Consider the following 276,977-nt stretch of genomic DNA (forward strand, 5'->3'; position numbering starts at 1 on the left):
GAAACCTGAAGCCTGCAATTAAATGAAACCAGATCCTTAGGTGGGGAGAGCTTCTCCTGCCCGCAGTGGCTCCAGAGAGCAGGCCCTGGGGACCTGCTGCTCGCGGATGGGCTGTGTGGGGTCGAGGGGGCAGAGAAGCTGTCAGGGAAAGGGGAGAGGGTGGGAATGTGCCAGCCAGCCTTGGTTGAAGAGGCCGGGCTCAGGGCTGCTGGCTAAGGTGGCTGGCTGCCTTTTCTTAAAAAAAAAAAAAAAAAAAAAATTGCAGGTGACTCTCTGGTCACCCGAGTCCTCTCCCTGGAGGCCACCACCTCTCAACTAGCCATGCACTCATGCTTCTGCTGGCCTCTGTGTGGATCCCTGCACGGCCTGGGGCCCTAGCTCGTCTCTGGGCTGGAAAAATGCACGCGGATGTGTTTCTCTGTGTGCACGCTCTGTCTGCAGTTTGCTATTAAGGTGTGGACTCTGCCGGTTTTGTAGGTCAAAAGCGGTCGAATATCGACAGTTTTTATAGAATTGCACCTAGTAATTTCCTGTCCTTGCTTAGACAGGCGGCAGAGCACGTGGCTGCAAGCAGGGATTTTGATGGTGTGGGTTCCCATCCCCCCATGACCTGTTACCAGCTGTGAGCCTTCGGGCATGGTATTGCAGCCCTCTGTGCCTCAGTTTCCCTATATGTAAAATGGGGGTCAAAACACGACCTGCATTCTAGAAGTGTTTTAAGGCATTGAAAGCCGTATAGCTGTAATTATTACTATTATTATAATTAATTTTTTGATGTTTATTGTATTTGTTTTAAAATGTTTTTTCTTATTTATGTTTGGTGTTTATTTTTATTTATTTTTTTTTATTAAACAATTTTTTTTTAACATTTATTTATTTTTGAGACAGAGAGAGACAGAGCATGAACGGGGAAGGGTCAGAGAGAGGGAGACACAGAATCCGAAATAGGCTCCAGGCTCTGAGCTGTCAGCACAGAGCCCGATGCGGGGTTCGAACTCACGGACCGCGAGATCATGACCTGAGCCGAAGTCGCCGCTTAACCGACTGAGCCACACAGGCGCCCCTAATGTTTATTTTTGAGAGAGGGAAGAGAGGGAGGTAGAGAGACTGAGTGTGAGTGGGGGAGGGGCAGAGAGAGACAGACAGACAGACAGACACAGAATCTGAAGCGGGTTCCAGGCTCTGAGCTGTCAGCACAGAACCCGACGCGGGGCTCAAACCCTCGAACTGCGAGATCATGACTTGAGTCGAAGTTGGATGCTTAACCAACTGAGCCACCCAGCAGCCCTGATGTTTATTTATTTTTAGAGAGAGAGAGAGAGAGGGAGAGAGAGAGAGAGAGACAGCACGAGCAGAGGAGGGGCAGAGAGAATCCCAAGCAGGTTCCATGCTGTCCACGCAGAGCCTGATGCGGGCCTTGAGCTCCGCAAGCTGTGAGATCATGACCTGAGCTGAAATCAAGAGTCGGACGCTCAACTGATGGAGACACCCAGGTGCCTCTTACTGTAATTTTTTAAAATGATGATTTTGTAGTGTGTTGCTGCAGTTAGATCTAGGTGATGGATTAGTATTTTGTCTTGGGGATACGTGACGTACGACTGGTGTGTATTCTCTGGAGATGCCGCTTGGGGTGATCGCAGAGTTTGAACCTTCTCCGAGGGCCTCTGGGTGCTTACGTGCGTCTTGTCTCCTCTGTGTATTCCCGGGAGCGAAATCGCTGGCCGGTGGCTCCTCCCCACGTTGCCAGCAGGCTCTGCCCGGGGGGCTGCACCGGCCGACCCTCTCTGCTTTGGGGTGTGGGCCCCCCCTACGGCCAAGCCCTTGGGTGGGGCATGTGGTTTAATAGCTGCCTTGCAAAAAAGCCTTTTGATTTTTAGAGGCAGAACAAATGTGTCCTCTCTGAGTTGGAGAATTAAAAACACAAAAAGCCTGCACGTAAAAAAATCCGACTGCATTGCCACCACCCCGGAGAGAGAGCGTCGGCATTTTGGCGTATGTGGGTTTTGATGAGAAGGGCCAGCTCTGATCTCTGCTGCCCTGAAGCGACCGTGGGGCGAGAGAGCGGTGAAATATTTGGGTTCTGCAGCCCCTACTCTGAGAGGCCAGAATCCTCATGGGTCGGGCAGGGATTTGGCGGCTCAGGGTGGGGCTTTACATCAGCCGGATCTGGGTCCCGCCGCTGCCCTGCAGTAGCCGTGTGACACGGCCCGTGGAACGTCTCCCCTCAGAGCCCTGTGGCCTTGCCTCCTTGCAGGGTTTTTGTGCAGCCCGGTACACAGCAGGTGCTCAGTTGGTGCTTGAAGCCATGCGGTACGGTGGGGTTCTGACCTACAGGGGCTGTCCTGTTCATCAGAAGGTGTCTAACAGCATCTTTGGTCTCGACCCAGGCAGTCGGTGATACTCCCCACCCATTGGGGCAGCCGGAAATGACTTCTGGGGGGCACAGTCACCCCCTCCCCCCAGGACCCCTGTGGCACATGACGGGGCCTCAGAGAGGACTGTCTGGAAGGCACAGAGGCCCCAGGAGGGTTTTCCTTGGCGTCTGTGTCCAACGTGTAGTTTTTCCTCATTCGGATGCTTTCGTGAAACACCTACTGTGTGCTGGGAGCTGTCCTAGGTGCTGGGACTCGTCCGGGAACAAGGCGGGCATGTGGCCTCCTTCTCGCCCCTGCTTGGCACTGGGACATGGTGGTGACTCAAGGCGCGTTCCTCCCTTGGTCTCCCCCTCTGTGAAATGGGGCCAAGGTTGTCCTGAGGGTTGCAGGTGACCCTCTGAGGAGCCCCGTCACCTCGGGCTGGCTGTTTCCTTTCTAGCTCTCAGTTTCCCCATCCGGAGAGTGGTGTTTGTGGTAGCACTTAACCTCGTGGGTTGCCGTGGGGATTAGCGAGTTCTTTGCTCAGGCACACGCACACAGCGTGTGCTTTGTGACGGGGAGCACAGACGCTGCAGGCCAGTGTGCAGGCATCTGCCCTTGGGTCATCGCAGCCAGCTGGGCAGGAGTGGGGTGTGCGGGTGGAGCGTCCACGGCGTCCCCTCTGTGCCTGGCCACGTGGGTGGGGGTTTCGGTGGAAGGGAGCTCGGCCGCCCTCCCCCCCCGGGCCTATAAGGAGCCGGCTCAGTGGAGATCCCTAAGGCGATTAAGTGGGTTCATTTGATCCGAACGTGAACTTGAGCAGGCAGCTTATCTCCTAGACATGAAAGCCAGGCGAGGAGCCACCTGGCCCAGGCAGGGAGTTCAGGATTTTATCCGCCACTCTTTGCCCCGCTGGGGCCTGCGCTGGGGGCTTTTGCCCTCACCTGCCTTCAGCCCCCTTCAGCTGCGGGTTAGGACTGTGCTTTTGATGCTGGGCTAATAGTGGCAAAGCCCACGCCATAGCCTTTCATTTGACCCTTTCAATCTCATGAGCTAGCGGTGATGATCACTTTCCCCCAGTTACAGGCAAGCAGCTACAGCTCAGAGAGGTCAGTTAACTTGCCCAGGGCCACACAGCACCCCGCCTCCCCCCCCCCCCCCCCCCCCCCCCCCCGCAACAATATTTACAGCATGTCCACGGAAAAATTCCCTTTTGCTCTTAGGCACTGAAACGCCTCCTTCATGCAGCCTTGACTTTACACAGAGTTTAACAACAACAACACGAAAAATCCGTGTGATGCCCCGATTGTAGTATAAAGGGAAATAAAAGTAAGGAACTGCTGTGTCCCTCTCAGAATGAGTAAGTGCGGATTCGAGAGAAGTGAGATCAGAAGGGTTTCAGTACTGGAACACATGAAAGTGACTTTTTTTGTTTTTTTTTTAAACCAGCTAGTATTTGGATTGGTTCTGGTAGGTTTTTTGAATGGCCAGGTCATTTGAAAATTGAGTGGGGAGGGTGACTTTCATGGCGTGGGCCCGTCTCGCTGGCCGAGGGCCCGACCAAGGACAGCCAGCATCCTCCCTGTACGTCTCTGAGACGTTCGCGGTGGGGACGGTGCCTCTCGAACACGGTGACAGTCAGAGCAGTCCTGTGCTGTTTGTTGGCTGGGCCGCTTTCTTCCGGGCTCTTTCTGCAATCATGGTGACGATGCTAATTGCCCTGGAGACCCTCTCTGCTTTCGTATCAGTGACGACAAAAACAGGGGCGCCCGGGTGGCTCAGTCGGTGAAGCGTCCGACTCTTGATTTCATTCAGCTCAGGTCATGGTCCCACAGTTCGTGGGATCGAGCCCCACATCGGGCTCTGTGACGGGCAGCATGAAGCCTGCTTGGGATTCTCTCTCTCTCCTCTCTGCGCCCCTCCCCTGCTCACACAAGCTCACTCTTTCCCCCCCCCCCCCCTCTCAAAATAAAGAAATGAACTTAAAACAAACAAACAAAAGACGGAGATGCCCAACCGGGCACTGTGATCCGCCCCCCTCTGCCGCCATCTGGCTTGGATGTGTGCTCTAGCCTCTTCCCGGGCTCTGAATCCATTCTTGTCCCTGAGGTCTGTCCCCTGTGCTGCAGCCGGAGGGACCCTGTCTGAAGGAGGACACTCTTCGGTGCCCGGCGGTCCGGGCCCTGCCTCCCCCTTGGAGAATAAACCCAGGGGCCCCAAGGCCTGCGTGGGTCCTGCTGCCTTCGCCGCCCTTCTCGCCCCCCTGGCACGCTCCCTCCTTGCCCACTTGCTGTGTGAAGTCCCCCAGTGGATTGATTCCCCTGTGTTTTGCTGGCCTTTCCACACCAAAGGTCACTTTGCAGGCAGCAGGAGCTGCGTCTGTCTTGTCCGCTGCTGGGCGCCCATTGTAGGGGCTCGGTCAGTTCGTGTGGGTGGCCGGATGGGTCCCTTGGCAGCGAGATGGGGCCTGGCTGGGCCAGGTCTCCATGGGCCTGGCCTGGGGGAAGGGGGAGGGTGGGTGCTGGACACAGGGCCCTTGTCCCTCAGCGCCTTCCACTGTGTCTGGAACCGGCCAGACCAGTGCCTGCTGCTTCCTGCCCAGGGAGGGAGGCTCGTGAGGAGTCCGGGTGCGGATGGGGGTCAGCGGGGTGATGCTGGCTCCAGGGTTCGTTTGGCCCGGCGGGGCAGCGGCTGGGGGAGTGCCGCAGGCATCGTGGGCAGGGGCTGGAGATGCCGCACACAGAGCAGCCCCCACGGGGAAGAACCATCCGGCCCGAGCGTCCAAGTGCAAGAACCTGGCATCGGGGCCCCAGGAACCCAGCACCTGGGTTGTGCTCTGGGCAGGGGGGGCGGGGCCAACCGAGGTCCCCTTTTCATGCTGTGCCCACGTCTCTGTGGCCCAGAGTGTGTCCCTGGGCAGGGTGCCTAGGCATCCCAGAGCCGCTTGTCAGTTTCCGTCACCAGCACAGGGTGGCCGTCTGCCTCCCTGGGTGACCTGTCCCACACCTGTAGGGTGCCCGTAGTCTGGCTCCTGTAGCCTCTTCTCTCCCTGGGGGCTGAGAGCATCCCGTCCGGTGGCCCCTGTTTACAGATGGGAAGGCCGAGGCCCAGAGCAGGTGAGGAGTTGGCTCATGGTTGCACAACACCGTCGGGCCTGGGCCAGGAAGGCCTGAAGTTTTGAGCAGGGAAGGCCCCAAAGGGAGGGGACGTCAGCCCTGGGGCCCCGAGGTCCCTTCCCCTCCTGCCAGCTGGCTCCTCCCACTGACCAGATTCTACATCACCACAGTCATTATGGTTAGTTCTTTTATAATGTTACAAGGTTTTAAATATTTCATGTCTACGTGTGTGTGTGTGTGTGTTTACGTACCGTATGTTGCATTTCTGTATTATTGCGTTTATTTTTCTTGTTTTAAAACTCGAGCGCCTGGGTAGCTCAGTCGGTGAAGCATCCGACTCTTGATTTGGGCCCAGGTCTCGATCTCACAGTTCGGGAGTTCAAGCCCGGGGTCGGGCTCCATGCTGGCAGTGCAGAGCCTGCTTGGGATTCTATCTCCCTCTCTCCCTCTCTGCCCCTCCCCTGCTCTCACTCTCTCTCCCTCCAAGATACATAAACTTAAAGAAGTATATTTTTGATCTATCGATGAATACTGTTCAGCCATCACGGGGAATGGAGTGCTGATGCGTGTCTAACGCGGACGCATCTTGAAAACGTCTACGTGAGAGAAGCCGGACACAAAAGGCCACGTAGTGTGTGATTTCGTTGATAGGAAATGTCCAGAACGAGCAGACTTGTAGAGAGAGGGGCCGAGGAGTGGTTGTGGGGGGCTGGGGAACGCGTGACGGCTCACGGGTCGGGGCTTTCCTTTCCTTTGAGGTCCGGGAAGTGTTTTGGAACTAGATGGGGGTTGTGGTTGCACCACATCGTGAATGTCATCGGTGGCACTGAATTGTTCACTTTGACGTTCCGTGCATGTCACCTCAAGAGAGAAACACACACAATTCGGGAACTGAGAAAGATAGGTGCTTGCTGAGCTCCTCCCGTCTGCCAGGCGCCCTATGAGTCTGTTCGTCAGTCCCCATGAGGCGAGAGTTTCCATTTCACAGGCAAGGGGCCGGCTCAGAGATGTTAAGCAAATGCCCAGTGTCACACAGCTAGGACGCAGCGGAACCAGGACTTGAAGCAGGGCGTGGGGCTGGACCCTGAGGCCCCCGACGTGTGTGGCCTGTGGCCTCCACCGTGGGCTAAGCCCAGCCAGAGATCTGGTAGCAGTCTGTGCCTGCTGTCGCTCTCCTGCCAGCCTGCCCTCCAGCCGTGGACACCCCTGAGGGGCAGCGCTCCTCTGGGGCTGATGGGCCCCGGGGCGGGGTGGGGGGGGGTGGGCACCGTGTTGGGGGTGAGCGTGGGTGGGATCTGGCAGCTCTGGGGCCAGGCACGGTGAGCTTTTCGTCGCCCCTTGTCCCCCACCCCCACCTGTCTACAGTAGCAGGAACTTTCCAACACAGGGCATGGTGCTGTGATTCAGCGAGGCTCACTCTGGGGAGCACAGGGTGGGGGAAGGGACGGGGGAGGGGGGCCCTGGGCTGTTTTCAGTTTCCGCTGAGTTTCTCGCTCTGACTCAGTGCTGCCTCTGGCCCCAGTGACCTGGCTTCTGAACACCTGCTGAGCCGAGTTCATGCTCATGTGAGCCATCAGAAAGAACCAGGTTTGAGGGTGCCCCCTTGCTGGTTTCCTTGGGCCTCAGTTTTCCCATCTGTGGACCGGGGGCACGGAAGGACGTGTTTATTGATGTTTTGCACATGGATCAGTGGCTGTGAGGGGGCGGCCGCACGTGTCTGGGTGTGCGTGGAGGGATTTGGTGCAGAAACAAGGGGCTAAAAGCCAGTGGAGGCCCATGGGGGAGGCCCATGCCCTGCACCAACCCCTCCCTCCTCCCAGATCCCGGATGGAGTGCGTGTAGGTCAGGGCCCTTCCATTCTGCAGGACGACCGGCTGCCAAGCCCAGTGGGTGAATGAATGAAGCCTTATTCTCCCACCGGGTCCTGCTGTGGAGGCTGGGACGGGAGCCCGTGTCTTCTCATCACAGCCTGGCTCAGGGGCTGAGTGTGGGTGTCCGAGGTGCTGGGCGAGTTGACAGACATCTGAATGGGATTGGGGGCGGAGCTCTGGCTCCTGGGGAGCTGGCCTGACCAACCCCAATGGCAAGTTTGAGCTGAGCCCCTGAACCGAGCTTGAATGGTGCTGCGTGCCGGCCTACGAAATAGCCCGCGGCATCATCCCCGTTTTATAGAGGGGGAAACTGAGGTTCAGAGAAGCGAGGTGACCCCTCAGGCTTTTCAGAACGGCAGAGCTGAAGTTGGAGCCCCAGCCGGCCTGATTGTAGCCAGTCTGGTTATTACCCTTTTACAGCGGAAGAAACAGGCTCAGAGAAGTTCGGCGACAGGTGCGGGGTGGTCGCCCAGCTAGATCATGGGGCACTTGGATTGAATCCGGGGCTCAGGCCGGGTCCTGGGCTTCGGGGACTCTGTGTTGGGCTCCCTTACTGGGCCTTACTGTCCCCGTCTGTGCAGTGAGCACCGCCCGAAGGACTGTGTGGCCCCTCCCCACGCACAGGTCACCGGTGGGGGGCGGGGCCGGGGCCAGGGCTGGTGTTGAGGACGGGGAAGGCATCGGTGGAGGGTTGAGCCCAGGCAGTGGGGAGCGTGAGGCCAGGAGAGGGAGGGGGAGGAAAGGACGAGGGAGCAAGTGTGCAAGGACCTGACCCCTCTCCCGACCAGGTCAGTGGGAACCATCCTGTCTGCTCTGGGCTGCTGGAGTCCCTGGAATATCCCCTGGGCCTCGGGTGACAAATCTCTTTCACCGTCTCTTGACCTGGACAATTAATTGCTTCTGGCGATCGATGGCCCCCCTGCTCTCCCAGGCAGCCCCCGGCCCCGCCCTGCAGCCACTAATGGCCCAGACCCTGCTGGGGGGGGAGGGGGGAGGGCGGGGCGGAGACCGAGAAGGCTCCGCGTGGTCTGCCTCCCAGCCCGACCAGCAGGATCCAGTGGCCGAAACCGCCTCTTTGTGGGAAACTCAGCTGCTAACCTCTTGGGACGCTTGCTTTGTGCCTCCCGAGGGTGCAGAGACTGAATTATCTCTACAGAGAGCCTCTGAGGGGGCGCCGCTGACGGGCGTCCAGAGGCTTCTGGAAGTTTCCAACCCAGGCAGTCCCGGGGCACCACGCCCCGAGAGCCTGCTCTCTTGGCTCCCGCCCCACAGGGGGCTCCTGCCGAGGCGAAGTTGTGCGGTTACAGGGACGGCGTAGCTGTGGGGAGCCTGGCTGAGCTTTCCTGCTTGTGCCTCATCACCTCCGTCTGTAAAGTGGGGAGGGTCGTAGGGCTGTTGTAAGGATTAGCCAGTTAATAAGCACAAAGGGCTGGGTGGTGTGCCTGGCACAGTGTAACCCTCGGGTGGGCGGGGGGGGGGGCAGCTCCTGGTCCCCGTGGGCCGTCGGTGCTGGTGGAGGAGGACAGACAGATGGACGGACAGATGGCTTCTCCGTGCTGCCGCCTCCGCGGGCCCGGAGGGAAGCCCCTGGCCCTCCTGGCCTGGTCTGCCCTGCCTTGGCCTGCGCTGGGCCGGAAGCCAGGCTGCCGGAGCTCTGCGCCTGGGCCCCCGGCCGCCCCCCTTCCCTCCAGAAACAGTCGATACCCCGGCTCCTTCCTGGCGTCTGATTTCTCCTGTTGGTTGCCGTCTCCGTAGATGGCCCCGTGCCCCGGGCGAGGAGATGGGCAGGAGGCTTTGGAGAAGCACGTCTGGGGCTCAGTTGGGGGTGTGGAGGGTGGAGGACTGGTTCCAGTCCGGGTTCCAGTCTCCCCTCCCCTCGAGGGCTGCTGAACCTCTCTGGGCCTCGGTTTCCCCATCTTGGAAATGAGGTCAGGACAGTGTCCCCCTTGCCGGGCCCTGGGGATGGCCCAGGGCCTGGCAGTGGGCGGGCCGGTGTGGTTGTGTGCACTTGGGGGCGGGGGGCGGTGCTCCGGCAGTGTCCTCCCTTCTCTCCCTGACCCCTTCAGCCCCCTCCTTGCCTGGACCTTGGGTCCCCTTGAGTGGCCTCCGCCCCCCTTGGTTGAGCCACATGCCCCTTTGGACAGAGCCGTGTGTCCCCCTCCCTGCCGCCCCTTCCCTCCTTTGTCCTGCCCAAGGCCCCGTCCACTTACATCCGCTCCCCTGGCCTTGATGTGGCTGCCCCTGTCCTGGGAGGTGGGGGAGGGGTGGGGAGGAGAGAGCTCAGTGTGGCCCGTGTGCCCCCGCCTCCGGCCCCCCCAGCAGCTGCTGGCTGCCGCAGTCCGGTGGGGAATCAGAGACCCGGTGAACTCCCGGTGATTGCCTCTCTGCAGCTTCTAGGAGAGCCGGCGCGGGCCGGCACGCCTCAGCTGTCACTTGAGAAGGAAAATAAAATGTCCCAGTGGCTTCTAAATGGAAGGGCTGCGGAGCCTGCCTCCCGCCCCGGCTGTCTGGGCTGCTGGCCACCACAGTGAAGGGGATGGGCCACCCCTGGCCCCTGTTGACCTGATGTGAAAAGATGTGCCGGGTGGCCCAGGCGGCCCTCCCTCGGTCCTCCTCGGCCTCCTCCCACCCCCAGACGCCTCGGGCGGGGCCCTGGCCTGCTTCCAGCCTGGAGCCTGGATCATATTGTGCCTGAAATCCCCGAGATCCAACCTGCAGGGCGCACTTGGGGTCCCTTGGGGGCCGGTGCCCGGATCTGGGGGCCCCTGGGGTCCAGCACAGGGCCTCTGTAGAGCTCTCTGGCGCGGCTGACTCTGCTGGCTGTTGTGGCCATGAGGAGGCTCTCGTGGCCGTCCCTTTCCCTTTCTTAAAGGGGCGGGCACTGCAGTGGCCCCTGGGCTTCAGGCGGTTTTGTAGGACTTGACCTGCTGAGCGGGTTTGAAGTGGGCAGGTGCAGGCTGTAGCCGGAGCATCCCCCTCTGAGGGCTGGGGGCTGAGGGCCCTGCCCCGGAGCAGCAGAGCTGGGCAGGGGGACCTGGTCCCAGCCCTGCCCGAGGGCGGCCCTGGGCAGGAGGTGATGACTGGGAGTCATCCCGGGGAGCAGGGATGCTGCGGGTGAGTCGTGGTGCCTGCTCCTTGTAGGGCCCCGGTCTGTGCCTCTGCACTGCCTGTGGGGAGCATCGAGGGCACCCTGCCCTCTGGGGGGGGACCCCTGAGGTATGTGGCAGCCGGCTGTACGGTCCCTTCTTGGAACCTCAGTCTGTCCACTGGGGGGAAGGGTGGGAGCGGCTGCAGAGGCCGCAGGAAGGGTTACATTGGATCGACCACCAATGCCTGGCCCAGAGTCTGAGCTAACACGGGGAGAGGGCGCCCCCGACGGTGACATCCCTCACGCTCAGCCCTCCCCCGCCCCGTGCAGGGCTGAAGTCCGCCTGCGCTCCCATCCTGACTTCTCCACTCTCCGACTCCACCTCCTTGGGCCTCAGTTTTCTCCTCTGTAAAGTGGGGACAATGAAGAAGCTGTTTGAAGGGTCGTCGGAGTTAAGGGAGTAAAGGCTCAGCCCGGGGCTGTCCCTGAGCAGCTAAACGTCAGTTGCGACCACGCTTACGATCGGTTTTGTGACCTGCTGCCAGGCTGGATGCTGCCGAGCGTGAGGGAGTGAGAGGGCTGCCTGGAGGAAGAGGGCCGCTGGGCTTGTACTCGAGGGTGGGATGCCGGTGGGTGTGGGGGGTGGATGGGGGGTGCTTGTCTGTGGGGAGAGGGGATTGGTGGAGGACAGCAGGCAGACCCAGGGCCCTGCTGTGTGCCAGGTCTGTTTGAGCTGGTTGGGCCCCCCCTGGGTGCCAGGCCGTCTCTCAGCTGTACGCCATACTGTTGGCACCGGCCCCTCCTCTGTACCCAGCCTCTTCTGCTCTGAGCCTCGCCTTGCTGGTTGCATTCCGCATCTGGCTTTGGGTAAAGACTTGCGGCCTCAGACAGAGCAGGTCCTTTCCCGGGGGCCCCAGGGTCTGTTAAGGGTGGCCAGACAGGGCCTTTGGGCAGAGTGGGTGGCTGTGAGGGCCTGAACGTGCCTGGACTGTCAGGAGAGGCTTACTCGTTGTGGGGGGGTGGCGAGGGGAGAGGGCATGATGGGGCTGGGCTTTGAGGCATAGGTAGGAGTTCTCTGGAGAGACCACTTGCTGTCAGGTGTTCCCGGGCAAGCTGTGGGCACAGACCTGTCTGGTTAGGGCCTCAGTCTGCCTCACTGTGAAACGAGCACGTCAGGGAGGAATTTGCAGGGCTCCTAGGAGAGTCAAGAGAGGGTTCTGGCTTTTGACTTGCTTCCAGCTGAGACCCCTGGGACGGGTGAGCGACCGTTCCGTGCTTCATCTCTCCCCCTCTCTCGGGAGCACTGCTCTGAGGGTCCCGCGTGGTGACGAGTTGAAAGTGTTTGTCGCGACAGTAAGTTTCTTGGGCACCTGCGCCATGCTGGGCGCTGTCCTGCATTGGCTTATTCAGTGGGCACCGCGCCCTGCGTGGGGGGCACTGTCACCACCCCTCAGGTTACAGATGGGGAGTCCGAGGCGCAGGGAGATGAAGTGGCTTGGGTACCCAGTGCAGAGGTGGCTTGAGCCGGGACTGGAAGGAACCCAGGCTCCCTCCAGCCCCAGCTTGCCCGTCGTCTGCAGGCCCTGCGGGTGCTCCATTGACACCTGCTGTCCTAGTAGGACACCTAGGAAGCGTGTCTCCTGGGGCCCTGCCCAGGGTGCTGCCCGCCGTGGCTGGAGGCTGGGAGGGGGCTGGGCTGGGAGGAAGGATTTCTTCTGTGCGTTCGTGGGGGCCGGGGGCTGCTTTTAGCAGCCTGCTCCTGGAGCAGGTGGAGGTAAAAGCCTGGCATCACCAGGGGCTTGAGGGGCTAGCAGGCTGGGCCTGGGCAGGAGGCCCCTGCCTCCAGGAAGCCCTCAGGGATTGACCTGGCGGTGTCCTCGCTGGCCCTGCCTCACGCTGCTCCTACCCAGTTTTGGGTTAGGTCAGAGTGTGCCACTCCAGTCCCGTGGCCTTGCCCTGGAGATAAAGCCCCGGTTCTCTTCTCCACCTTCCGGCCCTGCTGGCTGCTTCCAGCTTAGCTGGTTCCCACCTCTAGGCCTTTGCATGTGCTGTGCCTTCCTCCTGGGTGCCCTTCCTGCTTGTCTCTGCGGGCCCAGCTGCCCCCTGACCTTCGGCCCTGGTCTCCTGTGGCCCCTCCTGGGGAGACCTTCCCCGACTTCCCTGCCCCCTCCCCCGCCCCGTCATTATCGCAGGTTCGCTCTGGTTTCTGTCCGTCCCTGCTCTCCGAAGCCATCCTGGTCACGTGTGGGTGTGGGTGCCTGTGGCTGTGTCCACCCAGAACTATCATCTTTTGTACTCATGGCTGCATCCCCGGGCAGGAGCTTTGTCAAACCGAAGGGTGATGGTGTCCTGGTCCGAGCAGAATATCCACCTTGGGGTTTGAACCCTGGCTGCTCTCCTCTCCCAGCTCTGTGGCCTCGGGCCTTGTGGCTCCCTGTCTCTGAGCAGAGCGGATGGACACTTTGGGCTGGCCTCCGTGGCTAGGGTGATCTGGGCAGGCTTCCTGGAGGAGGAAGAGCCGGCGTTTGTGCTAGGTCTGGGAGGGCAGAGAAGGAGGGTGAGGGTGCATTTGGCAGAGGCCTGAGGGGGCTTTTTGGGGGCTGCGGGGGGAGGGGCAGGTCTCAGCCCCTGGGCCCTGGGGGCCGGTGAGATATGTGAGCGAGGGTTGCAGTGGGTTTGGGAGAGGGAGCCCTCCCCGGATCGGCTTTGCTGGGAGACAAATCTGGTCAGCCCCTGGGAGAGGAGGGGGACAGGGAGGGGCTGTCCGGGGTGGAGGGGTGGATGGGGAAGGGCGCCCGGTCCCCCGTTGCCCAGCGAGTGAAGCCTGCGTGGTGTGAGCGAGAGGGAGGTGCCCGGGAGCGTGGGCCGGGGGGAGCACACGTGAGTGGACGGGGCACCGAGCCGGCGGGCGAGCGGCCGAGGGTGTGCACGGGCGGGAACAAGTGCGTGCGTGTGAGCACCGGCGTGGGTGAGGGCGAGGGGTGTGGGGTGCGGCTGGGCCCCGGTGGCTGCTCCCTGGCCTGTCGGGCATGGGGCTTCGTGGCGTCCCCTCCCGGAGAGGACCCAGGCTGAGGGCGTTCCTGGGGTGCGGCTCTGTCCGGGGAGGTGCGAGCCCTGTCCCTGCTGTGGGAGCTGCCCCACGGCCATCTGTGCCCGGCCTCGCGCCCTGGCCCCCACCAGCCAGGGAACGTGGGCCTGGTTTCGAATCCCAGCCCGTTCGCTTTGCGGCTGTGTGACCTTGGGGCAGTTACCTCCAGTCTCTGAGCCTCAGCTGCCCGGGCCGGAAAACGGAGGCCCGGGCTGGTCGTGAGGATCACCCGAGGCACCGCTCGGGAAGCGGTTGGAACGCAGACAGGGCGCAGGAGGCAGGCTGTCTCTCTTCTTCCCTCCCCTGCCCAGAGCTGACCGAGGCTCCCCGTCTGCTCCCCCGTCTGAACTGGGAAGCCAGGCTCCCCCCGTTCCCGCCCGGTGGGTTCTGTTCTCCACCCCGCCCACCTCTCCCGCCTCCGCGGGTGGCCCGCCTAGACGGGCCCAGGAGCCTCTCCGGGCCACCCGCTTCCACCCCTGCGCACTCTCCACTGCACGGCCTGCAGAAGCCTCGTGGGGGTCTCACTGCCCTGGGGCTGAAGCCACCGTCTGCAGGGCTCTTTGTGACCAGCCGTGTCTCCCTGCGTCCGCGCGTTCAGTCTGTTCCAGCCGCGGCTCCGGGGTCCTTCCCACCCCAGCGCCTTGTCCCGCGTTCTCTGCCCCCGGCTGCCCCTGCGTCCTCTCCTGGGAAGCCCCGGTGAATCCTCGAGGTTGGGATCCACTCTCGGGGCTTGTTGTTGCTCAGTCATGATGCTCAGTGTCTCCCCCCGGGGCCGTGTGACCCTGGGGCTGGCCGGGCTGGTCTTGACCCCACGCTGCCCGGGGCTGTGTGTCTGGCTGGGGGTTGGAGAAGGAGCCGGCTGGAGACGGGAGGAGAAGGCAGAAGGTAGGAAGGAGGGGGGTCAGGGCCCCCAGCTGTCGCTTGGAGGGAGCGCCCGCTGGGCCTGACCTTGCTTGAGCCCTTTACGGGACCCTTGGGAGCCCAGATCAAGATGGCCATGGGGACGTGCCTGGGCCCTCGCCCTTCCCAGCTTTCCTTTGAGGCCTGTCTCTGGAGCGGCGGCAGAAGGCAGAGCCAAGTGCCAAGCCTGGGGGCATCGTAAAAAAAAAATCAACAAAATAACTTAACAAAAAAAGAAGGCGATGGAGAGAAGGGGTGGGTTTGTCTCCCATGAGCCTCCTTCAGCTGCCCCTTTTAGGGGTCTTTGGGATCTGAAGGGCCTGCCTGGGCAGACAGGCTCTTGGGGCATCGCCACCAGCCCGTGGGTCATGGTAGCACCCAGCGGTGATTGAGCGCCTGCAGGGATCCACTCTGAGGCCAGTGAACTTACCACCGCTCCCACTTTAGAGATGGGGAAACTGAGGCACGGGAGGTGAAGCCACTCATCTCCAGCTAGAAGGGGCAGAGCCCCTGGTTGGAACCCGGGGAGCTTGGCTGCGGAGCCCGAGCTCTGCGTGGAGCTGTCCCCAGCGTTGTGAGAGCAGGCGTCCCTGGTGCCACTTGCCTCTGATCCCTGGGGGGCAGCACAGGTGGAGAGGAGGCTCCTTGTGGCTCCCTGGATACCGAGATGTTTGCGCATGAGTGGGCCAGAGGGCCGTCGTGGGGAGAGGGCCCACTTTCTGGATGGGAAGACTGAGCTCAGAGAGTGCTGGGGGCTTGCCCAAGGTCACAGCCGTTAGTGGGAACAGAACGAGGTTTCTGGACTCTCTCCCCAGTGCTCTGCCCATTAGCCTATTTTTTTTTTTTTTTATTTGCTTCGTGCAGAAGCTAACGCGATAAAGAACGCAAACACCCGTGGTTGCAAATTAGTGAATAATTAGAAAGGGGACACCACGTGGCCACCTGCCTTCTCCCCGGCGGCGATCAGCGTCCTAGCTTCTGTGGGAGGCCCCTTCATCCCGTGCTAGTGTGACCACTTCTGTGGACCTCTCTCTCCCTGCGCAAGTCGAGCGTGGCCTTTCTCAGAATCATCTGCGGGGACCGCGTGCTGCCCTTTGAACCTGGCTGTGCTCAGCCCGTTAGCCTGCGGTTCCCCCTTCCGGTTGTGGGCACCCGTAGCTTGTCATGTTGTATCGTGGAGGAGAGATTCCGGGGTGCACCTGTTGCTGGGCAGCTGGGTTGTCGTCAGTTTTTTCTTTTTAATGTTTATTTATTTATTTTTGAGACAGAGCAAGTGTGGGTGTGGGGGAGGGGCAGAGAGAGAGAGAGAGAGAGAGAGAGAGAGAGAGAGAGAGAGAGAGAATCCCGCACCGTCCGCACAGAGCCCGACGTGCGGCTCGATCCCATGAACCCCGAGATCATGACCTGAGCCGAAACCAAGAGTCAGGACGCTTAACCGACCAAGCCACCCAGGCGCCCCGGTTTTTTTGTGATTGTGTATGAAGCTGTTACGGACACGGGCCTGGAGTCTTTGGGAGGAGCCGTGGTTTCGTTGGTCACGTGTAAAGGCCCAGGGGTGGGATTGCTGGGTCCCGTGGTCACGAGACACTTGGTGCCTGTCTGTCTGTGATCTCAGCCGTCCAGGTGGCCGTGTCGTGGGCCCTCAGTTTTAACTTGCGCTTCCCCGAACGACCAGTGACATCGGGCACCTTTTCATAAGCTTCTGGGCCGTCTGTGTATCCACTTTTGTGAGGTGTCTTGGGTTCACTGGCTCTTTCTTGTTTCTTCGTGGGTGTCCTTTATGTATTCTGGACACTCGGGACGGGGGGGGGGTGCGGTTCACCGTGACCGGGGCCCGCAGCTCCTCGGTGGCCCTGCCAGGGTAGAGGCTGCCTTTATAACCACACGGCCCGGGTTGGGATCCCAGCTCAGTGACTTCCTAGTGGTGGGACCGGGGGCGCGAGACTTTGATTCTCGGAGGCTCGGTGTCCCTCTCCATCAAGTGGGGTGGCCGTGCCCACCACGCGGCCCACGGGGTGGTGGCGGCGGAGTGCTCGGCCCGACCGTGCAGGGCATCGGGCGTGGACCACGGGCTTTGCCGCCCCTGCCCACACGCCGACGTGGCCGTGCCACCCGTGGCCCGCGTGTGGTAGGGGCCGCTGACTCTTCACTAACAAGCCTCCTTTCTCCTGCAGGTCTCCCGGGCTCTTTGAGGACTCAGCGTCACCGGAGGCCATTTCTGGTAGGTTCACGTCTGTCCCCTCTCACTGTCTCTAGCAGATTCGCATTGCCGGGACCTCCTCATGCGCGGGGTCGGGAGTCGCCGGGGAAGCCAGGCTCCTCCTCGTGGATGGGGTTGGGGGCTCGGTGTGGCCTTGTGGGGTGGGACCTGGCACCCCAGGGTTGCTCAGGGTGGGGAACACCTTGGGGGGGGGGTTGGGGGGTCCCCTGGGGATGGTGCATGACGGCCGAGAGAAGGGGCAGTCCCTGGCAGTGTGGATGTGGGGTGGTGGGCTTTCTCCGTCTTGGGGTTCAGGGCCCATCGCGTCTGTGCTCCGGAGGTGGCTGCAGGCTTGGGGAGGGTGGGGCCTGTGGAAGGGGTCGGGGCAGCAGCTGATGCGCAGGGCTGCACAGGCGCCAGAACGGATCTTCGGCCTCGTTTTACGAGCAGGGAAGCCGAGGCACAGGTAGGTCGCCTGTCCCAGATCGCGGCTGGGAGCTAAGAGCCGGGACTCAAACCTTTGTTGAGCCTCCCAGGGAACCTGGCGGGTTCTGCCCCAACCTGCTCGTATGGCAGCAGGCAGACTGGGGCCCGGATGCCGCAGGCCTGTGAAAACTGCCCGCCCCTCCACCTGGTCCCTTGGACGGCAGGGCCTCTCCCGCACCGGGGGGACCGGGGCGCGGGCAGGGTTTGGGATGTCAGGGGAGTGGGAAGGCGGTCCGGCGGTGGGTCGTGTGTGGAGCTGGGAATTCGGACACGGGCCTGGCTGGCACACAGCGTCTTTGCTGTTACGCGGATTAGAAAAAAAAGAACGTTTTTAGGTTTATTTATTTATTTCGAGAGAGAGACAGAGAATGAGCAGGGGAGGGCAGAGAGAGAGAGGGAGAGAGAGGATCCCAGGCGGGCTTCCCACGGTCATCACAGAGCCCCCGACGCGGGGCTCCCACCCCTGGACCGTGAGATCATGACCCGAGCTGAAATCAAGAGTTGGACGCTTAACCAGCCCAGCCCCCCCAGGCGCCCCTCTGTTTACTGAGTTTTACCTGAGAGGCACAGGGCTCCTGAGCGGGGACTCTGCAGTCTGGCTGCCTGAGTGCAGATCTCCCTCAGCCACTTATTATCTGCGTGACCCTGGGCAACACTGCCCTGTGCCTCGATCAATCAAGTCCCCCCAGGATTGGTGATGAGGGGGCTGTTGCTAAGATTTCAGCGGTTTTGTATTTTTCTTAAGCAGCTGGGAGGCTTTGCAGCCGAGGGAGAGGAGTCCACGGCCCCCTCTCCCTGTGCCCGGTCCCCATCCCTGGGGTCGTGGGGCTTGGCTGGGGGAAGACAGACTGCTGACCCAGGCCTGGCAGAGACAGGCCACATCCCAGGAGACCCTGGTGGGCTTAAACAGGGACACGACATCCCCGTCCCCAAGACTTGGGGGATTCGGGGGACTAGAGGGACATGCCTCCCAGAGGGGTGGTGGGGAGGGGGCTCCCGGGTCTCGAGGTGAGCCCCTGCGGAGGGGGCGGTCAGTGGGTGTGGCCTCCTGGAGGTGGCAGCTGGGTCCCTTCCTGTCTCTGGGGCTCTGTGACACTGAGCACCCGTCCGCCCGGGCTCCTGGGCTTTCGTGAGCCTGCGGGGCTTAGCACTCGTTCACTGCTCCCCGCGTCTTTCCCTCTTACTGACAGAGCTGTTCCTCTGGGGGCAGGCAGGGGGTGCCGGCCGGGCCTGGCCCCCAGGAGGGTTTGAGGGTGTCTGAGCAGCCGGCAGAGCCCCCAGGCTGACCCGACAGGGCTGAGATCTGCTGCTTTCTGCTCCTCTGGGCTCCCAAGCGCCTCCCATCAGAGCGGGGACCTAGGAGGGACAGCTGGGGTCCCCTGTGCAGCTCCATTCTGCATAGGGGGAAACTGAGGCTGAGAGGTGGGACAGGGTCTCCCTGAGACGGCAATGCTGGAGCTTTGGTCCTTTTCCCTGATACTCGGCCCCAGGCTGCTGTCCTCGGTTCCGCGGGCGGTCCCGCAGCGGGTGGGCCTCCCGCAGACCTGGGCGCGCCTCTGCTTCTGTGCCTCGGTTTCCTCGTCTGTCAAGTGGGTGTCCTACGGGGGTCGTCGAGGCACTGCTGGGCACACAGCTGGGCTCGGCAGGCAGAGCTGGCCTCTCCCAAGAGGTGTGTGTTATTCCCTTCGGAAGACAGAACCGTTATTTCTGAAGCACCTACTGTGTGCCAGGCCCTGTTCCAGAGGGTAGAGACGGAGCTCTGGGTAGGGTGGAGACAGATAGCGAGCAAGTCACATACCCAGGGTGTCCCGTGGCGGGGGGCGTTGGTGCCAGGAGCCAGCAGAGAAGGGGCGGGGGAGTGTGTGGGCGGGCTGGGGGCTGCTTCAAATGGGGGTGGTCAGGACGGTCCCACCGGAGAAGGTGACATTTGAGCAAAGACCTGCTGGAGGGGAGGAAGGGAGCGTGTGGGTCTCTGGAGGGAGAGGGAACAGCTCGTGCAAAGGCCCTGAGGCAGTGTGGGACGGGCCTCTGGGTTTGCAGGAGGCCGTGTGAGATCTGGGTGGGCTTCTCTCCTTAGTTCCTGAGCCTTTGCGCTCCCCCGCCCCCTCCCCCAGGAGGCAGGAGGGCTAAGCAGGCTGGTGGGTTGCCTGCTTCCTGGGCCGGGCCCTGGGCCCCCAGCAGCGGGTCTCCTCTTGCAGGCGGGGAGGTACGGGCCACACTCAGTCCCCCCAGAGTGAGGAGCCCCGCCAGGTTTGGGTGTCTTTGAAGTTGAAGGAAGGCAGTCTGGCTGGGGGTGGTTTCTCTTCCTCCTCCTCCTCCTCCTCCTCCTCCTCTGCCCCTTGGTCCTCCATCAATCTGCCTCCCTGGCCTAATGGGGAGCCTTCCTCCCATGGCTGAGTTATCTGCTTGTCATGCCGTGGCCCACCCGAGGACGATAAAAGGGCTTTTTGTCTGCAAGCACTTAGCTTCCTCCTCTGGGGCGATCCATCACGTCTGAGGAAGGAGCGAGGCAGACGGATGGGGGAGGGGGCAGAGGGGGTCCCAGGAGCCCCTGGCGGGACCCAAGTGGCTCCTTAGCCCAGAGACAAGGCCCGTCTGGGGACAGGCAGGGGCGGCTGGGAGGGGGGGTCACCGGGGGTGGGCACGGGGGCAGGGCGGATGTATAGACGCAGGGGCCCCTGATGGCAGCTTGAAGGCCTGTCTGGGACCTCACCTGGGGGGGTGTGGGGGCGCCAGAGCCGGGCGTGGGGGAGCAGGCGTTTCTGAGAAAGAACCGCGGAGCACAGGTCGCAGGGGAGACGTGTGAAGGCCAAGGGGGACCGGCGTCCAGGGCGATAATGTAACAGCAGCAGCAGCAGCGAACGCTCGCGACCCTCACGTTGCCCGACGCCCCCTTCTCAGCGCCTCGTGGAATTATCTCATTTAATCCTTGGAGCGACCCCACGAGGTGGGGATTAATGTCGCCCTGTTCTGTAGGTGAGGAAACCGAGGCACAGGGAGGGGACGTGATGGCACCAGGAGGGCAGGCGGCAGGGGGACGATTTGAGCTCAGGCCGCCCGGCCCTGGAATCTTGGTGCCGGAGGAGATGGGGCCCCTGAGCCAGACGGAGGTCTCGACCTGTGTGGCGGGGGGCGGGGGGGTCTCCTGGCATCGCAGGCGGGCAGGCGGGCTCTGCCTGTGCCTCGGGCCTCTCCTGTGTGGTGCACAGGTGCGGGGTGAGGGGTCGGGGAAGGGTGGAGGCTGCGAGTGGACGGGGACTGGGGCGGCCAGGCTTTCTGCTACCCTGGGGAGAGCAGATGGGGACCAGCCAACCTGCAGGCAGACAGGTGCCCGGGTGGGTATGTCGGGGGGGGTGCGGGGAGGGGGGAAGACTCGTGGGCCTTGGCCCTGCAGAGTCGCCCCCCTCTGCACTCCATCTGGGCCACCTGGGCAGTGGGTCCGCTGCCTTTGTCCCCGCTTGGGCGGCGCTCGGGTCCCTCCGCGGGGCGGAGGAGGTGAGCGCCCGGGGGGGTTCTCAGCCCTGGGGAAGCTGTCCCTCCCCGTCCTTTCCTTCCTCCCCCCTCCTCCCCCTGACCCCGCTGCCCCCCTCCCCCGTCTCCTTCCCCTCTTTACTGCCTGCCCTCCTCCCTATAACCCCCTTCCCGCAGCCCCCCTCCTTCTCCCCACAGGCCACCCTCAAATGACAGCAATTAATGGTGCCTCTGATGGCAGGCTGGGAGGACGGGGCTGACAGTTGAGCATGTCTGCCTGCGGCTGGCCCTCTAATCGGGCCCGGGGGACGCCCCTTCCTGCCATGGCTCCCAGGTGCTGCCTGCCCGCTCCATCACTCACAGGGAAGCAGGAGCCGCCCTGGGCAGGTGGGCCCATGTGAGCCGGCGCAGAAGCTGTCCCCTGGTCCCTGTCATCCCTTTTCTCTTTCCTAAGCGGGGGGGGGGGGGCTCAGGCTGACCCTTGTCCTACCTCAGTTAGTGTACGTGTGATGGCCAGGCCACCGAGGTGTCCTTCTCCACCGGGATACCCTCTCCCCTGGCCACCTCCTGTCCCCAAATGACCTCCCAGGTCCTGTCCTGCCCTCAGGGCCAGCCCCTCGCCGCAGGGCCCCCCCCCCTTTTGTGTCTGCCCTCCTGGGTGGAGTCAGGGAGCCTTGTCCTGTTCTGGACACCAGCCTGGAGCCCCGGCAGCCGGGAGCTGCCAGTGATGGGGGTCGCTGCCCGGGCCGGGAGTCTTGTCTGGTGGGGGTCTCGTGTGTCTTGGGTGGGTGGGTGGGCGGGGACCAGAATCCTGGCCAGTCCTGGCCACGCCGGGCATGGTGCTTGCCCGCTCATCATTTTGCAGCGGCAATAATGAGGCCCCTGCTGTATGCCACGGCCCGCAGCTGGTGCTTTTCGCCTCGGTTCATTTTCTTCTACAATAACTCTCCGAGGAGAGTGCTATTTATAACCCTGCTTTTGTAGACGGGGAGCCTGACAGGCAGAGAGGCAAAGTGATTTGCCCTAAATGACCCAGCAAGGAAGGGATAAATCTGGGATGCAACCCTGACCTTCCTTGTCCAAGGCTCATACATCAGGGGCTTGGGAGAACTGGGGAGGACAGTGCAGGAAACGGCAGACCTGACCCGGAAGCGGGGAAGCACTCCCCGGGCACCCGAGTGGGGTTAGTGGTGCCGACACGTATGCATACGTTTTCCTTCGCGGTGAACAAAAATCAGCCTTCTTGAGACGTGATTCACCTATAGCAAGACTTACCCATTTTGAGAGTTCCGTTCTATGGGTTTGGGCAATTGAAACCACTCACGTAACGACGAGGACAATCTAGATACGGAGTGTCTCCATCTACTCCAAAAGAACGCCCCTCTCCCCCACCGGACGCACCCACTGATCTGCCACCACGAAATTCTAGAATCTTCTAGGTTTTCGTAACAAAATTACGCAGAATGCGTTTTTGTGTGTTTGGCCTCTTTGTGCATGTTTTTGGCAGGTGTTCGTGTCTTGGGATGTATCAGCAACCGCTTTTTAATCGCCGAGTGATATTCCACGTATGAATGTGCCACACAGTTCATTTATCCATCCTCGAGTCTGGGGCATGTAGGTCGTTGGCAGTTTGGGGCTTTTAGATACAAAGCTAGAAAGTCTGTGCCTCTTCCTGCTTTTTCTTGCCTCGTTGCAGCGGCTGAGACCCAGGGGTGTGCTGGGCATCAGCAGTTGGGCTTTGGGGGTTAGCTAGCTGTGGGTGTTGTTCTTAACACTCCCATTTTACAGATGAGGAAGCTGAGGCTCGAAGAGGTCAGGTGACTTCTCTTCCTTGAAGCTGGAAAGTGCCAGCTGATGGTCTTTGCTGGTCCAGAGGGTCGTGCCAGGAATTGGTGGCCGGGCAGGGCCACAACCCCCCCCCCCCCACCAGCCCCCAGGGCTTCCTCTGCTGGAGAGGGGGGGCTTGGTGAGCGTATCACTCCTTCCGGGTCAAGTTCTGTCTGTCGGCACTGCTGAGTGAATGTCAGGCCTGGCGCGAGCCCGTCGTCTTGGGCAAAGTCACGCAGGCCTTCTCGGGAGCTATTTTTGGGGCAAGGCAGGAGCCTGACATACGGAAGCCCAGGAATGGAGGTGGGGACAAAGAGGGGAGCCTTCTCCTCCTCCTCCCTCGCCTGAGGGGTGTTAGCCAAGATGACTTTTCGGGGAAGGAGGCCCGTAAATTAAATAAGCAATCCCGTAAATAAATAAGTAATGAAGTTAGTGGGGTGCCTAATTACATCAAATTTATAATTATGGATGGATGCCTGCCCGATAATTGTACTTGTTTTTAATCTTTGGCTCCGACGTGCGTCTCCTTCCATCTGACGGTAATCCCTGCCCCAGCTGGAGGCAGGGGGGAGGCTCTGCCTTGCAGGGGCTCCCACTGAGCCTGGTGATGGGGCCCCCCTGGCGCCCAGGATCCAGGCCGGCTCGTCTGCCTCCCGCAGTCGGGTTTAATAACCTATGCAGGTTTTGAAACTGTTGTAACTGACAGTAATAACAGCAGAGTTTATAATCGTAATTGTGTTGCACTTTATAGGTCATAATTTCATCTTCCCAAATCCCCTGGAGAGCAGAGATTATTATTGTCCCCACTTTACAGATGAGGAAACTGAGGAACAGAGAGGTTAGGCGGCCTGCCTGAGGTCACACAGCCAGTGAGATTCGAACCCAGGCTGTCTGCCCCGGCGCCCACATCCTTCCCGTTCTCCTGCCTCAGCCTCCCGGTCGTCCTGCGTGGGACTTAGGCCAGTCCGTCCCGGGCTGAGCCCTGTGTTAAGGCTTTGTGCGTTTACTGATGTCTCCTCGGCACGTCCCTTCGAGGGAGATGTTAATTTAGGGTGGCTCAAGACCTCGAGAGGCTCGCATGCTGAAAGGATTATGGCCTGCCTTCCGCGATCGCTATAAATCCGAACAGAAACCATTTTTCTGAGCCATACGATAAAATTGTGTTTCGCTTAGAGACCAAGCAAGCCCCTTGCTGACATTAAAATAGCTTCTTCTTTCTAGATCTTCTGTTTCCCTTCTGGCGGCTTTGGTGTCCTGGCGCTCTGGGCGCTCCCCGTCCTGCCTGTGGGACTGTGTTGATGACCGTGAGACCCATTTTCCAGATGAGGAGACCGAGGTTCCGGGGGGTGGCCGGACTCGAGTGGGGTCACTCGTGGGGACGTTCTAACCTGCTTTTCCCGCCTGGTTCGGGGAACGGAGACCACCGGAGGGGGGCTGCCACCCTCCGTGCGTGCCCCAGGCGAGCCCGGCCAGCCATCTGTCTGGCGGGAAGAGGGGAGCGGCTGTGCCCACCTCATTTTGGGGACGGGGAGGCTGGGGCTGGCTGGGGAGCGGTGCTGTTCTCACGTGCCGCCCGTGCGGGCCCGAGACCCCCAGCCACAGTCGACACCCGTTCTTTCACGCTGCGCCCTGTGTCTTGGGACATCTGACCTTCGGTGCCCTTGAGATGCCCGGCCTCTCCGGAGGAATCGACCCGCAGACTGCAGGGCGGGAGCGCCCTTCACTTCCGGGGGTGGGCTCGCGCAGCCAGACAGGGCCTGCGTTTCAGGCAGAGGCTCCGGCGTGGGGCACGCATTCCCCGCTGCTGACTTCGAGGCCGTGGGGTTTGGGTGCTCTCCCTGCCCCTCGCTGCCGCCTGGGACGCAGAGGAATCGAGGACAGACTCACGGGAGGCATTGCGCGTCTTCACGGTGCTCCTGGGTGTTAGAGCAATCTGGGAGGGCTGCCTGGAAGACGTGGAACAAGCGCATGAGAAACTTAGCTCGTAGGAATCAGTACGAGTCAAGCATTCCAAACAGGGCCTGGCACAGAGCAGGTACCGTATTTAGGGCCGAAGCTGACATTTCCTGACCACTGGCTTTGCCTTAGTGAGTTTGCCATTATCACCATCGTTGACATTGATTCCCTTAAAAAAATTGTCACTTTTTCAAGTGACAGAGAGAGTGTGCGCGGGGGTGGGGCAGAGAGGGAAAGACGGAGAGAGAGGATCCCCAGCAGGCTCCGCGCTCAGTGTGGAGCCCAACGCGGGGCTCGATCTCCCCACTGCGCGATCGCGACCTGAGCCGAAATCGGGAGTCGGACGCGTAACCGACTGAGCCGCCCAGGCGCCCCGACACGGACTTCACTTCGAGTGATTCCCGAGCATTCGTCCCATGCCAGGCTGTGATCGGAGTGTGCCGGATACGCTGACTCATCTATGCCTGTGGCGGCCCTGGGATAGGACTGTCGTTATCAGCTCTGTTTTGTGGGGGGGGGGGCTGGGGCACGGAGAAGGTAAGTGACCTGCCCAAGGTCATGCGGCGGGCAGCTGGCAGAACTGGGATTCGAACCCGGGCAGATGGACTCCACGCACCTGCTGTCAACGTGGGGCTTGTGCAGGCGTCACCTGCAGCCATCCCCGAGCCCGCAGTCGGGCTGGACCTCTTGGCAAGGCTGGGCCGGCCACGGGCCAGGCTCCCCCAGCCACGTAGGGCTCTCAGGCATGCGGCAGCTGCTGTGGGCCGGGCGGGGCTGGTCGGGACACGAGGGGTCTGCTTTATGCCTCCCTGCAGCCAGCCTGGTGTCCCCACGGCCTCCTGGGGCAGGGTGGGGAGATACGTATCAGCAAACGTCACAAACGTCACACCGGGCCCCTGCCTTGTGGGATCCCGTGGGCTGAGGGGAGACGGGCGGTGCACAAAGGAAACATGGTGTTGCAAGGCGGGGGTATGCTGACTGTGGAATAATGCAGGGCTGGGGAGGGTGGGACAGCTCTGGTTTTGGGGGGGGGGCTCACTTTAGGTAAAGGAATCAAGGGTGGTCTTTAAGGAGGTGGCATTAGAGCCGAAACGTAGACAACGAGAAGGAACCAGACGTGTGAAAAGAAGAGGGATGGGTGTTCTAGGTAGGGGGAATGTAGCTGGGAATGTCTGGGTGGCTTGTGCAAAGGCCCTGAGGCCGTGATGTTTCAAGAAGGCTGAGGAGGCCTGCACGGCTGGAACAGAGCCAGGGGCACCAGAACAGTTCTCTGGATCTGAGGCTGTTCTACAGACCGTGGGGGTGGGGTGCTTTTCACATTTAAGGCAGAAATCAAGTTTAATGGCTTTTGTGTCTCCCTTTTTGTTCTTTTGCTCATCGGTTAATTTATATTTACTGGGCACATGGAATGTTCTGGACCTTTGTAGGGCACTGGGATCAAAACGATGGGAAGGTCAGGCATCGTCCATGCCTTTGAGGAGTTTAGTGTCCGGAGGGAGGGTGTCCGTTAGACAGGTGGCACCGAGGGTAGTAAAGGTCAGGTGGAGGTCAGGTTATCCCTGGGGTTTAACGAGGTCTGAACGTGTCTGTGATCAGGACAGGCCTTCTTGGACAAGGGTCAATGGAGAGGAGACCTGAAGGTAATTCATTAGGGCTCCTGAGTCGTGGTGGAGCCACACTCTGGCTGGTTTGGGCCACAGGGAGAGTTGATGGGTACTCATAATGGCAAAGCGCAGGGTATGACAAGTTCAGGCATGGCTGGATCCAGCGCCTCAAACCATGCTCGGCAGGTGGACTCTGTCTCCGTTTCTGCTTCCTTCTGCGTGGGCCTTGTTTACAGGCAGGTTTATGGCACCAGCACAGCCAGCCAAGGGGAAGGAGTCACCCGAAGCCCCCAGAGCGTCCCTCCTTTCTCTTGCTCATTATCCTTGCCACGTGAGACCTTCGACACTCGTTCGGTTATTTTCAACAGCATCGGGGAGGTGGTCGAGGTGGGGGCGAGGGGCGCCCCAAACTCAGATAGGGTCAAAGAAGGGCAAGAGGCAACAGGGAGGGGTGGGGATTGTGGCTAACGGGCACGCCGGACATTCTGGTTGTTCCCCTCAGAGAAGCTAGAAATCTGGATTTTATCAGCAGTGTCCTAATTTTTTAAAAAACATCGTGTGTGCCAGAAAGAGCTTCCCTGTTGGCCACAGCTGGCCGTCGTCATCTCGTGGCCTGTGTTCTCAGCGATGACTTTTATCTCAAAGTATTTTGCCCTCTGTGATCTGGGCGGAATATCCCGTGGAATGTAACAGAAGGTCCCGGGGCTTGGGAAGTCACGTTTAACGCCTCTGGAGATCCCATTTCCAACAGTCGGGGCCCAAGGCCACGGCAGTCTCCCCTGGAGCCCTCCGGTGGAGTTGCCGTGTTCGGAGAGACGGAAATCCTAGCGGTTAGTGACCTAGACTCGGGCACTGCATTCCCCGTGTCTTAGGCTTTGCCACTTACTTGTAGCTTCGCGCCCTGGGGCAGGTCACTTCCCCCCTGTCCCTGGGTTTCCCCGGCCGTAACGGGTCAGTGGTTTGCCCTAGGACTGCTGTGAGACGTAAAGGAGCACCCTGAAGCCTGTTCGCCCAACGCCTGGCATGCCGGGAGCGTGTGTCCTCCTGGGCTGGTATTATCTGTCCTTCCCAGTTTGGGTCCTGCGATCCAGCTGGCGGTGGCCGGGAGCATTCCTGGACACCTCCTCCTTCCTCTGCCGCCCGGGGCGTGGGCTCCCGGGGCCCCAGCGCAGGCGGCCATCTGCCTCCTGCCTCCTGCCCCTGCCCCAGCCGTCCCTGCCAGTTGCCCTGTGCCCTCTGCTGCGGGATGATGGCACTACGTTCGGACGTGAGTCTCGAGTGAGCACTTAGCCCTGCCCACCGCCAGCTCCCAGCCGCTGCGGGTAGAGGGGTGGCCGCACACAGGAAAATCAAATCAAATCAAATGAAGTAAAAACAGCACTCGGGAGAAGAGCCGTAGAGGACAGTTTGGTGCTTGTGGCCGACGTGGCTTCTGCGCTTGGCTGAAGGGATGGGCAAAGGAGGGTCCGGGCCTGTTGTGGCCCGTCAAGGAGGTCCCTTTCCTGCCAGCCTCCTGTGAGTGACTGATAGGTACCTGTCACAGGGAAGGGGGGTCACGGTTGCTCGCGGTCTGTTTTTAGGCCGGGAGAGGGCTGGCCGCGGGGTCCCCGTGGGGACGGTTTCCTCGAGATGCCCACGTGCCCGTCCCCACGGCTTCCAGCCTGATTGTCTGGACTGAGTGCAGAAAGGGGAGCAGAGGCCCAGCCTGGTACTAAGCACTTGATGCTGAATTGAGTCTTGATGATGTAGGGGGTTGCGTTGTGTCCATTTGGAACCCGTGACCGTGACCTCGTCTGGCCAGAGGGTCTTGGCAGATGCAATCGAGGTAAGCATCTTGGGGCGCCGGGGTGGTTCGGTCGGTGAAGCCTCCGACTCTTGATATCGGCTCAGGTCGTGATCTCATGGTTTGTGGGATTGAGCCCTGCGATGGGCTCCGTGCCGATGGGGCGGAGCCTGCTTGGGAATTCGTGCTCTCCCTCTCTCTGTGCGCCCCCACCCCCATCAAAGTAAATAAATTGTAAAAAAAATTAAAAGAAAAATTAAGCATCCGTAGATGAGATCGTCCTAGATTAGGATGATGACCAAAGTTCCGGGTATAAGAGAAGACGCACAGAGAAGAAGGCCGAGTGTGGATGAGCAGAGACCATAGGCCGGGGACCGCCTGGGGCCACCGGAAGCCGGACGAGGCAAGGTAGCATCCTCCCTGGAGCCTTCAGCGGGGACGAATCGCTGCTGACACCTTGATTTCTGGCTGCCAGGCTCCAGAGCCGAGAGAGAAGAAATTGCTTTTGCTCTGAGAGTCCTCTCCCTGGTTTGGAGTAATTTGGTTCGGCGGCCCTGGGAAAGCGACTTTTATTTTCATCCCTCCTGACATTTAAAGACCTGTTTGTGGCCTTCAAGGCCTTGCACAGTCTGTCCCCTTTGACACAGCTGACCGCCACCGCCACGCTGGCCTCCTGGCCCCAGGGCCTTTGCCCTGGCTGTTTCCTCTGCCTGGCACACTGTTTCCTGAGACGCTTCCACATCCGACTTTCTTCTCCAGCCAGCCCACTGTCGAAGTGCCACATCAGACACCAGCCCGTCCACGGCAGCTGCCGTTAACTTGAATCGTATCGTGTCTTTATCTGCCGGTGACTCCTGACCTCTTCCCGTGTCAGCCCCACGAGGGCGGGGATCCTTGTCTTCATCCCTGCTGTGTCCCCAGTGACCACTGCAGACAGTAGGGGCTTAATAAATGTTTGTTGGATGGGGGACGGCCCCAGGCCCGGGGTCAGGGACTCTTGACGCTCAAAGTTAGTAAACTGGGCCGGAATGGCGGTCGTTCAACCAAGCCATCTTTTTTGATTTAGTTTGAACCGAGGCAACAGTCACAGCCTGTGAAATTAACCGCTTTAAAGTGCACAGTTCGTTAGTTTTTCATTCACAAGCAATGCCTTACAACCCACACCTCCGTCTAGTTCTAAAATATTTTCATCTCCCCGAAGGAGACCCAGAACCCCTTAGCAGTCACCCCCTCTGTCCCCTCCCCGCAGCCCTTGGCGACCACCTGCTCTCCGTCTCTGCGGATCTGTCTGTTCTGGAAATTTCCTCTCAATGGAATCCCACAATGTGTGACCTTTTGCGCCTGGCCTCGCGCACTCAGCGTCATGTTTCCGAGGCTCATCGGTGGTGGAGCAGGGTGGCGGTGCCTCGTTCCTTTTTTAGGGCCGCGTCGTATCGCGCTGTGTGGATGATCGTTGACGAAACCGTCTTGTAAGTGGCTGTTCAGATGAGGGACCGAGGCCGCCCGGGGAGGCGTAGTCACTTACCGCCTGGGTCTTGGGGCGCTGGGGTGTGGGATAGCAGAGGGAGGTGGAAACAGGCTCCCGTTGCTAGCTCATGCTCTTTCTTTCTCTTTCCCCAACCCTGCCCCAATGGGGAGGGAGTGGGTGGGGGTCCCTTTCACTGGGGCTGGACCCCGTGGTTCTCTGAGCCCCCCAAAGGGTGTGGTTTCTCTTGACCCTGAGAGAGGCAGCAGGCAGAGTGCCCCCATTTCACAGCTGAGCACGCTGATGCCTGCAGAAGCAGGGGCCTTGCCTCAGGCTGAGGGCCCCTCCTGCCTGCACTCGGGGGCCCCTCTGGCTCCCGACCCATGCCTCCGTGGTCTCCACCAAAGCGTGACCCCGTAAAGCCTTCATTGATCTTTCCCGATGTACAGACTTTGCCCGGCAGACGAGTTCCCGGAGATGGTCTCGGCAGGAGGCTTGGAGGACGAGGCGTTCCTTTGCGGGGTAGTTGACCTCATGCTGCCCTATTCTGAACTCCTAGAAGGAGCCCCATGTCCCCCTTGCTGGTTTTTGATGATTTTCCGCGTTCGTGAAGTCACTCAACAAACCGTCCGCGGCCCAGCTTCTTGGGGGTGGGGGAGTGGGGACATACAAGAAGTGACCGTGGGGGGTGCCTCGGTGGCTCAGTCAGTTAAGCAGCTGACTTCGGCTCAGGTCATGAGGTCGCGGTTCGCGGGTTCGAGCCCCGCGTCGGGCTCTGTGCGGACAGCTCGGAGCCTGGAGCCTGCTTCGGATTCTGTGTCTCCCTCTCTCTCTCTTCCTCCCCTGCTCGCTCTCTGTCTCTCTCTGTCTCTCAAAAATAAATAAACGTTAAAAAAAGAAAGAAAGAAAGAAAGAAAGAAGTGACCGTGGAATGACACAGCCCAGCGCTGAACCTGCCCCAAGCATGAATAGCTCTGGTGGGGGTGTGGATAAGTCCCTCCTGGTTCCAGGCCAGCTTCTGCGAAGGTCTGGACGCAGGTCTGTGTCCAAAACAAACAGAAAAGAACAAAAGGCACCCTGAGTCCTGCCTTTGCCGCTTCAGACTCTGCTTCCTGGCCCCGCTTTGTTGGGGCTGGTTTCTCCCGTTCCTGAGTCTTGTGGTCGGACTGTTGGAGTGAGAAGAGCCAGTAGGCAGGCGACGGCACCCGGATCTGGGGGCTAAAAGTGCGGCTTGGTGCCGCCTGCTTTTCTCTGGGGCTCAGTTTCCCCATCTGTAAGGCTTCCCCGCCGGGGCTTTCGGGACAGGTCCCGGCAGCTTCGGAAACACTCTTCGGGGTGTTTTCTTGGGAAAGGCAGGAGGGTGAGTTGACAAAAGTCAACAACATATGGCCTCTGTGGGGCCTCCTCCCTGGTCTCCTGGCAGCCGCTCTGGTCCCCAGCCTGGTCCAGTGGCCACGGACCTTCGTCGCCTGCAAATCTCATCTGCCCCAGACCCTCTTGTGGCTCCTTGTACCACGTGGCAGGGTGAATGTGGGCCGGGCTCGGCCTCGTTCCAGCTGTGTGATCTGGGGCAAGCTGCTTAACCTCTCTGGGCTCCTTTCCTCCTCTGTATTTTGGGGTTCCAAAGCACACCTGCCTTTTATCGTGCCCCTGTGGGGACAGACGGGTTCACAGGTGAAGCGTATTTTCACGGCGCTGGGCGCATGGCATGATGAGTACTAGCATTTTCTTGCCGCGATTACTCTCGGGAGCCTTTCCAGTCTTGGGAATGGAGTGACTTGCCCGGAGTCTTTGTGACCCACTTCCTCTTCCACTCCTGTTACCCCCTGACCTCGTCTTCTGACTCTGCCTCGCTCCACACAAGCCTTCTCTCTGCCTCTGCAACGCATCGAACGTGGTCCGGCCTCCAGTCCGTGCCCCCTGCCCTGCATCCCCGGGGGACCCCTTGTCGTCACTCGGGATGCCGGAGTCCCGGTTGCTGGGGGCAGGGGCGTGAATCTGGAGACCCCGGGGTGGGGGTGGGGGGGGATCCTGCGGCTCGGAGCACTGTGGGAAGCAGAGCTGAGCCTGCCCCTGCTGCAGATGGGAAGTTGACATCCAGAGGAGCTCAGACTTGTCTCTGACTCACGCTGCCGGTTGCAGCCAAGGGTCAGAGCCCTGGCTGACCACCAGAGCATCCACTTGGGCGTGTGCGTGTGTGTGCGTGTGTGTGCGTGTGTGTGCGTGTGTGTGCGTGCGGTTGGCTGTCTTTTCTCACCCTCCAGGGTGGTCACCGAGATGCCCCTCGTTGGGAATACCAACGCGAGGGGGTCATGTTTGCTTTTCCTGAGATTACACGCAGGGCAGAGCCTGCCCCGCGGCCACCGTGTCACCCCCGGGGGCCCGGGGAGGAGGAGGCGGCCGGTCGGGCTGGGAGGAAGCGGGTTAAAGTAGGAGAATTCGGGCCTGGAGCTCGCTTTCGCCGCCGAGAAGGGAATAGTGAAGAGGTTTTTCTACCGAGCTATAAAAAGGCCTCCCGGCGTTTCAGCTCCTGAGTGTCGGCTGGAAGCCCGCCAGGGTTACCATGGCGATGAGGAATTATTACTTACTGCCAAGGCTGGGAGAAAAAGCTCGTACTTTTGGCTTGCAAACAAGAGGAGTGGACCTTATGTAATTCTCTGTGTTTATAGGCCCGGAGCGGCGGGAGGCGAGGAGGGACGGCGGAGGCCCGACACCGAGTTTTGGCCCCGGCCCGGGGGTCGGGCGGTGGGGCCTCTGGTGGGCCTGGGGGGGGGCGGGGTGGCGGCGGGCCAGGGGGGGCCGGGGTGGGGGGCCGGGCCTGGCCTTGGGGCCTCCCCAGCCCCGGGGGGGGGGGCGCGCCCGTAGTCTCGCGGGAAGGCGGGCGGCCGCTCCCCGTGTCAGTCCTGGAGGCAGGATGGCTTTGATGTTGGACGCGGTGTATCTTCTGGAAGCCAGCAGAACAGTCTGTGTGTGTGGACTCCACTGACCCACTTGCTGGCACATTTTACTTCTTTCTTTTCCTTTTCCTTTTCTTTTCCTTTTTTTTTTTTTTTTTTCCGTGGGAGAGTTACTTCAAGTTGTGTTTGGAGCTGACGTGAGTGAAAGGCTGGTCATGTGCTCGGGTAAGAGAAGTTTCTGGGCTTGGCGGTGGGTGGGCAGGGAGACGCGGTGCGGCCGGGTCACGGCGGAGGAAGGGTGGGCGGGCGAAGAGCGGGAGCCGTCGTCTGGGGGGCCGCGGGGCTCGCCGGATGGAACTCGGTCGCGCCCCGGCCGTGGTGGCCCGGGGGTGGCGCTCCGGAGGACGAAGAGCCGGCGGTCACAGTGGTCGGGAGTCGCTCTGGGCCGAGAGGCGGGCGGTGGGACGGGAAGGGCTTCTGGCCGCTGTGTGTCCGAGGGGGTGAACGCGCGCGTGTGTGTGTGTGTGTGTGTGTGTGTGTGTGTGTGTGTGTGTGTGCGTGGTGGGGGCCCGGCCGCTCTTGCGGAGCAGGGGTGCACGCGTCCTTGGGGGAGAGCGGCAGAGCCTGGGGCTCGGTTGCTCCCGGTGCTGTGGCTGCTGGGGCTGGGGAGCGGGGGGCTCGGGATCTGGGGGGGGGCTCCCCCGCGGGCAGGGGACAGGGGAGGGGAGCCAGGTGCAGGCAGCGCTGCGGCTGTCCCGGCGCCCGGCTCCCACCGCGGTGGCGCTTGGCCGGGTGCCCACGTCTGGTTTGAAATCAGCGCCACCGGCCCAGGCTTGCCCAGGGACCTGGCAGCGAGGAGCCGGCATAAACACTGGAAAGTTGGAAGGGCTTCCTGAGCTCACAAGGAGCCTTCAGTTGCAGGCACAGGGGATGAGGGAGCGATTTGTCCTGAGGTCTGGGTGAGCCAGGGCTGTCGGGAGGCAGCGGCACGTCTCGTCGGGGGCCGGAGCTGAGGCCGGGGTGGGCTGGCTTCCCAGACGGCATCGCTCGTCTTGCCACTGACTCGACGTTGACTCCCGGTTCTTCCTCTCTTAACGCCGGGTGGCCTTGCCTCACCTGTGCGAGCCTCCGTTTCCTTGTCTGTAAAATGGGGTGGTCGAGGGGGTCGTACGGGCATTGGGCTGAGCTGAGGGAGAGCTGTGGCCTCCTGGTTTCTTCGGGGGGGGGGGGCCAGGCCGCCAGGGTTCACGTCCCTGTTGAACACATCCTGGCTGTGAGGCTCGGTTTTCTCATGGCAAATGGACGCTGCGTCTGTCTCTACCCCAGAAGTGGTCGTGTGTGGCTTACGGGGGGGGGGGGGTGGCTAATAAGTGGTCCCTGGGCCACACCCCCGTGGAAGCTGTGACAGTGTGCAGGTTGTTGAACCTCCGTTGTCTTGTCCATACGGTGTGAGTGCCTTGCGGGGTGGGGGGGGGGGGCTGGGAAAAAGCCAGGACCGGCCTGCACAGGGCCCCTGTGGGCTGGAGTCGGGGGTGGGGGGGGCTCCGTTAGCCTAGACCGTAAACTTGGATTTAAGTTAGTTCCACCTGGTCTCCACCGATTTTTCTCTTCTTCCTTGTCGAGAACGCTTCTGTTTTGTAGACTTGGAAACTACGGTCCTCAGCCCTAGGCTCTGCTTGCATTTGGGCCTGGGCTGGGGTCCCCGGGGCTGTCCCAGCGCGTTCCGCCCCGTCCCGCCCCAAGTGTGGGCCGAGCACCCCAACTGCCCCGTGTGGCCTGCGGGTTGGGCGGGCAGGACTGGCTCTCCCGCCCAGGGTGGCAGTCATCCTGTGTGTGTAAGTGACACCGGATGCTGGGCCGGTGGCTGGCTCGGGGCCTCTCCTCCCGGGCCAGCAGGAGCCGGCGGGGAGTTCCCCGGGTGTCCAGGCCAGCTGCCCGCCGTCCGGTTGTCCTCAGGCCTCTCCTGGGGACCTCAGCCAAGGCCCCGGTAGCAGGGGGCCCCACCCATGTCCCCTTGCTGCCCCCAAGCCCTCTGCACCTACTTGGGTCCGCTGCAGCCGCCCTGCCCTGAGGGTCTCAGACACTTGACCCCCCTCCCACTTGCCCTGAGGTGCACGTGCATGGAGCTAAACACACACTCACGTGCACCCAGATGAGTGTGTGTAGAACCCGTGAGGTCTGAATAGTCCGTTTCCTGGTGATGCTGCTGGTCTCGAACGGCCGTTCTGTCGGGGCGACACCACTGGGGGAGGCTGGCTGAAGGGTGCACGGGGTCGCGCTGCATCGTTTCTTATGGCTGCGCACGAACCTACAGTGATCTAAAGAGATAAGCAACCCAGGCTGTCCTGGGTTCGAATCCAGCCCTGCCTGTCGGCAGCTCTGTGAATTAGGGCAAGGGGCGTAGCCCCTCCAGGCCTCAGTTTCCTCGTAGCGTTTGGTGCTTCGGAGGGCTTGAGTGACGGTGAGGCGAGCTGATGTGCGCCGGGTGCCTAGAAAGGTGCCAGCAGCACGTGCTGTCGCGATGTGATCATCCCTGACGGGGTCGCCCCGTGCTAGCTTGTTCCGTGCCCGGATCAGCCGTGGGATGGGAGGCCGCTGTGTGATCCCCACTTCTCAGATGAGGAAACTGAGGCTCAGGCCAGGGGACCCACCCAAGGGCACAGAGTTCGTAAGGGCTGGAGCTGGGACTCACCCCGGCCAGAGCCCGGCTGTGGAGGTTCTTTGACTGAGTGGCCCCAGGGATGTTCCTTGCCCTCTCTGAGCCCTGATCCCCTCCTCCTTCTCTCCTCACCTGCAGGCTGGGCTTGGAGGTTGGGATAGGGGATGGTGGCTGGGCTCATGAACCGTGGAAGCCAGAGAGCCCTGACCTCTGGGTCCTTCTCTCACTTCCTGGGCCCTCCCGGAGCCCGCCCCCTCTCAGCCACCTCTGAGGCCTGTGGGTCACTCCTGTGACAGCCAAACTCACTTCCTCTCTGAGTAACGCTCTCCTCCTTGCTCTGTCCTCCGGCAGCATGGTTTCCTTTCTTGCTGTTCCCTGCGGTAGGTGCTGGTTTCTCTTGGACCCCTTCCCACCTCCCGCAGTGGTGAGAGGGCCTTCGGGGTGTAGCCCGCCCACCCTAGAGGGATGGGGTTATCCCCAGCTGGTGCTGAAGCATGAGAAATGCGTTGCTGCTCAGCCAAAGCTAATCCAAGGCTAGACGCGTCTCCAGAGGTGCCTGAGGGGGGGCTTGGAGGTTTTTTGTCTCCCTCACAGCTGACTGGTGACTTGGGCCTTCGGGCGCCCCGGGAGTGCCAGGGAGGGCTTGCTCTTCTGCCTAAGGATTCGGAGGGGTCCCGACCATCCCGGGCTGGGGACCAGGGGGCACCGGCAGGGCCTGGACCGAGAGGGGCATCCACGGTCACATCAAGCGATGGAGGCGGTGTCTGGGGCTCGGGGGCACCAGTCATGGCTTCTTAGGGCCTCAGCTTCTGGGCTTTGCCGGGCAGAGCCTGGAGGCCAGGGAGCGGGGCTGAGTAGGGGGCCTTACGGTCTCATGAGCCTCTTGGCTGTTTCTTGGAAGCTCCAATCATGCTCCTGCCTCTGGACCTTTGTATTTCCTGTACCCTCACCCTTCAGAGTGCGGCCCCGACCTCCCCAAAGTCACTGCCATCGCTTCGTACCGTCATCACTTGGGATTTGTTGTATATCCATCGCCGTGTCCCCCCCGCCCCCCACCGACCCCTTCACCCAGGATCTGTTCAGCTTGGTCACTACTGTGTCCCCAGCACTGGGCACATCTTAGGTGCTCAGCAGACACTCGTGCCTGACTCAGTGTCCCCCATAGGCTGTGGATGTGGGCCCGTCCCCTGGCGGTGAATGAGGCCTTTCTGGGGATGGATGGATACGCTTCAACTGTGTCTCCGGGTACGTCCCCCCCCCCCCCCCCACCCAGGGCTCTGGCTAGGGAGACTCAGGCCCAGGGGCTGGAATTCACTTGAGTTCACCTCCCTTCACCCCTGGAGTTCTGTATCTGGGGGTTGAGAATGCCTTTTGGGGATTCATGGGAAACTAGGGGCCTTTGAAAAGCAGTTCTGGTGTTTGTGTTCAAGAGGGCTCCGCAGGAACACATCGGGCATCTCCAGAAGGTCTGGACCTCCTAGGTCAGAGAGGTGGAGGTCGTGAGCCAGGAAAGTGGGGGGCCTGATGGCATTGGGGTGCAGGGGAGGGGTGTTGACGGCATCAGTTTCAAGTCCTGACGGCTGATGGGGCAGGGCGACCATTGAGCACACTTTGTGGAGTCCTTCTAACGATCCTCTGAGGCACAGAGAGGGTAAGCACCTTGCCCAAAGACACACAGCTGCAGGCACACAGTATTAACTGGTAAATGGCATTTCATATGCAGCCGTGGGAAGGGGCCCCCTCCCTCCTCTTCGAGATGTGAGGCCCGGAGATGCCCAACGTCTTCTGGAAGGCCTGGAGTTGGTTTCTCAGTGTGGCTCACAAGCTACAAGACTAGAGGAGCCGCCCCCCCCACCCCCCTTCCTCCTAGTCGGGTATTTGCATGACAATGAGCCCTTTGTCCCTGGGTCCAGCCTCCTTCCCAGGCTAATAACATAATTCTCGGCCTATGATGTCATAATGGGCCCTTTCTGCTGGGGCTGGAGGCTGGGTGGGCAGCTGTGTGGGCTGGGCCCCGCCGGTAATAAATAGAGTCGTGATTATGGGGGGGAGGGTGGCGGACGCGCTCTCCTTGCAGGACCTTGTGACATCCTTCGGGAGTGGGATTTGCTTCCATTTGACACAGAAGCAAACACATTGCGTTTGTTCGGCTCCCCGGCTGAACCACTGTGCGCCTCGCCTTGGCCTGTGAAATGGGGGTGAGTCATCCGTGGCTGGCCCTCTCTCGGAGGCGTAGGTGTGAGAGTCCCTTGCTTCCTGTAAACGTGAGGGAGGCCCTTGTGCCCAGCGGCCCCGTGGCAGGACCGCTCAGAGAAAGTGGGCCCGAACCCCGGGCCCGGGGCCCGGCAGGGAGTGAGCTCGCCATCATCGGTGGGCAACGTCAGGAAAGGCCGGGGCCTGCGCAGTGGACTGAATGGCAGCCCCTGCCCCCCCCAAAAAAGAGATTTGCACGCGTTCATGCCCGTCTCCTCTAAATGGGACCTGCTTCAGAAAAAGGGTCTTTGCAGACGTGTCTTGAGATGAGGTCATTTGGATTCCCCGAGCGAGCCCTGTGTCGGGGACCAGTGTCCTTGTGAGGGACGGAAGAGAGAGCACAGACGATGGCTGTGTGAAGACAGGCAGAGACCGCAGTGATGTGGCCAGAAGCTGGAGGAGGCCGGAGGGATCCTCCCCGGGCGCCTTCGGAGGGAGCGTGGCCTGCCCACACCTTGATGTTGGACACCAGGCCTCCGGAGCGGGGAGAGAATAAATTTCCGTTGTTGTAAGCCACTTGGATTGTGGTCCTTTGTTACAGCAGCCCTAGAAGCTCGTAGGGCCAGGGACCCCCACCCTTCCGCGTCCCCGGCCGAGGGGCCAGGACCTCGTGAGGTCTCCTCCCTGTCGGAGGGGTCCGGAACCCGCCTCCCTCGCCCAGAACCCAAATCACAGATCCCGGAACCTGCCTGTTGCCTGCTGCCAGCCGTCCTTCCCGCTCAGGCGTCTCTGCTAAGGAGGACGTGACCCAGGAGGCCGGAGGCTCCCCGGATTCCGTGCTGGGCCCTCCCCCCCCAAGCCCCGAACGCTCATTCCCCACATGCTTGGCCACTCACCCAGCACCTGGGTCGCAGTCATCCCCCTCCCCCGCAAGCTGCCTTATTTGCCGGGTGCCCTTGACAGGGGGAGACCCCGAGGCCCAGAGCGGGCACGCTGCGGCCCCTTGGTGGTGACGGCCTCCGGAGTCCCAGCCACGGCTGATGGATGGGCCGGCCTCGCAGCTTCCAGGAGGAAGGGATCAGGGCCCCGGGCCACAGTGAGAGCGGTGGGGGAACAGGCGGTATAAACGTGGATCAGTTCTTGGGGCGTGCTGGCCTGCTGTAGGCGACACCCCAGGATCTGACTGTAAGTCGACCCCTCCTCGGCCTCAGTTTCTCCATTCCCAAAGTGGCCTTCGAGCTTCGGCTCAGAGTCTGCAGGGATGCTGTCAGGGGGCTCATGGATTCAGCAAGCACTTATGGAGGGCATGCGGCGTGCCCTGAGCTGGGACTCCGGGGTGGACACAGCAGGTGTGGATCCTGCCTTCACGGTCCTTACCTTTGGGGCTGTGGGGAGGTGGGAAATAAGCAGCGGGGACCCTGGGAATGAGGAGTCCGGGTCCCGATGAGGGACGTAGCAGAGCCAGGGGGCTGGGGTGGGGTTGAAGATGCTGCTCCCTTTTCCTTCCGGGACCCCGGGGTGGTGCTTTGCGGCTGGCCCGGGGGGCCGGCCGGGTTCACATGGAGATGGCCACGGCCCATCTGTAGCGACTTGTGGTTGCCTCCGGCTGGCAGGACTTGGCCTGGACCCGTGAGCGGTGATGTTGGGTACAAGGCCTGTGAGGCCCCAGCCGCAGCCTGATCAGGGAGAGGCAGAGGTGTCCCCCAGCCTGAGCTGGGAGGCTGGGGACACTGGCAGTGGATTCCCAGGACGTAATGGATAAGAGGTGGGTGCTGGAGAGGGCTAGCCTGGCAGGCAAGTCACTTAAGCTCTCTGTGCCTCGGTCTTGCTTCCAGGGATATGGCGACGATGAAATAAACTGATGAGCGTGAGCACCGTGTTAGCAGTTAGCCATGGTGATGAGTGCACGGTGCTCACCTTGGGTCTGTTATCATGACTGCTCAGGACCTGGGATCTGGAGGTGGAGTTGGCTCATCTTTCCATGGTCCTGTTCCTGCCCGTGGCACACCGAAGAGCCCTCTTTGCCCCCAGAGCCTCAGTCTCCCCATCTGCGAAATGGGAGCTGTAACCAACTTGTGGCTACATGGAGGTCGGAGAGAAAAGAGGATGGTGGGAGAAGTCAGCGCCCGTGGGGTCAGGGCTGATGAGGGGTCAGGGTCTCTACCTGCTCCTGGTTTGAGCCTTGGCCACCCTCCAGGCCGGGAAACAGGCTCCAGCAGGGGTGGGGTCCAAGGTGTGTCTGTGGGTGCAGCCTGCAAGTCCTCCTGGCTTCGGACAATGCCCCTGTCTGAAAGAGGGGCCACGGCAGCTCTCCACCTCGGGATATTCCTCCAGAAGCCAAGGCCAGAGGCCAGAGGACGTTGTGGGTGGGGGCGTGCCTGCTGCTGGGGAGTGACCCAGATCTGAGTCAGCTAGGAAGGGGCAGCCTCTGTCCGCAAAGTGGCTGCCTGCCGGATCCCCTGTTAGGGCCACTGATAGCTCAGGCTTGGCCAGGAGACTGTTTCTTCAGGGTGAGAGACCGCATAGGCCTATCTCAGGCTCCTGTCCGGCCCCTTCCTCCTAGGCTGAATTTGTCCGGGGCTCCCATCTAATTCCTCTTGCTACCTTCTGGCCGGCTTGGGAGATCTCCCTACCTGTACAGGTGAGGGGACCAGAGACTGCAGATCTGATTCCAGGGAGAATCATGGCTTCGAGCTGGGGTTTTCAGGGGGTCGCTGTCTTAGGTGTGTTGGTTGCAACTGGCAGACTCTCTGCTCCTCCTGCATTTAGCACAAAAGGATATCAGGGTGAGCTTCAGGCATGGTTGGATCCAGGGGCTCAGGTGACAAGGGGCTCCCCGTGTCTGATCCCTGGTAGCCTAAGACTAACGATCACAACTTAGCCCAGTGGAAGGTAAGCCTTGTCCCCACTGTTAGAACAGAAATCGTGGGAGTGAACTTTACGGGCTCAGCTTGAGAGTTAAGCCCTTCCCCAAACCAGTGATGGCGGCTGTGGTTCTGGTGGTGGCCCTGGTGGTGCTCCTGAGACTGTGCTCATTGGCCAGACCCGGGAGGCAGAGTCAGCCTCCCTCAGAGCCCAGAATCGAGGGGTCGTAGCCCCAAGGACATAGGGTACAGTTTGCAAGCAGCGGGTGCTGGGTGGGCAAAGACAACAGCTGCTGGCCACGGCCGGCTCACTCCATGGGTTGGACATGAGCCAGCTCGGGGTCCCTGCCCAGCCCCCCTTTCACGGCCAGTGTGTGTCCTTTGGGGAGGGGGTAGGTGTTATTTAAGACTCACTGGGTAAGTGGGCCCAGCCCCTCCCACTCCCTGTTTTAATTAGGGGCCTCTCAGGTCCCCCTCCAAGCCATGTGGGAGGACATTCCTGCCTGTCACCGGCCTCCCCGCTCCCCAAGCTCCCCTGGGCTTTGCTGGGCCCTCTCTTGTGGTTTCCAGCTGACCACATGTCAGAAGCCACAGGTCACATCCTGGCAGCCCACGGGCTGTATTTGGATGTCAGACTGATTTATTGGGTTGGGTTTATGGTCCATGTTTTTGAAATAAAAACTGTAAATTGAGGGATGTCTCAAAGTCAGACTTTCTTTGCCCGAAAGAATTGGATGCTGTGATCCCCTGGGCCCCGTTCTCCAGGGGCCAGGATGCCCGGCTGGGGTTGAGCAGCGGCCACCCCCTGACACAGGCAGCCCCCACCTGCCCCTCTCCTCCGTGAGACTCCGGCCTGGCGTGGTATCCTCAGCCCTCCTGGCTGTTTCCCCCTCCCTATTTCCGGCCTGGGACCTCTCCCCCCACCGGAGCCTGGTTAATCTTGCTCCCTCCGCGGACTGGTGATCGGATCCCAGAAGCGTGCTCCCGCTCCGGGCCCTGAGGCCTGTGTGCTCGCTCGTCTGCGGGCTCCTGGCTGCAGGGCCCGGAGGGCCTTTTGGGTTCTTGATCCTTGACACGCACTGATCAGCGAAAGCCCTCGGGGAAATCGCAGGGGCTGCTGTGATCCATTGGAGCCTTGGAGGGAGCTGGTCGAAATGGGCCCTTCCCCCGCCGCCTGGCACCTGGGTGGCATTGGTGGAAGGTGGGGAGGGGGGATGATGCGAGGGGGGAGCTGCTGGGGTGGGGGGGGTGGGGGGGGGGTGGGCTCCCAGCCCCCGGCGCCGCTGCTGGCGAAGCTATTCTTAGCAGCGGGAACATTTGTCCTCCTTCACACGTGGTGGAGGACGTCCCCCAGAGATCTGCCCCGAAATACTCAGGACGACCCCATAAATTCCTCAGAAAGCCGTCCTGGGGGGCCCAGCGTGCGTGGAGGCGGGACGGGAGGAGGCGTTTCCGGCAGCTGCGCGGCTGCGGACACGTTTGCCAGATGTTGCGCAGGGAAGTTTGTGGGAACCCGGAGTCTGCCGCGCGCGCCCCCCCTCGCCGCGGCCCCCTCCACCCTCCGGGTCCTGGTGAGTGATGGGCGGAGCCGGCAGACGGTCAGCCCCTCCCTGTGTCCCCGTGGCTTTCGGGGGGCCTTTCAGCCCTCTCCTGACGCTGCCTGGGTTGGGGGCGACGTGGGCTACAGGCAACGAGGCCTTGACTGTGGTCCCCCTCAGTGCCTGGCCGCGAGGGGCTGCTGCCCTGGGCCGGGACCCCTGGCAGGGCCTTGGGCGGCACCGGCTCTTCCACGGGGCCCCCAGGGCAGCGGAAGCCACCACAGAGGATACCAGCCCAGCTTGGTTGCCTTGGCTAGCAACCAGGGAGGCCTCCCTGGAGGAGGTGTGCGCTTTGCTTCTGTTTTGTTTTTGTTATTACTTAATTTTTAAGTTGTGGTAAAATACACAACACAAAAACGTTCAGGTCTCGGGCATTTTTAAAGGGGCCATTACTCCCCATACTCCTTCCTCCAGGCCCTAGCCATCACCCCTCTACTCTCTGTCCCTAGGAGATGACTAGGCCGGTCGCCTCCTGTAAGCGCAATCGTACAGCGTTTTTGCCCTTTTGTGTGTCTGGCTCACTCCATTCAGCAGAATGTCCAGAGCGGTGATCTGTGGTCCATTGACTCCTTGGTTGTTGGTTCGTTGCCGTCCAGGCAGCGATGTGGACGGATCCGGGACCCCGAGCCCCGCAGCCTTTGCAGTCCCGGCGTCCTGGATCCGTCTGTGGTCGCCCCGCCCTCCGTGTGGACGAGCGCTCACTGCGAGCGGGCACCACGCTGAGCCCCGACACGGCTCGCCGAGTCAGGTCCCTGCTTCCCACTCTGTAGTCCGCTCTGTTCCAAGCCCCCGGGGCAGAGGGTCGAGCGCTTTGCCCAGTCGCACAGCTGGTGCCAGCGTCCCCCCCGCCCAGACACCAGCTTCTTCTCTGGTTTCCCCCTCTTCCCCCTCTGCAGAAAAAATTGCTGTTTGGAAGGCCAGATGGAAAACATGTCCCTCCCGGGGCGCTCAGAACCTAATGAGGAAGAGCCAGGAAAAATCCAGCGTAATGTTTGTGAAATACCCAAGAGGGAGGGCGCGTCTCGAGGCAAGGGTTCTCGTAGGGGACCCTGTGACCTGGCGTGCGGGAGGGTTTGTCATGACTGTGGCTTCTCTCTCTCTCTCTCTCTTCCTTTTAAAATTAAGAGGGGGAGGGGGAAGGGAGTCCAGGAGGAAGCGATTTGGAGCAGATCTGGCTATGGCAGGGGAGCAGGGCTAGGCGGCCGAGCTGGCCACAGCCCAGTGGACACGAATGTACCAACTAAATCCGAGACCGAAACGGGCCTCCTCGGTGGCACTCTTCTGCTCACTTCGGAGGGTGTGTGGGGCTGGACCAGGGTGCCTTCTGGCTGCATGACCTTGGGTGAGTGAGTTCACCTCTCTGAGCCTCGGTTTCCTGATCTGTTGAATGGGGCAGTCATGTTCGGTGAGGGAAATCGGGTGCCCGAAGAATGCCACCGGTAGAACCACAGACTCTCAGGCGGGTCTGAGGACCCTGGGAGGGCACCAGGCAGCATCTGGGGGCGGTGGAAATTCTAGCCGAGGCTGGGGATCCCTTTTAGGGGAGGTGCGAGCTGGCGCAGGTTGCCTGGGGTGTGTTCGGTACCAGGCTTCTGGTTTTCCCTGGAAGGTTGGCGCGGGCTGTGGCCAGTCCAGGGCTCTCTGTCCTTGGACCTGGTCCCCCGTGTGGACCGGCGGCAGCTTTTGTCCCCACGACCCTCGCTGTTGTTCCCCTGAAGCGTCAGAAGTGGGCTCAGCTCAGGCCACTGCCCATCTCACCGGATGCCTGGACCCCATGCTCATCCCCCCTCGAGAAGCTCTCTGTCTGCTCTGTGTTTGGGCGCGGGTCCCCCCAGTCCTGCATACCCTCCTAACTAGGGCCTTGCTCTGCCATTTGGTCAGTTCACTTCACCCAGCCTCGATTTGCTCATCTGCAGCATGGGGATCGTAACAGTACCTGCCCGGTGACTAATATTGCCATCGTCATTATGGCAAACTCGTCCCCACCCTGTGTTTCTAGTAGCCGAGAGTACTTGAGCCATAGCCCTCATTTTGGGGACTCTTCTGTGGGTGTTGAGCTTTTGAGAGATCTCTTCTCGATGAGTCTTTGCACCTGTCCCTCCCTGTTCTGATTCTGGAGTTGGAGACTGGAGGCGGTTTTCCCCAGGGTCCTCTGTGCCCAGCAGGCTGGTACTTGGGGGGCAGTTGTGCAGGCTTGGGGATTCTGGGGGGGGTGGTGCTCGTGTGTGTCTCCCACAGTGGCTGGCGGGGAGCCTGATGTGGGCGTATTTGTGGAATAAAGGCACGCTGGGCTCTGTGGACAGTGGCACAGTTAAATTGATGTCCATCTGGGGCGCCTGGGTGGCCCAGACAGTTAAGCGTCCGACTTCGGCTCAGGTCATGATCTCACGGTCTGTGAGTTCGAGGCCCGCGTCGGGTTCTGTGCTGACAGCTCGGAGGCTGGATCCTGCTTCGGGTTCTGTGTCTCCCTTGCTCTCTGCCCCTCCCCGACTCGCACTCTCTCTCTCAAAAATAAACACTAAAGAAAATAAAATTGATGTCCATCTGTTGATTTGTCTGTCCATCTGTCCGTCTGTCATTCCTCCATCCATGCTCCCCCCTCGCTCTCCCCTTCCTCCCTCCCTCCTTCTTCTACCCACCCACCCACTCCTCCTTCCCCCTCCATCCGTCTTCTGTTGAGTACCTGGGGTGAAGCGGTGCTTTCTGTGTTGGGACAGGCCTGTCGCTGGTTGGCAGGAGTTTTTGTCCAGCTGGTCCACTGCTGTGACCCCCTCCCGCCCCTCGCCCCCAGTGCCTCATTGGCCAGAATGAGGCAGAGACCCCGTTTGGGATGGGCTTGTCTTGGCTGGTCTCCGTTTAGGGGTGGGCGGGTGGCATTTCTGAGGGCAGTGCTCTGAGCTGAGCCGTACGTGACTTTGGGCCACTCAGGGGCGCTGCTCTTTGGGCAGAGCCATGAGCAGGCCGTGGTTGGGTCCCTGGCTCCTCCTTGGGGAGGAGAGGTCGTGTCAGGGGCAAGGAGGCCAGTTTTACTCCTGCTGGATAGGGACCTGTGTTCCAGGGGACCCTGAATGGTGGCTTTAATCGCGTTAGGATTCCAGGTGGGTTACTCCCCGACGGAGGGCACAGCTGAAGTCTCCAGGCTTGGTACAGGAGACCCCGAACATCACCCCTGCCCAGAGGGTGGCGCCTTCCTTTCTCGTTCAGAGTGAAAGCCTGTGTGACCTCACAGGGGCCTTGCTCACTCCACTCTTGCCATCCGGGCCCCTGGCCATTCCCTCCCCACCTCAGGGCCTTTGCACTGTCTGTTCCGTCTGCCTGGAGCAGCTTCCCTAGACATCCGCATGCTTCCTTTCTCCCCTCTCTCTCCTTCTCCATGCCCCGCCCCGCCGCCAGCCGTCCCCTGTCTACCCTCCTCATGCCTCCCGTTTTCCCGGCCAGAAACTAGAAACTCAAGGCGTAAACAGTCCGCTTCGTTCTAGCTGGGGTTTCTGCCACCTCTTAACGTCACATCCCAGAACAGCCTCGGTGCTCACGTCCCCCGTGCTGGCTTCCGGGGCTCCGTGCTCCCGGGGCCAGGCTGTTTCTGCTCAGTACGTATTTGTTGGATCCTCCTGTGTGCCAGGCTCCGGATTATGGCAGTGGGCCGAGCAAATATGCACCGAGCACCTACCGTATCGGGTTAAAGGCGCGTCTCCCCCCGTAATTCATGTCCACCTGGAAGCTGGGAACATGATCTTATTTGGAAAGCGGGTCTTGGCAGATGTGATTAGTTAAGATGAGGTCACAACTGGACGAGGGTGGGCCCTGAATCCAATGACTGGGGTCCTTCTCGGGGGAGGGCCAGCAGAGAGGCGGCCGAAAGCCAAGGGATGCCCGGGGCTACTCGCTGCTGGACGAGTCCAGAAGGATCCCCCCCACCCCGACCCGGAGCCTAGGGGGAGGAACGTGGCCCTGACCCACACTTTGATTTGGGACTTCCGGCTTCCAGAACAGTGAGAGAATGCATTTCTGTTGTTTTCAGCCCTTCCTTTTTTTTTTTTTTTTTTTTTAACATTTATTTATTTTTGAGAGACCGAGTGTGAGCCGGGGAGGGGCAGAGAGAGAGGGAGACCGAGAATTTGAAGCAGGCTCCAGGCTCCGAGGTGTCCGCACAGAGCCCGACGCGGGGCTCGAACCCACAGACCACGAGATCATGACCTGAGCCGAAGGCGGATGCTCAGCCGACCGAGCCCCCCCAGGCGCCCCTCCACCATCCTGTTTGTGGTGCATTGTTCACCCACGTTCCGGGAAGCTAGCGCACCTCTGCGTGCCAGGCCCTTGCAGGGGAATTGCCAGTGATCCAAACAAACATTTGTCCAGTAGCTGCTGAGCGGTCCCACGCCCTTCTAGAGGCTGAAGAGCCGTGGCGAGGAAGGCCACGGCGTTCCCAGTGCATCACTGTCTCTCCAGCCCGGACAGGCCGGCGGGGGCGGGGGTACGAGAGACCAGGTCCCCTGTGTGGGGCCTGTGGCTTCTCCGAGCACCTTGGAGGGTTTTGGAGGGTTCTGGCGAGCGCGCGTGTGGGTGCACGTGCTGGGGGCTTCTCTCGGGCTGACAGCTGAGTTTTCATTCTGAGGCTCCCCGACCTGCCACGGGTTCTGACGTCGGTGCCCACTAGTTACGGGAAAGTCTCAGGCATTGGGTGGCACAGACAGCTGGCCTTTCGTCTTCTCCCGAGCCTGGGCTCAGGTCGGAAGGCTCCCAGGCACCTTAAGGAGCACCCCGCACGTCCGTCCCCCGCCCGCTCTCGGAGCCGTCCCGGCCCCGACCTGCTGTAATCCGCCCTCCCTGGAGCCGAAGCGGGCCGCACGCGGCACGGAAAATCTATGGAATGTGCCTCAGTGGGGCCTCAGCGTCCTGCCTGGGGCCGGAGAGGAATGTGGGGGCAGGAGGGCTCTGGCCTCACCTGGCGTTACTGGCACCTGCCCGGACAGGTTCCCTTGTTGACCACCTGCTGTGTGCCAGGCGCACCGGTAGGCTTGTGGGATGCAGCAGGGGCAAGGCAGACAAAACCCACAGCGGTGAGCTTCCTCCTGCAGATTTGGACGGAAGGCCACGCGGTGGATGGAACACGGGCTGTGAGGTCAGGATTGTGGGAAGCTGCCCCGTGGGGCCCGCGGGGCTCTCTGGTGGGCCGCTGCCTCTGGGGCAGGTGCAGTAGAGGGCCACCCTGGGGCCCCTGTGCTGTTTGTGGGTGGTCCCCACCGTGGACCATTTGTGCCGGGCCCCGTGCAGGACTGGAGTTCTTGGCCCTCCTCTGCCTGGCTCGGCGGCCCTAGTGCCCTGGTTTGTGGCTTGGACGCGCGAGGCCCGGGCTGGGGCTTTGGGGCTCGGAAGTATCCCACGCTACCTGGCTCAGCCATTTCTTAGCCCCGCTTGAGGGCCGTCTCGTCTCCTCGGAGCCCTGCCCTTGCTGAGTTTGCCTCATTGAGCGCCTGCTGTTTACCAGGCATGATGGCATTGCTTCCCAAGCATGCCGTCCTGCTGGCAGGCTGGTGGCGCAGGAATTCTGGACGTGTACCCGAGGAAACTGAGGCTCAGAGGTGTGAGGCTTCCTGCCTGACGAGGGGACAGAGGGCCCCCGTCCCCGGGAGGCCACTTGGCCTCTTCCACCCCAGGGTGGGAGCTCCTTCCCGACTTCCCTGGGCTGTGCCCGCTTCTCCTTCTCTGGTGCTGCCGCTCCGATCCGGCCAGCGTCGTCTCTTGCTTGGATGCCCGCAGGAGCCCCGAGGTCTCCCGGCTCTCTGTGGCGCCTGCTTATAAAACACACTGACTTCAGCCCAGGTCACGATCTCGGGTCCGTGAGTTCGAGCCCCGCGTCGGGCTCTGTGCGGACAGCTCGGAGCCTGGAGCCTGCTTCGGATTCTGTGTCTGCCTCTCTCTCTGCCCCTCCCCCACTCATGCTCTGCCTCTCTCTGTCTCTCAAAAATAAATAAATGTTAAAAAAATTAAAAAAAAATAAAATAAAACACACTGACTCTTCATTTCCCCAACCACCGTCTGTGGTCCCTCAGAGCCCTTAGAACAGAACCCATCCTTGCCGTGGCCCGTGGGCCTTGGGTGACTGTCCCCCCAACCTGCCTCGTGCTCACTCAATCAGTTACTCAAGCACGCGGTGCCTGGTCTCACCTCTGGGCTCCCGTTCAGGTGGCCGCCTCCCCCTGACTCCCCCCCGGCTGTCTTGTGCCCGCTCCGCTCCGGGAACTTCTCCCTTCTCCCCCTTCTCCCCGAGACCCCCTCGCCCTCCCCGAGGCTGGAGTAGCCTGAGCGTCCATCTCCGAGGTCACTGTTTGCTTTCTGCTCCCTGCTGCACCCCACCCCCACCCGGTCGGGGCACCGAGACCCTCGGCAGCTGGGCTCCGCCTCATTCACTCATGTGGGGCTCAGCGCGCAGCGGGGACCCCAACGTTTCTGTACATAAATGGATGCGTGCTAGCTACCCTCTCTTGACCCCGAAGCCACCAGACCCGCGGTGGTATTGGGGCCGCTGTGCCGAGACTGGCTGCAGCCTCGATCTGGCTTCAGAAGGCCTTCCAGCCCAGACCAGATCCGGGGCACCCTGCTGAGTCCCCGGGGGGGGGGGTCTCCCTCACCCCTCTCCTACCCCTGTCTTTGATGGAGGTGCGTCCTAGTTTTCCTTGTCATTCACATTCAAACCTTGAGGAAGTCAGCGCTTAACATCTGTTTTTCCGTTGACAGTCTTATGCAGATACTACATGTATCTAATTTAAATACATTTCCATCCCCGCGCGGAGAGCCCGGGTGCCCGTTAGCAGTCACTGCCCACGCCCTCGGCCCTGGCGGCCACCAGTCCGTTTCGGGTCTCTATGGGGTTGCCTATTCCGGATTCTTCCTGTAAGGGGACTCCCACACTAGCCGGCCTTTTGTGACCGCCGCCTTTCACGCGGCGTGATGTTTTCACACCCGCGGTGTAGCTGTGTCAGTAGTTCATTTCTTTTTGTGACTCAGTCACGTTCCACCGTGTGGACGGACCACAGTTTGTTTGTCCGTGCATCTGTTGATGGACCCTTGGGCAGTGTCCACCCCTTGGCTGTTGTGAATAGCGCAGCTCTGAACGTTCGTATGCAAGTATTTGTTCGAGTCCCCGTTTTCAGTTCTTTTGGGAACGTGCCCGGGACTGGAATTGCTGGGTCATTGGGTAATTCTGTGTTTAACTTTTGGAGGAACCACCAAAATGTTTTCCTAAAAAAAAAAAAAAAAATTTTTTTTTTGAGCTGGCAAGAAATGTGACTGAGGTTGGGAGGGGTGGAAATTGGGTTTATTAAATAAGCTCGTGGTGAATGGAGGGGGCACCCAGAGTCCCCTGGCTTTGGGGACAACCTAGATGTGAGGACACGGGGCCAGGGAGTGCCGGGGTGACCTGTTGATGGCTGAGGCCCCTCGAGCTTGGCAGCCGACACACCGTGAGTCTTGAGGGAATGGGAACGCGGCCAGACCGTGGCCTCGGTGTGAGGAGGGTGGGGAGCCGCTGAGGGTTCTCCAGGGCCGGTTTGGAAAGGTGTCACCTCCCCGGCTTCTGGAGCCCACGTGCACTGCGCGCGTGAGCATCTGGCAGAGGCCTGCCATCCCCAGTTGGCGTCTTGTTAGGCAAAGGAAGTTAGAAAAGCTGTGGGTAAATCAGACTTCTTTGCCGCCTTATGCAATGCAAAATCAAACAGCCATTTGGAAGCTCCCCCACTGCGCTTGGAGGAGGGGCGACCAGTTGGGAGCCTCTCCCTGCCGAGGTGCTGGCCTCAGAGCCCAGAGAGAAAGCAGAACGGAATTTGCGTGACCAGGATCCACTGGGCTCCCAGATGGATGGGAGCAATGGGAATTCTGGAACGGGGTCCGGAAGTGGCCACACCTGCCCCTCTCCCCGGGCCGGTTTCTTGTCTCTGGGCTATCGGGCAGATGTCACGTTGCCCTCGGTGGGAACCGGCAGGGCAGGGCCCCCCCCCCCCCCCCCCCCGCCCCCATCAGAGCATCACTGTCACTAGGCTGAAGCCACGGCAGAGACAGTACTAGGGGAAGTGATACTAACAGCGTCTGTTAGCTGAGCAGGATTTGGTCCCGTGTTCATAAAAATTACAGGGCACATCCTGTCTCGGTGGCTGGGAAAAGCCCACGTGGGCAGCTTGCTGAGGTGCCCGTAGGTGCACTGATCTGTGACTCCCTCCTTCCCTGGCTGAGTCAGACTTCTGGTGGCAAGCGACAGAAACCCAGGTTGGGCCGGCGAAGGCCAAGCACGCGGCCGTCTCCGCTCTCCTAAGCGAGCGAGCAGGCTTCGCCTTCAGGCCTGGCTGTCATCAGGACCCCGCCGCGCTCCGTCCGCCCTTCCGCTCTGGCTTCCTGCCGGCCGGCGTCGTTGCTCGGCGGGCACCTGCCATGAGGTGGCCCCCAGAACCGCAGGCTTTCGCGCTCCTGGTTCGGGGCCAAGCTGGTTCCCGCAGCCAGAGTCTCAAGACTGCCTCTCATTGGCCTAGTTGGGGCCGCGGGCGCATCCCTCGACCAATCCCTGGCCCGGGGGATGCAGGACTTGGATTGGCCAGGCCCGGGTCACGTGACTACTTCCCGAGCGCCGGTGGGAGGCCGGAGGATGGTTCCAGAAAGGAAGGTCACATCTACAGTGGCGGGAAAGATGGGGGTGGGGAGGGGGACGCCACCAGAGCCTCAGATGGGGGTCTCGTTCCTCCTCTGACCACCGCGACCTCAGCCCTCCGTCCCAGTTCGAGACGGCCACGGGGCCCATCGCCAGGGGAGGGGCCCGGCGTCTTCCCCTGGAGAAGGACAGTTGTGAACCCGGGGCAGGGCGAGGAGGGGCGTCGTGAGATGCAGCCCCAGCCTTGCCGGGCGCACCGCGGCGTCCAGGTGCCAGGCCCCTGCGCCATCATGGATTTTTCTAGCGGGGGGCGGGGCTGCACGTGCGGGGCCGGGGGAGGGGGGAGGGTGGAGGGGGGATGGGGACGGGGGCAGGGGCAGGGGCGGTGCCCGGCTCTCACCCTGGGCGTGGGCAGGCGGCCCAGGAGTGGGGGGATGGAGGCCCCCCCCAGAGATTTCTGGGCAAAGGCAGCTTGTGACTAAGGGCCTCCTGGTGCCCTTGAGTCCTTTCTTCCTCCCGAGACTCAGTTTCCCCAGCTCTAACAGCACGGGACTGCTTCTTGAGTTTTTTTTCCAGCCTGGACATGGGTGTTTTCTGTCCCATGGGAGGTACAGTTTATCCGTTCCCCCCACCCCGGCTCTTGTCTGGGTCCTTAGCTGTTTCCCCAACGCGGCCCCGGGCTGCCCAGTCCCCCCGCTCCCAGCTCTGCTCCTGCACGGGGTCATGCGGAGGCCCAGGCAGGCCCGGCCTTGCCCGGGGTCACGCTGTGACCCGTGTCCTGCCCGAGCTGACCCTGCCCACCGTGGCCAGGGACGCAACCGTGCGCCTCACCCTGGCGGTGCCTCTCCGGACAGGCCCCCGGCTGCCCGCCTGAACTGGGTGCTGTCCGAGAACTTTGCCCTGGTGACTCGGAAATCTGCAGGGGTCGTGGGGTGAGGTCGGGTGGGCCGTGGGGGCTCGGGACCCTTCGGGGAATGGTGGGGCAGTGTTCACAGGGTTGGGGTTCCTGTGCCTGCTGAGCCAGGGCCTTGGTCGTGGGTGGGGGGGGCGTGTCTGGCCTGGTCTGTGGCTCGGGGGTCTCCCAGATGCCATGTTGTCACCTCCTGCTGTCGGTGGGCAGGAAGTGCCCCGCGGTTTGGAGGAGGAGGGTCAGGAGGACCTGTGTGCTTGCTTGTCCTCAGGGACCAAAGGAACTATTAGGGGGCCCCACCAGGGTCTTTGGAGGGGACACTGTCCCGTGGCTGATCTTGTTTCTTTTCTGGTTTTTTCTCAGGTTCCTGTGACAGGGCGGCCCGTGAGCAGATGAGGAGGACTGGCTCTTAACCTTGGTGGCCACCGAGAGGGAGATTATTGGGGCCCAAGAGCCCCCAGACGCTCGCCGCCATGTCGGGGTCCACACAGCCTGTGGCACAGACGTGGAGGGCCACCGAGCCCCGCTACCCGCCCCATGGCATTTCTTACCCTGTGCAGATCGCCCGGCCCCACACGGTGAGTAAGGGGGGGGGTGTATACCCGGGGCCACTTTTGGGGCCTTCTCTCACCGAGTCCCCGTGAGGGCTGGTGTGGCTCTGACGGGGTCCAGCCAGGGCTCCCTGGGTCCCCTGAGGGGAGTTGGGGTGTCACGGCAGGGACCACTGGCCTCTGGACGTTCTGGTAAAATCTCTTAGCTCCCGCTCTAAAGGGGGGGGGGGTGATGGAGACCAGGGCCAGGCTGAGCTGGGATCTCTGCCTCTCAGAGTCAGCTGTGGAATTTGTGTACGGACACGGGACGCCTGCTGTATACGCTTTGCTGGCAGCCCAGCCTCCCCTGGACTCCTTTTGGCTTTGTTGGGGTCTCCCGGGTGCTGACAGCCCCTTGCCTCCTTGAGCCGTGGCCCCGGAGCTCGTGCACTGGAGGCTCTGAGAGGAAGAGACTCGGAACGCATGTCTGGAGCCCTGATTTGGGGATCCAGGCTGTCGGTTCCTCTCACCGAGGAGCCGCCCCGCCTCTCGGGGGCGACCTGCCTGCGGGGAAAGAGGAGTGCTGTCTACCTACGTGCTGGCCCGCACACGCGTGCGCCCTCGACCGGCTCTCCTAAGCTGCACCCTTGTCTCTCCTCGCAGTGACCCCGTTTCCTGCCGCGCCTCTCGCTGCGCGGTGTGGCCGTGAGGATGGGCCTTTGCTGGCATTTTTTGGGCACCTACTGGGTACCGTGTCCTTGGGCCTTGCCGGAGGGCTCCCGGGGTCTGGGGCCTCCCTGTTTGACCAACTGGCTGCTCGGCGGGGAGGTGTGGGGCCTTGCGGTCGTAGCTGGGCAAGAGGCTGGCTCTGCTGGCCCGTGTGTGTGTGTGTGTGTGTGTGTGTGTGTGTGTGTGTGTGCATGCATGCGTGTGGACTGCTTGGCGTGGTTCCTCTTCGTGAGAAGAAAGGAAGTGGTGTGGGAGGGCATTTCCATCAGTAAGCGTGTGAACCCACTGGCCCCGCGGGGAGGGTGTCCCAGATGCGGCGGCCTCTTGAGGATTTTGGCCACCAGGATGCTTTTCAGAGCCAGCCGGGCTGAACGGGCACATATCGAGCCCTGTGACGAGAGTGTGCCTGTGGGTGGTCTTCAGATCCTCCGTCCGGCCCAGTGAAAGAGCGTCTGGCGTCAGTACCCCACCTTGCACTCGAGGGGACTGAGGCCAGGAGACCAAACCGCAGGCCTCAGGTGAGATCGCTGCTGGGAGGCAGTCCGCTTCGGCCTCGGGCTTCTGAGCCCCGGTCACAGACGCCACTGCCTGCTGGGCACCTGCCGTGTGCCCAGGGCCACAGGAGTGTGCTCCTGGGGGCACACGTTGTTACGTAGCGTCACTGTCTGTGTCGGGGTCCCCAGCAACAGCAACAGCGACCGCAAACCCTCGATTACCGAGCCCTTGACCACAGGGCAAAACGTTCTGGTTGGAACCTTCTACGCGGACAGTTCACTCGCTGCTCTGAATCACCCCGGAGAGGGTCTCGAACGCTGTTTGTGGATCGGGAATGTTTCGTAGGCGAGGAGAAAGGTCCACGTTCTTAACTGTTCGGAGCCTCGGATTTTTTATCTATAAAATGGTGTCACAGCAGCACTCGTCACCTGCGTTCTCGTGGGGATTAAGCATAACGATCTGCATGAAGTCCTTGTGGCAGCGCCTGGCACCCGCTCTGGCGGACGTGTCCGTTCGCTGTCGTTACTCCTTGTTACCTCACTGTTACCGCAGCTGCCTGCAGGGGCTGCCTCTCCTGGGGGCCACTGGCCGATGCCTCTGGCTTCTCTCTTGTTGCTGGGCCCCTCCTGCTGGGTTCCCACCCCTCTCCCACCCCTTCTCTGTGGGCACAGCTTTGGAAAGTCCTCCTGTCCCTAGAGCCTCCCCCCTCCACCCCCCGCTGCCCCACTCTCCCGCCTTCCTTCTTGCCCTTTGCCCCAGCTGGGCCCTCTCCCGGTCATTTGGGGTCACTGGCTGACCCATAATGTCTCCTGTTCTGCCCCCACTGGGCTGTCAGTGACGCAGGATGTGGCTGGACAGGCCCCAGCAGTCACCGCCCACTCCAGGCAGGAGGCTGAGGCCAGGGGTGAGCAGGGCCCTGGGGCAGCTATGGGGTGGGGCATTCCTGGTGGCAGCAGTGGGGCCCCGGTCCCTGCTTTGTGTGGGGCGGCCCAACCCTGCTTGTCACCTAAAAGGCAGGAGAAAGAATTCCGGGCACCCCGGGTTGGGGGTGGGTCTTGCTGTCCTGGGCATGTGTCCTGGCTGGAGCCACTTTCCCTTGGCTGGCGGGGGGTCAGCATTGGGTCTGTAGTCTGGAGGCCCTCCCTCCCCACTGCAGCCCGTGCCCTCTAACATGTTCCCATTGGCCGATTTTACAGGTGGGGTGAGGTGCCCCCCTTTTCTGAGTCTAGAAGACAGAGGGTGGAAGAAAGGGGAAATCGAGGCACAGGGAGAAAAATGCCCCATCCAGGAGCCGGGTGGGAGCCCAGGGTCCTGGCTCCTTGCATAGTAGCTAAGGCAGGAAGCTGGGAGGAAGGGGAGGGGCCTGGACCCGGTGACCTGTGACCTTCCTGAGACTCAGTCTTCTCTCTCTCTCTCTCTCTCTCTCTCTCTCTCTCACACACACACACACACACACACACACACACACACACACGACAGGCTTATCTTCAGGAGTAGCGCCTCTTGGTTCCAGAGGCTTCTTTCCATGTGCCCTGGGCCCAGGGCTGCTTGGATGGCGAGTCCGCCCTGGAGCCCAGAAGAACCTCCACATCCGGCCTTGAATCTCCGTTCCTTCCCACCTGCTGAGTGACACTGGGCTGCCCACTTGGCCCTGTGGGGGGGGGCAGCCTCGGTTTTCCTATCTGAAGTACGGAGTTGTGGGTCTGAGCCTCCGTGGAAGCTGCCCGGGCGGGTTTGCGGTAGTCCTGTCTTTCCTCCTGGCGGGGTGACGGGAGCCCCTGTCCTTTGGGGTGGCAGGGCCCTGGACTCGGGCCGTGGGAGCCGTCCCGGCTGCTGGCCCGCCACCTCCAGGCTGCCTGCTGTGAGGTTCACGGTGCAGGTGGAAGGCGTGATTCCCGGTGTGCTCTCGGGCAGAGGCCTGGCCGTTCCCCTGCCCGCTTCTGGCACCCTCTCGGCCTTTCCGGACACCGTGCGCGTTGCCTGGGGAATCCCACAGGACCCCTCTGTGCCCTGCCCTCTCCGCCTCTGTGGTCTTGGCTTCCCTCCCTCACGGAATCAGGACCCCACGTCTTTCCCTGTGCGTCTCCCGGGATTGGGGGTCCCGACGTACCTTCCCTGCCTCGCCTTTCGTCAGGCTTCCTAGGACTTCTCCGAGTCCCCCGGGACCTTCTGGACTTGCCTGAGCTCTTGTAGTTCTTGTGCTGAACGAATGTATTCGAGTCAAGAGGTGCAAAGGTCTGACTTCTAGCGCTACCGCTCTGTGCTGTGTGGACCCTGGCAAGTTACTCAACCTCTCTGTGCCTCCGTGTAGAGGGGTAGCTGAGAACACAGGCTCTGGAGCCAGACCGATTGCGTTTCTGCGCTGCCTTAGTGATACCTTGGCTGTGGAATTCCGGACGAGGGGCCTTACCGCCCTGTGCCTCGGTTTCCCCGTCATTTGATTGCGGCAACTGCGGGGTTCCGAGGCTCAGATTAGTGGACGAGGGCAGAGGCCCTCGCGTGATGCCTGTGCAACGTTAGCTCCCACGGATATCAAGGGACGCCGCTGATGACTTCGGTGACGCCGTTCTTGTGACGACCACGTAGCGTGAGTGTCCTCTTCCGCGTCGCCTGTGGGCTTTTCCTCTAGAGGAGAGCTCGGCAGACCTCCGTAAACGTGTCGCGCCTCTCGGGCCGTTCGGCCTGTGTCACGGCTGCTCGGCCCCGCTGCCCTCACAGCTCCGGAGCTGCGACCGAGAGGCGGAGGAACGGCCGAGGGCCGCGCCCGGCTTGGGCCTTGGGCCCCGTTTCGGACTCCTGCCCCGGATCGGTGCTTCCCGAGAGCTCTGTGGGGAGGACCGGTCCGTTTCAGCTGCGCTTTGCCCCAGAGCCACACTGCACGGAACCCCCACCAGTCCGGTGCGGGCGCTGGCCGTGGCGAGGCCGGCAGTGCGCGGGCCGGCTGGCGCACGAAGACGCGTGTCTTCCGTACCCACTCGTCGCGGGCGACGGGGTGGGCCCCGCGTGGAGCAGCGCTGCCTTGGGTGAAAGGTCAGGGACCCGGGGGCCCGCCTGGGCCAGAGGGGGCCGCGGGCGCGTGTGGGCGCGCTGGTGGGTTGCTCGTGTCCTGAATGCTGCCCGGGGTTTCTCCGCCTCAGCTTTGTGGCCCTTCCTGCCCCCCCCCCCCACCCCCCCAGTTCTGGGTGCTGGGGGACGGCTCCAGGGCGGTGTTCGGCTCCCCAGAAAGGCCTCTCGGGAGCCCCCGTGCTGGGAGCTTTGTTCATTCATTTAGCACTCAGTAGGCGCCTCGTCTGCCAGTACTTTCGTAGGCCCTGGGAACGGAGCCGTGAGCAAACCAGAAGCATCCCTGCCTCAGGCAGCTGGTGTTCTCATGGGGCAGCAATGAGCAGGGAAGGAGGGGCGGGGGAAGGCGGAGGTCGTGGGGTTCCTAACTGAAGTCAGGCGCCAGGGCAGGAGGCCTCACGGGGAAGCTGACGTTGGGATCAAAACCTGAAAGGAACTGGAGGGCCGGGCATGGGGAAATGTAGTTAAGGAATGTTCCAGGCAGAGGAAGCAGCACGTGCAAAGGCCCTGAGGTGGGAGCCCCACCTCTCCGGGAGGGGCCCATGAGTCCTTTGCCTGCCATGTGCGGCTCCAGACATTTCCCAGGAGCCAGCGAGGAGCTCATTTTTTCGTAGCACAGCTGCAAAGAAAACCTTTCTCCCGGCCCCTCCCTCCAACATCTCCCAGGATCCAGACCCAGTTTGGATTTGACCCGAGGCCCAGATGCCTCAGCCCCTTTGTCCTTGTGGCTCCTGAGGATCTAGCCAGGGACGTGCCAGATGGGGTTAGCGCCTGTCCCCTTCCTGGGGAGTCTGAGGGGCATAGTTTATCGGCAAGTCCCGATTTCTAGTGTCAGAGGCACCACGGCTGAGGAGAGGCTGGCAGAGGCGGGGGGGGGAGGGGGGTCTCACCTGAGACCCCCCCCCCAATTCTCTGAGCAAGCAGCTCTGCGAGCACGTGGCAAGGGCAGGGCAGGCCCCTGCCCCCCAAGTCTGGTTTGTTGCTGTCACCTTTTGGGGGTACGTTCAGAACCTGCAGTCTGCCCCTCCCCGTCCCTCAGCAGGAAGCCAGCCTGGCCTCAGTCCTGCATCTCAGAACCTCCCCTCCTTGCTGTGTCACCTGGGCGAGTCACTTACCTTCTCTGTGCCCGAGGTCTCATGTTTGTGTGGGACTGTGCATGAGACCCGCCTCATGGCGTCGCCGTGGGAATTCAATGAAAAACACGTTTAAAGCTTTTGTCGGCGGGCAGACACGGGCAGTTCGTGAACGTTGGGTGTTGTTACTGAGACGTGGCCGGGAGGCTTGGAGCCTGAGGGCCTGGTGCGCCCCACCTCGGGTCAGCTTCTCTTTTGGGACGTCCCCGATTCTGGGCTTCCTGTGGAGCTTCCAGACCCCCCTGGGGGGTCCCCGGCTCAGCCCTGGAGACCAGCTTTGGGGCCTAGGGTGGGGTTTAGTGAGGACACCGCAGGAATGGCCCCCGAGATGCTCCTCGGAGGGGCTTTGCTGACGAGCGTCTCCCGCTTGGCTCCTAAACTGGGAAACTGAGGCCAGAAAGTTCGTGAAGTGGCCTCTCCGCCCCGCCCCCCCCTGCCCCTGCCTCTTCCCACCTCCGTTGGCGGACGTAGGTGCTGTCTCGCCGAGGCGTTGGCTTGTCTGTCTCCTGAGGCATCGGACTGTCTGTCTCTTGCCGCTTTGCTCATTTTGCTTTTGTGCGAGAGAGCCGGGCGGGGAAAACCTTCCCCCTGGCAGACGGCAGAGGCTGCCGATTCCTTCTCACACCTCTGCACGTGCGTGTGATCTGGGCCTGGCAGCCTTGCCAGCGTGATCCCAGAGGCCTCGCTCCCTCCCTCCCTCCCTCAGGGCCTTCCCCCTTCCTCCTCCTTCCCACCCGCCTCCATTTGCGAGCACCTGGGGCCTCGTGCTAGACATCACAGAGTGGGGGGACGGCGGGGGGGAGGGCTGAGCCCTTCTCTGCCTTCCGGAAGCCACCTGTCATCTTGAGGGAGGTCTTTGGAGAGTTACGGAGGGTTTGTGGTAGGAAGCACAGGGACCTCCTTCCATCCAGTCAGGCACCCGTTTCAAAGATGAGGAAACTGAGGCTCAGAGGGTTGGAGTGACGGACAGTTCCCCCAGCCCGAGGCCCTGCAGCCTTTCTTCCCCACATTGGGCCTCCTCAGTGTTTCCAGCCTCCGAAGTCGCTGGGGTCCCCATTCATTCCATTTACTCATCTTCTCCAGCCTTTGGCGTCCCAGCCTCTTACATGCTTGCTTGGGAGGGTCTGAAACACACACACTCCCAGCTCACCTGCCTGATAGCATCCGATCGTCTTTGCAGGAATAACTGCTTAAAAAAAAAAAAAAGCTGGACAACAGGAGCATGAGAAGACCGACTAGACTTTTTTAACGGAAACTTGGGAGAATAAAGAGAGGTGCCCAGAAGAAGATAAATCACACACGGTGCCCCTCTGTCTCAGCCTTACCTGTGCCAGACATCGCTAATTGATTGCCGCACACAGTGTAACTGAGTGTTCTAGGCAGACAGAGCGAATCGATTTGGATTGGTACAGTGGGAAGCCGGCCCTGTTTTCTCTTTTGAAACGCTCGTTTCTCTGCTTTTTAAAAAACCCTTTTTAACGTGTCTCAAATCAGTGTAGTTGATAATCAGGATACTTGTAATTTGTTAGCGTTTGGTTTTTCCCCAGATGAGAAGGGGTGATGGATGGCACGTTACCGAAGAAGGAGGGTTTTGTCTGAAGCTCATTTCCCCTTCTGACTTTGGCCGGACACACGTGGGTGGGTTTTCTTTTCACAGACAAGACAGGGAAACCCCAAGGTGGCACCTTGTTTTGGAAGCTGGTCTTCGAGCCTCACAGACCTGTGCCCTGCAGTCTCACGCAGACACCCTATCCCCTCAGTGCCCCGCTAGACACGCGGGCTGTGCCCTTTCCAGCCGCCCGCTCCCAGGCGGGCTCGGTGGTCTCATCGGGGAGGAGGGCGTAATCGCACGTGCTGCAGGTGCCAGCGTGGGGCCGGGTGAGGGACTGCGGCGGCACGGCACAGGGTGCACGCTAGCCGGCGACTGGCCCCGGCCACGCCCTCTGGCCACCCCGGGCGTCCGGAGCCACGCGTGGACGCGGACGTGGCCCCGCGCAGGAGTGAGCGCCCGGCTGCGCCCGTGACCGTGGAGCGGGCCGTCTGGGCTCACCTGCTTCCTCGGCCTCTCGCTGCAGGACGTCGGGCTGCTCGAGTACCAGCACCACCCCCGTGACTACGCCTCGCACCTGTCGCCCGGTTCCATCCTCCAGCCCCAGAGGAGGAGGCCCTCCCTGCTGTCCGAATTTCAGCCTGGGAACGAGAGGTGAGGAGAGGCTTGCACGCCGCCGCCTAGCTGGGAGCCGCGGGGTCGGTCCTCAGGCCGGGGGAGGAGGCAGGAGCGTGCAGGGCTGGTGTTAAGTCGGGGGGCTGCTGTGCTGTGTGCCTGCCCTCGTCCTGGTGCAGCTGTGACTTGGGGCGCGGTTGCAGGGGAGCGGGAAAGGGCCACGTGGCCCTCCGACTTCGCAGCGTGGGCCTTCAGTGGTCTCTGGGGGGGGGGGGTAGTCCTAGGCAGGAGGGGTCGACCGCCAAGATGCGGAGGGGCAGGGCTGGGGTGCTGGTGAGAGGGACAAGTCCCTCCTGGGTGCACCCGGGCTGCCCCCTCCTCCCTCCTGTTGTCTTCCCCTTTTCTCCCAGTCCCTCTCTGTCCCTCAGCTACTAGCCGAGGCCCTCTGGTGTCTGCCTGTGGCTGGGCCTGCCTGTCCTTAAATCCGGGGGGAAGGGGATGAGCCCGTGCAGCGGGACGGGGACCCCAGTGAGGGGAGGGCCGAGGCCAGAGCGGGGCCCCAAGATGCCGGAGATCATAACAGCACTGACCGCTAAGAGTCCTAACCTCAGATGTCATGTGCTGGCCCATTCTAGGCTGTGGGCGCACGACAGTAGGCGGCCCTGCCTCCAGGGCAGATGCCTCACAGACACCCACAAGATGACTCCAGAATGAGGCAGGTGACCCATTTATTAGCTACAGGGTGAGCAAGGTATTAGCTCTCTGGCTGGGGTGGCCAGAAAGGCCTCTCAGGGGAGGGACGTTTGTCCGATATGTAGCCGACCGTTCAGAGAGCTGGTAAAGGCCTTCCAGACAGAGGGAACAGCATGTGCAAAGGCCCGGAGGTGAGCATGTTCTTGGAGTGTTCCGGGCAGGCATCAACTTGAAACGCATTTTAGCAGAGGGGATATTTAGGCTGTCCGGCCGGGAGCAGTAGCCAGGGGCGGAGTCTGTGAGTCCTGGCCGTGCTGTGTGTGTTCGGGCAAGGCCATGTCCTCTCTGGCCCAGTTTTGACCTCTGCAGACTGGGGAGCAGGGTTGAGGAGAACCGGTCGGGAGTGTTAGGCTGGACAGCTCCCGTCTCTGCCCCAGGCAGCTGGCCGAGCTGGGCAGGACGCAAGGCCAGGTTTAGCAGCCAGAGTGCTGTGGTTGGCTAGTGATGTCTGCCCCGGGTGGGGGATGTGCAAATAACAGCATGTGTGTTACTGCCTGTGTTGGACCCACAAGGCTTTTTGGGTTCGACCGTGCCCGTGAATCACCCGGGGTTCTTGTTTACATGCACAGTCTGACTCTGTAGGTCTGGGGTGGGACTCAAGGCTGTGCGCTTGTGGCCGGCTCCAGGCGGGTGATGCTGCTGGCCGTGGGCCGCTCTCGGCAGCGCGGGGGTGGGGAATCACCAGTACGTTCTCTTCCTGTCAACATAGCGAGTGCTGACTCGTGGGAGGACGAGTCTGGGATTGAAGCTTGCCTCGCCGCGTGCCCTTGGCCAGATGGGCACTTCTCCCTCAGGGTCGCGGAGGGCGGGGCCCACAGCAGGTGCTGGGCGGGAGGGCGGCAGCTGCGAGGCCCTGTGTCCTTGCCTCCCGCAGGTCCCAGGAGCTCCACCTGCGACCCGAGTCCCACTCCTACCTGCCCGAGCTGGGCAAGTCAGAGATGGAGTTCATTGAGAGCAAGCGCCCTCGCCTGGAGCTGCTGCCGGATCCCCTGCTGCGGCCCTCACCCCTGCTGGCCGCGGGCCAGCCTGGGGGCTCGGAGGACCCGTCCAAGGTAAGGCCCGGCCCTGGCTGGGAGCCCCTGAGGACCTGGGTGCTTCGGCAGCCGCCCTGGGTGCAAGGCAAGGGGTGGGGGCGGTGGGCGTGCCAGGTGGGGCACAGCTCGGGCCGAGGGTGGGCAGCGAGAGGAGGGGCCGGGACCGAGGTTGGCTCGCAGGCCGCTTCCTGGCCGGACGGGGGCCTGCTCCTACCTGAACGCGTCTGGCCTGCGGGGCCACCATGCCCCGCCCCCCCCCCCCCCCCCCCCCGGTGCCCCGGAGATCTCTTTCATTTTACTCCTCTTTAAAATGGAAAGTCGAGGGGCGCCTGGGTGGCTCAGTCGGTTGGGTGTCTGACTTCGGCTCGGGTGCTGATCTCGTGGTCCGTGAGTTCGAACCCCGCGTCGGGCTCTGTGCTCGCGGCTCGGAGCGTGGAGCCCGCTTCGGATTCTGTGTCTCCCTCTCTCTCTCTGCCCCTCCCCCGCTTGCACTCTGTCTCTCTCTCTCAAAAATAAAATTAAAACGTAAAAGAAATATTTTAAACGGAAAGTCGAGCGGAGCTGGTGGGGGCGAATGTGCACAGATTGAGTGCCTACGGTGTGCTGGTTTGGGAGGAGGTCCTGCTGTTTCAGTCAAGCTCAGGACAGTGGAGGCTGGAAGCTTCTTTGGTCTTCACTTCACACAGAGGACGCTGACAGAGGTGCTAATGGAGGGATCGCAGCCAGTGGCCCGGACTGTCCGTTAGGGTCACCTAACTGCCCCCGAAGCTGTGGTTCTACTGTCACTGCCTGGGATGGGGCAGGGACCGCAGCCAGGTGACATGCCCGTCCTTGGCCGGCTGAGGGATGGACGTCACTCCTGCACACGCTGAGTGTTTCTTCCCAACTAGCTCGTTAGCAGCCTCCCGCCTGGTGGGTGAGGCCAGCGTTTATCTTACTGCGGCCCCGGTGGGGGTGGGAGCAGGCGAGGGGGTGGACGTGGCCCACTCGGGCCTGTGGGTCCTCTTCCCTGCCTGATGCCGGATAGGATGGATCGGTGGGATTTCTGGCCAGTGCGGGGCCTTCGCTGGGGGGCTGGCGGGAGAGGAGGGCTCTCGGGGCGCTGACGACGGCAAGCCGGCGCTAAGCGGGTGAGCCGGGTCCTGTGCCAAGCGAGTGTCGTGCCGTTGAGTCATCTCGGCCCCACTCCCGTGATCTGCGACCTCCTTTTGAAAAGGAGCCCCGGACCCCGGGCTGAGCGAGCGGGAGCCACTCGCCCACGTCGCGGAAGGCCAGGCAGCCTGGGTCTGCAGCCCATCCCTGCCCATCAGGCTGCCCTGGTCCTCAGGCTTCCCGTCTGGTCCCGCTAGCCGGCCATCGGCCTCCCTCCTCCCAGTGCCCGCCACGCCCCCCCGCCGTGGGCACCTGAGTCTGTCTGCTCCGCTGGGGGAGGGATGTTGCCGTTAGAAAAGCTGTTTCTCGAAGAGAGCCTTGGACATGTAGGGGAGAGGGGTATGTGTGGAGGGGCAGAGGGCCAGGTCAGTGGTCCGGCCAAGGGCCACGCCAGGGAGGTCTGATTTCCTCCCTAGGGACTGGGGCCCCCAGTGGGCTGTGGCCCGAGCTTCTGTCCGGTTCTGCCCAGAGAACAGGCTGCCAGTTGTCTCTGGCCAGCTGCCCGCCCAGCCTGGCTCTCCGGAATGGTGGCTTGGAACCTCCTGAGGGCCTCCGTGCCTCTCGGTAGCTGTGATCCCCTGCTCGTCCCTCTTCTTGAAGTTCCCTGGTGGGCTCCCTCTCCCTCTGTGAGCCTTAGCCTTTGTGTCTGTTTCTGTTTCTCTGTGTCTGTCTTCTCTTCCTGGACCCTGGGGGTCAGGGGAGTGATGGGCCCAGCACTGGGGCCACCTGGAGACTGTTCTTGCCCCAGGCTGCTGAGAGCATTTGGAAAGTTCGAGCAGATTTGGGCAAGAGAAGAAGCCAGGAGGGAACACAGCTCTGCAAGTGTTCAGATGTTTTTTGCGTCTGCCGTGTGGAATTTAGCCGGACGCATGAGACAGGAATTCAGTGCGATTTTTTTTTTTTTTTTTACAGCCCCGCCCCCCGCCAGCTGTGTTCCTTTTTCATATAAAAATGTTCTGTTTTCTAACGCTTCCCTGCCCTTGAGCCGCTGGAGTTTTGTGGTATTGGGCTTCCTTTGGAATTCACCAAACTTTGCTTTAGGGGACTTTAGAGCCATCACGCACAGAACCACTTCTGAAAGTCCCTTTGTGTGGTGGGGCTCTGTTGGCTCAAAGGGACAGAAAACCCATGTCAGACTCACTTCAGCATGGGTCTTGGCTCATACGACTGAAATCCAGGGTTGGTGGACTTCAGGCACGGCTTGATTCAGGTGACGTGAATGTCACCAGGTCCCCCTCTCTTGGTCTGCCTTTTTTCCTGTGGTCTTGGTGTGTTAACAAGAAGGCAGTTTGAGACTCCGGGCCTTCCTCTTCCCATGTTCAAGGCCAGCGAAAAGGGAGAGATTTCCCTCCCATCTCCACATTTCCTGCCCACAGCTGTTTCCCTCCTTGCCTGTGTGTGGGGTCCTTGCCTGTCTCGGAACCCATTGTTGCGATTGCCACAAGGGGGTAGACTCTGAGGGTCTGAGGCCAGCCCTGCCCCTTCCTGAAGTTGGGACGAGGGGGGCCTCCCCAGCCACAGGTCTTTTGCTGCCTGTGTCTTTAATTTTGCATAACGCGTTTTTCTCTTCTGTGTTGGCCCGAATTTTACACCAGGGGCATCTGATGGGAAAAATGGTGCCAGCTGCCTACCTGGCGACCGGCTGGGGTGTGGGTGTGTTGTGTTGCTCCTGTGGCTTTGGGCTGAAGTGAATCAGGCCAGCAGCCATCGGGAGAACCATCTGGAGGTCCACTAGCCAGGCTCCCTGGGTCCCACTCCTGGAAAACCTGGTCCTGGAGAAAGCGCCCTTTGCCCTCTGGGTGTGCCTTTTCTTTTTAAGTCGAGGTGAAATTTACATAACCTGCAATTAACCACATAAAGCGAACAATTCAGTGGCATTTAGTGCATTCTCAACGCTGGGCAACCACTCGCTTCCACTAGTCCCAGAACATTCTCATCACCCCGAAAGGAGATCCCACACCCATTAGCAGCCACTCCCCATTCCTCCCTCCCCAGCGCCTGGTGACCACCAGTCTGCGCTCTGTCTTTCTGGATTTGCCTGTTGACATTTCCTGTACGTGGAGTCATGTAATCCGTGGCCTTTGCTGTCTGGTGTCTTTCACTCAGCATCGTGTTCTTAAGGTTCAGCCACGTTGTGGCACGGCCCAGGGCTTTGTTCCTTTTTCTGGCTGAGTCACGTTCCGTTGTATGACGATCCACGTTTTATTTGTCTGTTCAGCCATTGATGGACCTACTGCATTTTTGCTGATCATAAAAGCTAAGCCTGAGCTTCGAGCGATAAGCCATTGAAGAAGACCCGCTTTTATTCATCGAGAATTTAAGGAGAAGTTTTCCAGCAACTTGTCAGCAGTTCCCAGCCATTGCCACTCGCTTCGTCTGACCCTTGCACTGACCTTGCCAGCTTTAGGGATGGAGGCCTTCTTTTTGCTAATGTTGCTTTTGAGATCTATTCCTGGGCTGGGATTCTGTTGATCTTCCTTTCTTGGCCCTGGCGGAGGATCCGAGAGGGGAGGGGAGAGAAATGTTTCTTACAGCGGATAATGCTGCTCGGTGCCGGGAAGCGCCTCCCCTGCCACCTCGTATCTCAAGAACCCTGGGAAATGACGGAGTCTGCGGGCAGAGACCAGCCGAGTGCCCTGGCTGCCTAGAGGAAGGGGCAGAACTCAGTTAGGGGCTGGGGGAGGTGGCATGAGAAGGCAAAGCGGATTGCAGCTGGCCCAGGAGGTGGAGTTGGGCCCTGTGGGCAGAGAGGATGGCCTGTGCAAAGGCCCTCAGGTGCCAGAGGACGTGAGCTGATTCTGGTTTGGTATGTGTGGGGCCAGGTGCCCGTGGCACCCGTGTCCACCAGCATGGGCCTCCTGTTGGGGAGTAGTCAGGTCCCCAAGCCCAGCGAGTGTGTTTCTAGGGAATTTTTCATCACACAGTTTTGCCACAAATTTCAGGGGTCCTGGACTCTAGAAGAGATCTTGCTCGTGCTTGCCTAGCCATGCCGTTCTTTGAGGTAAATAAATGCGTGCTCTGGACCCTGCTTCTGCTGTGGAACACCCTGCAGCCTGGTCTCGTGGTCCGCCCACCTCCAGAGGGTATGACTGAGGCCCGACCTCGGCCTCTGGTGCCCTCTGAGCCAGGGTTCCATTGCATTGTGGCTGGTGACCTCAGGCATGTCGCTGAACCTTACTGGGTCTCAGTTTCTTCATCTGGGAAATGGGGAAAACGCCATTTATTCCTACTTCTTAGGGTATTTGCGACAACGACCTGAGTTAAGACTTGTGAATTGCGAAGAGCAGAGGTTGGCAAACTTAGTAAGTTTCAAACTTAGTGCTTAGCCCGCTCTTGTAAATAAAGTTTTATTGGCACACAGCCATGTTCATTTGTTTGTATCTTGTCGGTGGCTGCTTTCCCAATACAGTGATGGGTGAGTAATTGGGCAGAGTCCAAGATGCAAACCTGAAATATTTTCTACCTAGCCTTTTACAGAAAAGCGTGCTGGCCACTGGCTTAGAGCAGCACCAGGCAGGTGCCTCCAGGTTCTCAGTTTCCTCATCTGTGCAATGGGGACAAAGTAGCAGGTCCCTGGAGGGCTGCTGTGGGAGTCTGGTGGGTAGGTTGTGCTGAGAACTGGGATGGGCCGAGTCAGGAGCGGTGCCTGGTTTGCTTTCTGGGGTTTCCCTGTGGAGGTGGCCTGAGGTGGTTGAGGGACTTGGGCCTTTTCTGCATTTCCCTGAAGGTTCTGAGTGTGGAAGGCCTGGGAGTCCTGATGCCAGCTGTCCCCATGTCTCAGTTGGGAACAACGGGGGCAGAAGGCAAACCCAGTGACATCCTGAGAACCTTGGGCCGTGGACCTTGCCCAAGGGGGTCTGTAGGGGGGAGAGGCGTGGATGTAGGATAGAGCGGCCTCTGCTAGTCCCGAGATGGGGAGCACTTGGCAGTCCCTGGGGCTGCAGTTGTCCTGGGGAATAATGTGTCCTCTGTCCTCCGGTGCAGCTGCCTGGGGGCGGGGAGGCAGCCGCCTGGAGCTCCTCCCGGGGCCTCCTCTGCCAGCAGCTGCCGGCTTGGCCTTGCGGCTGGCTCCGGGCGCGGGCTGGGTTCCGCCTGTGCTGACGGGCCCGGAGCCCAGGTTGTGGGGCAGGACGGGTCTCAGCCACTGCACAGGAGGCACTTGTGTGCCAGGGCCTGAGCTGAGCCCTTTGTGCTTCTTCGCTGGTCCCAGTCTCACAACAGCCTGGGAGGTGGGAATTGTCCCATTGTACAGATGAGGAAAGTGAGGCCAGAAGCAGACTTGATCCGCCTGTGGTCACAAGGCTGGGAGGGGGCCGAGTGGACTGGGATTTGAACCTGGGGCCATGCAGGTGAGTGCTCGAGTCAGGACTGCGTTTTGTTTTGTTTTGCTTTTAAACCTCCCCCCGCGCCCCCATATGCTCCCAGCACACTGGGTGCTCAGTAAACTTCAGCTGGTGGAACGAAGCGTCAAACAAATAGCCCAATGAAGGATCCCCTCGTTTGTTTAACCCAATTTTAAAAACAGCTTTAGGGGCACCTGGGTGGCTCAGTCGGTTAAGCGGCCGACCTCTGCTCAGGTCGTGATTTCGCGGTCTGTGAGTTCGAGCCTCGAGTCGGGCTCTGTGCTGACAGCTCAGAGCCTGGAGCCTGTTTCAGATTCTGTGTCTCCCTCTCTCTGACCCACCCCCGTTCATGCTCTGTCTCCCTCTGTCTCAAAAATAAATAAATGTTAAAAAAAAATGTTTTTTAAAAACAGCTTTAGTACACAAAGAGTAACCCTCAAAGAAGGAAAAGCAGAAAAATACTAGTCAGTGAAAGCAAGACAGTGTCCCCCACTGCGGACAGCGACTCTGATCTCTCTGCCTCTTGTCCTGTGGTTTCCGTGGGGGGGGGGGGGCAGGTAGGCGGTACAAAAGCAGTCTTGCCCTCTATGTAACTTTCTGTGAAGTTGCCGGTTCGGACAGAGTATTGTGAATAACCGTCCACGGAGGGTCCGCTGAGGCCCCGCCTTCAGGGATCCGACGTGCGGGTCTCGACGTGCGGGTCTCGGTGCTCACCCGTGGGGAGTCTGGTTCGGTGGGAGGACACCGGCAGGCAGGTGGGGCAAGAGAGGGGGCGTCTTGTGGGAAGAGGGGGTGGTGAAAACTGGCCTACAGGAGGACAAGGGATCTGACCTTTGCGGAGCGGGCGGGGGGCTGGGCAGGGTGCACCGGTGGCAGTGGTCAGCAACCCTGTGTCTGGGACGTGGGGACCGTCGCGACGGGTGTCCGCTGTGGCTGGGAACCTGGGGAGCGAGGCGGGGGGGGGGGGGGCGCCGCCGGCCGGGGTGCCCTTTGTGCTGACCCCGCGCTCCTGTCCTCTCTGCCGCAGGACCGCAGCCTGGCGGGCAAGCTGGAGCCCGTGTCTCCCCCCAGCCCGCCGCACGCCGACCCTGAGTTGGAGCTTGCACCTCCGCGGCTCTCCAAGGAGGAGCTGATCCAGAACATGGACCGGGTGGACCGCGAGATCACCATGGTGGAGCAGCAGATCTCCAAGCTGAAGAAGAAGCAGGTGCGGGCGCTTGGGGAGGGTGGCCCCCCGGGAGCTCCGGGCACAGGCGTGGGAGCGTGTGCCGAGCCCGCCCCGCTGCCGGCTCGTGTCCTTGCCCTTAACGTTCCCCGGGCGAGAGTGCCGCTTTGAGGGGCGCGCCGCTGTCCACGGAACTTTCTGCGATGGCGGAAATGTCCCGTCCGCAAAGGTAGCCGCCGGTCACGTGTGACGCGTGTTGGTGCGGTCAAGGAGCTGAACTTTTAGCTTCGCGTAGTTTGAAGGAAACAAGCCTCGGGCTTTGTACCGGCCAGCACGGGGGTGGGGGCGAGGTCAGGATTCACAGCCAGGCCCTCGGAGGCCTGATCTCCTTTCTGCCGCTTCCCAGTGATGCGCGATGCCCGGGCGGGCAGTTAAGCGCTCTGAGCTTCTCTTTCCTCATTCGCAACCTGCCTCTCGCCGGGGCTCTGGAATCGGGACGGGCGGGGCCTCCCAGCCCTGCCTCGGAACAGTCTCGTCCCCCAGCCTCGGTTTCCTGTCTGTGAAATGGGCCCAGATGTGCCAGCACGTGGCGGGGTTGTGAGGAGGGGACGGGCTCGTGCCGTGAAAACCGATCCTCGCGGGAACTCCGGAGACCAAAGAAAAGTTAGCACAGAGATCTGGGATGTTAATTGTAGAGTTTAATTTTAACAGTAATCGATATACGCTTAGTTGACGATCTGCCTTTTCCCCGCTCCTCCCGTGCCTCCCTTTGGTATCTTCCGGTCTCTGCTCAGACGCCCCCTCCGCGGAGGCCTTTGTAGGAGCTCACATCCCCAGCCACCCGCTCTCCCGGGGCCAGCAAATCCAAAGTCTGGCTTGATGCCTGTTTTCGTAAATAAAGTTTTACTGGCACAAAGTCACCTGTTGTCAGTGGCTGCTTTCGAGATAGGATGTCAGAGCTGAGTGGTCAGGACAGACACCGGGTGGCTGGGGGATGAAGCCTCTACTCCCGGGGCCTTCCCCGGAGAAGTTTGCCACCCCTGTTGTGCCCCGGCGCCCTTCTTGATGACCTCTCCTGCTTTGTTACACCGTGGGCTCCCCGCCACGGCGGTATGAGCAGGGTCCTCGTCTCCCCGCTCCCTGCTGTGCTCCTGGCAGTGCTGGTGCATCGTAGGTGCTCGTTAGAAACTGCTGATTGGGCCGCTGTGACACCGGCTTGACCCCGAGAAGCATCTGGGTTTCTCCTGGGAGAAGCAGGGTCCCACTTCATGGCCTCTAGGTAAGGAAGTCTGGGCTCCAGGTAGGGTCAAGGGCCGCCCCGGCAGCCACAGGCCCTGAGTCAGGCCAGTTCGGGGCCGCGTAAGCAGGGTTGGATGGCTGTACGGGCTGTTGACGGATTCCCAAGGGCATCAGGACTGGTGCTTACACGGAAGAGCGGGGACTTGGGGACGTCCTGAGGCTGGGCTGCTCATTAAGGGCGAGCAAGGTGTGCCTGACCTGCGGGACAGTACGTGGGTCTGCAAGATGCTGGCTCAGGCGTCCCGAGGGGGGGCCGGGCGCTGGTCGGGGTCAGGCCGCATTTGCACGGGCGGGGGGAGAGTACGGGCCCCTTTGGTCCCTCCCGGCCTGGCTTTGGGACGGGGCTATAGCTGGGGGTCGTGTGCACGCGTCTGTGACTGTGGCTGGAAGCCAGGCAGCCCAGCGCAGCCCTTGACGGTTTTTTTTTTTTTTAACTGAAATCCACAGAACGTTTTAAAGCGAACGATTCACTGTCGTTTAGCACCTGCACGGTGTTGGGCCACCACCTCTTCTGTCTGGTTTCGGGGCATTTCCATCTCCTGTCAAGGAGGCCCCGTGCCTGTTAGCTGTCATTCCGTATTCCCTGCTCTCCCACCGGCCTCTGATCTGCGTTTCTGTCTTTACGGGTTTACCCGTTCTCGGTGTTTCGTGTTAGCGGAATCCTATAACGCATAGCAGGTGTCTGCGCTGCCTTCCTTTCTTCCCCTTTTTCTTTGTTTTTCAAGTGACTTCCAAGTCCCACACGCGGCTTGAAGTCGTGACTCCGAGATGGTGTCACACGCTCCAGCGACCGAGCCCGCCCAGCGCCCTTTCGTTCCTTTTCAAGGCCAAGTCGCATCCACTGTGTGGATGGACCGCGTTCTGTGCATCCAGTCACGTGGCGATGGACGTGGGGCTGTTCGTGCCTCTTGGCTGCCGCGAACAGAGCTGCCGTGACCCTCGTGTTCGCGTTTCTGTGTGAGCTGCTCTGCGCGTTCTCTCGGCTCCTGCGCAGGGGCGCAATTGCTGGGGCGCCTGGTAACCCCGCGTGTAACATTTTGAGCACCTGCCCCCTTTTACCTTCTGGCCCCCGGTGCACGGAGGTCCCCATCTTTTTTGTCCTCCCAACACTTGTTTTTCTCCGCGTTTCTGTTGGCGTTTACGCCATCCCGATGGGCAGAAGGGGTCTCTCTGTGGTTTGGTTTGCCTTCGGTAGCCGGTGTTTATCAGGCTGTGTAGACAAAGCCCTCTTTATGTACATGCTCTTTGATCCTCGAGCAGCCTTACAGGGTGGGCGTCGCTCCCCCCGCCCTCTCTGAGGAAGACACTGAGGGTCAGAGAGGTGTGGTGACTTGCCCAAGGCCACAGAGCTGCTGTTGGAGCGAGGTTTGAACCCCGGCCCGGTGGAGCTCTGCATCGCCAGGGTCTCTGTGCGTCTCAGGCGGTGTTTCTCATCGGTGCCTCAGGGAGGACCAGCTTCGCGAACGGGAGACAGTCTGCTTTCTGCCTGCCCTTTCTGGCTGTGTGCTTCTTCCATTTCTTTGCTTCGTTGTTTTTTGTTTTGGTTTGGTTTTTTGCACTTTTTGCAGGGGGATTTCTCTGTTCTGTCAGATGCTGACTGCCCTTCTGGAAGCTACTGCCAGGGGTCACTGTGGGGCTAAGGCAGCGTGGCCCTACCAGCCAGCCCTTGGTGCCGGCAGGAGCCAGGACTGGATTTTCCGGCTCTTTCCACGTGCTCTTCTCTTGGCTGCCTTTTTGACTTCACGGCGGTTTGCTCCGTGGTCGTGGGCAGGCCGTGCGTCATGAGCGGAGAGCGTGTCTGTTCTCACTCGGGATGTTCTCAGATGGCACACACCTGGGCATCGGTCTTCTGTGTGACCCTGGGCCGGTGTCTTAGGCTCTCTGGTCTTTACTTTTCCTTTTCGGTACAAAGCAGACAGCGGCACGAAGGGACGTCCTTTACGGCGTTTGGAGGAGGATGGTCTGGTACAGAGGCCGCGAGGCAGACGAGGGTCAGAAGCTGCCTGTTAGGTGCTGGGTGCGTTGCTGGGGGCGTTGAACCCTCGTACCAGCCCTCTAGGGTGGAGGTTTCATTTTCCCCGCTGAACAGAGAAGTTCAGGAGTTACCGACTCGGCAAGTGTAGAAATAGGGCTCCAGGCTGCACGCTTTGGCTCTGGAGTCCGCACGGCCTCTCCTGATGCCAATGGTACTTGTAGGGCGGATAATGGAGGGTAGCCGCCGGCTTTTCGTGGCCCCCCCCCTCCCCCCCATCCATGCTCACCCATGCGGTAACTTGTCGGGGAGGCCTGGCGCTGAGCCCCGTTTTACAGATAAGGAGACCGCAGCGCATCAAGGTCCAGGAGCTGCTCGCTTTTGCTCACCTGGCTCGTAAGTCGACAGAGTGGGATTCGAACCCAGGACGGCCGGCCGCACGGCCCAGAGCCTGGGGTGGGCCCTTCCCTGCTGAGCTGGGGGCCTCTGCAGGGCCCGGAGTCCCCTGGTGGGTGACTCAGAGGAAGTGGTTAGCAGCCTGACTTCCTGTGCGAGTCCGCGGGGCCTGCCGCCTGCCGGGGCCGCGGGGCCGCCCTCCGCCATGGGGGTGCTGCAGTGCGCCTTCCGCCTGCCAGGCCGCTCACCGCTGCGCTCTCCCCTTTGCCACAGCAACAGCTGGAGGAGGAGGCCGCCAAGCCCCCGGAGCCCGAGAAGCCCGTGTCGCCGCCGCCCATCGAGTCGAAGCATCGCAGCCTGGTGCAGATCATCTACGACGAGAACCGGGTACGCCCTGCCCCGGCCCGAGGCGCCCCGACTCCCTGCTCTCCTGCCCGCCCTGGGCCGGCCTCCGGGTGGGGTGCGGGTGTCGCCGCGAGGGGCCTGGCTCTCTCCCCGGGCCTCAGCGTTCCCGTCTGAGAAACGGGGACCTCTGCCGTCTCCCACGCGCGCACACGGACCTGAGCGGGAGCGGACGGGGCGGCCCGGCGTGGACCGCGGCTGGCCTGTGGGATGCGGTGTGGAAGTGTAGACGCCAGGTTGGGGGAGGGCCTCAGGGGCCAGTTGATTGGAAGGCTGAGGTGGGAAGGATTGGGCAAGCGGCTTGGCATTCGTGCCGGAGAAATTCCTGTCGCGGGGAAGACGATACTGATGTTAATGTTACGGACGATAACGGCAAACGTTAAGCGAACGGCTCCTTACGTGCAGCGGGCCAGGTTCTTTACGTAGCAGTCCTGGGAGGGTGGGTACAGTGACCGTTTCCATTTAACACAGGGAGAAACTGAGGCCCAGAGACACTAGGTGACTTGTCCAGAGCCACACAGCTAGAAAGTGGTGGACCTGGGACTTGAACCTGGGGGCCATCAGGTCCTAGATCGTGAGCGCTGGCCTCTGCGGACGTTGAGGCCTGGAAGGGGCCTTTGGCATCGTTGAACACAGGGTCTGTAGCAGGCTGAGGGGGCTCCTGGGGATGTGGAGGGGCGGTGCTTGGTGATGGGAGGGGGCCCAGTCTTGGGGGAGTGGCTTAGGGCACCAGAGCAGAGTGTCTGCGGGGCCCGAGGTGCCCTGAAGTGGAACCCGGTGTCTGGTGAGGTGCTGAGCTCATTGTCATCCCAATCAAGCCAGCGAGAACTCAGCTTCCACGATTTAGAGTCGACTCTTTGCACGTGTACTCGGGGCCTGTGGATGTGAGTTGCCTCCCTTATTTTGCATATGAGGAAACTGAGGCCCAGAGAGGGACCCGTTCCTTGTCTTGAGGTTACACAGTGTAGTGTGACAGATGGGGTACCTCGTCTCCCTGCCTCGTCTCCTCTGGGCCCCCACTCCCGCCCAGGGGTCCTGGCCATCTTTCCCAGCCGTCTGTGCGATAGGCTCTGCCCGGGTGCTGGGCCAGTGTTCACAGCGCGGGTGGGGGCCGGGAGGGTACCGGGGCCAGGGGGCTGCTCTGGAGCCTGGGAGCCTGTGCTTGGTGCCCGTGGCCGTAGCTCCAGGGCAGGAACCCCTGGATCAGTTGGATTGGCTATGCTTCCGCCTGTTGAGGCAGCAACAGATACGGGCCGAGACTGAGCCTGCTGGGGGCCCAGAGCTGCGTGCTGGGCCTTACCGGGCCGGTCGCCCTCCCGTACCCTGGCCCCGTCACAAGACGATAGGGGCGCTGAGGGGTCATGTATGCTTTAGCTGGGTGCCCGTGGGTTCACGTCGCATCTTTATCACGCCTTGGCCGGGTGACCTTGGGCAAGTTACTTAAACCTCCCTGTGGCTCACTGCAAAGCGATGATGGTTCCGGCACCTTCCTTGCATGGCGGCGTGGGAATCGAATGAGCTCCTCATGTAGCGCCCTTAGAGCAACGCCTGGCGGTGAGCGACTGCTGTTTGGTGTTTGTTGTGGCCATGCTTCTTTTCTGGTGATTGTTTATGTTTTGCAGGATTTCACTTAATTCCCACAAGATCTGTACCAAACAGGCACTCTCTCCATTTTACTCATTAAGAAATCGGGGCCCAGAGAGGGAAGGTGAACTTCTTGAGGTTGCACAGCAAGTGAGCGTTGTGGCTGGGAATCAGAGTCAGGACTGAGCCGACTCCAGGAGCCTGTGGTGGAGAGGACTGGGGCAGGGCTCCCGCGTGTCGCCCCAGGCGGCTCCCCTGCCTACCGCCAACCTCCTCCCCCACCCCCCCGCCCTCCGATCCTCAGGTGACAGGGCAGGCGTGCTTCTCTCCAGCAGCTGTGGAGGCAAGTTGGTGGCTCTGCTCAGGATGTCACCACACTGCCCTTGGTCCTTGCCAGGGGCTGGCACTCCAGCAGGCTGTAGCCCCGAGCCCTCCGGGACCGGGCGAACGCAGAGGCACAGGCCTTTGGTGCCCCCGTGGGAAGCCTGGCCCGCCTTTCCCTGGGGTTTGTCCTTCAGGTCGCACCAGGTTCTCCCCAAAGAGCTGTGGCTGCAGATCCCATGGGTCTTTGGCTCCTCGGCCCAGCACTTCCCTCCCCCAAGAGCAATTCACACACCCCCTCCCGGTTCTTAGCCAGGATGGTCTCCCTGCCAGAATTGCCGCCTCCTTCTGTCCAGGGTCCAGGTTTTCTGCAGCTTCTGTGTGAGTGGGCAGGCGGGGGGGGGGGGGCGGGGCGGGGGGGGAGAGGAGGGGGGGCTTGGATCCCAGGCCGGCCGCCACCCGGATGAGCTGGGCCATTTGTTTTAGTCTCGGGTCTTTGGCTGCTCTGGGTCCCGGCCGCGTTCTTGAAGTCACAGGGTTGGATGTGACCGAGATCGTGGCTGGGGGGGCTTTGTAAACTGCAAAGTGCCGTACCAGGAAGGGTCCCGTGAGTCAAGACTCTTGGATGCAAGAGACAAAAACTCAGCTCAAATTGGTTGAGGCTGGATGGGGTCTATTGAGTCTTGTAATGAAATTACCATCAAATTGGTTATTTCAGGTATGGGTGGATCCAGGCCCTCAAATAAGATGTCGGGGAGCTCTGTGTCCCCATCCCCGCTTTCCCCGCGTGCGGGAAAGCCTGCTGCAGCTCGAGGTGCCCCCACCTCCCACGGCACTTAGGAAACAGTCCCAGGGCTGGTGCTCACTGGCTGGCTGGAGTCACATGCTCGTTTCTCAGCCAATACCACGCGTGGGGGGGGGGGGTCCTGACTATACTGAGTGGTCAGGGCTGGGACTCAGCCCTGCCCTTGGAGACTGACCGCTGCCTCACCCCCAGGGCTAGATGCAGGGAGGGGGATTCTCCCAAGAAGAGCTTGGGACTTGCAAGCACTTGCAGCCTGTGCCCCCCACCCCGGGCTGGTGATTACCACGATGGGGCCCCAGGGTGCTGGCATTGCCCCGTCTGCTCCCGCACCCCAGGCTGGGGGCTTCCTGCCCACATTCGCGATTTCATTCCGATGTCCTCGTGGTGTAGCTGTGGCTGGGTTAGGTTACATGACGCTCCATGATTTCCCCGAGGCCTCATAGCTAGTGAGCGGCCGCTTAGGACTTGAACCCTGGCTCCCCAGCTCCCGGGGGCTGAGAGCAGGCCCCTGCCGGGCAAGTTCAGGTTCCCTGGGGGCATTAGACACATTCTCTTCATTCGTTCGTTTATGCATCCATTCGGCAGCCCTGTAATTGAACACTTGCTCTGTGCCCACCGCCGTTCCAGGCAGCGATGCACAGCGGTGACCTTGGCCCACTGGCATTAACTCTGTGGTCTGGGAGACATAATCACACCCACACATCACACCGTGGATCCCAGAATTTTGCCCCTCGTTGTCGCTGATTCCCCTTTTTCTCCCTTCATTTATGCCCCCACTCTGCCCCAGCCCCACCTGCCTTTGTTCTTCCTGCCTCAGGGCCTTTGCACTGGCTGTGCCCTTTGCCTGGAGCTCCTTTTTCCCACTAGGCTCACTTGCTCCTTCAGCAGTTTGCTGAAACCTCCCCTTTTCAGCAAGGCGCATTTTGTCTCTCTGTTTAATCCTGAAAAGCTTCAAGAGACGGGTCTCCTCTTCCTGGCTTTGAGCTTCTCTTTTGCCCTTGTTCCCCCTCAGCTGGGCGTGGTTCATATTTTAGTGTTCATTTTGTTTATCGTAAGCAGAAGTTTTGTGAGGGCAGCGATCTTTGTCTCCCCGGCACCTGGAACAGTGTGCCTGGCACATAGTAGGTACTCAGTAAACATTTTTTGAATAAATGAAGGATGATAGAGGGGAGGGGAGACACTTCCCCCTGGAAGGGTCGTCTGGTTTTGGGGGTGCCGAGGTTGGTCCCTGGCCCCAGTGGAGGTTAGCGTGGAGGTTGGGGGGGGGGTTCCTCCCTGCGGGCTGAGCCTCAGGGCCTGGAGGCTGGGTGGGCAGGAAGCCCCTCAGCTGCCTTTGGCAGGAGCAGCCAGAACTTCCCGCCCCTTGGGGGATCAATAGGATTAAATTTTAATCCTCCTTCCTTTCCTGCTGGTTCCTCTGAGAGGTGGATGACAAGGGTCTGTCTCTAAATGCCTTGCCGGCTGGAAAACGCAGCTTCCCTGCTGGGCACGGCCTGCCTGGCTTTTCTGCGTCTTGGACTCTGGCTCATTATCCATTCGGGGCACATGGATGAGGCGCCCAGCACGCACAGCGGGAGCCAGCTGAGCAAGGCTTTTCCTGCCTCCCAGGAGCTGCCTGTGTGGGCGGGGCCGGGCAGGTGCACACAGATGCCCAGCGGGCAGGAGGCAGTGTTTCTGCAGGCCCCTGGGGGCAGGACTAGGCGGGGAGGGGGGAGGGTGGTGGGCCAGGATTGGGAAAGGCTTCTTGGAAGCAGTGGGTGGGCCCTCACCCCTGAGGAGGAGGGCGTTCGGGTGTGTGGGGGTCACAGCACAAGCCAAGGCTCAGCAAAGGGACAGGGTCTCCTTTGATCTTCAAGGGGAGCGTGTGAGGGGCGGGAGGTAAGGCCTACGGGTCTAGGATCATGTCCACCCTTCAGGGTTCTGGTAAAGCAAACACGTGAGGTGTACAAATAAACGCCAGTTTGCCTGGGGCTGACTCTAGAGGAACTTGGGGCCCTGGGCAATTGAGGCAGGCTTCCCGGCGGAAGCAGGACTTGAACTAGGTGTGCAGAAACGGGCGCTATCGGCACAAGGCGGAAGGATATTTCCAGGGCGGACGACCCCCACCTGTTCCGAACATGGTGGGGAGGCTGAACTTACGGGCGCCGAGCACATGCAGGCACATAGGTGCACACGGGTGTGTGGGTGGACCCCTCTGGGTGACTGTGTGCACGTGCACGAATGTGAGTGTGTGCGAGACCGTGCCCGTGGGGCACACCTGAGGTTATCTGTGCATCGCCGGGCAACGAGGAAGCCAAAGAGTAAGAGCCACATCTCGCGTCTCCCGTTTCCGGCATCTTACTAGTAAGGTTTTTATGTAATGTGATTAGGGGCGCCTCGCTGGCTTAGTCGGCAGAGCACGTGACTCTTGATCTCGGGGCCGTGAGTTCAAGCCCCACATTGGGCTACTTTAAAAATAAAGAAATGGAAAGAAAATAAACATCTAATACGATTAGGGGTGAGCAGGACAGAAACGGATAATGCCGTCGGTAGTGATGCTGATGAGAGTATCCGTAGCTGAGACCAGGAAGCCTTTTGTAGAGCATTTTGGGGGTCCAGGCGCCCCGATGCCCAGCTTCAGACTCCCCCAGCCCATCCTGCGTTGGGATTCAGGGCTTTCAGAGCGCTGGCTCTGGTCCAGCCCCCAGCGTGGGCACCTGCGCCGGGCTCCCGCCTCCGTGCGCCGTGTCCGGGTCGGGCCATCCCTGCCACTCCCGGGGTCCAGAGTTCCTCCAGGTTTCCTCCTCTGCACGTAGAGAGTGTCGGCCTAACGAGTACGTTAGGACAGATTCTGCCTCCCCGCCACGTCTCCCCCGTCACGCCCCGTGAACGCTCTGGGCAGCGTGTCGAGGCCCCGCGTACAGATGTGTGTGCTCAACTTCCGGGGTAAGTGCTGGTCGGAAACGCTGCCGGGCTTGGCACGTGGGCCCGTGGGGGGTGGGGGAGGGGTGCCGTGGCCGGGGGCCTGGGGGAGGGGCGCCGGGGTCTCGGGCTTTCCGGGCGGGCGGGTGCGTGGGCGCTGCCCCCACTGCGCGCGAAGGGGTTGGGGCCTGGAGCTCAGGCCCGACTGGGAGCTGAGGAGCTAGAACAGGGATCTGTGGCAGGGGGGTGGTGGGGTGAGGCTCCGAGCCCCTGCCCGAGAGGAGGGGTGTGTGTGTGCGCGCGCGTGTGTGCGTGTCGCTGTGACTCGTGTGCACGTACGGGACGTTATCGCGTTTTTTTGTGCATTTGCACACCCGCGCGTCCGCAGGCACCTTTGTGCGACCTGTGCAGATGTGTGCAAGTGGGTGTGCTTGGGGCGCGTGTGTGGTTGGTCGCTTACACTTCGCGGATACGCACGTGCCCGCACCTAGCGCGTGTGGCCGTGGGCGTGGGTGTGAGTCGGCCTGTGTGGCACCCACATGTGCGCACGTCTGCGCCTTTGTAGACGGAGGCGCGGTGTTGCCCACGTGGGCGGGGCTCGTGTGCACCTCTCTGTGCAGGTGACCCAGGCACAGCCCCCAGGCTCTGTGGCCACGTGGACCCCGGGGCCCCCTGCAGGAGTGCGGGGTCTCGAGTGACACCCTCACCTGAGCCCCCACGTCTGGTGAGAGCCCCTGCCCCTCCCTTCCTGTTGGCCCGAGCTTCTGGGTTTGTCCTCCGCACGGGAGCCGCCGGCAGTGGCCTCCCAAAGGCCAGGCACAGCGGGGGCCCCGTGGACCCTCTGAGGGGTTTGGCTTCGGTCGTCAAGGTGGGGAGAGGCTGTCCACCGAGGGGGCGGGAGGGAGTTTCTGGCGCGGTGCTGAATCCACGGCCCGCACCTGTGCTCCCCACCGTGCTCCTTGCTGGGGGGGGGGGGGAGGCCCATTTGAAGGGTCCGTTAAGAGAGACTTGGTTCCTTGCAGGACGTCCTTGTAAAAGTCCTGGGGGGTTGGTGCCTTGAGTGTGGCCGTTTTGCAGATGGGGAGACTAAGGCCCAGGTCAGTGGAGCGGCTTGCCGACTGTAGAGTAGAGCTGACTCCTAGACGTTGCCGCCGGTGGCCAGGTTGTGGCGGGAGAGCCCAAGAGGCAGGACCTCCCTCCGCCCCCCGCCCCCCCCACCCGCCGTGAACTGGCCAGCGATTCCTCCCACTCCACCCCTGCAGGCTGAGCCAAGAAGCGGGGTTGGGCCGAACGGAGCAGGAGCAGGAGCAGGGGTGTGGTGGCGGGAGGAGAGGAAGTGCCCCCAGCGAGGCACGAGGAGGTGGCGGTGCTGGTTCAGGGCCTGCCGGGTCGCAGCCTCTGCCTGGCGCGTGTCGGGGCCACCGAGTGCGAGCCGAGGCCCTGTGCTTCCTGTCCGTAGCTAGCCCTTCTGTGGCACCTACTGTGTGCCAGATCCTGGTTTCGGAGCGTTCCTTCCAGCTGCCTGAGGCGGTGCCGTTGTGACCCGTCTTGTAGAGGAGGAAGCTGAGGCTCAGGGAGGTGGAGGGACTCGCCCGAGGCCGCGCAGTTAGCGGACTTGAACCCAGGCCAGCTGGCTGTGACGCGCTTGCTCCGGGGCACCGCGCTATCCAGCCTTTCCGGTGCCGCGGCATCTCTGGGACGGTTTCACGGAGGGTTTCTTCGGGTAAGCTGTGGGTGTGCCCTCCTCCGGAGACCGAGTCGTGCCTTAAAGGGCCCCAGGGTTGCCGAGGGCCGAGCAGTGGGGCCCGGGGGAGTGTTGGGAGCACGCTCTGCCTGCTCCCCCGCGTTCCAGGCGGCTTTGGCAGGTTAGGAGGGGACTCTTCCCTGCTCTCTTCTCCAGGGGCTGCCGGGAGCCCCCCTCTCTAGGTGCCCGCGTTCCTGAGAGCGAGGATGTGGTCGAAGCTGGAATCTGCTACGGTTCATAGGACGCAGGCTTCTGGAGCTCCCGCCGTGGGCACTGGGCCCAGATCCAGGACCCCTGCTTACCTGTGTGATGTGGCAGTTGCTAGTGGCCTGGCCCCTCCAGCCGTGCCCTTCCTGCTTTTGGCATTTCTTTTTTTTATCTAGATGAGAAGTTGCCGCTGATCCCCACAGAACCTCGGGAATGCACAGAAACTCCTATTCATCCGTCAAAACCCACCTCATGTATCCCTCCTGTTACCTTTCTGGAGAAGCTGTGCCTTGCCTGTGCACCATACGTACCTCTCTCTGCCCGAGCAGACTAGCCCTGTCCTCACTGTCCTTGACCAGCTGCTCTAATGTTAGACTTCGGTTTATTGCAGGCAGGGGCTGGGTCTCATTCATTCCATGTTTTGCCCCAGTGCTTTATTTTTCTTTCTGTATTTTTTTTTCAAGGTTATTTCTTCATTTCGAGAGAGAGCAAGCGAGCAGGGAGGGGCAGAGAGAGGGAGAGAGAGAATCCCAAGCAGGCTCTGCACTGCCCGCGCAGAGCCCGACCGATGTGCGGCTCAAGCCCACGAAATGTGAGGTCATGATCTGAGCTGAAGCCGGGAGTCAGGTGCTCAACCGACTGAGCCCCCCGGGTGCCCCTGCCGCAGTGCTTAATACAGAGTGGGCCCGCAGGAAGCGTTTGGGGGGCTGATGTATCCCTCCCCCACCCCCTACCCATTTCTTCACTTGACCTGCTTCAGGAATTCTCCCGTCTTCAGCCGCATGGTGACACTTTCTCTTGCTTTGAGGTACGGCCAGGGCAGGGACACCTGTCCCCCAGCATCAGACATACTGGTCCCAAGCTTAGGGGTGGCCCTGCGTGGGACCTGGCCTTTGTCTTTCTTTCTTCTCGGAGTCCGGAGATGAGAAAGACCTTTTCCTTACACGATCTTTCTGTGCGTCAGTTTGGTAGTACGTTAAACGGGGACGTGTCATTTATGCGCCTCGCGTTGTGTTTGGGTGCGACTTAAATACTGATAACGCCTGCTTTGTGCTCAATGCTTGGCTCATAGCAGGCCCCTGATAAAGTGGCCGTCGTTACAGTGATAGATCGCCCCCTGATATTTTGGCCCCCAGCCACACGCTGAGGCTGCTGGTCTCGGGGTTTTGGCTGTGCACAAAGGGGGCTGAGAGCATGGCTTGTTCATGGGTGGGCTGGGCCCAGGGCTCTAGGCGGAGCTCGTTCTAGGTGCCAGCTTGAGCCCACCTACACACCCACTGTCTGTCTGTCACGGGGAGCCAGGAGAGGGGGAGCGGGCCGGCTGGCTCCCGGCCCCCCTCCCCCCTGCCGCGACACCGGGAGCCTACGCCTCGAATTCTGTTGTCAGCCACGTTCCCCGGGGCTCGGGGTCACCCTCTTTTAGTGGGTCTGGATTTGGGGATCGTCAGAGGTAACTTGCTCGGCCGCCCGGCTCCCTCCGGATACCAGATGGTCTCCCTGAGTTTGGCTGAGTCGGGAGCACCGGCCTTTCCCGGCCGCGAGAGGACTTAGGTCTCCCACGTGCGTGCCGTGGGCACCCCGCTTCGCGTGGCACGCGGTGGCCCGGACCCGACGCAAACCCCGCCGAAGCCGCGGTCCGCGGTTCTCTGCGCACCCCTTCCCCCAGCTGGCCCCGGGCCATCCTCTGGGCCTCCCGAGAGCAGGCCCTGGTGGTCCCGGGCCGGGGGCCCGCGGGGCCTGGCGGAGGCACAATGTCCGCCTTCATGGCCGGGCCGGAGGTCCAGCCTGCTGCAGTCACAGCCACTGAGCACTTTCTGCCACATGTTCCTGTTTTCCTAATAAGTCCTGGGTTGTGAGTGGGGAGGGAGGCGGGGAGGCCCCAGGGCAGCTCAGAAATAGTCACATGATTGTGAAATACAAGAATCCTAGAAAGGGTATCTCTGAGAGCCTCTGTGTCCCCCCCGCCCCCCCACTCCCTGGCTGGCGCACTAGCTCTGAGGTAATCGCAGACACCCAGCCAGCTTCCAAGTGAAGGAAGGCATCTTGGGCCTGGCGGAGTGGCCTGCTGGCGGGGAGCCGTGCCCACAGCGCTGTGCCCCGGCCGGGGGGGGGGGGGCGGGCGGGGGTTGGGCCTGAGGGTTGGGGGGGGGGGGGCCAGGCAACGGAGAACACGGTGCGTCTGTTGGAATCGAAACTTGGCCGGCTTGCCAGGGACGCCGCAGGGGTATTGAGGCCCCTCTGTTTGTCTCCAGCGTGGGGAGGGCTTGCGGGGGGACCCTGGCGCCCCCTCCCCCCCCACCCCCCCACCCCGGGGCCGTGGATTGGCTGCTGGGCTGGGCAGCTGCCTGCTGTTCTGGAGACCTCTATTTATAATCTGTTCTTTTTTTTTTTTTTTTTTTTTTTTTTTTTTAATTTCTCCTCCTCCCCGTCACCCTGCAGAAGAAGGCTGAAGCCGCCCATCGGATTCTGGAAGGCCTGGGGCCTCAGGTGGAGCTGGTGAGCTGGGGAGGGGTGGGGGCGGGGGGGGCAGCTCTGGGCAGGGGTGGCCGGAGAGGTGGGCAGGGAGGCAGGTGGGCGTGGAGGGGAAGGAGGAAGTCGGCTGTTGCCAAGGCGGCCCGGTCCCCTGGGGAGGCAGGAAATAGACGCTTCTGATAAGGGGGACTGGCCGATAGCGGGGCGGGTGGGGGGTGGGGAGGCGGGGAGCTGGCTGTCCCGCGGCCAGGACCCACTGGAGTCTCCTCCCCGCCCCCCCCCCCCCCGCCCCCCGTCGGGCTAGCTCAGCGTGGGAAGCCTTGCTCTGGGCTGGATGATCTCTGCCAGCTCATCGCCGTGGGGACCCAAGCTCGGTTTCCCCGTCTGTGAGATGGGGATAGTAACCTCTGTCCCCTGGGGTTGCAGTGCGGATCGGCCGGGTTAGCGTTTGCGAAGCGCGTAGCGTGGGTGCCTGATGGACAGTGAGTGCTGAGCGTTCGCTGGTATTCGCACCCGTGTGACGGGTGTCGGTGGCCTTTGCCCGGTGGGAAGATGCCATGTGGGTGGCAGGGCTGGGAAGCCGGCCCCGGGCCTCTCCTCTGTCAGGCCCTCTGTCACCTTCGTGTGTCACCAGAGAGACACATGGAGGGAACGTGGACACTCTCAGCTGGTGGGAAACCTCAGCCCAGGAGGAGTGGTCAGAGCCCCAGCTGCCCAGGCCCAGTCAGCGCCCCACTGGGGCGGCGTGCAGGGACACACGCACGCACACAAGGTGGCCGCGAGGGTCCCCGTGCACGCGGACGCTCACGCCTGATACGGTCTTACGCGTTCGGAGCCTAATTTTAAACTCGGCTCCACCGTGTGTTTGCTGAGTGGCCTTGGGGAGAGAGGACTCGGTTTCCTCTTCTGTGAAATGGGAACACCATGATCTTTGGGCCGGGGGGGGGGGCGGTTCAGTGAAATGATGCCCCGTGAGGCTCACGTAGCACACCCTTGCCCTGCACTCGGAGGCCGTGAACACGTAGAGGGTTGAACTCTTTGCTCCTGGGGCTTTTTCTTCGGCGGCCGCTGCTCTCTGGCCTGGAGTCCTTGCGCTCAGGCCACTGCGAATCGGGGAGTGGCCCCAGGTCCTCAGGTCCTCCCGGAGGGCAGGGCCAGGCAGGCAGTAGGGTGCTCCCGAGGCGAGGGGGGCAGGGCCTAGGGCCCCTCTGGGATGTGCTTTCCCTGTTGGGCGTGATTTCTGGGGTGTCTCTAGGACCCTCGTTTTTTTTTTGTCTTTTTTTTTTTTACATTTACTTATTTTTGAGAGACAGAGTGAGACAATGTGAGAGCAGGGGAGGGGCAGAGAGAGAGGGAGACACAGACTCTGAATCAGGCTCCAGGCCCTGAGCTGTCAGCACAGAGCCCGACGCGGGGCTCGAACCCACGGTTTCACGAAACCGTGAAATCATGACCTGAGCCGAAGTCGGACGCTCAACCGACGGAGCCACCCAGGCGCCCCAAGACCCTTGTTTTTTAAAAAATAGCCTTACTGAGATGTTCACGTGCTATGCGATTCATCAGTTTAAAGTATACAGGGGCCCCCCGGGCAGCTCAGTCGGTTATGCATCCAACTCTTGATTGCAGCTCAGGTCATGATCCCGGGGTCTCCAGATGGAGCCCTGCTTTGGGCTCTGGCCTGAGTGTGGAGACTAAGATTCCCCCTCTCCCTCTCCCTCTCTCTCCCTCTCTCTCTCTCTCTCAAAAGTGTGCAGTTCAGTACTTTCTAGGATATTCGTGGGTGTTCAGAACGTTTCACCGTCCGAGAAAGCACTTAGTGTCCTTAACTATCCCCTCCTTATCTTTCCGTTCCTCTCCTGTCCCCGCCTCCCACCGCTAACTTACTTTCTGTCCCTACGGGCTTGCCTGCTGGAGAGCTCGTATCAATGGACTCACACACTGTGTGGCCTCTTGTGACTGGCTTCTTTCACTCCCCCTCTCGCCCCCGAGGTTGGTCTGGGTTGTAGCAGGGTGTCTATGCCTCGTTCCTGTCGACGGCTGAATGATATTCCATTGTACGGATAGACCCTATCTGTTGGGCCATTTATGCACCGGCAGGCGTTATGCTGTGCTTGCTTTTGGCTGTTACAGGGGCTGCGGACATTAATGCACAAGTTTCATTTTTATTTTTTTTTATTTTGAGAGAGCGAGCGAGCCGGGGCCTGAGCAGGGGAGGGGCAGAGAGAGAGAGAGAGGGAGACGCAGAATCGGAAGCAGGCTCCAGGCTCCGAGCCGTCAGCACAGAGCCTGACGCGGGGCTCAAACCCACGAACCGCGAGATCATGACCTGAGCTGAAGTCGGAGGCTCAACCGACTGAGCCCCCCAGGCGCCCCAGGACACAAGTTTTTGCATGGACAGCTTTTCTTTGCCCTCTCATGTACACCTGGGACTGGAATTGGTGGGCCATGTTCATTCCATGTTTAGCCTCTTGAGGAATTGCCAGACCACTTTGTGAGTTGTGCCCCGTCTTCCGTTCCCACCGGTAAGCTGCTTCTTGCCTCAGTTTCCCCTTCTTGGCGGTGAGGATGGCGGGACCAGAGGTGGTGCCCAGCCGTTTCCGGACCTGGCGGCTCTCCCTTTCCCCTTCCTGACCTGATCAGTCCCAGGGGCCTCCTGGGGGGGGGCGGGGGAGGGTGCGGATGAAGGTTGCTGTGTCCGGATGCCCGAGGAACACCAGTCGGGGAGGCAGGGTCGGTCTCCCCGTGACGGTCTCCCTGTGAGTGGGGCAGGGCATCTGCTGGGCTCAGTCCGTGTGATTCTTTTTTGGGTCTCCGTGGGTGAGGGGGTTGTCCGCTGCTTGGGGGTCTCAGAGCGGAGACTTCCTCAAGGCTAGAGGCACAGGAGGCCGCGGTCTGGAGTGTCTGCCTGGTGGGCCGTGTGGTCGTCCCTGGAGCCCTCTGGAAGTCAGTGGATTCTTGGCTCGGTGGCTCTCGGTGGGGCCGAGCAGGAGACTCCCACAGACAGGGGGCCTGCTGGTGTTAGGCCTGTCCATTCTCTAGATGAGGCTCAGACCAGTGCCTTGTTTAGGGCCATGCAGCAGCAAGAGTTGAGGCAGGGAGGTGAGCTGAGCCTGTGGGGCTGTGGCCAGCCGCATCTGCACGGGTCTGCGCTCTGTCTGGTCACCAAAAGGCCCCAGTGGCCGGAGGTGTGCTCCAAGGAGAGGCAGCTCAGGGGCGTATGTACCCTGTGCCCGGGCTCCTTCCTGGAGGGCCCGGTGCTGCGGACCCTCGGCCTGCGGTCACCGGGCTGTACCACTGTGGGATCCATTTCCGGGGGGTGGGGGAGGGGCTCTCTCATCTGTGGCCAGGGAGCCCCTAGCCCAGGGAGAGGCTGCCGGGCCTCAGGGACCCGGATGGTGCTGTCTGACCTCGCTGGGGTGGGAGGGAGGAGGCCTGGGCCTAGGAGAAATTTGCTCTGGAAAGGAAGAAGATCTCGTAGGCCGGGCTGAATATGCACCGCCCCCTCCCTCCAGCATCCCTGGGATTGGGGGGTCCAGGCCCGGCCTGACGGAGGGGTGCTGGAGGGAGGGTGTGGGCCACCGTGGCCCCCGCCCCCTCTCCCCGCGGCTTTGAGTCATTGGTTTCCTTCCTGTTCAGAGGTGCTATTTTAAGAATGTGGTGTCACCAGAGGGTTGAGGGCCAGGGCTGACACTTCGTTTCTTAGCAGCTCAGTCCACCTGGGGTTGCTGGCTGCTCTTGGACACCCTGCCAGCTGGCTGAAGTCAGGCCCGAGGGGGGACCCCCTTCCTTCTCCCAGAGACCAGCTCTGCTGTCCTTGTCATTTCTGCTTTACAGCCTTGCACGTCTCCTGCCTTGCGCTATCTTTCTGCCCTCTGGATTGTTTGGGCGGCGCCCCCACTTTTAGAGGGGATGGAGGGACGGGGCGGGGGAGAGATGGGCCCAGGGCCTCCAACCAGGAGGGTGGGCCTTCCCAGTGGTACCGTCGCGCTCTGCTGGCGGGAGGGGGCTTCCCTCTTAGGTGCTGTGTCCCCTTGACGGGTGGTTGGAGCCGCCATATTGGAACTTGTCTCCTGGGACACAGGGAGGCTTTGCCTGGCCTTGCACAGGCCTCTCTGCAGGTGGCCAGGAGGCCCCCCAACTTGGGCCCTGCCCTCCCCCCCAGCCATGCACTTGCCATGGAGGGGCCATGGCCTGTCTGACCCCCATCCCCCCCCCCCGCCCCGTCCCACTCGGGCCTTCCAGAGTGGCTGCCCCAGGGAGCCTGTCACCATGGTAACGAGCAGCCTCCCAGGACTCGGCCCAGACACTTCCCTTCCTTCCCAGGACTGTTTACCTCGAAGAGAGTTCAGTGAGTGACTCCTTCGGGGACAGCCCCCGTGGCTGGAGGCAGCAAGCCCGCAGTGTTCCCCGAGCTCTTGCGTGGAGACCCGCTACCGGGGGCCGCCTCTGGGGCCGGGTTGCTCTGTCCTTACCTGGCCGGGCAGGCGGCCACAGGTGAAGGTGGTTTGGCTGGTCACGGGCTGACTGTGCCCCTCCTGCCCTCTCCGAAGCCCATCTCCCCGCTTCCGGCCCATCTTGTTACGGAGAAGCAGAGCCTCCTCTCCCTGCCCGTCGCTCGCTCCCGGGGTCTCCGTGTGTGGTCCTTCAGCCCGTCCTGGTCTCTTTAGGCTGTGGAGACGTGGCTGTTTGCCGTCTTCAAGCCAAAACAACACAGATCAGTCACCAAGTCTGACATTTCCTGGGTTCCTCGAAAGCCCTGTGAAGTAGTTGCTGTTTGCTCCGTGCCCATTTTCCAGATGAGAAAACCAAGGCCCAACGTGTTGACTCCACGTGCCCGAGGGCGCACGGCGAGCAAGGGAGGTGCCGCTTTGTACATCGAGGCATCGAGGCATCTGTTTGGAACCTGAACAGATGGCCACGCCCACCCCTGCCGGCCTGTGTTTTACGGGCACCTGGAAACATACAGGACCGGTGCAGGGTCCCCCGGGGCTAAAGGCGCACGTTTGATGCTTCGAAACGGGGCGCAGGAGTCCTCGCAGGGCCCCTTGCTGTCGCGAGGGCTGTCCGCCTCCCGCGGTGACGCCTCACCCCGCTCAGCTGGGACTCTGCGGTGAGCCTCACTGGGGGCTCTGCAGTTGCCCTCCGGTTCAAACCCAGAGTGGGGCTCACAGCCCCCCACTCCAGCTGAGCGCCTTGTTAGCGCAGCCTGACCCGGGGTGGGGAGAGGTGGCTTGTACCAGCCGGGGGTGGGGGCGGGGCAGCTGAGCTGGGAGCCTGGAACTGGCCAAGCCCAGCGCTGACTTGTCGCGGGGGGAACGCGAGGCACACAGGGAGGGGGGGAGGTGACCTTGTCATCGGCCATGGCTGCCCGCAGTGCCGTCCAAGGGCTGGGATGTCCAGAAGCGTGGAGGACCGGCCCTGCCTACGGAGGACAGGAGGCCTGTTCCTGGGGGCGGGCAGGTCGTGCCCCGTGGCCGTGCTGTGCTGCCCGTGGTCGGTCCCCATGGGCTGGGCCGATCGGGAGGCGTGTCCAGCTGCCTCCCCAGGGAGAAGTTCTAGGGCGGAGACCTCTTCCCTCCCCTGGGGTCCTGTCCTGGGGCTGCCGCTGGCCTGCCTGCCCTCACGCTGTGGGCTCCTTCCCCCGCAGTCACCCGTGGCTGCCCTGGGAGGCTCCCGCTGCGCGTGGGGGCGGATGGCAAGGGAGAGGGTGACGCACACACGCACACGCACGGGAAGACCCCCAGAGAGGGTGCAGGCAGAGGCGGAGAGCAGGGCCCTGCCTCCAGCGCCAGAGCTGAGACCGGATTCTCGTTGCAGCTCATTTCTGACCAGCTGTGGGCACAGATTTCGACCTCGCAGGGACTGGGTTTTCTCCTCCGTAAAATGGGGATGATATTTGTATCCGTTAGCTCCTGCCGTGTAAGAAACCGACTCCAGATTTAGTGGCCTGGGACAGCCACCGTTTCCCGTTTCCTGTGAGCGCAGAAGTCAGCTGAGCACTTCTGCTGCTCCGCGACCAGCTGGGCCCCGGCCGGGAGGGCGCGGCCGTCGTCTGTCTGCCTCCAGCAGGCCAGGCGTGGTTTCTCACCAGGGGCAGGCGAACAGGAGGGCAAGGAGAAACGCAGACGTGCGTTTTCCAGCCTCTGCTTTCATCAAGTTTGCGAGCGTCTCATTGGCCAGAGCAGGGGCGTGGCTGGATACGGGAGGCAGGAAACGCTGGCACCCTCGCTCCGTCGTTGCGCCCTGACGTGATGACGGCGACACGGTTTCCTCTTGGGCCTTTCTGCCTGCCAGGCGCGGGGCCGAGAGCTCTGCACGCATGGCCCCGTTTGACCTTCACGACGGCTAGGAGTTTAACCCCATCTGCGGCTGAACTTGCGGGGCACAGGTGGCCTATATAACTCACCAGACACGAGCGGCCGGCGAGCGGCAGATCCAGGCCGTGTCCCCGGGCTGTGCCCCCGGCCCCTGCGCACGGCGCCGGCGTCCGCGAGGGAGGCGCGCAGCAGCTGGCCCTGCACGCTCCGCGGCGGCTCTCCCCGCACGCACTTGCTGCCGGGTGTGGGCCCAGGGCCGTCCTCACCGCCCTGCAGGTCCCTGCCGTTCACGAGCCCTCCTTTCCCCCCCCTTCAGCTTTCCCGCGGGGCCCGTTTGGTCTGGTTCCGACGCATCCCCGCTCCCACACAGACGCTCCCGCGTCGTCTCCTCGTGGAACGCGGAGACTCACGTCCCCGGGCACCCGCAGGAGGGGAGGGGCCGGAGGGCGCACACGTCTCGCTCCCCAACACGCGTCGTCCCGGTGCCCTCTGGAGCGCGTGCAGCGGATGTGGGGTCGCGCGTCTGCCTGTCCTCCCCTCGCCCTCCCGGGCTCCTGGCAGCGTTGGGCCCTTGTCCTCTGCCAGGCGGCGGGGGCGGCGGTGCCTCGCGGTGGTCTGGGGGCCCCGGACAAGAGCAGCTGCCCCGTGGGGCCCCCAGCGCCGCACACGCTCGGGCCGGCGCGGCCCGGTGCCCCTGCGGGGCAGCCACGGTGGCCGTGCCCCGAGGGTCACAGGCCGCTCTCGGCCGGGGCCGCGGCCCGGGTCTCCCCGTGCTCTGGTTCGTGCCTGCCCCCCCCCCCCCCCCCCAACCCGGAGCCGGGGCCTGGGCGCTGTGGCGGAGGCTGCCCGGGGCCGGAACGCGGCGCCCGGCCCGGCTCTGAAGCGTCTCCCTCTCCCTGTCTCTCCCTCCGCAGCCCCTGTACAACCAGCCGTCCGACACCAGGCAGTATCATGAGAACATCAAAATGTGAGTACTCGCGGGCAGCCTTGTGGACCCCCAATGGCTGGGGGGGGGGATGGGAGGTCTGGCCTCGGAGCTCCGGGCTGGGATGTGGGCTCTCAGTTCCCGGGACGACTCCCTCCCACACGGGGCCGGGTGCTCGAGGAGGGCGTGGGAGAGGGCCGTTTGGGCAAGGGTTTGGGGCCGGGTTAGGGCCGAGGTCGGGGTCGGGGCAGGCCCGGGGCAGGAGGGGCAGGGTGGCCCCACGAAGCGCAGGGACACAGACCTTGAGCTGGGGAGGCCGGGTGACGACCCTGCAGGCACAGCCCTGGCGAGACGGAGGCGGGGGGCTGCGGGGCCCCATCGCGTGCAGACGGGCTGTTCCCGATGGAGAGCGAGCTCGAGATGATGGCGGGTGGCCCGGGGCCAGCGGGGCCCGTGGTTTGGGCTCTGACGTAAGCACGTCTGGGAGTGTCCTGGGGTCTGCTCCGGGGCCCTCGGGTGCCGCGGCCCGGTGTGCTGCGGCCGGGGAGCGCTGCTCCAGACCCGGAGGCCCAGGGGCTGTCCAACGTGGTAGCTCTCAGTGATGGGGCCTTTTCCCAGATGGATGCTAGGGGTGGGGAAATCCCGGCTAAGTGCCACCTGTCGTGGGTGGGGGCTGGCCTGGCATCCTGGGGCAACGGGACCGCGCTGGAGGCCGGTGGCTTCCCGTCTTCAAGCCGGGAGGGAAGCATCAGAAGTATGGTGGCAGAAGACCGTTGGCTTCTTTTGGGGGATGTATTAATGGGAACATAGTCCGTTTGGCAGAGGAGGGGATATCACCTCATGTCGTTATCCAGGAGCCCGAAAGGCGAAAGGGGCCGCAGACCTGGCTCCTTGAAGAGCACGTGGCTGTGAACACTCGGTGACGTTAGGTTGGAGGCAGACTCTTTGGGATGTCTTCTGGCTGTTCTTTATTGTGAGAGGGTGCAGACGTTTTTGCATGACCTCCGAGGGCAGCCCTCAGCTTGTCCAGTGGGCAGGCCGGCCTGGTCTGATTGTCCCAAGCTCCCCTGGGGTGGAACCGCAGGGTGTACGGGGCAGTAGTGAGCTTCCCGTCCCTGGAGGCATGCAAACCTCACGGTGGTCTTTAAATATCCACTGGTGTTGGTCCAGTTGACAGGGGAGTCCCTTCTTTTTAGTTTCGGGACTGGCGTGACTGGTCCGAGTTCTGGTCACTAAAACGGCCACCCCCTTACCGTTCCCACTAACTGACGGAGCAGCCTAGAAAATCTCTTGTGGCCGGCGAGGTCCTTGGCGCGTTTGGGCTTAGGAGCACCTGCCGAGGAGGCCTCACCGGCACTGTCGGGGGGTCCCTCTCAGCCTGGGGCTGGCCGGGGCCGTGTCTGCTGAGGCTGTGCTTTCGTGTGGCCTTGTGGGTGCCTCGTGTGCCTCTGGACACAACACCATTGATTTTCCACTCGGGCCACCCCAGTCCCTTCTGTGCTTCCCGGGACCTGCTTCTCCCTGGGTCCACTGCTAGAGGGAGGGTGGGTGAGGGCACGGGGGGCCTCTAGGGCCGTCCTTGCTGGTTTAGGGTGCGGCAGTGGGGTGTTTCCTTCTGAGCAGGGCTGCTGGGAGTATCTGTTCCTTTATTCACTCAGCACGCATTTATCAAACACCTACTACGTGCCAGGCCCTCTTCTAGGACCTGGGGCTTCAGCTGTGAACGAAGAACGAAGAGGCATGTTTTTCGTCGGGCTTTGTCTAGTAGTGAGAAAGTGAGTCAAATAAGCGAGAAAATATTCCGCTAGTAAAAAGTACCGTGGGGGGCCCCTGGGTGGCTCAGTCGGCAGAGCATCCGGCTTGAGCTCAGGTCGTGATCTCACGGTTCTCGAGTTCGCGGCCCGCATCGGGCTCTCTGCTGTGGGCGTGGGGCCCGGAGCCTGCTTCGGATCCCCTGTGCCCCTGTCCCTCTGCCTCTCCCCCACTTGCCCTCTCAAAGATGCTTTAAAAGATTGTAGAAAGAAAGTACTGTGCTCACACAGCTGTCTTAAGCTCTTTGTACGTCGCTCACCCAGCTGTGTTTTTCCTTTTGACGTACCAATTTTTATAGTAATATCGTACCGAAATCTTACATAAGGTCTTCACTAAAAATGAGTAATTTTTTTTTTAATGTTTATTTCTGAGAGAGAAGACAGAGCATGAACGGGGGAGGGGCAGAGAGAGAGGGAGACACAGAATCCGAAACAGGCTCCGGGCTCTGAGCTGTCAGCACAGAGCCCGACGCGGGGCTTGAACTCACGAACCGCGAGATCATGACCTGAGCCGAAGCCGGACGCTCAACCGACTGAGCCACTCAGGCGCCCCTACAGATGAGTAATGTTTTAAGCTGAATGTGATTTCCATTCATGAAAATAACCATAAAGTCCAAACAAGAAAGGAGGAAGGTACAAATAATATTAGCGGATAAGGTGCCGCCATGTCTCTGTTTACAGATAAAGCTATAGACTTATGGAAACCAAAAAAAAATGGGACTATTTCTGGCCCCTCCCCGTCTTCATCAGAGAATGGCTCCGGTCTGTTGGGGTACATTCCGGCTAAGTAGGTGACTGCCTAGTCAGATTTGTTCCAAATCCAAGTCACAGATGGACACACCTAAGTTTAAAACGTAGAGATGAGTAAATTTAAGATTTCTTACGTAAGTGGGGAATTTTGTGTTAGAAAAACATACCCGTAAGCAAATTATTCGAACCGATTCGTCCTTAGAATTTTGACGTCGTTCCTAGTTTTCCACGAAGATCAAAATGAGCTGTATTTTTAATTTCGGTACGATCGTCGGTGAATTAGTGCAGTCACTTACTTTAAAGAATGCGACGAAGATGGGAAAGGGGACGGGAGAGAAACGGGGGGTGGCTTTAGCCAGGGGATCCGGGCCCGACAGCAGAGGGGACACTGTGGGGTTGAGCAGCAGTGAGCCGTGTGGGCCTCCCTGGCAAGTGGAATAGGCAGTGCAAAGGCCCTGGGGCAGGACTGAGCTGGTGAGGTCCCAGGGAAGGCCAGCATGGCTGCGAGGGCTGGGTGAGGAGAGAAGGTGCCAGCCGGCTCACCCAGGGCTGATGAGTTCGGGTCGTATTATTTGTGTGTGAAGGGAGGCCAGCAATGAGGTTTATGCTGGGAAGTGAGGTGCCGAGTTTTTGCCTTCGAGGCTCACTCTCGTGGCTGCCCAGAGAAAGGACCAGGGGTGGGGGGACCTTGGTGGAGGTGGCCGTAGCCACGCGGGCAGGCAGCGGTGGGTCTGGGTGCTGCGGCGGCCGCCAGGGGTGCCGTGTGCAGGGCCAGGGGCAGGGAGGTCCCGTGGCGGCAAAGATCGGGGGCCCGGGCCACTGTGGGGACCATGAAACCGCTTCCTGAGATGGGGGTCGGTGGTGAGGGGCCGATGAGCATCTGGCCCTGTGGCCAGCTGCTGACTCTCAGTGCCTCAGTTTCCCCATCTGCGAGGTGGGAATGAGAGTGGCTTCTACCCGCCAGGGTTGCCGAGGATCCGGTGAGTTACTGCCCCGGGAGGTGCCGAGCTCAGCATCAGGCACGTGGGGAGTGTTCTGTGGTCTTTGTTTCTCTTCCTGCTTCATTCGTCTGCCGCTGTCGCCCGTTCGTCCAACAGATACTCTGAGTGCTCGCTGTGTTCTGGGCCTGCCGTTCTGCGATCTGGTGACAGCTTGATAAGGACAAGCAGAGACACCCCCCCCCCCCCGCCCCCGTTCCGGCTGCTGTCAGTGGGCCAGGTGGGGGTTAGCCCCTCCCCAAGGACCTTGCCCTGTCACTTTAATTTCCCTGCGTGCTGGGGCTGCACAGTTAAAGTCAATTTCACGCTTGACTTCCTGCTGTACCAGCAATCTCAGACGTGTCCCAGTCACCTGCACCCACCTCCGCTGCTCTCCCTCCGCCACCTGTACCGTCGGGCGGTGTGGGGGCGGCTGCCCACGCTCCGTGGGGCACTTGCCGCGGGATCTCAGCCCCAGGTCTCAGGCTCTGGGAAGCAGGGGGAGGGGCCAGGGCGACCCCAGAGCGGACCTGATGGGCACTCCGTGGAGGGGCCGGTGTCCCCTCCACAGCACCTGCCGGGACGGCTCTCCGGGGAACCCACCGGCTTCCTGAAGCCCCAGTGCGATTCTGTGAACGGGCGGGCACTGATGCCCGGGGACGGTCACTGCTCTCGTGTGTTGTGTCGTGGCCGTGCCTTTCCCGGCCCTGCCCTTGCCTGGCTCAGAACCCGGGCACCGGCCTTGTTCCTCGTCTCTCCCCGGGGCCTGGAGGCCTGCCGGTTCCTGGTGTTCTCTCCCTTCCCCCCTTTTCTTGTCTTCAGGTCCGATGTCTTCCCTCCTACTGCCTCACTCGAGGGTTGGCTGATTGGAGCCATCAGCCCCGGGGCTGTGCAGGTGGAAAGGGCATCGGGACGCAGGTTACTGTTACAGGTTTTTGTGGACTTGCTCTGGAAGTTCAGAGAGGTTAAGTAACTTCGCCAGGGTCACACAGCCAAACTTCTAGGCCAGACGGATGTGCACACCCACACCGATACCTCTCCTGGGTCTCCAGTCTGAGCTCTGCCCCTCGATAGCCTGGTGACCTTGAGCACGTCACGTCACGTCACTTTGCTTGTCAGTAAGCAGGTTTCAGACCCTCCGTCACCCCACTGGACAGGCTCTTCTCGAGGCATTCAGGGCCCTGCTCAGGCAGACTTTTTCCTTCTTACTCTTCCCCTGCAGTTGGGGGGTCTGGCTGTGCCTGAACGCCCCTCCTCATCCCCTCCCGATTCACCATCACCCTCGTTCCCCTGGAACTCAGTGCTCTCATTTCCCTCTGCTCCCCTGGTGTTCTGCTTCTCCCAAGCCTCGGCTCGAACCTCTCCTCCAGGAAGCCTCCCCTGACTGCCCCACGCTTTCTTGTCTTAGAATCCTGTGGGCCCAGGGCCAGGCCCACCCAGGGCCTGGCCGGACGCTCCCTGAACCTCCAGAGTGTCCCTACTGTTATTGTTTCCTCCCAGTTTTTGTCTCTCCTGGCTGGTGCAGTGACAGACGATGAGGCCGATGTTTCCTTACAGGTTGTGCCTTTTTATAAACTCGGACTTTCCCCGGAGATGATAGATATCCTTTGCACCCCATGAATGCCGCCCCCCCCCCCCCCCCCCCCCCCAGCAAACTCATCGCCGTGCTCGTCAGTCGCGTTCCCTATTTTTTTGCCAGAAAACATTCCTAGCGGTGAAGATCAGTCTGCAGTAAGCGATTTGCGTCTCCGATACCAAAACACTTCTTGGGACAAAATAAACACTCCAGACACGTTTGCCAGGAGGGTGGTGAGCAAGCAGACACCCTCAGCCAGGTGGGGGCTTGTGACCAGAGCTGTGCCGGGGGGGGCCCGGAAGGAAAGGTAGAGGGGACAGGGCTGGCAGGAGGCAGCAGGAAGTGGGGGGGGGGCGCTCGCAAATGGGAGAGCCCATCCCCCTTTCGGAGGGGCCGTCAGGCCTCGGTCCCCGGGCTGCAGCCACAAGGGGGTGTGCCAGACCGCCTGATCTTTTAAGAGAAGCTGTAAGTTCGGCTTTTTATGCAACGGCTTCTGGTTTTCAATACTGGCGGCGAACTCAGATGTTTTAGAAAGCCCTGCTGTCCCCCGGGCTGGCTCCACTTGGCGGACCGTGCCCGTTCGCAACCTGCCGCCTCAACATTTGTCCTCTTTGGCAGTCCCCGGGTGCCTCCGGGCGCCAGGCACGGTGCTTGCTTTGGAAGGAACCTCGGATCGGCCGGGAGAACCCCTGCCTGCCCTACGGTAGCCGCGGGGAACAGGGGCGGCTGCACGCGTCACCTCTGCCCCCACGGAGGCTTCTACCCACTGAGTCCTGTCCGGTGCAGGCTCAGCCCCGCCGCTCACAGACTGGCCTTGGCTGCAGGTTGCCCCCAGCTGGGCGGCTGGAGGCCACGGTGGCTTCTTCTCCCCCAGTTCTGGGGGCCAGCCGTCCAGGGGCGACAGGGCCCTGAGCTCTTCGGGGGAGGAGCGCTCCGTGCCTCTCCCAGCATCTGGTGTCGGCGGCCCTCCGGGACGCGCTTTCCTCGTGGACCCTTCCCTGTCTCCTCTCTCTGTCCTCTCGTGTCACCCGTCACCCTGCCTCTGTGTGTCCGTCTCCCACGTCCACATTTCCCCTTTCTATAAGGACGCCGGCCGTGTGGGATTAGGGCCACCCTGATGGCCTCGCGCTAACTTCATGGCCCCTGTGAGGAGCCGGTTTCCACATAGCGTCCTATTCTGAGGCACGGGGGGTTGGGACCCCGGCATCACTGGCTGGGGAGTGGGGACACGAGTCAGTTCGTGACATGCACCGAGCCTCCTGCAAGCTCTGAAGTAGGTTGTGTTTGGCCTCACCGTGGCACTTCAACACAGATGATGACCCGGTTTTGTTTTTTTCCGTATTTACTCTAAAATCGCTGGCAAAGACAGTACGGAGAACTTCCTGTGTCCCCACCAGCCAGCGTCCCCTAGTGTGAAATCTTACAGAAGAGAGGGTGCATTTGTCCAAATGCAGAAAGTAACAGTGGGACCGTGCTCGGAGCCGACCCGCTTTCCTTGGGCTCTCCCGGCGTTCCCACCAATGTCCGTTTTCTGGTCCGGGATCTGATCGCGGTTCCCCTTCTGCGCCTTGTCCTGGCGTCTCCGTGGTCCCCAGGTGACGGTTTCTCCGTCTCCCCTTGGCTTTCCTGACCCTGACGCCTCTGAAGGGTTGCGGTCGGCGATTTCGTCGAGTGTCCCTTGACTCGGGTTTGCCTGGCGTTTGCTCACGGAGGGGCCGGCGTGGATTTGGGGGAAGAGTCCCACGGAGGTGACCAGCCGCCCTTCCCACCACGGCAGGTCACGGGCGCGGGCACCTCCTTGTGCGGCTGTCTCGTCCGCCTGTGCTCGGCGCTTTAGGACGCGTCCTGGATCCAGGCTACCGTCGGGGAGGGGAGCTCACCTCCCGCAGGGGAATGAATATCAAAGCACGGAGGGACGCGAGTTAAAATGCCAAACGACTGGTAAATATTCGGAGGAAGATGCTTGGAGGCTACGCACCCGTCCCGTTTTTCTCAAGGTTTTGCCCGTTGCCGTGACATTCACGCGTGGACCTTGCCTGTGGCAGTTGGGGCCGGGACGTTCTCGTGATGGTCTCCCATCGCCCGCATTCTTTCTGCGGTTATCAATTGGAATTCCGTGAAGGAACGCTTGTTCCTTCTTCCTCGCTCATTTATTTGTTCAGTCATTTATTTATATCAGCGCGGGCTCGCGGATATTTATTTTGCTCTTTGGGTTATAATCTCGCACCGGCATTGTTTGTCTGGCGGCTCAGGTTCCCCCAGCTTTGGCGGTCGGGAGCTCAGGTGGAGTCTTGGGTCCTTCTGACCTTTCAACTTCAATTTTTTCCTCTTCGATTTAGCACTTCTCTGCTTCGAGATGTTCTGGGCTCTCGTGTATTCCCGTGCCAGCACTCGAACCCGCCGGCTTTTTTGTTGTTGTTAGAGAATCGTGTTAGGAGCGGAGACCTCCGTGCTACGCGGCTCGCTGTTCTGGGCCCTCCCTGCTTCTCGGCCTTGTCGGCTCCGCTCCTCTCCTCCCTTCCCCTCCCTCCCTCCCCAGGGCTCTCCAGCCACGCGGGCTTTCTTCTGTCTGTTCTTCGAGTTCCCTGAATTTGTTTCCACCTCAGGGCCTTTGCAGCGCCCTCTGCCTGGAGCGCCCTGCCCTCTGGTTCTTTCCACCGCAGGGTCCTTCTGCTGCTCTAGATCTCGGCTTGGGGCCATCCCCGAGAGACTTTTCTGCACCACCGAAGCTGAAACAGCTGTCCCCTCCCCTGCCACCCAGTCACTACCCCCCCACCCCCACCCCGTTTCGGTTTCTGCATCAGGATTATCTGGATTATCTTGCTTACTGTCTGTGTGACGCCTCTCAGCGTCCCCTCTGTGATGTCTGGGGACTCTGCCTTGCTCAAGGCTGTGTCCCCAGTGCCCGGAACAGTACCTACATGCAGTAGGTGCTCAGTAAACACTTGCTGAGTGACCGAGGAGATGAGAACGTGATCTTACTGTGCCCCTTTTTCAGATGAGGAAGTTGAGGCTGAGATCACTTATGTTCCTCGTCGCAGGACGAAGTGCTGTGGTCTCAGCCTGTGTGACTGAGGCCCCCCAGTGCCCACCCTGACGGGCACAGGGCAGGGGAGGCTGAGGTCAGCGGCGAGGCCTCAGGGTGGGGAGGCCCCGGGTGACGCGAGGCGCGAGTGACCCTGGGAGCCAGGGACCCATGCCACTTCCACGAGGGTCCCTGGGGGCTCTGAGTCCTGCTGGGGCCGGGGGTTCCGGACAGGGGGTGCTGCCCACATGCTCGCTGTGGCCTCCCCGTCCTTGTTAAGAGGGAACGTGCAGGCGCGTTAGGGGCCCTGGACTTGAGCCCCGGTACTGAGGATGCCGACTTCCTGCTGGAGATCCGCGTCGAGCCGTGGGGACGGGGAACGTTGTTCGGCCTGGGACAGAGGCATGGTGGCAGACCCAGAGGACAGCTGGGCCTGGCGGTGGGGCCTCTGAGGCGGCGGGGGCCTGGAGGCAGACAGTGACCCTCCCTGGGGTCCCTGTGTCCGATTGGTTCCGGGCCCTTCGGCCCCCGTGAGTTGTGTGTTCGGGGAGCTGTGCCCGTCTGTCAGGGCCTGGGGACTCCCACCACCTTGCTCCTTCTCCTGAGGTTGGGGTGCTGGGTGGCTCGGGAATCTCCCGGAGGCCGGCGGGGGCACTGTTTGCAACCTTTGCGTGGGGTTGGGTCGCTCCTGGGAACACGAGGAGGAAGGAGCAGCCCTCCCCCGGGAGGCCGCTGCCACACCCAGATCGGGGTGAGCACGTCCAGGGTCGCCCCCAGGCCCGCCTGAGCCCCAGGCCCACCGGCTGTCCGCGGCAGCACTCGCTTGTGTAGGGAGGCCGCAGGGAGGGGCTGAAGGAAGGGGGCTTCCTGAGGGGTCCCGCCTCTCCGGTGGCCACCAGCCTGTGCCGCCCTGCTCGGGTGACCTCCACTGTCCCAGGAGCCAGCCCAGGGGACGGCTGTCTCCGTGTGGCCACAGGTCTTGGGGTCCTGGTCTCTCCTGCCCGCGTTCCCAGTCTGAGCCCGTGGATGTTTCTCTGTGGCCGGTTTTCCAGGAGGGATCCTGGGTGCGGGGGGTGGGGGGGCGGGGAGCGCTGACACCCCGCCCGCCCTCGGGACCCTTCTGCATGCCGGGCTCAGCCTAAAGGTGGACGAGGGCACCTCGGGGAGAGAGGGAGGATGCACTCTGGCAGTGCGCGGCTCCCTCTGGGGGGCTACAGGTGTCTCTTAGCCCCCCGAGGACCAGTAAAGGGGCACACTCAGGGCTTGCTTTCAGGAAACAGCTCAGCGAAGGACGAAATATCGAAACCCTGCGTTACTGACCATTGCTGTTTTGCTCCTGCCTAGAAACCAGGCGATGCGGAAAAAGTTAATCTTGTACTTCAAGAGGAGGAACCACGCTCGGAAACAATGGGTAAGCCATCCCTGGAATCTCCCCGGTCGCTCCCCTGGGCCAGGCTTCCTGGAGAGTCTGGGCCACTTCAGGCCATGCCCACCGGGACCTCCTGGTCTGCAGCTGTCTCACCGCTGCGTGTCCGGGCCGTGGACAGAGGCCAGGGACAGCGGCGACACGGGAAAAGGGAGCAGCTGCTTTGGTGACGTCGGGGCCCCGGGGCTCAGCTGCCCAAGGAGGCCTGGGGCCGGGAATTCTGCCGCTCCTTTTCCAGCCTGGAAGGGGAGAAGGCAGCATGTTGGCCCGGAAGAGCGGTTCCTTGTCAGAGGACCCTCCTTTCCAGGCAGGAAGAGAGAGGCTTGTTGGAAGGCGGGGGAGGGGGGTGGCTGCATCAGAACGGACGGGGGCGCCACCCCTGCATCATGCCGCGCTCTGGCGTCTCCTCTGGGAAGCAGGCCCAAGGCAGGGAGAGCGTGTGTGAGGACATGTGCTGTTGTGGTTCGGGTGCCTGTTTACAGGGGGAGTCACTCCGCTCACATGGGCTTAAACGGCACAGAAATTTGTAGCTGAGAAAGGCCGTGGGTGGAGTTCAGGAGTGGGTCGATCAAGTTTCACCTTCACTTCTATGTGGTTTTTTCCCCCCAACTCTGTGTGTTAGTACATCGACAGACGGGTTTCTTTGTGGGACCTGAATGCCTACAGCAGATCTGAGTTTTCTAAGCCCAGAGAGAGAGCTGTCCTGTCTCAGACCATCTCACCAAGGCTCTGATTGGACCACTTGATGGCATGGTCCCTCTGAACCAGTTTCTGAACTCACCCTGTGCTGGCCCCAGACCTCAGTTAGGTCCCCAAAGAGAGGAGACCCTTCTGGCGCGGGTGCTGGGTGGCTGGGAAGCTGGCAAGTGGCGTTCTGGACCCCAGGGGCCCATGGGGTGAGACTTCCCAGCCTCTCCTTTCTCATGTTCCTCAGATCCCCAGATTGTCTGGATGGTGACCAGACGGGGGGTGGGTGGGATTCTTGAAAGCGGGTGTCCCTTCTTATTCGTCGAGTTAAATGTGCAGCGAGGACCTGCTGAGAGCCCAGCACAGGGGTGGGCAGAGGAGACGGAGAGAGAAGGGCCACGTGGAAGGACGGGGTGGGTTGGGGATAGCCTGCATGTCCTGGGTGGTGACCTCAGTACTGAATGGGAATGACGAGGAAGGACCAGCTGTGTGGAAATCCAGAGTGTCAGGCAGAGGGCACAGCAAGTGCAAAGGCCCTGAGGTCAGAACCAGCTTGGGTAGGCTGGGACAGCATGTAGTAGGTAAGTCTGGAGTGCAGTTCGTGAATTGGGGGCCGCGGTTGATGTAAATGGTGTGGGAGCCAGATCACCTAGAAACACTCGCCTTCGACCAGGATGGAACATTCAGATTTTATTCTAAACCCAATGGGACCCTTAATTTACTCTTCTAAGTACATAGTGAACAACACGAAGTCTTTATTTTGAGAATTTTCGAATAGGAGATCTGACAAATACAACGAACACCACGTAGAATCGATCACAGTTCCTTTGCTGCGTGCGTGTGCGCATGAGTATGAACCTTGACCGTAGTTGTGTTGAACGGGTGGGAAGCAGGTGCCGACACCTGGACCCCTCTCCTGGGCACCTCCACATCTGTCTCCTGAAGGACAGGAAGTTCTGTCGTCACCACCCCCAAGAACGGACAGGGTTCCCTGTGATCTTCCAGCCGTGGCCACACTTAGAGCCCCAGTCGCCCTGTCTGGGGGTGGGGTTCGTTTTGGACAGGGTGAAGAGTTTTTGCTGTGGTCACTTGGGGGCCCCTCGAGCGTGGGGTGGGGAGAGTGCTTATTTAAAAATAGAGCAGCCGGAGACTGGTAAGAAACTCGGGTGGCTCTGAGGCCGGGCTGAGCCCATGTCCAGAGGCCCCTGTGTTCAATGGGAGGGCGTTTGGAATGAGCCTGTTCTTTTTTGGGTAACATTTACTTACTTACTCTGAGAGCAAGAATGGGAGGGGGGAGGGGCAGAGAGAGGGGGAGAGAGAATCCCAGGCAGGCTCCATGTTATCAAGAGAGGAGCCTGACGCAGGGCTCGATCCCACGAATCCTGAGATCATGACCTGAGCTGAAATCAAGAGTTGGACGCTTAATTGACTGAGTTGCCTGGGCGCCCCACGCCTCCCTTCCCCCACCCCCCCTCCCCGCCCCCGTTCCTGTTCTTCTGTAAGGAGCCCAGAGCCCCTGATGCGTTGTTTTCAGCAGGGACGCAGAGGGGTTTGGTCCAGATGGCTCCCCCAGACCTCTGACCTGCACGCCCCGCCCCCACCGTGAGCCGGCCCCCCTCAGATCACGGAGCCCCCACTCCTTAGAGGTTCCAAGGACCACGAGTCAGCTGCCCACGCTGCCCTTCCCCGGGAAGCTGAGTGCGACCCCGTGGGAGGCCCTACCAGTGGGTGGGGTGGCGGTGAGGCTGTGCTCAGCACAGGGCCCCGAGTTCGAGCCCATCCACCGGGGCCTGCCGTGTATCTGGGGAGCGGGGTCTCGCCCTGAGCCTCGCCCCTCATGCTGTGTGAAATGGGGTGGGGTGCAGGGAGGATCGAGGTGCGTGCTTGTGGCTCCTGGCGAAGGGGGCGCGTGTGACAGTGTGGTGGCCGTGCGGGATGGGTCAGGCAGGAGGTGGGCCCAGCGTGGAGGGAGCCCTGTGTCCTCAGGCTGCTGTAACAGACTCCCACAGATAGGCAGCCGAAGACAACGGAACGGCGTGCTCCCCCAGCTCCGGAGGCCAGGAGTCCGAAGTCACGGTGTGGGCAGAACCGTGTTCCGGCGGGGGGCTCTAGGGGGGATCCCAGCTGCCTCTCCCAGCCTCGGGGGCCCAGGTCCCTGCGGTCTCTGCCTCTGTTTCCGCAGGGTCATGTCTCCTTTCCTTCTCTCACATGGATACCCGATTATGTGATTTAGAGCTCTCCCTAACCTGGGATGACCTTGTCTCAGGTTCCTTTTTTAATAAGGTCAAGTTATGTGTAGATTCTGGGGGTCACCTTTCAGCCACCACAGAGGGCACCGGCCTGTTTTCTGCACAGTCTGCCTTTCCGCTTTCCCCCGACTTGTCCCCACTCTCCTTGTCATTTACGTGGCTGAAGGTTTGCTCACCTCTCCCACGTCCCTGCACCTCTGAGTTCCCCGTTTTCTGAGTCTGGGCTTTTCCTGGAGCTGCCCCGCACCCGTGACTTGCTTACGCGGCCCGAGGCTGAGCAGGACGGGGTCGGGTGGGGGGACAGCTGTCGGTCGTCACCCTCAACCCTCACCAACATGAGGCGGGGAGGGCGGGAGCCCCGGCGCTCAGCACAGCCAGTGTGGAGAGCATGAGCCCTGCGGGGGCCCTGTGCGAGGATGTGCCCTCCCCGAGGTCGGAGGAACACGGCTGCCCTGGGCAGCGGGCTCCAGCTGCCCTTCTCCAACGGCACCCTCCTTTCCCCGTCCCGTGGCCGAAGCCTGGGTTCCACGGTTGTCAGGGAACCCCATTTCTCATCAAGTCCCGCCTGGCAGGGCAGGAGGGTCTCAAACTTGGCCCCGCTGATCATCTGGGGCAAAGCACTCCGCTTCTGGCCTCAGTTTACTCCTCCGTTCGGTGAAGATATTAACACCCACCTCCTCGGGCCCTTGAGCGACAGGCTTCGTTCGCACAGCGTGCTCATCAGGGTGGCGCATGGTGGGCGGTGGGTGCTCAGAACGAGACCTGCGTGGGACCGCCGGGGCCTCGAAGAGCCCAAACGATCCTGAAAAAGCACGGCCGGGAACAACCGCGGGAGTCACCTCGGGTTTCAAAACGCATCACAAAGTTACAGCAATCAGAGCAGTGTGGTCGTGGCACAAGGACAGACCCGGAGAGCAGTGGAGCAGGAGGGAAGAAGGCCTCACGCCCGTGGGCAGGTGGTTTTTGACGGGAGGCCAGATGCAGTCAGCGAGAGGGGGTGGGCTCTTCACACACGGTGGGGCTGGACCCCACTCCCAGCCCCGACGGAAAAAGGCTAATTCGCAGTCCGTTGAAGGCCCCCCCGTGCAAGAGCCAAAACCGTAGATTTGTCCGGAAAAACACGGCGGGGCCTCTCGGTGACCTCGGGTTTGCCAGCGGGTTCTTGGGCATGACACCGAGCGCACCCGCGGCAAGAGGAAGGCGGGGGCGTCGGGCGTCATCAGCGTAACCGTCTGGTGCTCCTGCCGGGATCCCAGGCGGCCCTGCTCCCGGGCCTCCGCGGAGACTTGTGCCCGGCTCTGCCCCGGCCTCTCCGCCGTGAGCCTGAGCCCGAGCGTGGGGCGAGTTTGCTTCCTGCTGTGGGCGGCGGGGGCCCCACGCAGCGGTCGCGTCCCCGGGGTCGGAGGTGCTGCCGTCTCCCACACGGGGCACGGTCCCGAGGCCCCCCGTGAGCGGGCCCAGACCCTGCCCGTCTTTCCCGGTAACTGCGTGGTCTTCCTCTGCTGGCTGGGTCTCCGCGGCGCCTCCTCCCGCTCAGTCAGACTGAGGACAGGCTCTCCGGCGGGAGGCGTGGCTCTCCGGCGGGAGGCGTGGCTCTCCGGCGGGAGGCGTGGCTCCCCGTGCCCCGCGGGGGCTCCCCGCACCACAGCGCCCCAAGCGGCGTGGCCGTCGTCTGCCGCCGGAACCTAGGCCTCCTCTCCAGCGGGGTCGTGGGGTCCCGGGACCGGGGGGGGGGGGGGGGTGGGGGGAGAGAGGGGCAGGCTCGCCCCCCTCGAAGCCGGCCTGACCACCGCCCCGGGGGGCTCCCGCGCTGCCGGGTCTGCCAAAGACCAAGGTCGCGGGTTGCCTGAGTCAGGCTGGAATACGGGGTGGGGCGAGGTGTCCGGTCACGAGGACGAGGGAGGCATCGAGAGGGCGTTCAGGCGAGACTCCTGGACCGTGCCATCTGTCCCGCACAGCTGTTAGAGACCGGGAGGTTGGGGTCTTACGGGCGGCTTATCGCTGCCCCCCTGCTCGAGACCCAGGTCACCTTGGAGATGTGGAAGCCGGGCAGCTATGCTCCTGCCTGGGCGGGGGTCTTTTCTCTGAGGACACGCGGCGAGCGGCACTGTGGGTAGACGCAGAGAGGGACTTCCTTGTCTGGGAGAGACGGCGGAGGCCCCTCCGTGGATGCTGCTCGGGACTTTCACGATGACTCCCTGGACCCGGGACCACGGCTGAGCTTGAGGCCAGGGAATGGGGAACTTTCCAGAAAGGGGATGCTTTCTAGGGGCCGCCCCAAACCTGACAGACACCCCCAGAGCCTCACGGTCCCACGTAACTTCCTTCCGTGGTGGGAGTGGTCCCTGCGAGTGCTGTAGCCCTTTGCCACGTGACGAACGTGTCTGGGGGACCGGGGCCGGAATTTTAAGTGCTACGTAATGTGATTTGAAGTTAGCCGCTTGTAGCTGGTGGCTTTCGCATCGGGCGAGGCATTTCTAGAAGGAGGCCAGGCCGGTGGCCCGTCCCCCGGGGAAAGAGGCAGCCAGGTGCTCAGGGAAGCCTGTGCGTTTTCTTGGGGCCCGGGACTGCCCGGGTCTTCGCGTGCTCCCGCGCGTGACTGTGTGTGTGTCTGCATCTCAGCCTGTCTCCGTGTGCCCGCGTGAGCGTGCGTGCCCGCGTGCAGCGCCGGCGGGGAGCACGGAGCCGCGAGCCGGGGCCTGGCGCCTAGGGGAGGACCAGCCGCTAAGCTGGGGAGCTAAGCGGTGCTCCCGCGCTGTGCTCCCCCAGGAGCAGAAGTTCTGCCAGCGCTATGACCAGCTCATGGAGGCCTGGGAGAAGAAGGTGGAGCGCATCGAGAGCAACCCCCGGCGGCGGGCCAAGGAGAGCAAGGTGCGCGAGTACTACGAGAAGCAGTTCCCCGAGATCCGCAAGCAGCGCGAGCTGCAGGAGCGCATGCAGAGGTGAGCCCGGGCTGAGCCCGACCCTTCTCCCCCCACCCCGCCCACCGCCTCCGTTCCTTCGAGATACCTCAGGGGCCTGGGTCAGGAAGAGCCCGGGCTGGTGTGAAACAGCGAGCGCACCCAGGGCTCAAACCGGCGATGCAGGGGCCGTATCGGGCCCCCGGATGCGTGGCTCGGAGCGTGCTTGGCCTTGTGCTGATTAGAAACTGAGACACGTTTTGGCGGGGCAAAAGCTGTCCTTCCTGCGTGCCACGGGCTGGTACCACCCAGCTGGGTTCCTTCACGTGGGCCGCGTGGCCCCTGAGGGCAGCAGAGCCTGAGAGGCTGGGTGTGGATCGAAGGCCAGGGGACCCCCCGCCTGGCTTTGCGGCCAGATCAGGGTGCTTGTCCGTCTCCCCTGGTGGTCGGGAGGGCTGCGTGGGAGGGAGGGCCCGGCGCACAGTAGGTTGCCTGGGGGCGTGTGGCTGTGCTTTTGCTGTTACGCAGAGAGGTGACGGGCAGCGGGCAGTGACAGTGCCCCTTCCGGGCCTCCTGGACGCTCGTGTCCGCGTCTCACCGGTGCCTCCCCCCAGGCCTGAGAGCCGGGTGTGACCAGGGAGGGAACTGAGGCAAAGATCCACACACGTGGATCTGTGGGCTGGGCTTCTGGGGCATCTGAGGAGAGGGCGGGACCGAGCGCCTCGGGTATTCCTGGGTCCGAGCGCCCCCAGCCTGGGGCGGTCCCTGTGGGCATGGGAGGCCTGGCCCCTTTCCGCCTCCCTCCCTGCCGCCTACACTCTGCCCTGCGCCTGGGGAAGTTGTGGGCTCGGTCCGCGCCGTGGTGCCAGCCGGGCCCCCGCTGCCGCCGGCCTGGTCCTGAGGGTGTCCCTTTGGTCTCCAGCAGGGTGGGCCAGCGGGGCAGCGGGCTTTCCATGTCGGCCGCCCGCAGCGAGCACGAGGTGTCCGAGATCATCGATGGCCTCTCCGAGCAGGAGGTAAGAGCGTGGCCGTGACCCTGGCCTCGGCTTCATTCCCCCGCCCCCCACGCGTGGGAGCGTGCTGGCAGGAAGCAGAGCTCACCCAGTGGCTGAAATCGAGGGGCTTGTCCCTGAAGCGTGGGCAGAACCGGCGCAGGGCATTGAGGCCCGGCGGGAGTGGCCGTCCATCGCCTGCCTCCTGCCTGAAGGTCGAGCCGAGAAAGGCGTGCCGCTGGGCTGTGGCCATCTGGCAGGACGTGGCCGGGAGGGCCACAGCGGAGGGGGGCTGGGGGACGAGTACCCCTGCCTCTTGCGCCTCCCGGTGCCTCCCACTGGCTGAGCCCAACCGGAAGCCAGAGGCAGGGGTGCCTGAAGACTGTGGTTTCTAGGCCAGCCTCTCGGTGCCCAGACTGGGGGCGGGTGGACAGTTCCCAGCACGCTGACCGTGCACCAGGCCGGACCCCCAGCCCTGCCAGCGTGAGCACGCTCTCCTTGTTCCCTGGGGGGAAGAGGGGGGCTGGACAACCCGAACTCAGCCTGGGTGACCCCGGCCGTGGTCTGGGGGCCCAGAGATGGTCAAGAAGCAGGGAGACGAGGCATTTGCCCTGGGGAAGTGTTGTTGGTAGCCACCTGGTCCCTTCCGGGTCTTGGGGCCCAAGCTTCTAACGTGCCAGGCCCCCACCCTGCTTGTTCCCAACAACACGGTGGACACGAGGGAGTCTCGTGGAAGGAGGGGAGTGTGGCTGCGGTTCGTTGTGGCAGCCCCCAGCGGCACGTGGCGATTTACATCGACGTTAACTGAAAGGAAATAGAAGCGAACCTTCGGTTCCTTGGTCACCTGCGCCACACGTTCGGGGCCGGGCAGCTCCGTGGGTTGGTCGCTCCCACGCTGGACGGGGCAGGTGGCTTCTGGGCAGCTCTGCCCTGGCTGCCGATTTCCTGTGCCATAGACTTAGGAGTCCTGGGGGACAGGCGCCCCGTATGAACTGGAGATCTCTAGGCCCTACCCCCGGAGGCTCTGATTTAGCTGATCTGGGGTGGAGCCCAGGACTCTGAGCTTTTACCAGGTTACCCACGTGATTCTGATGCGGGTAATTCAGACTGTCTGGCCACGAAGAGAGACCTTCCTTTTAAAACTTCACGTGGCGGGCGGGGGCGGGGCTCCGGAGCGGCTCATTCGGTGGAGCGTCCAACTTCGGCTCGGGTCGTGGTCTCACGGTTTGAGAGTTTGAGCCCCTACATAGGGCTCCGCGCTGCCCTCCCCCTCTCACTGCCTCTCCCCTGCTCCTGCTCTTTCTCTCTGTCTCTAAGTAAATAAATAAAACTTAAAGAAAAAATGACAAAAGTGCCTTCACATGGTACGTCCCTATTGCGGACGCCATTTGGTCCTCAGAAAGCAGAACTCGGAGAGCCTTTGTCCACAGTCACGCCTGCGGGCTTGCTGTGGCTCCCGTCCCGCGGATGCTATCTGTGGCCACGTGCACATCCCGCAGGGGTGCGGACCTGGGTCCACTTTGCCCCGGAAGCAAGAGGAGGGCGGGGGGCCCTCTCCCCAGTGTTTCCCGCCTGAAGGCCAAGGGCGAGGGGCATCGCAGTTTGATGCAGTGTTCCCGTCCCCAGCCCCCAGCCCAGAGGCCTGCTTCCCCAGGTCCTGGCCACCGGCCTCCTGAGGCTGTTGAGGGGGTGGCCTTTGGGGTGGGTGGTCAGAGGGGGAATTCAGGGCAGAGACTCCCTGGGAGGGCCGGAAGGAGGGGGCCGGGTGGGAGGAGAGACGCCCTATCCTTCGGGAAGCTTTCCACAGTCACGGTGTGCAGTGACCATGCCGTGGTCCTCCATCCGTGCCCCTCTGGGAGGATGGCGGGCGAGATGGTAGTTCTGGAGGGCTGTGCCAAGTGCTGGCAGCCTCAGGCCTCCGGGGGGGGGGTTCCTCCTGGGCCGGGCGCAGGGCTGTGTGCCCCTGCTGGGATTCCAGATGTTGAAGGAGAGGTTGGCTGTGGGATGCTGGGCAGCGGATCCTTTGAACTCGCTGACCTTGGCCGTGCTGGGCCCTCGCCTGCCTCCTCAGATGGGTAATTAATCGCCGGTAATGGGCTGGCTGCAGAGATTTGGGGAAATGAGCCCAGCCGAGTGGTGGCTCGGAGCCTCTTAACAGCCATCCCGATGCGTCATGAGCGAGCCCGCCCGACTCCTGCCCGCACGGGGCTGGCGGGCTGGATCCCAAGCCGATGCCAGGGCTGGGGAGGGTGGCGGGCAGGGGGTGGGTCCGTGCCCTCCCCGCCCCCCCCGGCCCCTCTCCCTGTCCCGTGTGCCCTCAGAGCCTGGATGGCCAGGCCCGTCTCCTGAGCTGGTTTGGCCCAGCTGGCTGAACATCTTTCCTGTCGTGTTTTACGGCAGTTGCATTTCCAAAGAGAAGATTCATTGCCCCCTTCTTGCTGCAGATAAGGCGGCTGCTGTGCTCCGCGTTTAATTTACAGCCCCGTCCACCATAAACCTGTCCGGGGCTGCCTTTAAATTCTCCCTCCGCCGGCATGGCCTGTTATTATTTTTAACTCATCCTTCCCTCTGTCTCTGGCTCCGCCTTCCCCCGCCCTTGTTGGGGACGCTGGCACCTTCACCTGGGCCCCCCTCCCCCACCTGGGCCCCCCCTCCCCACCTGGGCTCCCCCCACCCGGCCCCCCCCCGGGCCCCCCTCGCTGGCAGGGCCCCTCCCGCCCCTCCCCCGCCCTGTCCCCGGGCCACCCCCCTGGAGCCCTCTGAGCCGGGCCCCCCTGCCCTGTCCTCCCTCCAGAACCTGGAGAAGCAGATGCGCCAGCTGGCCGTGATCCCGCCGATGCTCTACGACGCTGACCAGCAGCGCATCAAGTTCATCAACATGAACGGGCTCATGGACGACCCCATGAAGGTGTACAAGGACCGCCAGGTCATGAACATGTGGAGCGAGCAGGAGAAGGAGACCTTCCGGGAGAAGTGAGTGGCCCCTGGCCGGCCGTGGGCCTCCGCGGACCCCTCCTCCCTCTCCTGTCCCGGGAAGCGCTACCTGGTGAGGCGCGGACGGGCTCCCTGGGGCCGCTGTGACAAGGGACCACGGGCCGGGTAGCTGGCGGCAACAGGAAGTTTGTCCCCACTCCAGCGCCGGAGGCCACAAGTCCAAGATCAAGGCGTCCTTGATCAGGGTTGGTTCCTCCCGGAGGCTCTGAGGGAGGGGGCCCCCTGCCCCTCCCCCGGCCTCGGGGGCTCCCGGCCACCTTCCTCCTCCCGTGGCTTGTGCGCACGTCGCTCCCTCTCTGCCTCTGTCTTCACGTGGTCTTTCCCGTGTGTCTGTCTGTGTCTGCCTTTTCTGTAAAGACCCCGGCCGTGTCGGATACAGGGCCCACCCTACTCTCGTGTGACCTGTCTTAACTGGTTGCTTCCTTAGAGAACTCCTTTCCAAATCCGGTCACATTGGGAGGGTCTGGGTGGACGTGAAATTCGGGGGACGCTGTTCAGCCCGGTACAAAGTGTCCAGGGCAGCCTTATGTGAAACTGGGCTCTGTGGGTGGGGAGGACGAGGCCAGAGGATCTCGGAGGTTGGGCCGGAGGGTAGGGGTATGTGGCTGGCTGATGGCCCTTTGGTGTCATTTTGAAAGCGGCTGTTCGTTGAGCACGTGTTCCTTCCCAGACACCGTGCAGATGTGTTTTCAGGGGTTTTGTGTGTTTGTCCCTCTTATGCCTCATAAGAGCATCATCAAGCCATCGTCATTACACAGGTTAGGAAACAGAGGCTCAGAGAGGGGAAGACACTTAAGGAGGGCCACACAGCTCACAAACGGTGGAGGACGGAAGGTGGACAGAGGGACTCAGACTCCCCCAGCTCCAGGGCAAGGGCTCAGCTGCGGTGAAGAGGCTCATTGGGGAGCGGGAGGGGGCCAGGGAGCCGGAGAGCTTTGGAGAGCAGAGGCAGGAGTTGAATGCCAACAGATGAGGCCTGGGGTTTCTAAAACGAAAAGAACAGAACGACCCGAGTGTTTGGGGGAGACAGGTGAGGAGCTGGTAGGTGGATAAAATCCTCATCCCCTCCACTAAACTCAGAAGTTGTATCCCATGGACCCGTGGACCCACGTGCCGGGCAGAGAGCCCCGTGAGCTGAGCGGGCGGGAAACTCAGGCACGGGCGGAGGGCTCCACGCTTGGCCAGAAGGGGGTGTCGGAAACAGATTCTGCCTCCAGAGAAGGCCTCGTGGCCAGGGGACGCGACCACGTTCTGCAGCCACCTGCCGTGGGGCCGGCCGGGGCCTGGGGCTGTCTCTGCCCTTTGCGGGGTCAGGTGGCCCAAAGTGCCTGGGGGGGCCCTGGGGCAGGGATGATTCTGGGTGGTGGGCAGTGCAGGGTGATGTGGCCGCACCAGAACGGGGAGGTGCAGGAGGAGTGACTGATGAGGGTCGTGGCGGGAGACTGTATTTTCTGGACTAGCTTTTGATGATGGAAATTCTAAAACATCCGTGAAACTAGAGGGACGGTTGAAGGAGGGCCCGAGTGCCTAGCACAGCCTCAGCACCGCGGGGAGCAGGGCCCAGGGGCTTTTGGGGTTGAGTGCTAAGAGGCAGAAAACTCCGTGCCTCGGTGGCTCGTTTCTAAGTCCTCACAACCACAGATGTGGTCGTGCCACAGTCAGGTCCCGCGGGTACCCTGTCGTCTCATTTTAAACCAGTGACGGACCACAGGCACGGATGTTAGCACTTACCGCCACGTTAGGTGTTTAAATTCCCCCTGCACCTTTGATGTGTTTATTTATTTACGCTTTCTTTAAAACGAACAGACAAACAAAAGAGAGGTGCTTCTGGGGTGTTTTCTGTGTTTCATTCTTTCTGGAGAGTTCACGTTTGCTCGTCTCACCTAATGATTTCATTGTTAATTCAGAAGAGTGGGGCACCCGGGCTGGGCTGCTGTCTGCTGAGCCTCCGCTCGGTGCCACGTGTCCTTCCGGGAGAGTGGTCTCGGTCAAGGTTGTCAGTGCAGGACTGATGGCTCTCGGGCCTCCGGAAGTCACGCGCAGTGGCCTAGAGCCCCACCGCTGACAGGCTTTGTCACCCCCAGCAGCCGCGCCGCTTCTCTGAGCCTCAGTTTCCACATCTGCAAAGTGGGTATAGCAACGGTGCTTCCCTTGTTTAGCTGCCGAGAGGTGCCCAGTGTGCAGGAAGTTCTCGGTAATCGTTGGCGGAAGATATGGATACAGGTGCAGGTTGGAGGGCGGTGGGAGAGGTGAGCTAGGGGGTTCCCAGGATTGACACCTGATCTCCTGGGACTCCGTCTCTCCTAGGGGAAACTCCAAGGAAGGGATCTAGGTGGGAAGGAAATGTCACTGGGGCAGGGAGAGGGAGGGGAAGGGGACTCTGTCTGGAAAAGAAGGGCGTTAGGCTGGCTCCAGCTTTGCAAGCTGCCTGAGGCAGGATCCCAGGCGGGGAAGCCTGCCACTCTGACTCTTGGCTTCCTCCTGGAAGAGAGAAGAGGCCGTTCCGGATTCTCCGGTGTCTGGTTGGGGAGCAGGGGAGGGGCCCGCTGGCCTCCCGCCCAGCCATCTGGAGGGCCTGGCGGGAGAGCACCGGGCGCTGGCCCGGGCTCCCTCGTGGGACCCGGGGCCCCCGCCTCGCCAGTGGCTCCTTCTCTCCCCGGAGGAGGCTGCGTGGCTAGTGGCGCATTGTGGGGACCGGCAGGCCGAGCCTGGGCCGGGGCCAGGGACCCCACCCAGCATCCCTGGGGCCCCCGCGGCCGTGACCCACATCTCCGCCCCCGCTGCCCGCCTGCTCCCGTGGCCCTGACATTTCAGCCTTGCCGAGTCTTTCCCAGTAATTCTGCCGGCTTCGCGGGAAGCCCGTTGGTGGGGTGCCAGCACCCCGCACCCCCTCCGGCGTGAGCCCTTTCTTGCCGCCTCCCCGCGGGCACGCAGAGCCCCAGCTCCCCGCTCTCCCGGGGAGGCTGGCGGTTCTCGGCCTGACCTGTGGCCTGGCTGCGGGGGCCCGCGTGGGCCGGGCGAGGCCCAGCTTCCCAGACCCGGCCGGAGATAGAAACAAAGGCATTTTTTACAAGGGGGGGAACCCCACCAAAGAGCTGCGTGCAGTGTCCTCATTTTTCCTGGAAGCCGCCTCCAGCAGGACAAACAAATATATTTTCAAAGGCGCTAAAACCAGTGACTCACTCCAAGGAACGCCCTCTCTCACCCTCGCCCGCCCGCCCTTCCCACACCCCCCTGGGCTTAATTGCTTCGAGTGGGGCGTCGCCCGCCCAGCCGGGCCCTCGGAGATGGCAGGCGCCCGTGTGCTCGGCGCCCACCCAGCCGGGAAGCCCCCCGCGGCCGGGCCTCACGCCCGCCCTTCTCCTTCCGCAGGTTCATGCAGCACCCCAAGAACTTCGGCCTGATCGCATCGTTCCTGGAGAGGAAGGTGAGTCGCTGCCCCCACGCCCAGACGCCGGCCCGGCCGCCCGGCCCGCTCCGCGCCTCTCCGGGGTCCGCTCCGGTGGGCGGCCCCTTGCCCTGGCGCCCAGGGCCCTCCCTCCCTGCCCACAGAGCTTGCCCCTTGCTCTGTCTGTCCCTCCTCCCCTCCTTCCCCCCTCACTCCTCCTGCTCCCTCCTCTGAGAAGCAGCCACAGGCCCCGCCCCTGCTGGCCCAGGGGGCGGAGCACCAGGCCCAGAAACCCGGGAGAGCTGTGCACACCGGCCTCCCCGGCCAGCGCCTCGGACGTGGCAGCGAGCGTCCCCGCGGATTGGGCACAGGTTCTGGGAGCCATGCTGTGCCTGGCGCCCCAGTTACGGCTTTATAGGCAAGGGTGGCGTTCTTCCAGGGGGTTGGGCCCTCCGAGGGCCACTCTGTGCTTTCCGACACCCCGGATGCCAGCCAGGCGTGTGGCCAGTAAGTCCTCATCCCGCCGGGACGAACATTCCTGTAGAGCTGCTGCTCAAACCCGAGCTCGCCCCCAAAGCCAGCCCAAGGCAGGGCCCCTTTTCACTCCCGGCTGCCACTCTGCACCCTTCGTTGGGCTGGGCAGAGCCCGGAGAAGCTGGGCGGGGTCCGGATGAGACCCTGTGCCGTCGGGCGGAGCGGGAAGGGCGTCCAGCAAGGCTGACTTCTGGGGCTGCTGTCCCCGGGGGGTTTTACGCCGCACTCCCTTGAATCAGGTTCTTCAGAGGCGGGGGCACCTGCCCACGCCCAGCCCTACGACATGCCCAGCTGCTGGAGGCCTCATGCTTTTCAGTCGAGGGAGGGCCGTCTGGGCAGGAGCCACGCAGCTATTTTAAAGTTGAACAGTTGTTCCCAGTGTCTGCCCTTAATGAGCTGATAGCCATAGGAGGAGGCAGACGAGGCAACGTGGGGAGATGAAATCTCTCTGTGCCTGAAAAACGCGTGTGGGGAAGCAAGCCCTGTAAATAGCCTTCCTCTGAGTTCGTGACGGCTCTGTGCTGGGGGTGTGGACAGTCCGGGGGGCTCTAGGTCAGGGCTCCTCAGGGATGGAGGTGAGGGTTTCAGAAGCCTGTCATTGAACAGAATTGCTTGGGAACCGGGGAATCAGAGTCTCTACACTGGAGAGTAGACCTTAGGGTGTATTTTGACTGAGAGGCAGCTCAGGACGGGACTTCAATAGAGCTTCCAGAAGGGTCTGAAGCAGGGATCGCCAACTGTGCTTCGTGCCTTTGGGGAGAGGCGTGTTCTGAGCGAGGCCGATGGCCGGCCGGGGGCTCGGTGGGCCGGCCAGCCTGTGCCCGTCTGCGGGGGCAGCTGCTGCTTAGGGCCGGCTCCCTGTCATCTGGCGTGGAAGGCGTGCCCCCGAACCGTTCAAGGGCACGTCGGGCACCCCTGTCGCCCGACTTGCAAATACTGGCGTCTGACGATTCAGTGGGTTTCTCCACGCTCGCGCGGGCCCCCGTTGGTGGGCCAGGTTTACCAGGGCAGTAGCCTCTGCCCACGTGTATTCTGGGAGGGGGCAGAGGCCCCGGGGCTTGAGGCCCAGCCTGCCTCCGCACCCAGCGGCCCTCACCTCACGGAACGGCCTCCAGAGGCTCCCCGTCTTGGCTCCCGCTCTGAGCACCGCGGCGACATCTGACGTCCTGTCCGTCACGGCTGCCAGCGTCAGCCAGCTGTCACCTGGAGTGGCCTGTGGTCACAGGTGGCAGGCACGGCCGTGCTGATTCTGTTTGCGCTGAGGATGTTGTCTTACGGGTCCCATTTGGGCAAGAGGTGGTGGGGTTCGGGGCGGGCCAGTCGCTTACTCAGCAGGTGGCTCCAGGGTTCAGCCCCAGGGTGGTGTGGAAACGACCAAGGCAGAGACACTCATAAACGTCCCAAGAGGCGAAGGGTCGCTTGGGGACGTTACAGTCCGGCTGGGTCACGGGGCTCAGCACAGGGCACTCGGGGCCCCGGGGGTTGGGGAAGAAGGAGCTGGGCTGAGGGAAGGGAGACCCAGGCCCGACTCGGGCACACTTTGAGTTTATGCAGCTGGGAGTCGGAGGGCCTGGGGAGGCAGGCGACCCCTCGTGGTCGCCGTCCTCGACGGCGGGGGTCGGCGGGCCGGGTGACACGCCCGCAGTGTGTACCGTGTGCCGGGCGCCGTCCCGAGGGCTCTGTCCTCGCGGCCGCTCTCTCAGACACGCGCTCAGCATCCCCTTCACGCCGCCGAGAAGGTGAGGTGAGCGGCCGGATGCGGAAGAGGCAGGATTTGAACCCGGGCCTCTGGCTCCTGGCAGCCCGTTCCCTCTGTGTCCCGCAGACCGTGGCCGAGTGTGTGCTTTATTACTACCTGACCAAGAAGAACGAGAACTACAAGAGCCTGGTGAGGAGGAGCTACCGACGCCGAGGCAAGAGCCAGGTGAGAGGCGGGAGGGCTCGGCTCTGGGGGCTGGTTCCCGGCGTGCCCTGTGGCCGTTGGCGGGGGGGGGGGGGGGGGGGGGGGGGGGGGGGGGGGGGGGGGGGGGGGAGGGAGGGGGGTGGCGTGTGACCGTCGGCGCGCGGGCTGCTGCGCGGCGGGCTCAGGCCCCCTCGGGGGCGGCCGGGAGACCCTGTCTGGGGGTGTTCGGCCCGCCCCAGCGGCAGAGAGGAGCGCCAGGAGAAAGACCGCTTCCCTTTCCTAGCCTGGAAAATTCTCAAACTCCTGGCTTGGTGAATCGTGATCCCCGTGCTGAAAAGGGCCACGTCCCTAGAGTAAGGACGGGGTTCTCCGGGTGACTCGGGCCGGTTCACACACAGCACGTTTAAAAACCGATTACGATTTACCGTTCTGCGTCCCTGAAAGCAAAAGGCAGCCAGTCTGTGAGACGTGACTGCTCGGGAGGAGACCGAAGGACCATTTACCTTAAAGCACGGTTTGGCAAGCTATGGCTTGCAGGCTAAGTCCGGCCCACCACCTCTGTCTGTGAGTAAAGTTTTATCGACACGCAGCCACGTCCGCCCGTGTCCGTTACCGTGGCAGCTCGCCTGTTAGCAGCAGCAGAGGGGAGCAGCCCCGACAGAAACCGCAAGGCCTACGATCCGTACCGCCTGGTCCGGTCCGGAAAATACCTCTGGGTTAGGGAGACGAGGAGTTGGTTTGAAGGCGTGTTCAGCAAATAATGGTGAAGACGGTGGGGGTCCGTAGGGGGTCAGGCAGTGGGGGTCAGTATGAAAGGGGGCTCCGAGGTGATCGTGTGGGAAACGGAGGGACGGCACGGATTTGTTTCACGGCTGGGCCGTCGACAGTCAGCCGAGGGCGGGTGCTGGGAGCACGTGGCTCCGGGAGGAGGTCGGCTGGCGCTGCCCTAGGAGGGCTCCAGGCCGGACGTGCGTGCGTGCGTGCGTAGGCCCTCGGGGGTGTGGCCGTTGGGTGCAGCCGGGAGCAGGCGGAGCCGTCGCCCTCCTGGGGCCTCTGGCCTGGGGCGCCCGGGAGTAGTGGGGGCTGGGACGAGAGGGTCCGGAAGCTCTCTCTCCAGCGGGTGCTCCCTGACGCGGCGTCTTCCCTTCCCCGGGCCGCCCAGGACAGGGTCCTGAGTCATCGCGCTCAGCCATCGGCAGTGGGGGCCCGGTGCCCTCTGCGACACCCCCACTTTGCGGTCAGGGGTCCCCCAGACGGGTTCCCGGCCCACGTCCCTTTCCTCCTCTCTTACCTTCTGGGAAGTATGCTTCGGCGGCACGGACCCACTTTCCTGTTGGCCAAGCCACACGGGGTCCGGGGAGCGAGTTTGTCGTTAGACTAAGTGCCCCCTCCCCCCTCCCCCCGCCACACTCGGGCCCGAGCTTTGGTTCTCACCGGCTGGGTCGTTGAAGCGTGGCGACGTTCGGTCCGCGGACGGGCTTTGCCTTCAGTGTTGTGTAGCCACAGCTGCCCGGCCGGCTTGCCCATCTAACGGATGCGGAAAACCGAGGCTTGCTGGCCTGGAGCCGTTTCACTGCAAAGAGAAACTGAAGTGCCGTCGGGAATTTTCTAGACCGAGAGGCTCAAACTCGCATAAATTCCAGGCAGGGGGCACGAATGTGCTGAGGCAGGAGGGGCACAGCGGTGAAGACTGGGGCAAAATAGAGGCCTGTAGGTTTACGTAAAAATAATTAAGGTTTATTTATTTAAAAATAAGTTCTACTTCGGGGCACCTGGGCGGCTCAGGCGGTTAAGCGTCCAACTTCGGCTCAGGTCATGATCTCACGGTCTGTGACTTCGAGCCCCGCGTCGGGCTCTGTGCAGACGGCTCGGAGCCTGGAGCCTGCTTCGGATTCTGTGTCTCCCTCTCTCTCCGCCCCTCACCTGCTCATGTTGTGTCTCTCTCTCTCTCTCTCTCTCTCTCTCTCTCTCTCCTTCTCTCGTTCTCATAAATAAACATTAAAAAGATTAAAACAAGTAAGTCCTGCTTTGGGGTGTTTGCTGAGCACCTGATACACAGTGCCCTCACTCGTGCCGCTGCCTTGGTGGGGGCACCGTGGGTGGGCTCGTGAAACCCTTCCTGGTGGTGCGGCGGGGGGCCCTAGAGGAGAGAGGGTTCTGACTCCGAGGGAGGGTGATTTAGGGAGGGGGTATCCCCGGACAAGCCCTAGAGGGCTGGGGGTGCCCGTGTCCTGCATCTCTGGTCCTGGCCGCCACGCCTTTGACTTTGTGGTGTTCGTGCTGGGCACCGGGACCTCCTTGCCGTTGTGGGGACCAGCGCACGTACGTGGTTCTGACGCCACGTGCTGGCCCTGTGCCTGTGAGCTCCCATACAGCAGAGGCCCTCAAAAGTGAGGGTAAGGAGCGGCCCCTCGGCTGAACAGGGACAGAGGTGAGGGTGTCCTGGGCAGAGAGAGCAGCAGGTGCAAAGGCACAGGGGTATGAGTGAGCACAGCGCCCTCAGAGTCTTTGAAACAGGTGTCTTAGCACCTTCCAGGGTCTATTTTATTTTATTTTACGGTTTATTTATTTTGAGAGAGAGAGGGTGGGGGAGGAGCAGAGACAGGAAGAGAGAGAGAAGCCCAAGCAGGTTCTGCACTGTCAGCTTGGAGCCTGACGCGAGGCTCGAACTCACGAACCGTGAGATCATGACCCGGGCCAAAGCTGGATGCTAAACTGACTGAGCCACCCAGGCGCCCCAGCAGCACCTTCCAGGGTCTTAAATGAATGAAGGACTGGGGAAAGGTCACGGGACCCCGTATCTCATGTTGGCTGAGTGAGTAGACACGTTTCTCTTCTCTATGGAAAACAGGAGCATGAACGTGATGGCGAACGGTGGCTCACACCTGACCTCAGCGTCCGTAAGAGGCGACAGGGAGAGCCGAGGCCCGTGGCCGACTTGCGGAGCTCACGCGTGTCTGTTCCAGCTGACCTTTGGCCAGACGGCCTCGTATTGCCGAGAGCCGATTTTTGACGATAAGCCGAAAATCGGGACTTACGTGAAATTGCCTGATTTTTAACTCTCAGGGTGCATGAGAAGCAACACCAAGGGGCGCCTGGGTGGCTCAGTCAGTTGAGCGCCTGACTCTTGATTTCGGCTCAGGTCACGACCCCAGGGTTCGTGGGACTGAGCCTCAGGTCGGGCTCTGTGCTGACAGCGAGGGGCCTGCTTGGGATTCCCTCCCTCTCTCTCTGTCTCTCTCTCTCTCCCTGCCCCTTCCCTGTTCATGCTGTGCGTGTTCTCTCTCTCAAATAAGTAAACTGAAACACAGCAACAAAACACCGTGTAGGCCAGGCAACTCACATTTGCTCCTTTTTCGAAATTGAGTTTTTAATTGTAGCGCCGGAATAGGTAGCGTGCAGCGTTGGGTTAGTCTCAGGTGTGCGAAGCAGCGATTCAGCGCCTTCATACGTCACTCGGTGCCCATCGCGATAAGCACCCTCTGAATCGTATTTGCTCTCAATCTGCCCTCAGCCTCGAGCGTCAGACCTCTGGACTCGAGAATGGTAAGGCCGGGTGGTAAGGGACTGTGTGACTTGGGACAGGCCAGACCAGGCGAGCCCGGGGCCCTGGGGAGCCCGGGAGTGTTTTCCAGCAGAGGAGAAACGTCTGTTTCCTCTTTTTGTCTGTGTTGTCTGGGAACGGCCGTAGCGTCTCCGCCACTTCTGTGGTGAGGTTTGGCTTCTGCTCAAGCTGATGCCTCGGGCTGGGGCTCCCAGGATGGAGGCAGGATGCCTCTGCGCGCCGCCTCTTGCAAATGGGCGGAAGGAAGCAGGACAGGAGGCCCCTGTCTCCTGGGAGATGGGACGCGTCTCGGTGGCTCTCCCCTCCCTCTGATCACTGGGGCTGCTGGAGTGCCAGTGTGGCCCGGGCCCTCCCGGGGACGGAGATTTATATGCCGATCCTGGAAGGACTTCTGTGCCAGGCACACTGGCCCTGTTCATAAATATGGAATAAATGGGTCAAACCCGAGCGTTGGCTTTGGGGCCGTAAGTCTTTTCTTTGCCCCGTGACAGTGACATAAACGGCAGACGCAGTTCCCTCGGCCCCTCTCGTTAATCTGAGATGCAGTTACTGGTGGGGCCCGGGCCCCCCTGTTTCTCCTCGGTTTTATAAGACCCGCGATCCTGCCGATAAATCTGCCAGTGGGGAGGCGGGGTCCCCGCAGCCCGGCCTGGAGTAGGCGAGGGCACGTCTGCGTGGGACGGGTGCAGGCGGCGGTGGCCTCCCGTGGGCTGATGATGGGACGAAGGGAACGGACGGGAGGGAAGAGGGGCTGCCGGAGGCTGATCGTGCAGGGTGACCAACCGCGGGCTGGGGAGCAGAAGGCGCCCAGATGACCCCCTGCCGCCCCATCCTTGTGTCTGAGCGGCATGCAGCCCGCCCCTGGGCCACGGGTCCCACCCTGCAGCCCCTTCCCTTTGCCCACACTTCTGTCTCCCAACCCTCCTGTCCGCCCCGGAGACGGCCCCCCTCGCCTCCCTGGGCAGCCACAGGAGGACAGACATCAGGTCCTTCCAGCAGATGAAACGTAGACGCCTCTGGGACGGGGCCACGGCGGCCAGGAGGTGGTGCCTCCCCTGTCCCGGCTTCTTCCTCAGGCGGATGGGGGCCGAGCCATCGGGGGTGTGCTTATTTCTTGAGGGGAGCGAGTCAGGCCTGCCCCACCTTGCCGGGTCCCTTCAGTTTCGGACGAAGACTTAGGTGGTCTCAGCCTCGTCAGGGAGAGGCTGGGGGGGTTGGCGAGACACGGGAGCCCTGTCAGAATCCGCAGGCACCGACCGGACTTGTGCCGTGATGGGCCAGCGCCGCGGCTGACCGCACGGGGCTGATGACGGAGAGGCCGGGCCGGGGTCTGTGCGGAGGGCGGGACGCGTTTTAACTCCGGGACTTACGGGGGGGTGGGGGGGTACTCGATGATCCCCGGTTTACAGGTGAGGAGGTCAGACCTGGCACCGTCGGCCACGGGAGCCCGAGGGGGGCCCGGCGGTCCCATTTGCCACGCTGTGGCGTGTGGCTGGGTCCGTGGAAGCCGCACCTCGCTGACCGCATCGCCCGTGGGGGCTGTGTGTGTAGGCTGTGCTGGGTCCGGGCAGCAGGTGGACCGCCCCTCTCCCCCACCGCCGAGCCCGCCTGGGTCTCCCTCTCCACTCGTGGGGCAGCTGCTCCTGGAAGCTCTTCCCGTCTCTCTTGACTCTCCTCTGCTCCCTGGACCGTGAGTGTCTCTGGGAGACCTAGAGGGCTGTTTTCTCTCTGGTCTGTCTCTCCCTCTCTTACCCTCTTGCAGTCTGCCTTAGCACCCCCAGCCCCCCACGCGTCCCCTCCCTCTTCCGGGTGGCCAGTGACCGCACAGGCCGTGGTGCCTATCTGTGGCTTCCGTGGCTGGGGGCCACGCGGTGGCTAAGGATGGCCACGAGGGGCCTCTCACCTTTCCAGCCCAACAGATGCCCCGTGGTGGGCCCTCCCCACCCGGTGTCAGATGCACAATATTATGTTCATCCAAGGGCATCTATTGAGTGCCTACTGCATGCCAGGGCTAAAAGCTTTGCTTTCAGAGCAATAGCAGACTGTGATCTTTCAGGAAGCTGGAGGGAAGGTGTCCGCCGGGCACAGCTGTCTTGACAGCTCGCGGACGGTGCCGATAAAAGGCCGTGAGGTGGGCGCGAGGCGGTGCTTCAGGGTGTCGGCGAGCGGGCTTGGCGGTCCTTCTCCAGGCTGGGTGGCCGGTGCCTTTCCCGAGTTGGCTGGCGCACAGCCCGGGCCCAGAGACGGGGGGATGCCCCTGATGTCTTTGCTGGAGCCCCCCTCCTCGCCGTTCCTGTGTCGGTGGGACTGAAATGGGTTCCCGGCGCAAATCCCGGCGTCTGGGGACGAGAGCTCGAGTCCGTGGCGCTGACGGCAGGAAGTTATTCTCCCCAGAACGCAGTGGACACCGCCCTCCGCTCCAGACTGACTGCAGTAGTCACGTTCGCTCCGTGCCAGGCTGTCCCCTCCGCGGGCCCCTGCGGGGGTCCCGGGCTGAGTCACGAACCCGAGACAGAGCTGGCGTCCAGCTGAGGGTCTCCTCCGCGGGGCCGGGGAGCCTGCGTCTCTGCCACGGACCCGGCAACGCTGGCTGCCGGTCTGGGGCCACTCGGAGCCTCAGCCTGGGTGGGGGGGGGACGTTGACTGGGGAGGGCCCCCCGGAGGGGGTGGGGAGGGAGCAGCGTGGCAGAAGGGGAAACTGAGGCGCGGCACGGGCTCACCGGCAGCCTAGACTGACCATGAGGAGAGGGTCTGGGGGAGAGGCGGTGGGATGACGCCGTGGGTGAGTTGAGCTCAAATGGCCTTTCCCAGGTGTCCTGAGGTGGGCTGACAGGGCCAGGTCTTGGTCCCCGGGCCATGGATAGCTGAGCGGGGGCAGCAGGCCCCTTCTGGGGAAGGGGACCCGGCCAGTCCATGCGACAGACAAATCCCGCGTCTTTTCCTATTTGCAAACGACATCTCACGGCGGCCATGACCTTCTCAAATGCGTAACCGCAGCGCGTAGAGCGAGATGTCACTGCATCCACCCAGGTGACTCCCCGCCCTGTCACACCCTCATCACACGCCCTGAGCCAAGCCGTTTGTTCATCGTTTTGATGGTTGCGTTTTGAAAGCTTGGATGGTTACAAAACTAGAACGTTGAACTCCTTGATGGAAAGCGTCGCCCGTCGGCGTGTCGTCCTGAGAGAGGCGAGGCGCACGGGGGCCCCGGTGCTCGGCCCCGGAGGCAAGGGATGTGTGCTGGCCACGTGGAGCATATCAGGATCACGTTCGTGTTTAACAGAGGGTGCCGTCCACCTTCCAGAAGCTTCTCCATATTCTGACGGAGGGAGAGGCGGGCCCAGTGGCCCCTCACGCCCACCCCCACCGGTCCCCTCGTGCCTGAGCTTTGGCAGGTGAGAGCTGAGCCCCCGGGTGCTGGCCCCGGGCCCCTGGGACCTCACCGTGAGTGGCGGGCGGGCTGTAGGCTGGGCCGAAGAAACAGCATCCTCTCTGCGAGCTGAGTCACCGGCCAAGGCGGGTGACGGTGTGGTGGTTTATGGTTCGTGATTCATGGACAGAGGGGCCACGTTCTGCCAGCTAATTGCAGAACCAGAGTCCAGGAATGCTGTGGTCGGTAGTCGGCTCCAGCGTCGGGGAGCCGGGAGTGTGAGGCCCGGCCTGCCGCAGCCCTGACCCGGGGGCCCCCGTGGCCCTCCGGGTGATGGGGGGGCCCGTGCTACGGAGGGGCGTGTCCCCGAGGGTGAGTGCTCCCCTGGGCCGCTGAGGCCCAGCCTCCTGGCCTGTCCCCGGGGCGTCCGAGGGGGGATGTGCTGGGGGCCCCACCTCCTCTCCTGCTCCCCGGCCTGCACATCCTTGCCCTCGTGGCTCCTCTCTGTGGCTCAGTCCAGCTCCACCTCTGACCGGGTGCTCAGCCCAGGCTCCTGTGTTTTCTGGGTTGAACTCCGTCTCTTACCGCCTTTTCTGCCTCTGTGTCCTGTTTCCCTCATTCTTTTCCCTACGTGTGAGTCTCTGTCCGTTTCCGTCTGTGTTTGTCTCCCTCCCCCTCTGCCCCCACACCCATACCCCTCTGTCTCCCATCGCTCACCTTCCTCCCGTCTTTTCTCCCCCCCGAGCCTCCTCTCCCAGCTCCTTGCCAGGGAGCACGTGACCTTGTTCGGGTTGCTGGGACACTCCTGAGGCTCCTTTGCCTGGGCAGCTCTCACAGAGGACAGTGTGACCCGGAAGGCTGTTCCCGGGCAGGCCCAGCCAAGTGTGGTCCACATGGGGAGGGGCAGCTGCTTTGCAGCCCGTGCTGGTTCCCAGGGCCTGGTTGTGTCTCCCCCCCCCCCCCCCCCACCCCCCCACCTTGGGCTGATGAAATCGACCGCCGTCCCCGCTCCAGTGAGGTCTGGCAGGGACATGTGGCAGGCCAGATATGGCCACATCGCCTCCAGGTTGGGCTGCGTTTCTCCCAGGCCACGGGGTAAGCGTGAGTGTGCCAGACTGCTGCCCGGAGCCCAGATGGGCCTCCGGCCTGGGGGTCTGTCTGGCTTTCCTGGACGGCCCAGGCCCGCGGGAGGTATGCTTCCGCCCTGCTGGGGGCCAGACCGTGTCCGGATCTAGGGCTCCAGGGAGCAGATGTCCCTGATTCCTGCCCGAGATGGGGGAGGCCATTGGGGAGGCCCCTCCGGGCCCACAGTCCCCGGACACATTCCAGGAGCCGCCGTTCTCAGGAGAGCCCGTACCCCAGGGAGCCAGCAAGCTGGCTCGTTTCGGGAGAGCACAGGCACGGCCTTCTCACGGGCCGTCATGTGGTGGCAGGGGAGACCTGGCTCCCCGCCAGCCCCGTCCGAGGCAGACCACATCAAAGGCACAGAAGGACACGGAGGGCAGGAGCCCGTCCAGAAGATGTGAGCACGGATCATTTGGACTCCAGGGGGTGAGAGGCTGGGGACCGACGCGCCCCCCATCCGGGCGTCTCAAGCTGGGCTGCCAAGAGCCAGAACATAGTTACCGGAAGAGCGGCATTTGTGCGGGTCGGTGCCTGCGTGGGCCACGGCAGGGGGGCCGTGGTGGGCCTGCCCGCTCGAGGAGCGTCCTGGGTGGACGGTGGCCGTGTCGGAGACCTTGTCGTCGTGTCTTCACACGGTCGCCGTTCTAGCTGATTCCACGGCGAACGAGACAGGCCAGGTCCCCAGAGCCGACACGCCCACGTGGGAGGCGGACGGCGCACAGTGAATTAGCGTGATCGTGTGAGGTGGCGGGAAACGTGAGCCGGAGTCAGGAGGCCAGTGACGCGGGGGAGGGCAGCTTTTAGGGAGCAGACCTCGAGGGCCTGGCTGAAGAAGTGTCGTTTGGGCTCAGACCCGAGTGATGAGAAGGAACCGGCCAGGCAGAGTCGGAGGGAGACTCCCGGGCAGCAGGCACAGCGAGTGCAAAGGCCCCGAGGTGGGAATAAATGTGGCGTCTTCCAGGAGGCAAGGGGGAGCAACCGCGAGGGAAGTGGGTGGGGCGGGCAGGGGTGGGCAGGGGCTAGATCACGAGGCCCTCTGCTGTGTCAGACCGCTGATTTGATTCCCGGTGGCGGGACAGGCTCTGACCGACGGCTTAAAACGGAGCTTTGGCCGCCAAAGCCTCCCGTGCAGGCAGACAAGAACAGACGGCACACACGGGCGCGTGTGTGAAACTCAGGCTTTGCTGGCACGTGTGTCTGCAGGGGATGCTGGTGTGCGTTTGGCAACCCGCCTTCTGGGGGGGCGAGGCCCCGATCGGCAGCACGTGCCGGTGGCTGTGGTTAAGGCCCTCCCGCCGTGCCCCGATCTCAGCCACCAGCGTGACGTCACGGGAGGTGGGAGCGGGAGGGACACACACGGCGCCGTATCCCGCTCCACTTCTGCTGTGTGGGTGCAGTTGACGGAGATGTCCTCAAGAGCACAGATGACAGACACACGTAGCTGAATGATCGGGAAGCGAGGCACTCAGAGTACTTGTTACCTTTGTTTTTATTATGATTTTCTTTAACCGTAAGGTCACGTATTTCAGTTTTTCATAACGGCTGTGTCTGATAGCAGCTCGCCTGCAAAAACCCTGCAAGTTGAGGTCTGTTCTCGCGAGCTGGTCCGAGCCAGCTCCCGCACGGACTAACCCCACCTGCGTTTCCCAGGAGGGACGGACGGACGGGCTGGATGAGGAGGGTAGGGGGCCGAGTGTCGGCGGGGAGGTTGGGGGGGGGTGTTGCTGCCGGGACCAGAAACCTCCATTGTGTCTTGCCTCCCGACGCCCGACCCCGACCGCAGTTCTCCCCCAGCCTCGGCCTCCGGGACCCCCTTCCCTGCTGCCCAGAGGTGGCAGGTGTCACGAGGACAGAGCCCCTCTCTGGGTTCGCTCTCCGGAGGCGCCCGGTGACACGTCCGTAGAGTGAGTGGATGAGACCGTGCTGCCTCTGGTGTCGCTGGGCGTGGGGTCTCGGGAGGCTGTCCCGGCACATTTTTGGGGACCTGTCCTCCGAGGGTCGAATGCGTCCGCGCCTGCCTGGATTGTCGGCACTTGTTTCCACTAGGCAAGATCGGCGGGAACCGACTGCCGTGCCCCCCTCGATCGGCCACCGCGCAGCCCTTCAGCACCAGGCGGAACACGGCCTTCCCTGCCCGCCCCTCCCCCACTGCCAGCAGGGCGCCGCCCGCCTGCCTGCGCGTGGCTGTCGAAGCCGGCCGGGCCCTGCCGCCAGGCGCCGTGTGTCACTTGGTGAGCACGGTGGGCGTTTTCACGTCGCCGTGCCTTTGCCCACGCAGGCCCCCTCCCTGCGGTGTCCCCTCTCGTCCTTGTCAACCGAAAGCCTTCGGGGACCCAGCTCACAGGCCTCCTTCCTCGTCCCCGTGGGCCAGGAAGAACTGCCACCACATCTGCGGCCTGCTGAGCCTTTGCAGGTTTTCTCAGCACTGAGCCGCCGGCTGCCCTGGCGGGCGTTCCTTGTCTGTCACCTGAGGCGCCAGCTCCGGAAGGTTGGGGCCCGCGGTTCTGATGGCGTGGAGTCCCCCTGGTGGGGCGTGGCTGTGGGGGCACAGTCTGGCTTGAAAGGGGGGAGCCTGAGCCCACCCGCCCCTGGGGTCCCGCAGGGAAATGCCGCGTGACCTTGGGGAGCTCCTTGACTTCCTGCGTCCTCGTGTTCTCTGTTCTAAAACAGAGGTGATGCCAGCGTCGCCGGGGGGTTCGGTTAACTATACCAGGTTCGAGACTGGGAGAAGAAGGCTTGGTCCCACATTTGCCGTGTGCGGTCAGGAATTGTCGGCGTTTCGTGCCGGTTTCCGTGCAGCCCTGGCCTGGGGCCTTGGCACAGCGCGGGCTCGGCTTGCCTGTCCCGCACTCCGCCCTCCGGAAGCAGGGGTCCCTCGGGCACTTGAACCGATGACCCCGGCTAACCGTAGATCCGGTCAGGGTTTCTGCAAAGCTGTGCTGTGGTTTGCGGGGGGGGTGGGGGGGGGGGGGGGTGCTCCCGACCCAGCGCTGGGCACGAAGCCCGTTGTGAGCCTGACCCCTGACGCGTCTCAGACGCGACGGTAGGCCCCCGTCCGGAGCTCCAGAGTCTCTCGAGGTGGTGAAGTCTGGCTTCCAGGTCCACAGGCGTCACCGGCTGCCAGTGGCAAAGGTCCTGGGTGCGTTTTGTGAAACAAGGATCCTCGAAAGCCTCGCTCCTCGGCGTGACCCAGGAACCAGCAGCATCAGCCTCCCCAGGAAGATGCCTCGAAATGCACAGGCCCAGGCCCACCCCAGACCCACGGAATCTGCATTTTCTCACCATGCCCAGCTGATTCGTGTGCGGGTCTAGGTTGAGCAGCACTGGTCTGGGAGCAGGGCTGGGCAAATTATGGCCCCCTCAGGCCAGATCTGGCCCACTGCCTATTTTGTAAATAAAGTTTTATTGGCACATAGCCGTGCCCACTTGTCTACATCTTGGCTGCTCTCAAGTCCCAAACCGTGTCGGTATGAGCAGTTGTGACAGGAGCCAGTGGACCTGTGGCTGTACGGAAAAAGTTTGCTGCCTCCTTGTCTAAAACACCAGTTCTCAAGCCTGGACGCCCATTGGGATGACCCGGGAATTTAAATACGCCGAGGCCTGGGTCTCACCCCAAGATTCTGATACCATTGGTGCAGGCGTGTCTTGGGGTTCGGGACTCCCCAGAGCGCCCTAGGGGGCGTGTGTGTGCGGCCATCAGGCAGTGAGATCCCTGGGAAGCAGGGCCCTGGAAGCTGTTAATCCTCACTGTGTTAGCGGTCCTCATGGTTGCTGCCCTAGACCATCAGAGGCTTCCAGATTTTGAGAGACGGAGCTGGCTGTGGTGAGGGGGGCGGTGCTGTGAGTTGGGGCCCCCGTCTTGCCGCATAGATCTGGAGTGAGTGGAGCACCCCTAAATCAGCCGTTGACCTCGGTGCAGCAGGAGGTCAGGCAGATGGTCGTTACTGTGCTGATGGGTCTCTCCCACTGGGAAACGCGCTTGAGGCCGGGACCAGGGCTCCGCTCCCAAGGGAGACGGCAGTCGGGTCACGAGACGCCGGGAGCCCACGGGGGGCTGCATGCCGTGACTGCAGAGCGGCCTCGAAGGTGCTGAACTAGTGGGTGTAGCCACACGCGCCCTCGTCCCTCACCCCTGTCCTCGGGGCTTGATAAACCGTCGGGGTGTGGCTGGCTTTGGGACTGCAGACCTAGGTGGGAAGTGGTGGGAGTAATGGCCAGGCTGCAGTGTCTGTTGGGACTTCGAGCCTCCCCGCAAGGGGGGCACGGGCGCGGGAGCCTGCAGAGGGGTGGGCGGCACGCCAGGGTGGGTGGGGGTGGCTGGAGGGGGGCTGGGCACGGCCAGGGTTAAGTCGGGCCCCGGTTGGAATCCTGGCACTGCTGTTGACCAGGTTTGTCGCTCGGCCACCCCGTGCCTCAGTTTCCTCTTCTGTAAAGCGGGAGAGGCAAGGGGCTGGTAAAGGAGATGGTCGAGGTCCGTAGCGCAGTGCCCGGCACACGGCACTTTGGGCCGTTCTGGGGATTCCTGCTGCGATGCGGATGGTCATTCAGGGGTGGGGGCGGTTTGGGGCCGGCCCAGGCTCAGGTGGGGGCTCGAGGAGTCTTGATGGGGGACGGGCTGGGCGAGGCGGCAAGGGGCAGGGATGCCCAAAGACCGCCCCACCCCCAACCGAGGCCCCCGATTCTGGTCGGAGGGCGGAGTAGGGGGAGACTCTGAGCGGGGCTTTGGGGACGGCGGGACTGTGCCTGCTGCCCCTGGACCATCCGCTTTCCTCCCTCGGAGCCCGTGAGGCTTTGCCTCTGCACCTAGTTTCCTGCTGCGCGGGAGGGGAATGGTGGTCGCCGCTCTTTCTGTCGGAGGTTGGTTCAGGGCATCAGGCGGGTTGGTGCCTACGAGGTGCTTGGTGTGGGGCCAGGGACAGAGCCCTGGGTCACCCCTCGTGTCCGTTTTCATCTTGGCCGCCACCGGGACTCAGGAGGGCCGGGAGCTGGTGAGCGGGGGGTGCACAGCTCCGTGTTGGGCAGTAAGCCCTTGGGAAATGCTGGCATCTTCCCAGTGGGGCTTCTCCAGGGCTCTGAGGCAGGGGGTGGGGTGCGGGCAGGAAGGCGCTTAGCTCAGTGCGGGCGCAGGTGCAGAACCCCCCCGCCCCCCCCCCCCCCCCACCGCCGGGCCTCAGCCCTCGTTAGTCAGGACGCACGGGTGCAGGGCTGAGCCTCTATGGGTGGGGAGCCGCACCTCCTGGCCATGCTGGGCTGGACGGTGGCCTGCTTTGCGGCCCAGGGATGAGATCTCACAGGGCTTTGAGGCCCCACCAGCCCAGACCCAGGGGATGACGACAGGTGCTTCCTGGTGGGTGGCCCGGAGTTGAGCCCTCGTGGCCACTGGGAGGGACGGAAGAAAAGGTTTGGGGTGAGGCTGCTGCCCGGGCAGGACTCTGGGTAGAGAAGCGGCCGAAGGCGGCGTTGGGAATGCCAAGCTACTTGCGGTTGGAAAGCCCCTGTCCTGCCCAGCCCCCGGCATCGGCTTCCCAGGTGTGCAGAAGTCGGCCAAGCCGACGGGACACCCCGCCCCAATCAGCCACGCCATCTCTGGCCCCGGAGCCTGCTCCCTGGTCCCCGCTCGCCCCTTCTGCTCTCCTCAGGCGAGTGCGCAGAGGGCACCCGTCTCGGAACAAAGCGGCAAACCTCTCTGTTCCTGCCGCCACCTGCTGGGAGGGCTCCGAAAGAGGCTTTGCCTTTCGGGTGTGAGAGGTGACCACGGCTCACAGGCTGTGGTAAGTGCGTGCTTGGTGTCTCAGGGGTCTTGGTGGTGGTGAGGGACAGGCTGGCGAAGGGACCGAGGCCAGCCGCCGGGAGCTGGCAGCAATGCGGTCGGGGCGGAGAGGCTGCTCTGAGCCCCCCTCGCCTCCTCTTGCAGAGCAGAGGGGGTTCTTGGAGCAGCTCGTTCCTGGGGTGACCCCTGGCATGGCTTTGGAGAGCCCGGGGTTCTGCGCTCTGGGCCCCTGTGGCACAGAACGCCCCCAGCTGTGGTCCGCCGCCTCGTAAACGACAGCCGCGCGAGAGGGTCCGTCCGGGGAGAGGGGGTCGCAGGCCGAGGCAGCCTCGTGCTTTGGAGGGCCGTGTGTTCCTGACGCGGAGGAAAGATGCAGGGAGGGAGGGACGGAGGGAAACCCCGCCTGCCCCCGCCTTCTCCACCTGCTGGGGTTTCTCTCTCCTTGGGTGACCGTACCCCTGCCCCACACCGAAAGGCTTTTCTACGGGTTTGTTTTCGTCTCCCTTGGCTCACTGGGATGGAAAGGTGGTCTGGTCTGGCAGTTGCCCGCAGGGAGAACTTTGGGGTGGCCTCAGCGTGTGCTTTATTTTTTTTAATTTTTAAATAGTTTTTGTAACGTTTACTTACTTTTGAGAGACAGAGAGAGAGAGAGAGAGAGAGAGAGACTGAGTGAGAGCAAGGGAGACACAGAATCCGAAGCAGCCTCCGGACTCTGAGCTGGCCACTCATAGTCTGAGGTGGGGCTCGAACCCACAAACCATGAGATCATGACCTGAGCCGAAGTCGGACGCTTAACCGACTGAGCCACCGGGCGCCCCGAAACAGCAGGTGCTTTGAAGGAAACCCAGCAGGGCAGGAGGAAGTCGGGCAGCCTCCCGGGAAGGAGCCGGCCGCCCTCACTTCCTCCCCCGTCCTGCTGAGGGCAGGCCCCGCGGCCCGGTGCGAGGGGCAGCAGAGGAAACAGGCCTGGGAGGAGGTGAAAGAGCCTCGCCCTGGACGCGAGCAGAGCAAGGCTGCGGCAGGCAGTGGACCCTCGACACGGCAGCCCGCACCTGCACGTGGGCCCGGGCCCCCGGCTCCCCTCCCCGCCTGCCCATTTTACGGGTGTGGCGATGGGCTGCGAGGTGGCCCGAGCTTCGTCAGGGATGCGTCCCCAGGTTCTCCGGTGCTCGCCCCGCTCTGGCCTAATAAGCCTGACCGGCAGCCCTCCCCGTGCCGGTGGTGGCTTCGGCCCCCCTTGAACAGCCGTGCCAGACCCCACTCGTGTCGGGGATCTCTTGTTCCGGCCTCCCGGCCCCCGGCCGGGGTGGGCCTGCGGAACAGCCCTGCTTTGCAAGGGAGGAGTCAGAGCACAGAGAGGTTAAGGTCCTCATCCAGGGTCACACAGCCCGCGAGTGGAGGAGTCGGGAGGAGTCCTGGAGGCGTCCAGGCTTCCGACGGCTACGCCTGGCCCTGGGGCTCCTGCCTCCCTGGACCCCGTGGGCTGCGGTGCCCCCGGCTGTGGCGTCTGCGGCTGACTGCGTCCCGTTCCCGCTCTGCGGGCGCACTCAGCCCAGGCGCAAAGGCTCACCTGCCTCGCCGTTTTCCTCCCTCCCCCGGCCTCCCCCGGGGCCCCCGCAGCAGCAGCAGCAGCAGCAGCAGCAGCAGCAGCAAATGCCCCGGAGCAACCAGGAGGAGAAGGATGAGAAGGAGAAGGACAAGGAGGCTGAGAAGGAGGAGGAGAAGCCCGACGTGGAGAACGACAAGGAGGAGCTGACCAAGTAAGGCCGCCCCGTCGCCCCGCCGTGGCCCGGCCCCCTCCCCCGGGTGGCGGGGAGGTGGCCTGGACTCAGCTCGAGCCGGGGGGCGGTGGGGGGGGGGGGGCTCTCTGTCGAAGCACCTGAGGCGAGCCATTCGGCAGCTGCGGATTGCCTGCCGGGAAGGGAGGCATTTTCCGCTCCGTCTGAACCTGACAGCCCCCCTTCCGGAAGCCTGCTCTTCCCCCCGCCCGCCCTTGCCTCCTCCAACCCTCTGGAGACCTCCGAGACTGATAGCTCATTTGAGCTCTACTCCTGAGCTAATAAATCCAGGCAATGACTTGGGAGCTCTTGGCCTCCTCATCTTCTCCCCCTCCTCCGCCAAGTCTCCTGAGACGCCAGGCGGGGGAAGGGGGACGATCAGAGGAGCTGGCGGAAGGACTAGGTATGCAGGCGGGCCCTGCCCTCACCTTTAGAATTCTCGCTGTCAGCGTGAGTTCTTGCAGATCAAGGCACAGCCTCCCGTGCCTGCCAGGGGCGGGTGCCGAGCACAGCCAGCCGGAGATTGGCTCCAGAAAGGGGGGCGGGCACGGCTTTGTGCCAGGTACCTGGCATGGGCTCAGGCATGTGGCTTCGGAGAACATCTGGCTTCGTTACCCTCTGTGTCCCAGACGTGCAGGGGGGGCCTTCAGGAAGACGAATGGGAGGTGGGGCGTAAATCTGAGCGTCCCGCGTCGGCTTCGGAGAAAGCCCCGGCCCCGGGTCCCGAGGTCACCCGCACACGCCCCCGCGCCTGGCCCGGCCTGCAGAAGCCCGGCAGGAGCCTTCCCTCTTGGGTATTCTGCGAGGCCCAGCGACCCGTCCCGGTACCGCAAGCGAGCAGAGCTGCTGTGGGCCTCGAGCCCCGCCGAGGGCGTCTCTGCTTCGGGGGGGGGGGGGGGGGCGGGGGGTCGAGTGGCCTCGTGGGTGGGACCTGGCCGCCCCCCACGCGGCTGAGCCAGCGGGCCTGCAGGCAGACGGCAGCGCGTCTGTGTGGCACGTGAGCTGGTCTGGCAGGCGGACAGCGACTCGTGCCCGCGGAGCCACCCGGTTACCTGCCGGCCCACGCCCCTCGTCTGGGGAGTCGGGTCGTGGCAGCCGCCAGCTCGCACCTCCGCCTGCGTGGATACAGGGGCGCCGCGGGGAGCCGGCGGCCCACGCCCCTCGTCCGGCGAGTGCGGAGGGTTGCGGCCCGCTGCTCGCCGGCCCTCAGCCCGAGCTTCCCGGCGTCTGAGCCGCACAGGTCCCTGGCGGCCCGCGCCCACCGAGCTGACGGAAGCAGGTCGCCTGCAGCCGTCGTCTGGTTTCCCGGCTCAGGCGAGGCTGCCCCTGTCTCCCTCTCTGGCCTTCAGGGAGAAGACGGACGACACCTCTGGGGAGGACAACGATGAGAAGGAGGCAGTGGCCTCTAAAGGCCGGAAAACCGCCAACAGCCAGGGGAGACGCAAAGGCCGCATCACCCGCTCCATGGCCAACGAGGCCAACAGTGAGGAGGCCGTCACCCCACAGCAGAGCGCCGAGCTGGGTGAGTTGCCGGCCAGGGAGGGCGGTGGGTTCCGAGGCCCGGCCTTGGCTTCCGAACTCGCCGTGTGACCCGGGGCCAGCTCCTGACCCTCTCTGTGCTCCAGGGCCCCCGTCTGCACACGCGCTTGCCGTGTGGGGGCCGGGTGTGGGAAGAGCCTACGACGGCTGGTGGGGCCGGGAAGGGCTCGGCGCCCATCAGCCCCGATGACCCCGGGCCTGGGGGGTTCACGTAAAAGTCTAGATCGCCACTTTAGGTTCTGTTTTCTAATTGGAAAATCTGGCCGCGCTTGGCCCCCACTTGTGCCAGGGAGCAGTTGTCGTAGCTGCAACCCCTTTTTAGAAGGGCCTGGGCGTAGACTGTCCCCGCCCCCAGCCCTGGTAGGCACCCGGGTTCCAACTTCCCTCCCGTGGGCCTCAGTTTCTCCTGCTCGGCGGGTCTGAGCCTCACCCCCCCATCCCAAGTTGGGGTTGGGGGCGGGAGAGACAAATTGAGTAGCAGTTCTCCCATTCGGCCACAGGGGGGCAGCCAACGTGTGTCCTTTATCTCCGCAGTGGTGTTTGGCTGTTGGGGGGCCCGCCCCTCCCGCCTCTGGGGGTGCCCCCACCCTGGGCCCCGAGCGCTCAGGTTCAGGCCCCAGGCACCAGGGTGCCTTCCTAGGGTGGGAGTTGAGTTGATGGAGGTGACATTTCATTTCTCACAGTTGCCCCCTACCGGACACCCAGGGTCTGTCCCTTCTTCCTGTGGGAGGTAATTCATACCCATTTCATAGATGGGCTGTTTGAGGCTTAGAGAAAGGATGTCACCTCCACATTCATGGAGTTAGCTGGAATTCAGACCGGCCCCGTTGGCCACAAATTTCACGTGACTCCTGTCACACTCCCGGCCTTTGTGACTACGCCTTGGTGCCCGGAGGCCGGGGGCAGCAGGTCCCGCGGCCTAACTTCTGGGAAGCTCCTCTGGGCCCCCAGGCTGATGCTGGGTGGGGCTAGATTGCCCTCCAGCGGCAGTTACACCTTGAGCTCAGACCTCACAGCCTCCCTCTGAGGGTCCCTGGGGAAGGGAGGGATTGCAGGCTGTTGTAGCAGGCAGGGGGGAAGCCGCCCAGGGAGGGGGGTGGGGGCCGTCTCCCCTCTCCTGCCTTGAGCTGCTCCTTCTCATTCCCCTCCTGCTGGAACTCCCCTCCGCTGGTCGGCTGGCCTCTACCGAGCCTGGTAGTTCCAGGCTGGCCTGGTGCTGTTCCAGGCGCTGGGTCCACGAAGCTGGTCCCTCATGTCTGCCCCCTTCAGGAGATCTTAAGCAATTTGCAGGGAAAGACCCAGGCGTCTGTCTCGGGGAACTTGGAGGACAGACCCGAAAACAGCGCCACTGCAGAGGCCTGGCCGACTCTGCCCGATGTCCAGGGCCGCAGTCCCTTGTAAAGCCTCATCCTTGCACGGGGGGAGCCGGGGGGACCGTGTCACTCACCCCGCAGAGCAGCATGCTTGGCCAGGGGCCTTTTAAACCCCAGGAGGCAATTGGCCGTGTCCAAAACCAGCTTTGGTTGTCATGGTTGGAGTGGGGACTAGGGACACCTGGTGGCTGTCAACCAGGGGGGTGTCACGGCAAAGACCCATCCGGCCCCCGACGAGTCCGAGCTCAGAGGAGGTCCCCGCCCACCCGAAGCTGGCGTTCTTGGTCCCCGTGCCCCTCGTGCGGTCGCCGTGCTCTCCGGGGAGGCGCCCCCTCCCCGACCTCGTGCGTGCAGATGCAGCCTTTCACAGTAGAGGCCCTGGGCCATCTCAGTGTGAGTTCCGCCTGCAAAACGGGCTCCTTACGGCACCCCAGCCCCGGCGGGATCGCCCCCTGGGCCTCTGCCAACGCGCCCCGCCTTCCTTTCCAGCTTCGATGGAGATGAACGAGAGTTCTCGCTGGACGGAGGAGGAGATGGAGACCGCCAAGAAAGGTGAGCGCCTCCGCGGCTCTGACCGCTCTCGGTTTGCATCCGGGTCCTGAAGCTCACGTGCTGGGGAGCGGGCGACCCACCGGGCCTTGAACGGGGGCCTCCGGTGCCATCCGGAGGGGCAGCCTCCGCTTTGGGGCGTCCTCCGACTCGTGCCGTTTCCCGGGAGTCTCGGTTTTGCCCTCCAGAGGAGGGGTCCGTGTGGCTGCGTCGCCGGGCTCCGCGGCGGGTCCCTTGGCGGTGTCGAGGCGCGGCTCGGAAACCGTGCGGCTCGTGCCGTGTACGAGGTCCGTAGGCGGCTTCTGTTGCCTCTGGGCTCAGCGCACTGTGGCCCCGTAGACAGAGTGGCGGCAGCACACGTGGGCCTCGCGGAGGGGAGGCACAGAGCTTCCAGCAGCCACCACGGTGGGGTCACGGGGTCAGGCTGTAGCCCCCCCGCCCCCCACTGGTGGCGTTCTCCCCCGGGAGGCGGGGCTACAGGGGGCTGGTGGCCACGTGCTGTGGTGCTGACCTTACGTCCTGCCTTGGAAGCCAGCTGTCTGTTCAGTGGAGCCGGAATAGCCGGGTCCTCCGCTTCCTGGCTCAGTGACCCAGCTCCGTGCCTCAGTTTCCCCACCCGTGACACGGGAGAGGCTTCCGGATTAACCGTGGGGGACTAGAGGTTGCAGGCATCGAGGGTCCCGAGGGTGGCCCCTGCAGTGTCGGGCTGCATCCTGTGGAGCCCCCTTGTCCCTGACCCGCTCCTCCCCTGCCCGAGCCCAGTGCCGACAGGAAGGCTGAGGCCGGGTGGTGCCTGAGCCCCATGTGCCTGCCTGTTCTCACTTGCTTTGATCTCAGCCCCGAGATCAGGGGGTGGCTCTCCTGTCCATCCCGGCTCACGGAGGACCGAGTAAGGAGCGAGGCCAGGGTGGCCAGGGTCCCGGAGCTGATGTGTGGAGGGGCTGGGAGCAGGCCCAGGCCTCCGGCCCTCGTCCTCCTGGCCCTACCAAGGCCTTGCCGCTGACGTGCAGCTTCTGGCGCCCGGAGCTCCGGGACGTGACTCACGGAGCAACGGATGGCCTTTCTAGCGAGGGCCCTGGGCACACGGGGGCAGGCGAGTCTGAGGACGGTGTGGCCTCCAGGCCGAGCCGGGACGGAGGCCGCGACGGGGCTGTCTGCCCTGCCCCCCACCCTCCACCCCGGGAAGGGGGCCTGAGTGCGCCACCCTGAAGTTTCAGAATCCTACCCGGAGCAGGCCCCTCCCCGCTGGCTCCTGTCTGGGCCCCCCCCACCTTCCAGAGTCCCGGCCCTCGGGAGAGGCGCTGCCCTGGGAGGTGAGAGCTGCTCAGCAGGTCAGAGCAGGGCGCACGGGGGCCGGGCGGCGTCTCTGGCTTCAGGGCACAGGGGTGCCGTTCGCCCCACGGGGGGCCGCACTGTTGCTCTTGTCTGTTCTCTGTGCGCTTTGTGGTCCCAGCGCGGACGGCACCACTGAGCGCAAGAGACTTCACTTTCACGGAGACCGCGCGATTTATTTTTTATTCTCCTCCTCGTTTAATTCTGGCAAAATACGCAGAATGTAAAATTCGCTGTTTTGACCGTTCGAGAGCGTGTGATTCAGTGGCACAAGGGACATTCGCAGTCTTGTGCAGCCGTCCCCTCCGTCTCGTTCGGAGCGTTTTATCACCCCAGACGGGAAACCCCGTGCCCACGGGTTGTCACACGCAGCCTCTGGCATCCGCCGACCTTTCCGTCGCGGTGGATTTGCCTGGTCTGGGCTCTCGCACGAGTGGCGTCCTGCAGGACGTGCTTCTGCGTCGTGTTCCCGAGGTCCGTCCGCTCCGTCGCGTGGGGGCCTCGCTCCTTTTTACGGCGGAGCTCTATCCCGCCGTGCGGACGGACCGCATCCTGTTGACGTGTTCGTTCATCCGTCGGCCGCTGCTCACGTGGTTGTTCCTACCTTTTGGCTCCTGTGAACAGAGCTGCTGGGAACCTTTGGCAATTGTTCGTGAGTCTCTGCCTTTGGCAGTGATTGTGCCCAGGCAGCTCCCCCCCCCCCCCCCCCGCCGGCCCCGCCGGGAGTGAGGGGCTCCACGTGCACGCGCCTGGACCGCCAGCCCGTGCTCCCACGGCCCCTCACCCCCCGCAGCGTCTTCTGTTGTCACGGCAGCCCCGGCCCCGGCCGCCTCCCTGTTGCCTGGGAACCGGAGTCGGCCAAGTGGGCGGCTGTCCTCTCTCCCTCTGGGAAGGGCAGATCTGGGGACAGGGAGGTCGGCGGGGATGACTCACCAGCCGAGACGGGAGTGTGCCCCACCGTCTCAAGGTTGGGTCCTCACGGCGGCAGTGAGCTCATCCTGGGTCCTGCCCACGGAGACGGCGGCGCGAGAACCCCCCGGGGACCGCGCACGCCGAGGCCCTGCTCAGTGACATTTGTAATAATGCGATGAGCGCCGGCGTGCTCGTCTGCCGTGAATTACCGCAATCTGGACAATTACTGCTCAGGGTGGCTGCTAATGGCTGTGTGTTCCCGGCGGCGGTGGGAAGGGGCGGGGTAGGGAGGCAGGTGCCGGCAGCTCCAGAGGCTCTTTCTCCGCGATGGGTGGGGGCGGGGGGGGGCAGGAGGCTAGGAACGCTGTGGGGCCCCCTCCCCGCCCCTGTCTGGACCTCAGAAACCCAGGAAGGGACCCAAGAAACAGCTGCGCCGCAGGCAGATGGCACACACTCGTCCTCCTGCCCGTCCTTTCCATCGACCCTGTGCCTCACCCAGCGCAGGGCAGGGGTGCCCGGAGATCAGCCAGCCCGGACCCTCCCCTGGGAGCCCCGGGAAGTAAGAAGCCAGCTGCCCCCCGGGGCCTTGAGGGCACCGAGCCTGCCTAGAGCATCCCAGAAAACTGCCAGCGGCCTGGCCTTAACGCTTGAGCTGCAGAGGGCCCCCCGTGCCTAGAGAGAAACCAGACCTTCTGGCTCTGTGACCTCAGGCAAGTCCATCAACCTCTCTGTGCCGTAGCTCCCTCATCGGTATGGTGAGAACTCGAGTGTCGCCCACTGTGTGAGTTTCCTGGAGCTCTGCCATGACAACGTAGAAACGTGGGGGCTTAAACACAACAGAAGCGCATCCTCCCACAGCTCTGGAGGCCAGAGGTCAAAGTTGAGGGCCGTGCTCCCTTTCGGGGCTCTAGGGAGGAGTCGTGCCCCGCCTGCGCCAGCCTCCAGGGGCCGCCTGATCCCTGGCGCTCCTTGGCTTGTGAGCACAGCTCTTCCGGCTCTGCCTCTGTCTTCACGCGGCCGTGTTCCCTGTGTGTCTGTCCACATTCCCTTCTTCTTACAAGGACCCCCCCCCCCCCAATCCAGGATGACCTCATCTTAATTTGATCGTATCGGTAGAGAGTCTTTTACCAGTAAGGTCACCTTTATAGGCAGCAGGTGGATATGAAATTTGGAGGGAACACTGTTCAGGCCAGTGCAGCCCCCAGTGTGGTTCTGCTGGGGCAAGAAACAAGCAGGCGAAAAACAGAAGAGCTTAGGGCGGTGATGTCGTAGGCAGGCCGAGTTCCCTGTCAACCGGCCCCTCAGCCGTGTGCCCTCGGCCTGGCCCATCTCTGTCTTGGCCTCGTTTCTCTTGTGCCGTGGCCACGTGGCTAGGACGCCATCCCCCAGGGGCATCACACCATACACGTGCGGGTCTTAGTATACAGCAGGCGCTCAGAGGTGGTAGGCCTGCAGTCTGATGCAGAGACTTGGGAGCCTTTCTTGCGAGTCCAAGTCCCGGCTCTGCCCCCTAGGGGTGTGTGAGCCTGAACAAGCGTCCGCTCCTCTCGGGGCCCTGGCTCCCTATGTGCACATCCCAGAAGTGGGCCGGAGGCACGTGACCTGCCAAGCAGCTGCAGAATGGCGCTTGGAGGAGGTTCCACCGGGCCAGAGAGGGTGCCCCGAAGTAGGGGCCCTGGGGCTGGCGCCCAGAGCACGACGCGATTGAGCGGCACCGTTAAGTACTTGTCAGCATTCCTGGGTGCAAAGAGCCGCTAAAGGCTTTGCGTGTATTAAAGTCACGTCATCCCGACCAGTTTTATGAAGCAGGTGCTGTTACGGGCTCTTTTATTCAGATTGGGACACTGAGGCTCACAGAGGTTCAGTGAGCGGCCCAAGGCCACACAGCTATTAATTGGCGGAGCTGGAAGTTGAACCCAGATCCTTGAGTAACAGAGTAGGAACGGGGCTGGTGTGAGGTGTGAATGAGTTAGTCCGTGGGGCTCGGCTGCTATCAATAAGAGAGCGATAAGGGAGGGAAAGCATCCCGGCCGAAGGAACAGCATGCGCAAAGGCCCTGTGGCAGAGGCAGCGTGGTCGAGTAAGATGTTGAAACGCAGAGTGACGGGGAGAGAGGGAAGAGGTGGAGAGGCCACTGAGATCTGGGCCTTAGCAGCCGTGGAGGACAGTTTGGCCGTTTTTGTAAGAGCGTGGGGAGGGAGTGGGGCAGCGGACACGGCAGCTGCGGGGTCTAGGCGGGCAGGTGGGCACCTTCCCTTCTCGTGTGCGTGCGGTCGGGGCTGCCTGCCCCGGAGCTCACACCCAGTAGGGACGCAGCGTGTGGAGGAAGCGGCCTCCCCGGGGATCGGGCGGCTCCGGGGAGCTGGCTGCCTGCCCCCAGGCTCAGCGCCATGCTGGGCAGGAGGGGCAGGCCAGGCGCTGGGCCGGGCCGGGCCGGGCCGGGCCGGGCCGGGAGGCTCTAGCTCCCCTGGGAAAGGTCAGCCTGGCCTGGCTCGGAGTCTCGACCCAGCTGTGCGGGAGGCCCGGGGCTCTGCAGGCAGTGGCACACGCCGGCCCCCCCGGCGGCGTCGTCGTCGCCGCCTCGGTGGTGGGCGGGGCGCCAGCCGCGGAGGGGGCGGGGAAGCCCCTGGTCACGCCTTTCCGGACCAGCAGTGGGCGCTGGCCTGGCTCCCCGCTGCCAGCCCCTCCCTGGCCTCAAGTGGCCCGCCTGGCGACGGGAGAGAGAGGCCCGGTGAGCGGCCGGGGTCTCTGGGGGCCCCCGGCCGGGCCCGCGGGCCGGATGGAGCTGAGGCGGGCCCCGGAACTCTCTCGGAAACTCCCGGCCCGCTGCGCCCGCAGGACTGGATCCCTGCCCCGCCCCCCGCTTTCACGGAGAGTGAAGGAGAAACCGCTAATGGCTTTGCACCTCCAAAGTGCTGGTTGTGCACACTGGCGGGTTTAATTAGTTTTTACGGATGAAGAGTCTGAGGTTCGGGGAGAGGACGCGTGAGCCCCCCCCCCGCCACGGAGCTCGGGAAAGCAGGCCCTCCCCACCCCCCCACGCGTGTCCATCGCCGAAGCGCCCCGCGGCGGGGAGCACGGACGAGGGGCGGCGCGCGTGGCCCGCGAGCCCCGTGACAGGCAGTGTGGCGCGGCGGCTGGCGCACGGGGGCCGCTTCTGGGAGCGGGGCGAGCGAGGGCCCGGCGGGGACGGGGCCGCCCCTCCGAGGGGGCGCCTGAGGAGGGTGGACGCGTAGGGGTGGCGGTGCCGAGGGCCGTTGGAGGGGACGGACGGCGCGGCACCCCGGGGCCCACGCCGGCGAGCAGCACGCCCTTGGGCCGCTGCAGAGGTGGTGCCGCGTCTCGGGCCGGTTGCCTCCCGACTCGGAGGCTTCTGGCGCGTGGCGGGTTCGGAAGGAGGAGAAAGCCTGTTTCTGCGTGACCTCGTGGCGGGGGGCGGGCTCAGGGGGCAGAGGCTCCGGACGCCTCTGTTGGTCCTCGTCGGCCGCCTTGAAGACGCGGTGAGGCCCCTGCCGGCCCACCTCCGCCCCCCGGAAGGGAGAGGCACACAGCCGCGTCCAAGCCGGGGACCCCTCGCGGAGAGACACGCGCGGCAGCGGGCACAGTCGCCATGAGGCCTGTTTGCGCGCGAATTGTTCCACCGGGCGAGTTCTGCGCGGGTGTGAACGTCCACGTGTGCACGCCCGCACAGGCACACAGAGCCCCGGGGGTGAGCTCTGCGCCCTGCTCTGTGGGCAGACTGGGCGCTGAGCGCCTAACGTGGCATTTTGCCAGAGTGGCAGGCAAGGCGACGTGGGGTCCCACCCAGGTGATTTCTTCTCCTCCGAAGTGTCTGCTTGATCGTGTGTGAGGGGAAGAGGTTGCTCTTTGACATTCTGCCGATGACTCGCGCGGATGTGATGAAACGGGCTAACGTGGGCATCAGGGCTTATTCTTAAAAGCATAGGCGGAAGGGAAAAGGTAGGTAAGTCAGAGTTCAGGTATGAAGGTGTCTAGCCAGGCTCCTCGTGGGATTTCAGGGCTGGCCAGAGTTCTGGAAGCTCTGACATGCAGTCGGTGCCCGACAAGGCTGCCAGCTGAGTGGCTGAGTCCACATCCAACCCACCCAGGGCTTGGGGTTTCCGAAAGAAGGAAGTGCTATGACTCAGGACGAAGCCTGCCGGGAGTTTTTTCCTCTCCTTCGACAGTGTTTTGGGCAGAAAATTTTGTTTCACGAACCGGAGTTTCTTTTGGAAACGGCAGCTGGCAGGAGGGGTGTGGATGTGTCTCTCTTGCGGGCACCCTGTGCTCTCCATGGAGGGAACAGAAAGCCTCAGGGTAGGAAGGGGCTGGCTGGGCTTGGGGAGCCTGTGCCTTTCCTGGAAGGGGGGGCTAGCTTCCAGACGGAACAGCTGTGACATCCCCCAGAACCCTCCCTGCCTTGGGCATCGGAGCTCACCGGTGGCCGTGAGCTGGGGGTTCACAGACCCTCAAGGGAGAGCGCTGCCTGTGGCCGGGACCTGCAGAGGGAGCCGGGGCAGGGACATGACAGGGACAGGGGCCTCTCTGGGGGCTGAGTCCCTGCTCCCGTGACAACCGTTCATCACAGGCCCCTGCAAGGTGCATGGCAAGCTTCCCCCCGAGCTTGGCCAAGAGCAGACAGCGGCCGGCCGAGCCCCCCACCGCCAGCCCCCCCCCCCCCCAGCCATGATGCTGAGCCGCCTCTCCTGCAGTGAGCCCTGCGGCCACCCACTGTTCTTCGTCTCTTTCGGAGCTCCAAGTGTGTGACTCAGACCTCCTGGCTTGACTTCCTGTCTTGGTCAATTTCACTTCCTAGTTCCTGCCTCCTGACTTTTCAGAACGAAACTCTTTCCTTAGAAATTAGAAGTGGGGTCGGGGAATCCAGACCGCAGGGGACATCGGTACCATGTAGCCTTGGGGCACAGGCCTGTGGGCACGGCCCTGGGCGTAGGAGGTGGGCACTGCCTCGGGCCTCGTCTAGCGAGGGTCCAGGGCACGCCGCTGGGATAAACGTTCGGTCCCCTCCTCTCAGGAGCTCCTTCCCGAGAGCCCGCAAGAGGTGGCCGAGGTGGCGTGGGACATCTGGTGGGCCCCCACACACAGACACTCCAGGTATCTGGAGCTGTGTTCGTTTGCCAAGTGCCTCCCACATGCCCGACAGTTGCAGGTGCAGAGACAGGACAGTCAGGGAGCAGTGGAGCCAAGCAGCTAATTTCGGGAGAGAGGTGCCCCGGAGGGAACAAAGTCTCGTGATGACAGGGCGGCTAGGACAGTGGCTTAGACCGGTCAAGGAAGGCTTCTCTGAGGAGGTATCATTGGAGCAGAGGAAGACAGAGGCAGGGCTGTGAAAAAGCCGTGCAGGTCGAGGAAATAGGTAGTGCAAATGCCCTGGGTCCCGCTCGAGGGCTGGGCATAAAAGGTGCCGGTGGCTGGAGTGAGTAAGGGGACAGGTAGGAATCGGGCCAGCCGGTGGGCGAGGCTGGCTCTGCGGGGCCTTGCGCCACACCGAGGACTTTGGGTTTTATTCTGAGAGGCCTGGGTCGCCATCGGGAGACTTTTAAGTAGAGAAGAGACACGACTACTGGATTGGCATTCTTAAAAGCTCACTCGGACCTCCCTGCAGGGTGTGGAGCGAGGGGCTTTGGCAGAACGTCCTAGATCCCGGACACGGTTGAGATCCCAGCATGAGGGCTGGGTGCACACGGGCTTCAGGGCTGCCTGTTGTTCCTTGGGTTTCCGTGGGCAGGACGTAGAGGCTGAGGGCTGAAGGGACAGGCAGGTCATTGACCCTCGAGTTGGAGAAATCGGTCACGACCTGGATCTGGCTCCAAAGTTCAACCCCGTTAACTTTCAACCTCCCGGGAGCCGCCCACGACACCTCCAGCCACGACACCTCCAGCAGGTGTTTGTACGGGGGGGGCGGGGGGGGGGCGGACGGCTCTGGTTGTCAGGGGCGTCCGGGAGAGGGAAGGGAGAGGCAGCCGTGGTCCCGAGGCCCTTGGGCGGCCGAGCGCCGCTCGGGGACCCTGGCCCTTCCCCTGATCCTCAGTGGTCGGAGGTCTCATCTCATCTCCTCCGATCCCGAGCTTCCTCTCGGAATCCTGAGCCAGGCCCGCCCACCCACAGACCGGCGGGTGCTGGGAGGCGCGCGCGGCCCCCTTCCTGCGGTCCCACGGAGGGCCCGGCCGGCCGTGGCAGCATCGGGCTGGGCGGGGGGGGGGGGGGGGGTGGGACAGAGACCGCAGGTGGCGCTGGCGCAGGGGGATGACAGCGGAAGGGGCTGTTTGCTCCCCGTCTGCTGGGGTGGAGAAGCTCTGTTTTCCTGAACCCTCATCTGTTCTTACCGCTGCTGACGCCGCCACCGCCACGGATGGGGAGAGAGGGAGGGGGGAAGCGGGTGCCAAGTTGGCCCGCCCCTTCTGAACCTGGGCTTCTGCCACGCTCCCCCGCCCGCCCGCTCCCGCGAGCCTCCGTCTGGAGGTCACATTCAGCCCTGACGACGCGTCTCGCTGGGTCAGGCAGCAGGAAGATCGCGCCCGGGCGCGCAGTGAGGCTGCCCCGTCAGGCCCGGCTCTTCGGATTCCGCCCAGCGGGGGCGTCTGGGGACCGGGGGGCCCCCTGGCCCGCACCCCTCGCCGAGCGTCCGTCCGGGGCGCACTTGTGCCCGGAGGAGCCTCGGGCACCGTGCGCCCTGGTGTCGCCTGGCACGGGGCGCGAGCACACAACTGACCGCTTCCCACCGCCCGCCCCCGTGGGGAAGGGCGCCTCGCGCACCTTCAGCCGCCCCGCCGGGAGGGGGGAGGCGGTGTCAGGACCGCCGGTAGGAGCCCCGGGCCGCCAGGGGCGGGCGGTGTGGAGCAGCTCTCCCCGCCCTCCTCCCAGCCTCCGCCCTCCCTCCCCCGCCCGCCGCCGCCGCCGCCGCCGCCGCCGTTGGACAGAAGGATGTGAGGCAGAGCTGAGCCGGAGCAGACGCCAGCCACAAGCCTGCTCCAGCCACAAGCCTCGCGGAGCCGGCACCGCGGCCGCCCGGCCTCCCGCCTCCCGCCTCCCTCCTCCCGGCCCGGCCTGCTGCTCCCAGCTCCTCCCTGGAGCATCCTCCAAGCCGGATGTTTCCGGAAAACTTGGCCGAGGGGGAGACGCAGATGAGAGGATGTGAGTGAGGCCCCAGGAGGGGCTCGGGGGCGGCTTTGGGTGCTGGTGGCAGGGACTTGGCTGTGGCCACCGGGCCGGGGCCTCGGGAGTTTTGCACCCGCGGGGCCCCGTCCCCACCCTTTCTCTTGGGGCCCCTTCCCCCCTGCCTTTCTGGTTGTCGGGCTGAGGCTCTCGGGGAGGGAGGGCAGGACCCCGGAATGCTTGGGGCAGGCCCCGGGGTGGTGGCGGTGGGGGGGTCTTGGTTGGCACATGCTCAGAGGCGCTGTCTCTGGGTGGACGGGCGTTGCGGGGGGCTATCAGCTGGGTCTGGTTTCGGTGGTCTCTAAGGCACGGTGAGGTCTACAGTGCTCGTCCCCGCGCCCGGCACCCTCCACCTGGGGAACAGGAACCAGAAGGGGGCCCCCTGGCCAGCGCTATGAGGACACTCACCCCAGCCTTTCACACAGCAGCCAGGAAACCGAGGCCCGGAGAACAGAGGGGGTGGCTGATGTCGCACGGCACTTTCGAGGCAGGGCTTCTGGACAGCTGGTCCAGTGCTCCTTCGTGAGCCACCGCCGCCTCCGGGGAGGGCCGGGTGACCCCGCCACCCTCGTCAGCGCCTACTATTGCTGCTGCCACAAGTGGACCTGATCAGGACCCTGAACCCCCGCCAGCCTCCAAGCCACCTTTCTGCTTGTGTGCTGTTTGGAAATGTCCACCTCGCTAGGGTCCGGCTGCCCCCCGGGCCCTCGCTGTCTACCCCCCCCCCCGCCCCGCCCCATCCCACCCCAGCAGTCCCAGATGGGAGACCCGCCCTCTCCTGCCCGGGGTTCCGGCCCGACATGTCTGCCTGGGCTCTCTTGGCCCCGGCTGGGGAAATATAAATAAACTCGCGTCCCGTCGTCCTCCGCCAGGTTCTGTGGAAGTGGCAGCTGCTGCTGGCGCAGGCAGAGGGAAAGGTCAGGGGGCCGGGTTACACTTGATCCCATGCCCCAGCCCCCCCTCCGCGCCTGTCCTTGAGGAACCCTGAGGAGCCGCCGTGGGGCCACGTGGCCCATAGCCTCCGCGGCGAAGCAGGCGGCCTGTCGGGCGGGCACCCCCTCCAGCCCGCTGGGTCCCCGCTCCCGCGCGGCCCCTTGGCCTGTCCCCGGAAGCTCGTGAGTGGCCGTGACCCCTCGAGCCTCGTGGCCTCGGCCGCGGGGCTGACATGGAGCCGCCTCTTTGAAGGGCTTTGCAAACTGCGGGTCACTCGGCCACGTGATGTGGTGGTTCGTTGATGTTGTTTTTGTTGAAGCTTTATTTTTGTTAGAGCCTTGTACGTAGCAAGCAGTCGGCACCTGTTGGGGTGGACGGACGGACGGACGGACGGACGAATGACGGAAAATGCCAGCACACAGCCTGTTGGCTCCTCGTGCTCTGCACCCCTGCAAAATTCCAGTCTTCGCTTCCCTGCTTGCAGCTTGATTTGACTCAGGGAAAATGGCCTCAAACTTCGTTATGGGAGCTCTTTGGCCGTTAAAAGCCTCGCTCCGGGGCTCAGAGGCTGCCGTGCTCCCAGCAGCGTGAGTCAGGCTTCTTGCCTGCCGCCCTCGTGGGGGCCCAGTCCTGCCCCGCAGCCCTCGGGGGTCCGCAGCCTGCCTCCTGCCCTCCCTGCCCAGGCTGACCTGGCCGCACGGGGCGTGCCCGTGTGTGCCAGGAGCTCTGTGGGCAGATGGACTGAGACCTGGGGCCAGGCTTCCTGGCTGCGGCTCCCACGTGCGGGGAGGGGGCCGCGTTTTTTGCCGAGTCTGGTACTGACGGCTTTGAAACTAGAGGCGGGTGTGGGGTTGGGGGGCGGGGGGGGGCAGGTACAGCTCTGGCCTGGGTTTGTGCGACTGGAGAGAACTTTCTTGACCCAGGTGGCTTTGGGGCGGAGTCTGCCAGTTCCTGGGGACTTCTCCCCGTGTCAGGAGTGTGTGCAGCTGTGAGAAGCTCACGGAGATGGGGCTCGTGTTTGGGGAGCAAGTCTGCCCCTAGCCCCTGAGCCAGCCTTGCGGGCCCCAAGTCCATGCTGGGCCTCGGGCCCCGGATGTGCCCAGTTAACCCGGGTCAAGAGGCTCCTGGCTCCAGCTGACACCCCCCCCGGACCCCACCCTCCCTCCCCTGCTCACGCGTTCCTTCCTTTTCCCTGGCCCTGGCCCGGTGCGGCCGGAAAACAGCCCTGTCTCCCGAGGCCTGAGGCCTCATCTGCAGCTGTGAGGGAGTGTCAGCGCCGGGTCACAACGGCCAGGGGAGGCAAGAGGGGTGGGAGCCCGGGCGGGGTCTGCGCCCCGGCCCCCAGGACCCTTGACGGTGGCCTTGGCGTGGGTGCACCCGGGGCGGGCACCTGCCTGCCCCTCCCGGGGCCGGGCCCCCACCCCCGCCTCTCCGGAGCCCCCTCCGCCCCCACCGTGTCCCCTTCCTGAGTCTCAGACCCAAGCAGGGAGCCTCAGACCTGGTCATCGGAGCACTTTCTGCCTGGGGCTCCAGGCCGTGGGCACGGGCGCCCTGCCCCCCTCACCTGCCGCCCTCCGCCACACAGGTCTTCTGGAACACGGCCGGAACTGGTCGGCCATCGCACGGATGGTGGGCTCCAAGACCGTATCTCAGTGTAAGAACTTCTACTTCAACTACAAGAAGAGGCAGAACCTGGACGAGATCCTGCAGCAGCACAAGCTGAAGATGGTGAGCGACGCCCCCCCCCCCTGCCCGGGTCCCCCGCTGCCCGCCTCCAGGGCCGCCTTGCCTAGGACACGGCCCCTGGCCTCATGCGTAGTGGCACCCGTGGGACGGCTGCAGGGACGATCCGTGCCATAAATCCCCGTCTGGGCGCTGGGACGGCCCCACGTGCCCGGTGCGCCCTCGCGGTGCCCTGCCTCCGCCGCCTTGCGCCTCCCGGGTCCGACAGCTGGGGGGTGTGGGTCCAGCCGCTGACTCACCGGGGACTGCGACTGTCAGTGCATTGGAATGGCGGCCCAGAGGCAGAAGGACCCCAGCCAGCGTCTCCCCCACCCCCGTTTGACCTCACGGCCCTCAGGCTGCCCCGGGGGAGGGAAGGACAGGTGGGGGGCGGGGCAGCAGGCCCAGCCCTGCCCTCCTCTAGGCGTCCTGCTGCCCTCAGGCCTCGAGGGGAGGCCAGGAGCACAGAAGGGGCGGGCTCACCTCGCTGAGCGCGTAAGTGGTCTCTACAGAGAGGCTTGCTTCCTCCACAGCTGTTACTGTGAACTGAGGGCCAGGTGGGGGCAGGCTCTTCCCTCCTTCTCTCTCTCTCTCTCTCTTTCCCTCCCTCCCTCCCTCCCTCCCTCCCTCCTTTCTTTCTTTCTTTCTTTCTTTCTTTCTTTCTTTCTTTCTTTCTTTCTTTCTTTCGTCTCTCCCAACTGTCCTGTCTTTTCTTCTTTTCCTTTCTTTCCCTGACATGACATGCCACACACCGTCACCATTTCCGATCTGGGGAAACCGAGGCTCAGCCGACTTGGGGTCTGAACCCACAACTGCATGATCTGGGGACCCATGCCCGTGATTACCAGGCTGCGTATTTCCTTGTAGATACGAAGGTGTAAGAAGGGGGGCACGCAGCTGTCCTCCCCAGGGAGCCCTCGCCGGCCGTCCCACCCGCGGGTCAGGTGCCTCTTGCTGGGTATGAAGTGTGGCAGCCTGTCCCGGGAGGCAGCACTCAACTGCTCCCCCTGCAGCCCACTGGGGTTCAGAAGGTGAACCGACTGCTGAGATGGCAGAGCGGGGCGGGCAGGTCGGGGACGGAATCGCCCCATCTGAGCCGTGCGCGAGCGCTGTGTGGAACTTAAGGCCCCCCCACCGGCCCCTGAGCAGCTGCTGGCTGTTGGAGGCGGAGGAGACTCTGTCCGTGCCCCTGCGGGCAGGGCTGAGGCCGACCCTCCGTCTTCGGTTGGGCTCTCGTCCGTCCCCCGTTCCCGGTCGCCTGTGGTGAGGCCAGGCCACCCTCACCTTCCCCACGTCCTCTTCAGACGGTCCCTGATGCTCCCTGAGCCACTGGCAGTGCCCTCGTCCTGGAGCAGCTCTGCTTTTTCCCGGAGTTTCCAGGACTCTGGTGTTCGCAGGGAGGGAGACTCCGGGAGGGTTGAGGCCACACAGCACCTGTCTCTGACGCCTGCTGAAATCCTCGGGGCCCGGAGGGCGGCTGAGCCGGAACAGCCTGGAGGGGCTCATGCCGGGGGTGGGGGGGGTGGGGGGGGTGGGGGGGTGGCGGGCAGCCTCTGTGCCCACCGGCTAGAGATGGACGGGCGAGGGGGGAGGGTGGTTCCCGGCATCTCCCAGGCACAGAAAGACGTCTTTCTGCTCCCTCCCCTCCCCCTTCCCCTCCCCCTCGGCCAGCCCCTGCTCCTCCCAGCAGCACGGACACAGAACCAGCCGCAGCTCGGGCTGTCGGGTCACAGGCCTCCCCCTTCCCAGAGGTCCTCGGGGCACGGTCGCCCCGCACCCCGGGGACCCCAGGACTTGAGAGCATAGGTTGGAGGACCAGAGACCCCGGCAAGGTGGATGGTGCAGTGTGTGGGGTCAAGTCCCAGCTTGACGACTTGACGACTTGGTACCCGTGTGACCTTAGGTGGCAGCCTCATCCCACCGAACCTCAGTTTCCTCATCCCTAAAGTGGGGGAATAACGGCCATTACCCAGAGAACTCAGGTGAAGACCGACTGGGTGACCTCCTGTGCAGAACTGGGTGCCTGCTCTGTGAGGATGACCGCTCTGTCTCCCACTAGTGGCATTAATACCCCCTTTTCTTTTAAAGTCGCTGACCCTCTGTCCTTCCCGGGGACGTTTGGGGTGCTCTCTCTCAAATGGTGTGTGCAGAACAGCCATTGCAGGGGCTCTGGCCCCAGAGAGCTGCATTCTGATCCACATCTCGCCGCTTAGCAGCCGCGTGACCTCGGGCGAGCAGCTTGTCCTCTCGGCGCTCGGTTTTCCCAGCTCTGCAATGGGCGCCATACGCGCGCCCACCCCTAAGGGCTGTTGTGGCAGAGTCAGTCGTCTGTGAACGGACCTGAGGGCTCAGAACGGGGCCTGGCACGGGGCCGGCGCCCCGCAGGTGAGAGCTGCAGCCGGGGTGGCCCTCGTGGCCACCAGGTGCCCGGTGGCTGGGCTCTTGTGTCTCCCTGGGCGTCGGCTGGATGTGAGGTGCGGCTGCCCCCCGGGCCGACCCACGGGTCGGCCGCTCGACCTGACAAGGCCAGCTGGCGGCCCGGCGCAGCGCAGGGCTCCGGGCGGGAGGGCCCACGCCCCAGCCCCGCGGCAGCCTCAGCACTCCGCGCCCCCGTTTCCTCCTCCGTAAAGCGGAGGGGAGACTAGGCCCCACCCTAGGGCGATGGGCTCTCGGTCAAGGGCGGCACCTCACCCCCGTTGGCGCGGGGAGCCGTGGGCATCCCGCGTCCGTGCGCTCAGTGGGCCTTTCTTGAGCGCCCAGTGCGTGCCAGGCAGGCCGTGCGTGGGCTTCCCCTGCGGGTGGAGGAACTGCGCGGTTCCGTGGGGTCGGCGGGAGGCAGGCCTGGGCGCGAGGCGGGTGAGGCGTAGCTGCAGCGAGCGGACCGAGGAGGTCGCCCGCCCGCCTTGTCGCCCGACCCCGCGCCCTGGCGGGTGGGCCTCACCAGGGAGATGGGTCCGGGAGGCCAGGCCGGGGTTGGGGGGGGGGGGTCAGCTTCCCTTCGTGGGCCTGTCCTCCACCAGATGTGGCTCACGCGGGACTCAGCCGAGGGCGGTCGCGCTGGGTGAGCAGTGGACCGAGTACGTGGGACCCGTAGATGGGGGTCAGCAGGCCGTGTGCTGAGGCCAGCCGATGGGGAGCCTTGCCGACCACTTACTGGTGAGGAAGGGTGATTCGGGAATGTGGGGCTGGCTCTGGTTCCCCGCTGACCTCGAGGGAGCAGTGGAGGGAGCACGGCGAGCGGATACGGGGACCCGTCACGGGAGGCGGGGCTCAGCCCGGGTCCGTCCATCCTGCCGGTGGCCACCCGTGGCGCAGGGGTGAGTTCCCTGTCACTGTGGTATGCAAGCAGGCCTCACAAGATGCTGCTGACCTCCGCGACCTCTGCCTCCCGCCCTCCCCGGCCTTCCCCGGGCCTCAGGAGGAAGATACAGCCTCCTGGATCCCGAAGCAGCGGCAGCCGCCTCTGGCCACCGGCCAGGCCCCGCCTGGAGCTCAGGAAGAGATGTCACCCTTGGCCGGTGCAGGAAGGAGCAGGGGAAGCAGGGGGTCAGTGGGTGTCCCCTCCCGCTTTGCACCAGGCCTGGCCCTAGCACGGCCACGGGGCGACGTCAGCAGGAAGCAAGATGGGGCGGGCAGGCAGAGCGTGTCCCGGAGTTATGTAACATTTGGCATCGGGGACTTCTCCGAGGTTTTCCCTCCCCTCCTTCTGGCCGAAGGTTACCCTTTTCTCCCATCTGTGAATCCAGGCCCCGGGGCTCGGCTTCTGTGTTTCTGGCTGGCTGGCTGTCTCAGCCCAGGCCCCGCCTTGCCTTGTTTTCCTCTGTTGGCTGCTCTGTCCGAGGCTGCACAGGCCTGCGGAGGAAGACGGCCCGGGCAACCAAGTGCAAATCTGTGCCCCTCAACTCATGAGCCGTGTGATCTTGGGAGAGTGTCTCTGCCGCTCTGAGTCAGTATCTTTGTCAGGTTCGCTCATCTAAAGAAACGGTTCCAGAACATCCGTTCGGTAGGTGCTAGGCACGGTCCCAGGTGTGCCCTGGATGCGACCGAGGACAAAGAGGCTCTTAAGGAACCAATTCTAGTTTGCGACACAGAGGAAGACACGAATGATTTCTGGTTGCGGTCTGAAGGTGATAAGGTGACGGACATAGTTGAGAGTGATTGATGGCGGAGGGGCAAGGATTAGCTGATTTTGACAGGGTACTAGGGGAGGCCTCTCGGAGGAGGTGATGTCTGAGTGAAGCCGTGATTTGAGGTGAGAAAGTGAGTCATGCCACTATCTAGGAGAAGGGTGTCCAGGTCGAGGAACGACCCGTGCAAAGGTCCTGTGGCCGGGGCCCTCTAAGTATGTTTGCACAAGGAGGCTAGTGTGTTCGTTTCAGGGTGACCGAGGAGGGCAGGGGTGGATGAGCACGTTGGAGAGGTGGGTGGGGTCCGGATCTAGACGACGCAGGGCTGTGTGGCGTGAGGAGGACCTGGGGTTTTCTCTCAGGGGTTTCAGGAGCCCCTGGAGAGTCTGAAGCAGGGAGCAGCGTGCCCTGGCTTGGGGAGCAGCAGCCGTGCGCATCCCGTGACTCAACGCGTGGAAGGCGCGTGGCACGTAGCAGGTGCTTAACGAACAGTGACCGCACTCGCTAATATGGCTCCGCCATGCAGCATCTCCTCCGGCACACGCGCCTCCTGACTCTGGGGCACGAGGCCACGTGTGGAAGGGTTTGGTGTATCCCCCAGACGCTCCGTGAGCCCCCGTCTCTCAGACCCCGTGCTGGCGCGTCCCGCTTGGCCCAGTGCGTCCCGGGCTGCCGGGCCCGGCGAACCCTCCCGGAGAGGCCTCGGGTCCCCAGGAGGACGTGCGTCCTGGCCAGACCCCCAGGAGCCCCTGTTCCCTGCGAGGCTCCCAGCGTCGCAGAGTCTCGCCCCCCCCTCCCCCCCCCCGCCCCCCCCCCCGGGCAGCCTGCCTCACCCAGCCCGAGCTCGTGAGTGAGTCCCTGTCCGCTAAAAATAGATGGGGGAAGAAGGGGGAACCCTCGGCCGCACCCACAGAACCCACATGCCACACAACTTTCTCGTGCCTCCGTGGGCTCCAGCCGCGCCTCGGGGAGAAGCTCGGGGTTTGGGGCCGGGCCGGGCCAGCCCCCGGAGGCCGGGAGATGGTGGAGCTGGGCGTTCCCACGATGGCCAGGGGACGCTCGGCAGGGTGGGGCCACGGCCCTGGCCTCTTGGTGACGGAAACCGTGACTAACGGGCAAACGGACGTTTTCCTTTTCCTCCCCGCGTTCCGAGCGGCTACGCTCAGAGGACCCCAATTCGCTCAGGAAGAAGGCAGGACAGGAAGCGAGCCCTCTCCCAGGCCGGGGCTGGGGTCTGGGGTCTGGGGACCCCTCGGAGGCCCGTTCCCAGCCGGGCCGTGGTGCGGGGCCGGGGCGAGCAGACCCTGCTGGCGCCTGGAGGTGGCGGGACATTTGCCCCGAGGGTGGGCAGCCTGTTCACATTTTGGGGTGAGCGGCTTTCTGCTGGGGGCCGGGGGATCGGCGGAGGGGAGTTGCATGAGTTTCCTGTTTCCTGTAACAAAGCACCGCAAACTAGGTGACTTGAAACAATAGAAATCTATTCTGTCACAATCCTGGAGGCGAAAATCCGAAAGTGAGGTGTCCGTAGGGCCCTGCTCCCTCCGAAGGCTCCAGGGAGAAGCCCGCCTTGCCCCTGCAGCCTCTGGGGCGGGGGGGTGGGGAGGGGCAGTGTGGGACGTCCTTTGGCTTGTAGACACATGGCTCCCCGGTGTGCGGCCGTGTCCAAATTCCCCTCTTGTACGGACACCAGTCATACTGGACTCCGGGCCCACCCTAATCTAGCGTGACCTCATCTTAGCTAACTACATGCGCGAAGAGCTTCTTTCCAAATAAGGTCAGGTTCAGAGGTTCGGGTGGACGTGAATTCTGGGGCACGGTGTTCAGGCCGGCCTGGGGGGCCTCACTAAGAGCCGTGGGCATGTCCGGGATAGTGGCAGGTTGGTTCTCCTTCCTTCCTTGGAGACCCCAAAGGGCTCAGGCTGGGACCCTCCCCTCCTGTCACACCAGCTGTATGGGGACAGTCGTCCCCTCTTAGGAACAAGTCCACCCCCTCTGGGGGTCCCTGGTCACCCCGAGACCCCAGCACACGCTGCCACCACACGTGCCCCAGCCCTGCCAGCTGTGTGTTTAAGCCCCAGACACTGCCCATTCAGTCACTCAGGAAGTCGGCCAGCGGACGTGCTCTGAGCCTCCGCGGGGTGCAGCGTGGGAGGCAGAGACGGCCTCCCGGGGCGCCCAGCCCAGCGAGGTGCAGACGCGGGCTGCAGTGCGTGAGGAGTGGGTGCCCGAGTGGAGGGGTGGGCATCTGGCTCCGTGAGCAAAGGAGCCGGGCTTCCCGGGACCGGGGTGCCATGTGGAGGGATGTGAAGGGCTCCGCGGCGAGAGCCTCCTCTCTGTTCCTCGAACGCTCGGCTGGGTCCCACCTCGGGGGGCTGCACCTGTAACGCCATCCTCCGGGGCCTTGCCCGGCCAGCTCCCGCTCCGTGCTCAGACCCGGCTCGCGTGGCACCTCCTCTGTGCGGCCCCCACCCTGTCTGATTCCATCCGCCCCGTGTCCCCACCTCTGAGTCTCTCCTGAAGGGACGGGCCCTTTGCCGCTCTCCCTGACTGGAAGGTCTTTGTGGGCAGCGGCCCGGTCTGCCTCACCCACCGTGGGTCCTCAGCCGCCGCGCGGCGCCTGGCACACAGGAGGGGTGTCTGGAAAGACCAGTGGGGTGAAATGACGGGCTTCCCAAGCGGGGCTCGGTGAGGGGCAGACGCAACACGCAAGGAAAGGTTTCCCTCGTTCTCTCGCTCCACACGTAGTGGCCGTGCCTGGCAGGTGTCCTGTGGGGTGCCCTGCACGGTCACTGCTTAGCTGGGCTAGCCAGAGGGGCTGGAGAGTCACAGGGGATCTGGAGGCACAGACAGTCCTTCCTCGCCTGTTCTAGAAGGATGTCAGGGCAGCGGACATACGTGCATCTAGGACTTGACGGACGATTAGAGCCCTCGGGAAAAATAACCACCGGCGTGCTTGGCTGCCGCAGTGAGACGTGGCGGGGGGGCGGGGGGGTCGCCTGGTGGCCACGTGGCCGGGATCGCTGTCCGTCGCACCTGTGGCAAGGCCTCAGGCACAGGGAGTCCCCGAGCTGACAGCTGAGGGCCAGGCTCTGACCGCCACCGTCCCTGTGCCCTAGGAGAAGGAGAGGAATGCGCGGAGGAAGAAGAAGAAAGCCCCGGCTGCCGCCAGCGAGGAGGCCGCCTTCCCGCCCGCGGTGGAGGACGACGAGATGGAGGTGTCAGGAGGGAGCGGGAACGAAGAGGACGTGGCAGAGGAGGCGGAAGGTGAGGGGAAGAAATGACCTGCCCTCCAACTGTCTGGGTTCTTCTGAGAAGAGGCTTGGCCTGCCTTGGAGGGGAGGCGCGGGGATGGTGGGATGCTGTTGCTTCCAAGGGCCCCCCTTTGTAAGATGAACTCCCCCCCCGGCACGACGCCCCTGAAGGCCCCAACCCCTGCTTAGCTGGACGTCTCCGCCTCACCCGTCGCCTTCCTGCCCAGAGCCGACCCCGTTGCGGGTCCTCACGTTTCTGGCGAATGGAGCCTTTTTGTCCTCCTGCCCCCCGGCCCGGGATGCCTTCCTGTCCCTCCTGTCCGCCTGCCTCTGCGTTCAGACCCCCGGGTTTCTGCCGACATGGCGAGGGAAGGTGTGAGTCACCTCTTGGCTCCTCAGGCCGGGCCCGCAGATCAACCCAGGCGCTCCCAGCCCACAGTGCAGTCGTCAGCCCGAACCCTGCTTCCCGGTTGAGAACAGAGAATTGCGCCCGGCGGTTACTGGAGACAACCGTGGTCGTCTCCACTTGGGAAGGGGTCTGGGGACCGAGTCTGGCCCCCGTGCTGGTGGCTCTGGGCCTCTCTGGGCCAAGTTGGTGACAGGCCTGGCCAGTGGCCGGTGGGAGGGGCTGCAGACCCCTCTGGTCCTGGTGTTCTGGGTCCTGGCTTTACAGCCAGAAAGAAAAAAGGAAGCAGAAACCCAATCCCCTATTTAAATATCCTGCCAGCTAGCTGTCTGTGCGGACGGGATGCAGCCTCGGTGGGAAAGTAAAAGGAAGCCAGACTTCGGCTCGGCATTAAGACCAGGACAGACGGTGCCCAATAAGAGAGCTGTGTGGTAGTGAACTCCCCGTCACTTGTAGGGCTTACCTACCCCATCAGGGTGGGGGTGGGGGGAGGGCCGGTCTGGTGGAGCTGAGCTTCTGACCACCTGGTGGCTCTGAGCAGATCACATGCAGCAGGGTAGAAAACCCCGCGCAAAGGTGCGGGGCGACCGTCCCATCTCATGAGCTCGGAAACCGAGGCCCAGAGAGAGGAGAACCGCTCTCACGGGGTGTCACGTAACTGGGAGACTTGGAGTCGGCCAACGCAGCCAGCATTTGCTGTGTAACCCTGTCCCTTGTGACCAGGATGGGGGAGGTCAGGTGGGTTCTGGGTCAGGGCCCGAGGTTGCCCCGACGGAACCTTCTAGAAAGACCAGCCAGCCCCAGCAGCATGCCAGACCTCTCCAGGGGGCAGGCAGCGTCCAGGCAGAGATGAACCGTCTGGGGAGGGAGGAGTCATCCTCCGATCAGCGTCTCTGTAGCGATCATGGTGTCGCCGTCGTAAACAGAGTAGCAGCCTTGAGTTAATCCCTTGAACTGTCACAGTGACCCAGTGGGATGGGTGCTCTGGTCACCCCGTTTACAGATTAGGAAACTGAGCCACAGAGCGGTCACCCAGGGCCTGCTTGGGGACCAGGGCTCAGACTGGTCGGACGTCTGGACCCCCAGGCCCTTTCCGGACCTACTGACTAGGCAGCACTTTGAGGGCGGGCCCCGCCATCCGAATCTTCACGGCCCCCGTGCTTGCACGCACGCTCGCCCCTGAGGACTCCTCATGGGCAGAAGCCTCTCGATGAGGCAGAGGGCCTGGCCGTAAGTGCCCATTTTGTAGATGAGCAGACTGATGCTCCGGGAATTCGGGGATCTAGCCCCCTACGCCCCGACGTGTGTTATCTCAGAGGACGGGAGTGACATTGCTGGAGTCAGCAGGAGGGGCAGGCACACGGACACTGGAGTCAGCTCTCTCCTGCCCCCCTGCAGTGTGGCCTGGGGCGCGTGACTCAGGCTCGCTGTGCCTCAGTTTCCTCATCTGCAAAGGAGACGATGCTTGTGCCGGTCTTGGTGGCCTGCTGAGGAAGTGAGTCACGGGCGTGAAGGGCTTTGTGCAGAGCTCAGCACCCACAGAGGCCCTGTGTCGCTGTTGTTTTGGTTATTATTTCTGGAAGCGGTAGGCCTCGAAGGGAGGTCAGAAGTGGGAGAGGCCGGGGGGCAGTGGGGGTCGTGAGGGCCGAAGGCCTTTGTCCGGGGCCACGGCAGCCCCGGCCGGCCCGGCTCTATGGCTGGGCGCTGGGGTGGGGGCCCGTCCTGCAGTCCTGGCCGCCTCTGAGGCCGGCGCCCCCACCCCCGGGGTCCTGGGAACCCAGAGCCAGACGAGGCCAGTGACTTGTCCAGAGACACCCGGGAGTGGGTGGGACTGGCGGGACCCCGTCATGGGCCAGGGCCGCTGCGGACCGTCGGGGCTGAAGGGAGAGGGTGCGTCGCTCCAAGCCGAGAGCTGCCGTGGCTCCTCCCTGCCGCCGGCCGGGCCCCAGGCCCACTGCCGGCCCGCCTCCCTGGCCGCCTCCTCTCTCCCGCCTGCTGCTCCTGTCGCCTTGCTTCTAACCCTTCTCTCCCTTCCTTCCAGCCTTACACGCCTCTGGGAGCGAGGTGCCCAGAGGGGAATGCAGTGGCCCAGGTACGAATGGAGCCATCTGGCCTGGGGGTGGGATAGGGTTAGGGCTGCCCGGGGGTACGGGGCATCCTGCGGTCGCCCGTCTTCAGCGAGGGGCCCCAATTCTGTGAGCATGCCTCTGTGAGTGCCACCATTTGTGCTGTTGCTGCCTCTGTGCCCCTCCCCGGCTCAGTGTCTGTTCCCCGTGCTGTTCCCTGACACACTCGTGCACATCTGTACGCTCGGTTCCATCGTCTTGTTGGCTTTCATCGGTGCTTCCATTCGTGACTTTTATGTCGTTTCATTCGCCAACAGCAAGTGCAGGGGTTCTCAGATGTCCCCGTTTTACACAAAGTGGGGGAAATCGAGACCCAAAGAAGTGGCAGGAGTGTGTTTTTTTAAGGCTGAAGAGCCCAGTCAGAGCCTAGCTGTCCTCGCCTTTCGTCTGTACCCACATTCGGCCACTCGAAGAACGTTGCTGGGCACCTGCTGTGTGCCAGGCCCTGTGGGATGGGATGGGGGTGCTGAGGCTTTCCCCCCCTTTCCCCTCAGGCTCCTCAGAGTTCGTGGGCCCCTTTTACGTTGTCGTGGTGATGTAATAGCAGATCATCACCGAGCGTCACCCTGTGCTGCCACACCTCCTGGCTCACTTTCCCTGTGAGCTGGGAGTCGCTCTCCCCACTCTACGGATGGGGAAAGCGAGGCCCAGAGGTAACGCGCATTACCGTGGCCGGGCTTCCAGCGTGCACGCAGACAGGGACGGGGCGCTAAGGCCGCAGCCCTGGCCGCACCGGGGTGCCGGCGACCCCAGGGCCCGGGCTCCGGGGTCGGCAGGGGGGCAGGGCAGGGTACCCAGGTGTGTAGGAGCCTTGATGGGGCAGCTGCATCCTGAGATTGTGCTTTGGAGCCGGGACGGGCAGGTCTGGCCTTGAAGAAGGCCGCCCCTGCCTCTACCCCTGTGCCCCCCCGCACCACTCACCCTCCTCCTCCCCACCCCTCCCGCAGCCACCGTCAACAACAGTTCTGACACCGAGAGCATCCCCTCCCCCCGCGCCGAGGCCGCCAAGGACGCGGGGCAGAACGGGCCCAAGCCCCCGCCTGCCCCAGGCGCCGACGTGCCAGCCCCTGAGCCGCCCACACCACCGCCGGAGGATGCGCTGGCCCCCGCCGAGCCCGCCCCGGCCCCCGAAGCCGCCGGCCCGCCCACGCCCCCACCGGCACCCCCATCGCCCACCGCACCCCCTCCTGTGGTCCCCAAGGAGGAAAAGGAAGAAGAGGTTGCCACGGCCCCCCTGGTGGCAGAGGAGGAGGAGCAGAAGCCCCCCGTGGCCCAGGAGCTGTCCGTGGACGTGGGCAAGCCAGAAGAGCCTGCCGAGGCCCCCCCCACAGAGCCCATCAAGAGCGAATGCAAAGAGGAGGCCCCGGAGGACGGGCCCCACAAGGGCAAAGGAGGCCCTGAGGCCAGCGTGGAGGCCGCCCCCGAGGGGGCCCTCAAGGTGGAGAAGAAAGAGGGCGGCGGCCCTGGGGGCAAAGCCCCCACGACCAAGGGAGCAGGGGCCCCCCAGGACAGCGACTCCAGTGCCACCTGCAGTGCGGACGAGGTGGATGAGCCCGAGGGGGGCGACAAGAACAGGTGAGCGGTGGGCACACTGGGAGGCGGCTTCTGTCCCCCGCAGAACCTCTGTGCCTGCCCTCGGGAGCACGGCCCGGCTGGAGGAGGGGGCGGTCGAGGGGGTAGCGTGCCGGGCGGGGGCGGGGGGGGGGGCTGGCTTCCGGGGCTGCAGCACGAAGCCCCGCGACCCGGGTGGCCGGAGGTGTGCCGGTGCGGCCGGGGCCCTGCCACTGTGCCGGCGGCTGGCCGTGCTTGGTGCTCTGCACCCCCACCGCTGCCTCCGTGTCCGTGTGCCGTTTTCCCCACATTTCTTTCCCTTGCGAGGGCACCGTCCTGGGATTCGGGGCCACCCGAATGACCCCATGTGAACTCGATCACGTCTGCAAAGAGCCTGTTTTCCAAATTAGGTCACGTTCACAAGTCCCTGGCTGTTAGGACTTGAACGTGTTTGGGGTGGGGTGGGGGTGGGGGTCACAATTCCATCCTTAACAGGGCCAGTGCCAAGGTCCGGGGGTGGGAAGGAGCCCGTGTGCTGCGGGCGGAGTGACGGAGTGACCCAGCGAGGGTCAGCTGGCCGTGCCAGCTCCTGGCCCCGTTCTCAGGGGAATGCTCTGCTCAGCCGGCTGTGACTTAGGCTCTGAGAACAGCCAGCTGCCAACGCGGGGCGATGCGCGGGGGTGAGAGAGGCCTGCCACGTCCCGGCGGACAGTGGTGCGGGTCTGCCTGAGGCTGCTGGTCGCAGGATCCCGAGGTCACTGGCGGCTCCTGTCCCGTCCGCCAAAGGTCTGGGTGCAGGCACTTGGGGCCCGTGTCCTGGCTCCCACGGATTGAGCTGTTGAGGCCGCTCTCCTGCTAGGGTGGCCTGGAGGGACCCCGTGCCGTTTCTCTTTGGACGCCACTGGTTCTGAGACGCGTTCCTCCCTTTCTCACTTTTGTCTCTGCCCCTGGCACAGGATGGTTCTCACCCCAAGCCCCGGAGCACTGGATTTCAGCCACTTTTGGCACAGATGCTTGGGGACCCTGAGACCCTCGGCCAGAAGCAAAGCTCATACCCCGGATTCGGGGCCGGTTGCGGGCAGCTGAGGGCAGAGGTACAGAGGCCCACTCCCACCCACATCTGGACACTGGAGGAATGTTTTCTAGTGAGGCAGGCGGGTCATTTTTATTTTGACTAAAAACAGTGCGGTCTGTTGTCTCTCCTCTCCCGTCTCTCGGAAAAGTTCTGGGCAGAGCGAGAGGGAGGAAAATCTGACTTTCAAATCGCCGAGTTCACTCGGAGCCTTTCCTCTGCCCCGTGATTCACCTTGGGGCACGTTAGAATGGCAAGTTCTAGAACATTCCATGGGGAAATCAGATTCATCCAGAGCTCGTTGGGTCCTCACACGTTCCACAAAAGGAGGTGAGCCATGTTGTCCCCAGGTTTCCGTCTCCAGGGGTCCCTGGGGGCCACCACCGGCAGCCTCACCCCACCTATGTCAGGAGGAGGACAGTCTGGTGGGTGGCCCTGTGACAGGCAGAGGCCGGGCCAGCTTCCGGGGGCTCAGAGCTCCTGAGCTTGCCCTTGGAAAACAGTGCCCTCAGTGGAGGATTGGGCCCACGGCCAGGGTCCAGCCACTCCGCTCGCTCTTTGTGCCTGGGTAACGGGGTCAGGGCGGACTGCTCCCCACCCTGCTCCTGCTGGCCGTGGGGACGGAGTCATGGAAACATATGTTTCTGCTCTTAGCGGGAAGAGTGCTGAGCTCATGGGGCAGCCGTGCTGATAAGCCGCCTCCCGGAGTGTGTTTGGGCTCACGTGGCCTGCCCAGACTGGGGAGCTGGGAAGCCTGGGCTCAGCCCCCCTCACCCCCTGGATCCCTCTGGCCAGGCCCGAAGGCCCCGCACCCCCAGCAGAACAGCCCCACCCGGGGAACGTGTCCTCCCCCTGCCCCGTCCTGCTGGGTCTGGCTCTGTCCCCTCTTCCTGCCTGGACGTCCAGCATTCGATCCCCGGGGAGCAGCAGCCCTGGGCTGGGAGTCAGGACACCTGGTTTAGTCACGCCCTGTGTGACCGAGGCTGGGCCCCCGCCCTCAGAGCCAGGCTGGACTGAGGCCAGCTCGCTGACCTCTTCCTGGCTGGCCGCCTGCCACCCCTCCCTCCCCCCCCCAGCCGCGGCCGCGCAGGCAAGATGCGTCAGAGCAGGCCCTGGCAGCCAGGGCCTCCCGGAAGGGCTGGCGGGACGGGTGGGCCCCCGCACGACCCCAGGTCCTGGCCGCCCGCCCCCCGCCCTCCTTCCCGCCTGGCGGCCCTGGTGTGGTGAGCTGGGCGGCCCTGGACGCGCCCAAGATGCGTGTGGTTCTGGCCCCCGCCGGCCGACCTTTGGAGGGAGGAACCCTATTCTGCTCTCGCTGTCTGTCACCTTCTGCAGGCAGCTTGGCCGGGAGTTTTCTTGGCTGCCGACCAGAGATAGTGGCCCCGATTGCAAAGCCTAGAGCTCGCCTGCCCTCCTCTGTCCCAGTTTCCAGAGAAGGTGCCTTGGCACCTTCTCGTGGGCTGGAGACCTCGGAGAGCCCCTTCCCCTGGGCCTCAGTGTCCCCGCTGCGGGCTCACCGTGAGCAGCACAGACGGGCCTGGTGCCAGGCTCACACGCGCTAGGTGCTCAGCCAACAGCCTGCCGCCTGTGGGTCCGCTGCGGGAACGCTGCAGGTTTCCTCCAAGAGCCGCTGGAGTGTGGGTTCTTCCACCGCGCCCCTGAAATTCTGCAAGAATCCTACCAGCAGTTTCCCTTTCGTTGGCTTTATTCCGTAAATCACCGGGCACCAGTGCGCGTCAGGCGCCCTTCTAGGTGCGAGGGATGCTGGGAACAGAACAGGCGAGCCCTGGTTCCAGAGCGCTTCTGCTCTGGTGGGAGCGGCCAGCAAGGCACGGGAACATTAAAGGGGCGGAACAACTGCTCCTGTGATGAGTGGGTGATGGGAAGATCGGGGTGTGGGGAGCAGTCAGGGAGGCCTCTCTGAGGAGGTGGCGTGGGAGGGCGATCAGAGCCGGTGGTGGGAGGTGTGGGCAGGAACAGGCGGTGGAAAGGCCCTGTGGCCGCACGAGCTTCTGCTCGGTGGAGGCCAAAGAGGCCTGCGGCGGGGTGGAGCGAGGGAGATGGGCAGGGGAGAAGGTGACAGAGGAGGTGACAGGTTCCCTCCCTCTCCAGCCCCAGCGTGGCAGCGAGGATGGTCTCAGCCTGGTGATAATGGGGAAGCCAAGGGGGGCACTAGCGAAGAGGGGCACCCTGCTGCAGACCCAGAGCGTCCCCAGCCCCCTGTTGCTCATCGGTCACCCCCGCTCCAGCCCTGGCCCTCCAGCGTGGGAAGGAAACCCACAGTGACTGGGAGATCCCCTGTCCCGCTCAGCCCAGGGTGCTGCTGTCGGTATTCTGTGTGTGTGCTCCCTTGTTCCCCCAGAGAACAGTTCCCGGTGGCGGGGTGGGGAGGGGGTGACGGTCCTCAGGCCCATTTTACAGATGAGGAAACTGAGGCACAGTGGTTCAGTCATACGGCTGAAGGTGGGATTCGAACGGGGAGCGTGAGCCCTGAACTGCTCCCGGCCGTGCTGCCGCCTTCCCCTGCCTCTCCCGGGTCACATGCCTGGTGCCAGGCTCCGAGAGCCCCGCCCCACCCGGGCCTCCCGAGAGGAAAATAAAAGCTGCTGTCTTCCAAGAAAACAAAGGAAAGAGAACAGAGGCCCAGCCGCCCCTGAGGAGGCTCCTGGAGGCGGTGCTCAGCCGCTGTGGCTGTTGGAACGAGGGGAGGTTGGGAGCGGTGGGAGCGCCCGTCTTCCCGTGCCTTTGGGGGTTCCAGACCCTGAGGCCTGTGAAGGATTTGAACCCAGACCCTTGCTCTGGGATGCCACCCTCTCACAGTGAGGGGTGGGGCTGGCTGCGGGGCGCGGCGCCCGTGGCCCCAGTCCCCACTGAGCTCCTGCCTCACTCTGTGGGGGTGCCCAGGCAAGAGGGGTCCGGGTCTCCGTGCGTGCCCCCAGCGCTTGCTTGTGGAGAGCCTTAGAGGGGCAGCCCCTGCCCTTCTGCCCTCCAGTCTGACTTGCCCCTCCCTGGATGAGGAGGTGGGGAAACCAAGGCGGGCACAGGCTCCAGGGGAAGGCCCTGGTTCACGGCCTCGTTGGCGGGGACCAGACGCTTTGCTTTATGCGTGTTCTAAAAGCGTTTACACAGACACAAAATGTTACTTCTCAACTTTAATACTTGTGTCTGTGTTTTTGTGTATGCGTCAAATACGACATCTTCCTGTTCCTGGAAGCAGTACGGTTAATCAAACTCTTGATTTTACGGCTAGCGTACAGTACGTTCTTTTTTTTTTTTCTTTTTCTCTCGTGACAGCTTTATTGAGATATAATTCACATAGTGTACTATGTAGCCGTTAACGTGTACAGCCGAGCGGGTTTCAGTCTGTTCACAGAGGCGTGCGGCCATCACGGCCATTGAAGCCCAGAACGTTTCCGTCACCCACCCCCCCAGAGAAACGCTGTGCTCCGCCCCCCTCCCCACGCGGCCCCCGGCCCCCCACTCCCCTAGCTCCTGTCTCTGGGTTTGCCTCCTCTGGGCATTTCATCCCGGTGGATTCATGCGTGTGGCCTCTTGCGTCTGGCTGCTTTCGCTTGGCACGTGGTTTTCCGGATCCTCCCGGTACTTTCTCCTTCTTTCTTATGGCTGGTTCCTATTTCACCGTGTGGACGGACCACGTTTTGTGTATCCTTGAAGCCGATTTTGGGCCCATGGGTGGTTTCTCACCTTTTGGCTGTGGCCACAGCGCCTCCGCGACCTGAGCGAACCGACCTTGTGCGTGCGTGCGTGGACCCGTGTTCTCAGTTCTCCTGGGCAGACGCCCCCAGAGTGGGGCCGCCAGGTCAGACGGTCACCGTCTTGCCTTTGCAGTAACTGCCAGGCTTCTTCCGCAGCGGCTGCAGCGTGTTCGTTTCTGGGTTCAGGTTAACAAGTGCCCGTTGGTTTCAATGGATGCTGGGAGGCGGAGGGGAGGGGAGGCCGGGTGTGGGGGCCCTCGAGGCAGGCGGGGAACATCAGGACTGCTGATGGCCCGGGTGCTCACGCCCGTCGGGGTGCCTGGTGCAGGGGGGCAGGGAGGGGCAGCGGCCACAGGGGAGGGAGGCCCGAAGCCCTCGGAGCATGAGCAGGGCAGGTAGAGAGGTGAGGGCGGGCGGGAGGGGGAGCAGGTGGGGAGGACCGTGGAGGCCGGCGGAGCACGGAGAAGTCAGGACGACCTTCCCCTGCGCGCCAGGGGCAGCCCCGGCGGGCGTCACCGCGTCTGTCGCTGCTCAGCCGAGCGTGTGGCAGATGCGGGCGGGAGGCGGTATCCGCAGGACGGGCTGTCATGGCCGTGGCTCGGCGACTCGGCCACCACGGAGAGCAGAAGGCGCCGAGGCCTCGAGTCGGGTGTGCGCCCTGTTCCGTCCCCGGGAAGGAGGCACGTTTACCTCACGGCTGGGCGTCTGGCTCCGGCTGCTGGGCGCAGAGAGCCGCGAGCCACGTCCTCGTTGTCACGGCTCTTGCCTGGAAGGCAGCGGCTGTGGCTTACGGTCTGCACGTGGCGTCGCCTGACCCGGTCACGGCACACAGTAGGGGCTGTGCCCACGGGACCCTCTGGCCGTGGGACCCGGCCCCAGCTTTGCCCCCCCCCCCCCCCCGCCCCCAGGCGAGTCCCGGCCCAGGGCCAGTGCCCTCGCACGCCCTGATGGGTCACCGGTGGTGTCCCGCGGGCAGAGATTGGATCCTGGGTCTCTCCGTGCTCCCGGGGGGTCTGCTGTGTGCTCACCAAGTGCAGGTCTCGGGAGGGAGTCAGGAGCCGGGCGGGAACCTGGCAGCCAAGGTCGGTAGGTGAGGGTCAGGCTGGGGCAGACTGAGATCCCACCCTAGAGACCCCTTGCCAACGAGGGAGGCAGACAGGGGTTGTGGCAGCTTGCTGTGCCCAGTACTCTGGGGTTTCCTGGAAATCCCTGAGGACTTCCTGAAGGAGGTGACGCCCGTGAAGAGGGCCGGCTGTGTCTGGGTGCCCCTGCACGGGCGGGGCCCCGTCCCTGGCATCCGCTTGGGCCCTGCCAGGTGCCCAGTGCGGGTTCCCGGTCGTGTGTGTCAGCAGCAGACGAGGCGACCGTGCTCTGCGGAATGAAGCACTTACGGGCCCGGTTCGGCTCGCGGCCGTGCTTGTGGCTGATGGGCAGACAGGTGCATGCTGACCGGGCCCTCCACACGAAGCTTGCAGCCTGCCTGCTTTCAGTGCCTCAGAAGCGGCGGGCCGGTGAGGTGCGAGTTCTGGTTCAGTGGGTGGGGTCCCCGGCTCCTGCCTCCAGTACATGGGGTCCACTCAGCTCCACGCCGGGCACCTGAGCCTCCCCTATTTGGGTGATGAATAATCTCCCTGAATCTCTTAAGCTCGCCGAGCCTTAATCTGGTTGAGTCTTTGGCTTTGCTGCAGCTCTGGAAGAGCCCTGTGCGGCGCGGGCCCTGAGTCTTGGCTTCCCTGGGACTTTGCTTGCCTGGGGCTGTCTCGGGGGGGGGTATTTAGTCCTGGCCTGGGCCTCGGGGCTGGGCTTGGAGCGGGTCTTGGCTCCTCACGGACCGGCCGGGACCAGAGGAGGGAGGGAGGAGTCGCCTGTCCCCGTTCCCCACCCCCCCGAGTCCTGGTTGGTCTCCTCGGCCGGGTGACCCTGGACATTTGCCCCGCTTCTGGCGGCCCCCTCTGGTCGCGTCCTGCAGGGCTGGAGCCCGGAGAGGGCAGCGGTGAGCCTGTGGGCTGACGCTCCTCTCCCCCTCAGGCTGCTGTCACCACGGCCCAGCCTCCTCACCCCGAGCAGTGACACCAGGGCCAACGCCTCCCCCCAGAAGCCGCTGGACCTGAAGCAGCTGAAGCAGCGGGCGGCCGCCATACCCCCGATCGTGAGTGCCCGGGCGCCCCTCCCGCACCCCAGGACTCCTGCGAGGAAGGCAGCAGCCCCCCACGCCCCCCACCTTCAGCTCCGGTTCAGGGAGGCAGCGCGGGAGGGCGGGTGTCCAGCTCCGGGGGGGCGGGGGGGGGGCCAGCACCTGCAGCCTCGCTCTTCTCGGCCCTTCCCGGCAGCCTCCTGTTTCCTGGAGAAATCCCCATGGAGATGAGGCGGGAACAGCTCCAGGGCTCTGGCGGGCGTGCAGGGTGGGGCTCTGGAGGAACCAGGGAGCTTGCGGCCTGCGGGTCTCCCTCCCGCCCCAGTGCCCGCGAGGGCCCTTCCGCCCCGAGGGGCCGTGCCCACCGTGCCCACCTCCGCCCTGCCCCCCGAGGCTTCTCCAGAGCTCCCCCAGACCAGGGAGGGCAGGACATCCCCTGGCTGTCTCAGCACCGTGGGCAGAAAGGTGGGGCCTCCCCTGTTCTAAACAAGAGACCCTGTGGGAGGCTCCCCAGGAGAGGCTGTGGGGAGGCTCGAGGCCGCGCAGGCAGCCCCTTGGAGGACCCCCCTCGTCACAACGGCCCGGCCTCTGCCAAGGCCGCTCCTCTCTGAGGAGGTGTGCCCGGGCTCCCTGTGTGCGGCTGGGGGGCTGCGGGCTGAGGGGCTTTCGGAGTGAGGGGCACGGGGCGGGCCAGGCTGTACGGCCAGCTGCCGGGGCCCAGCGCGGTCCTGCTCGTCCGTCCCGACCTCCCAGACCCGCGGAGACTCAGGGCAGGGGGCACGGGCGGCCACACCCCGCGCCCTTTCTGCAAAGACCTACCCTCCCGCCCCCTGAGCTGCGTGCCTTTGAACACCTTGCCGCCTTGGCCTTCGGGCTTGTCACCTGCGGGGGGCCTGGAAGGCTTTCCCCGATCTCTGAGGCCCACGGACGGCCTGTCAAGATACTCCTTTCCCCTCGCTTCTCTCAGCAGGTCACCAAAGTCCATGAGCCCCCCCGGGAGGACGCGGCTCCCCCTGCCCCCCCGCCGCCACAGCACCTGCAGCCGGAGAACGACACCCCCCAGCAGCCCGGCAACAGCCCCCGAGGCAAAAGCAGGAGCCCCGTGCCTCCTGCTGAGAAGGAGGGTGAGTAGGTGCCCGTGGCCGTGGTGGAGAGTAGGGGGGCGTGGGGGGCACGACGGGGACGGGGATGAGGGCCGTCTGTGCGCGTGGGCCGGCTGTCGCGGCTCCGAGCCTGTAGGGGCAGGCGAGCCGGGTAGGTGAGCGGAAGCGGTGGCGGCGAGGCAGTGGGGCATGCTGGGAACGGTGGCAAACCGGGAACTCCTGGTGTGAGGCGGGCACCTGCTGGCTTCTGCCGAGTCACCCCGTGGCGGTGCGGGCCTGCCGTTGTTCTTCCAGAGGAGCCAGGAACCCGTGTTTTCACGTGCGGTCTAGTCTCTCGGCACTGGCAACGTTAAAAGTTGTTCAAAGACGCCGTGTCTGCACGTAAGCGCGTCTGTGGTGCAGCCTCTGATTCCACGGGATTCCGCCCACGTGTGAGCTTCTAGAACCGTAGAGGAGGCTCGGCGCCCAGCTGGCAGCGGCTCTGGGCCCCGGGCCGGAAGCGCTGCCCCACTCCAGCGCTCACCCTGAGCTTGCTCCGGGCCGAGGTCGGCCGGGTCCAGCGGGGAGCCCGTGGGGTGATTCCCGGAGCGGCTGTGTTACAGCAGCTGCCCGGGGCGCGCTTTGCTGCGGCCGCGGGAAGCTCAAGGTCAGGAGACGGGCCAGGCGTGGTTTCTCGTGCTCTGCGGTTTCTGTCCGCCTCGCACTCCCCATCGGGCCCAGGAAGTTCCAGGCCCGGGTCCCCGAAGGGGCACCCTTCCCCGTGCAGCCTGGCGCGCGGTGGGTCGGTGCGCATCAGAGGTGCTGGGCGCAGTTCCTCCAGGGGCCCCCCCGCGCCGGGCCAGCCTCGGCTCCCGCTGGCCGCTCGAGGGGTCGGAGGGCGGGTGCCACCCGCACCCGCTTCTCGCGTACAGAGCCCTTCCCTAGGAAGCCGGATTGGCCCTTGGCCGTGGGCCCCCTTGAGGGTGCTGCTGTGCGCCTGCGTGAGAACAAAAAGCAGGGCCGTCCCTGAGGGAGGGCCGCTCCACGCTTCCCACTAGTGACACGGGCCTGCCAGACATGCCCCGTGTAATCAGCCTGCCCTCTCGCCTCCCCGCGTCCGCTCTCCCCTGCTGCGCGAAGTGTTAGACGCCACCCACACGGGGGGGGGGGGGGGCGGGGGTGCATCCTGGCCGGCACGCAGGCTGTCTGCTGGCCACTGAGTCGGGACACTTGTTGAACACCTGTGATGGCCAAGTGCCGTGCCAGGCGGCGGGGAGTTGGCAGTGAGCAAGGTGAAGGGATCGAGGGCCCTTTTTGTGGTTGAGAAGGACGTTAAGCCAGGACACGCACAGAAAGAAGCAAGACGACTTTGGAGTCGTTCACGCAGTTAAAGAACGAAACAGGGTCGGGGAGGCTCAGAGGAGGGGTCTCTGTGGAGGTGAGGAGTCGGTCATGGGAAGATGTGGGGAAAGGGCATTCATTCCAGGCAGAGGGAATAGCACATGCAAATGCCCTGGGGTAGGGACAAGCTTGGTGTGTTTGGGGCGCTGCCAAAAGGTGGATATGGGCGGTGAGGGGGTAGGAGAGAGGATCAGAGCAGGAAAACTCGGGCCTGGATTATGTAGAGCCTCGTAGGCCATGGTGCCACAGGGATTCTGTCTCGGGTGTAGGAGAGGCCTCTTTGGGAGGCATTTTGATGTGTCTGTGCTGTGGGGAGTAATCTGATTTATGTTTTGGAAAGATGTTCCTCTCTCTCTGGCCATTGTTGAGGAGAAAGGGCCACAGGGAGTTGTGGGCAGATGGGGGAGGCCACCGTGCTGCTCCCGACCAGCTGTGGTGGCAGTCTGGACTGCCGGGGTGACCGCGGAGGCGGGGAGTTTGTTTCAGAGGCAGAAGGCAGCCGGGCCTGCTGAGGGACCCGAGTGGGGATGAGGGTGCGGGGTGTCTGCCTTCTCCCGGGACCCTGCCAGCCCCCCACGCTGGGACCAGGACGCCTCACTACGGGGAGGAGCCGGGCCTGGCCCTGGAGAACGTTCCAGGCTCGGGGCACCAGCCCAGGGGTTTGCTGCGTGGCAAGGCCAGGGCCCCAAGCAGCTCTGACCCGTGCCGGATCTGAGCAGGGCTAGGCCACCCTCGGGTGGCCGGGCATCACCCGGGGCCAGCCAGGACCTGCTGGGACAGGTCATGGGCGCTGTCCTGAGTGCCAGCACCGGTGGTTTCTGATTGCAGCGGGATGGGGGCGGGGGGGGGGGTGCTGTTTTCCTGGAATGGCTCCCCGCGGCAGACAGCGCCCCTGGCCTCAGGCACCATTCTGGTCTCTCGGGAGCTCCCCTGCTTCCTGGCTCCTGCGTGGGCTCCCCCGGGGCCAGCTGGAGGAACAGGTTGTCTCTCCAGGGCCCTGGCCTCCCGCCCAGGCTGGCCCGGCCCCAGGAGCCCCCCAGCCCCCACCCCTGCCCACCACAGCCCAGGCTGAGCTCCAGGAGGCGGGGGTGGGTAGCTGCACGAGCAAGGCCCAGGGCGGGTGTTCGGGCCAGGCCCCGTGGGGGCGCCTCCGTCGGGGGCCGTTGAATCCGTACACGGGGTTGTTCCCCACATCTGCGACCCCCTCCTGTGGGCTGCCCGCCTCACCAGGGCATGGGTCCGGGGGGGCTCGGTCTCTCGTGGGAGAGATGTGGAGAATCCAGAGCAGCATGGCAGGCCTCACTGCTCCGTGCTGACGCTCCCGTGGGCCTTCGGAACCTCCCTGCGCCGTCGGAGGTGGCCCGAGAGCCGACACCTGCCCGCTGTGCCTGCCCCAGGGGTGGAGAGTTTTGGGGTTTCCCAGTTGTGTCTCCTGCCTGGCTTCTCAGCCGCTCACCTCCCCTAGTCCCTGAGCCAGTTCTCAAGGGAGAGGTTTGGAGCTTGGGGCAGATTTCAGGAGAGTAGGAGGTGGGCGGGCGAATGCCGTGACCACAGACCTGGGCCCCTGGCCTCTGGCCACGTCTGCGGGGTGTCCCCAGGCCTGAGAACCTGGGGCCAGCTTTCATTCGTCTTCCTGTGGGCACAGTGCCTAGTGAAGGTTAAGGTCACAGTCTGTAGCCTGACCGCCCGGGCTCGAAGCTCCTTCCCCTGCCAGCGGTGGGCCTTTGACCTGATGACTTTGCCTCTCCTGGCCTCAGTTTTCCCAGCTGTAAAACGGAGACGGTTGATAGTTCCGTTTAGGGTGCAATGAGGATAAACGAGTCGACACACAAACAGGGCTTCGAGTGCCGGCTCGTGGGAGGCTGTGGGAGGGCCCTAGTCTCCTGTTCTGTTATCTGTAGCTGCAGAGGCCAGGAGGTTGAGGGTTCAAATCCCGACTTGGCCACGTATTTGATGGTGACCTTGGATAACTCCACTGATGTGTCTGTACCTCAGTTTCCCCCTCCATGCAACAGATCTGGTAACCGTCTCCTTCTCGCAAGCTTGCTCCTTGGATCCATGCTGGCGGGATGCTTAGCACGGTGCCTGGCACACAGTACGTGCTCGGCAAACAGGCGGCCATGGTGGTCGTTGTTATCCCAAGGGTCTGCACCTCCAGTCGGCCCTCCTGCCAGGGCATACGTATCGAAGCAAGCCTTCGTCATTGTGCAGAGGCCAGCGAGCTTGTTCTAGAAAGAGCCGGAGAGTCGATATTTCAGACTTTACGGGCCAGACGGTCTCTGCTGCAGCTACTCAGCTGTGCCGTAGACAGTAAATAAACGGGCGGACGCGGCCATGCTCCAGAGCAAGTGTCCATACAGAATCAGGCGGCAGGGCCCCCAGGCCACCAGCTCCAGGCCCTGCTTTGGAGGTTGGTCCAGGGTCCCTCGCTTGCCTGGCACACTGCGGCTTAGAAGCTCCCTGGGATCTCAGGGGCTCAGGGCGGTGCTGGCCTGCAGACTTGGTGGGCTCCCAGCATAGTCCCCCTTACTATTGGCCAGGACCCCATCTTTGCCCAAGGCCAGTCCTGTGGGCGCAGGAGAGCCTTGTTTGGGCGGGGCTGGCCAAGTATGGCTGACGGCCCTGCCTCATCCCCTCAGCAGAGAAGCCTGTGTTCTTCTCGGCCTTTGCAGCTGACGGCCAGAAGCTGCCCACAGAGCCTCCGTGCTGGACGTCGGGCCTGCCCTTCCCTGTGCCCCCTCGTGAGGTGATCAAGGCCTCCCCGCACGCCCCTGACCCCTCGGCCTTCTCCTACGCCCCGCCTGGTGAGTAGCTCGGCCCAAGCTCGGTCGGCCAGTGCAGTCGTTGGATGCCAACTCTTGGCACTGGTTTGGAGCTGCATGCAGAGGGATCTTAGAATCTGATGGGACCCAGCAAGAGGGATGGTCTGGTCGGTGAAGGGAAAGAAGGGGGTCTTTTGAGATTAGAGAAGTTTGCAGGATTAGAGTCGAAGCCACTGGCAGTAGGGAGCCATAGGAGGTACTTGAGCTGGTGAGGGGGCAGCCCTAGAGTGGGGCTCTGTCTTCCACCAGTGACTTAGAGCTAGAGAATGGGCAGGTGGAAAGAAAAGTCTGGGGGGGAGGGAGGAGGGGAGGGACCTGCTTTGGTTTACAGATACGTTCAGCCCGGGGTTGAGATTCTTTCTGGGTCCTCCAGTCCTGCCGGGCCCTGCCAGCAACAGAAGTAGCACGTCTGGGGCCTGCTAAGGGCTGTGATGTCAGCAAAGGGCGTCCTAAGCAGAGCTGATCCCGAAGCACGAGTGGGATAAATGAGCCAGGAGCAAAACAGGGCGAGACAGGCCAGGCAGAGGAACTGCATGTGCAGAGGGTCGGAGGTAGGAAAGAGCGGGAGAAACGTGGGAAACAGAATCCGGCTGCCTTGGTGGAAGCTTGGTGCCCAAGCTGTGGGTCCGGGGAGACCACAGGCACCAGGTCGGGGGCACCTGAAAGCCGTGTCAAAGTTTAAGAGTTTACCCTGGGGGCAGTGGGGAGCCATGGAAGGTAAACAGCGAGGGGAGGCTTTTCAGAATTCCTTTGGGGGGAATGGGCTGCTGTTGGCGGGGGAGGGGGTAAAGTGGGAACGGGGAGACCAGTTAAAGGGGGTCCGGGCTGGAGGTGAGGGGCTTAGACGGGGGCTGGGCTGTGGCAGGGTGGAGGGAGGCTTCCTTAGGGAGGGAAGGGCGCATGTGGACAGGCGCCTGTGGGGGGTGGTCTGTCTGGCAGGGGCCCTGTGATGGACAGGCGTGTGCCCTACAGGTCACCCACTGCCCCTGGGCCTCCATGACAGCGCCCGGCCCGTCCTGCCTCGCCCACCCACCATCTCCAACCCGCCGCCCCTCATCTCCTCCGCTAAGCACCCCAGCGTCCTCGAGAGGCAAATGAACGCCATCTCCCAGGTGAGGCGGGAGGGTCAGCACCCCCCCCGGAGCATCTGTGTGGCCTGGTGCCCAGAGAACAGCCCCTTCCTCTTTTGGGGTTCAGGCTTTCCGTCTGTAAAGTGGGGCATTGGAAACAACGGTGCCTCGGTGGGGGCTGGGCACCCGAGGGGCCGGGGTCGTCTCTGTGCCCTTTGCTGCTAGAGTCCGAGCGGGCTGGAGTTTGCCCCAGGACCTGGGGACTCGGGCAGTCAAGAGCACGGACTCTGCAGCCAGACTGCGTGGCCTTGGGCAAATTACCTAAACTTGCTGTGCCTCGGTTTCCCCTCTGTGAAACGGAAGGTCGGGTGTACTAGACACAGCGCGTGGTGAGCCGTCTGTGGCTGCCTGCCCCTTCGCCTCCCTGACGAATCCGCCTGTGCGGGGAGGGGTGGGGGCCAGGTGTCCGCTTTGCCCCGGACCACCCATGCGCACCGTTTCCCTTACGCCCCACCGGCTCCTGATGGCCGCTTCGCAGGTGGGGGGATCGAGGCCCAAGAGAGCTGGGGACTTGTCCGGGGTGACTCAGCTGAGCAGCGGCCTGGGACTTGAGCCCCCGGCTCCCCGCCTGCGTGCGATTCCGGCGTGCCCCTCCCCTTGGGCTCTCGCAGAAGGGGCGTCAGGACGCTCCGGCTGGGCGTGTGGCGGAGGGACTGCGAGGGCGCCCGTGAACCCGTGACCTCTGCCCCCCACAGGGAATGTCGGTGCAGCTCCACGTCCCCTACTCGGAGCACGCCAAGGCCCCTGTGGGCCCCATCACCATGGGGCTGCCCCTTGCCATGGACCCCAAGAAGCTGGGTAAGGATCTGGGCCCCCCACCTCGGTGGCCCGGGCGCGGCTCCAGCTGTGCACGTTGGGGGCTTGAGGGGAGGGTGCCGAGGCCCGGCCCCCGGGTGGGGCCGGGTGGGGGCCGTCCCCCCAGGCCCCTGCACCTGTGCTGCGTGGCTCACCGCTCCCACCCGTCCCCAGCGCCCTTCAGCGGAGTGAAGCAGGAGCAGCTGTCCCCGCGGGGCCAGGCTGGGCCCCCGGAGAACCTGGGGGTGCCCACAGCCCAGGAGACATCTGTGCTGAGAGGTGAGGGCGTGAGGGGTGGGCGTGAGGCCCGGATCCTGCCCTGCGTCCCTAGCGCGTGCCCCTCTGCTCTTCGGAGGAGGGTCGAGGCAGGAACGGGTACTTTGATCCCAAATCGGAGGGTCATCAGCTCCCACAGGGTCCAGAACCCCGTCTTCCTGATGGTTTACCTTGCCATTTAGGGCCAGGGGGACCTTCTGCCCCAGGGGAGACCCCAAGGGGGGACTTGCCGGTCACCAGGAGCCCAGTCTGGGTGGCTTTTAGGGCCGGGACCTGGGAAGGGGTTGTGGACACCCTTTATGCCCCGCGTCTCGTGTCTTTTAGGGACATCTCTGGGCTCGGTTCCGGGAGGAAGCATCACCAAGGGCATCCCCGGCACGCGGGTGCCTTCCGAGAGCCCCATCACGTACCGCGGCTCCATCACCCACGTAGGTGTCCCGGGGCACCGCACGAGGGGCGGGGGGAGGACCCGCGGGCCGCGGCTCCAGACGCGGCCCTGACCGCAGGCAGAGGGCCGTTCCCTCTGTTCCCCCTGGTGCCACCGCATGGCACCTGTCTCGGTGGGTGTGATGGTGTCCTGGGCACAGCAGCTCGTTCCGTGGTCGTTTCTCTTGTCTGTGTGGAGCCGGGCGCCCCAGGTGCTGAGCAAAACGCAGAAGTGGCTGCTCCCAGGGGGCCGGCTGGGTAGCCGGAGGACGTAGGCCGGGGCTCACAGGCCGTGAGAACGGGGCGGGTGACTTCAGAGTGCCCGGTGCTCCAAACTTCCAAACTGAGTGACATACCATGATTCAGAATGCCCGGGGCTGCTGAGGCCACACTGACGGGCAAGTTGGGGAGACTTCTCGGGGGTGAGCCTCCTGCAGGAGTCCCGGAATAGCGAGTGGGCGCGTCTCCGCGCGGGCGAGGGCCAGTGAGGGCCGCGGTGCCTGGAGCAGGGAGTGGAGGCCACCTTCAGGCTGTTCGCGGACGGGTGCTCCGCACTGTGGCCGAGCCGGCCCCCACCCCTGGGGGGAGTCGGTCACGAGGCCCTCCTGTGATGCAGATGGGGGCGGGGGGGGGGGGGGGCTTGGTTCTCCACCTGACCAAGGCCGGGGGCTCCCTGTGCGTCCGGGACACGTTGAACCCTCTCCTCCCTGGCCAGTGAGCACGAAGTGTGGCACCACCGGCTCCTGGGGTCCTTAGCTCCCCGGGCTTTATTTTCCTTCCTTCCGCCCAGGTCCAGACAAGATGCTTTATGCTGGCACAGAGCCCGTGCTAGGATAGCCCATTTTATAGATGAGAAGACTGAAGCCCAGAGATTAAAGCTGAGGTCACATGGCTAGTGAGCAGCGGACCTGGGGTTTCGTGCCCAGCCGTGTCCGGCCCTAGAACACGGTGCCGGAGAACGAGGAGCCAGAACACACGTGTGGGCGTGCCCCTAAGTACACGCACAGACACGCTCGCATGCACGGACACAGGCACAGACACACACGGCCGGACAGGCGGGCGCACAGACGGGCTCGCGCGACACCCCCCGCCCCACCCACACGCACGTTAGAGGCGCCGCGTCCCGCCATAGGCTGGGCGGCAGTGAGGCGTTTTCGACCCCGGTGGCCTCAGATCAGACCACAGAGGGGAAGGAAAGCTGTAGGTTTTGAAATAACAGGCTTCGGGAGGCAGCCTCGCTGAGTGCAAAGAACGAGCACCCGGGGCAAAAGTCAGGCCGGGGTGTTCAGGTCCCCGCTCTGCCACCCACTCACTCGAGCAGGGGACGGCCCCTCCTGACTCGGTTTCCCCTCTGGGGAAAAGCACTCCTCCCGGAGTCTTTCTCAAGGGGCCGGTTGTGATTAAAGGTCGAATTCCGGGTCCCCTCGGAGCCCACCTGCCCCGGGTTTCCCGGCAGCTGTGACCCACGCCGTCTCGGTCACTCACACCCCGTCGGCTGTTTTTCGCAGAGGGTGACAGCTGCCAGAACACGTGGGAGTCAGACGCTCCCACGGCCTCGCTTCCGGGTGGCGGCGGGGAAACCCGGCACGGACCACAGGCACGCGCACGCGCCCGTGAACCCAGCGGGCGTGCCGCCCCTTCGCAGGCTGGAGGAGGCCCCGGCGCGCTGTCCCCCCCTGGGGCTCCTCCCGCCCCCGGGAGCGAAGTTCGCTGGGGTCCGCTCCGGGAGGCTGCAGGCTCCCGTCCCCGAAACAGGCCGTAGGCAAACAGTCTCCCGCCCGCACGGGTTTGCCCCGTGTGTCGTCCCCGGGGCGGCGTCCGCAGCCCTTCGCGTCCCGTCCTCTGCTGAAGCCCGGACCGCCTTCGGTGCCTCCAGCAGAGCCCCTTCCCACCATCCGTTGTGGTGTCTGCTCAGCCACTGCCTTCCCCGAGAGGGGCCCGGTCAGAGGCCCGGTTCTGATGGCGCCCGCCCCCACCCGGCTAAGGGCTGTGCTGGCAGCGGCCGCCTCCGGAGGAGCCTGTCCTGACAGCTTGGCCCTGTTGGGCGCCCCGGGTGGGACGCCCAGTTATCCCCCAGCTCTACCGCGCTGCGCGCAGATGCTTCCCGGGGGCGGGGAGACCCCGGCCAGAGCCTCTGCTGGGGGAAGCCTGTCCCCTCCTCGCAACGCAGGGCCTGCAGGAAAAGCCCAGCACGTGCCCTTAGCCCGCAGGGGGGGAAGTGTCTCAGCAGACGCGTTTCTCTGGGGATGCTCGGGGCTCGCTGGTCCGGGGCTTGGCACTCAGTAGGACGCCCACATCTGTGAAATGGCTCCAGTAATCTTAGGAAAAGGAGGAAAGAGACGTCTCGATTCAGGGCGAGCTTGTTTGTGTCAAGCGCCTTTGAGAATTACAGATGCAGAGGTTGTTCCCGTTTTGTGGACGTACAGGCTGAGGTTCAGAGAGGCAAAGTGACTTGACCTAGGCCACCCGGCAACTCGTTTGTACAGCTGCTGTTTGACATCCAACAGTCTGACCCGGTTGGGGGTCAGTACCTGATCCCCACGCTCACCTGATCGAACCCTGATCCCCACGCTCATGTTCTTGGAGGTTGCCCAGGGCAGGATGGCACTCCCTGTGGCTGTCTTCTCTCTGCTTGGAAACCTTCCCTCGTGGAGAGCTCACTCTACGGCCGTGGTTCTCCTTTGTGGGCAGCTCTGCCTCCCAGGGGACGTTGGGCAACGTCTGGGGACATCTCGGATTGTTACGCCTTGGAGAGGGGCAGATCGGGGAGGCTCGGTGCTGTTCTGGCATCTAGCGGATAGATAGTGGGGGTCCTGCTACGCATCTCACACACCCAGGACGCTGGCCCCACGCGTCATAGTGCTGGGGTTGACGGACCCTAGTTTGGGAAACCGGGGTGCCTGGCCCACGGTCACAGGCACAGTACAGGGACAGGATCTCAGCACCCCCATTAGTTACTGTCGGTGCTTAACACGTCAGGGCTCTGAGAAAGTAAAACCCATACAGTTCAGGTTGGAACACAGACACCAGGGCCAGACGACCTGGGTTCCAATGCCCCTCCTTAGCTGGTGGCCCCGGGTGAAGTCACCTAACCGCTCAGTGCCTCAGTTTCCCCGTCTGAAATAGGCATCACGACCGTGCCTGCCTTAGGATTGTTGCCAGGATTAAACGAGTTAGTAGGTAGAAGGGGCTCCGTTCCGCGGCGGGCGCTCAGTAAGCGCACTTAGGATTAGCCTTCCTGATGTGGTGCTGTTCCGCCGGGCTTTGCCTCCGCCTTGGGAGCAGCACGTGGATGGACACACGTGTGCGCTGGTGGACCCAGCACGTGTGTGCATGCACCTGTGTGTGCGCACGCTGGACGCACCCGCGTCGTGCCCGCCGAGCCCGAGGGACCCCCGCGTGGAGCCTGCCGGCGGCTCACCCGCTCCGTGCCCGCAGGGCACCCCGGCCGACGTCCTGTACAAAGGCACCATCACCAGGATCATCGGCGAGGACAGCCCGAGTCGTCTGGACCGCAGCCGGGAGGACAGCCTGCCGAAGGGCCACGTCATCTACGAGGGCAAGAAGGGCCACGTCCTGTCCTACGAGGGTGAGTCCTCTTGTTAACAGCCCCGAGGAGCTGGCGGGGCGGCCTGGGGCCTTCCTTCCCGTCCGTGGGAGTCTATCAGTGCTGGGAAAGAACCTTGAGACGGAGGGCCGAGGGGGGCGCTGGAGGAAAGTGGGGCCACGTGGGGTTTATGGGGAGCCCAGCGGATGCGGCCCCCCGCTCAGAGAGCTCTCAGGACACCACGTGAGATGCAGATTGTGAGTGCTGGAAACCTACTTCTCCAGCCCTGTCCACTAAACCCCAGGCTTTGGTGTTTCTAGAGCTGCTCAAGAGAGGAGGGTCCAGAAAAACGTGGTGGGGGTAGAAAGGCAGCCAGATGCCTTTGGAAAACAGATCTGGGGAGTTGGTGCCCTTCCTGAGTGGTCGAGAACCAGGGAGAAGCCTTTCGTCCCCATTTTACGGATGTACAGTCACAGCGGTCCTTCTCTCTGGCCACCCTCTGGCCCCTCGAGAGACCGGGAGGCTTGGGATCGGGGGAGCAGGGTGTTTGGCCCATTGAGGTGGCTTCACCGGGAGCCGGGGCTGGGTGACCGCATGAAGCGTGACCAGAGAGGTGGTGACCCTCCTGTCCCTGCAGGATGCAAGCCAGCATCAGGTGAGGGCTGGTCTCCCTTTCACCTCTGCTCAGTTCTTTACAGTTTAGGAAACTAAAGGCTGTGGCCAGCCTTGCCAGAGCAGAGCGGGGAAACTGAGGCCAGAGAGCGGAAGCCCGGCAGTTCTGGCCAACACTGAGCTCTGAACGGCAGCACACGGGGGGCCGGCGGGAGGCGATGGCCAGAGTGACCCTCCACCTCCCCTTGCCTCCGCCCCCTCTCCCCTTCTGGGTTCAGGGCCCACAGCCAAGGCACCCTGCACGCGGGCACTTGGGGGTCCAGAGCCGGGATGTGAGGTTCCTGGCGGCCTCGGGCACCCAGGGCACTGGAGCAGAACGCAGCCGACGGGCGTCCCTCTCAGCACTGAGCACTCACCTCTGCTCAGTCCCTGGCACTGCAGGGCCCTAAATTGCTTCTCCTCTGGCGAGCGGGCGTCTCTTTTCCTCTGTGCCCGCCCCGCCCCCTCGGTGCTGGCCAGGAGTGGAGGTGGTGCCGGGTGGCCGCGGGACGGGCCATCGGCTGCGTGTTTGGGGCCAGCGTCGGCGTGTGGCTGAGGGCCCGGGGAGGGGCTGAGGGGGGCCTGGGGTCGAGGTGTGTGTGGGCAGGGAGGGCACAGGCTCTGCTCGGGTCCCCGGACCGGTTCTTGAGCCCCTGTGGCTCTCGAGTGGTCATGTGCAGGATGCGGGCACACGAGGCCTTCAAGTCCCTGACGTGCTTCCTGGAGCTGTGTGGCGAGTGAGGGCGGCGGGCCGGGTGGAAGGCGGCAGGGGGTGGGGACGGGCCCCCCCCACCCCGGGCAGCCCGGACGGCGACTGGTGCGACAGTGGTGGACGTCGCCCCGTGTGGATGGGAGGCCACCAGCCAACTGCTGATCTGTCCTTGTATATCATGTACTTTTTCCCATTTTGGTCTGAAACCACCGAGTTCAAATATCAGTGATCAGTTCTCAAGAAAAGCAGCCCTGTGTGTCTGCAGGCCGCCGGCCTGTAGCCTCTGGAGCGGACTCTGTGTAGGAACAGGGGGCAGAGCTGGTTCTCGGGGGGCGGCCTGGGGCCGTGGGGAGCTTACTTCCGACACCCGGGCCTCGGCCGCCCTGAGGGGGAGAGGCTGTGGGCGGGGTTCCAGCCTGCCGGACGAGGCCGGGCCTCTGTCTTCTCAGACCCCGGGCCTGTCTGGGGGGCCCCTCTGGGCTTCTCCCGGCTTAGCAAGGCCACGTGTGCCACGGCCAGCGCTCCCAGATTGTACACTCTCCCCACGTGGACTCGTAAGGCGCGTCCACGCTTGTACACACGTGTGCACGAGGACACAGGCACACAGGTGCATTTGCACGCACGGCCTCGCTTCGTTCTCGGCGGCCAGGCTTGCGTGTGTACGTGCACATGCCCACACGTGCACACACAAATGGTCGCACGCTGCTGCTGGAACTCTGCTCACGCACGCGTGTGCGCTGCTGTTCGTGTCCCAAGCCGGCACCCGTGTGAGGACGTGTTTGCGTGCACACCCACGTGGCCACGTGTGGCCGAAGGCACGCCCCTGAGACGGTGGGTCGGGGCTCAGGCCCTGGCAGGACTGCCCGCTGGGGTTCCCCGCGAGGCTCAGCCGGGCCTTGTAGCGGGGCCGCGTCTCCTGTCCCCGGGCCCTGTGGGCCGCCAGCCCCCCGCCACGAGCGCGGTCTGCTTTCCAGGTGGCATATCTGTGTCCCAGTGCTCCAAGGAGGACGGCAGGAGCAGCTCCGGACCCCCGCACGAGACGGCCGCCCCCAAGCGCACCTACGACATGATGGAGGGCCGCGTCAGCAGGGCCATCTCCTCCGCCGGCATCGAAGGTGGGCACCGGGACCTGGTGGGGGCGGGGGGGGGGGCCTTCCCAACTTGGTGCCTTAGAGCGCCCCCTGGAGGGAGGGCGGGGACGGTTGGCCCGATTTTCCGGAGAGGAAACCCGGGGCTGGGGTTGGCTGAGGTCAGTCTGGAGGCGGTCTGGAGGCGGTGACGGGCACCCCCGTCCCCCACCAAGAGGGTCCGTTGCCAGCGCCCCCGCCATCATCGTGGGGACTGCTTTCCAAGTGGCCACGGGACCCACGTAGCCCTGACGCGGTTGCCCCCCTCCAGGTCTCATGGGCCGGGCCATCCCGCCGGAGCGACACAGCCCCCACCACCTTAAGGAGCAGCACCACATCCGAGGCTCCATCACACAAGGTGCCAGCCGGCCACCCGCTGCCCTCAGGGCCGCTCTCACGAGCCCTCAGAGGTTTCCCTCCGGGCGGGCGGGGGCGGGGAGCCGTACGTGAGCTGTACGGGCACGGGCTGAAACGGAGAGCAGGGACGCTCGTTCCTTAGAAGCGCAGAGGGAAAGCAGATTACCAGCCGCCGCCCTGCCCTCGCTAGGTTTGCTGAGCCTGTTTCGTGCTCGGTCCTCACCAAGTGCCGCTTCGGCGCTGTCGTGTGAGGCCGGCGTTACCGCTTACTGGCACTCACCGGCAGCTTCCGTCGTCACGTCACCCACGTTGTCGCGGCTGGCCGGTGGCCAGCCACCTGCTACGGGCCCCGTCCCGTGCTTTCCGTCTGCAGTATCTCACTGAACGTGCGCGACTCGGTGAGGGGTTTCGATCAGTAGTCCTGTTCTGTATGTGAAGAGACCGAGGCTCGGAGGCTCAGAGAGGTCAGGTCACGTGCTCAAGGCCACACGGCGGGTGCGGACTAGAAGCCAGGTCGTCTGGCTCCAGAATCACTGGAGGGCGGAGACCCCAGGGTAGGACGGGGCACGGTGGGGCGCAGAGCCGAGGGCCAGCGCCCTGTCCTCCTCGGCAGGGATCCCGCGGTCCTACGTGGAGGCCCAGGAAGACTACCTCCGTCGGGAGGCCAAGCTCCTGAAACGCGAGGGCACGCCGCCACCGCCCCCGCCCCCACGGGACCTGGCCGAGGCCTACAAGGCCCGGCCCCTGGAGGCGCTGGGCCCCCTGAAGCTGAAGCCGGCCCACGAGGGGCTGGTGGCGACGGTGAAGGAGGCCGGCCGCTCCATCCACGAGATTCCCCGGGAAGAGTTGCGGCGCACGCCCGAGCTGCCCCTGGCCCCGCGGCCGCTCAAGGAGGGCTCCATCACGCAGGTAACGGGCCGGCTGGGCAGGACAGCCGCTTCCCTGGCCTCTACAAATGGGGAAACTGAGGCTCGGCCTCAGTGGGTACCTTGCCCGAGATTACACAGCTGCTCACCGCTGACCCTTTGCCGTGTGCGTTCCGGATTCTGCGCTGAGGGCTTTATATCCGTGACCTCATTGAATTGTATTTACGCCCTGTGGGGTCTGTAGCCATTATCCCCATTCTTCGGCTGGAAGGACTGAGGCCCAGAGAGCCCAGGCAGCCCGCTACAGTCCCCGAGCTCACCGTGAAAACAAACGGCTGCTGCTGTCTGGGTTTTTGTTACGGGCCGGGTGCCGCCTGAGCACCTTGCGTCGTGCCCAGTTTAGCCCCCGCAGCCACGCTCTGAGCGTCTCATTTTATCGGTGCGTAAATGGAGGCTCGGAGACGTGAAGTGACTTGCCCAGGGTCACACAGCAAGTGAACGGCAGTTGGTGAAACCCGGATGTTCCTAAACTGCAACGCCTTTGCTTCTCGGCGTCCCGTTTCCCCCACCAGCCTGCTGCACCCCCGCGGCCCCGGCTGCCCAGGAGGCCCCAGCCCAGTAGGGCACGATCAGCTCCCGTTGTGCAAGGAGCCGGTAGTGGAAACCACCGTCCCTTCCCGTGGTCAGAGGTGGCCGGACGGAAGGAGGACGGACGGTGGGAACCGTCCCTGGGGCTGCGTGGCCGTGAGGCAGACGGGGCTGGGAAGGGTATCCCGGGAGGGCGACCCAGCTTCCCTTGGGGGGAAGGTGCCCGATGCCCGGAGAAGCAGTGGGGACGGTAGCCACCGCCAGGGGCCTGGGTGAGACTTGCCCGTGGACCCCAGAGGAAGGCCAGTCTGACTCTACAGTATCCTCGTTAGAAGCAGGGTATCTCTTTCCCTTTCTTACGGAAGTGACAAAAACGTCCGTGAGTAGACCCAGGGTTCTGTTGCTTACAGACGCCGGCCCCCGCCGTACCCCGGGTTCCCAAGGCTGTGTCAACAGAGCGGGGGCTTCTCCGGGGCGGCCAGCCTGCACTGTGGTCCATGACCCCCTGTTTATTCAGCTGCCCCTTCTGGCCGGAGAGCAAACAGACCTCAGCCCTGACCTCTGAGCCTTGGGCACCAGGCGGTGGGACTGGGTTTTGCTGCTGAATTTCCTGGAGTGACCTCGAGTGGGCCGGCGGGGGGAGTGGGGGTGTCGAGGCTCCAGGGGCCGATGGAGGGTCCCCGCTTGCTCCGGGCATGGCTGGCCTGTGAGCTTGTTGGCCCTGGGGCCGGGACAGGGACAGACAGGGCGGTGACCCGTGCGTTCATGTCAGGCTCCGCAAAGCCCTTCGTCCCCCTGCCCCTGGAGGCGTGAGCCGTCGCTCCTGCTTCGTGGCCGAGAAACTGAGGCTCAGAGGCGTCCTGTGGCCGGTGCTCACACCCCTGTCTCCCCAGGGCACCCCGCTCAAGTATGACGCTGGCCCGTCCGCCGCCGGCTCCAAAAAGCATGACGTGCGCTCCATCATCGGCAGCCCCGGCCGCACGTTCCCGCCCGTGCACCCGCTGGACGTGATGGCCGACGCCCGGGCGCTGGAGCGCGCCTGCTACGAAGAGAGCCTGAAGGGCCGGCCGGGGGCAGCCGGCAGCTCGGGGGGCTCCATCACCCGGGGGGCCCCGGTCATCGTGCCTGAGCTGGGCAAGCCGCGCCAAAGCCCCCTGGCCTACGAGGAGCACGGGGCGCCCTTCGCCGGCCACCTCCCACGCGGCTCGCCGGTGACCACACGGGAGCCCACCCCACGCCTGCAGGAGGGTACGTGGGGGGTGTGGGGGGTGGGGGGGGGGTGGCGTGCGGGCACCGGGTGGGCTCCTGCCTCGGGGGACTGCCTCCCCACCCACCCTCAGCTTAGGCTAGAAACCAGGGGCACCCTCGGGCCGGCGCGTACTTTCCACCTGCCGGGCCCGTGGCTTCCGCCCCCAAAGTACGCTTCGATTTCTCTTCGTCTCCCTGCCACCCCCAGACCACCGTGATTCCCCACCTGGGGGGCCACCGCAACTCCCCTCCTGGCCTGCTGTATCCTGCACCCCGGATGCCGCCAGAGCCGTCCTTTGAAACATTCACATCCCGTCACGCCACTCTAATGCTTAACTCTTTCTAGCGATTCCTCACTGCATTTAGGGGAAAAAAAAAAAAATCCACCTTTTAGCCACGGCCGTGAGCAGCCCGTAGGACCTGGCCCGGTGTGCTGTGCACGCCACGGTCACCACATTCCTTTATCCACCACAGGCCGGGCCAGCGGGTTTTCTCCTCTCTGTTCCTGAGTGTGCACGGGGCCTTTGCACCTGCTCTCCCCGCTGCCTGAAGCCTCCCCCACACGCAGAGTGTTACCTAAGTGGCTTCTTTTTGTCCTTCGGGTCTCTGTTCAAATGTCGCATTCTTGGGAAGGCTTTTATGACCCTCCTCCACTATTCTGGTCACGTTTTGAACGTCCCCCGGAGCGTTTATCTCGCGGAGGTTTTCGCTTGAAGACTAGTGGGTCGCTTCTCTCCAGCATTAAGTGCGCCGCGTCAGTGTGGTTTCCTGCCTGTTGTGTTGACGGGGCCAGCTGCATTTCTTACGACAGTGCTTGGCCTGTAATAGAGGCTCCATAAATATTTTCAATTGCTTGAAGTAAAGAAAGGAAGGAACAAATGAGCAAAAGAACAAATAAATGAAAGCATGAATGAATGAGCTTTTTAAAAAAGAACACAAACACAGCAGCAAATGGGTAAATGAAAGAACACAGGAACCGGAGGCAAAGAGACAGGTGAAGGAGGAGGTCTGGTCCTTGCATCCCCGAGAGCCGCCCCCCTCAAGTGGCCTCCCCTAAATACTGGCCCCGGCGGCCCCCGTGTTGGGGGCTGTGACAGCGGTGGCACAGAGGTCCAACGCCACCCCCTTGGCCTGTCCCCACAGGCAGCCTCTCATCTAGCAAGGCATCCCAGGACCGGAAGCTGACGTCCACGCCCCGGGAGATCGCCAAGTCCCCCCACAGCGCCGTGCCTGAGCACCACCCCCACCCCATCTCGCCCTACGAACACCTGCTTCGGGGCGTGAGCGGTGTGGACCTGTACCGCGGCCACATCCCCCTGGCCTTCGATCCCACCTCCATACCCCGCGGGATCCCTCTCGATGCAGGTGATTGTCTGGGACCCATAGACCCCCACAGCGCGGGGCCAGGGACCTCGTCCCTGTCAGCCCCAGTTTCCTGTGGAACTTACCAGTGCCTTTAAAATTGCAAACGTATCAAAAAGAGGCCACAGTGCCTGAGTGTTTCTCAGACGGACATGGTCTGAAAATCTGTTTAAAAGGATGCATCCCTCAGGGATCTTAGCGGTCACGCTGTGGATGCCCTTTAGGGGAACTTCGATCCAAAGAACGTTATCGATAAAAAGTACCCCACGTTGTCTTGGGGAGGCAAGGTTTTTCTGCGCGTAGCCCCTCAGTTCTGGGTTGTGGCCGGTGTTTGGGGGAGGCCGTCGGGTGCGCGGGCCGGGGGCGGAACGACGGGCGGGTGAGCCAGCCTGACCTCACTCCCCTTCTCCCCGCAGCCGCGGCCTATTACCTGCCCCGACACCTGGCCCCCAACCCCACCTACCCGCACCTGTACCCACCTTACCTCATCCGCGGCTACCCCGATACGGCGGCGCTGGAGAACCGCCAGACAATCATCAACGACTACATCACCTCGCAGCAGATGCACCACAACGCGGCGACCGCCATGGCCCAGCGGGCTGACATGCTGAGGGGCCTCTCGCCCCGCGAATCCTCTCTGGCACTCAACTATGCCGCTGGCCCTCGAGGTGGGTGGGGAGGGCACCATCCCGCGCCCCCAGAACCGGCCCCGTCCCTCGTCTGCCCGGCCTGCTCAGGAGTGCGAAGGACGCGGGTATTCTCGCTGAGGCCGTGGGGCGCGGTCACCCCAGAGGCCTGGGCGGTGGAACAGCCTTGAGAACGCACGCAGACCTGGCGCGGGGTTGAGAGTTGTGTGGGCCGCGAGCGTGGGGGTGGGGGTGTGTCTGATAGCGTGTGCATTCGGATGCACACGCAGGAGGTGAGCGTGTGCCCGTGCGAACTCTCCGTAGATGGGGGTCCTTGGCCTGACCAAAAGAGATCAAAATACGAGGCTGTGAATTTCCGGCTCCCTCGACTCACAAAGCAGCCTGTGGCTGCTTTGTGAGTGCGTTCAAGTCGTCCTCTGGAAACATTTCTGGAAGGTTCTTTTCAACAACCAAGTACCAGTTAGGGTCCGTTTGGAAAAAGCAGTCACGCTAGGTATCTCAGGCATCGGGGACTGAATACAGGGAGCCGACCGGAGCGGGTGGGAGGCTGGCAGAACGCAGAGGGCCAGCCAAGTGCGCGGATGCCCGCCACCGGGCACGACCGCCTCTGGGGTTTGGAGGTCAAAGGAGGTGGGACTGGGAGAGCCTGGCATCCAGAAGAGGGGCCCGAGGGGACCGGTGCAGAACCAGGAGGGGGCGCCCGGTCCCTCCGGCCCTTTGCCCACAACCCCCCGGCCCCACCTCCTCCCGCAGGCATCATCGACCTGTCCCAAGTGCCACACCTCCCCGTGCTGGTGCCCCCGACCCCGGGCACACCGGCCGCCGCCGCCATGGACCGCCTTGCCTACCTCCCCACAGCGCCCCAGCACTTCAGCAGCCGGCTCAGCAGCTCCCCGCTCTCCCCAGGTAACACCCCTGCCCCGGCCCATCCACCCCCCAGGTAACACCCCTCCCCTGTCCCATCCACCCCAGAGGACAGGCCCCGGCCCTCCCTGAGCGCTGGGCTGAACCACAGGACTTCTGGTCTCCAGGGGGTCCCACTCACTTGACGAAACCCGCCACCACCTCGTCGTCCGAGAGGGAGCGGGAGCGCGACCGGGAGCGCGACCGGGAGCGTGACCGGGAGCGTGAGAAGCCGGTCCTCACGTCCACCACCACCGTGGAGCACGCGCCCATCTGGAGACCTGGTAGGGCGGCGGAAGTCCCTGCCCCGGCCTCTGGGGGTCCTCACGGGCCACGCGACCCGTCCCCTGACCCCGCAGCCTGTCCCTGCCAGGTACGGAGCAGAGCAGCGGCGGCAGCGGCGGCGGAGGGGGTGGGGGCGGCAGCGGCAGTGGCCGCCCCACCCCCCACTCCCACCAGCACTCGCCAATGTCACCCCGGGCCCAGGACGCCATCCAGCAGAGACCCAGCGTGCTGCACAACACGGGCATGAAGGGCATCCTCACCTCCGTGGAGCCCAGCACGCCCACAGTCCTGAGGTGGGCCAGGTTGGCACAAGGGAGGGGACGGACGGGCAGGCGGGCTTAGGGGGCACAAGTGCACTGGTGGGAGAGAGATGGGAAGGAGAATGATGGGTGGGAGAGCAGGGAGATGGATGGTGTGTAAATGAATAGGAGGTAGGACGGCAGATGGACAGGCGGGTGAATGGATGATGCATGGGTAGGTGGAGGGAAGGGCAGGTGAAGGTGATAGATGGGTGAGTATTTGGGAGGGAAATGGATAGGTGATTGGGTTGGGATGGGCACGTGGAGAGAGAAATGGATAGGTGGGTGGGTGGTGTGTGGATGGTGACTGGGCTAGATGAGTGGGTAGTTGGGTGGATGGAAGGGTGGTTGGGTTAGACAGGTGAGTGAATGGATGGATGGAGCTGGATGAATAGATGGGTGGATGGGTAACTGGATGGATGTAGGTTGAGTGAGATAGGTGAGTAGGTGGATGGATGGATGGATGGATGGATGGATGGATGGATGGATGGATGAGTAGGTAGGTGGAAGAATGGGTAGATGGTGAGTTGGGTGAGTGGGTGGATGAGTAAGTGGATGGATGGATGGATGGATGGATGGATGGATGGATGGATGGTGAGTTGGATGAGTGGGTGGATGGTGAGTTGGATGAATGGATGGATGAGTAGGTAGGTGGAAGGATGGGTAGATGGTGAGTTGGGTGGGTGGGTAGATGACTAAGTGGTTGGATGGATGGATGGATGGGTGGGTAGATGACTAAGTGGTTGGATGGATGGATGGATGGATGGCTGGATGGATGGATGGATGGATGGATGGTTGGATAGATGGTGAGTTGGGTGAGTGGGTGGATGAGTAGGTGGATGGATGGATGGTAGATGGTGAGTTGGGTGGGTGGGTGGATGAACAGGTGGATGGATGGATGGTAGATGGTGAGTTGGGTGGGTGGGTGGCAGGTTGGGTGGGCAGGGGTGGATGAGTAGGTGAGTAGGTTGTCAGGTTCAGGGATAGTCTGTGGAAAGGAGACAGACACGTAAGAGGGGGCTGTGGGAAGAGACTCTTCTGGTCCTCCCCCGACTTGGGGGAGGTGTCCCTCTTGCCTGGACAAAACCTAGGGGTTCTCTTGAGAGAGGCTCTTTAGGCCATGTGTGCCCCCCCCCAGAGTCCAGTCACTCTCATAAGGGGGCCCAGGTCAGGTCCCCTCTGATGACACCCACCCCCCAGGACTGCGGGCAGAGCTGCCTGATGCGAGGGGGTGGGGGCTCCGTACTCCTCCCTGCCCAGAGTCCTGTTTGGAGGCAGGCGTTTCTTCCGAGGTAAAGCTTCTATTCATACGAGTACCGCCCCCGCCATTTGGCTGTTCTAAGTCATACCCACCCCCCAACCACAGTTCCAGTTGGGGAAAATGACAACCCCGTTTCCCAGAAGCACTGGCTTTGTCCTCACTGACTCAACTACTCAGCAGCTACACGAAGCGGGAGCACCTGGCTGCTTAGAGCAAGATCATGGCTCAGCACAAAGTGGTTTGTGCACACTGGCAACAAGCCAGTTAGAAACTGTCATGCGGGCATCGAGCCTTTCCCTCTGGCAGCTGGAGCGAGGGTCAGCAAAGGGCAGGGCACTGCCTCGTGGCATCACTGGGCTCGACGGAGAGGCCACAGGGCTGGAGTCAGGCCAGTTCACATCCAAGCCTCAGTGTCCTCATCTGCAAAGTGGGGATAATTACGTTTACCCCGTGAAGATCAGAGTGTACATTTGTGCATTCCTTCTCCCCAGCCGGTCCCCCCTGGGGCTTACGGCCTAGACCGTAGCAGCTGGGGAAGGCTGCTTGGAGGAAGAGGCAAGTGACCCTCAAGAGGAGGAGGGCCGGGGCGGAGTTCCGGAGAGCCTTGCTGTTCTCCCACGGTTCTCTAACCGCCCGCGCCGCCTCCCCTCAGGGCCTTTGCCCCTGTTTTTCCAACTCCTCACGTAGCTGTGTTGCGTGCATTTCCTCGAGCGCCCCCAGCAGACCCTCGCCCACCTGCCAGCTCGAGAGTCTCCCCCCATTCTCCGTCACCCTGACTTGTCGTTGACCGGTTCCCAGGCTCTGAGCGTGGGTAACTTCTCTGTTAACTTGTATATAGTCTGCTCAACCGGAACGTAAGGCGATTTTGTCTGGTTCATTCGCTGCCGTATCCTTCAAGGTCTAGAACAGTGTCTAGAACAGTGCCTGACCACGTACTAGGTGTTTAGTAAGAAGTCTTGGAACGACGGACTGAATGAATGAATACGTGAGTGAGCGAGTGAGTGAAGGCATGTGGGGTGGGTAAGGCCATGTCGGGAGGGCGGGTTCATTCTACGAGCAGTGGGGACTCATCAGGGTGCTGGAGTGAGGGAGTGGCCCCGCCTCGGCCTCCTGGGCCCCTAGTGGGGGCACTGCTCCAGCCCCCTGACCGCCTTCTCTCCTCCCCCAGGTCCACCTCTGCCTCCTCGCCTGTCCGCCCGGCCGCCACATTCCCACCCACCACCCACTGTCCTCTGGGTGGCACCCTGGACGGGGTCTACCCCACCCTCATGGAGCCTGTCTTGCTGCCCAAGGAGGCCCCAAGGGTCGCCCGGCCCGAGCGGCCCCGTGCGGACGCTGGCCACGCCTTCCTTGCCAAGCCCCCAGCCCGCTCTGGGCTGGAGCCCGCCTCCTCCCCCAGCAAAGGCTCCGAGCCGCGGCCCCTGGCGCCCCCCGGCTCCAGCCACACGGCCATCGCCCGCACCCCAGCAAAGAGCCTCGCACCCCACCACGCCAGCCCGGACCAGCCTGCGCCGCCCGCCTCGGCCGCGGACCCGCACCGGGAAAAGACTCAAAGTAAACCCTTTTCCATCCAGGAATTGGAGCTCCGTTCTCTGGGTAAGACCACCCTGACAGCGGCCACCTTCATAGACGCGATAATCATGCGTCAAATTGCTCACGATAAAGGGCCGCGAGAAGGAGGTTCGCTGGCCAACGACTCCCCTCGCGATGGTAAGACTTCCGGACCCGCCGCCCGCCCACCCCGTCTTGTGGCCTAAAGATATTTTCAGATCTCTGCTTTTTATTTTTTTCTCCCCATTTTACGTTGGTTTTGGTATTTTGTTTTTAAACGCGTCCTCGTCGATTGCACGCTATGATGACTATTCCTCAAGCTGCCGCCCACCCCCTCTGATTTGGGGGCGCCTCACCATTTCACATTGTTTTATCATGATATATATATATTTTTTTTTTTTTTTGGATTTTCGCTTTTTTTCCTTTAATGAATGGATCTGTGATTTTGACTTCAACTGCGCCTCCCATGTCCCAACCTTTGCGCCTGTGTTTGGGGAGCAGAGGGAGTGGGGCTGCAGAGGGGCTCGGGCTGCCGCCGGCTGCCGCGCGGGTGAGTCAGCTTTGGAGGACGCCCGCGAGGCAGACTGTCTGGGAGGGCAGGGGAGCGCACTGCTCTCCAGGAGGAAATGACCCCTGCACTCTGCCAGGGCCGTGAGGGGCTCTCGGGGATGCCCCGGCCCCACATGTCCTTGCTGACCTCCACCCTGCAGCCCCTGGGAAAAGAATAGTCCCGGGCCCGGTCTCCCACCTCTGGCCCCTTCTCAGGGGTCCTCTTTGTTGGCCCGGGGGGCTGCAGGGACTGTGGCCCAGACCGGGTCCTGGGACCCGAGTGTCCCTCCCTGGCCCCTGCCGCCCGCTGATCTCACTCCTGCACTGCCTTCCCTGGAGACTCATCTTCCCCACGGCCCCCACCATCCGGGTCTGTGTTTCCCCCTGTCCCTAGGTCATTGTCCGTCTCTCGGCCTGTCTCCCTGTGTGTCCGTCTGCGTTCTTCCTCCAGCAGCCTCTCTCTCTCACCCCACTGCCCCATCTCCCCCATTTCTCGATGCGTCCCCCGCCCCAGCCAGCCGGCAGCCCCTGGTCTGGCTCCCTTCCTCTATCCATCCGCCCGCGGCCCCCGTCTGATCTGGGGGCCCCAGCCAGCGGGCGGGGGGGCGGGCCGGGCGGGGTGGCCCTGGCCCCAGGTCCTGGCACAGACATGACCCGGGGCCTCGCCCACGGCAGGTTACCACGGCGGCAGCTACAGCCCCGATGGGGTGGAGCCCGTCAGCCCCGTGAGCTCGCCCAGCCTGACCCATGACAAGGGGCTCCCCAAGCACCTCGAGGAGCTCGACAAGAGCCACCTGGAGGGGGACCTGCGGCACAAGCAGCCAGGTAGCGCCCCGCCTCACCCCGGCACCCCCCTCGCCACAGCCCTGCGAGACAGGGGCGGCCGTTGTCCCATCACACAGGCGGGAAAACCAAGGCCCCCTGCGGCCGAGGAATTGGCCCAGCCCCACGCTCAGAGGGCAGAGTCGGGATGCGGGGACCGCGCCCTCAGCCAGGCTCACGCCTCGGGTCCCCCCTCCCCCCGCCCCCCAGCCTGACCAGCTCTGCTCCACCCGCAGGCCCCGGAAAGCTCAGCGGTGAGGCCGCGCACCTCCCACACCTGCGGCCGCTGCCCGAGAGCCAGCCCTCGTCCAGCCCACTGCTCCAGACCACCCCCGGGGTCAAAGGTCACCAGAGGGTGGTCACCCTGGCACAGCACATCAGCGTAACTACCCCTTCTCTGCCTCCAGCCCTGGGCGGGGATGAGGTCCCGGGGGAGGGGGAGGGTCACACGCAGCCTCTCGGTCTGGTGGGTAAACCGAGTCCTGGCAGACCGGACCAGGGAGGTAGGGCTGGCGTGGGCAGGCCGGTCAGGGATTCCAGACTCTCAGACTCAGATGCGGAAGCCACCCCCTCACCCAGCTGGGGAGCCTCTGGTGCGTGAGCCCGTGATCCGCGTCTCCCGCGTGCTGGGCATTGGAACCTGACCCGTGTAGGGCCCACCACTTTGACAGGGAGCCCCCCATCCCGTGCACAGGGGGACGCTGAGGTTGCCGTGGGCGGGCCTGAAACACCCAGGGAGCCGGGAACCGAGCCGGGCCGTGTCCCCAAAGCGCAGCCTAGCCTTTGCACGCCCAGAAGGTTCCGGAGGGATGGCTGCTGCCTGACCCCCGCACCCCTCCCCCCACCTTCGGCCCGCAGGAGGTCATCACACAGGATTACACGCGGCACCACCCGCAGCAGCTGAACGCACCCCTCCCGGCCCCCCTCTACTCCTTCCCTGGAGCCAGCTGCCCGGTCCTGGACCTGCGCCGCCCCCCCAGTGACCTCTACCTCCCGCCCCCGGACCATGGCGCCCCGGCTCGCGGCTCGCCCCACAGTGAAGGGGGCAAGAGGTGAGCGTCGGGGGCGGGTGACCCTTGCGGTTTAGCTCCTGGGGCACCTCTGTCAGGTGCCTGCTGTAGGAGGGCTGAGCTCGGCCAAGTGCGAGGCCCGCCTGGTGTCCTTGCGCGGATGAGAAACTGAGGCTCAGGGAGACGGCGGGCGGTTTGCTCAAGGCCACGGTGCTGACAGATAATAGCTGACGCGTCCGTCATGCTCTGTGGGCTCCAGCCGCCATGTGTTAACCGGGATGCTCACCACAACCCCAGGAAGCGTAGGCGGTATTGTCCCCATGTCACCGGTGAAAGAACTGAGGTACGGAGAAGCGAATTCCTTCATCTCCGGGGACACAGCCAGTGAGTGGCAGAGCCGGGATTTGAACCAGAGCCGAGGGTGGCGAGCACAGCCTCCCTGCAGGCACACGTGCTCGCTTCTGGTTCCCCCGGGAGCACTAGGGCTTGGAGAGGAGAGGGCGGCCCCCGGCTCTAGGACGAAGGGAGCCACTCGAACGGGGGCACCACATGAGCGAGCCACAAGGGCGGGAAGGACATCTCTGGGGGACAGTGGGGCATCGGGCGTGCGCTGCGGCAGGGGTCAACCGACTACCGCCCGTGGGCCAAATCCAGCCCACAACCCATGAGCTACAGGTGGTTTTACGTTTGTAAGAGGTTGTGAAGGAAGAAACACAGCAGAGCCCACAAGTGGCCCGCAGCGCCCAACACAGTGGCTCTCCAGCCCGTGCAGAAAGACTCAGGGGAGGGCAGAGCTGGGAGGGGGCGGGAGAGGGACACGTCCCCCACGTCACTGCGGGGGAGAGAGCGCCGAACTCGGACCACAGACCCTCTCTCTGCTCAGGTCTCCAGAGCCCAGCAAGACGTCCGCCCTGGGCAGCAGTGAGGATGCCATCGAGCCCGTGTCCCCACCCGAGGGCATGGCAGAGCCTGGGCATCCCCGAAGCGCCATGTACCCGCTGCTGTACCGGGACGGGGACCAGGCAGAGCCCAGGTACCTCCGTGGCACCCCACTCCGCCCCCAGGGTGCTCATGACTCAGCCTCTGGCCCACTCGTGGCCTTGGCCCACCGCGGTGCACTTGGGGCTCCACTGGGCCTTTGTGTGTGGCTGAGAGATCTCAGACCTGCAGAGCAGGGGTTAACGGCTGGAGGGGCGTCCACGGCAGCTTCTTGTGCTGTGGACTGCACCTCCTGGCTCAGGCCAGGCCCCTGCTGCTAGCGGACCTGAGAAACCATGAGCTAAATGTGCTGCACCAATCGGGGGGGGTGGAGACAGAGAAGAAAGCCAGGTCCCTGGGTCTTGGGAAGGATGTGGTCTGAGCACCTGTCTAGTTTTTCCAGGGGCTGTTGCAGGTAGTCAGGGATGGCCCACCAGAGCAGCTGGGGCTCTCCAGAGACACCCTGAGCCCAGGAATAGGTGAACTACAGAGAAGATTCCAGGAGCCGTGGTCCCTAAGAGATGAAAGATGTAGGTATGGGGTAGGAGAGGCTCGGTTCTGAATTTCTAAGGCAGGTCAGGTAGTAAGCGCCCCATCGTCAAAGGTATGCAAGCTCCACACTGAACAAACTGACCTAGGTTCTCTGATCCTCGCAGCAGAATGGGCTCTAAATCTCCAGGCAACAGCAGCCAGCCGCCGGCCTTCTTCAGCAAACTGACCGAGAGCAACTCCGCCATGGTCAAATCGAAGAAGCAGGAGATCAACAAGAAGCTGAACACCCACAACCGGAACGAGCCAGAATACAGTAAGCGGCGAGCCCACTGCCCTGGGAACCAGGGGCCCCCTTGGGGCTGGGAGCCAGCACGGTGCTAGAAACCCACGGGGTACTTGCCCGGCTCCCCCACTGGCCCTTCCCCGCGCATTCAGGGAGCCCGGCGGTCTCCGTCTCTGCCTCGGGTGCCCGCCGGGACAGAACAGTGCCTGGGGACGGCCGGCATTCGGCGAATACTCAGATGGGCGGGTCTGTGCGGAGCCCCTACTGGGAACCAGGGATTGGGGTCTTACCCACCCCAGGGCCCTGTGTGTCCCCTGTTCACAGCACTCACCGTGTTTGTGATTTTTTTCCTCCCCACTTACGCGGTTACCGGAAGTGAATCCTAACTTAGCCTCCGCCCCTTAGCACAATGCTGGTTAGAATTGCAGCCTCCAGACCTGCTGACCCTGTGTACATTGAACAAGCTCCCGCAGAGTGCGCCTTGCCTGCACGAGACAGGGGACCGTGCGGGGGCGGGGGCGTTCCTCGGACCCGTAGGCCCGCAGGGCTTACCCATCTTGTCGCCTGCCTCTCCAGATATCGGCCAGCCCGGGACGGAGATCTTCAACATGCCCGCCATCACCGGAGCAGGTAAGCGTCCGGCCCGGGCTACACGGCCACCGGCCCCCTCCCTGCTCTCTCCGCCACCCCCCGTCATGGCTGCGCGCTGGGGAGGTTGGGCTGGGCGTGCGGGACCTGGGAGGGGACTCAGGGAGCGGGCGCAGCCTCGGAGGCCGCTGGGGCCCTCGCCCCAGCCACAGTCACGGTGACGGAGGGCCTCTCTGAGTTCAGCTGTGTCCCTCCCTCTGGACTCCGCAAACCGGCGGTGGGGGTACAGGCTCACACGGAAGGCGAGGCTTTGCAGGGAGTCGACACTGGAGTTACACCGCAAGGCCCCCTGGTGTGTTGATTTCAGGATTAGGGGCGCACAGCCGCGTGGAAGCACCAGTCCCTGCCGGGGCCTCGGGGGGGGGGGGGGAGACTGGAGTGTGACGGGGAGTGGGCGTGCGCTCGGTGCGCCCAGGCTCGCTCAGGGTCCGCCTGAGCGTTCTCCGAGAGAGAGCATCGGCTTCACTCAGAAATTCGAACCCCCCGGGGAGCTGAGGGAACAACGAAGACGGGTGACAGAGATGGGTGAAAACTCACACGCGTGTTTGAAACTCCAGCCCGCTTTGATGGTTTGTGGCTGGGGGGCCCCCGGGGTCGGATCCCCAGCCCCTGGTGGGGGCTGCAGTGTGTGTTTCCACTGCTTCGTGGCGGGGCTTTGTGGAATCGGCTTCGAAAGTCCGGTGAGAGGAGACTGAGCCCAGAGCCCACTGGGGACTGGCGCCTCCACGGGCAGGACCCTGTCTAGGGGGTTTGGAGGTGCCGGGGGTGTTTGCGGGGCTGTGGCCTCTGGGCTCTGTGCGAGCCTGAGGCCAGAGGAGCAGAGGGGAGATGGGGGGCCTTCCCTGGGGCCATCGGGGGCCTCGAACCCTGGGAACGTGGTGAGCGAAAGACCAGCATTTCATCCTCACTGGAGGTCATCAGGGCCTCCAAGTGGGGGGCTCGCCCGTCTACCCAGAGACTAGACACAGGGGGCTTCGCTGAGCCTCGGACAACAGGCAGGAGACGGTTCGGTCGAACCAACGATATGGTTAGAAATGAATGTTTCCGGAACATTGCAAATCGTGACACAGGCACTAGATGCGTAGGCGTGTATGTACATGCAGAAATCCATGCAGTGGTGCAGCAAAGCTAAGACTTCTACGTAAATTCGATTCGGCTTTTTTTTTTTTAAGCACTTAGTCCACACACAAAAATTTCCCCAGACCCCGGTCTCTGCTGCTCAGCCCCTGCATCAGACTTTGCCTTCGTAACTGGAGATGGTCAGGCTTCCTGTCTGCCTGGCACCATCAGATCGGGGACCCGTGGCCCTGGGTGGAAGGCTCGGGAACATCTGTGATTGCTCACCCCTGCTGGAAATCCTGCTCTTTCTTGGAGAACGTGGCTTTTTTTCCACCTCTTTTTTTTTTTTTTTTTTTTTGAAGTGCTGAGGAAAATGTGGCCAAGACGCAGCTAAAAAGGTGGAGAGGGTGTCCCTGGCTGTGAACAAGTTTGAAGCAGAAAGGAAGAAAAGAAAAAGAAAACGTAGGGAGCAAACAGTTGCTACGCAGAAGTGTGATTTTTATTTAAAAACAATTGTTAATGTTTATTTACTTTTGAGAGAGAGAGAGAAAGAGGAGAGAACCCAAGTGAGGGAAGGACAGAGAGAGAGAGAGAGAGAGAGAGGGAGATGCAGAATCCGAAGCAGGCTCCAGGCTCTGAGCTGTCCGCACAGAGCCCGACGCAGGGCTCGAACCCACGAACCGCGAGATCATGACCTGAGCCGGAGTCGGACGCTGAACCGACCGAGCCGCCCAGGCGCCTCAGACATTTTTAAAAGCCTCTGTGTCCCTCCCAGCCTCACAGAAGCCATCAGGGAAGTTGGCTGATGAGCTGGGGGTCGGAAAGACTCGTCCCCTGGCCACTTGGTATTCACACGGTCCACCAGAGTGGAAGTTTTGAAATCCATGCAGACAGTGCCCAAGGCCAGCAGGCGGGGGGGGGGGGGCTTGAGCTTTGCTGGCTTAACAGAGATGCTGAGGAAGAGACACAAGCCCCCGGCTTGTGAAAGGCCCCGGAATGATTCACAAGAAAGATGAGAAAGGGGCAGGATACCTGGTGGATGAAAACAGGCTTACTTAATTCACGTGGCCGAGCGGTGGGCATCTGCAGGGGCCTGTCTGGGACCGGTCTGTTGATTCGACCGCTTTGTGAGCAGGTGGCCGGGCTGGGGGCGGTCGTGCATTTGTCTCCAGCTCTGCCCTGTCCCCCGCACGCACGTAACTGCATGGCTGCCTCCCCACCTCACCGTCCGTCTCTGCACCTCTCTCTCCTCGTGGCTCCCAGGCAGGGAGGGGTGGGGGGGGTGGAGAGCTAGGCCCAGTGTGGGGAGAGGGGAGGGCGGGCGGTGGGGGGCTGAGGGTCCCAGGCCTCGCGGGGGTCACCTTCCCTGCTAGAGTCTCTTCCTCAGCCCCTGCCGGCCCCGGGCACCCCGAGCAGACCCCTCACACCCAGGACCAGGCTCTGGCTTGCCCTGGTTTCCCAGCTGTGTGTCCCCAGATGGGGCGTCCCTCCGATTTCTGCTGGCAGTAAACACACACACACACACACACACACACACACACACACACACTCACTCTCACTCCCAAGCCACTTGGAATTTTTAAAAAGATGCAGGCCCAGCTGGGATTCGGGGGGCAGAAGGGGCTTCCGATTTCCCAGAGGACAGGGTAGGAGAAACTGGGGGGGGTGGTCATCTCGCCTCCCAACCCCCCCACCCCCGGGGCCCGAGTCCGAGGGAGCCGCCTGCCCCCGATCACCACTGCAGGAAAATAAGGGGGGGGATAGGGCAATAAACGTGTTGCTTTGGCGAAATGTGCTCACTGTGTATTCTCTCTTCTCCTCCCTCTCTCCCTCTCTCCGCTTCTCTCCCCCTCTCTCCGTTGTCCCCCTGGCCCCTCCTGGCCCCTGTGTGTGTGTGTCTCTCTCCCAGGCCTTATGACCTGCAGAAGCCAGGCGGTGCAGGAACATGCCAGCACCAACATGGGGCTGGAGGCCATTATTAGAAAGGCGCTCATGGGTAAATATGATCAGTGGGAGGAGCCCCCGCTCAGCGCCAATGCTTTTAACCCTCTGAATGCCAGTGCCAGCCTGCCCGCTGCTATGCCCATAACCGCTGCTGACGGACGGAGCGAACACACACTCACCTCGCCAGGTCTGCAGGCCTCCCCCGCCTCGGTCCTCCAGCCCCACCCGCCCCATCCGTCCCCCTCCCGGTGTCATTAATCTCGCGCCTCCGCGTTCCTCTGACCAACCCCATCCAGCTTTGGAGCTTGTGACTGTATTTTTGTGTGTGTTTGATGTGGTTCTGGAGTCGGCTAATCCCAGGCTGGGCGGGCACAGCCCCAGCCCCCCCACCCCCTTGCCCACTGGGGCTGAAGGAGCTGCTGCTTTTCTAAAAACACGCCCTGCTGTCCGAGCCCTGCCCTGCCTTGTTCCCCTGCTGGACACGGGTCCCCGGGAGGCCCACGTCCGGGCCCAGCTTTGCGTCTCCTGGGGAGATCAGGCTAGAGCGAGGACCCGCCTCTGTGTGGGTCAAGGGGACCCCTGGGCTCTTGGCAGCCAGGCCCATTGGCTCCGCATCTGCTGGGGCCACCGTGTGTGTCCCTGGCTGGCCTGGGACCTGAGGGGGAGGAGACCGGTGTCTGTGTGCCAGCCCCAAACTCAGATGAGTCAGGGAGAGCACAGGGGCCAGCTCCCCATCTGCCCCATGTCCCTGAGCAACACTCTGCATATCTGAACGAGGACTGTGCAAGGAGACCTCAGGCCCGTTTGTCTGACCTGGACAGTCTGGTCCCAGGAAGATTCTGGATTTAATGGGGGCCCAGGCCTGGCCTCTGGGGTCCTGGCTTCTCTGTGGAAGGTCTACAGCCTTCCCGGCCCTGGTACGGCCCTGGGGCAATGGTCAGGGGCAAGTCAGAGGCCTGAGGCTTCGTGTTCGGGGTATCAGCCCCTGGGTGGGTGGGTGGGCCTCAGGGCGGCCCGAGGGGGCTTTGAAAGTAGTTCAGCTCACTTCCCTAGTCGGTTCTGGGTCTGTCCATCTGGTCGACCTTGGCTTCTCAGCAGGGCTGAGCTGCTGTTCTCTCCTCTGTGGGGGCCTGGGAGGCAGGCGTCCAGGGCCTCACCCACCCCTGCCCCGGCCCCACCCCCACCCCCGCCCAACCCCCCCCCCCCTTTGCCCCCCGCCCTGTGAGTGTCGTCTGCACAGTCCAACGTGGCCCCTTCCCGTGTGTTCTCCTGCAGGTGGTGGCGGGAAGGCCAAAGTCTCTGGCAGACCCAGCAGCCGCAAAGCCAAGTCCCCGGCCCCGGGCCTGGCGTCCGGGGACCGGCCGCCCTCCGTCTCCTCGGTGCATTCGGAGGGGGACTGCAACCGCCGGACCCCACTCACCAACCGCGTGTGGGAGGACCGGCCCTCGTCCGCAGGTGGGCGGCAGGGCGCGGTGCTTGGGCGGGCCTGTCGCTGTCCCCAGCACAGTGCGCAGGTCCCCTGGGTGGGGTCGGGGGGAGCATCTGCACTGGGCCTGGCCAGCAGCCTGAGCACCTACTGTGTGCAGAGTGCGTGGTCTGGCCTCTGGCCCTGACCAGAGAGGAGGGAAGGTTCGGGGAGTGAGTGGAGAAGGCCGATCCCATGGGCTTGGCAGGTTGCGGGAAGCTGGGTTTTCTTCACGGGCACAAGGAGCCCCTGGAAGGTTCTAGGTGGAAAGCGCCTGCAAGAGGACAGACCCGAGGGGCGAGGGCACGGGAACAGCAAGGAGGCCCCTCCCCGTCCCGGCGACAGCTGGCCCCGGGCACGGTGGGGGGGAAGTGGTGTCGGTGGGGAGAGGTGGGCAGCTTTGAGCCACTCGCGGGAGTGACACCGGGACAGTGGCCAGACGTGTCCCAGCGTGGTCGGCAGGTGGGCCCACGGGCAGTGCCCAGCTCACAGGGGGCCTCCTGGTCGTCTCTCCTGGTCTTTCCGGCAGGTTCCACACCGTTTCCCTACAACCCCCTGATCATGCGGCTGCAGGCGGGTGCCATGGCCTCCCCACCCCCGCCCGGCCTCCCCGCGGGCAGCGGGCCCCTTGCCGGTCCCCACCACACCTGGGATGAGGAGCCCAAGCCGCTGCTCTGCTCACAGTACGAGACGCTCTCCGACAGCGAGTGACCGTCAGAACGGGCTGGGGGGCGGTGCCGGGGCCCAGCCAGCGGCCAGAGCAGCCGGGCAAGGAGGGGGCCGCTGCCGACCCCCCCCCACCGAGGAAGGAGCCCCTGAGTCTGCCTGCGCGCCTGTCCGTCCGTCCGTCCAGAGCCGGCATCCTTGCCTGTCTCAAGCCTTAACTACGACTCCCGCCCCGGGCTGGCCCTGTGCAGTGACCTTACTCAGGGGATGTTTACCTGGTGCTCGGGAGGGGAGGGGCCAGGGAGGGGGCGCGGCGGCGTGTGGCGGCCACACGCACGCAGCCGGGGCGGCCAGGGACCCAAAGCAGGATGACCACGCACCTCCCATGCCACTGCCTCCCCCCTTAACGCATTTGGAACCAAAGTCTAAACTGAGCTAGCAGCACCCTCCCTCCGTCCCCATTCCGCTTATCGCTCTGGACAGACGGACACAGGCGCCGTCCAGCCCCCGGCGCTCTCGTTCCCGGTCAGCGAGACTGCCGCCGACCCAGTGAGGCCAGATGGGCGGGCGAGAGGGCCAGGTGGGGTCTGGGGCGAGCGGAGGCTCGGAGGGACCGGACCGTTTGTTCTCACACATGGTTGCCGCGGCGGTGGGAAGGAAAGGCAGGTGTACATGATGTATTGGTTTACAGGGTATATTTTTGATACCTTTGATGAATTAGTTCAGATGTTTTACGCGAGGAAGGACTTGACCCAGTATTATTGCTGCTGTGCTTTTCCATCTCTGCTTACCGTTCAGGAGGCGTGTGCAGGCCGCCATCGGTGACCCCATCGTCCGCGGGCCTGAGGGGGCCGGGGGCTGGCAGCTCGCGGGCGCCCCTTCGTCCTCCCCCCCGCCCTTCCTTGGGCAGAAGGAATTTGATGGGTGTTCTGTGACCGCCATCTGCGCACGGCGGTGGCATTCTGTCATTTACACACGTTGTTCTCATTAAAAAGCGAATTATACTCGAGCGACGAAGGCTTCTTCTCTGCCTCGGACTGCACGGCCACGGGGCAGGCGAACTGGGGGCTTGGGGGGACAGTGTGAGTGTGACCCCGGAGGGGCAAAGACACATCCCCCCTGAAGTCACCAGGCCCGTCCCCTTGGCAGGTGAATAGCTCCATCCGTGCGAGAATGTCACCGTGAGGGCGTCCGTACACGTGGGGGAAGGTGAGGAGCGTGCACGCCTGGGGAGGGGTCACAGGGCGCGTCCCGATGACCGTCGCCGGGTGTCCCTTGCTAAATACGCTTGCGGCCACTCCCGCCGGGGGTCGTGAGGACACGGGGCCTTTGTCGTCACCGCCGTCTTCGATGCGAGGCACAAGGGAGACAGCCCTCGGCCTCTCGGGTCCGGAAACGGCTGCCGGGCCGCTGCTTGTGGTTTTGGTCAGAGCGTCCCCGCTCTGGCTTCCTGTGTGCGTCGCGAACACAGCCCGAGTTCTGGAAAGGCTGCGATCCGTCGCCGTGGCGGATGCTGGGGGCAGCCTCGCGGGGGCCCCTCCCCCGCCCCTCTCCGCAGCACCTCGTCTGCCCCGTCGGGCCGGGCGCCTGACTCTGGAAGGGCACTCAGGGGTCCTCGCTGCCCAGCATCCTGTCTGTGTGCCTGGCACGTGTGTGGGTGTGTGCCGTGGGCCCCCGGGTGCCCCTCGTGCCGAGCCTGGGTGTCGTGGTCCTGGAACCCACCCTGTCCCCGTCCCTCAGCTTCCCGGCCCGGGGCTGCCGGCCCCTTGGCCCGTCCAGGGACGGACACCCCTCGAATACCCAGAGAGGGGCCACCCTGGCCCAGCGGACTTGTGAACAGGCCGCCGTGTCTGGCCAAGGGGATGGTGTTTATGCAGTTTGGAACCGGCTTCCAGGACTCTGATGGGGCCTTGCCAGCAAGGATGGCCGCGGGCCCAGTTGGGGGGGCGGGGGGGGTGGTCCTGTCCCACACCAGCTGTCCCCGTTCAGCACATCGGAGGGGCCCCCACAGGACTTGGGCCAGACACGGGTACGCTGGCCGCAGCAAGTGCTGTCCCCTGCCCAACCTCCACGTGAGTGGTGCCCAGTTTCCCTGGTGGCCAGCACCCCACCTCCTCGGGGTGTGTACCTGGGAGGTCCCATGATTTAGGGGTGGCGGGTAGGGGTGGAGGAGGGGTCAGAGTGCGCAGGGGACACTGCCCACGAGCCTCCCCGGCCCTGTGCGTCTCCCTGTCTATCCTGCAAGCCTGCGCCCTGAGTCAAGATGTGAGTGTGCGGTTGTGACTGTCTAGCCTCCGGAATGTTCTGCGTGCCCCCCTCCCCCCACAGCGGCAGCGGGCCTCACGGCCGCCCCTCCAGGCTTCAGCTCGGTACTTGGGCTGCAGTACTGAGGCTGGCAGGCAGGTGGCAGTGTCGAGCCAGCAAAGGGCCCTGTCCTGACCACAGGCCTCCCCCCACTCCGGGTGTAGACCTGCCCCCATCTGGAATCCAGGATGGGCCAGCTTGTGTTGGCCACACCAGCCACCAGGGCTTGGCCACGCATGCCGGTGCTACCCAGGATCCCATGGCACCTCCCTCAACCACGCAGAGTGATACGGGGGTGAGGGCTCAAGTCTCCGCCCACATGGTCCTCTCCACCAGCCCCCTGTCTCTGTGGCCTCAGAGTTGACACCGTCTGGCACCTGTCTGTCTTCTCTGAGCACCGGTGGCCCGGACCCAACACGGGGTGTCTGCAGGGTGTAGAGAGAACTCGTGGCCTCCTGGTGCCTACAGAGGACCCGCCCTGACCTCTAGCCTACCGGCCAGTCCTCAATCCCCGGCGTTCATTCCACCCCCATCTTGTTTGGTTTTCTCACTGTTCCGTCTTTAAGGCAGTGGCCTGTGGTGTTCCCCTGACCCTCATCTCCGTGGAAAACTCCTGCACCCACGTTAAAACCCAGCTGGGACATTGCCTCCTCTAAGAACTCGTTATCCCTCTCCATTTTCTTGTCCCCCCGGCTCTCTGATAACACACTGCACGTCTCAAGTTGGACAGAACCCCTCAAGGGCAGAGCTCATGTTCTTCCTTTCCAGCCCAGTTGTTGACCGAGCCTCCCTGGCGACTGTGTTAAGCTGAACGGACTCTGTGAGGAGCAGATCTCCTAGAAAGCCACAGTGTGATTTGTAAAGGGAAGGGAAGTTGTTGGCAAACGTCTGCGTGTTTTAGGACATTGGGAAGTCGGTTGAATGCAGATTCCTGGGCCCCCGCTAGAGAAAATGAATATGAGTCTGTAGGTCGGGGGTGGGGCCCGAGAATCTGTGTTTTCAACAAGCAGCACAGGGGTTTCTGATGGGGTGGCCTGCAGCCCCCGCGGGAGTGGGAGCCCGAGGCCGGAGCTTGACCCGTGCCTAGAACCTTCTGTTTGGCCAGGGAGTCTCCAGTCAGGGCACAAGAAGCTCCATGGAAGGACGCCCGGCCAAAAGAGCTGCCGCCCTCGGCGGGGACAGGAACAGACTGGTCCCCAGGGCACTGGGCTTGGCTCACAACAAGCCCTCCCGGGGCTGGGTGACGCAGACACCGTGATAACTGGAGCAGTCAGGGTGGCTTCCTGGAGGCGGTAGCTCTCGGGGCGAGGGTGGGCTGAATGGAGGGAACGTGTGTGGGCAAAGGCTGGGAGGCGAGACCCGGCCGGGGACCTTTGGGAGCCCAGGGCGGCCACACATAGGTCAGCGTGGGGACCCAGGATTTCCTGAGAAGGAAGGAGACCCAACAAGGTAATTTGCTGGTTTTCTGCAATTGGGGTGATCGTGAGCTTGCAAGGGTGGATTGAGAGGGAGAAGCCTCTGCGGCAGGCCCGTGAGGGACCAAGATGGGGGGCAGCGCAGCAGAGAAGGGCAAGACAGAGCCCCCCGGCCCCGGGAGCGGGCAGGGCACGCGAGGAGGCCGCCCGAGGCCAGCTGCCCGGTTCCGTCCTCCCCCTGCCACTTCATGGCTGTGTGACTCCAAGTCATTTGAACCCGCTGTGCCTCAGTTTCCTCCTCTGTAAAACGGGACAGCGTGCCATGTTAGTTCTCTTGTAGAGAACACTGCTCACTCACCGGTGCGGGTGTCGGACGAGGGGACCCGGCAGGGAACAGACAAAATGGGTCTGATAAAGGAGCAAACGGGGATCGCCAGCAGCGGGCGGGGGGGGGGGGTGGGGGGGCTCCCTGGCCATTCTGTCCTTGAGAAGGCTAAGGACGGCCACCGTTCTGATGCATCCCCCAGGAAGCCGGGAGGCTTTGGCGGCCCTGTGACAGACGGTCCTTCCTTCTCACCTCCTCCGGAGGCCGGCAGGCCAGGCCCCGCTTCCTCATTAGGACTTCTCGCCAGCTGCCTCTCAGGGTCACCGCGAGGATGGAATGTGCTAGAACGCTGACAGCAGGCCCACTGCCCTCAGGCAGAGTGCGCGGCTCAGCTCCGAGGGCTTTGCTGGCTGCCTGGGCTGCTGTGCTTGTCACTCTCAACTCTGGGGAGGAGGGGACGGGACGGCGTCGATCCAGATGATGGGGACGCCCGTTTGGAGGAGGGGGTTGCTGAGTTTGATCTGAGGCTTGTGAGTGTGAACCGGCAAGAGTGACCCCAGCAGAGGTCAGGAGGGGCGTTTGGGGCCGGAGCCGGCCCTCAGACATTTGAAGTGTTCCCGCCCCAGCATGAGCAGTGGACACCCTGCCCTGCCCCCCCCCCCCCGAGAAGGGTCCCAACTTGGTTCGGCTGCAGCAGAGGCCTCACCAGCGTGAATTCTCGTCTCCCGCAGCCTGGGAGGTAAGACCATGTGCCCATTTGGTAGAGACATGAAGCTCTTTTTCCAGCCACTGGATCCATGCTCGGTGTCGTCTCCTGCTCCCCAGGGGACTTCGTGAGTGACACCTGCCTCTCTGAGATGTGTGGGGGCCGGGGGGGGGGGTGGAAGGGCCTTTGCAGTCTCTATTTTGGAGGTGGAAATCCCAGGGATCTAGACAACACTGGTAACACTTTCCCCCTGACCTCCAGGTCCTCTGGGTTCCCAGGAAAGCCGGGGAGCCCTCGGGGGCCTTACGGGCAGCTGCCTTGCTCCCCGCTTTCTCCTCCTCCCAGGTTGGGCCTCACTGAGCCCCTGTGTACGAGGAGCAGTCTGGGATTCCCGGTGTCATTAGGGAAAGGCAAAAGCTATCCACGTGGTCAAAACGACGTTCGGAGACACTTGAGTGCAAGGTGTGGGCTCGCTCTCGTCTCCCAGGCGCGCGTGTTACCTGTCTTCCGCGACACGCCGAGACAGGTGACGACAACGTGAAAGAGAAAGGGAGAGACAGTCTCAGTCCCCCGAGGGCAAAGACGCCTGCTAGAGGGTCCTGCCCGCGGCTGGAAAGCTGCAGCCGGAGGCCGTCAGCTAATCGCGTGCGTGGAAAGTTCGATCTTGAAGGGCACCCCAGGGGCACCTCCAAGGTCACTGGATTCGTGGCCCCCCCCCCCAACTGCTCGTGTCAGGAAACCCACCCCATTTTCCCCCAGGTGGCGAGGCAGATCAGCGTTGGGATCGCAGTCCAGCTTGTACATCTGAACTCGTTAGGCACAAAGCAGCCCCCAGCGTGCGGAAGCCCGACCCGAAACCGGCTGGGCTCTCTCAGGCTGTGCGCCCCTCTGTGCGCCCCTCTGGGGCACATTCCAGTCTGACGTTCTGATTCCCAGAGGCCACTGTCCTTTGGCCGCCGCGTGCCTCCCTAACTGCACGGACAGTCGGGGCCCCGGAGGCCCCTCCAGAGGTATGGACAAGACGGAGAGAAACGAGTGCTAACGTGGGTTGGGACCAGCTTCTTTGCAGAGGCGGCTGGGGCCCTTCTCCGGGGGCATCAGCGCAGGGGGCTGGGACGCAGAACACAAAGCACTTGGGCACCCACAAATGCAGAGTCCCAAGGCCTCCCACCCCAGAACCGCCCCCAGACCCAAGTGCCAGGGTGGGGCCTGGCACTGGCCCTTGGGGGAAGCCAGTGCACACTGGGCACAGGGGTCCGTGCCTTCTGAGTATACCGCCCTGCTCCCCGTGAGCAGAGGAGAAGCCAAGGGGAAGCTACGGCCAGGTGGGAAAAGGGGGGCGGCCACAGAGCACGGGGGCCTGTGAAAACCTGCCCCACCCCATGGGATCCGAGGGGCTCGGGAACACAGAACAGGGAGCCTCTCTGGGTCTGCACATTTTATTAAGATAATCAATCAAGTTCTTAAGTTATTTTTGTTAATCGGACTCTCTGGAGAGAACATGCACCGGGTGTAGACATATAAAAATAGATCAGGCACTTGCCTCTCTTGGACGTAGGTTCCGGGTTGTTCTCTCACCCCCACCCCCACCATGTGGGAGAGCCTTTCTGCCCCCCGTCGTGGGGGATGAACAAGGGAGTGGGAGGGGAGTCCCCTTACCCACCGGGTCCATTCAGGCCAGAGGGCCCCTCTGAGGCCACACTGGGGAGTTTCTGGGGCACCCGTCCCGGGCAGCACCAGACCGTGGCCCCTGGCTCCCCGCCTGCCCTGGCAGCACGTGCGACGGGGGCCCAGCAGCACTGGGGACAGCGCGTGTGGGATCACCGCGTGTGGAAGCGGGCGGCCTGACCCAGGGCAGCCACCGCCACGGCATCTCGTTAAGCAGCTGGGCCCGGAGCCCCACGCAGGTGACGGCGGACGTTCCGAGAGCTTCGATGCCTCCCCTTGGCGCCTGGAGGGAAGGCTCTGGCGCGAGAGTCCCGATCCTGGAGAGGTTGCGCGGACAGAGGTTAGCAGGGACGCCCTGGGGGCGAGGCTCCCGACGCGGAGCGCCAAGGCCTCAACTGAGGCGGGCCGTGCCCGAAAGCCTCCGCCCCGGCACACGGCCAACAGCTGCGGCAAGGTCTCTACCAGCGCTGGCCCTGGCCTCACGGCGGGCCTTTGCCCGCCCTCCTGGCTCAGCCGCCACCAGAGGGCGCTGGCCCGCTCTGGAGACCCCTCTTCCCAGGAAGCGAGGGTGCCTGGACGGCACGTGGCCTGGGAGCCAGGCCACCAGCCCCGGTCAGACGGGGTGGCCGGGGTCTCGGGGGGCGGCGCCAGTCCCTCCGACCGAGGCTGGTCTCCGCCCTAAGGGCCCGCCGCGGTCCGGTCGCACGCCTTCTTCTCTTGGGGACCCCCGGGGGTGGGGGGGGCCACCCCACCTACCGCAAGCCCCTCCCCCCGCCCCGGTCCGGAGCGCTTCGGGGAGCCACGCCCATGCCGCGTCCCCCGCTGTCGTGCCCACGGAACAGACGTGGTCACCGAGTCCACCCCACCTCCCTCGTGCCCGGCTCCAGGCTGAGCCACGCGGTCCGTCCTTGGGGGCCCCCCCAGCCCAAGGTCGCTGCGGGGTCGGGGGTGGGCGGCCCCGCCCCGTCAGAGCGCCGCGGGCCCCAGGAGGAGCTGGAGCTGCACGCTGGACGTGAAGCGGCGGCTGGGCCGGCCCAGGCTGCAGTGCAGGGTGGTCCGGAAAGTGCTCCTGGCGCGCTTGGGGAAGATGATGGTGGTGCTGCGGAAGTGCAGGGCGCGGGGCCGCGGCTCCAGGGTCAGCTGGCTGCGGTAGTTGCGCCACGTGCAGTTGGGCGCCGCCACGATGGTCTCGCTGTAGGCCGTGACCGTGGGCACGGGCGCGTAGAAGACATTGTCCCGGAAGTGCCTCTCGGAGGCGTACTTGACCTCGGAGTTGCAGCTGGGGCGGGGCGGGCGGGAGAGGCAGGGTGAGCCCGGGACGGGGGCGGGCCCGTCACCCCGAGGTCCCCCCCCCCCTCCGGGACCCCCCGCCCCCGCGCGGTCCAGGGCCGGGAGCTCCGTGAACCGGACCCTCCACACCACCGGGCTCTTCCCAGATGTCGAGGCCACAGGCCAAAGAAGGGCAGAGGGGGCTTGCCAGCTTGGAGAAAGGGCTCGAAAGAGGTGGGACCGCTCAGTGCAACAGGTGACCCCGATTGGATGCCGAGTTGGGCTAAAAGTATGCCCTAAGAGGACATTTGGGGACAACGGATGAAACGTGACTGTGCAGGGAGGAGGAGGGCGGTGGGGTTCTGCCCTCGACGGTGCTGAGCTTGATGGCCTTCTGTCACTACGTGAGAGGATGTCCCTGTTCTTAGGAGGGCACTAGATCTAGGATGCCATCAACTTCCTCTCAAATGGGTCAGAAAAAAAGTTTCTTCTACGTAGAGGGGGAGAGTTTGCAGATGTCCGAGCAAACGGGCCAAAATGCAAACCAGTGAATCCGTTTAACGGAGCACACGGGGGCTCCTTGTCCCCTCCCTGCAACTTTTCTGAAAGTTGGAAATGACATCAAAATAAGTTTCCCCCAAAAGCAGCCTCAGCACCCCCTAGATGAGCGACCCCCTCCCTACGAGTGACCAGCAGCCCCTGTCAGTGGCCCACAGCCCCTGCTTCCAGAACTCCCAGAACCAAACTGGAAGCAAAAATCGCCCAAGGGTGGGGATTTTAGCCTCGTCCCCCACCCCACCCCTACAGGTGATGGGCTCCCCTCGATCCTCACCGCACCCCCACAGATAAGCCCCCCACCCCCACCACACCCCCACAGATAAACTCCGCATCCCCCACTGCACCCCCACAGATAAGCCCATCCCCCACCACACCCCCCACAGATGATAAGCCCCCATCCCCCACCACACCCCCACAGATAAGCCCCCCGTCCCCCACCACACCCCCATAGATGATCAGTTCCAGAAGGGAACAAGGCAGCCCTCACCCACCCTCGAGGGGGCGGCTGAAAATCTCAGTTGGCATTTAAATAACGAGGGGAGAACAAACTGTAGAGTAGAGCCATCTGTCTCCTGCGACCACATCCAGAGCTGGAGGGGCAGGAGGCAGGGTCTCCCTGGCTGGCCCAGGGTGACGTGGACAAATCTGTCTGAGAGTCCTGCGGCTATGCGGGCGAGACCCATGGCCCCTGGACTCCACCTTCTGGAACGCTGAGCCTCAGAAGCCCTCTTAGGAGGGCAAATCCGTGGAGGAAAGCTCCCGGCGGGGTCACCTAACCCAGATGTCCTGCACGTGGGACACCCCTAAGCCACGTGCAGTGCAAGGACTCCCGAGTAGACAAAGGAGAACTACGGTCCCAGGAACACAGACGAAGCCCGCATTCACGTGACCCCTGGGGCAGCCTGCGCTGAAAAGGGGGTCCCACGTTGCCTGCGTGGTTCAGTCACAGATACCAGAGAAATCTGGCAGGACGGGAGGAGGGAGGGAGGGAGGGAGGCAGGTTGGGCGTGTGAGTGTTGGCCACGGTGCAAACATTCTGGAAGGTTGGATTAAAATAAAATCAGCCAGACTTGGGGAGAAGGGTGGTGGGGATGTGGCCGGAAGCAGACCGGGGACAGAGAAGGGACCCTCGGGTCACAGTCTCTTAGAATCAGTTCATCTGTGGCCACGTACACGGTCTTGCCTCCTCAGGGAGCAGCGCTCAGAGTCGGGGGGAGCCTGCTGGGCCCGCAGGCCGGTCCCCGCACCCTAGACAGCACCGGCCGCGCCCCCGCCCCGCCCAGCAGCCCCACTCACCGGATCTCGTGCGTGGGCTCCGGGTGCACCTCAATGCTCTCCCCGAAGGACACAGGCAGCATCCGGGGCCTCATCTCGAGCGCTGGGGAACTCGGGGGCAGGGCCGGGGGCTGCGGGGAGAGCCACGGACACGGGGTTACGCAGCCCTTTGGGACTGTGGCCTCAGCTCCCCACTGGGCACAAGGGGGCCGCCCCAGCCCTGGGTCGGTCCAGAAGCCTGCCCTGTGGGGTCCCTGGCACGGCCCACGGCTCCCCACCCACCGGCCTGCCCCCCCCCCCCCGGTTCCCAGACACCCACACGCAGGGATGTGGGAAAGGGCCTCTTTCTGCAACCCCCAGCTCACACCACACGGGAGGGGTCTGAGCTCAGGGCCCCGCAGGCCGCCCTCTGGTGACGCCATAGCTGGGAGCTCGTGAGACGCTGAAACCGGGTGGTCCTCGCTCCTGACCTGGCTGAGGGCAGCACCCGCCCCCTGCTCCCCGGGGCTGTGATACATCTGCTGGGAGGGACACGCAGGTGGGAACATCCTCGGGAAGTGGCTGAAACCTGACTCATCAGGTAGCTCACGGCGGTCCCCTCGGGGCTCGGCCACAACCTCAAGCCATACTTCACCCCATTCCTTAGGTCAGAGACGTTGGGACCCCGGCTGCAGGGGGGCGGGGCCTGGAGCCGGGGCCTGCACATGTCCGCACGCCAGCACTCAGCCCTCTCTCCTCCCTCGTTTACTTCCCAGCGTGGCCAGCGAGGCTCAAACACCAGCCCGGCCGTCCGCGAGCTGCAGCCCTCTGCCGTCCCCCTGTGTGCGGGCAGCCACGCTTCCCAGCCCCCTGTGGGGGAGGGGCGCACACAGGTGCCTGTGACACGTGTCACCTCCGGGCCCGGGATGTCACGCCAGCGTGAGGGCCTCTGCGGCCAACCTTGCCTTCTGGCGGAAGGCTCAAGATGGAGGCCGTGTCGCCTGAGACCCCCCGGTTCCTCTGAAAGGCAGACCACCGGGGTCTCGACATCACGGTCAGCCCGCGACGAACACGGAGGGACGGCCAGAAGGAAACCTCTGCCGTCTGGGTACCACTGCACATTCGGGCATGTTTGTTACACAGCATTACCCGGTGTAAGTAGCCCAGGCCGTGTAACCGTCGTCCCCACGCCAGGCCACCCCCCGGCCCGCGTCTGCTCTAACTCCACGGGCCCACGCCGAGCACTCGGTGAGCTCGGGCGGGGGACACGGCTGTGGGTCTTTCCTTCGGCTCACGTACTGAGCGCCTATGTGCTGTCCTGGGTCCGCGCTGTGCTGCCACGGTGAACGGAGAATTCGGTGTCCTTGCTCCTATGGGGCTCTCCGCCTGGGATCCTCCTCTAGTCTGCAAACGGTCCCCCAAGCAGGCTAACATCCCAACTGTGGTGAGGGCTGCAGTCGCTGGGGCTCCGAGGGCCCCGGGAAGAGGGGGCGTTGACCATCGGGAGATCGAGGAGGGCTTCCCCGCAGAAGTGACCCCTGACGTGGGATCTCAAGGACGAAGCGGAGTTGAACCCTGGCCCCACGGGTCGCGTGTCCTGGGACCCAGCCCCGCACGGCACCCGACGCCAGCACACCTCCTGCCCCGCTCCGCCTGCTGGGACCCACCGGGGAGGGGGACGGGGGGAGCCGAGTCCCCCGGGTGCCCGTCCGTCGCTGCCCAGTCCCCGGCCCCTGCCGTGTCCCCTTTCCACCTGCACTCTGAACGGGCTCAGTCTTCAGAACTGACTCGCCTTCCTTTTCGCTCCAACGCCTGCCGGAGCCCCGCCCGAGGCGGGTCTGTCCTCGAAGCCTGGGGTCACGTGTAAGTCACGTGCCTACACCTGACCCACTCGGAGGGAGCTTTTCAGTGCCCCTCCTGAAACCCCCACGCTCTGGGGACGCTGCTCTTGGGCTGCCCTGCCCTCGGCGGTGGCCGCTTAGCTGCATGGGGTGACCGCGGTTTAACCTGATGAAAAACCGGCAAATGACAGATCCCGTTCCTCGGTCGCCCTGGTTGCACTACGAGTGCTCACAGGCACAGGCGGTCGTGGTCCGTTGCAGATCTAGAACATTCTCCCTACGGCAGGACGCTCTCTTGGACCATACCGTCCTAAAGGGTATTAGTTTACCTACTGTTTGGAGGGACCTCGTACACAGGAGTGAGGGCTCAGCCCGCAGGCCAGCCCCTGCCCCTACGGGGGACAAGACGGGACCGACTTGAGATTTCCTGTTCCCGTCCCCCCCCGCCCAGGTCCTCCCGGCCCTCGCCTGGATGAGGATAAGTCACAGCGGCCGGCCGATGCTTTCCGAGCTCCGTGCGTTCACTCATCCACAGGAGAGCTACGTTGGACCCCCATTTTATAGATGCTGAAACAGAGGCCCAGAGTGACAAACTTGCTCGAGGCCGTACAGCCAGGAAGAGGCAGAACGAGGGTCCGAACCCTGGGGTCTGGCTCCACGGTCCCACGATCTCACTCCTGCTCCCGGGCTCTCTCTCTCACCCGTGGGACCGGCACCGGGGCCCCAGGGCCTGCCCTGTGACGACGCTCAGAGCAGGCTTTGCCCTTCGCACACAGGATCAGGGCACTTCCTGCACGGGCCTCCGCCCGCGAATCCCTCGGCCACGCTCCCGCTGCCTCTGTGCCTCGGTTCGTGCTGCTTCCTGCACTGGGAATGTCTTTCTGGTTCCTTCTCGCTTAGTCCGGTGCGGCGCAACCCAGGCATCACCTCCCTGCCTCCCCACACCCTCTCCGGGGTCCCTGGGGCTCCCATCTGCTGCCTCCGTTGCCGTGACCCCTTTGCGTGTCTGTCACCCCCAGGCCGGGGGCTCTGTAAGGTTCGGGACCCGAGGGGCTGTCTAACCCAGGGCTGGGCACCCCCCAGCGCCTGTGCCGTTGAGAATTGAGAACTCACACGTGCCAAGAAGCCCCGCTGACTTGTTAGCCCCAAGGCCAGGTCCAAGCCTGTGCGGTATCCGCACAGGTACTCGAAGCCCCTCCCCGGCCCATCACAGTGTTCCAGAGTGCCCCATGCCTCGCTGGCATTTACAGAGTGAGCGGCCCACAAAGGGCCAACGTCTGCCCCCTTCCTGGGCACGGCGGGTGGAATAACGCCCCAGAGATGTGCATGCCCTAATGTACCCAAGAACTGTGATGTGCTAAGGTCAGGGGCCCGAGATGGGGAGGGGCCCCCGGGCTACCTGGCGGCCCGGTGAGATGGCAGGGGGGGTGTCCTCACCCAAGAGAGGCAGGGGGCCGGAGTCAGATTGCAAATGCTGCACTGTTGCCTCAGGATGGGGGGAAGGGGCCGCCAGCCAAGGGATTCAGGCAGCCTCTGGAAGGTGACAAAGACAAGGAGCAATTCTCCCCTGGGCCCTTCCAGAAAGGAGCGGAACCAGTCCTCGATTTTAGCCCGTAAGACCCACGGTAGACGTCTGACTTTTTGGAACCGTGAAGGAATACATTTCAGTTGCTATAAGCCACCACGCGGCCGTCTGTCACGGCAGCAATGGGAAGCCGATACACCTTGTGACTCAGGCCAGACAACCCCCCTCTCTGGCCAGCGGCCTCCTGGTGCCTGGAGTGGGTGACAGGTCGCAGTGAGGCCTGAGTCCAAGCACGGACTCAGTGCCTGGCACCGAGTAAACGCTGTTTAAGAACTGGCTGTATCAGGAGTCCTCCCTCACATGAAGGTTCGGGGTGGGGAGTCCTCCCTGGAGACGGGCACAAGCCACACCCTTGTGAGCTCTGAGTCGACGTTGCTTCTACCTTTCCAGACTGAATTTAAAGGGGGGGGGGGGACAGTGACAAGATTTGAGGCACTTCTGGCATCCTCCCTGGCCCATCTGGTTGAGCCAACTGACCCAGCTCTGAAACTCCGTGACTTGATGCTTTTAAAAAGAATGCTCTCTCCCCAAAGGCATTATCTACAGACTGGCGTTTTCGCAAATGTGTACGTGTGTCTGCTGAGCCCCCGCTGTTTGCTGAGCACCTACAGTGCGCCGAACGCCTACCGGGTACCAGACCCGGTGAGGGTTGGATGCGGCACAGCGCCTCTCAGGGCGCCTACTTGTTCAAGAGCGGATGACCTGCGGCCACAGAACAAAACAGAAGATGAGGCAGGCGTGCGAGGGGATGGGAACACGGGCGCTAAGGTTTCTGGAGGGGTTTCTTCTGTCCAGATCAGCGGAAGGACTGGAAACAGAGTGAGGAAGCCTGAGGCTGGTTTTAATCACCCCACGCTGCTCTCCCCACCCCTCCCCTACGAGTGGGAGTGGGAAAGACTCACTCCCACGCTGGGGAGCAGGGAAGATAGCTCGGCGAGGCAGGGCCTTCGACGCGCTCTCGGAGCGGACCAGTTCGATCCCCCTGGGGTCGACCCAGGATAAAGAAACCTGCCAGACCTTCTGGTACCTCCCCGAGCGCCCCGCGAGAGCAGCCCCATTCCGGCCGGATCTCGCTCCCCGACTGGCTGCCAGGAGAGGAGACAAGGCTCACTTCACAGGCTGGGCGGGGAGGCTGGAGCTCTGGGCACGGTTTTCCAAAGGGCCCCAGTGGAAAAACATCTAAAACCGACCCAAACTGGAGAAGCCAGCGAGAACCCAGACACGGGCTGGCATCCAGCGGGCCTGGGTGGCCAGACGGCTCCAGAAGTCACCGCCGAGGCCCCAGGACAGCCCCGCGGGGCTCCAGGGACAGACACAAAGGGAAGACCGCGGCAGCCCGCAGCACCTGGCCTCCCCGGCCGCCACCGGCCTGTCCGGAAGCTCAAAGCTGAGTCTTTCTGGATGCAGGGTTATGTGAACAGCAAAATGGCAATGCCAGCCAGCCCCACGGAATCCGGCCAGCCTGGAGCGGGGGCAAGGAAAGCAAGTCTCGCGGCCAAGGAAGCACGCCGCTGGCCCCAGAAGGCTCCTCAGAGACCGGGTCACATTCTGCTGAGAGTCACTGGGAGTGGGGGACGGGGAGAGGCTGGGGGAGGGGTGGGCCCAGGGCTGCTGCGCCTGCTCGACCAGCCATGGGCCTGCCTGGAGCAAAGGAAGCCCCCAGGCAGCCCACCGCCCTCACCCGCCCCCCAGATCCTTCCCCCCCGGAAGCCTGGATTCTTGTTCTACCCTAAAGAGAACCCACTGGGAGCCCCCCAGCCGGCTGCTGTCTGTGCCTCAGTCTGTCCACCTATAAAATGAGGCTGTGCCATTTGTGAGGCCTACACCACAGGGCTGGCCAGGGACCTGGCGGGATTCAGGTCCCTTTGCGGCTCTGGGAGGCAGGGGAGGAACGAGTGAGTCCCATGCACGGATGAGACAGGACCAGCCCAGACCCCCTGGATGCTGCCCCCTGCACCCCGGTGGATGGATGGATGGGCACAGCTGGTCCAGCCCCCAGCTGGGAGGCCCCCGCTGTAGCCTGGGGAGCAGGCTGGCCCTCTGGTCTCCCGGGCAGGTGGCGGGTGGGGGGACCAGGGCGGGCCTCAGAGGGAGCAGGAGCCGGAGGCCCCACCTGCCTCAGCCTGTGACTCACGTGCCCTCCCCGGGAGCGGCCGGGGCGAGGGCAAACGCTCGCTGGCCCAGGTACGGACGCACCCGGGGGCTTTGGGGCACGCCCCTCCTGGCTGCCCTACAGCCACGGCCCACGGCACCGCCAAGAAAGATAACTGCTGGGTTGTGAGAGCTCGGTGCCATGCGGCGACAGCCCAGCCCGACCGGGGGTCCCGGCCTGGCTGCCAGGGACACGCAGGGACAGCTCAGCGGTGTTGGTGCCCGGCCCCGGGTGACGCCCGGTGGCCATGAGCTTTCGGTTCCATCAGGGAGCTACAAGCCCCACCAGTGGAGCACGTGTGACAGCAGGAGGGGTCCAGGCCCCCCCCACCCCCGCCGCTGCTCCTGGAGAGAGAGGGACCACCAGGGATACCCCCCTCCTCCGCCGGTGACACGGGGGAGAGTGTCCTCACCAAAGCCACGTGGAACATTTGCAACAACTAAAACGGCCTGGTCTCCGGGTCACTGACCTCAACGGCCTGTGATGGCTTTCGTTGCCATTCGAAATAAACCTGATCGTCTTCGGTGTACATTTGGGATTTGCTGCCCTTGAACCTTCACCCATGAGGACAGTGATCCAAGGAGGAGGTATTCAGGGGTTCTCACGCTCCTTAGGAAAGGCCTCGGGCAACGTGGCAAACCCCAGGACAGTTGAGGAGGGGGTTCCTTGGGCTCACTGCCCTTCGGCCACATGGCACAAGAGAGGAGCTGGACGGGCCTGGCTGGGGGAGCCCAGGAGACCCCGAACGGAGCAGAGCACTCCCTGGAGAGTCAGGAAGCGTCATGGGCCCAGCGCAGACCCCCACAGGCCCGGGGTCTGATACCCAAAGCAGCAAGACTAAGCAAACACAAACAGCAGGCTGGAGGCAGGGCTCAAGGCCCAGCCTGCGCCTGGGACAGCCGGCCAGACCCGAGCCAGCAGGAGGGTGGGTGGCAGGCTGGCTTGTGACCCCCACAAAGTATGTGACCTATTTGGAAAATAGGGTCTTTGCAAATACGATCAAGTCAAGATGAGCTCCTCCTCCTGGACAAGGCCGGGCCCTAAATCCAGTGACGGGTGTCCTCGTACGAGGAAAACCACGGGACGCACACATAGGGCGGACAGCCACGTGGAGACGGGGCAGGATTTGCACACCAGCCGGCCACCACCGAAAGCTAGGACAGATGCATGAGAGCGGCCCGCCCCCGGAGCCTTTGGAGGGAGTGTGGCCCAGCTGACACCTGCCTTCCGACCTCTGGCTCCGGAACCGCGAGAGGGAATGGCTGTCGTTTTGAGCCCCGGGCTATGACTTGGCCACACGGGCCCAGGAAGCCAGCACAGGCACCTGAAGGTTCTGCCGGCCAGCAAAAGCCATTTGTCCCCAGAAGGTGCTCCCTGCTGGCCCCCCTCCCCTCCGGAGTGCCTGGGGGGGTGTGGGCTGCTTTGTCTCCTTTTCAGACGAAAGCTAGAGAGCCTCTCACACAGGTGGGCCTGCCGCTGAGGCTGAGGTGAGGGGACCTTGCCAGAGGCCGATTCATCCCGGGTTAAGCAGACAAGGGCTGAACAGAGGCCCCAGTGTTTCTGGCTCTTCCTCCCCTCCCTCCTCCCAACCTCCCTTTCCGCAGATGGGCTCCTCCTACCTTGGCCTCACACACCTGGCCCTTTTCCACCTGGGTTTGCTCACACCGTCACTAGTCGGGGACACACCCATGAGCCCGCAAGGGGGCCATGGGGACTGACCTCTGTCTCAGTTCATCTGTCCATCCATCCATCCATTTGTACACTTGTTAATCTGTCCATTTGTCCATCTGTCCATCCATCCATCTGTCCATCCAACCATCCATCCATCCATTTATCCGTCCATCTGTCCATCCATCCAACCATCCATCCATCTGTCCATCCGTCCATCCATCCGTCCATCCATCCATCCATCCAACCAACCATCCATGCTTTTATCCGTCCATCCATCCATCCAACCATCCATCCATTTATCCATCCATCCATCTGTCCATCCATCCATCCATCCATCCGTCCATCCATCCATTTATCCGTCCATCCAACCATCTGTCCATCCATCTGTCCATCCATCCATCCATCCATCCATCCATCCATTTATCCATCCATCCGTCCATCCATCTGTCCATCCATCCATCCATCCATCCGTCCATCCATCCATTTATCCGTCCATCCAACCATCTGTCCATCCATCTGTCCATCCATCCATCCATCCATCCATCCATCCATCCATTTATCCATCCATCCGTCCATCCATCTGTCCATCCATCCATCCATCCATCCGTCCATCCATCCATTTATCCGTCCATCCAACCATCTGTCCATCCATCTGTCCATCCATCCATCCATCCATCCATCCATCCATCCATTTATCCATCCATCCGTCCATCCATCTGTCCATCCATCCATCCATCCATTTATCTGTCCATCCGTCCATCCATCCATTTATCCGTCCATCTGTCCATCTGTCCATCTGTCCATCCATCCATCCATCCATTTATCCATCCATCCATCCATCCATCCATCCATCCATCCATTTATCCGTCCATCCATCCAACCATCCATTTATCCGTCCATCCGTCCATCCATCCGTCCATCCATCCATCCATCCAACCATCCATCCATCCATCCATTTATCCATCCATCTGTCCAGCCATCCATCCATCCATCCACCCAACGATCCATCCATCCATCCATTTATCCATCCATCCATCCATCCATCCATCCATCCATCCATTTATCCGTCCATCCATCCATCCATCCATCCATCCATCCATCCATTTATCCGTCCATCCGTCCATCCATCCAACCATCCATTTATCCGTCCATCTGTCCATCCATCCGTCCATCCATCCATCCATCCATCCATCCAATCATCCATCCATCCATCCATCCAATCATCCATCCATCCATCCATTTATCCATCCATCTGTCCATCCATCCGTCCATCCATCCACCCAACGATCCATCCATCCATCCATTTATCCATCCATCCATCCATCCATCCATCCATCCATCCATCCATCTGTCCATCCATCCATCCATCCATCCACTTATCTGTCCAGCCATCCATCCATCCATCCATCCACTTATCCATCCATCCATCCATCCAGCCAGCCATCCGTGCAAGCATTCATTCATCTGTCCATCTGTCTTTCCACCCTTCCATCCTTCCCAACCCCGGGCACAAACCCCCTAAATCCCTACCTCCCTCCGTTATCCTTGATTTCACCATCATGGTCCAGAAACAGAAATGAGAAGAGCCAGGACTCCTGGAGGCACGGAGGGAGGGGTGCCAGCCACCATCCTGAAGCGGCTGTGACCATGGGTGTTCTCCAAGGGCTGGGCAGTCCCGGAAAGCTTCCCGGGTGGGGCGCAGAACCTCGCTCCCAACCTCTGGTTCTGCCTACATCTGGCCCCCAGGGCTCCCTTCAGAGTCTGGTCCAGGGAACCAGAACCTCATCCTTAGGGAAATCCTCAGGCGTGCCACTCAGAAGTACAATCGACGTAGAAACAGAGTCGGGAGATGGGATGGGGCACCAGGAGCCATGCGTGAAGGAGCCCAGGGCAGGAGAACCCTATCTGAGTAGGAAACAGCCCCGACCTGTTGCCTCCTGTCACCACTACACAGCAGGCCGGGTCCCTCATGCGCCACGGACTCGAGACCTGTCCACATCTCACTCACCCAGTGGCGGCTGTTCTCTCAAATGTGCACCCACAGAGCGAGGCCCGAGACCCCAGATGCTGTCTGTGGCCTCCCTGAGGGCACAGGCTTTTCAGGGCTGGTTCCCTGAACCGCCCGTGTTCACGGGATGGGGGGAGACGGCGTCTGATGCACAGCCCCCCTCACCCCCACAGACAGCTCGTCCCGCTCCCCAGTGCCCCTCGATCCCCACAGCTCAGCCGGGCAGGCCAGGGAGGAGGGACAGAGGACAGGGGTGTCTGCCCCACCTCGGGCTGGAGGCCCAGGCGCTGGGAGTTCGAGGGAAGCATGGACAGACGGCCTGTGTCTTGCTCACGCGGGGTCCCTCGCCTGGCCTGGCTCAATCATCTGCCGGATGACAGCAGCTGACGGGCGAGCCCTCCGGCCCACAGGCAGCCCTGGCCATCCCCGTGTCCTGCAGGAGAGCAGGGCACCCACGTGGGGGCAAGCCCCGCATGGATCCTATTCCTCAGGGCATAGGATCTAGGCAGTCAAGTCTGATTTGGGTTTCTAATTTGAGGGCTTGTGAAGCCTCGGGATGCCTTTTGAAAGATACAAATAAAAAATCACAAGCGCGTTTTTAAAAGACCAGACGAAACGTTAACTTTCTGACCTCAGCTTGGCTCCCAAGTCCCTGCTCTGGCCTCTGCCAGCCTCCTCGCTGCTCCTTGAATGCGCCTATCTTGTTCCCACCTCAGGACCTTTGCACGTGCCATCCTCCCGGACTGGCACACACTTCAGCCCCGTGACCACAAAGTCCACGCCCTCATTTTTTTTCTGGTTTCTGTTCACCGTCACTTTCCTGACCACCCCGTCTATGCCACTGCACCCTTACCCAGCCTTCTGCCCGAACAACACGTATCGAGCCACATTTAAGTTGGTGACTGTCTCGCCCACGAGAACGCCAGTTCCGGGAGGGCAGGGACCTTGAACGTCCTGTTCGGTGCTATGTCGCCCAGGTCTCCAGAAAGGCACACAACATACAGTAGGTGCTCAGGAAGTACATGGGAGGGGGGGGGTTGGTGAATGACCGATTCCTACATCTTTGTTTGCTTTGGCAATCACCAGAAACGTTACCATCTGCTCCAGAGAGGGAGCAGGAAAATCCCAAGGTCAAGGAGGGGTGGGGAGGTGCGTTCCCACCCAGCCTGGCCCCAGTGCCTCTGATGTCTTGGGTGAGGACAGTCTCACAGCCAGCCGGACACCCAGCATGAATGGGCCGCTGTCCAGACGGCGAGTCCAGCCTCTTAAAAGGAAGTGAAGGGTGGGGCACGGGGCCTCCCGATGACATGAAGCGTGAGCGGACTTAACACGTGAGTCCGGCAGAAGAAGCGGGGCGACGAGGCGCTGAGGACCTCAGGGACCGGGGACTGGGGCCAGCACGCGCCTCCCACCCCTCCCCCACCCCCCGCTGGGACACGGGCCACCAGCGTTGGGGAAGCAGCGCCGGGCACTGGGGGTCAGAATCACCCCGTGCAGAACAGGCTGAAACCCAGACCCACGTGGCCTGGCACATGACACTGAGGGGCCACCAGAGGAAACCGGGCCCTGCTGGCCGCCTGCCCCCGCTTGCGCCTTTGAAACCGTCAGCTCCAAGAGGCAGGACGGGCTTCTGTCCCCGTCCCCAGAGATCGGCGGCCGAGATCCTGCCTACGTCTGCTCCTGGAAAGCGTCCTCGGTCCTCGGTGCCTCATCAGCGTGCAGGGTGTTGTTAAACACCAGATTAGCAACGCTTGCTCGTGGGAGCTGACCCTGACCGGGAGCTGGGGCGCCCTGTGGGTGAGGTGGGCGGGGCCCCGGCTGCAGGCCCCGGGGCTGACAAGAGGCTGCCCGGGGCTCCCATTGCCTCTCTTTTCATTAAAAGCAGCACCTCAAAACCCCATCGGTCCTCAAGCATTACGTTTTTTAGTGAAAATAATAAAGGTAACACACCCACACAGGTAGTTAATTAGCTATCTAATGAAGAGCAGCATAATGTAGGGTTTGAATGTAGAGCCTCCGCATCCAAACTCCCTGGGGCTCCATCCCAGCAAGGCCACTTACCCACTGGGTGGCCTTGGGGAAGTGGCTTCAGCTTGTCCCTCTGGAAAATGGGGCTAACAAGGGCGCCCAGTTCACTGGAGTATCGTGGAAAGCAAATGAGCCACAGGAAGTCGAGGGGTTAGGAGAGTTTCTGGCCCGTGGCAAGAGCTACCTAAACGTCAGATAATCATTACCTGTCCGGACATAGCCCCAGGTTTGCCTTCGAGCCAAATTAAAAGATCAGGGACAGCACGGTTCCATACCTGGGGTCTGGTTAGCAAGGAAGCGGGGGGAGAGAACACATAAAATCAACCAGAAGAGCCAAGACGAGTAAACCAGGCATGCTGGCCGGCCTGGCTGGCAGAGAAAGCTTCCGGAAAGCCCTCTTCAAGGAGGATTCCAGGTCGTCCAAAGAAGAAAGGGGAAGACCGGTTCCCTGTCCCTTTCCGAGCCCTGTCATGTAAGACACCCTCCCCAGGGTGCAACGCCTCCAACCAGCTGTCCCAGGTCGGAGACCCTCTTGCAGGAAAGCTTCCCCTTCAGACAGCAGGATGGATACATTCTACGGCAAACGGCCCGGGTCGGTCACCTCTGTCAACCCCCAGAGGTCCTCCATGCCCCTCCCGCGCCTCCCGCCCCAGCCCAAAGTTCAAATTCACCGTGTGATTTTGGTCTCGGGCGGCGGATCCCAAACCCCGCAGCACATCAGAATCATCCGGGGAAGTTTTCAAAGTCCTGACGCTCAGGTCAGAGCCTACCCCAATCACAGGAGAACGCCTGGAGGAGGGAGGCGGGAGGTGGGCGCGGGTATTGTTTAGAGATCTCCGAGGGAGGCCCACGCCCCGCCAAGTTTGGGACCCACGGGACCAGGGAGCAAGGGAGGCACCAGCGAAATTCGTGTCATGAGGCTGGAGGCAAGGAGCGCATTCCTTTCTGCTGCTGGGAGTATTTTCAGCTGGGGGGTGGGGGGGAGGCGATCCGTGCCCTGCACCAGGCGAGCATCGCGGGGGCCCCAGAAAAGTGGAGTGGGGCTGGAGCCACGCCAGCATGCACACTTGGCAGAAAAGACCTGGAGACGCGCGGCGAGCGGGCGGGAACGGGGAAGCTGCCACCGACATTGTTAGCGACCTCCCAATTTCATCTTGTCCCTCCTCCGGGGCCGGAAGGTGCCGGATCCCACCCCCTTTACTCCGGGCCGCCCGGGCCACCCTGTCTCAGTCCGGCCGCCAGGATCCACTAAGACTCTTGGGTCTCCTGACCTGGGGTTCCGGCCTCTCCCCCCGGGGCACGCCTCATCTCCACGTCAACATCCCTCAACATCCAGAGAAGGAAGGGTTACCGTCTGGGGTGGGTTTAAAAAAAAGAAAAAAGAAAAAGAAAAAAGCTCTGGGGCCCGCAGCGCCGGAACAGTCGGCAGGGGACGGGGTCAGGAGCAGAAGGGACCCGGGGAACGGAGGTCTCCAACAGGCTTCAGCCTGGGGCTCCAGCCCGCCCCGCCCGGAGCCAGCTTCTTCGGGGACTCCGGGCTCGTCCCTCCCCTGCCCTTCCTCGGCCGGCGGCAAGGCCAACCACTCCGTAGGGGGGGGGGGGCGGCGCCCGGGAGAGAATTGCAGGCCCCGGGGTCGGGCTGCACCACCTCCGCCTCCGCGCCCCGGTCCCGCCGGGGTTGGGGGTGGGGGGGTGGGGCGGGGGCGCGGCACCGGCCGACCCCGGGCCCCCTTCTGGGCCCGGGCCCGGGGGTGCGGCGGGGGCCCCGCGCGGGTTCCGGGTTCGGCGCCCAGGCGCGTGCTTACCGCTCCGGCCTCGCCGGGTCCCGGGGGCTCCGAGGGCGCGCCGGCGCCCCCCGCGCGGGCGTCCGGGACGCCGGGCGCCAGGGAGTAGAAGGGCGGGCTGGGGCTGGGGCTGGGGGGCAGCCCGGAGTCGGGGCTGTCCAGCAAGCCCTCCCGGCTCTTCTCCTTGAGGCTCTCCTCCATGCCCTGCAGATGCAGGTGGCCGACCATGTCTGGGGGGCGCGGGGCGCGGGCCCCCGGCTCCTCGGGGCGCCGCTCCACCGCGCTCCGGGGCCCGGGCCGGGCGGCGGGCCGAGGGCCGCGCGCCCGGGAACCTACGGGCAGAGCCGCGCGGGCGGCGCGTCGGGCCCGGCTCCCCGCGCCCCGGCCGCTCGGTGCGCGCCGCCTCCCGCGCCCCCGCCGCCCGGCCTCGCCTCCGCGCTCCGCCGCCGGCCCGCTCCGCACCTTCCCGGCCCGCGCCTCCTTTTCTAGGCGCCTCCTCCTCCCCTCCCCTCCCCTCCCCTCCCCTCCCCTCCCCTCCCCCGGCCCACCCCGCCCGCCGCCGCCGCTGCCGCCGCCGCCGGCCCGGGACCTGCACGGTTTCCCTGTGCCCCCCTCCCTGCACACCCCAGCGGCTGGGGGGGCGGCCCCCGAGTCATCCCAAGGGCTGGCGGTAGTCACGTTTGATGTGGCCCCTGGGGGCCTTCTCCGGGTCGCTGAGGTCAGAGTACAAAACCTTTAGATTTGAGAAGGTCTGTAAGGTGCAACCCAGGCGCACGAGCCTTCCAGACCCGCTCTTCAGCGCCTCCCTTCCCAAAGGGAGTGCCCACCCTTCGTTTGTGGTCTACCCCTGGGGACCCGCGTGGCAGTTATCGGGTTGCCCGAGGCCACCTGGGCCTTTGGCGGTGGAAGCCTTGGGAGGACACGGGGCGGGGGGCCGTCGGGCGGAGACTAGAAACCCTTCCTGGAACCCCGTCTGCATCTGTCCCTTCCCACAGTCGGCCCAAGCGCATTCTGGCTCCCTGACAGGGGTCTCCCATCCCCCCCCCTTCCTCCCCAGGGAGAAGGGCCTGGTTCCCTTTTCTTCAGGGGACCCTCGACAGCTCCTCCCAGCTCCCAGACACTCACGTTCACACAGACACCCCCACACCGCTCCCAGGGGCCCGGCCTTCCGTGCTGAGAGCGGAGAGCCCAGGGGCCCACACGTGGCTTTGCAAAGGGCAGGCCTGTGGGGAAGGGGGGAAGGCGGAGGGGAGCAGAGGCGAGAGGGAAGGTATGAACGTGTGGACACGTGCGCCGGCTCCGGGTGCCGGGGTCTGCTCGTCCCCACCCTTAAAGCACGTTCCTCGGGTCAAGACTGATCAAGGCCCCCGCCGGGCCCTCAGCCTTGGGTAAGACAGCCTGGCCGTGGGGCACCCTGTTTGGGGAGGGGTTGGTGGGCACACCGGGAGGCGAAAGGGCGAGTTTAATGGGGGAGACCGACGAGACCCTGCAGACAAGGAGAATCAGGGACCGTTTATGGCTCTGGTCTTAGGGAAGGTGGCTCTGGGGTGCCTTTTTTTTCTTAAGTTTATTTATTCATCTTTGAGAGAAAGAGAGCATGAGCAGGGAAGGGGCAGAGAGAGGGGAGGACAGAGGATCTTGAAGCAGGTTCCACGCTGACATCAGAGAGGCCGATGCGGGGCTCGAACCCACAAACAGTGAGATCACGACCTGAGCCAGAGTCAGACGCTTAACCGACGGAGCCGCCCAGGCGCCCCTCTGAGGTGACATTTTAAGATGAGATCTCCACCACCAAGCAGTGAGCTGGAGGCAGAATTTACCTACAGGTGCAGGAGACAGCAAGGGCCTTGGTGCCGCCGTTGGGGTGAGGTGCATTCCGGAAGGGCTGGGTAGCTTCCTGAGAGTGCTGGGGACACAGAGGGCCCCGTATTCAGGTGAATTTACGGTGCATTTTCACATCAACCAGGAAGCACATGGGAATGTCTGCTGCTCAGACAGAATCAACCAGAGGTTTGGACATCTGGAACTTTCTGGAGAAAAAAACCAGAACTGACTCCAGCTGCTTCAGATCTTTCTTCCCTGGGCCACTTGACCAGGTGTGGGGATGTCATCTCACAGGGGGCAAAAGAGGGGCGGGGGGGGGCTCTGCTCTCCAGAACATGCACAGGTTAAGATTCACCTTGTCCCCAAATGCCCACCCACTCAAGCCCACAGGAGAGGGCTTGCTTCACCCGTGGCCATGGCCTGGCTGCCCTAGAGAAAAGTCTTTGACAAACAACTGATCGCTTCTGACTACGGAGAAGTGAATAGTGACACTCGGGCAGCCTGGTGGGGAATCAGGGTGAGGCGTGACACAGAATTTTTTTGTGTCAATTTTGACCTTCAAACATAAAATCCTGTTTGCCCTGATTTCCACATGTGGGACATTTCCTTAAATGTTGTGGCCTTAGCGAGGGCCTCGCTCACCTCACCCCGATCCTGGCCCCCTTTGCGCCATTGACACTTATCAGGAGTACCTTTATGACTACGCCCACCCAGGTTCCGGAAGTTTCCCTGCACCCACACACAACTTCCCCTGGAATGGACTCCCCTGTGTGGAATAATGTTGGAGAAGCGTATACGTCCAGGGGCAGGAAAAACTCGCCCGCACTGCAAATGTGAAAGGCCCAATTAGTGGCCCAAACAAATGACCCCGGTGACCTTGACCTCTGACCTAATCGGATCCCCTGCCGCAGGCTGGGGCTGCCCATGGGCTGAAAGCTTGCACTGTAAGAGCTGCTGTTTCTCACGGTGCCAGATGGTCTGGAAATGTCAAACAGGGGAGGAAAGGCCAAAATTTCCATAAGTCAGCTTGAGCCAAGGGCTCAAGGGCTCAAGGGCTCAAGGGTGGGTCTCGAGAGGAGAGGGGGCTTGTGAAGCCAGAAGAACAAGAAGGGGAGGTCTTTCGAGATCTAAGTGCTTGCTCTGGGCCAGGTGCTGCGGGCGGAGGCGCGGGCAGGAGGCGAGGTTTGCAGAGCCCCGGCTGTGGTGCTAAGGGATTGGGACTCCATCTGCCAGGAGATGGGGGATCCGAGGAGGTTCTGAAGCAGGTTTTAGGAATGATCTGATTCAAATTGCTTTCAAAGTTAGATCAAAGACAGGAGAGGAGAGAGCCATTGGATGTTTAATGGAAAAACGTACCTAGTTCACAGAAAAGAGGTATTGGGGTACCTGACAAGGGGTCCTAAAGTGTCTGTCCCATGCTAGAGAAAAGGCAGACCCCAATACCGCACGCCTCTGGGAAGGGACACATTCATCCAGGGACTCGCGAAGTCACCTGCTGGGAACAGCGCATGGTAGGGTGACCCCAAGCTCCGGGGGCTCGCCCAGCACCCCAGCATCAGGGGGACTTTCCCAGGCTGCTTTGTGAGAGGCAAGCTCAATGCTCCGAGAAATGCCAGCGGAGGAAGGGGAGGGCACGAGAAATAAAGGCTTTTTCACTGAGAGCCGTTAGCCAGTTGTTCCAAGAGGCATTGGAGAACACTCGGAAAAGCGGGGCCGTGCGGTCACGGACAGCTTACAAAGGCCTCCACGCACGTATTGTCTTGCCCTCGCACCCCGCAAACTACCCTGCCCCCCAAGAGGGATGTGGATTCATTCTAGTTGAAAATAAAGCAGATCAAGCCATACAGGCTCAGAGAGGTTAAGTGACCTGTCAGAGGTCACACAGCTACTAAATAGAAAGCCAGACGGGAGGCTGCTAGGATGGGCGGCGGGGGTGGGGTGGGGGGGGGGCAGGGAAGGCTGTCAGCGGGTCCGGACGCATCGTGAAATAGGTGAGGCAGGAGGACGGAGGTCCTAACGCCTGACAATGAGGCGTGCCTGTCACCCGCAGAGATGGTCCCAAAGCAAACAAGCCCATCTCGGGGATCGTGCCAAAGACCCCCAGAGGCCCAGGTTGGGTTGGAGACAAAGATCTGACTCGTGGGACACGGCACCGCTCACACCCAGGAGGGTCCTCACCCCCCGCATAGCAGTGGGGAGGTGTGGCTGGTTAGTCTCATCGGGCTCGTGTCGCTCCCGCCATCTGGAAAGACCAGCAGAGTACGGAGTCGCATCATGTTCAGAGATGAGAAGGAGGGGAGGCTCAGAGGGGGCGACGGTCTCACTTACACTCACACAGCAGGGCCCGGTCTTTCACACTTCGCAGCTGTGTGATTTGGACAATTTTCAAGGCCCTCTCTGGGCCGACGTGTCCGCATCTATAAAGCGGGGTTCAAATACCGGGATTGAATTAGGATTGAAGATGCCGGGATTAGATCTAACCGGAGTCTGCCTCTGGACATGCCGGGCTCGGGCTGGGGGCCCGGCTCTGGGGCCCGGCCAGCGGGTGCCCGTCCCCACCCGGCCCGAACGGAGAGCCAGACGCTCCCCCGTGGCCAGTCTCGCCCCGGGGACTTTTTCCGCAGCACCCTCGCCCGGTGCCCTGCGGGAGCCACACACGTCCCTGCCGGGACATAGCTTCAATAATGACTCACACCTTCATTTTTAGCGCGCGTCCTCTCTGAGCCCGCGGCTCTGTCTTTGCCGGGCAGCTGCCTGTCTGGGGGTCAGAGCCCGCTTCTGGCCTCGCCGCCCGCAGGCCTGTGCCCACAGCCCGGCGTCCAGTCCGAAGACCAGGCCTGCCCTGACGGCCTGCCCATCCCCGGAGGGAGGCAAGTGGGGACCGAACGGATCCAAGGTGCATGTGGAGGCGGGAACGTGTTCTTCTGCCGACATCTAACGGTGCGTGTCTGGACCCAGACTCGGGATTCCCCGGGCTTTGAGCGAAATCATGAAAACTCTGCTTTCGGGGTCTGCGGCCAGCTTCCCGGCTTGCAGCTCCCGCGGCTCTTCCCCGTTCTGGTTCCAGAAGGGGGTTGATGGCATCGCTTCACAGCCGCGTGCAGAGGAGTCCACGGCCGAAAAGGCTTCCGCGGCTGTTGACTCGCCAGCTCACACCTTCGGGGTTTCAGGAGCTTGTAGCTGAAAAGGCCTATTCTTGCCAGTTTCTCCCCAGTTGAGTAAACAAGAGACCTATTTATGTCCTCCGAGCACTTAATTAAGGCGGGGCAGGGATAACATCGGTGACAGGGTATAGTGAAAACACAGTCCTGAAAGTCAGGAGAGGGCCGCCCCAGGCTAGTTGCCTGTCCCCGGGGAAGCCAGGTCCCCCACTTTGGGTTTTGTAAAGTTGAATGAATAAAATACTGACGACCCAAAGCCCGCTCACCTCCGTCTCGCCTCGTTCAGTCCCCCTCTGTCTCTCTCGTATGTGCACATGTGTGTGTGAGATACCTATGCGGTCATCTGTTTCTCTGAACCATTTAAAAGTTAGCGGCAGGGGCGCCTGGGTGGCTCAGTTGCTTAAGCGTCCGGCTTCGGCTCAGGTCATGATCTCGCGGTCCATGAGTTCGAGCCCCGCGTCGGGCTCTGTGCTGACCGCTCAGAGCCTGGAGCCTGTTTCCGATTCTGTGTCTCCCTCTCTCTCTGACCCTCCCCTGTTCATGCTCTGTCTCTCTCTGTCTCAAAAACAAATAAACGTTAAAAAAATTTTTTAAAAAAATAAATAAAATAAAAGTTAGCAGCAGACATTGTGACCCTTGATCCCCTGATCCATAAGCGGCATCTATGAGGGCAAAGATGATCGCTTACATAAACGCAGCGGTATGACCCCACCAAGGGAATCTAACATTGGTGCAAAGATCGTATAGGACCTCTGTTTTATATCAAAATCCCCCAAATGATTTCAATAATGCCCCTGAAAGCTGCTTCCTTTGTCAGTCCAGGGCCATGGGGAGATAATTCCGCATGGGGCTCTTGTGTTTCTGCACATCTTTTGAGGAGAGGCCCTGTCTGCCCTCTGTCTGGACTGTCATTTCGAGGATGTTGGTACAGAGAACGGCCTCAGAAGGTGGAGACAGCGTCTCCCTCCACAGCAAAGGGTAGGTGCTGCTCACGGGCCAGCATAAGAAAAAAAGTGTCTCTCTCTGGTGAAAAGATCAGGCAGGCTTATTATGCCCGTTATAAAACATTTGGGTTCCTTCAAGTCAGGCTTCCTCTGCTGTGATGCAAGTCACTGTGTGTGCAGGTGTCGCTCGGCCTTCTTCGAGTGGCCCCGTCAGAACTGGGGCTTGAGAAACGGCACAAGAAGATGGCTGTGAGTAATAACATCTTTTTAGTCTCTGATCCAGGAGTCTCGTGTCTCCTGCCAGATTCAGGCATCTGCAGCAGGCTTTTTTTTTTTTTTAATGTTTATTTTTTGGTGGGGGGATAGGAGCAGAGAGAGAGGGATGCATAGAATCGGAAGCAGGCTCTGAACTGTCAGCACAGAGCCTGACGCTGGGCTCGAACCCAGTGCGATTATGACCTGAGCCGAAGTTGGACGCTTAAGCGACTGAGCCACCCAGCCACCCCTGCAGCAGGCTGACTTCTTAGCTGGAAAGTGAAACCACAGATTCTTTACGATCTTTGATTGTCATTTTCAGACAAGGGTATGAGTCACCTCACACCTCAAATCATCGTTTCTCTTATGCTTCCTTTTATCTTGAATAGTCCCATGCTTTCCTAGTTTTAAAGACTTCAGGCCAGTAATTGTGTACAAGGTCCCGCGATCTGCATTTGTCTGATTGCTTCCTCGTGATAGACTTAGGATAAACATCTTGGCAACAATTTTACAGGGTCGATGTTGAGGCATCTACAGCGGGAGGAGCGTCACGTCAGCTTGTCTCATGACTGAGCCCGCTAACATCTCGTCACCTGATTGAGGTGCTGTCCGCCACGTTACTTCATTGTGAGGTTATCTTTCCCTTTGCAATTTATCAGGAACCTGTGGGGAGATCTTTCGAGGCCACAGGGCTCTCCTGTTCTCTGACGAGCGTTCACCTCCACGAACCCCGGTTGATCCGTCCTGCAAAGGGCGTTGCACTGGGCGACAACCCCGGATCCTACGATGATGATGTTTTCCTCCCGCAACGGAGATTACGTGGCCTGCACAGCCTGAACTATTTTCCATCTGCTGGCCTTTTACAGGAAGGGTTTGCAGAGCCCTGTGATGGTGAGCGGTGGGTGATGGGGGCAGCAGGTGAATCTATGAGTCACCCTCGGTAAGCCCCCTTTGACACATTCACCTCTCCATACCGCTTCCATTACAACTTTTCAAACATTCAGGGGTTTAGGGTTCTCTTGCTCTTAAGCTGCACGTCAGCGAAAGCCTCTTTAGGACCTGATGCAGCGGACTAAAAACTGTGGACGCCACCCTTCTTCACGCCCCTTGCTCGGCAAATCTGCACAAGATAAAACCTGGGGTCGTCCGAACGTGCGACACCACCCAAACTGATTCCGGATTCTTTTCTTTGGCTAGAAACCGTGATGCCCCGTAAATTGGTGAGTAAGTCTACCCGAATCCATAATACCAAAGTATCACTTCTTGATTTAGGAGGCTCGGGGGGTGACAGAGTTGTTACAGTGAAAGACAAGGCGTCCTCTAAAAACTGCTGTGGCTTTTCGAGTTACACTCAGGGACTCAACGGTCGTTTTGAGCTCCATCCGAATAAAGAGGCAGACAGGGCCTCTGTGCACAGTAAAAATAACCTAAGACCAAGTCTAGCTTGGTCAGAGCCAAGGAGAGACCAGAGTGACCGTGAGGCATGCAGGGGAGTGAACAGGCCCCTCCCCAGCCCCGCCAAAGCGGGAGCTCTTTCTGGGTGCCTCGGAGAGAGCGAGGGAGGGATCACAGCAACGGGGGCCCACGGGGCCCTCGCAAGCGCCCCAGGGTGAGCGCACCAGAGAGTGGGACAGACAGACACATTTCTGTTCATCCCGCAAGGAGGACACGAGTCTGGGCGGGTATTCTGACTGTGTGGTTTTCAGCAGAAAGTAAAGACGAGGGGTGTCGAGTGGGAGCGAAGGAAAGACTCCAGCCCCTGGCGTGATGCCCTGGGGGCTTCGGGAAGGGCACAGACTGGGCACCAGACTCCGGCAGGGGGCATGGCTTGGGGGAGGCGAGGCCCTGCAGTGCTGAGACGCCAAGGGAGAGGGAGAAGGGCTCTCTGTCATCCCTTCAATCCACAGTTATTAATTGAACACCTACTATATGCCTGGCGTTGGGGATACAGCCACGGAGAAGTCAAACTAGGCCCCATTCTTGAGGAGTTTCCAATCTGGGAGGGGGAGAAAATAATTAAATAAGAGAATTTCGGAGAGTTATTACACTATACAAATAAAATGGGGTGATGGGATAGAGAATAATCAGGCCTGCTTTAGATGGGGGTGGGGGGCGAGGAGAGTCAAGGAAGCTCCCTCAGCTGGCTTTTGAGTGGTGGCAAGAGGCTAGCTCTGAGAAGAGCCTGAGGGTCCTGGCAGAGGGCACTGAACGTGCAAAGGCCCTGAGGCTGCCACAGACTCACGGTCTGCTTTATACGGGGGAGAATGTAGACAGGGGCATGGACAACAGAGTGGGGGAAATAGACCAAGGAGGATGAGCAGGGACACGGAAGGGAAAATGGGTGACACCGCTCGTGCAGGGCTGGAGAAGGGACAGGACGGGGAGGTCGCCGGGCCGTGCACCCACGGGGGGGAGGAGGGACCCGGAGGACGGCAAAGCAGGCCCCGTTGCCTTTGCTCCCGGGGGCTTCCTCCTCGTCTCTACGTGCCTGGGCCTGGCGTCTTTGCTCGCTCTGTGTGTGCTTAGTTCTTCCTTCCCCGACTGGCTTATAAACTTCTCAAGGGCAGAGCGCGTGCCTTACGCCCTTTCTTCGTTCTGCACAGCAGTTTGCACGGGGCTCTGAACGCGGCGGGCTCACTGACCATCACTTGAGCGAAGGGACGGATGGACGGGCAGGTGGACGGGTGGGAGGTACATTCTCAGACTGGCTCGTGCCTCTCTGCCATTGGCCACGTGAGGCCCGGAAGTGAGCGTGCACGCCCGCTTGACTTGAAAACGTTCCTGACAGCCGGGCTTTTCTAAAGCCCGGGGCAACGGGTTTGCAAACTGCCTCTGGGAGGTTTGGTAAGAGGCAAGGCTTGTCTGCTCCGTAGGGGGGCACACGGGTGCCCCAGGTAGACACACGGACCCAGAGGTGAACAGGGACGGGGAGGTGATGTCACACAGAGGAGGGAAAAGTGTAGGACGTGTGGCGAGCCAGGCAGCACCCACTGGGTCTTCTGGGGGACCCTGCGGGACCGAGCTGCTTCCCAGGCTTCTGGGCACTTAGGTGTGGCCGCGTGATTGAGCCCCCGGCGGGCGGGTGGTGTGGGCGTGCGCTCCTCCTAAGCCTGGCCCACAGAAGCTTCTCCTGAATCCCTTCTGCATCCCCAGCTGAAGGGAGAGGACTGCGTAGACGTAAAGGAGGGTGAGAAGGACCCGCTGGGGGACGACTCGCCAGCCACTGAGACTGGGGCTGCCTGGCGGCAGCCGCTCAAGCCACCTACCCCTCCCAATACGGAAGGGAAGGGGCAGGTGGAAGCAGGGCCTCTTCCTTCATACAGAAGATTCTAGAAGGACACCTCAACCCTGTGGAGTCTAGGCGCCAACTTCTGGGGCACGGGACAGGGACGTGACCCCAGCCTGGTGGACACACGCGGGGAAGGAAGGGCAGAAGAGGGAAAAAGACCAGAGCCAGGGCACCCGGAGTGAAGCCACTTGATGTGGGGTTAAAAATGCCACATTTTTTATTTATTTTATTTATTCGTTTATTTTTTAATGTTTATTTTTTGAGAGAGAGAAAGAGAGCGTGAGCAGGGGAGGGGCAGAGAAAGGGAGGGAGGCAGAGGATCCAAACAGGGCTCTGCGCTGACAGCAGAGAGCCCGATGCGGGGCTCGAACTCATGAACGGCGAGATCATGATTTGAGCCAAAGTCGGATGCTTAACCAGCTGAGCCACCCAGGCGCCCCCAAAATTCCACATCTTTAAAAAGTTTACTTATTTATTTTGAGAGAGAGAGAGAAGGAAAAAAATGTGAGCAGGGAAGGGGCAGAGAGAGAGCGGGAGAGAGAATCCCAAGCAGGCTCTGAGCTGTCAGCACGGAGCCCGACATGGGGCTCGAACCCACAAACTGTGAGATCATGACCTGAGTCAAAATTGAGAGTTGGACGTTTAACCAACTGAGCCACCCAGGCGCCCCCTCCACGTCTTAAAAATGAAAGGATAAAAAGAGAGAGAGAGAGAGAGAGAGAGAGAGAGAGAGAGGTTTGATTGGAACTTCATCTTGAAAACTAAAGTGGTAAAATATATATATATATATTTTTTAAAAAAGCTACTTTCTTCCTTTCTTCTTAATTTCACCAAGTGTGGTTACTCCGCTTTAACTCTTGGAACAAATGACAAGGAATGAGTTTTTTCTTTTACTTTCCATATTTTCTCCCCACTAAATTTTCTATGGGGATGATTGACAGCCTTCCCTTCAATTTGACTTGTTTGCAGTTCTGTGATTCAGAGATGATTTTTTTTTTTTTTTTTTTTTGGTAAAAAGTTCAAGGGCTTCCTCACTGTTTCCATGGGCTTCTCTTAATCCTTTTTTTTTTTAAACAATTTTAAATTTTTATTTTTGAAAGACAGCAATGAGCAGGGGAGGGGCAGAGAGAGGGAGAGACACAGAATCCGAAGCAGGTCCAGGCTCCCAGCTGTCAGCACAGAGCCCGACGCGGGGCTCGAACTCACGAACCGCGAGATCGTGACCTGGGCCAAAGTTGGACGCTTAACTGACGGAGCCACCCAGGCGCCCCTTCTCTTAATCTTTTTAAATTCAAGTCATTGTCTTACAGGCTAGATTTAGTGTTGCTGGCTGAAGTTGAGACCAGCCAAGGTCCCTTGAGTGACCGCCAGAGACGAGATGCTTTGTTGCCACCTTCACACAACAGATGGGCTCGGAAATGTATCTCTTTGTTCCCTCTGGGGCACACCGACCAAGCCCTCTGCAACTGCCTCGTCCCACCAGAGCGACTTGAAGAAGGGGCACCTAGAGAGGGGGAGGCCTTCCGTGGAGCCCAAGTGGCCACTCTGCCTTTGGAGGCAATTGCCGACACGAGCCGAGGTTGGCGAAGCGGACCCTGGTTCTTCTGGGAGGTTCCCAGGCTGCTGTTTACCCTGATTCCTGGCCACGCACCCGTATTTCCTACCACTGTTTTTCTAGCCTGCTTAGCTCTTCAGGGGGAAAATATCACAGCGGGTAGGAAGTTTTTGCTCAAAAGCCAAACAAAGAGAAGAAAAACAAAGGGAAAGAAGGTTAAAAATAAAAAAAGCCTTTTAAGCAAATAATTTCCTGGGGCTCCTTAATGCGCAAGAAACCTGATAGCTACAAAAATAATCCAAGCTAAAGAAAATGCCCCGGTTCCAGATTGACTTTCTGCCCCCTTCGCTGGCATTTGCCCACGGTAGGGGCTCCTGGCACCTGCCAGTGACGAGGGCCGGGTGAAGACTGAGTAGAAGCCAGCTGGTCAGGATGCTGGACATCTGGAAGCTTCTTAGAATCTCTCCTCTTGCCTGGGCTCCGGAAGCGGATTCTCTGCTGTCGTTCTTGGTGCCTTGGCTTCTAATCAAAGAGGAAGTGGAGGGTGAGGGAGTGTTTGACTTGGAACCACCAGCTGGATTTTTCTCACCGTTTAGGGCTTTGCTCGGATGTCACCTCCTCAGGATGACCATCCTTCCCTCCCCAGCCTCTGCTTCACAGAATGTACTGCCACCTAAAATTTGGGGTTCAGCTTTTATGTGTCTCCCACAGTGGCAGGCAACGCCACAGGGGAATGAACTTGACTTATCTTATCACCAAGCCATCCCCCGCACCTGGAAGAGTGTTGGGCACACAGTAGGAACCCAATAAATGTTGAATTAAATAGAATCCTTAACTTAAAAATATTTAAAAAGAAATGATGGAAAACGTTGCATTCCAGAAGGATTGGACCCTACCTCCTGGGAATTTCTTTCCAAAAAAAGGTTATATATATATGTGTGTGTGTGTGTGTGTGTGTATACACACACACACATCCATATACTTTTTTTCTATCAGTAATTCAATGAAAGCAACTCTTTGCAAAGCACGGCATGAAATAGCCAGGGTCATTGTGAAGAATACAATGAGGTAATCGTGTAGATTGCTTAACAAAGGTCTGGTACGTCGCGAGTGCTTAACCAGGGTTGGCACTTATAACTACTCACACTGAGCCCGTGGCCAACGAAGTCCTGTCCTTTCTGCACATGCTGTCATAGCTCCCCTTTCTGGGCCTTCTGGTTTTTTGAAATGTGGTTTGTTCTCTCCTATGATTCATCTTGTTGCTCTCGGCCCAAAACAGCTCACCATTCATCAGCCTATTTTTCCCAGCTTTGGATCCGCGTGTAATGGAATCAGCACACCTTTGACGGCCTTGTGGGAAATCATTGACAAAAGTGCTGAGCTGAATGGAACAAAGGCAGAGTCCCGTGGCCTACCGCTGGCAACCTTTCTGCGGGTTGGCATCAGCCATATCAAATCAGACCTCCTAGGCTCATCAGTCTGATGGTTACGAAACAATTTAATCATGCTCTCACCGTCTTGCCTAAGAGAAATGACTTTGCAATACCTTGCTGAAATGCAGGTGCGCTTATAGCCACAGAATTCCTCGGATGTATCACTCTAGCGACCCAGAGTGACCTAGCAAATAACTCAAACACCTTTGTCAGATAGGACTTGTCCTAAGTGAACCCATGTTGGCTTCCAGAGCTCACTCATTTATTTTATAAGTTCAGAACCGGTGCTGTTAGTTCCGGTATCAGTCAGTTTAAGCTAAGCTCTGCTTCAGGACCATTTACCTGCAGGTTTCAGTGGCTTACAACGAGGTTTATCGCTCACACTACGTGTCCGTCAGAGGCTGCAGTCTTCCTTCTGAGCAACCAGGCTTGTGCCGCACAGGAAAGAAAAGTGGAGGACTTTGCAGTGGTTTTCACCCAGGGCCAAACTCTGTTTCCTGTGCTTATACTCTATTGGCTGAAATAAGTCACATGGCCAAGCTGCGGTCAAAGGCATAGGGGGTACAGGGTGAGGCGCCATAGGGACGGGCAGGGCTATCTCGAACAATAATACCATCCGCGACTCTGTCAACAGCGGAATCCACCTCCTGCCTCCGTAGAAAATCGGGTTTTCCCCACTATTTTACTTTCTGGAATTACCAAACGCACGACGGTTGAGTCATGGGATACATCAACATTCTGAGAACCCCACAGCATGATGTGGATATTTATGTGAGACTCTGACCTGCTGGGACATTCACGGCAGATGCATTGTGCTCCATTTTTCCACCCAGTGGCTAGACCGGAGACCTCAGACTCCCCCCTTGGCTGCCTCCCTCAACTGACCCCCCGGATCCTGTAGACTTTCTCTGAAACATCTCAAAGTTTTATCCCATTGTCCCCAGCACCGTGGCAATGCCTGAGCTTAAAATCAAATCACCCCTTCTCTGGACTCACGAAATCACTTCTTAACGGACTTTGTCTCCCCTCCTGCTGACCCCAGCCCATCTTCCTCCAGCTGGTTGAGGGATCTTTTGAAGTTTAAGGACAGCCTTAATTTTCCTCTTCTCCTCTTTAATTGATTAGTTAATTAATTTATATTTGACAGAGAGCACTCACAAGCAGGGGAGAGGAGCAGAGGGGGAGAGAGAGAATCTGAAGCAGGCTCCATGCCCAGCGGAGAACTCGATCCCATGACCTGAGGATCATGACCTGAGCCCAAATCAAGAGTCAGACACTCAACCGACTGAGCCGCTCAGGCTCCCAGAGCTGGGGAACCACTAAGACCTGCTCTCCGGTTTCCTTCCCCGAGATGGGAACTTGTTCGGTCCTCCTGGGCTGAAGCCTGGGGAAGCCCCAGCACCCCATTCCCTTTGGCTGAAGAGGGTCACGCTCTTGGCCAGCCGACAGCGACGTTCCCAAAGGGCAGAACCCCGGGATGACTGAGGGCAGGCAGGCTCGGGCTCGGGACCCACGCCGGTTTTTCTAGAACCTTCTCAGCCCCTGTGCCTGCTCCAGCTGCCACCGCAGTGATCAGCACTGCAGGGGCCTCGCCCAGCGGCGCGCGGGTGCAGGGGACCCAGGCAGGAATCCTTCTGGCCCTCGTGCATGTGAACCCCAGGACCGTGGGTGAGTTAGCATCACGGGGCCACCAGTGGGGTCAGCTGTTGATGGAAATGCTTGCCCGTCCCATGTTCCTGGGGGACCGTTCTGAGGTCGCATTTCATGACTTGTCAGAAGGACCTGTAGGATGGCCCGTCAGTTCATAAGGACCCTCACTGGTGCCCCTTTGTCTCTGCTTCCGCTCCCCCTCCCCCACACTCCTGGTCTCCGAGACCACATTCCCAGACTCCCTGCACGCAAGACTCCATCTCAAGCTCTGCTTTAGGGCTGAACCCAGGCTGAGATAGTATGATCCCCAGTCTATCCCCGCCTCTTACACACGAATGCATACACACACACACACGCACACACACTGTTGTGTTCCCACCGTCCTCCCGGACACAAACCAAACCCCATCGACAAGGAAAGGATTTCCCACGTGACAGCCACAAAGACCCAAATGAAGCGGAACCAGGCCCCCAGGGGCAGAGTCGGACGTGCTATGGGCTGCTTGCGACCCTAACAACATCTGAGTTGATGGGTGCACAATCAGCTGGGACATGGAGTTTTCTGGAGCCGGGGAGGAGGGCTGAAGTCTGGCGGACGAGCCATAGACGTGTGCCCTAAATTACGATATTTTCCTTCTCGCTGCAGAATGAATGCAGCCTCAGACAGATGCTGCCCGCAGCTGTTTGAGGCGGGGGGCCCCGTGGCAGGCCAGCGACTTTGAAACACGGATTGGAATGGAATCTGACAAAGGGGCCACTGTCTTTGAGGGAACTTGACATGAGCCCGGCAGAGCCCGAGTGGCGGGAGTTTGCACAGCGGCAGCCCGGAGCAAACATGTACTTTTAGGTGACCCGGGCCCGTGGCTTGGGCATTAAACCTGACACTTTCCAGATGCACGGCGCCCTCCCGTCAGCACCAGCCAGAGCACTCTGTCCCCAGGTACACACACGCGTGTGCACACACACACACACACACACGCACTCACGACACAGTTCTGTAAATGCCGCATTGTGCCAGAGACCCCAGGCCTCTGCTGCGAGCTCCACACCCAGACCCGAAGGCGTGTCCCCCATATGCCGAGCTGCAGGCCTAGGAGCTGGATTTCGAAATTGTTCAAGTTCAAAGTCGGCTCAACAGCAGCTGCCATTCTGACCACCACCATTCTTTGTGCCTGGCTCCAGGTCGAGTGGTGAGGGGATGCTGAGCATGCCTTCTAGAAGGTTCTTTTCACCCCGTGACAGGGTGGACCCTGAGATCTCCAGTACCAGTGAAAGGGAGGTGTAGCAGGAGTTTGGGGGTGCAGGGCGGTATCCCCACATGGCCATTCTCTCCCAGTCCCCATTTGGACTTGAGCAAACCCATGTGGCCCCCAGCGTGTGGGCAAGGGCAGGCCACACGTGACCCCGCCTGCCCTGGGAGCTCGGCATGGGAGGAGGGGCTACGAAGCCCTGCTGTGGCACGGGCCTCGTCCGGAAATTACTCCGCTCAGCAGCCCTGACTGCTCGATGGGGGACATCAGTGCACTGGAGCTCCGTGGGCAGGGACACTCGGACGGACGCTCTCTTGGGCAGGGGGCGGCCTATCTTGGCTGGGTGACTGCCCCAGGCACGACCCCACCTTGGGGGCTCTGAGCTCACACGGGCAGGAGAGGCCAGACAGGGACCCCCAGTCCAGGAAGGTGTGGCCTCCCCGTTGGGCTAAGTCCAAGGGAGGTCACCTTCCTCACCCGGCTGGCTCTTGGGTCACGGAAGGTAAGACGGGCGGGGGAGGGGGACAAGTCGCAGGGAGCCCTTCCCGAGTCAACAGCGCTGACTCACAGGGTGTGTTTCCTGCCGGGACAAACCTGAGGACGTTGGCGACGCTCGCCCACTCCGGGGAGCTGGAAAGGAGGCCCGGAGACTCAGAGGTCCCGGCGCTCCCACCGGGGCGACCCCGGGAAGCAGTGGGCACACTTTCGTTCCTTCATTTACTGAGACCTTGATTCATGTGCGTTCTTTAGTGGGTTCCGAGCGGAGGAGAAACCTTTACTTATCTTCCTCGTTTGTACTGGGGAACAATTCTCTCGCGTGTGGTGCCTCCCATCTCATGCGTCCGGCCCGACGCGTTTTGCACGTGCAAACGCCTGTGTGGCCAGAGTCAGGATGCACAGCAGGTCCGTCACCCAGAGGGCCAGTCAGGGACCCCAGAGAGGACCACCCGTGCTTTTAGCATCACCGATGACTTTTGTCTAAAGACAAATTAAGGTGGATCTTTTTTGCCTAAAGACGGAACAACTCAGTGCAATGTAAATGGCATCCATGTGGTTTGTTAGCTTTTTTCTTTTTCTTATTAAAAAAATGTTTTTAATGTGCATTTAGTTTTGAGAGACAGAGAGAGACAGAGCACGAGCAGGGGAGGGGCGGAGAGAGGGAGACACAGAATCTGAAGCCGGCTCCAGGCTCTGAGCCGTCAGCCCAGAGCCCGACGCGGGGCTCGAACTCACGGACCGCGAGATCGTGACCTGAGCCGAAGTCGGTCGCTCAACCGACTGAGCCACCCGGGCGCCCCCGTAATAGCTTCTTTCTCTCAGAATAATATTCTTGAGATTTCCCCGTACTGTTGGGGGTATTCGTGGTTTGTTCCTTCTGCTTCCCGGAGAATAATATTCTCTCGTAGGAATTCTCAACCATCATTTGTGAATTTGCTCGTCCGTTTGCCAGGGACCGAATGTTTGTGTCCCCTCAGAATTCATAGGTTGAAATCCGACCCCCTAACGTGATGATGGTATGAGGAGGTGGGGGCCTTCGGAAGGCGATTAGGTCTCGAGGGGAGACCCCCCCCCCGTGGTGGATTAGCTCCCTCACCCCTCTGCCGCACAAGAAGAGCAAAGATGGCCGTTTATGGGCCACGGGCTACTCCAGGCAGTATCGGGACAGCAGAGCTGAAGAGGGGGGGTCAGTTGTTGATTCCTTCCCACTGGGTTCCCCAGGGCCCCCAGAGCTTGGTGAGAGCATCTGACGGCCCCTTGCATTCACCCCCACCCCCAGCAGGGCCGGGTGGCCCCGAGTCAGGATGAGACATGGGTCCCCCACACCATGGGGACAAACGACCTAGTCCACACAGGGAGCTGGGACGTCTTGGCCAAAGTCGGGAATCGCCCCCCCCCCCCCACAATACCCCAGGAGCTTCCTGGATCTCAAACCGAATTACGGAACGGGGAGGGGAAACCACCAAGTGCCCAAGAACGTGCCGCTCGGAACACATTGACCCTAAATCGGCTGAGATGACATCTGCCCAGAGGCAGATGGGAGCGGGGCTGGATTGTCGAACTTGAGCTACAGAAAAATAAATTTATTCCGGGAGGCAGGGTGCGAACTGTAAGTTCTCACCTGCTTCGGCTGATGTAGGACTCGCCGAACGCCGACGTGCTGAGCAGATCGGGAGCTCAGCGGCGACTGGGGGCGGGCAGGGTGGTGGCGGTGGCCGTGTTTGATGGTGCGGATGGCCCGGTTTCTTTGCCCCTGCCCCAGATCCAAAGCCTCTGCTATGGACTGCTCTGGGGTCGCCCACGTGCCTGGCTTTGGCCGGTGGAAAGGCGGCCGGTGTGACAGCTGGGGGACGCCTGGGCTAGGCCTCAAGGGGCCTGCAGGCGTTTGCCCGCTGGCCTGGGTCCCTGCCATCACCGTGAAAACATGCCCCGCTGGCCCCCACCACCCCCACCGTGGTCAGCCCAGACCAGCCGACGGCCAGCTGTCCTCTGGACAAACACGCAAGCTGAGCCACGCAAGCCGAGCCCCTCAAAGACGCGTCGTAGCTGGTGGCTACGTGGCATTATCGTGGCAACAGACAGCTGATGCAGTGGTGTTGGGAACGCTTCCTGTAGGACGGGGCTCCCCTGACGTCAGTTTGGAGCGTGACTTGGCCCAAGAAATTCACGAGCAGATGTTCCGAACGTTGAAATGGTTCGCCCCGACGCAACTTTGGTGTTCCTCTTACTCCAAGCCCATGGTGCGGACTCAAAAAATCTTCAGTCGATAGTCCGCCCCGCCTGCCAAAGTAAACGGAAGACCACCGTCGCGTTCCCAGAAGGAGTCCGGCACAAGTCATGCTGCGATTTTCGGAGCCAAGTTCCTGCTTACTCAACGCTCCCGGCGGGGCCACCACTGGTGTCCCCAGAGCGAGACCGCAGGCGCCAGGGGCTCGCCAGCCCCGAGGACCCGCTGGCGGATGAGCCCGCACGGCCGTGAGGTCCGGCACAGCCCCCGCTTCCCACTGTCTGCGCCCTCCGTGGCATTAGCAGGGGGAAGCAAGGTTGACAAGAGACAGGCTCATCGAGACGACGTCACGTCTCCCCATCCAGCCTCCCCTCTGAGCCAGATCTCGGAGGATCTGAAACATTACAGTCCTAACGTTTGTGCACTCACGCTCACCGCGGGACAGGCACCATTTTCAGCTGTAAGCTGCTCTGTGGGGTCGGTGCTGGTAGCTCCCCACTCACGGCGGGGGGAGGGGGTGTGAAATTAAACGCATCGAGGGTCCTTCCGTTAGTAAACGGCAGAGCCAGCATGCACACGGAGTTGTTCTGGAGGCGCGTGTCTATACCACCCATCTTCCCCAAACACTGCCCCCAGCTCGGTCTCCGGAGCCTCTGGGAGCTGAATCTGGACCCTCACATTCCGGATGCACTCGATGATGGGCTCGCTCGTTCCCGAGCCGTCCTCGTCTCAGCGGCTCAGGCTGCTGTAACAGAATACGGTCCCTCGGGCGGCTCAGATGACCAGCACTTACTTGTCCCCGTGCGGAGGCTGCATGCCTGAGGTCAGGGTGGTCTGGGGTGCCCGTAGGGTCGGGTCTGTCTAGTGTGTCTTCTTACAAGGGCATGAATCTCAACACAAGGGGTCCACCCTCGTGACTCAATCACCTCCCAAGGGCCCCACCTCCTGGTGCCATCATACTGGGGGCTGGGGTTTCTGCCTGTGAATTCTGGGGAGACATAGGCATTCAGCCCATAGCAGTCATGGTGGAAAGGGATGTCTGGAGCCTTCACGAGAATCATCCGGGAGGTTCTTTATTTAGTTGAGGGGGGAGTTAACCGTTCATTACTGCCAGGGGAAGAGGTGAATGTCCTTAGGAGTCATGGCGGCATTCCTGGGCCACCCCCAGCCCCCACCCCGCCCCTGTCAGCCTAGGACCGTGCAGGGAGGATTCCGGGCTGGGAAGGCAGAAGTTTGAGTCCTGGAGCTCTGTCCGCTGTCTTCCATGGTGAGCCCCGGTGTGGGCTGGGTCCCTGTCCTCCCCACAGGAGACCTTGTCCCCAAGGCCCTGGGGAACCACTATCCCAGCTCCTGGCTTCTCCGGGCCTTCTTTCCATCTGCCCAGGCGAACTTGCAAGGCTTCCGGAAAAGAAGACCATTCTGCCCCCGGCCGACAGCCCCAGCACACGTGCCTCCCGTCTGGCCACCCCCAGAGCTCCGAACCCCCCGTTTGTGGGAAAAGAGAGATCTTTGGAGCCCTGAAAAGACACTCTCTGAGCCCTGCCTGAGGACAGGAACCCCCCAGCGGGTGGGCTTGGTGTCTTCTGGGAAAGGTGGCTCTCAGACGCAGAGAATCCAGGCTGGCTGGCCCCACTCGCCCTCGGCCATGGCAAAGATTCTGACCGGGGTTGCACCCATGACCGTGAGCTTTTGTGGCTGGGCATCCTGTGAACGCAGTCCAGTTAAACACTGAAGTCCTTTGAAATGAACTTTCATGAGTTAATAACCCATTCACGCCGTGTGGAAATTCACATTCATACACACACACACACACATGCACACACGGGGCAAATAATTGGCAGACAAGGGCCCTGCGATGGGTTGCGTTGTGTCCCCGTCCCCCCAAACGATATGCGCAACCCCTGACCCCAGGGACCTGTGAACGTGACCTTACTTGGAAACTGTCTTCGCAGATTCGATCAGGTTAAGACGGGGTCCTGCTGGAGTCGGGTGGGCCTAACCCTTCTGGTGGGTGTCCTTACCAGACACAGACACACGGGGTGGAGGCCATGTGAAGACACAGGCAGAGACTGGACAGATGTGTCCACGAGCCAAGGACGGCTGGCCACCGCCAGCGGCTGGGAGACAGAGCCGGGGCGGTCCCTTCCCAGTGCCTTGCCGACGCCTTGATTTCGGACTTCAGCCTTCCTGTTGTTTTAAGCCACCTTGTTAGGGTAGCTTGATACGCTGGCCTTGGGGAGCGAATACAGGGCATCAGGCAGGGCCAGGAGAAAGAAAGCTTTTATTTCGTGACTGTCCTATTTGCTCACACATCTATCCGTGGCCAGGGGCACGGACTTGCTCAAGGTCGGCATCAACGTCGTTACAAGGCCCCCCTGCAAGATCTGACCCCACCCTCGTCACTGCTCTGACGGAGTCTACATCTCCCCCCCTTTGCCCAAGCTGCCCCAGCCACCCGGCCTTCTTAGTGATTCTCAACACACCGAACATATTCATGCCTCAGGGCCTTTGCACCGCTCTTCTCTCTTCCTGAAACACTTCCCCAAAGCTCCTCCCCCACGCCTTGTTCCCTCACCTCTTCCCCCAACACCCACCTGGCCGATCGGTGCTGGTTCTTTAAGGCTCGGCCCAAAGATTGCCTCCCACCCCCACTGTCACCTCTGATGTTCCTACGCCTGCCTCCCCGACCTCCTCAGTGAGGCCTCCCACCCACCCTGCCCCCGACCTTGCTTGCGGGACTTAGAACGCACTAGCCTAATTGTCTCTTGGAGACTCCGTTTTCCCCACAGGGCTACAAGTTCTGCGCAGCCACGCGGTGGCTCGTTTCTGGAGGCTGAGAACAGGCGCTCCAGAAAGTTTGCCGAGCGCCTGCATCAACATTCCCAAATCCCCCCACCTCGCCCGAGAGCCCCGCCGGTCACCCAGATGCACTACTACGGGGCCGCGCTTGAGAGAAGCTGGTGGCCCTGGGAGGGAAGGCAGCCAAGAGGCCTGGGGCCAGGCCCGAGGGGCAGGTCCCTGCACCCCCGGATCCGCTAAAAGGGCCGACAGGTGGCTTTGTCCCCACCAGGCCACAAGAGGAACGCCCACGCCAGGCACGTCTCCGTGTATCAGCCCGAGAGGACGGCCGTGTGAGTTTCCTCGGACTGCTGTAACCAGTTAGCGCAAGTGGGGTGGCTTCGTTTTCTTTTTAAGTTTTATGTATTTATTTTGAGAGAGACAGAGGCAGCGTGAGTGGGGGAGGGGCGGAGAGCGAGCGGGAGAGAGAGGATCCTAGGCAGGCTCCGCACCGTCAGCGCAGAGCCCGATGTGGGGCTTGAACTCGTGGACCGCGAGATCCTGCCCCAGGCCCCCGGCACCCCCTCTCCTTCCATGCCTGACAGTCAAGTCCCCGGGCCCCCTGGGGTGCCTGAGTGGCTCAGTCAGGTAAGCGTCCGACTCTTGGTGTCGGCTCAGGTCACGATCTCATGGTTGTGGGTTCGGGCCCCGCATCTTGCTGTCAGCACAGAGCCCGTTTGTGCGCTCTCTCACTCTCTCTCTTAAAATAAATAAATAAACGTCAAAAAATAAAATAAAATCCTATACTCAAATGCGAAAACAAACAGCGACAACAAAATCCCGGGGCTCCTGCCGTGCGGCTGTCCACGGCAGGGCTGTTCCCTTCGTGTGTGTGCTTGTGCGTCTGTTGGGGGGGGTGCGGCTCCCTGCGTCTTCTTCGGTCTGAAAGTACCCGGATTTTTGGCACGCAGACAGAGTAACACGGTGTTTGCAAAGTGGCCTGGCTTTGAACCCCGTATCACTGGCTTACTATCTGTGTGTTCTTGGGAACGTTAACTTTTCTGTGACTCAGTTTCCTCACCTGTAAAACGGACGTTACTAGGGCCTGCCTCCTTGGGCTATCGTGGGGATTAATTGGCTTTTAATATGTGTCAGGCTCTATAACGGTGCCTGCCATTCTGGGGACACGCAGTACGAGACACGCTTGCTTCTCTCCGTCCCCTGGTTGCTGAGTGTCACTCGGGAGTATCTTGTGCACCCTCCCCCCCCCCCCCACATCATTCAAATCCTCAGGGAACATTTATAACGAGGACAGCTTATGCACCTGGTGTTGAATTTCCAGGGCCATGACTGAAGCATCGACAGAATGATCTGGAACCCAGCCCATCACACAGGGATGAGAGCACACCCTTCTCTGCGTCTATACCGCTGGAAAACCACGTGAAGCGTGTGCTCAGGGGGTCAGAACCATCAACGAGACCCCCGGCCCCTGGTCACCGGCGAGACGAAATGCTCCCCCCGCCTCCTGCACCGAAGTTCCACAGGCTCGTCTTTCTTAAAATAAAACCTATGTTGTTCTCAAGCAAGCTGGGACAAGGGGGCTGTCACCGCAGAATCGGGGCAGGGGGCTTGCTGCTCTGGGCCACCCCGATTCGGCAAGTTCAGCCCCTGTGAGCAGAACGCGAGCCCCCGGCCCGGCCTGTGGACCGGAGACCCTCTGGGCCACACCCGGGCCTGCTTCCACTTTCCGCCCCACCTGACCCCACGCCTGTGCCCGCATGAGGTGGGGCTGGGGGCTTGGCCCTGGCACCGCCCGTCACCCCCTCCCTCTGGCTCCCTGCACAAAGGCCCCTTTGCTTCTTCTCCACGGCCTGGCTTTCCGCGGTGGAGAACAAAATCCAAGGTGGAGGTTCTTTCTTTCCCCTCCTTGGCGGCCGGGCGCCGAAATGTTTACCCTTGGGGTGGAGGGAGGGGTTCGGCTTCCCTTAGTGCCTGCAGACATTCCCCGGAGGAAATGAAGGGGGGGAGGACCAGAACCTTCCACCGTAGGGCCACAGGGCCAATGCTAGGTGGAAAGAGCGCTCCGGGCGCAGCACGGCTCCTGATTTGCCTCACGAGGGTCCCGGGGACCGTGTAGACTGACTCAGGGACCAGAGAGGGGCAGGGGCTAGGACAGGCTACGGCAGCCCGAGAGCCAGCTTCACAGTCCAGCATCTCCATGCCTCAGGGCTGGCTCTGAGCCTCTGTTTCCTCATCTACAAAATGGGCACGGTGACAGCACCTGCCACTGGGGTGGCCTGGAGTTAAACAGGTGGATGGCAGGGCACCTGGCGGTCTCTGGGGTCTGTCTCTTGCTTCAACCGGGTTTGGACGGAACAGACCCAGGGACCCCCCCCCCCCCAGCAGGCTCCGACCCCCCTCCAACCTTCTGAGCCATCTTCTCGGCCACCCCGGGACCCTGGGCCGTTGTGGGGATGAAGGGACTTTTAATACCAACCACACCCTATTCCGAGCCGAGCCCTTTACTGTCCATCAGCCGTGAGCTCCCAGGCTGGTCAGAATTAGTCCCCCGAGGGGGAGGCCGCCGCCCGCCAAGAACACGTGCACCTGCTCCCCACCTCGGGCCTCAGTTTCCAGCGGGAGGACGTGGCTCTGCAGGGCCGGCCCACTTCTCCCGCGAGCGGCCTGGGTAGAAACACGAGGCCACCGAGTGTCCCCTGAAGGCGCAACACCCGAGCGGAGGCAGCAGCGGCCTCCTCCAGGACGCGCAGAAGCAACGCGGGACGCGTGGGGTCAAACCCTGGGCGCCACGGACAGCGCCCTGGTTCTGGGCAAGAACCTGAACCGGCCCCTCTGGGTCTGTACGTCCCGGCCGTGCCCCCGGAGACCCCCTTCCCGGGTGGGCGGGGGACACTCGTCGGGAAGACGGTGACCCCCGACTCGCTCGGCAGCCTGGCCCCCAGGCTGGGCTGGACGAGGAAGTCTCCTTCGCGAGGCTCACCCTCTAGCAGGACGAGGAGCGTCCGGAGATAGGCAGGCTTTGCGGGGTCCCTCTGGCGTCCCCGCTGTCCGGAGCTTGTGCCCCAGGGTCTCCCTGCAGCCACTCAGGGAGCTGTGTCACCAGCCGGGGCCTTCGTCACACCGTGGGCCAAATGGAAGCGATAAAGCTTTTGGCAGAAATAAATAAATAAATAAATAAATAAGTCAACGTGTTGATGGCAGGAAGTGCTCAGCAGGGGTTCACGGGAGCGTCACCATCGATGTCCTTGTCCCCTTTGTGTGACCAACGGTCTTCTTTTACGTGTTTCTGCAGTTTTTACATGTTCTGCACTGAATCCTTATCAGGCTTATATTGGGGATAAAAGGGACATCAGAGAGAGGGAGGGACGAGGGAGAGAGGATGAAGGGAGGCGGGAAGGCAGGTGGCTGTCGGTCACAACTGCGGGCCCGTCCACCGCCACGGACCTTCCCAGCCTCTGGCGCCCCGTCCCCAGGCCCGGGCAATGGCCTTTTCCAAAGAGCCGGCACGAGGGCAGCCCCAGCAAAGGCATTTATGTCCCTTCTGGAAAAGAGCGTCACCACCTGAAGTTCACATGTCCTCAGAATGTTCCAGAAGGCTCTTGAAGCTGGGTGGGGTGGCTCGGCCACACCTCGGTTTCTGGTAGAGAAAGAGGCTGAAATCTGGAGACAGGGCAGCAAGGTGGTGAAGCTCGTTGGGGTGGGGGTGGGGGTGCGGTTTCCTCACAGACTTTCAAACACAAGGGCCCCGGGGAAGGAGGCCGCCCCTCAGTCGATCACGTTCTAGGCTCACCAGCAAACTCTGGGGACGGAGCCCCTCCAGCCTGGGCCGGCCCTGCAGGGGCAGGAGGGGCAGGGTCTCCTTTGGGGCCCAGCGAGCACGGCCGCCGTCTGGGCTCTGAGGAGGGGCCCCGCCTCTCTGCCGACACCCCATCTGTAGGTGGGGGGGACCGAGGGTCACCGGGACAACCCTTCCCTTCGCTCCTGCAGGCAGCCCGGAAGGGACTCAGCACGGCTTCTGGCACATTCCACACACCGTTCCTATTTTTCCTGATTTCTAACAGAGAAGCATTTTCAGGACGCCACTGGCACCACCCAGAATTCCTCAGCTTGCGGGAGTCATCGGTGCTCAGAAGCTGACCTGGTGGACGCCCCCGTTCTTGTCGGAGCAGAACCACCCACCAGGGTTGTTACAAGGCCCCGCGGGATCCGGACGCAGCCCCACAGCGTGTAGGGCTCTGGCTTGCTCTTGCTGCCTTGCTCTCTTTCTCTCTCTCTCTCAGGATTTCTGCCAAGGGCTACTCTTGACCGGGGAGAGTCACGGCAGCACCGATCAGTGGCTTTGGGAATCCGAGCCCCCCCCATCTGCATCGATGACACACACACCCCCCCAAGAAAACACAGAGGGAAGGCATGGAGCCCACAGGCAGGTGCGGCCAGAGAGGACAGGCTCTGTGATGCCCTCACTTCCAGTCAGACTGCTGCCCCCCCAGAGATTTCGGGGGGTGGGGAGGTGGCCACATGTATTGGGGGAGGCCCTGGAATCACAGAGGAGGCCTGTTAGAAGTTTCTAGAACGCTTGGCCTGGCGCTGGTGGAGAGGGAGGAAGGTACAACGTCCGGGCACCGAAAAGATACCCCTTATCCAGGTGCCGCACACCTGTGTCGTACTGTGGGCTCCTTCAGCAGATGGCAGAACCCCAAAAGATGCCCACATCAAGTCCCCGGAACCCGTGAATGCGACCATATTCGTCAAAAGGGTCTACGCAGACGTAATTAAGCTCTTGAGACAAGGAGATAACCCTGGACTATCCCGGTGGACCCTGAATAACACCAGGAGCATCCTGGTGACAAAGGAGAAAAGGAGAAAAAAGAGATGCCAAGGGGACAGTCCGGTGGAGACAGGCAGAGACAGGAAGGACCCCTGGGCCCCGGGGGCCAGAGAGACTACATTTCTGTTGTTCGAAGCCACCAACTTTGTGGTGATTTGTAGCCCCCGGAACGAACACAGACTTCTTCTGAAGGTAATAAAATACAGAGGATTGTAAAGGAAGCCCGTAATACGGGAACACAATTATCAAAACACTTTTTAAAAATCCAAATTGGTAATGTAGTAATATGTCATATGTATACATACGGTTTTTTTCCTTTTAAAATTTTTTCAGTTTATTTATTTTGAGAGAGAGAGCGAGAGCACGAGCACAAGTGGGGTAGGGGCAGAGAGAGAGAGGGAGAGGGAGAATCTCAAGCAGGCTCTGTGCCGGGGCTCAAACCCACGAACCAGATCGTGACCCGAGCTGAAAGCAAGAGTCCGACAATTAGCCGACCGGGCACCCGGGCGCCCCGCCATTTTAACCGTTTTGAAGTGTCCAGTTCAGCAGCGTTGAGCACGTTCCTGTTGTCCTACAGCCACGACCGCCAAAGAACTGAGGCCCCAGAGATGGGCTGGGGGTGGGGGCAGGGAGAGGAGAGATGAACCGGGTTGGAGATCACACCGCAGGCTGGTTTGGGCTTTATCTTCCCTGCGTTTGAGGAGTGAGCCCTCGCTAAGCGAGTTCACCAGCACTGGGTGACCATCCTGATGCCCTGCCCTCCGAACTCTCTATCCTGTGACGTCGGTGCCCCACCCGCTCTGCCTGCTCTGCCCGCCTCTTGTCTCACGCCCGGCTCTCTCTTCCACATCGGTCCCCTTTGTATTTCCAACTTCTCCCTGTCCCTTTGCTTCAGACGTGCCCATGCACGCAGCGTGCAGCTGGCTTTTGTTTTCTGAGTCGGCGTTAGGGTCTGCTTTGTGCCATCTGATTTATTCTCGCAGCCAAGACGCTCCGCGTGCTTTCTCTTGCCCGTGCTTTCTGTCGTTGCATTGTCTTCGCATCGTTCAGTACCCGTTAACGGATGGACACTACTGTCCCCTCCCCTCTTTCCTCCCTAGTGATGTGAAAGACGCAAAGTGGTTTTAGTTCCAAGAACGCCAGCCTTGCTATAAAGGAAAGTCGAGTCTCTGTAATGCTCGAGGTCAGGAATGGAGTGGTATTTATGTAAAATGAGACGAACAGTGTTAAATAATTTTCCACTTTCTGCTGCCCGTTCCCAGTTTTTGTGTGGACATAAACTGCGATTCTAGAGTTCGGTTTCTATTTTTAAACATCATGAGGTTTTCTTCCACTAATAGCTTTTGACGTGTCTGGGTTTGTTGGCCACCATGCTTTTACGAGTTACTAAGAGACCGTCGTCTGTTCCTCGCGATGTCCTCTTATCTGTTTTCATCTGTTTATTTTTTCCTTCCCGGAACTGGGCCAACCCCTGCTTTGTTCTCTAGCTTCTGTGCCTTCTCCCCTTTGATTTCTCCAACACACTGTTTTAAGCAGCCCCTGCGGCTTTTCTTCTCGCACGGTTTCCTCCTCCTTTTATCCAGGTCCCTTCTTACTTTGTCCTGCTCCTCGTGGCACAGACGGCGGACTCGCGAGTCACGCCGGCGTTTGGGTTTCCTCCCGCGGGCCGGTGGCTCCGAACGCCCGTCTGCCCCTCGGCACCAGGACCGGACACACCTTTTTTTGGTCTCCGATGAAACGAGACAACCAAGAAAGTCGGGAGTTTCTTCTCAGGTTGGTTTTATTCAGTCGGGACTGTTGTAACAATTCACTTGTCGCCTCTGCATTTTATTAAGGGGTCGCGATAGCGGGTACCGGTGAGCTTCTCTTTTTGTTACAGTTTTATTGGGGAAAATAAGACGTTCGTAAAAGTTGGTGTCTCATTCGTGGTCCCCAAAACCCAAACACGAGCTATGCCCGAGTCTGGAACTCTTACAATTGCACTAAGGGGATAAATCGGAACCCGAGACCTGAGCCCAGGAAGACAGGGTCCCGCCAAGGTAGCCCAGGTGAGAACCGACGCAGGCCTGGACCCCCCGGTGGCGGGGGGAACAGGGAAGAAGGGACAAGCTTGGAAGGTGTCGACTCCACCTTCGTAACAAGACCCACTGACCTACTCGCCGCGGACTTTCCGGTCCACTTTCCGGACTTTTCCGCCACTTTCCGGTCCGGCCCCGAGGGCCACGGTGGTGGCAGGCCCTGCCTGGGGTGCCTTCGGGGCGGGCTGACTCGGGAAGCCCCAGGGCACCCCGGGACCTGACCGCGGCGAGTGGAGACAGACCCGGCTCCCGGGAGAAGGCAGAGCCACGGGGCAGGTGCGGCGCGGCCCCCCCGGGCGGGGTTGTGATGGGGTCACGAGACGGGGCGTCCTGTCACTGAGACTGACAGCGCGTCGCAGCCGAGGGCACTGGCTTGGGTCAGCTCGGCGGCTCAGACGAAATACTGCAGCAGGGGAGGCTCGAAACCGCTTACATCGGCCCGTCCTGGAGGCCGGGAGTCCAAGATCGAGGGGCCGGTAGATTGGACATCGGGGGAGCACCCCCCCCCCCCGGCTTGCTGAGGGCTGTCTTCTCCGAATGTCCTCGCATGGAGGAGGGGGGGGAGCTCCGACCCCTCTGGGGGGGGGCCCACCCTCACGCCCTCCTCTATCTCTCGTCACCCCCCAGGCCCCATCTCCTGACTCCATCTCTTTGGGGGTGGGCTTCAAGACATGAATGGGGGGGGAGGGCAATATCACTGAGCAGGAGAGCAACACAACAGATCCGGGAGGAAGCAGGTGAGGGGAGCCGGGCCGGGCGGGAGGCTGCAGGGGTGCCCCCGGCTGAGCGCACCCAGAGAGGCTGGCTCGTGGGGTCCGGGCATCTCCCATATGCCCCGCTCACCCCGCAACGCTTAAGGTGGCCACGGGTGGCGGCCCGTCCTTTTTGGCAACCCTGACCGCTTCGGCACTCTGCTGGACCCCTCCTCAGACTAATGCCTCTTTCGTTTGGGTTCTTCGAGTAGGCTCTGTGACCCTGAGATCAAGAGCTGAGCTGAGCTCAGGAATGGGACGCTTGACCGATGGGCCACCCGGGCTCCCTCAGAATGTTTTTAAATGCACAACACAGAAAACATAGGCTGACGTAGAAAGGGTACGTCTGCCCTTTACGGGCAATAAAGTCACAGTTTCTGTTCATTATTGTGGTTCATGATAGGGGGGGAATCACAACGGAAGGGAAAGAAATGCATCAGAGGCTGGCGACACAGACACGAAGGAATGTCCCCCCACCCGGTTCTCAGAGCCCAGGTGAGGAGCCCTGTGCACGGGGCCAAGGCCGGCCCCCCACTGGGCGCCTCCAGACCGCCCATCGTTGGTGGGGCTCCCGGGGAGCACAGCGCAGTCCTGCAGGCAGCTCCCTTGAAGGACAGCCTCCAGCCTCCGCGTCTCTCCCGTCTGGCCCGGGCTCCCCCCACGCCGCTCCCTTTCTCGGTCTGGGTGGCTCCGCACCATCTTTCTCTGCTCCCCTGTAATGACTTGCACACATTTTCAGGCTGGGGAGGGAAAATGAGCAAGTCTGAGCGCCTGGGAGGCGAAGGGGGTCTGATGGCAGCTTCCCGGGCTCTCCGGGCGGAAAACGTTCTGCCAGCCCCCGTTCCTCGGCACGAGGTCATGATCCGAGGTTGTGGCTGGCTGCTTTCCAAACATTCCCTCGTGGAATTCTCACAACTCGGTGAGGAGGGGCCGCCACCACACCCATTTTGCAGATGGAGAGACCGAGGCACCAAACGCTGGCACGGCTCGCAAGTCGCAGCGTGAGATTCCAAACGGAGCAGCCCCCGCTCTTGACCGCGAGACCAAACCGCGCGCAGCGGGAGCTCCATAAACGGTAGCTGAGTCTATCATTTTGTGTTCGCTATTATACATTTGTGTGTGACGGGTTGCTGTGGGTGCCCCCCCCCCAACACCACCTGGTGGCAACGGTCCCACGGGGGCCTTGCAATCAGGGCTTCCCGATGATACGGGGCACCCAGTGAAATGTGACTATCAGATTAACGACATAAACTTTCTAGTGTTAAGTTTGTCCCTCCGGACGGACATTTGGTTGTTTCCGGTGTGGATCTATTCGGAGTAAAAAGGTGTAAGTCTTTGTGTGGAGGTCTTTCTGTTTCTCGTGGGTGAATACTTAGCGGTGGGATTTCGTCCCCAGCAGCAAGGAAGAAGCCGTCTGGTTGCTCTCGTCCTCGGACTTTTAACTTGGGCCGCCCCAGTGGCTAAGAAACGGTACCTTTTTGACTTTCGCTCCCTCCCACCTTCTTCCTCCTGCTCCCCACCCCCGGGTCACGCATCAGGAATTTGAGACCTGGGTCCTTGGGGTCCTGCGTCCACCCAAATGCGGTCTGCCAAGCACGATGTAGCAGAAAATGAGTAAGTAGACCCCAGTGAGAAAGGATGTGCAGGAAGAAAGGCCCAGAAGTCGTGTTTATGCTGCCGTTCAGGGAGGAGAATTCTCCCGGTTCTTCCGGGAGGTGAACTCTGGATTAGACCTTCGTTAGGTGCTGGTCTGCACCCGAGGGGAACGTGGGCGCGGACGAAAATGGCACTCAGTGCCCTCCACTTGCCGGCAGGCTGGAGGGGCGAGGCTCACGTTCCCTGCTCAGCCACGGTGTCTGCTCTGTTCTCTCGAAACTACAGTGAAGCTGGTGAGGATTGACCACTTAGTACGGCCCGGGGCTCCGCTAAGACTCAACCCTATTCCAGTCGGGGGAGGGAGGGACTGTTATTTTCCCACAGTGCAGGTGAGGGATCTGGAGACGCGGAGGGCACTTAGTGCCCAAGGTTGTATCTGGCCAAGGTCATACTGCCTTGCACCCAGGCATTCTGTCTCAAATCTCCTTGCTTAATTATGTTTTTAAATTTTTTTTAAATTATTTTGAGATACAGAGTGCAAGTGGGGGAAGGGTAGAGAGAGGGAGAGAGAGAGAGAGAGAGAGAGAGAGAGAGAGAGAATCCCAAGCAGGCTCCACACTGTCAGCACAGAGCCCGACATGGAGCTCGAACTCATGAACCGTGGGATCATGACCTGAGCCGAAGTCAGACGCTTAACCGACTGAGCCACCCAGGCGCCCCTGCTTACTTATTTTCATATTCTGCTTTTCCAGCCTTGCCTCCCCGCTCTCAGGGCCCTCCAACCTTGCCTGCCCCTTTCCTCCATGGAGCTCACGGCCCCAGTTTCAACTCATGATGGAGGAAACCTTTTGTCCCTCAGCTGATACGACGGCTCTGTCACAATCAATAGTTTGCCTGTCATTCCTGGTCACCCAAGAAGACCAGGAAGAGGGGGACCCAGCGTCCCAAGTCTGTACCTTTGAAGACGAGGCCTTCGGGAGTTGATTCTAAAGGTATGTGCCCAGAAGGCGGGATCGCAGTCAGCTTTCTGGAAGGATGAGGTCTTACTCAGCCTTATCTCCAGTTTGGGAATAAAGGCAGGATCAAAAGGCCAGCACTCGGAGGCCCATCCTTACGAGAGGACGTGATTTCACAGGGAAAATGTTGGATCCCTGCAGGCCACCTGTGCACCCACGGGAGAGCCAGCTAGAAGTGACCGCATAAGGCAGGGGCCAGGACGGGGCCATTTAAAGGCGAGATGTTCCCGCCTAAGTCCACCCTGCCCTCGGTACTTTTCCACATCAGAGGGGCCTCAGGCCTTATTTTCTGTTCTTGGAAACGCTCCAGAATCCTCCCAAGCTGGGTCACTGAGAAACGAGACACGTACTACCTTAATTTGCTCTCCAACGAGGCCCAATTATATCCACACACTTTCCTCCTTTCTTCCTCCTTCAGGTGCCTTAGCTGCTAAGTCAATAATTTATTCCACAGTAGCCTAGTTTTGTTGTTTATAAAGGCCAGCCTGCGATGGGGCCTTTATGCATTTGTTCGTCATGAAACCTTTTAAAAGAGACCTGGAAAGAATTTGTTGTGGGGAAAAGGGCTGGGGGCAGAGTCCCCATAGTGAATAGTGAGTCCCCCCCCCCAACCTCCGCCAATCTTTCTTCATTCCTGAGGCCATTAAATATATACAAGCACCAAAGAGTGCATGTTTCTGAGCAATCTTTCTTAGTTACGGGCCCAGGGCCAAGAAACGGGCTGCAGATTTTCCCTTATAAATTAATGCATTATAACGTGCCGCCTGCCGCGAACACGGTGTGCCTGAGGTGCATTCTGGGTCTTCTGTACAGAGCGTATCACTTAAACTTTTATAAAGGGTCCGAGCAAATTCTCAGTTAATAAGGGCTGGCACGTAGCGGGAAGTACTCGAGCCACAGGCAAAACGGGGCATCGGCAGCTGGGACGCTGGAGAAGTGGGCTCCAGGTTCCAAAGCCTCTTATCTTTCATTAGGTGCTTTTAAGGAACAGAGACTACAGGTGATCAAAAGATCCAGGGACTCACGGAGCAAAAGCCACACACCCTCCGCCGGGCGAAGACAGTAAACGTCCCTGGATAAAACCACTGAAGTCCTGACGTCCTACCAGAATTAACAGTTATTCTGGATTCGATGTTAGTTACTCCTGTGCATTTCTGTGAACATGTCTACATATAAACATCTCCATGAACATTGTATATATTTGTTGTTGTTGTTGTTTGAGAAAGAGAGAGCGCGCACGTGTCGGGGAGAGGGGCAGAGGGAGAGAGAGCATCTTAAGCAGGCTCCACGCTCAGCACGGAGCTTGACGGGGGGCTTGATCTCACGACACTGGGATCGCGACCTGAGCCAAAATCAAGTCAGACGCTCAACCGACGGAGCTGCCCGAGCGCCCCTACGTTAAACGACTTTTAAGTTGTAGATATGTAAGCTCCGTATTGTTTTCCACACATGTATACAACTGTATCTTTTCTTCTACAACTTGCTTCTCTGGCTCAGCATTATTCTGTAAGTTCACCCACACGGATACACGCTCCGCTGGTTCGCTCCCGTCCGCTATGTGTAGTCTCCCCCGGTGGGAACCCAGTGCGTTTGCTGATCCACACTCTTCCTTCGCGGGCAGCTGATGTGCTTCCCGGTTCCGTTTTGCTGTATTTGTCGTCCTACCGTGAACAACGCCGTGACGAACACTCTTGTCCGCGTCTCCTTGTGGCTTCAGGCCAGTACTTTTCAAAATGAGGCTCGTACCCACTAATGACTATTGAAATCCATTTAGGGAGCCATGAGCAGCATTTAAATAACGAGAGAATAAAAGGTATCAGAGGGCATCACGAGTGGCGAGGCTAAGTACTATCTCATGAAACTTTTGTCTCGGAAAGTGTGTGTCTATGAGTGTGAGCGTGTATGTGGGGGTGCTGTGTGCCGTCTGGACTGAGGCGCAGTGTTCCTACCTGTGGGTCATAGTCCGAAAAGTTTGGCAAACGCCGGTCTCTTAGTTTGGGCTTGTATAACAAGATACCATGGACTCAGGGGCTGAGACAACAAGCATTTGTTCCTCACAGGTCCGGAGGCCGGGAAGTTCAAGATTGAGCGGCCAGCCGCTTTGGGGTCTGGTGAGGGCAGCTTCCCGGTTCATAAGCAGCATCGTCTCACTGTGTGCTCAGGGGGCAGGAGGGCGGAGGGACCTTGCCGGCCTCTTTTTCCCCCGGCTTTATCGAGAGATAATCAACATAGAACATGGTGTAAGTTGAAGGTGTCCGACGTGAGGATTCGATACACATTTATATTTCGAAGGGATTAGAAACACACTTAGGACGGTGAACACCCCCATCGCTCACTTAATTACCATTTCGGAGGGTGAGAACATTCGAGATTTATTTTCTTATCGACCTTCAAGCACGTGATACGTTATCGAGATGCTGTACCTCAGATCCCCAGGACTTGCTCGTCTTACAACTGGAAGTTTGTGCCCTTGAGCCAACACCTCCCCAGGTCCCTCACCCCCAGCCCCTGGTCACCACCACTCTGCTCTCTGTTTCTGTGGGAATCGAGTGATGGTTACCCGTAGAAGAGAGCTCAGACGGCATTCGTCTTTTTCTGTCTTATTTCACCTAGCATAAAGCCCTCAACCCACACAGGTTGTCACAAAAAGCGCTGATTCCTTCTTTTTTCGTGGCTCAGTAATATTTCACTGTGTGTAGGCAAACCACATCTTTTGTGGTAGGCACTTGGGTTGTTTCTGCATCTTGGTGAATAATAGCCATGCTGTGAATAGTGCGGCAATGGATATGAGATGCCGGGTATCTCTACCAGATGACGATTCCGTGTCCTTTCAATAACCCCAGAGGCGGGATTGCTGGATCACGTGGGAACTCCCTTTTTCATCTTTTGAAGAACGCCCCCCCCCCTTATTGTTTTCCGTAGTGACTGCATCTATAAGGGCACTGGTCTTCCGGTGCCCGAGTGGCTCAGTTGGTTAAACATCTGACTCTCGACTTTGGCTCAGATCATGACCTCAGGGTTTGTGGGTTCAAGCCCCACATCGGGCTCTGCGCTGACAGTGGGGAGCCTTGCTTGGGGGTCTCTCTCTGTCCCTCTCTCTCTGCCCCTCCCCTGCTCTCTCTGTCTCTCTCTCTCAAAAATAAATCAATTAAAAAAAATAAAATGAAATGAAATCACAGCATTGTAGGCAGCTTCAGGAAACCCAAGGATCAATCTCAATCTCTGCGGCTATGCTTCCTTGACATCAGAGCATGTCGGGGGATGAGTGTGGCTGGATCCTGAGAGGAAGTTCCTCTTCTGGGCATGCAGGGAAAGAGGATGATGGCGGCATTAGGACTCTCACCACCAGCCCCTACAACCTCCACCTACCCAAAAACACCAAGAGGCACAGTTTGCAAGTTTAGCCCAGTCAACTTAATTTCCTGTTTAACACCAACAACAAGAATCTCTGGAGAAATGTAACAGTGTCCAAAGCCCTCACAATGTGACTTCCATCAATGCCCAGGATGCCACCCCCAATTATATTGATATACAAAGAACCAGAAGCTCTCCTACTCTCCTACTCTCAGGAGAAATGGCAGTCTGGGTAGACCGCCTTGAGGTGATCCAGATGTGGGGATGATCACGCGAGGGTTTCACAGTGACCATTACTGTTGGGTTCAATGGTATAAAGGAAAATATACTCACAATGAACAAAAAGATGGAAAACCTCAGCAGAGAAGTAGAAACTAGAAAAAAGAACCAGATGGAAATTCTAGAACTGACATATACAATCCAGGAAAGCGAACCACAGAGGTCAGTCTGTTCTCTCACCTGCGAGCAGGGAACGCAGGGCCCTTGTTAGATTAACTTCATCCCAAATGTACAGAAAGACTTCTCGTCGGGGCGAACACGCTTCTGTGTTTTGCACAAACCATCTCCCCTTTCGTGAAGCTTCCTCTGGCACCTTTTCTCCTCTCTTAGGGAGAGCCCTTGCTCTCTCCTCTGTTCTATAACGGACTTCTATGGGTTCTGCGTGCTTAGCATTCGTTCCCTGGTCCTGATTTCCCTTCGGAAAATAAGAAGAGACGCCTTCTCTTTCCCATTTAATCCTCTGGCTTGAGCCAGACCTGGCCATTCGGTGTATTTGCAGCACATAGCCGTGTAATGGGGTCGCCAGAGAGGGACGTGAGTGAAACCAGGCCAATGAGAACGCGCCCGAGGATCTTGGTTGGCATTTGGGGACAAAGGATTTTACTGCTGAGTCCCTAGATGGGGCCCAGTGTGAGCTGGCAGCTTTCGGCAGCCACTTTGTCACCCAAGAATGACAACACAGGGGAAAGGAGAGCCAAGGGGGAGAGAGGGGTGGATTCCTGACAGCATTGTTTGCGTACCTGTATCCGCCATGCCTGAGGCCATCTGACTTTAGATTTTGCAGGAAGTGAGCCAATAAATTTCCTGCTTCTGTTTTCACTGAATCGAGTTGGGTTTCTGCAACCGACCGCTGAAAAATCCCATCACATGTCATTCCCAGAGCTGTAATCACATTCTGTTTACTTATGGTGCCGACACACCAAATGGACAGGGAACATTCGAATTTAGTTTGCATTCCAACACCTAGAACATTCCATGACAGGTAGAAAGCTCTTGGCTGTGTTTACCAAGTGAATGGACAACTTCAATCTACCTGAGCAAACCCAGCCCTTTGGGATAATATTTGCCCAGGTCACGTATTTTGTGTATGACCTTATTCAGGTCTCATGAGACGTTAATGTTCCCATTTTACAGCCGGGGACACTAAGGGTTTGGGAAGCACAGTAACCTAGGTGAGGCCTTGAAGGTAAGAAATAGCAGAGCAGAGATTGGAGCCGTGTGTCCTCAGAACCTCATTCTTGCCCTTCAAGGCACATGGCTCCCCATTTCATGGGTGGAGGTGTTATTTTGTTTTAACCTGAGGGAGAAAGAAACAATGAGGCAGATGCGGGTTAAGTACACAGGAGCATAGAAAGTTCCCTCGTTCCTCGAAAGAAGGAAGGAACAATACAGTTCTAGCGTGTGGCGAAGAAATGCAGATTCATTTTTTACTAGCTTACTTGTGCCCAACTAATAGTTAATAAAAAGGAGGGGCGCCTGGGTGGCTCAGTTGGTTGAGCGTCTGACTTCGGCTCAGGTCATGATCTCGCGGTCCATGAGTTGGAGCCCCGTGTCGGGCTCTGTGCTGACAGCTCGGAGCCTGGAGCCTGTTTCAGATTCTGTCTCCGTCTCTCTCTGCCCCTCCCCTGCTCACGCTCTCTCTGTGTCTCTCGAAAATAAATAAACATCTAAAGAATGAAATAAAAAGAAACGTCTTGTCTCATCGCTCCGGAGGCTGGAGTCCAAGATCAAGTTATCGGCAGGGCCGTGCTCTCTCCGAAGGTGCTGGGAAGGCTGTCCTAGGCCTCACTGCCAGCTTCTAGAAGTTCCGTGGCTCCTGGAGGTACAGATCCAGTCTTCACATGGTAATCTCCCTGTGTGTGTCTGTGTCCAAATTCCCCCTTTTATAAGCACAGCAGTCCTATTAGATTAGGCCCATCCCAGTCCGGAGTCACCTTACCTTAACTAATGACATCTGTAAAGGCCCTATTTCCGAATCAGGCCATCTTCTGAAGTTCTGGGTCAGAGCTCCAGCCTGCGAATCTGGGGGTTCAATCCACACAGCTCTTCTTTAGCCTAGAATGGCACAGAGGCAACTTTAAAAATCGTCTCCGGGGCGCCCGGGTGCCTCAGTGGGTTAATCATCAGACTCTGGATTTTCGCTCAGGCCATGATCTCGGGGTCGTGGGATCGAGCCCCGCGTCGGGCTCTGTGCTGCGCATGGAGCCTGCTTGAGATTCTCTCTCTCCCTCTGTCCTCCCCCCTGCTGGTTCTCTCTCTCTCTAAAAAGTAAAATTGTTTCCAGCTTATCCTGGTGGAGCGGTAGCGGGCCGCGGAAACAGATGAATTTGTTGCAATTCTCCGGGCTCAGTTCCCAAGTTTCTCTTATCCATCCCGTTCCCCTGTAATAGGAGTGTGTGTGCACACCCACCTGCGTGCACACACGCACACACATGAAGGTTAAATTGCCACGGAGCAGCTACAAGCAGGGTTAAATTGAGGGGGAAAAGCATAACTCGGAAACACTGACTTTGGAGTTTAACCAGTCCCCCAGTGTTTGAAAAATAGTCTGAAGATTTCAGAGAGCCCAGCTCCCCGGCCCTCCGGTCGGCCCCCGAGGCTCCGGGCCTCGCTTTTCGGGTTCACTCCAAGCCTCTCGCACAAGAGCACGGTGTGTGTGTGTGGGGGGGGTGGGGGGTCTGGGGCAAAGATGCAGATTTTGGCCCCCTCCTCGTGCGGGCAGCCACAGCCCACGGCGCCCCCAAAACGCCAGAGTCTAGGTCAAAACCGGGAGTGTCTCGGGTGGAGCGGAGGCCCCGTTTCCCTGAAATAATAACAGCATGTGGTCCCGGAGCTGCAGTGATGAGCCGGACGGGGCGTGGGCCAGCAGCGCTCCCGGTCTGGGCTGGGCCGGGACCCGCCGCAGGCATTCGTGCTAGGGACGCGTCCCCGGCAGGCGCTGGAAGACATGGGGGGACGGTTCCGGCCCGCGTCTCTGACCTGGCCCCCCAACACTCCGCCCCGCCCTGGCTGGCCTTCCCTGCCCGCCCACCCTCGCCCCTAGCGCCCCTCCCGTCCCACTCCCTGCCCAGGGCTCGGCTCGAGAAAGGGCTTACGTGTTGACGGAGCAGACGGACGGATACGCTGGGAAGAGACATTGCACCTGTCTGTGCGACCGCAGCGCCGGCCCGCCCCCCCGCCCCCTGCTCCCGCCCCGGGGAAGGTCTGAGAAGCCCCCCGAAGAAGGGGTGTCGGCCTATAAGATGGGCATTTGTGAAACCCGCTTGGCGCTCAGATTCGCAGGACTTCTGACCGCGGACGGAGAGACAGCTGGTGCAGCAGGAGGGGACAGAAGTCAAGACACCCAGAGGGAGTGCTGGGGCCCGCGGGCCTTGGAAACTATGGCCGGGTCTGGAGGAGACAGAAGCCTGAGCGAGCAGAGAGACGGGGGCTGCCATCACAGAACCCCGAGGGGACAGAGGCTTCGAGCAAGCATCGTGCGAAGCGAGGAGTAAAGGAAAGTCATCAGAGGAGGAGATGAGCTGCTAGGGCCTGTCCGGGGATGGAGTGACAGAGGCCGAGGCGGGAAACGGCCGCGTCCCCGTACCAGCGGGGGACACACGAGCCAGCGATGCCGACCGGGCACACAGACCACCGGACGGGTCCAGCACCACGTTCCGGGCCCCCAGCCCCATCGCAGGCTCCGGGAGGCCCAGGGCCCCCTTTCCCCGGAGCGCAAGGAGAGTCCACTCGCCTCTACCTCTGAGCGCAAACCTGAAAGCTGGCTCTGGGGGGAGAAAGCCGGCGGTGAGCGCCTCCCCTTTGCGGGGCCGGGACCCTCACAGCTGGAAGGGCCGGGGTTTGCGGGCAGGGGCTGGGATCCCTCCTCCTCCCCCACGTTTACGAGAAACCAACTTGCTTGGCTCGTGTCCCCGAAACCTTGCGGCCTGCCGTCTCTGGAACTGGGTTTATTTTTTCATTTAAATTGGATTCTGGCATTGGCTTGTGTTTGTTCTGTCCATAAAGACCTTTTTATTTGGGTCCTGGAGGGCTGTTTACTGCTTAGCACGTGCGGCACAAAGGACAGCGTGGAGTGCAGACCCCAACTTTCCGCTCCAGTGACCAGGGTTCTGCCCGCCCCCCACCCCCCAGGGCACCTCTCGCCTCGGGGCCGGTGGGAAGGGCTCCATCCAGCTAAGAACAGCCACCTGCCGTCGGGTAGGGGTGAGCTCCCCGGCCGTCTCCAGGCAGATGTGGTCTCGGATACCCTTTGAGAGCGAGCTGGACTGCAGTCCGTAAAAAAGTCCCTCCATGAAAAAGAACATTCCTAGGTTTGTTTTTGTTTTGTTTTTATTCTAAAGGGTCGAGAAGATTGAAGCCTGGGTAAGGAGGCACGCTGGGGCGAGAGTCACTGGTGAAGTTTCCAGATGGTGTTGGCCCACGGGCATAGGCGGCAGCCGGGCTCGCCCGCGAGGCTGATGGGGGAAGCGGGTCAAACGTAGAGGAACGACCCTAGGATCCAGCAGTCGTGCTCATTGGTATTTACCCAGAGGAGCGGAAGACGTATGTCCACCCAGAAACCTGCACACGGGTGTTTATAGCAGCTGGGTTCATAATCGCCCACGCTTGGAAAGAACCAAGATGCCCTTGGGTAGGTGACGGATACATAAACTGACTTACCTGCAGACAGCGGGATATTATTCTGGGCTAAAAAGAAGTGAGCTAGCGAGCCACGCGTGAAAAGATATGAGGGACCTTGAAAGCATATCGTCGAGTGAAAAAAGCCGACGTGAACAGCTTCATACTGTGTGATTCCAACTATGTGGAATATTCTAGAAGAGACGAAACTGTGGAGTTGCCAGGGGGTGAGACTTGAGGCGGCGGGATGAACGGGGGGATCCCAGGGGACTTCCAGGGTGGTGAAAACACTCTGTATAGACCATCATGATGGATATCGGCCATGCATCCGTCCAGACCCGCAGAATGTTCAGCACCAAGAGGAAACTGTAACGTAAGCCGGGCACCGGGGGTGAGGTGTCTCTGTGAAGGCTCCTCGGGTGTGACAAATGCACCATCCAGAGGGACGCTGGTGGCCGTGGCTGCGTCCGTGTGGGGGCTCGGGGCGTGGGGGAAATCTCTGTACCTTCCCCTCACTTCCCCTGCGACCCTGAAACCGCTCTTCGAAATAAAAGCCTTTTTTTTTTTAAAAAAAAAAAAAAGGAAGAAAAGGTAAAGATACGGACTGTGGCTCAGTCAACTCACGCGAGGTGTGAAAAGGAGAGAAATGGGACAGCAAGTCGTGAAACGAATACCAACAAAGGTATTTTTTCCTTCCAGAACTGGGGAGAGCCAAGCATCTCAGAAGAAGGAAGGTTCATGGGGAAAGGGGGCAACGGTGCTACAGAGGAGGGGTGGGGGGAAGCGAAACCCTGAAGGAGAGGAAGAGAAGTCAGATTCAAGAGGAGGTGAGAAATGACACTTGACGCACTGAGAGCTTGCGACGTGGTGGCCATGTGGCGGGCAAGGCGCTGAGCACTTCACACAGAATACTGCATTCAATCCTTGGAACAGCTTCCTGTCTCGGCCACTGTTCTAACACCCGTTCTCCAGATGAGGAAAGTGAGGCTTACGTAGGGTCGGGGACCGCTCTGTGGTCACACTGGGCGGACCCAAACAGGGTCTCCTCTGTGTCCATCAGAGGGGAGATGTCTTACCAGCTGAGACCGGAGGAAGGATCTCAGAGCCTGGAGTCTGCTTCAGATTCTGTGTCCCCCTCTCTCTCTGCCCCTCCCCTGCTCATGCTGTCTCTCTCTCTCTCTCTCTCTCTCTCTCTCTCAAAAATAAACATTGATGGGGGGTGGGAGGGAGGGGAGGGTGGGGGATGGGCATCGAGGAGGGCACCTGTTGGGATGAGCACTGGGTGTTGTATGGAAACCAGTTTGACAATGAATTTCATATTAAAAATAAATAAATAAATAAATAAATAAAACAGATATATTAAAAAAGAAAACAAATTTAATAAAAAAAACAAGGCTAAAAAAATGATGAAAATATTTGTAATAATGTATCTTACGTAATACAATATATCGGAAATGTCATTTCAACATCGAATCAATATATACATTATTAATTAGACACCTTACGTTATGTTGTCAGGCTGAGCCTTTGAAATCTGGTATGTATTTTATTTTATTTTTTTAATTTTTTTCAACGTTTATTCAGTTTTGAGAGACAGAGCACGAGCGGGGCTTAAACTCACAGACCGTGAGATCATGACCTGAGCCGAAGTTGGACGCTCCACTGACCGAGCCACCCGGGTCCCCCTCAATTTGAAATGATTTTAGATTTTCAGAGACGTTGTATCACAATGTATCTTGAACTCCAAAATCTTTCTGTGGTCGGCAGAGTCCGGCATATCCAGGGCACAGAACTTGTGGGGTCTTGAGATGTCAGGCCTAGGCCAATCCGATTTGGTGAGCCAAGTCGAAATTCTCAGCAAACTACTTAACTTGAGGCGGTGGAATGTTCCAGAGGCAGTGATAACAGTGGGAGCTGTAAAATTTCTAACCTGTGATTCGGTTTTCTAATTATACCATACTTCCTCTCTGGGTGAACAACAGCTTCTTGGCAAACATTTACTCTTGAGGTGTGGCTGGGGAGTAGGCAGAGGACAGGGACACTGACCAGAGTCGACAGCCACTCTGGGGGTCCTGCAGTGTTTGCTGGCCTCTGACCCACTGTGAAAGCACCTCCTAGGGGAAATCCAACGTGAGCCGTGTGTGGAAATTTCATGTTTTCTACTTAAACCCATTAAAAGGGTGAAAAAAGGGGCAGGCTCCCGGGTGGCTCAGTCGGTTAAGCGTCCGACTTTGGTCCAGGTCATGATCTCGTGGTTCGTGGGTTCGAGCCCCGTGTAGGGCTCTGTGCTGACAGCTCAGAGCCTGGAGCCTGTTTCAGATTCTCTGTCTCCCTCTCTTTCTTTCTCCCCCTCTTTCTCTCTCAAAAATAAATCATTAAAAAAAAGTTTTAAAGGGTAAAAAGAAGCTGGTCAGATGAATGTCAATAATACATTATTTAATCCCAACATCTAAAATATTATTCCAACACACAATCAAAATTAAAAAACTATTAAGGAGATATTTTACAGTCTTTTTCTGTGTGTGCTACTAAGACTTCAAAATCCATTGTGCATTTTGTACTTGGGCGCAAGTCAACTTGGATGTCTTACATTTCTATTGGAAGTGCGTAAATTTTGTAAGTTTTATAATTTGTAACAAGATATTGTAAATTTCATAAACTACACGGTTGAGAAGCTCCATTCACCAACCGGAGTTATTCCACACGTACATCAAGCTTCCTAATAACGGAATCACATATCAGTTTTTAAATTTAAATTGATTCAAACTAAATTAAACTAAAACTTGAGTTTCTCAGTCAAACCACGCACCTTTCAAGTGCTGCTAGCCACGTGGGTCAGAGGCTGCCATATTGGACAATAACCATGGTATCTCCCATCGACATCCAAAGTTTGATCCTGCTCCAGGTTCTACCTCCTTGCCCCCAACTCTTCCCCAGGCTTGGTTTGTCCGTCGTTCTTCTTTCCTTGCTTTATACCTTTCACTCGGATATGTCTTTGCCACTATAGTTGACTTAAGCCAAGGGCTTCTGTTGTTGAGACCGGCATTGTTTTTGTAGACCTTTGTCAACCTCGGTTCTCGTGGAAACTCCCCAAAGGGCTGTCATGTACTTTGTAGGTCCTCTGCCCGATGCCACAGGCATGCTCTGCACGGATGCTGATGAGGGAAATCATTTCTATGTTGTCCTCTTGATTTTTTTTTTCTTTTCCCCCTTTGGCATTGGAACACGAGCCACCATGTCCACAGTGATGGCTACGAGTGTGTTTGTCTTGGCATCTCGATGATGAGAGCCCTCTGAGCCCTGGTCATGCTTTTCTGAGTGCAATTTGCCCGTTTTCTATTCCTGGTGGCTGCCGGACATTCACTCACTGAATTTTGGGTCTTCTCTAAGTGACTAAAGTAGCGTAAGCAAATAAGTAAACGAGGAAACAGACTTTTAGAAAATGTATTTATGAATCACTCAAATATAATATACAACTTCCTCAGCTACCAACACTTTCCTGGGGAACTTGGGCAAAGCCATAGAGAGATCTCCCTGGCAGGGAACGACCTTGACCTGCCTGTTTTCAGCCTGGTGGACGTTGCACGAGGGGGGTGATGCTCTCGAGCAAGATGGGGGTTCCCTTACATCCTTCAGAAACTTTATCTTCTAAGACCATTCGTGGCACTCTTGGCTGTTTTCAAGCATGCAGGCAATTTAAATGGGTCTCATTTGTGCGATACTGGTAATGGTGGGGGGTACGGATGATGGTGTTGGTGTTGGTGGTGGTGTCGTTGTGGGAATGAGTTCCATAAAATGTGAGCTGCCCAAGAGGACACGTGGTATCTTTCATTTTTGTGTCTCCAATTCAACATTCAGCTCAGTGAGCGCTTGTTGAATTGGAGGCAAATACTACAAAAATTAGTTGGAAAAAGAAGATTGCTCAATGCTACCAGAAAACTACATGGGAAACAAGGCATAGGTCTGGAGCCTTAAGACAGAAAAGAAAATTAAAGTCTGACCAGGGAGGAAAAGAGAGAGAAACTGGACACTTACACCCTTGTCTCCAACACCTCGCCCATTCGTCCAACCACAATCTCCCTGGCACGTCGAATTCCAGCTCATGAGGTCATCAGAGCAGCATCTCAGGGGGATAAAGTCAACATCTGACACACAACTGGAAGGCTGGTAATTTTCTACGACTACTGAAGGCCCTGCCGATGGAACTCATGTTTCGTTTAATATTTTCCAAACGTCAATCATTTGCTTATTAGGTGATATATATGTTTTTGCGATATGGGTGTGCCAGTTATACGAGGGATCAGTAAACTCCTGTAAAGGGCCAAATAGTCCCTTCAAGCTTTGTGGACTGGATGGTTTCTATTGCAGCCACTCCATTCTGCTGTGTAGGCACCAAGCAGTCAGGATAATAGAATGTGTCCATGACGGGTGTGGCTAAGTGCCAATAAAACTTTATTGACAAAAACAGGCTGCAGACTGGATTTGGTCTAGGGCCAGTTTGCCAATCCCAACCCACACTCTTACTTACAACACACATTTAGGACTCACTGTAAGAAAAAAAAATCTATAATAAATTAATTTAAAAGAAAATTTCATATCGGTCCCCTGAATGGAAAGCCAGGAGCCCACACCATGTAGAAACAACTGGAAAAGTAAATTTGCTGAAAACCAAACAAGGTTTGTTCAATTCAAAGTAGGAGGATGAACTGGGCAAGATTTGCAGCCTGAGGCCTAACCTTTGCTATAAGGAAGAGAGGAAGGGAGGAGGGAAGGAAGGAGGGAAGGAATGAGGGAAGAAGGAAGGAAAGAAAGAAAGAAAGAAAGAAAGAAAGAAAGAAAAGAAAGAAGAAAAGATAAGAAAGAGAAGGAAGGAAAAGAAGAGAAAGAAAGAAAGAAAAGAAAGAAGGAAAGAGAAGAAAGGGAAGGAAGGAAGGAAAAGAAGAGAAAGAAAGAAAGAAAGAAAGAAAGAAAGAAAAGAAAGAAGGAAAGAGAAGAAAGAGAAGGAAGGAAGGAAGGAAGGAAGGAGGAAGGAAATGAGGAAGTCCTGGCGAGGCATTAAAGACTCGTCATCGCCAGGCTGAGTCTTGTAAGAACCACTGGATGAAAGGGAGCTGGAAGGACACAGCTTTTTCACCATGTGTCTTCATCATTTAAATCCACTCAGTTTTCCGTGTGAAATCATCTTGCCATTCCCCGCAGTGACTATTTCCGAGAACCCACGGCGTTGTTTATCAGAGGCTAAACTCAGACAACAAGGACTCGGCCCTTTCGGAAGGCTGCATCCCGAAGCGTGTGAGGCACCCAGGCCGAGTGGCTCCCAGGAGGCAGGGAGGGCCCTCCGGGGCCGCGCGCCCGGGCCGTAGGCTCTGCCCTCCCTGATCCGGAGGAGAGAAGGCACACAAAGCCTTATCCCGGCGACAGGCCCTGCTGGGGAGCCCCCTGCTCCGAGGGTGCCCCAGGAGGGGCCACCGGGCCCCAGGGGGGCCTGAAAAGCCCAGCCTGACTCAGCCAGCCCCGGCCGGGTTGGCAGCCCGCTGTCTACACTGTGGCGGTGAATCCCGATCGCCAAGGGCCTCGCGTGGGAGGCGGTAACTGAGCAGCAGAGCTCACAAAGCCAGCGCCCTGGGGACCCAGCTGATCCCAGAGCAGGAGACCCAGGGTTTCTGCGGGCAGCCCCTGTTCTCCTAAGCTCCGTCCCATCTGAAGAAAGAAACCAGGGCTGCAAACCCAAGGAGGCCCAGGGCCGTAAAGCGGATGCGTGTTTGCTCAGGAATTATCAGCCGCAATCACTGTGCCGTGGATTCAGGGAGTGGAGTCGGTGCTGAGCTCCAGCTCGCTGCACAGACGGACGGAGTGGAAGGAGGGGCCTGGAGACGAGTGGGGACCAGGCCTGGAACCCACCCTGCAGGAGCCCCAGAAGCCCCTGCAGGGACTGGCGGGGTTCATCAGAGGGTAAGTGTGGTGGTGACCGTCTTGGGAACTCGGAGACTCAGGCAGGGCTCCCGCCTACTTAGGATCCTTGTGCTTCCCCATCATCCAACAGGGACAGAAGGGGACTTAGAGGGGGGAAGTGCTATGGCTGCTACATGCACATGCCCCCGACCCACCGCCCACAGGACCACCTCTGGGTGGGCAGGTGTCCCCCGTCTTCCAGGGCTCCCCTTCCCTGTGGCTGCTTCCGGGGTCACCTCCCAAAAAACGTCTTGCACTTAAATTCTTGTCTCGGGGGTTTTATGGTTTCCTGTCTTACATTTAAGTCTTTAATCCCTCTTGAGTTGATTTTTGTATATGGTGTGAGGTAAGGAGCCAATTTCATTCTTTTCTATGTGGATATTCAGCCTTCCTGACACCATTTATTAAAGAGACGATCCCTCCCCAAGTGTGTTCCCAGCACCCTTGTCAAAGATTAATTGACCATAGAAGTGTGGGGTTTATTTCTGGGCTCTCTATTTCTGTTCTAGTGATCTGTGTGTCTGGTTTTAGGGTCAGTACATACTGTTTTGATTATATTACAGCTTTACAATATAATATGAAATCAAAAAATGTGATACCTATAGGTTTTTTCTTCTTTCCCAAGACTGCTTTGGCTATTCAGAGTCTTTTGCGGATTCTGTATGAATTTTAGAATATTTTTTTCCTTTTTCTGTGGAAATGCAGTTAGAATTTTGATAGGGGTTGCACTGAATCTACAGATCGGTTTCGGTAGTATGGACATTTTCACAATATTAATTCATCTGACCCATGAACCCGAAAGTTTTTGCATCATAAAGTGAACAGTCAACACCATGAAAAGGCAACTTACAGAATGAGAGAAACAGTTTGAAGAGTATCCAACAAAGGGCTAATATTCAAAGTATGCAAGGAGCTCATACAACTCAATACCAAAAAATGGCAACAACCCGCTTTAAAAATGGGCAGAAACCCTGAACAGACATTTTTCCAAAGAAGACACACAGATGGCCAACAGGTACGTGAAAAAGCGCCAACCAAAATCACTCATCGTCAGGGAAGTGAAAATCCAAACCACCATGAGATATCACCTCATACTCGTCAGGGGGGCTGTAAGAAACAACAGGTGTTGGCGAGGATATGGAGGAAAGGGAACCCTCGTGCCCTGTTGGTGGGGATGTAAACTGGGGCAGCCGCTGCGGAAAACAGCATGGAGTTTCCTCAAAAAAACTAAAGCTAGAACCACCCCATGATCCAGCAATTGAATTTCTGGGTATGTATCCAAAGGCAACGAAACCACTGTCTCAAAGAGATACCTGCTCTCTCACATTCCCTGCAGCGTTATTGACAATAGCCAAGATATAGAAACAATCGAAATGTCCCTTGACAGATGAATGGAGAAATACGCGATATATACTTACAACAGAATATGAGGCAGGCACGAGAAAGAAGGGAATCCTGCATTTGCAACAACACGGATAAACCTAGAGACGTTATGTTAGGTGAAACAAAGCAGACATCGAAGACAAATACAGTCGACCCTTGAACAACACAAGGGTTGGGGCACTGACCGCCACATAGTCGAAAATCTGCAGATAAGTTTTGACTCCCTAAAACTTAACCACTAATAGCCTGTTGACCGAAAGCTTTACCGATAACATAAACGGTTGGTGAATACATATTTTGTACGTCCTATGTATCATATACTGCATTCTTAACGTAAGCTAGAGAAAATAAAATGCTATTAAGAAAATCACCAGGAAGGGGCGCCTGGGTGGCTCAGTGGGTGGTTAAGTGTCTGACTCTTGATCTCAGCTCAGGTCATGATCTCACGGTTGTGAGACCGAGCCCTGAGTCAGGCTCCGTGCTGACAATGTGGAGCCTGCTCAGGATTCTTTCTCTCTTTCTCTCTGTCCCTCCTCCACTCATGCACATGCTCTCTCTCTCAATTAATACATAAACTTTAAAAAGAAGAAAGAAAATCATAAGGAAGAGAAAATTCACTTATAGTGCTCTGCTGTATGTACTGGAAAGTTCTGTGTCGAAGTAGACTAGTACAGTTCAAACCCGTGTCGTCCCACAGTCAACTGGACCACACGATCTCACTTATAGGTGGAATCTAAAAGTGTGAAGTTGGCAATGACAGAGAACGGTGGCCACCAGGGCTGAGCGGTGGGGGACACGGGGGTATGTTGGTCCAAGGGTATGGATTTCCAACTGCAGGATCAATCAGGTCCAGGGTCTACGGTATGGGGTGGTGACTCCGGTGAACAGTACCGTTCTGTGCCCTTGACATCCGCTAGGAGAGCAGATCTCAGTGTTCTCGCCATTCACAGAACAGGTGGCTCGGTGAGGCGATGCATAGGCTGATGAGCTTGATTGTGGCCATCATCTCAAAACCTGCGGTTCTATCAAAACATCTTGTGCGCCTTAAATATGTACGACGGGGGTTTGTCCATCGTGCCTCAAAAAAGCTGGGAAAAACGGCGGGGTAGGGGTTGGAGCTGTTGGGGTTGGAGGTGAAGCTTGACTGCAAAGGGGCAGGAGGGAACTTATGGGGGTAATTGACATGCTGCACACAATTACCAAAGTCCATCGAACTGTACTTTTATTTTTTTTTAAACATTTATATATTTATTTATTTATCCAAATTAAAAAAAAATTGTTACATTTATTTATTTTTTTGAGACAGAGAGAAACAGAGCATGAGCAAGGGAGGGGCAGAGAGAGAGTGGGAGATGCAGAATCCGAAGCAGGTTCCGGGCTCCGAGCCGTCAGCGCAGAGCCCGACGCGGGGCTCGAACCCACGAACCGCGAGATCATGACCTGAGCCGAAGTGGGATGCCCAACCGACTGAGCCACCCGGGCGCCCCCGAACTGTACTTTTAAATGAAGCCTGATAGAGCTGGAAAAATAAGGTCTATCAGGGGCATTAATGCAATTCCCTGGGGGGGATGCAGCACGCCCCCCTCACCTCCCCCGAACACCTGTGCCCCAGAATAGCCTGGCTTGGAGAAGGGTCAGGAGCCTGCCACCACGGATGGGACGTCTCGCCTTTCCTCCCCCAGGCGCCCCCACGGCCCCGGAGGCGGCAGCCACATGCACACTGTAGGCGGGGGCCGGCCGGCCCGATGGGGCTGCGTCGGGGCCACGGAGCCTGAGCAGAGTGACCCCGAAGCGAAAGCAGCGTCAGCGGCCCTGCCCCTGCGGTGACGCATCCGATGTCTCCCCACTGCCCCGATGAGAGTCCAGGCTCGGTCTCAGTTTGCTTCCCACCTTTTCTTCCCTTCGACGGCCTGGTGGCCAAACACGCGTATCTCAGGCGCCCCTCGAAGCGAAGATGAAATCTTTCAGACATTCCAGAAATCTACACGCGGACCCACCACCCGTGTTCAAGAGAGGAAACATTTCAAGTCATTTGAGACACCCTGGGTTCCTTTCTCGGAGGGCATCCCACCCCCCTCCCCGCCAGTGCCCTCCCCCCTCCCAAATCTGGTGTTTATCATTCCCACACACGTCTTAACCATTCACGACCTGTGCCCAGAGCCCCCCCCCCCCCCCCCCCCGCAAACGTGGCCGGTCCAAATGGGGATAAGCTACAAACGTAAAATACACACCAGATTCCAAAGACGCAACGCGGGAAAAATGTGAAATGTTAATAATGTTCTGTATCGATGATATGTTGAAATGAAAACGTGTTAAATAAACTGGGCTCGATAAAAGTATTTATTACAATTAATTTCACCTGTTTCTTTTTATTTATTTATTTTAATTTTTTTAATGTTTATTTTTTTGAGACAGAGAGAATGTGAAGCAGGCTCCGGGCTGCGAGCGGTCAGCACAGAGCCCGACGCGGGGCTCGAACCCACAAACGGCGAGATCATGACCAGACCTGAAGTCAGACGCTTAACTGACTGAGCCACCGAGGCAGCCTTATTTTCCCTGGTTTTTAAGTGGCTACTCAAAAATTTATAATGTGCACATTTTGCATTGTGGCTCACATTTTATTTCTAGCGGACAGTGCTGTCCTGGGTTATGTGTTTGCCTTGTCATGTGCCCCCTCACGTGGTTCACTGTCCTTTGTTCATCTGGATTACGAGGCTCTTGAGAGACGGGCCGTGTCTCGTGCGCCTCTCTTGCCTCCAGGCCAGAGGGCTTCGCAGATCACGGCAATTTAGGCAGAGTGGTCTCTCTACAAGCAGGTGTGATCGTGTCGGCACTGACCACCTCAGCTCTGCCTTCCCTTCACATCTTTCAATAACTTCCTGTCGGCTTTAGGATAAAGCAAAACTCTCCAGTGTGCTGCAAGGCCCTGTGAGGTCCTGCCACTGCCCACCTTTCCCCGCTCCAGTCACAGTCTGTGCCCTGGCCACCCTGGCCTTCTTTCCTGCTTGCGCCTGCCGCAGGACCTTTGCACATGCCGTTCTCTCCGCTAGGGATGCCCTTTCTTTCCTTCCTCGCCTGGAAACTGTATTCATCCTTCAGATCTGAGCCTAAATCTTGGCTGAGGACCCCAGGCAGCTCCCCCACGCTTAAAACATGACAAATCACACAAAGCATCTTCTCGAGCTCATTGGTATGTCCCCTGGGAATCCCTGGCCCCACTCACCATCCAGGTAACACCCCTGCACCATGCTCCGCGCGCTAGCTGGACGAAGACGCGTGAACCTGGGGATTCTATACCTGGTCTCCAGTGTCTCTGAAATGGAATTTCGGTCCAAGAATAACACTGGTAATAAGATGCCTCGTGTCAATTTTACGGGCTGCAAATACCTTCTAGTTAGACCCTGAGGTAAGTTACAGGCCTGAGCAGACCCTGAGAAGCCGCCAAAATGTTTTTCAGCAACTCTGCTAAAAATGTCTTTGTCCTTGACTCCGGGGCTGGCCACTCCTGGCCACGGCAGGGGGAACCGCCTGTCGCTTCGAGCTGGGACGTGACCGGGGCTTCGAGGCCACCGTCAGGGCAAGCGAGCTCGCTCCAGGCCACCAAACAATTGTCCTCGTCCAACGCTGGGACATCCGAGCCCCGGGAGGAACATGAGCTGCTTTTCCGTCTCTCGGGCTTGCCAGCCTCTGGTGGAATTGAGGCCAGACTGCGCTCGGAGACAAAGAACCTCTTCCCCTGAGCCCCAGAGGGAAAAACAGGGGAGCCGAGCAACTGAAATCAGGCAGGAAGGACGTCACCCCCACCGAGCCACCGGGCAGCACTGAGCACCGGGCCACCCGTGACGCTCCGTTTCTCTCACACTCTCCCACCGAGAAAAAACCTTTTTACTGAAGCGGAGCGTTTCCAGGAAAGTCTACGAATCCGGCGTGGGCAGCTCGCTGAACTTCCACGAAGCAAACGCACCCGAGGAGCCAGCACCCAAACACCAGCACCTTCCCGGGTCCCCAGACGCCGTCGTGGGCCCCGCCCCAGTTCCCACGTACGCCCCTGTGACCCCGACTCCTAACCTTGCAGGGACAGCAGTCACACGGTATGTGCACATTTCCCCGTCTCGTTCCACGTCGCGTCCGTGATTCACGCACGGCGCTGTGCGCGGCAGACGTGGACCGAGTCCCCTCTAACGCACGGCCCCGCGGGAAGAGACCACATTTGTCCCGTTCACCCGTTGATGGCTCTTCGGACGACTCCCAAGCTCTTGGCTGTCTCAAAGAGTCTTACCATGAACATTCTAGAACGTGATTTTTGGTGGACACCTGGGCGCGTTTCTAGAATGGCCGGGTCACCGGGTAGGTGTGCGTCGAACGCTTTAAGAAACTGCCATTCTCGGGGCGCCTGGGTGGCTCAGTCGGTTAAGCGTCCAACTTCGGCTCAGGTCACGATCTACGGTCCGTGGGTTCAAGCCCCGCGTCGGGCTCTGTGCTGACCGCTCAGAGCCTGGAGCCTGCTTCAGATTCTGTGTCTCCCTCTCTCCCTGTTCCTCCCCCGCTCATGCTCTGTCTCTCTCTGTCTCAAAAGTAAATAAACATTAAAAAAAATTTTTTTTTAAATAAAAATAAATTAAAAAAAAAAAAAGAAGCTGCCATTCCCACCTGCACTGGAGGAGACATCGTTCCAGCCTGGCAGGTGCACGCTGGAGCGTTTGAGTATGAAATATGTGTAATAAAAACGTTGGGGGCTTGGGGGGAGGGCCACACTGCTTTCTGTGGGTGTTTTGGGGGGGGTGCTTAGACAGGGGCAGAGGGAAGTTTGTCTGTGTGTTCCATGGCAGTTCTCTTTTATTTTTCGAGCAGGTAACATACTCAGAGTTCGGGCCTCGGCCAGTATAAAAACGGGTTCGGTGAATGAGATATGGACAGACGGGAGGCCCAGCTCCCTGCTCTGTGCCATGAGGCGCACCCCGGTGGGTCGGGCGAGCCCCTGGCCGGCACCCCACCGCATTCCCGTCCCGAGGCGGTGGGGGCGGCACGACAGCCGTCCCAGGCCAGGGGAGGACAGGCTCATTCTCAGCTCATAAACCCCCTCCCTGGCATTTACGGCCAGTGTTTGATCCTTCAAAGGAGGGCTCTCGACTGCTCGCCGGGTTCCCCGTGTTGCAGGGCTATTTACGGCCCGTGCCACTTACCATGACTCTGCCCACTTTAGTTAGTTATTTATTTATCCAGACACATATTTTCTACCAGCTGTAGCGGGTGCCAGAGGGACGGACGGCAGGCGTCCTGCCAGCCGCAGGGACTTGGGGACTGAGCCGACAGGAGGCCCTTCCTCGGTCGGCTCGTTTGGGGGGTCCTCTCTCTGGCTGGCAGGGGCAGGGGGCTGGGATGTGAGCACCGCGGGTGCTGGCGAAGCTTGTCACGCGTAACCAAGAAAGAGGGAGGCCAGCTGTGGGGACAGCAGCCTGGACTTTGGGGCTGAAGCGTGTGGGTTCAGAGCCCCTCTCCACCACCTAGCTTTGCGCCTCAGTTTCCACATCTGCCAAACGGGATTGCCACCACATTAAGTGAAACACGATTGCCACAAAGGGCTTAGGGGGACATCGGGAACTCAGCAAGGGCGCTGCAAGGGTTAGCTGCTGCTGTTACCAGCATGGGTGACCCGGCTATGAAATCACAGCTCCCGGGTAGCCGACCCACCCTGGCTGCCGGACTGGAGATGCTGGGCTTCGGGGCTGAGCCCAGGAAAGTCCCGGCAGACTGGGACAAGTTAGTCACCTCCCAGAGCCTTATCATCGGATGGAACCCTTCCCTTTGCGGCAGCAGAAAGTGCCAACGAGGAAATAAATGTTGATTAGGCATCTGTTTGTTCACTAAGTAATTTTTAACTTCTGTTCCGTGCCAGGCACTGTTCAAGTTTCTGGGAACACGGGAAAGAATAAAACGATGTCTCTGCTGCCCTCGTGGAGCCGACATTCCAGTGGACAAGAGAGATTACGCACAAACAAACAAACAAATGTTATAACACCAGGTGGTGATGGCTGCTGACAGGCAGAACATGGTGAAGGAAGACGGCATGATGGGTACTAATGAAAGTGAGGAGGTTGAAAAAAGACCCTTTAGGGAGAGGCCATTTGAGTAGAAAAATAACGTCCGAGAGCAAGCCGTGAGACTCTCTGGGGGATGAGGATTCCGGGCAAAGGCACAGCAAGTGCAAAGGCCCTGAGGTGCGAATATGCTACCTCTGAAATGCTTTAAGAAGACAATAGTCTGGGGCGCCTGGGGGGCTCAGTCGGTTGAGCGGCCGACTTCGGCTCAGGTCATGATCTTGCAGTCTGTGGGTTCGAGCCCCGCGTCAGGCTCTGTGCTGACAGCTCAGCCTGGAGCCTGCTTCGGATTCTGTGTCTCCCTCTCTTTCTGCCCCTCCCCCCCCAATAAATATTGAAAAAAAGAAAGAAGGCAATAGTCTAATAGGCTTCATGCCCACCAACCTTAATCATCACCATCTGGAAGGCAATGGCAGGCATCGTAGGGGTGCAAAATGAACATCACTCACATCTCTGGGAAGCCACGGGGGGGGGGGGGGAGGCTCAGGAAAGCGTACCTGAGAGAGGCAGTCTGGCCTCAGAGAAGGACATCACGAGAAGGCCAACGGCGAGGGAGAGCTGGGCTCCATGCGGATGCTGGGTGACGCTGGTGAAGTCATCCAGTCGCTCAACCTCTCTGGACTTCCCTTTGCTCAGGCGTAACGGGGGCAGCCTGCGAAAAAGCCCTCACTCCCAACAGGCCACGCGGCCTGGTTTTCAGACGCCACTTTAGAGGATGTGACACAGCGGGAGGGCCTGTGCTTCCCTAGGAGCGTTTCTCCTGGACCGTCCCTGAGCACAGTCATAGCTCTGCGTGTGTCTAAAGTTGGCAAGAAGTCCGATTTCCCGGCTCGGTCTCCGCCATGGGACAGCAGCCCTGCCCCTCGTCCGTCTGGTTTTCGGACACACCATTTGGTTCTCTGTCATTGCACGGCCTTGTCCCGGCTCTCCTTAGACAGGTGGAGCGGGGGGCCGGCCAGGTCAGTGCTGTGCCCCAGGATTCGAGGAGGGGAGGGGCAGCCCCACCAACAGACTTTGCCTGGGTGGGACCCAGCCTGTACCAGAGGCCTTTTGCCTCATAAGTGCAGCCGATTGGACAGAAATGGTAAGTCGATGTCAGCGGCCAACCATTGGCTGGCTGTCAACCAATGGGGACGCTTGGCATGAAGACGCTCTCCGAAGAAGATAAGTGAGACCAGTAATGATCTAACTTTTTGCGAATTTGCATGGGGGGTGTGGAAGGGACCAGGAGATTGGTGACAGGAACGGAAAGGCGTGAGGCTAAGAGGAGACACGCGCGGGAGAGGCACTGGGGAGCTATGGCCAATCTAAGACGCACCTATGACCAAGATAATCCAAAGAGAAGTCAAGGGTGTCTGAATGATAGAGGATCTGCCAGATGACACACAGAGAAGAGGTGAAACAAGGAGTGTAAAGGGGTCTTGCCTGGAGGGAAACTCCTCGGGTCCCGGAAGCTGGGGTCTTTGTGCCTTCTTGGAAATGAGATCTTTCCAGTTCCCGTCCCCAAGAGGACGCATACCCCACAGTTGCCTGCACATGGCCATGTAGGGTGTGCAGTGTATGTCTTGGGGAGAGGAGTGCCCTACGTAAGTGACAGCACCTCCTGCAGTTGTGCAGTGTGCAACCCCCGCCACTGTACACGACAGCCCTGACCAGGGCTCATATTCTTGGCATTTGATGACTGCCGAATACGTATTGTATACTAATTTATTTATTCATTCGGCACGTGATTTTTAGGCATGCCCTAACTCCCTGGCACTGTTCAAGGCACAGGGGATTCAGGAGTAAGAGACACGATTCCTGGTCTCACGATGAGGGGAGAGAGAAAACAAACAAGTGAAAAAAGTAAAAGGTAATCTCAGAATGACGGCTGCTGTGAAGACAAAATGAAACAGACTAATGTGACCGAGAGTGACTCAAAGGTGAGAGGGGCCATGTCTGTTAGGTGGTCAGGGAAGGCATCTCTAAGGAGGGGACATTTGGGCATAGGTTTAAAGAACAAGTAGGGGTCTGGCACCCAAAGAACTGAAGAAACGGTGTCCTGTGCAAAGGCCCTGAGGCTGGAATTGACCCAGACAGAGCTAGATCATGTAGGGCCTTATAGGGTTTATTCTAATCGTGATGAAAAGCGTTTGGAAAGCCTCAAGCATTTATTGTAACTTTGCAGTGCTCCCATTACTGGAGCAAGCAAGTGCTGGTCTCTTTTCCTTGTGACCACAATAGCTGGGATAGTAGGGTTTGCTGGAGTATTATTATTCCTCTCCGTCTCAAAAAGGGTTCATCTTTCGGTCAAATGAGGTTTCAAGGACTCTTCACCCATGAGCCGTGTCAGATTAGCTCCGTGAAGAACGACTTTTACCGGATTGACTTTCACCCAGGATTATTTCGAGAAGCCATCATGGGAATTCTATATTTGCATTTGCTCTAGCGTGTTTTTGTCGAGAGCGCTGTAACTCAATAGCCCTCTATAAAGCCCAGCACAAGAAATTTATTTTAGTACTGGGTATCAGAAATAAACTGGATAATTGCTTTCTATAGTGAGAGAGAAGAGATTTCCTGCGTTTCCCTTTTTGACCTGGCTCCCAGGAAGCTCAGCACTGCGGCATACGCTTCATCACAGACACTGTTACTCCTTGCAGTTGGCCCAGTCACACCCTCTTTCACTGGACCTGACTTGCTGTTTCTGTTATACCAACCCGTGTCGATCTTAGTTTTTAAATGATTTTTGTTGCTGTTGTTGTTGTAAGCCCTCTCAATTCTTTCTCGGAGGAAAGTAGGGAGGGATATAAATAAAAGCTTTATTCGTCGGGCGTGTGAGCACAGGCAAAGTCTGGTCGACCTAGTTCCCCGAGACTTAGGACTTGTAAATTCAAACATACCTAAAGGAAAACAAGTGCCAGTTTCATTTCTTAGAATTAGCTGTGGGGTTGGAAATGAAAACAAATACATCTCCTGGAATAGCTCATTATTCTCCCCTGCGCTGACGTTTGCTGCTGTCTGTAGGCCGAGACAAGCCCGCTTGATTCCCGACACCTCCTCCCTGGGTGGCGTCTGTGTCTGAGCAGAGTGATGGGACCCTTCTCAAGGGGAGCGGTGGACCCAGCAAAGCAGAACAGGAACCATTTTCAGTGAAAAAGTCGCCCCCGCACAGGCTGACAGCTCAGCCAGGCCGCCTCTGACAGTCTGGTAACCCGTCATTTTTCTTTGCAAGGACAATTACGTGCCTTCAAATGGCTGCATAATTAACCGGGCCTATTAAAGGCTCCCACGTTTGTGTGGCTCTGCCGGGATGTTTCCCGGAGCTGGGGCCGGGCGAGACCCGTCGCGGTGCCCGTTAATTAGCCCTTGCAAGGAGAGGCCATGTTGGGAGGGGGTGAGGCTGTGGGTGGCATCTCCTCTGACGGACCAGGGACACGGGCCCCACCAGGCTGCCCCTATCTTGCAACATCCCAATCCTCGCTCCTGGAGAGGGAATTAGCACAGCAATTCTATTTAGACTCCTGATGTTGCCATCCTTTTATCCTAAAAATGCAACCCACACCCTCCACACACACACACACACACACACACCACACACACACACACGCACAACCGGTAAGTAGGCAAGATTGAGGAATAGTCCAGAATGTAAGCCAACGGTGTTAATGAGTTAACACAGACCAGCACTTTGCAGAGGGCGGTCCCCGGCCCAGCAGCATCCCCTGGGCCCCGGCCCCAGACCTGCTGAATCAGAAATTCCGGAGTGGCCCAGAAATTTGTGTTTCGCCGACCCTCCAGGAGATTCCCGCTCTACGCTCAAGTTTAAAAGGCCCGGGATGGCGCAGAGCATCGTCAGTTTGTTAATTTTGGAAGGCTTGAGACCCGCTAATCTAATCCATGCACAGAGCTCGAGATGGGGATTAGGAAATTGCAGAAAGAACTGAGCCTCCGTTCTGGTTTTGAAACCTCCGCGGGAGATACACAGACAGAGAATTCAACAAGAGAATGGCTGGTCACATGAGCACTGTGGAGGAAGGAACAGGGAAGGAAAAGGGGAAAGACCACGTTTCATCAAGCAGTGGTTCTCATCTGGGGCGACCGTGCCCCCCCCACCCCCGCCACCGGGGCCTCCTTTCTGTTCTGATGTATGTCTTTGGAAGGTCACTCCAGTGGCCGGAGAGAGGACGAATGGATTGTGGCCACAAGAGAGGGAGCGGGGCGCCTACTGGGAGGCTGTCACTGCTGCCCAGGTGGGCACAGACAGTGGCCTTCAGGAAAGCGTGAGGAGCAGATACTTCTATTTGTTGGGGTCTCCTGGGAAGAGAAGAATGATTTGCAAATTCATGTCCAAATACCACCACGGGCTGGGGGCCGAGTGTCGAAATCTGGCACTTGCCAGTTCATCCAAAGCTGCATTTTTGTGAAAAATCATAGCTTTGCCTGTGTGGACAGAGGTTGGATGAGAAGCCTGATTTTTTTGTTGGGTTTTCACAGTGGGTTAGGAGCCCTGTCCCTCGCCCACCTGCCACCACGGTGGTAGGATAGCGGGAGAGAAAGAGAAGTAAGAAGGGAGAGGATTTGCAAGGCTTACTGATGCACTGGATGTGAGGGGCGCGGGGACGGTCCCAGATGACTCCTAAGAGCAGCAGGGCTGCTGAACCAAGGGGTGGGCATGAACCTGGAGGGCAGGCCATACCCCAGGGACTGGGATATCTGGGCCAACAGCCCAGA

At 61.3% G+C, this 276,977-nt stretch overlaps 2 protein-coding genes across 18 annotated transcripts; one reads left to right on the forward strand and one right to left on the reverse strand.

The window, feature by feature from the left end:
• The first annotated feature begins 16,585 nt into the window (after nt 1-16,585).
• Nucleotides 16,586-197,921, forward strand: NCOR2 (nuclear receptor corepressor 2). Of its 17 annotated transcripts, none has more exons than XM_042962536.1 (49): nt 16,586-16,638; nt 51,332-51,546; nt 58,994-59,121; nt 60,710-60,887; nt 67,392-67,571; nt 71,470-71,583; nt 81,600-81,656; nt 88,864-88,916; nt 98,358-98,424; nt 104,145-104,317; nt 105,198-105,291; nt 108,062-108,240; nt 111,634-111,688; nt 114,009-114,107; nt 116,543-116,548; nt 129,537-129,676; nt 131,044-131,216; nt 133,096-133,158; nt 145,091-145,233; nt 152,471-152,618; nt 155,053-155,103; nt 156,085-156,712; nt 163,505-163,625; nt 164,578-164,734; nt 168,733-168,897; nt 169,888-170,027; nt 170,741-170,843; nt 171,015-171,119; nt 171,441-171,544; nt 174,981-175,131; nt 177,427-177,567; nt 177,851-177,937; nt 178,550-178,845; nt 180,284-180,638; nt 181,782-182,003; nt 182,417-182,668; nt 183,401-183,553; nt 183,679-183,834; nt 183,924-184,137; nt 186,564-187,105; nt 188,171-188,320; nt 188,554-188,699; nt 189,176-189,369; nt 190,211-190,360; nt 190,962-191,110; nt 191,657-191,710; nt 194,697-194,918; nt 196,007-196,186; nt 196,726-197,920. In XM_042962536.1, the coding sequence occupies exons 2-49, from the start codon at nt 51,442-51,444 to the stop codon at nt 196,905-196,907; spliced, it is 7,725 nt and encodes a 2,574-aa protein (XP_042818470.1). In that variant the 5' UTR covers nt 16,586-16,638; nt 51,332-51,441; the 3' UTR covers nt 196,908-197,920. The 17 variants fall into 17 exon arrangements, with proteins under 17 accessions (XP_042818470.1, XP_042818473.1, XP_042818479.1 ...); XM_042962539.1 differs by having other exon boundaries at nt 16,592-16,638; nt 190,965-191,110; nt 196,726-197,921; XM_042962545.1 differs by having other exon boundaries at nt 16,592-16,638; nt 194,697-194,783; nt 196,726-197,919.
• A 5,122-nt stretch (nt 197,922-203,043) lies between these two features.
• On the reverse strand, nt 203,044-219,658 carry LOC122232678 (refilin-A). Its single transcript, XM_042962720.1, has 3 exons — nt 219,452-219,658; nt 206,404-206,513; nt 203,044-204,559 (listed from the first exon to the last, which is right to left on the reverse strand). The coding sequence occupies exons 1-3, from the start codon at nt 219,656-219,658 to the stop codon at nt 204,247-204,249; spliced, it is 630 nt and encodes a 209-aa protein (XP_042818654.1). The 3' UTR covers nt 203,044-204,246.
• Between the last annotated feature and the right edge of the window lie 57,319 nt (nt 219,659-276,977).

The sequence above is a fragment of the Panthera tigris genome, chromosome D3 (genome assembly GCF_018350195.1).
Source record: "Panthera tigris isolate Pti1 chromosome D3, P.tigris_Pti1_mat1.1, whole genome shotgun sequence".
Classification (NCBI taxonomy): domain Eukaryota; kingdom Metazoa; phylum Chordata; class Mammalia; order Carnivora; family Felidae; genus Panthera; species Panthera tigris.

Coding starts and splice junctions, on each gene's coding strand:
- NCOR2 (XM_042962536.1), top strand. CDS start 51,442: ATGTCGGGGTCCACACAGCCTGTGGCACAGACGTGGAGGGCCACCGAG. Junction 105,292..108,061: donor ATGGCCTCTCCGAGCAGGAG/GTAAGAGCGTGG, acceptor TCCTCCCTCCAG/AACCTGGAGAAGCAGATGCG. Junction 152,619..155,052: donor CGTGGCAGAGGAGGCGGAAG/GTGAGGGGAAGA, acceptor CCTTCCTTCCAG/CCTTACACGCCTCTGGGAGC.
- LOC122232678 (XM_042962720.1), bottom strand. CDS start 219,658: ATGGTCGGCCACCTGCATCTGCAGGGCATGGAGGAGAGCCTCAAGGAG. Junction 206,514..219,451: donor GACCCGGCGAGGCCGGAGCG/GTAAGCACGCGC, acceptor CTCTCCCCGCAG/CCCCCGGCCCTGCCCCCGAG. Junction 204,560..206,403: donor GAGCCCACGCACGAGATCCG/GTGAGTGGGGCT, acceptor GCCCCGCCCCAG/CTGCAACTCCGAGGTCAAGT.